This window comes from Peromyscus leucopus, chromosome 11 (assembly GCF_004664715.2).
Source record: "Peromyscus leucopus breed LL Stock chromosome 11, UCI_PerLeu_2.1, whole genome shotgun sequence".
Taxonomy (NCBI): Eukaryota; Metazoa; Chordata; class Mammalia; order Rodentia; family Cricetidae; genus Peromyscus; species Peromyscus leucopus.
Window position 1 is genome coordinate 52,500,138 of NC_051072.1, and position 281,588 is coordinate 52,781,725.

Sequence of the window (281,588 nt, forward strand, 5' to 3'; positions counted from 1 at the left end):
CACAGAGCCAAGCTGCCTGTTTGGAAAGAGCTTTTGAAGGCAGGTAACAATAGAGGCCCCTTCACACCCACTGAGATGGTAGACTCCGTGGGTGGACTGCGCATTGTTAGCTGGTAGTGTACGCTCAGAGAGTGACTGTTTTGTAAAGGAACATGGAGGCAGAGAGATACTGACAGAGAAACCCAGGGATTCTATATATACACCAAAATGTTTGCTTCCCACAGCCGGCTTGCAGGGCTCAGGCAGAATTTGAAGAAATAGAACCCCCCTCCACCTAAGGAAAATGGAGAGAAGAGAAGCTGTGGTTGCCAGGGAAGGTCGCAAAATTCCCTTCATGTTTTACACTGAAGTATGAAGGCTTCACATGTAACAAGGACCTTTGACATAGGAGCTGTAGTCTATTACTGGTTGACACATTCAGCCCTCAAGAACAACTTGAGTAGGGGGACATGTTCCCATTCTGTAGATGAAGAAAATGAGACTTAGAGATGCTAATACTTTGCCTAAAGTTGTATTTTAGAACTCACCTTGAGTTCAAACCTGTGTGTCCCTGAACGCCCCGCTTTTAAGTATCATGCCATACCATCTAAACCTTATTAGATCCAACAACTATGTCATTTATTTATTTATTTATTTATTTATTTATTTATTTATTTGGGTTTTTCGAGACAGGGTTTCTCTGTGTAGCTTTGGTGCCTATCCTGGATCTCGCTCTGTAGACCAGGCTGGCCTCGAACTCACAGAGATCCGCCTGGCTCTGCCTCCCGAGTGCCAGGGTTAAAGGCGTGTGCCACCACCACCTAGCTCAATGTTCTTTTATTATCCTACTGTCAAATTCATATATATTTTGCCAGCCCTGTAATTTTAAAACACACTCAGCAGTCTGTTAAAAAGGAGAGATAAAAAGAGAGTGGTTTATAATGTACCCATATAGATTCAGATATGTAAATCAGCAAGCATGACTACACTGGGCGGCCATTGTCTCCAAGTAGTCACAGGCACTTGCATGCACATGGAGATCATTGTATGAGAGAGTATTACAAGCACCATTGACATGGATGATTTGACTTTCTGATACAGAAATCTTTGGGGAAATTTCTGAGCAAAAGACAATCTTCTGTGCATTTCTATGATAGCTGAATCCTTGAAAAAGTAATAAATATTAAAACTACTTCCTCAAGGGTTTTTGTTGGTACATAACACTTACGTTGTGTGTGTGTGTGTGTGTGTGTGTGTTTAGATTATGACACACATGAATGCAAAGTGGCACTTTTGCCAGTGGGGCACCCCAATTATTTTAATAGCAATAACAACAGTAACACGCCACAAAAACCAAACCCAGAAAACTGTAACAACCTTGAGCACAAATTTTCAAGACATTAAACCCTAACACATTTGAAGAGTTCAAACTATTTAAAGAAAAGAGGAACTGCCCTCGATAATTCTGGAAAATCACATCTTCGTGTCTGAATGTTCTATCTTCTCCCTATATACAAGTAAGGCTAACCAAGTAACAAGGCAGGCCCACGTGGAGCTCTGAAGATGAAGGGTGGACACCCATTCGATGGCACACACAGACACACGCATGTCACACACTTTGGTGGTTTTAATGAGAATGGCCACTATAGGCTCATAGATTTGACTACTTGGTCACCAAGGAGTGGCACTATTTGAAAGGATTAGAAGGTGTGGCCTTGTTGGAGGAAATGTGTCACTGGCTCTGAGGTTTCAAAAAGCCCACGCCCAGAGTCTCTCTCTTCCTGCTGCCTGTAGCTCCAGATGTAGAATTCTCAGCAAATTCTCCAGCACCATGTCTGCCTGCATGCCGTCATGCTTTCCTCCATGACATTAATAGACTAAATCTCTGAAATGTAAGCCAGCTCCAGTAAAACGCTTTCCTTTATAAGAGTTGCTGTGGTCATAAGTCTCTTCACAGCCACAGAACACTGACTAAGACACACGCTATGCCCTCGACTTCCTGAGGTGGTTCTGGCTTTTCTTCTTATTTGCATATGTGTGTGTGTGTGTGTGTGGTGTGCATCCTTGTGTGTATGCATGCTAGCACGTGTATGTACATGTTGTGTGAAGGCCCAAAGTTGACATCCAGTGTCTCCACTTTATTTAGTTACTTGTTTTTACATTGAAATGTTTAATTAAAACATAATTACATCATTTTCTCAATCTCCTTTCCTCTCACCAGCTCCTACCATGTTCAATTTTATCTTTTGAGGTGAATGTGGTGCTCACTGATTTGGGGTAGTCTAGCTAGCCAGCTTGCTCCAGGGTTCCCCCATCTCTGTCTCCTAAATGCTGGGTTTGTAGCAGCTAGCTCTCCTATCTGTCAGACTTTCACACGGATGCTGGGAACTTGGACTCTCGTCCCCGTGTCTACGTGGCAAGTACCTTACCCACCGAGCCAGCTCCCAGCTTTGTTTTTTTGTTTGCTTATGTTTTGAGACAGGACCTCATCATATAGCTCAGGCTAGCCTTGGAATTGCAATCCTCCTGCCTTAACATTCTGAAGTCTGGCCTTACAAACCTGTAACATCATGCCCAATCGCCTAGGCGGTTCTACCACACAACAAACAGCTTGATTTGGAATGTACTCTCCTCAAGTCCAAACTGCCAGAGTCAGGTTATCTTAATGTTTGCTTTTATTTCAATCAATTTGAAAGGCTTTTTTAAAAAAGCCTAACTGGACGTGGTGATACACCCCTATAATCTCACAACTCAGTAGACTGAGGCATAGGATAGCCTGAGCTAGACAAACAAACACATAGCCTTAACAAAGTTAAAAGGGAAATGACAGGAAATGTGATTTCCTGTAGGCAGATCCTCATCAGCAGACACACTGGCGTCCTCATTCTTTGCTCCAAGACACCGAAAGAGACATAGCCAGTGTCTGTCCTCACTAAATACTCTCTGTTGCTTCCCATGTTTCTGGCTGTTTAGGTTGAGACCATGTGACTGGTTCGGGTCACATGTGGGTAGCAGCAATGAGCATATCATTTCTCATGTATAGCAGGAGTAATGGGCAGCAGGGTTGAGTTCTTTCTCTCTCTTCTATTGTGACAGCGGAAAAGAGACCTGAGTTTTCTAGATGGCACAGTTACATGATGGTGGAACCTCCATTCCTGAGAGATTGTATGGATGTGCTTAACAAACAAGCAAAGCTGAGTAAAATAAAGCCAAGTGAGAATGACGTGTGCAGTGTCTGATCTGCCTGGTCTAACAGAGACGGCAGCTTAATCACCACTTAGTGTGATATGAATAATAAGGAGCATAGATCCTAGACCTTTTCTTCCAATCTCCCACCCTGCCTGTCCTTAGGAGAGTCTGTGTTTCTGAATCACATTCCATGGAAAAATGATATTCCATTAAGACTTGCCAGTCTTAATAGAATATTAAGTTGGAATATTAAAATACTCTTAAAGAAATATGCTGTATGGATACACTATTTCCTTAGATTTAAAAAGCCTCTTAATTCACATTTATCATTGGCTATGAGAAGTAAACCAGCAGAACACAATGTTAAGAGTAAGTTATGATGAAGCTGTTATTGACTGGAGAAATTTCCCAACAAGATTTTTTTCGACATAGCCAACTAATTTACCTGTTGCAAAACCACTCAAATGGTTTTTATTCTAAAAATGTAATAATAGCATTTACAGACCATAAACTAATGCACGTATAGAATTATTATATTAAATGTTATTTTATTTTGGAGATAGTTTCTGCTATGATACCTAAAGGAGTATAGCCCAATGGACAGAACATGGGGTTTGGAATACGTACTATCCACAGCGTAGCAAGTAAAGGAATTCATTTTCTTGCCTCGAAAGTCTGTGAGTTCTCTGGGTTGGGGATGTGTGAGTTTTCAATTATAAACATACAGTTAGGCCAGTCTTTTTCCATGCATCCTCTCTGCTTTTCCCTGTGTTGGCCCCAACCTTAGCAGGCTCTGCCTTTTGCTAACAAGAAAGTGTCCGCCATTGAGGCCTGGGCCTAGAATATTTCAGTGAAGCAGAAAAGAAATGAAAAATTCTCTTTGATTCTCTACAAAATGAAAACAAACCAATTGTAGTTCTTTCTGAGCAATTGTGTCACGTTATTCCTAACCACTCTGATCATGGGGACCCAGGGGTCTCATGGACCATGCCTGGATCCCACGCTAGCCTCTACAGCAACAGCCCAAACATCCAAACCGCTTGAACTGAGAGAAGTGGTTCCCTAAATGTGCTCCTGTCAGAAGAAAAGGAAGAATGCCAGGCAGACAAAAATAGTTTCATCCCACTACAGATTCAGACACATTTGACTTTGAACCCTTTTGGCATCTCGATGTCTCCATGAACTCGTATAAATCATTCTTCCCGAACTTAAGCTTCTTCATCTGCAAAGCACTCCAGGTGGTGAGAATCACCAGCCCTCCAGGATTCTTACGGAGAAACCGGTAAAATGAGGCATAGCATCTTACTCAATAGAGTGTAGAAAGCACATGACAAATGGCTTCCCAGATGCAGTTCCCTTGGGATCGAAGAGCTAGTGGAGCGCCGCGTGTTGATGACTGCCGTGTTGGGGAAAGCATGAAGACATCGCTTCCTTCCTTCCCCATTTCATTCAGAAAGGGAAGCTTGCCAGGTGCGGCAGGTGAAGGTGAGCCATGTCATTGGCCTCCTTAGACGGCACACCTGCAGTGTGCGTCAAAACAGCTGTGTTTATTATCATAACTCATCAACCTCTCCACAGTAATTTCTCACTCATTATGGAGCGGTAGTTATATTTCACCTGATTAGAAATAACTCCCTATAATTTCATCATGAAAAACGAACTTGACATTAGGCCTGGGCCGCAGTCCTCACCTTCGTCTCCCTACACAGGCTCCCAGCTTCCCCTTCAGCATTGTGTTACTTTCCTACCAAATATGCAGTGTGAAGCCTGGCAAGAAACAGCCATTCTTCAGTGCCTCAGGCTTTATTAATAATAATGAGTTAATTTTTGTTTTAAAAAAAATCTATATTTTTAATTTTAAAAAATAGGACATTGGCATTTCTTCATCAATCTTCATGGTGTAGCTGAGTTTGTCCTGAAACTTCATTATGGAGCTAACACACACACACACACACACACACACACACACACACACACACACACATTTAACTTCTTTCTTTGTTAGGGTTTCTGTTTCTGTGAAGAGACACCATGACCACAGCAACTCTTTTAAAGGAAAACATTTCATTGTGGTGGCTCACTTACAGGTCAGAGGTTCAGTCCATTATCATCACTGGGGGAGACAAGGCAGCATGCAGACAGACATGGTGCTGGAGCTGAGAGTCCTCACATTCTGATCCAAAGGTAACAGGAAGTGAACTGAGACACTGGGCATGGCTTGAGCATATATGAGACCTCAAAGCACACCCCCACAGTGACACACTTCCTCCAACAAGGCCACACCTACTCCAATAAGGCCACAACTCCTAATAGTGCCATTCTCTTTGAGAATTTTCTTTCAAACCACCATAGCATCCAATCACTTGCTTCTAAGATTGTTTTTAAGAGTATACTGTTCAGAAGATAATAAGAAGAAACCCACCTTCCTCTAAGCCCTCTGCAGCAGAGCTTCTGGATGTTGTTTGGGTGCCAATCAGATGCTCCAATACATGATCAGGGAAGCGGCAGCAAGAGGAAGCTGTGTGCATGGTACTTCTGCCACCTTTGCTGCGGGAACAGTTTGGGGAGATCATAATTTTGGTATCTGTGGGGGGCTCCAAACAGCTTGACCACACAGCTGCCATGACAGGCTTAGAGGCCCAGACACAGCTGTTATGACAGGCTTGCTGGCAGGCAACACCTGGATCCAGGAAAAGCCATGAGCTGACACCACCCAGGGATCCACCCAGGGATGGGCCAGCATCTAAGGAGAAGAACCTGACACCCCAAACATTCCAACCATCCGATAACGTTAGATAAGATCCCCAGATGTTCCTGAGTCTAGCACATACCTATTTCCCTTTTACAGATACCCCTAGGGAAATGTCAGCCAATCAGGGTCCTGAGCCCTGGAAATCCCCTCACCCCAACCCCTGCTATGATTAAAAACCCTACCCCACCTGAACTCAGGGCTCTCTGCTCTCATGACTGTGTCGGACAGAGAGTCCAAGCTCCAGCTTGAAATAAAGACTCTTTGCTTTTACATACGGGATTTGGTCTCTGTGGGGGCTTTGTGGGGGGTCCCCACGATCTGGGCATAATAGTATCTACTCACAAGCTCCATGGGTTTGGGGAGGTGAGAGTGAAGAACCTCTTTGCTTATATTTTTCATCATATTGTGAAAGTCTCACGGATTCAGACTGTGGCAGGGGAAGCTCTGTTCTGGAGCTGGTGGTTTTCTGATTGTTGAAAAGGCAGCAAGTTCCTGGGTCTCTCAGTTCTGTAGCATGACTTCAAAAGTTTCCTGAAAACTCAATACGGGGCTCTTATGTAGTGGGTAGCTGTTAATACTTCCACCAATACTCTTACCTCAGATACCCCAATGCTTCTGAAAACGCCTTAGGAGGTCAGAATAAACCTTTCCCTGAATAATTAGCAATGTGGCCACTGTGCTATCTGCTGTTCAACCCAAACAATTCATCAGAAGTGTACCTTTAGTTATCTGTTTCATTCAAACATGAAACTGCAAATTGAAACAGAAATGGACACCCCCACTTCTCTTTCCCTACCCCCCCCAAGCAAGAAAAATCATGATCACTGGTTTTATAGTTCCCCTATAATTTCAAATTCTGGTCTCTGTAAACTTCCTGATGATAATATTAATAGAAAAGATTTTCTTCCAAACAAAAAATATAACAAAACTAGCATTGTTTGAGAAGGTGTTTATGGTGTAGCATGAATTATAAGTGTTATGGGCACCCTAATGTTCAGATATTTGAATTTTTAAATCCAAATTTTACAACATATAAATCATAGAGATTAAGTCTGACATTTGGGGGGCCAGTAGTTGACTTTCCAATAGCATTCCAGTGGTAAAACAGTTTCCCTTAATTTGGCTATTTTAATAGTGTAATTAAGTGAAGCAAAGGAGAGGCAGAGTCATAGAGTTAGAGAAAAAAGAAGAGTTAAAGAAAAGTGATGAGCTGTATGGATGCTCCATGACTCCAAACAACTGCAAAGACTTTGCTGAGACTCTCAGAAACAACAAGAGCCTGAACACTCTTGACCTGTCTCAGAACAACTTGGGAGCTGATGCAGTCAAGACATTCTGTGAAGACTTGAAACATAACGTTTGCCCCCTTCAAACACTCAGGTTGAAATTTGATGACGCTAACCCAAGTATCCAGAAGCTGATCCAAGAAATGAAAAAGAGCCATCCACAATTGACCATTAACAATGACCGATCAGATCCTAAGAGAAAGGGATCTTCTTTGCCTCATTTCATCTTTTGAGGCCACTCAGTGTCTCTACCCTCCAAATGAGTAATGGGCCTTGAAGGTGTGGATGAAGGCCTTCTGGTCACCCTCTCTGATCTGTTGGTAGCTAGGCTAAATGTCTTTATCCTTTATTCCACATAAGTCACTGAACAATGTTACATGTGAAATGTTTATATCACGGGTTTATTGAGAAATAAAGGTGAAAGCATTAAAAAAAAAAAAGAAAAAGAAAAGAAAAGTGATGATGTGTCTGTTTATACAAGGAGTCTGGGTGTTGCTTCCAAGGAAAAGTCCTTTTTGTACATGGGCCCTAAGAAACTTGAAAAGCTGATGATTGGTGCTCTCACTGGTCTAAATAAAACTAGTCAGTCTCTACAATACATTTTAGTCAGTAGAAACAAATCATGAAATGGGTTTCAGATCTGTGATGGGAATGGCGTAAGTGTGGTGTCAGGAGATGTCCTGATGAGTGGAAAATCTAATCAGGATCTCAAGCATTTATAGTAGGGAAGGAAAACAAAAAGGTAAATGTAATCTTGGCCTGATGGAATAAATCTGTAATCCCAGCGACTGGGGAAGCCTGGGCAGAGGAATCACAAGTTCAAGGCCAAGGCCATCCTAGGCAACTTAGTGAGACCCCACATTGAAATAAAGAGTAAAACAGGGTTGCATATTGCTCAGTGGTAGAATGTTTGACTAGATCAAGATTATTTAATTCTCAGTGATAGGGGTAGGAAGAAGAAGAAATGAAGTTTGGAGAGCCATGAGTTTTGAGGAGACACTGCCAGTACTGTCAAGATTTTGTATATGTTGTAGATCTAGAGAAACCACTGAAAACAGTAATTTGCTGACCATTTGTTGATCTTGGAGGGTTTTGATATATTGTAAGAGCAGAAACCAGGTTGTGATGGGTTGAAAGGTAAATGGGCTACGAGAAATGGAGACGATGTATATACACCTTCCATTGAGACAATATAGTAAAAGAGAGAATGATGGGGAAATTGCTTGAACACTGTATCAAGGAAACTGAGTGTTTTCCTTCAGGAGAAAATGTCAGTGAGAAAAGAAATGAAAGGACAGCGAAGATAAACAGTAACATGTTTTTTACTTGAATATGTGAATCATATGGGTTTAATGCAACATCTTCAGGTGCTGCAAGAGCAAAGGCTCGATCATAATAAATGAGTGTCCATTCTAGAAACAAATTGCATTCTGTTATTAATAGAAGCATGTTCCTATCCAATTACCATGATACAGATAAATTTTTATCCATCCCTTCAGCTGCCTCCACGGCAACTCTAATGCCCCATCTCTAGCTTGCTTCACATTTATCTCACTGTTCCCAATACACGGCAATGTTTCACACAGTAAGGGTTTAATTAATATTGGAGAACTGAACCTAATTTGAAATTATGAAATGATAAGTGACACAGGAGAAGTCTCAGGAGCCTTTACATATTTATTTATCTGGTAACATCAGTTTTATTTCTTTCCTGAAAAAGTTGTCTATAATTGAAAAGATATTTTGCCATGATTTATATGAAACTGCTCTATATTTCATTTCATCCCATGAATCACAGGGAAGTTTTAGCTCCATAACATTATATGTGAAGGTCACTGGGCTATAGAATCAGGAAGGAAACTTTTTTTTTTTTTTTTTTGGTTTTTCGAGACAGGGTTTCTCTGTGTAGCTTTGCGCCTTTCCTGGAACTTGCTTTGGAGACCAGGCTGGCCTCGAACTCACAGAGATCCGCCTGCCTCTGCCTCCTGAGTGCTGGGATTAAAGGGGTGTGCCACCACCGCCCGGCAGGATGGAAACTTTTACCTGGTCTTTGAGTATATCAGAATCTTCTTGGTGAATAGATGTTACGTGATCTTGTTCTTAAAATGAACATCACAAAAAAATCATTGAAATGGTCAATGTCATGTTGTGTCTTTCTACACTGTTCTTGGGTTGTTTCTAGTCCCCAGTCTGCAAGACTGGTATTGGTGAAATTATTAAGGCCACTCCACGTAGTTAAAAGGAAGATTTATTTAGTAGGTAACTTACAAATGAAGGGATAGGTAGGTCGTGGGGTCTGGGGAAAGTGCATCGCAGTCCAGCAATGTTCTCTGGAGCTCTGCTTGGTCAACCTCCACCGTCTAGGGTCCAGGAACAGAGAGCATGCTTGCCCATCCAAATCTCAGGTCTCTTGGTGCCTCCCTTGGCCCCGCCTTCTAGGCGTGACAGTTGCCAAAGCCTCAGTGGGGGTTGGAACTTCCAGATCAAAGCTGGAATGGCCACCCACTACAGGATGGCATTAATAATGTCATTGAGCAAACCCCGGAGCTTGGGTTACAGTGATTTATCTCATACCATTTTTTGCAGTGTGGCAAGGTTAGGCTGAGAGCCAGAGGCCTACTCAGACAACTTTCCCCTCACTCCCACTCGCTCCCCGGTGTCTAATACCTAACAACTGCATTAAATAAATACTCATGGTGTCATTCTGTGCGCCAGAGGATGGCTTGCTCCTCTCAGCATGCCTGGTGCATCAGCAGATGCCCACTTGGCCTTAAAATATTATATGCCATCCCTAGAACCTGGCTTCCTGTGAGTGCAGGTGCTAGGAGAATAGAACTGTGCACACTTCAGAATCGCCAGCCCCAGGTTCATGTCCACACCACTCTAAATCTCTTTCACCCATGGCATCCTTCCATTACAACCAAGACAGAAGATACACAAGAGCATTCGTCTCCATGTCACCTGCCAGATCTTTTCCATACTAATTTCTCTCTCTCTCTCTCTCTCTCTATATATATATATATATATATATATATATATATATATATATATGAGCAAAGTGTACTCTTTCCTATGTGACCTCATCTTCCCTTAGACAGAAAGGGATGAAGCTGTCAACCAGAGCAAGATCTGAACTTCCACAGTGGCCAGCTTGTCACGGGCAATCTCTGGAAACCCTGTCATTCTCCAATCTTTCTGAATTTGTTTTGTTGTCGTTGTGTTAATTGAGTCATGGATCTGCTAACAGGTAGATATTTAAAATTGCTTACAAAATAATGCTAGCGCCAATCATTTCCTGCCTTTTGTCGGTGTGATTTACTCACTTGGGAGGCTTCTGCTGTGTCGGCAGCTCTGCCGTGGTTTGCAACACTTTCATTTTCCAGTGTGAACCAGACTTTCATGTAAGTTTGAGATTCATACAGAAAAATTTAAATTCTGCATGTGTGTTTTTTCTGTCACTGGAAATTTTACTTCCCAAACCATCAGTGCCAAAACATGTAACTGGGACACATTGTCTGGCAGTTTCCACACTGCTGGTGTTTGTATTCACATTTTCACCCACATAACCACTAACTGTTTTAGAAGGCTGATTTATAATGGCATTTAAAACTTGCAGAGATGAGGTTCAGTTTTTGGAATAAATCAATAAATATAAATTATATTTCTTTGCTCTCTGTGCTTTAAAACCATTGTGTCTTTTTTTAGCTGACTCTTTCAGGTGACCTCTGTAAGCACTACCCTGAGCCTTCGGGCGACTCTATTCCCCTCTGAACAGTCCTTTTCTGTCTAAATAGAGCAGCGAGAGTTCCCCATGCTATGAGATCCTTTGTAAGGATTTAAATAAGAGGCATCTTACTCTTTCCCAAAGAATAATTTTGGAGGAACTCACCTCTTCTAAAATATTTAGATCTATGATAGTTGATATAAAAATATCTCAAAAATGGCCAGGAAACGTGATTGTCTAGTGGACAATCTAGTGGACGTCCAATTTCACTAATGGTAGTCTAGGAATGTGTGTGTGTGTGTGTGTGTGTGTGTGTGTGTATGTGTGTGTGTGTGTGTGTATGTGTGTGTGCATGTGTGTGTGTATGTGTGTGTGCATGTGTGTGTGTATCTGTGTGTGTATGTGTGTGTATGTGTGTGTGCATGTGTGTGTGCATGTGTGTGTGCATGTGTGTGTGCATGTGTGTGTGTATATGTGTGTGTGTGCATGTGTGTGTATGTGTGTGTGTGCATGTGTGTGTATGTGTGTATGTGTGTGAATGTGTGTGTATGTGTGTGTATGTGTGTGTATGTGTGTGTATGTGTATGTGTGTATATGTGTGTGTATGTGTGTGTATGTGTGTGCGTGTGTGCGTGTGTGTATGTGTGTGTGTATGTGTGTGTGTGTGTGTGTGTGTGCAAGGAATATTCCTTCCACACCATTCCACCTCCTTCACTCCTTCTCAAGGTTAGCAGTGCCATCCATTTGCTGTAAACCCTTACTTTCCATTAGACACAGCACTTTGCACACGTGCACATACATGCACATTCAAATACAGATATATAGATTTCTCCATCTTAACATTATTGATATTTTCTCTGGGGAGACAATATTCGTGATTGAGAGCCACTAGCATAATTATTCAACCATTTCTCTCTCAATATTGATTTGGGTTATTTTTTATTGTTATTCCTCTACTCTGCAATAATAAACCTATATACATATCCTTAAATATGAATGTTTTGTTTTTATAGGATAGATTTCCACAAATAAAACTGGACAAAGCATGGTCAGGCCACTTCCTGACAGGCTGTAGCAGTTCACCTGCACCTCATTATCTCAAGTATTGCTCTATTCTCACTAGCAGTAGATAATAAACATCTTCCCACGTTGTTGTTAGATACCCAAAGATGATGTCCAAATATGAATTTGATTTTTAATTTTCTTGCCTGTTCATAGGGATTCATATTTGAAAATGAGAGGTTCTATCCTTATAATAATCATTAAATATAATGAATTCGTTTGTCATTTGCTTTTTTCTGTCTTACATGAAACCTGGTCTTGTCCTTTGCCTTTTTTTTCTGTTTTTATTAGTCCTTTGAGTTTCATACATGTTTTTGTTCTGTTTCCTCCAACTCTTCCCCAATTCACCATCCTTCCCTATCATCCCAACTCTGTGTAATCTTAAAAAAGAAAAAAAATCCTTCCAGATCTATTTGTGCTGTCCAGTTATTCCTGGATGTGTGGACTTCTGCTGAACAGTAGCTGACTTACCAGGGGTCAGAACCCTTAGGGGAAAATGTCTCTCTGTCTCTTCTAATAGCTAACGGCTGCCATTAGCTCCAGAGCTGTTGGTGGTATCCATGCCCGGGTCCCATTCCTCACTGGACTGTGGTCTGGGCTTGCACAGGCTCTGTCTTCGCTGCCACACTCCTGTGAGTTCCTAAGTGCATCTGTCCTGCTGCACCCAGAAGACATTTCCCCATAGCCATCCACTGCCTTGGGCTCTAACACTCTTTCTTCCCCCTTCAACACAGTGACCCCCCTAAGCCTTTGAAGAAGATTGGGGTGTGCATATTCCCCTGAGGCCTGAGTGTTCTGCAGTCTCTTATGCTCTCTCTACACCTTGGTTAATTGGGGGTCTTGTGTTAATCACAATCTATTGCAAATAGAAGCTTCTCAGATGAAGGGTGAGATGCATTGATCTAGGTGCATAACGAGTCTTTGAGCTTGGTCTGTGTGAGGGGCCCCTGGCAGTGGGATCAGGACTTATCCCTGGTGCATGAGCTGGCTTTTTGGAGCCCATTCCCTATGATGCAGAGGGGAGGGGCTAGGTCCTGCATCAACTGAATGTACCAGGCTTTGTTGACTCCCCATGGGAGGCCTTACCCTTTTGGAGGAGTGGATGAGGAGGGTGGGTCAGGGGAGGAGGTGGGGGAGAGCAGGAGGAGGCATGGGAGGGGGAACTGTGGTTGGTATATAAAATTAAAAAAATGTTTTTTTGCTTAGTAATTTCTTATTTATTTTTATTAAGAAAATTTTTATTTATTTTACATACCAATCACAGATTCCCCTCTTCCCTCCTACCACTCCTCCAGCCTCCCCCTGCCAAACTACCCCCCCCATTCCCTCCTACAAGAAGGTAAGGCCTCCCATGGGGAGTCAGCAGAGCCTGGTACATTCAGTAGAGGCAGGTCTAAGACCCTCCCCCTGCCTCAAGGCTGTGCAAGGTGTCCCACCATAGGTAGTGGGTTCCAAAAAGCCAGTTTACGAGCCAGGGATGGATCCTGATCCTACTACCAGGCCCCTAAAGCAGATCAAGCTACACAAGTGTCTCACCATGCAGAGGGCCTAGTCCAGTCCCATACAGGCTCCACAGCTGTTGGTCTAAAGTTCATGAGTTCCCACTAGTTTGGTTTGGTTGTCTCTGTAGGTTTCCCCATCATGATCTTGATGCCCCTTGCTCATAGAATCCCTCTTCTCTGTCTTCGACTGGACTCCTGGAGCTTGGCCTAGTGTTTGGCTGTGGATCTCTATTTTTAAATGAAAAAAAAAAAATTTTAAAGGCAGTTCAATACCATGGTTGTTTAGCAGCATAATAGTAGCAGGTTCTTCCCTGGGGCTTATGACCCGTCTAGCCACTGGTTCTTGGCCTGGTGGTGGTGCCAGGTATGGGTTTCATCCTGTGGAGTGGAATGTATAGCCAATGAGAAAGTGTTTGGTTGCTGTGGTGATGTTTGTGCTCCAACTGCACCAGTGGGCAGGTCTTTCCCGGCAGTCATTGCTCTAGCTCAAAAGGTGTGTACATGGATCGGATTGATGATCCCTTTTCTCCTCTAGTGCCTTACACTGCATCTTCCCGCACTATGAAAGCTATCCCGTCTGTCCCAGCTTGATTTGCTATATTCCATGACTCTGTTATATCCCCAGGAGTAGGGTTTTGCTGTCAAGTTCCAAAGGGCAACCAGGAGCAGTGACAATAGCTGTAAAGTCTGGGAGTCTCTGAGCCCTCGCTGAACAACGGTTCCAAAAGACATAACTTGGACCAAGCGCTGGATCTTTTTATTGTTAGCCTCTGGTGCCTGGTAGAGGCAATGGGTCTTTTTTTTTTTTCCTTCTTTCTATTTTTACCAATTTGTAGGTGCTTTTTGTTAAAGGTATTAACCCTTTTCTATAGTTTTATGAGTAGATTTAGGAGCAGCAAATCACTTGCCTTTTACATTTGATTTTAGATGTAGTACTGCCTGTGCATTTTATAGGATCAATTTTGTGGAAAAACTAATTTTTAATACAAGGAAACTAAAAAGGGGAGTGTCTTGCTCAGAGTTGTAACTTAGCTCGCAGTGGAGCAGAGACAAGACTGAGTTCTCACGGAGGGCTGCCCCTCTGCACGGCCTTCCGGGAGCCGTTTGATTCTCTCTCTGCCCGATCCGTTTACACTCCATCTGCGCATGTTTACAATAAAGAGCAGAATCAACTTGAAAATGCGGGGCAGCAAGGAATGATAAAATCTCACAACGTAAAAACAGATCACATGCCTTGAGTACATAGCAATTCTTTTTTACAACACCCTTTTATAGTAATCCAAGCAACCAAGCCGTGTTTAGGGAGAGATTGCTGCCCCCACTGAAACACTCAGGGTACCAGAGCCGGAGCAGATGGCTGTGGGGCATTCCTGACTGGGAATTCTGCCAGAGCATTCAGTAGAGAGGTGCAGAGATTTTTTTCGGAGCAGGGCAGCCAGGAGACTAATATGTTCAGATGGCATGAAGCCTTTTCACAAGCCGCGGGGCTATTTATTCACGGCAGAAGGAAATGGGCCTTTTAGAAGCTCCCTCTAACACCTTAAGCGTCCCATTGCATCCAATGCCCTTCCCAGTAGGAGAATGTATTATAACAAATATCCTTTGGAATGTCGTTTCATCTACTAAAAGTCTGTGATTTGAGGGGGGAAATCATGCAAATTTTATTCTCCATATTGAGATATTAATTTCTATGGGCACAATTTGCAACTCTGTTTGTAATACATGCCTGTAGCTGGAAACCCAGAGGAATGTTGTTTGATGACCAAGAACTTGTGTATTTGATAGAACTGAGAAAAGTGGAAGTCGATGGGTTTTTCCTGCTTTCACTCTCCCTGGTTTCTGTGTGGTCTTATGGAAGCCGGTCAAAGCACTGATGTTTGTTCATTTTTAACGAGGGTGGTAGGAAGTGAAGAGAGAAGAATCCAAGATTCTGCCATAACATACAAACACAGACACACACAGAGACACACACAGACAGACAGATACACACACACACACACACACACACACACACACACACACACACACACACTCCACATGTAACTTCAGGGACAAGAAAATAAATGCATGGCTGTATTACAGGCTCAAGAATTGGAATCAAAGACACTCAATTTGATCTGCATTCATCCTTCCTTTCCAAAGCCCTTTACCACAGATTATTTGGGGCAGAAGTTGGCAGAATGTCATCTTAGAGTTTAATGTGTCATCTTTTACTAAAACTATGTGCAGCAACATCAGCTAGACTGTCATTTCAGTGAGTTCCTAAAGTGGGTGTGCTCTCAACATCAGTGACATCTTTAGACTTTTCACTGGATAGCACCACAGTTCCAGAGGCAGATTTCCATCCGGGTGACCTTTGGCCCCAATTTGAGTGGGTTTCACTTCATAGGCCCAAGGAAATCATTTGAAAGGGAAGGATTTATAATTACCTATTTCTTAAAAACAAACAAACAAACAAACAAACAAATCCAAAAACAAAAACAAAAACAAAAAAACCTTCCAGTAAATTTTATGACTAAAAAGGATTTAATTCTTAATATATACAACCATCAAAATACGGCCTATGATCTTCGGAAAGGGTATTTATGTACTTTGGTTTGGCTCAATAATCCATAACAGCAGATAGCTCTGGTCAAAGATTTGACTCCTTTCATTCCCAGTCAGGTCTCTTTGGGAAAGTTAACATCTTCTTTGTCTAAATAGGGGCCGGCCTTTGAAAGGGGCTGGCAGAAATAAGTGCTGCTGATTCACTGTGAAAATGATGTCACATGCATTAGAGGAGACTTGTCCTTGATGGGTATATGGCTCGGGGCCATCACTTTGTGAGTTCTAGGAGGCTGAATCCATGTGGTTAGGCATCTGTAATCTAACTGACTAGATCTCTCCAGAGACCGTCTATCTTGGAAATGGACTGCTTTTCGCAATAGAGGCAACCGCTGAACATTTTGCTGATTCCAATCTGGGGCTCCTCCATGGGTGGTATTAAAAATATTTACAAAAGGCTTAGGGAGATGGTTCAGTGGTTAAGAACTCTAGAGCTGTTGCAGAAGATCTGAGTTTGGTTCCCAGGACCTACACTGGCTCATAATCATCTATAAATTCAGTTCCAAGGGATCCAATGATATCTCTTGGCTTCTGTGGGCACTGTAAACACATGATACAAACATATATATGCAGGCAAACACTCATATTCATAAAAGAAAATAAAAACACAAAACTTTGAAAGTTTTTAAACAATATTTAGCTGCAAGAATGCCATTTCCAAATAAGCTAGATAATAAAGAACACCCCGGCTTACTAGACCATATAAATGTGAAAATTATTTAGAAAAAACTTGATCAATTTTCAAACTTGTAGATTTAGTCTTTCATGTGATCTGATTTCCACAGGTTTGATGATCCCCAAGTTACGGGTTGGTGCAGGGACGGCACCGAGCTCCTCCTTCAATCACCCCATTAACTGGATCAGGTTTTGGTGCCTGGCTCTTGCTTCTCTTTATTTGGACACACAGCCACTAGGCATGGTGCCTGGCTTCACAGCCAGGTGCACACACAGCTCCTGCACCTGGTATAATCCAGCACGTCACACGTCTGCACCTCTGACCCTGTTGGTAATAATGCCTACTCCCCCACCATGAATACTTCTGACTGAGCCGTGACACCACACAAGCTCCCCGCTCTGTCTGCACCACTGACTGAGACCTGGACTCTCTCCTGGCTGCTGCCAGGTCCAGCTACCCAACTCTGCTGCTGCTGGACATCATCTTCATATCACACTATCGCATGTAGTTTCCATTAAGTAGGAAACCGCTTTTCTTGTTCAAGGGCCTGAATCCTCTTCCAGCATCTGCTGATCAGAGTAATTATATTAAAAAATGAGTCCATGAAAGTCTGCCAGAGGATTTAATATATTCAATGTCTCTATTATTACCCAGGTCACATTGCAACAGGATACTAATTTGTTAATGGTCAGAGTGACATTCAATAATAATCAGCTTGAATTAATGAGTTGACAGTAGAAATTATATTAATTGCATTTACTGCTCATCTCACCTACTGTTTTATTCTTTGTAAGTGGTACATTGATTGAATACTTTTGATTCATTGATTGATTGATTGATTTATACTTTAACAATTTTCCCAGGGCCCTTCACAAATATTTAGATTTGAGCCTCCACAAAACTTCCTGGTTTCCTTGAAGTCGGAGACTTGGCTCTGCTCTCAGGATTGGCCAGGCCTGAGTGAGACAAGGGGTAGTTCAGTCATTAGTTCAAAAGACCCAAAGCAACTTGGCCAAAATAGGAAGTATCTGAATTTGTTTGCTCCTATGATTTAAAGAAACCATCTAGAATCTTTTGAATGATTATAAATATACTTTATTAAATAATATAACTATGAAAATGTGGTCATGCACAGAAAACCAAGTGCACAGGAAATCAAGCCTAGAAGAATCCGTAACTAGTGCAAGTCACTCCTTGTATAAATAAGAAACCGAAGGTTAGAGAACAGCGTACTCATGATGGAGCCGGGGACGGCACAGCAGTGATTAGAAGTGTGTACCCACGTCCTCTCCAGGTCACGTGGCTGTAGACCCATTCCAAGGATTTCTATACCTTGAAGGAAACTATATAACCTGTTACTGCCAAGATACAAGAAGTCAATAAAAGAAGTGACATCTTTTATGAAAAAGAAAACATGATAAGGTATGTCTACATATGCTTACACGCTAATTTATTTGCAATAAATTATATATTTCTACCTGTATTGCCTCTTTTAAATTTTAAGCTTCAATAGTAAAATGCACACCAAGCATGTGTCCAATATAATAGTTTAAGATGTGCGTAAAGCTCATCTGTTACCTATCTACAGATAGCATTACAGATTGTACAATGTTTCCTTACACTTAATTATAGAGTAATTTACTGTATAGGCTTTTTACTTGGAAGGATACTGAACAATGCAACAGACAGTGTCTTGGATGTCACCAACTAGAAGATGCACAAATAGTCTTCAGTTGCCAAATTAAAGCCGCCACCAGCAGCAGCAGATAATTAAATTCTGTGAAGACTTTGAATTACATGTGTGAATTAGCAGAAAGAAAACAAACAGGAAGAGGAAGGACAAGGAGTTGGGAGGAAACATTCTTCATGCTGGATGTTTCCTGTGTGTGTGTGCTGTATCCAGGTGTGTCCACATGGGGTGTGTGCCCCTTGTGCATGTATGCACGGAGGTCAGAGGTTAAGGTCAGCTGTCCTCCTCCATCACACTACACCTTATTTTTGAGACAGAATCTCCCACTGGACCTCAAGCTTGTTGCTTCAGCTAGACTGGCTGGCCGGCATGTTCCAGGAATCTGCCTGTCTGCCCACGCCACCTCTAGCACCAGGTCTGCATGCATGTGCTGCGTTTATATGGGTGCTAGGGATCCAATTCAGGTCCTTTAAAAAAAAAAAAACAGTTTCTTTTCACTTCTATAAGTATCTCCCCAGCCCCTTGGGTGTAAAAAACAATTAATAGAAGGACCCTGTTACGAGGACCATGGTGGTCCTAAAAATATGCTTGGAACATTTGGGAAAGGAGTCCTAGGATCCAGTTATTTAGAGATGAGGAATGGGTGGCCACATTCATGCTTTTGGCCCAAAGATTCCTCGAAGGATGAGGCCAGAGTGGGGAGATGGCAGAGTCCTATGAAGGGTGGGAAAGGATTAAAAGGTGTTTGGAAGAATAGACCGGCCCAGTATCTGCCACCAAACCCTCTGCTCGTCTCCATTGTGCACCGGAGTTGATTCTGTTGATCTGAGTCTGGTGGGGATTTTATCTTCTCTGTCGCTCTTCACTGGTTCTTTCTAAAGTGGTATTGGCTTTTGAGGGGGAAGGGGGGAACTGGCACCATTTATAGGTGGGGGAGGGGCTAGCATTGTCCTTCAAAGTCCAAAGACCTTGTTGTGCCTTCTTGCCTGAACAGTGATTCCATCACCCAAGGCAGCTCTGGTGGGTAACCCACCAGCTCTTATCCAGGCTCTTCAGTCCTGCCTTTTGTAATACCTGTCAGCCCCTGTTAACCTCCATAGTATTGCTCAGCTATGAGTCTTCTGGATGTTAGGTAATCTTGACTGCAAGTCAATTCTTTAGTGCACATCACTCAAGTGTCCCTTATAATATCTGAAATCTGGCTTTCTCTGGGGGATTTTTAGCAATGACAGAGATGAAAGCGTTGAGGATACGGACTTTCAAACAGACCGGCCTCTGAGCCCCAGATGGTCTACTACTGTGAGCCTCAGGGAGTTACTAAAGCTTGCTAAGCTTTGGTTTCCTCATCTAGTAGATGGAGATCAGACACACCTTGTCAACTTGCGGTAAGAATTAAATGAACTGATGTATGTACAACACTTAGCTCAGCACTGAGCCTGTGGTAAGTGTCTCAGAAATGTCCAAGTCCTTGCTTCAAGGACATGTCAAGGGCTTATTTACCCAAAACCTTGTAGAATATCCTTCCAAATCTGGGCTCCCAATTTACCATGCAGGGTCCTTTGGTGGCTCCCTTCTGTCCTGTCTCCTGTCTTGTCTTGTGAGCTGCTGCCGCGTGACTCCCATGCATCTCACAGCTGGCTCACACTTCCTACCCTCTGCGGCCTGTTCCTGTTATTCTAGCTGCAGCATGCTCAGACACTGCATGGGTCTTAGTGTTAGACCTCCTCCCTCTGATCTCAATTCTTTCAGAGGCAGCCTCGGGACTCACTTCTCCCAGGGAACACTTCGGGTCTCTCCTTTGCGCTCTCTGTTCTTCCTAGAGTAGAGAGTATTAACTACGATAGCCCCAAGGGTAGCTCCTGTCCTCTCCTCTCTGCCTGAACCCACGTGGACCTGCTTTGCCTAACAGGATATGGTCAGGTGTGGTTTCTAGACGATCTTGGGATTCAGGAGAACTGGCAGCTTCCATGTGCTACCTTAGAATGCTCATGCTGGGTGAGATAACTTGTGCATTGGAAATATGACTGCCTGAGGCTAAGGTCCAAGCTACCCATTGTAGAAAGCCCGTTTAGAGAGAAGGATGCCCTCCAACCCAGTCACATCCACCTCTGGTATCCAGCCTCCAAGATGGCCTCCAGTGAGCTCCTCTGCCTGGTGCTTACAATTCTTATGAGTCTTCTGTGTAGTACCAGGACTGGTCTGCCTGGTATGCAACAGACAACAGAAGTTCCTTCTGGTGTATCACTTTCAAGTAAAAAGATGGTAAAAAGATGTGTATGTTCTCTCTGGCTCTTGCTTTGGCTTAAGAAATCCAGCTCCCATGGAGATTGAGTTGTCAAAAGTGTAACTGGTAATCCAGATTCAACTTCAAAATCAGGCTGAAGGATCCAAGTCTCAGTTGACTAGCCACTGTGACTTCTACACCTCCTAACTGAGCACAGGAGATCCCCGAATAGACTTCCTGTTGCTGAGTATTTCCCCCAACCCTTCACTCCTCATGTAAGAGCTAGTGCATATTTTATTTTCTAGTTGATACACCATTAGATTTATTATGCTGGGAAACTTCATTCAGTGAAGCAAAACACCACAAAGCATATAAACTTTTTTTTAAATTTATAGTTCCCTGCGAGTTCTCTGAGCATTTCTTTATGTGTATCTGTAGATCATTCATCCTGTAGCATAAAACAAACAAAAACATAAAACAAATTTCCTCCAATAGCATCAGGCATAACTACCTAGTTCTCCATTGCTCTTTTTTCCTAAGAACTTATTGAATGAGTTAGCTGCAACTTTAAGGCAAACTACCTAAAAATTAACTAATAAGACCCAGGATACTGACTGAGGGCCAAAGTGTTGACGCTCTTTTACTCCATTAATGCCAAGATTTGGTTGCTCTTCACTTGATTGTTCACATCTATTTTGGGTTGCCTTTAAACATTAGTCCTAACAGCATGGTGACTTGCTATTGTCTTCTCAAAGACCTCCTGTTTGAAAGGCCCTCTTGGCGTGGTCTAAAAAGTGCATTAGAGGAGGCCCCTGCACTTCTGAAAGCTAATGATGATATTAATAATAATTATAATAAGTTAGTATTATATTAATAAGTCTATCAGATTCTTGGGTAGAATGGGCTGGGAAGAAAAGATCACTTGTTCTCATGGTACTCTGGATGCTCTATGATGGATGCTGCATTATGATGGATGCCACACTATGATGGATGTTGCTCTATGATGGATGCTGCACTGTGATGGATGTTGCACTCTGATAGATGCTGCACTGTGATAGATACTGCAGTGACCTCTCTGGATATTTTGAACTCATCATCAGATAGAGCAATGAATATGTGGGACTTTGTGAAGGGTGATGGGTACTAAATGCTGAACTTAATTCATAAGAGGTTTTCTTTTCTTTCTTTTTTTTTCTTTCTTTTTTTTTGTGAGGGTTTCTCTGTAGCCCTGGCAGTCCTGGAACTCACTCTGCAGGTCAGGGTGGTCTTGAACTCACAGAGACCTGCCTGCCTCTGTCTCCAAAGTGCTGGGATTAAAGGCATGTGCTACTATCTCCTGGCTCACAGGCGTTCTTAATCATCAAAACAACCCTATCCAGTAATTGTCAAAAAGGAAAATACAAGGAAATTTTAAAAGCTTGGATTTTTATGACCCACATGTCACCATACTACTTTGAAAGTGGATTTGGGAAGGGTTGTTTGGAGGGCTTTCCTGGAGGTGGCCTTTTTTACATTTTGTGAAATGAAAATATATTTTCCCCTTTCCCTTCCCTCCCTCCAACCCTTCCCATGTACTACCTCTACCACAGCTGTCTTTAAATTCATGGCCTTGTTTTCTTTAATTATTTATATATGTTCTATATATGTAATTTTATATATAACTGTATATATAGTAAGTATGTATAATTTATTATATATAATTTTTCTATATGTGTATATTTTTAAATATATAAATACAACCTACTCAGTCCATATAAACGTTGCTAGTATATATAGATCCGAATCTTTAAAGAAGGAGCAAGACTTATTACAGAGGGACTCTGAATAGATGAGTATGTATCGGTTTCAAAACATTGGCTATTCAGCTCAAATTCATGATTGTTTGAAGCATTTACTATTGCACACAGAGGCTCTGAAAGGCTTTCCCGCTGAACAAAGCAAGGTTTCCCTGACAATCCACTGAACTCCACAGAGTCACAAGCATTCAAATAAAATGTGAAGAGAACAAAGCAATGCTCTCAGAATGACTGGAGCTGCCAAGTGGGCACCTTCCAAATTAAAAGACTCGGGCTCCGAGCCCAGAAGACCTCTCTTGAGGTGTGTTTAGGGGTGGAGGCACAGATCCCGGTCTTTCCCAGGGGTGTGGCATCCTTGCAGCAATCTCTCTCATATCTCTTTAGGGAAGTCTGCTGCAGGACTACCCTCGCTCAGTCTTTCTAGTCACAGCACTCTGCCAGTGGCTCTACCCATTACAGAAATTGGGGATTTTTTTTCAGCCCTGTCTTTATTGCTTGTAATGCTCTGGCTCTTTTCCAAACCTCTTCTGAACTGAGTGCTTCTATGCATCCACTGAAGAATACGAATGAGATTTTTTCCATTATTATCATTTCACATTCTTAAATCTAATGGACCTTCCCCGGATGTTTCTAATAATCTGTGTATACTTGTGATTGAAACATGATGAGTGTATAGAGTAAGCAGGAAAATTGTAGTGTCGTGCCTTGCAGATTTTTACAAGAACAATACATTTTATAAGCAGCACCCAAACTAAGAACAGAACCCTTCCAGCATGCAGAGCCGTCTTCTCCCTCTTCTAGACACTGTTTCTCAGCACCAGGAGGAACCATGATAACAGGGTATCATTTTGCCTGATTTGAACATATCTATAATTGGAATCACAATGTGTTTTTTTTCCTGTCTGGCTTCTCTCTCCCAACATGCTTGTGAGGTTGATCTAGGTGATGTTCAGTACTGCAGTGTGGGCTTTCCTGGATGTACAGTGTAACCATAGTTGTGGCTGGAACTCAAATGTCTGTACATTCATCTGGTGATAGCATTTGGGTTATTCCCAAGCTGAGGCTGAAGCCCATAAGGTGATTGCTTTAAATCCATAAAACTCATATGTTATTGATAAGAAAAAGGATGATACTATTAATAGATATTCCATCATCACAAGCAGAAGTAACATAAGTAAAATGTGGAAGACAGTAAGTACACTTCAAAATAATTGTGTGACCTAATGCATATGTTAATTAGCTGGAGTTAGTCATTCTACCATATGTATATAATTCACAATATTATGTTGTACTACATGTCATGCATACACACAATATAAGCTGTCGATTTGTGTGTGTGTGTGTGTGTGTGTGTGTGTGTGAGAGAGAGAGAGAGGGGGGGGGAGAGATCCCATAATCTGCCACCTGCAGAAAGTTGGTAGTATTTATTATTCAATCCAAACCCAAAGACCCAGGAACCAGAAGTGTCTGCATCCAAGTGGAGAAGACGGTAGGTCTCCTGACTTCAAAAGCCGGGTTCCCTCGCTAGTTTGTTCATTACTTACTCATCATTCATTGATTCCCCTTTTTTTCTATGCAAGATTTAACTCCTTGGTGTACCACCCCAACTCCTAATCTCCAGAACTTTTAAAACTTTGATATTAAAATCTGTTTATGAGGCAGGAAAAGAGCTCAGCAGATGAAGGTATTGCTAATCAAACCTCGCTGTTGGGATTTGTCTCCTGTCCTATACATATACATTGTGGCATACACAACCACACATGCACAACCATGCACACACACACACACAAAAAAATAAGAGTACTGGGGGGCTGGAGAGATGGCTCAGAGGTTAAGAGCAATGGCTGCTCTTCCAGAGGTCCTGAGTTCAATTCCCAGCAACCACATGGTGGTTCACAACCATCTGTAATGAGATCTGGTGCCCTCTTCTGGCCTGCAGCATACATGCAGACAGAACACTGTATACATAGTAAATAAATAAATCTTTAAAAAAAAATAAGAGTACTGATGAATGAAATAAACTGTTTACAAACCTCCACTTTAATTAACTGCACTTTTCTTTTAAGCTTGGTGTTCTGGAATCAAAGTTCCCAAAGGAAATGATCTATAATAAGTCAGAACTGTATCAGGTAACAGTCTAAAGCTGGGTGCTGGTGAGCGGGTTCAGGGATTAGGAATACTTGCTGTTCCTGCAGAGGGCCTGGTGGTTCACACCTGTCCAAACCTCCAGCTCCAAAGGATCCAGCACCCTCTTCTGACCTCCACAAGCACTGGGCACGCACATGGTGCACATACATACATGTAGGCAAAACACTCATATGCATAAAAATAAACAAATCATAAAATTTTAAGTAACGTTTTTAAAAATAGACTAAAGGTAAAATGAATTTGAAACTTGGAAGGATGTGGTTTTCCTCCTGCTCATCAAATATGGATAAGTTACTTCTCCTAAGGAAAGCCACAGAAAGAAATGCACCCAAACTTCCCTGTTTGTCTGCATAAAAACCCAATCATGATCAGAATAGATCACAAAGGAAGTGTTCATATGGATGACCACATGCAAATTTAAAATGTTTGTGGCTCTTGCTACTAAAAGCACAGCCAACACAAAAATGGAAATATGAAGCCAATGTAACTAATAAAGGGTACAGTTATAAAACATTCACACAAATCATTGGGAAAATCTTAAAGCATCTACGTAAGATGCCAGATTAGCAGCCAACTCTGTGTGACTCAGGAAAAGGACGAGTAAAAATTAAAAACAATAGACTCTAGTCCTGTGTGAGAGAGAACTGAAGAAAATAAATAAACCTTGGTAATAGCCTTGAAAAAAAAAAAGCAAGCTGGAGCAACGAGTCCGTGGCCCAGCTGTGCCACACTGCTGTGGAGAAGATGGAGTCAGTGATGGCTGGAGGTGGGTACTGAAAGAACAGTGAACTGGAGAGATTGGCTGGGCCATAGATCTAGACCGTAAGGCTGGATACTCCGTGTGTGGAGAAATGACTGCAGCATTACAGACTGTGGTGACGGAGACAGAAGAGAGACATACTGGAGCTTGGAGCTGAAATTCTCCTCAGGCACCGTACAGTGAAGAGCCTGGGGGGAGGACCCAAGCCATCAGCCCACCTCTGCCACTGCCTTGGGGGAGCAACAACACAGGAATGTGAGGAACACAGAGCTGAGCTTGGCACAGTCCTGCTGAGAAGACCTGAGGACTGTTGGGATTATCTCTTCATACACTCTGTGAAGATGTGTTTCTGTCCTTCCTCACCTGCCTAAGGTACCTTCTGGTTGGTTTAGTCAAGAGCTGAATGGCCAATAGCTAGGCAGGAGAGGATAGACGGAACTTCTGGGCAGAGAAAAGAACTCTGGGAAAGAACTGAGGCAGGAGATTTGCCAGCCATATGCAAAGGGTTGGATGTAAGGAACTGAAGAGAGGTAATGAGCCATGTAGCAGAACGTAGATTAATATAAATGGGTTCATTTAAGTTTTAAGAACTAGTCGGGAACAAACCTAAACTAAAGCCAAGCTTTCATAATTAATAACAAGTCTCCATGTCATTATTTGGGAACTGGTGGTCCAAAGAGAGACCTGTTACAAGGGGCAAAATGAAAGATGCTGGGCAGATCTCCCACACTCCTTCAGAACCATTGTCCCAGAAAAACTAAGCACACACACACACACACACACACACACACACACACACACACACACACACACACCACGCCTCAAGCACCATGGGTGAGACTGTACCTGGCAGGTAAGGGTGTGTAATTTAGACTGGGTAATTCCTGAGCAAAGTAGAGTGCCACATGGAAATCCACCCCAGTAGGAAGAATATACCAGTTGATCGGGTTTGGATTATTGAGAACAGTAACTTTCCCCACCGCCTGTCCCATCAGCCAGTCGAGGAGGAAGGCAAAATTGCATTCATCACAAACAGGAAAAAAAGCTGAGTTTGCAAAGTCTTCTATTTCATCTGATTTGTTATTTTTAATTTATTTACACATCTGTACTTAAATTGCGTAGTTGTTTTGTTTTAACCTGTGTCCTGCCTGCAAAGCCTTCCATGTGTGTCCTTCCTTCCGCTGTATCTACTGTAAGATTTTCCTTATTGTCTCTCATGACCCTGGCACACAGACTTTTCTTGTTCATGCTTTACTCCTTCATTTCCCATGTTCACATTTCCTCTTCTTTTACTCCTTAATTATTAATATCTGTAGTTCTAACAAAACCCTAAAAGTCTATATTTTTCCCATCAGCCACCACGAGCCTCAGTCTCTGACCCAATCAGGGCCCAGGTGAAGCACCCAGGTGTCTTCTAGTGCAAGCTAGGGCCAGGATGGTGTGCACTCGACGCATTGTCATAGACGTTTGCTTCCCGCCTACACGGTGCACAGGAACACCAAGCCAAGTGAAAGATCTCACCATGTGATATAAAACCAACAAAAGGAGTAGGAAAATGAGAAAGATAAAAACAAGAAGACACACTCATCCCAACAGATGCATAAAACACCACAAAGAAACACAAACCTGAAGAAGCACACTGGTACCAGCTCGTAACTTTTGAATGCCAGAAACCAAAGATAACAATAAGTTTAAATGCCAGAAATTTATTTTAGAGTCTTACATTTTCAAAGGATAAATGTCTCAAAGGGTCAAAGCATTTGGCACCAAACCTGACAACCTGAGGTTGATCTCTGGGTCCCGCATAGTAGAAGGAGGGACCCGACTCCTGAAAGAAGTCCTCTGCCCTCCACACCTGTGCTGTGGCACTCACATAAACAAACAACAAACAAATGTAATACAAAACATTTAAAAGGATAAATGACAGCATGGAGGATTCAAACGAGTGAGTGAACGAAGAATATTGACTCCGGACTTAGGCGAGACTGTTAGCAATGTGGATGGAATGGTCAGTGTGGAGGAGAGATTCTAAAAACATGGAAGAAAAATTCAGCAAGAAAAGATAGGTTCTGAAAAAGAACAGACATAAGTAATGGTAACGAAAGTGCCAACACAGTAGTAAATGTCATCAACAAATGAACTAGGCGGAAGGACCAATGTAAAGGACGGAGACAAAGTCAAACCATAATGCAGTAATATTAAAAAAATGAATGAGCACTACTAAAGCTTCCAAGACCTCTGGGATATAATTGAGAGACCAAACCTAAGAATCCAAGGTGTGTTGAGGAGGGATAAAAGAGGAGATTAAATAAAGTCTAAAGGGATAGAAAATATATTCATGAAAGCTTAGCAGAAAATATGCCAAACATAGGGAAAAAATGGACAACCAAACACAAGAAGCATTTATGCTCCAAACAGATGTCTCAAGAAGAACCAGTCTGTGATGCAGTCATCAAGCTGTCAACACACAAAGTTAAGAAACAGTATTGAAAGTAACAGATGGGGGAACACCAACTCTACAAAGACAAACATCAGAATAACATCGGACCCCTAACCAGGAGCCCCAAAAGAGAGGGCAGCATGGAATGATGTATCCTAAGCCAGGAAAGTAGCTAACTGCCAGCTCCAATTTCTCTGGCCCACTGAGTCATCTTCCTGATGATCAAGCTGGCATCAGAGAAGACTCTTAAAGGAAAGTATACCCAGTGGAAGGGCAGAGCAATCTCACTCACAGAGCACAGGAAATAAAAGATTTTGTAAGAGGGATGGATGACATACCTCAGGCTCAGGGAACACTGAAGTGGGGGTAGAAAGATTGTTCCCAGAGGATCAGGAAGTTCGCTGTCAAACTGTGTCCCTTAGAAATGTCAGGAGCTACAATCGTAAAGTCGCCCCAGCATGGCTGCCTAAGCATGAGCTGAACAAGGATGATACACACACACACACACACACACACACACACACACACACACACGCGCACGCACACACACACACACACACACACACACACACACACACACACATGCACGCAAGCACGCACATGCACACACACACTAAATAATTCCTAAAAAATGTGGAAAACAACTGACTGAACACTATACATTTGAATGAACAATCAGAAGAAATTTAAAAATTCTTAGAATCAGATGAAATTACACCAATAAGATAGGGGATATTATGTGAAGATCCGAATGAGATACATCGCAAGCAGTTATTGTTCAAGGAGGCCCCAGAGGCCCCCAAACAACAGAGACTGCTGCCTTTGCTTTCCTGCTCACCATAACTAGAGGGTAATACCCTATTGCTGAAGACGCAACATGCTTTGGTTGCAAGATAGAGAAATCAAACTGGAACTGGCCTGAAAGCCTCCCCACTGCTAGTTGGCTTTCCCAGTGCCAGAGGATGCTATGTGGGCACTCCAGGAGAAAATTATCAGTGGCATTAGCTAGCGGTGTATCCTTATGCTGGCAAGTTTTATATCAACTTGACACACGCCAGAGTTGATTGGGAAGAGGAAACTCCAATTAAGAAAATCGACCCACCAATTTGGCTTATGGGCAAGCTATCATGCATTTTCTTGATTGATGTGAAAAGGCCCAGCTCACTGTGGGGGGTACCACCCCTGGACTGGTATTCCTGGGAGTTAGGAGAAAGCTGAGCAAACCAAGGGGAGCAAGGCAGTAAGCAGCACTCCATACCCTCTGCAACAGTTTCTGTCTTCAGGTTCTGCCCTAAATCTCTCCTCCTCAAGTTACTCATGGTCACAGTGTTTTATCACAGTGATAGAAACCCTGACTGAAACAACCCCAAATACTACAGTACTGAGCTGCTAGGCTACTGTCCCTTTTGGTGTAGTAAGACATGAAGTTTACAAAGGTAACTAAGCATTCTGATTGGATTTGTGGTTTGCTTCACAGGGGGAAATTCATGCTTAGTATAGAAAGCCTGTTTTAAAAAAGAAAAAAGCAAAACAAACAAAACCCAAAAACAAACAAACCAAAAATATGGCTAAGGATGCCATAGGTCTTAGGGAGAAATCCACCACTCGTAAGACAGATAGCCCTCCTATAGTAAGATGGAAAGTGGAGACAGGAGAATCCTATTCGTTTGACACTGGCTAGCTGGCCCACACGTTGTAAGGTGAAAGCAACACCCAAAGTTGTCCTCTGACCTCCACAGTTGCACATGGTACCAAGGTTACCACACTCAAAAGAGAAATATGTACATACATCATACACACGTGTAACACGCAAAAGTAATCAGACAGATCCTAAACAAATAATCTAATGATGTACTTCAAGGTCTTGAAGAAGCAATAATAAGCCAAACCCAATTGCAGAAATAAAAAAGACTAAGGCAGAAATTAATGAAAATGAGACTTAAGGAAAAATACATAGAATCAATCAAAGAATTCGCTTTTTGAAAAAATTAACAAGATTGACAAATTTCTTAGCTAATCAAAAGAAAGAGAGAAACAATTTGAATTTATAAAATTAGAAATGAAAAGGAAACTGCTGTAATATATCACAGTGTAACCCAAAGAATCATTAAAGACCACATTGAAAACTGATGTTCCAAAAATTTTAAAATCTATAGGGAATAAATAAATCCCTAAATACATATGATTAACACCGAATGAAGAATGTGCAAATGACTTAGACCCATAACAAACAACAAGATTGAAGCAGTGGTTAAAAGCTCTTCACAAATAAGGCTCAGGGTTGGATATATCCATTGCTGGATTCTATGGAGTTTTGAGGGATAGATAACGCCAACGCTTCTCAAATTGTTCAGTGAAATCAAAAGACAATGAACACTACCAAATTCATCAAATGAAGCCAATGTTTCTGTGACTCCAAACCAGAGGAGGACATAACAAACAAAAACAAAGGCAAACTACGGACTTACTTTCCTGATGGACAGTTGTGAAAGTTCACAGTACATTGCATGCAAACTGAATTCAAGATCACATTAAGATCACATGTCACCATCAAGTGGGTTTCATCCTGGGGATGTGAAGTCAGTTCATGATCTGCAAATCAATAAATGTAATACACCATCATATAAATAAAGGGCAGAAATCATACAATCATCTCAGTAAAAGATCAATGTGCCTTCATGATTAAAAAAAGAAAAACAAACAAACAACAACAACAACCTCTAAAGAATTTAGGATTAAAATGAACATATCCAAACATAAAGCTACATATGAGGAACCTCATACTAGATGGTGAAAAACTCCGAGTATTTACACTAAAATATGCAATGAGATACTGTTATTCAGTCTAGTGCTTATAGTGTTTCTCTTAGCTAGAGCAAGACAAACAACAAACAGGAAAACAATAATAATATAACATAATAATAATATGACATAATAATATAATAACAACAATAATAATACAAAACAAACCAGAAAATAATCAATTCTCTTTTCTTCAGATGATGTTATCCTACATTTAAAAGACCCTAAAGACCCCACCAGAAAGCTCCAGATCTAATAAAGAGTAAAGGAGTAGGGTATAGCATCAATACACAAAAACTGGAGCTTTTCTATACCAATGGCAAGTTTAATGAAAAGAAATTAAGAAAAATATCTGGTTTGATATAACCTCAAACATAGATAGAAATGAACCTAATTGGGGAGCTGAGAGAGCTCTGAGAAGACAACTTGAAGACATTAAAGAAGAAAGTGAAGAAAACACTAGATAGAACAGCTTTTTGTGTTTGTGGATTGGTAAAGTTGATATTGTGAAAATGGCCATGTTGCCCAAAGCAGCCTACAGATTCACTGCAGTCCCCATCAAAATTTCAATTGCATTCTTCACAGTACTCTGAAAAATTAATCTTAAAACTCACAGGAAAACACAAAAGAACCAGCATAGTCAAAGCAATCCTAAGCAGAAAGAACAATGTTGGAGATACTACAGAATTATACTGCGAGAACCACAGTGACAAAGCCAGAATGTTAGTGAGACAAAGACGAACATGTAGGCCAATGGAATAAACAGAGGACCAGAAATAAATGCATGTAGCTACTGCCACTTTAAAAAACAAACAAACAAACGAAAGTGTGGAAAACATCATTAGAAAAAAGTCTCTTCAACACACGATCCTGGGGACACTGGATGTCTGCATGTCGAAAATGAAGTTAGATTTGTTTATTTTACCCTTCAGAAATCAATTCAAACTGCGTCAGCGGCTTTGAAGTTGTTAGATGGAAGCGGAGGACACTTCAAGAGAGAAGGCACAGGCAACAATGGCTTGAGAAGGACTCCATGGCAACAGCAAATAACCCAAGAAGTGACCTGTGGGGTTACATTAAACTAAAAAGCAGAGCAAACGGTAAAGGGACAGCTTACAGAACAGAAGAAAATCTTTACCCATTACACCAGGCAGGTGTGGAAGGGACTGGAAAAGGAATTACCAAAAAGTCTTTCCGTCAAGAAATGGGCTGATGCGCTGAGAAGACACGCTTCTCGGAAGAAGAAACACAAATGTTTGCCAAGTGGCTAACATCTTCAGTCAGAATGGAAATGAAAATTAAAATTGCTTTGAGATTCTGTCTCATGCCAATGAAAATTTAACATCAAGGATTACAACCAATGCTGATGAGGATGTTATGGGGAAAGAGGGCCTTTTATGTTACAGTCACCCCTTATTTACTGCTGGGGTGACTGTAAACGGAACCTCTAGAAATCAGTGTGGTGGTTTGCTGTGGGATGTCCTTCTGTATGCTGTGAGTATGTGTAGCTCCCATTGGATAATAAATAAAGCTGTTTTGGCCTATGGGCAAGAAAGCTTACAGTCGGACGGGAAATCCAAGCAGAGAGACAGAGAGAAGAAGGATGGAGTGGGAAGAGATGCCAGCCACTGCTGAAGGAGCAACAAGAAGCCAGCAGACCAGTAATGCCATGAACACGTGGCAACATATAGATTAATAGGAATGGGTTAATTTAAGATGAAAGAGTTGGCTAGCCAGAAGCTGAAGCCATAGGCCATACAGTTTGTAATTATTATAAGCTTTGGAGTGATTATTTTGCAAACGTCTGCGGGACTGTGGGGCTGGGCGGGACCAAGAAACTTCCGGTTACAGTGTTTTTTTTTTTTAAACTTCAAAAAGAAGTAGCATATGAGTTGTCTCTTGAGTACACCCAAAGGGTTCTTTTTTGCCCTAAAGCATCCTAAGATAACTATCCCTTTTTTCAGATATTATGTATCTTTTCAGCTCAACCTTTTAGGTCACAAGTCTAGGTCACATTGTTCAATTCCTTGATTGACACAAGTTCTGCGATGCAATGCTGGTCTCTGGAGTTGAAATAAGAGAAATGAGTTTTTAGTTCAGAATGTCCCAGCCATCAGATCAAACAGAAGATATTCTGATCCTGTGGTTCTGGAGTTACCTATCTGTCAACTTGTTGTCACAGACCAACAGAAAGTTAATCAATTAATGTGTGACATTGTGAGCTTGAGCTGTTCCTGTCTGAGCAATGCCAGTCAGGTGCAATGTTTTCATCCACAATCATTTTGTTGGAAATACTTCTACAATGACTTTGTCCCTTGTTATGAAAAAGAAAAGAAAAGAATTGGTTACTCCTTCTGGTGTGGAGCTATTGCTGTGCACACATTCATAGTCGATTGTGGTTTTGTTTTGTTTCCTTTTGTTTTCAAGTAACCTCTTTGTGTGAGTGCCCCTGTACATATGCTCATATGTGTGTGTACAGGTGTGTTAGCGGCTATGCATGTGGAGGCCACAGGACATGCTCTAGTGTCGTTTGTGTCTCTCTTTCTTCCTTCCTTCCTTCCTTCCTTCCTTCCTTCCTTCCTTCCTTCCTTCCTTTCTTTCTTTCTTTCTTTCTTTCTTTCTTTCTTTCTTTCTTTCTTTCTTTCGGAGACAGAATCTCTCATTGGATTGAAACTCTCAAGAAGGCAAGGTTTGCCTGCTAGGCAATGCCGGGGGTCCACCTCCCAGTGCTGGGGTTGCCAGTATGGACCACCATGCCCAACTTCTTTACATGAGTTCTGGGGCTCATACATAGCTCCTCATACTGGCACAGCAAGAACTTGACTGACCGAATTACTTTGCAAATTTCTCAATTGTTCCTGTATTGCCTTTGGGGGTGCAGGTTAGTTTGAAACGAGCTTTGTAGGGTGTATGTTTTGAAAAGACCACTGGATTCTGGATCCACACAGTTTGACTAGTGAGTTTTAATTTCCCCTATTCACAAACAAGATCCCAGTTTCTGCTCTACACAGCTTATTGCCCGTGATGAGAACTAAACATAACATTGTGTGTTAAGTTACTCTAGAAATGGAAATCACTAGTAATTAATAGTTACTTTGACATGAGAAGTAATATAAAAATAAAGTTAACATTCTAACCAGAGTTGCAACATAGATACTGCATATGATAGTTTTAACTTTTGGGTGATGCTGACATGTGACCTTGAACAAAGCTATTTAATCTCCTAGACTCAGTTTTGTAATTCAAAGTATATATCAGTGCCTACTGCTTAGGGATTCTGTATTAGGGACTAGAAAGTACAGAGCAACGTAACTGGCTGAAACTATTATTAACAACAGTCTGTGTACATGAAACCAAGGTCACACCAACTGGACACTGTGACCATGCTCAAGGCCAACATGGAAAATTATGGCCAACAGAAAACCACATTTCCTTGAAATGGGGCTAGTATTTATGAGCCACCTGAATTATCTAGTAACGTCCTTTCCTGTGTCCTTTCACAGAGTGACATTTTATTGGGACGACTTGATGGCCCTATCTTTATTTTAGGGAGAATGTTTCTTTTAAGTGTAGCTAAAGCTTATTCTGCACAGAGAAGCTGTTATGGCACATTGTATTTCTCTTCTTGATTTCATTTCTGTATTCGATAAATCTATCTAGATCGAGACATTCTACCCGGGCTAATGCCAAGGAAGCAGGTGCAAAGAAGAAATGGGCTCTGGAGAGAGGACAGGTACCCAGCAAAGCCCTCCAACACCCATGGCTGAGCTGTCTCATTTGAAGCAACTGTGAGTAGGTAAGCTGTTATCTGGCTATGACAGAAAAATGACACCCTCTTCCATGCAGAACCCATTTCAGATCTTTGATCCACCTTGGGGTATACCAAATGTCCCCACGTGCCCTGGAATGAACTCGTTATTGCTTGGCTACCAGGGTACCCAGTCTAACCTGTAATCTAATCATCCCCTCTTTAACCCTTTCTTTCCCACTAAAAGTCGTCCCAGAACAAAGTCAGGTGTATTTGTTCCAGCTGTCACAACTCTCATTTCTATGGAGCAACAGCTTAGAATAGAAAAACCAGTATTGGCGTAGATATACTTTTAACTGCTTTTTAGAATACAGACATAGAATAAAGATTTCTTAAGAGATGAGGGGAAAATGTTCCAACAAGCGCTTAACACTATTTCTTCATAATTACAACATTAAATTTGGAGCAGAATGAATTGAGAGATCATTTGCCTTATAATATGAATGTGACTATTAGTCAAAACTTGAAATTAGTATAATAAAGCAAATTGATCACTCTTTAAAACATAAATTCTGAGAGGCTGGAGAGATGGCTCAATAGTTAAGAGCACTTGTTTCCCTTGTAGAGGACTTGGATTTGGTTCCCAGCATCCACATGGTGTTTCACAACTATGTGTAACTCCAGTTCTAAAGGACCCAATGCCCTCTTCTGTCCTATGAGGGTACTGTGTGCACTTGGTACGCAAACGCATTGGTGTGGGTAAAACATCCCCACATATAAAATTAAAAAAATAAATCTTTAAATATATATATTTATATAAGAATACTTAAAATGTATTAAGATCTAATACATTTAGATTTTGTAAAATTCCTGTGATACTTCTTTGTAATATTCTACTGTGATATTATGCATCTATTCAAATTTTGAATGCTATACACAAATATATTCAATCATTTCCAATGTTCTTAAGTGGTCACAAATATTCCAACTGATTGAACATTAAACTATACAACTCTTTCTACTATTTTATCAAAATCAAATAATTAAGATTATTTCTTCATATTGTTTATTCCTAACAGTTTCTTAAAGTCTTTTTATTCTAACAAGGAACATCCAGTTTAGTCTAGAAATCTTCATGTCAGAATGGAGATGAGATTTCTTTCTCCTTCTACCCCAAATTCTGTGTTCTGAACAAATTTAGAGTTATATGTAAAATGTGGAAAGTTGCAGGACCTCTCCTCTTTGCACTGTTATTTTTGGAGATTGAGAAATTACTCATGTATTGAAGCCCTGCTATCTATACACAGTTATATAGAATATGTAATATATAAAGAAACCTGCCCCCAAACTTCATGCTTCTTCTGTATTCATTCATTTAAAACATTCTGCAATGGGTATTTTGAAATAACCATACACTAAGAGAATTATGAACAGGGATCAGGTAACTATCAGAATGATGTCTGTGTCAAGTGCAAAATGACAGTTTCTTCACAGGGAGCTGTGCATAATTTTCTCGCATATTTTTATCCTATCAGTAAAAAAAAAAAAAAAAAGATGAATTTTAACTAAAATGGTTGAAATGTTTTCTGAATTCTCTTCCATTTCTGAGAGAAGGAGCTTGTTGCTCTCTGAAACATTCATAAACCCTGTTGCCATCTTTATCTAATAAGAACTTTGTTTGATGGGATTTTGAGAGCAGCAGAAAGCTGGGACAGAGGATGAACTTGAGGATGAGGGTCTGGTTGTTCTTGAAGATAAAAACTCTATGTGATTTTCCTGTGTTCCATTTCCATTATTGCTGTCCACTCTGGGGACCTGGGGTGAAAAGCCTATGTGAAAATTAGGAAGGGTTCCTTATTGAAGACCAAGACCCAGGCCTGTCAACCTAAAGACAAAAGGATGAGGAGTGTTATCACATTTCTCATCATGCCAATCTCCCAGGTCACTGGGGATGCTTTTAATTAAACCCTAGTAAGGTCTTATAGAGGTGTGGAGAACTTCGGGGTTCCCTGACATGGAAATAGAGAGTGTGTTCCTTTGCACGCTGCATCAAACTGCCTCCCACAACAGTATGCACGGCCTTCGCACTTTGGCTGACCTCACAAACATCTCACCCCAGCTAGTAAAATACAGACCTTACTTACACTGGCTAGCAAAATTTGTCTGTGAACTATTGTGTGTGGACTTTTAGTCCAGTGTGAAAGTGGAACAGTCTCCTTACTGGAGGCCAGGGATTGTTTCGCCTTCAGCTTGCTCTACTGGGCCATGCATTTCTGAGATTCCACACATTTTGTGGTCCATCTTTCTTAGGGAGAAGCTAGAAGAGTGTGGCCAGTTTTCCTTTCAGCAAAGGCTTAGGTTTGTGCCCTAGGTATGTCCAGTCCCAGGATGCCTTCTCGACAAGCTCTGATTCAGAATTCAGCACAGGAAAGCAGAGTCAGGTACTGACGAAGGTAAGAAAGATGCGGTGGAGGCGAAGGTCTAGGTTTCTATCAGTGATGAAGTGACAGTGCTCAGTGTTGGTGATTCTAAGTGCCTGCTCTGAGCCTGTCACTGTGACCCTCTTGGAGATCTTGGACGTGACATCACCTATCTCACACACCTTTAATGTCATAGAGTCTGGAGGTCTGTACAGACAGACAGGAAGTGATAGAGGTGGGCAGAAAGAGGAAGTGATTTTTAGCTGGGCGGAGAGAGGAAGCGAGATGGTAGGGTACAGAAAGGATGTAGGCATGAGTATTCAGGAAGTGGCTCTCTTTTTGGCTGATGATTTCCTAGTAGTAAGAATGTGGCTGGCTTCTTTCTGCTTCTCTGATCTCTCAGTTTTCAACCTAGTATCTGGCTCTGGGTTTTTTATTAATAAGACCATTTAGCAATTTGTCTTACAGGGCCCCTTAAGCAGATCAAGCTGCACAAATGTCTCGCTTATGTAGAAGGCCTAGTCCAGTCCCATACAGGCTCCACAGCTGTTGGTCTAAAGTTCATGAGTTCCCACTAGTTAATTTGGTTGTCTCTGTAGGTTTCCCTATCATGATCTTGATGCCCCTTGTTCATAGAATCCCTCTTCTCTCTCTTTGACTGGATTCCTGGAGCTTGGCTGTGGATCTCTGCATCTGCTTCCATCAGTTACTGGATGATGTGTTGCTCCAATTGGTCAATAAATAAAACACTGATTGGCCAGTGGCCAGGCAGGAAGTATAGGCGGGACTAACAGAGAGGAGAATTGAGAGAACAGGAAGGCGGAGGGAGACACTGCCAGCCGCCACCATGACAAGCAGCATGTGAAGATGCCGGTAAGCCATGACCCATGTGGCAAGGTATAGATTTATAAAAATGGATTAATTTAGGATGTAAGAACTAGATAGCTAGAAGCCTGAGCCATTAGGCCAAACAGTTTAAGTAATATAAGCGTCTGTGTGTTTATTTAATAAGTGGGCTGTTGGACTGCCGGGGTTTGGCGGGACTCGGAGAGAAAACTCCAGCTACAAATGGTGCCCAGCGGCTTGAGTTTCCACTTTAAACCTGAGAATATTTAATAACCAATTTAAAATGGACCTAAAAACAGCTTCCCAGTTGTCTCTCTCAAGTTGGTGGGTTTCTGGCGTGGGCATTTGACTGGCAGTATGGCAGAAGGAGGCATCTGCAAGTGGCACATTATGCTGTGTGGTGGATTTAGCCTTTGCTAGTTTAAAAAAAAAAGAGGTTTCTGGGCCACACGCTGCTTTGATAGAAGCATAGACCCACTATTTTTGAGAGTTGATGGTTCCCAGAGCTGGTGGAAAACATACCACTGCCATGTTGAGAAGCTGAAGTGGGCATAGCCAGCAGCCACAGGGCCCATTCAGTCTTAGAATGCTGCAGTTTAAAGCAATAGGCTCAAGGTAATATAAAAAATAAGCCACGTAAAGATGGCTGTCACACAGAGATTCTGGATTATGTTCTCTTTGATATTCATAACTGAAGAAAAATATTTGATTACAAAAGCTATTGCGTTATGCCAAAATGTGTATTTTAAAGGTACCTTGACTTTAAAATTTGGATGTAAGGATATGGTGCTTTGGAAAGAAGGCTCTGCTTTTGTTTCCACAGAAAGCCAGAGGCTATGGATTTGTTCCAGATTAAGATACATCAGATTTGACCACCCAAGACCCCATGAAAGGTCTCCGATGACACCATGGCCCAGATGATCCAATATCCAGAATGGTTTGAAGGCAACTGGCTCAGACAATACACCCTCATGCACTACTCCATAATCCTAAAATTTTCTTTGTGTCCCCATAAGATACAGCACCCCCCTCCAGCAGGAAGTAGTAAGAGAAGCTACGCCCAAATTCCCAAATATAACAAGCTGACTTTGGAGATGTGTAAAAGTTAAACCTTCCTTTAAAAAAGAGAAAGAAAAGGGGAAGTACTGTGGGATGGTCTGTATGTCAAATGTGTTGCTCTGATTGGTCAATAAATAAAACACTGATTGGCCAGTGGCCAGGCAGGAAGTATAGGCAGGACTAACAGAGAGGAGAATTGAGAGAACAGGAAGGTGGAGGGAGACACTGCCAGCTGCCGCCATGACAGCTGTGAAGATGCTGGTAAACCATGAGCCACGTGACAAGGTATAGATTTATAGAAATGGGTTAATTTAAGATATAAGAACAGTTAGCAAGAAGCCTGCCACGGCCATACAGTTTGTAAATAATATAAGTGTCTGTGTGTTTATTTTATAAGTGGGCTGTCAGACTGCTGGGGTTTGGCAGGAAAATGGAGAGAAAATTCCAGCTATACATACAGGCTCCACAGCTGTTGGTCTAAAGTTCAGGAGATCCCATTAGCTTGGTTTGGTTGTCTCTGTAGGTTTCCCCCATCATGATCTTGATGCCCCTTGCTCATAGAATCCCTCTTCTCTCTTTTTGACTGGATTCCTGGAGCTTGGCTGTGGATCTCTGCATCTGCTTCCATTAGTTACTGGATGAAGGCTCTATGATGACAGTTAGGGTATTCTCCAATATAATTACTGGGGTAAGTCATTCAGGCACCCTCTCCACTATTGCTAGTAGTCTAAGCTGGGGTAATCCTTGTGGATTCATGAGAACTTCCCTAGCAACGGGTTTCTCCCTATCCCCATGATGTCTCCCTCTATCATGGTGTCTGTTTCATTGCTCTCCCACTCTATCCCTGTTCCAGCTCGACCATCTCATTTCCTTATGTTCCCATCCCTCATCCCCTACCCTCTATTGCCTCCTCACCCCCAGTTTACTCATGGAGATCTCATCTATTTCCCTTTCCAAGGGCGATCCATGTGTCCCTCTTATGCTCATTCATGTTAGTTAGCTTCTCTGGAGCTGTGGGTTGCAGTCTGGTTATCCTTTGTTTTCCATCTGGTATCCACTTATGAGTGAGTACATACTATGTTTTTTCTTCTGAGTCTGGGTTACCTCACTCAGGATGATATTTTCTAGTTCCATCTATTTGCCTGCAAATTTCATGATGTCATTGTTTTTTTACACCCGAGTAATACTCCATTGTGTAGACATCACCTATTTTCACAGATTCCTTTCTGACTGAATTGTCTTGCACTCTTGTTTACAACTAAGAATACACTGAAAGATGCTGGTGGAGTTTTCTTTTTATAAGACCTTTTTTATTCAGCACTACAATTTTATAACTTTGTTAGACACTTGCATTTGATTTTAATCACCTTATTCTTCTTATTTAACTTTGAACATTTAAAATCTGTATGAAATGGTATAAACAATTTTTAAGATTCTTATTACATTTATTTATGATTATGTTTATATGCACTATGGTTGCATGTTGAGGTAAAGGGACTAATTATGAAAGTTTGTTCTCTACTTCCATCATGTGGGTCCCAGGCATCACACTCAGGTTACATTGGTTGCAATTGCCTGGGAAAGGGAAAGGTACCTTGTCTCAGAAGGTGGTTCTGAGACTTCTGGGCCAGCCCTAAGTAACTTTTCAATACTTCTGTTTTACCCTTAAAGCAATTCAGAAAAGGGAGGCAGATGTACCCCCAGGTGTCTGTGAGCTTTGTTGACCAAAACATACATAAATGAGATGAGGAAGAGGAAGAGGGAGGGGGAGGAGATGGGGGAGGAAGGAGAAGAGGAGCAGGAGGAACTAGCAACAATAAAAGATTGGAGCTGAGGAGAAGCATGAGATGTGCTGACACAAACATACGATGAGGTGACAGTCCTCACTCTACACTACTGTGTTGTCTACTGAACAATAATAATAGCAAGCCTCACTGTGGTAGAACGTGGAAGGAAAATTAACAGTACCGTGGACTTCAGGAGAGGGGAGCATGGAATAGAAGTATGAACCGGGGCCGGAGGAGATTCTGAATCTCCAGGTGAAGCCCTTCTCACTGCTCAGTTCCTGGATGACTTAGAAGCTGTGCTTTAACAGGGACCCTCCTCCCCAGTGCGAAGGAGCCCCTTCCAAAGGTGAGTGTGACAAACAAACTGAGCGTGAAACAGCACCATGTGCAGAGAAAAGAATAAACAATCTGCACATCCGACGTGCTATGCAAACAGCGGGCTGTGCCGGGGTTTGTGCTGTACTGTAGTCATGGCACTGGGCGTTTCTAATTTAGGTCTCACCAAAGGGCCCACTCTTCCCCTTCCTTTGCCAGTCCCTCATAGAGAAGACATGTTTGTGGCTCGGCAGGAACTGGCTGAAGATATCCAGAAGGTTGGAACCAACCTATCCTCTTCTAATAATCACTGTCCTGAAAACATCAACATGTTTTAACTGTTGCCTTTCCTATTTGGAAGTGATTTTAAGATCAAACACAACTAAATTCAAAGCATGGTGTACTTATGAATAATCAAAGGAACATCACGGAAAGCTATTTGTCTTCTTTTTTTTTCCTCAAAAAATATCAGATCTGAAAGGAAAATGTTAAAAGGGAAATGAATCTTGTAGTTTATTGCTGTCTTTGATATGTGGTTTGTTTTTGTAATTGCTGGTAGACTTATTTAATATTACACTTTCAACGTCACCGGGGAAAGAAAAATCTCTGCCTTTTGGCTCTCCATAATTGTGGTGTGCAACACAAAGACATGACTTTGAGCAGAACCAAAACACTGATCTGAATTTTTAGTGTGGGTAACGTCAGACAATAAGGAACAGTGATGGGTTTTAAAATGTCATAATACCCTTGCCTGACCGAGCTTTCCCAGAATACATTACTCAACTAACTATGAAGAATAAAAAATCTTTTCAGATGTTCCACCTGAAATCCTCTGGGCTAGACTACTGGCAAGGCAGGAGACGGCAACAGGCCAGAAAACTTTAGCATTCCAAGACAAGAAGAGTTCTTGTCCTCGCCCTTCATGCGTGAAGACGGAATGTGTGCAGCTGGACACACTAAGCGTAGTGATTATAGCTATTGGGTAACTGTCTCTGCATTGTAAATCTAAAAGTATTCTCTGCATTTAAAATAAGTATCTCATTTTGATTAATAGCACAGAAAAACAGGAAGTAATCTACAGGCTCAGATTCTTAACTCATTGTGTCTGATTGTATGGAGTGACTGTAGTGGAGATGGTACTGCCCATACAGTGTCATGCCCTAGGGTTTTTCTCCTAATACAATTTCATGATCTCCTTGTTGTTAGAAGCTCTTTACTCGTAACATGTTAACAGATGTGTATTTTGTCACTCAGGGACACCATGTGTTCTGAGCCACTCTTCTATTCATAGACGTTTAACATGTTACAGTTTCATGATGTTGTAGCACAACACAGTTTTGGACAGGTTTATGGTTGCGCTTCCTGTTCGGGAGGTTCTACCTCAGAACAGTATGGTGATATTTTGTTTACTCTAATAAAGCTTGCCTGAGGATCAGAGGACAGAGCCAGCCACAGAGTTAAACATAGAGGTCAGGCAGTGGTGGCACACACCTTTAATCCTAGCACTCGGAAGGCAGAGATCCGTCTGCATCTCTGTGAGTTCAAGGCCACACTGAGCTTCTTGAGATTGATCCAGTCTAGGAGAGAAACAGAGCCAGGCAGTGGTGGCACACACCTTAAACCCCAGTATTTAGAAAGCACACACGCCATTAATTCCTGCGCTAGGAAGGTTGAGGTAAAAAGTGAAATGGCTGGGCAGAGAAAGGCATATAAGGTGTGAGGAGACAGGAACTAGAGACCTTTTCGGCTGAGGACTCAGAGGCTTTCAGTTTGAGGATTCTTGGAGACAGGATCAGCTAAGTGAGGAGTTGACAGGTGAGAAGTGGCTGTGGCTTGTTCCTTTGTCTCTCTGATCTTTCAGTATCTACCCCAATATCTGGCTCTGGGTTTTTATTATAAGATCATTTAGGTTTCGTGCAACATCACGGCCTCTGAAAAGGGGCATTACTGTACTCAACAGTAGACTGCAAATTTCCTCCTCAGCCATCCTAAATGATGTGACCCATTTGAGTCACAGTCAGGGGACAAACTGAAGTGTCCATAGCCAGTGCTCTGCCTGGTCTCATTTTATTCACTCCTTTCTGATTTCAAAAATGATCAAATTGTGGCTCACATGGAAGGATGCAGCATCAAAGAACCACACACAGCACTCCGGGTTAGTGGAGGGCCTGGCCACTCTTGTCACTAAGTGACCCTTAAAATACAAAAGAAGATGGGAAGAGGGTAAAGGGGACAGACAGCAGGATACAAGTGATCCAGTAGGGGAAAATGCAAAATGGGGGGCTCTTTAGGGAGGAGTAGGGATCAAATACAAAAGGAGGGGGTGGGTAAAATAACAATAAAGATATCTGAAAAGGCCACGAGAAATCATATGATTAACTGTTTACAAAAAAACCAACAACAACCAACTAACAAACCCTATAATACATATAATGTCTAAATATATATGGTTTTAATGAATTTTTTTCACCCTAGTTAATGGTACTCCTTCCAAGAGTCAAAGACTACCTACCAAAATCCCTAATACCAAGCACGAGAAGCCCCCTTTTGGGTTGTTGACCAGGGCTGTCTAAGAGACTCTCAAAACATACAGCCTATTACTGTTGCTTTTGATTGCCCCCAGAAGTGAAAGGTAAGTCTGTATTATTGAAGACACCATGTACTTCAGAAACAGGACCCAGAGATACCTGAGCTAGAACTGACCTGAATAACCCCTTCCTGAGGAATAGTTTTCATGGTACTAGAAAGTTCCATGCAAGCTTCCGAAGAAGGAAGCCAACCAACAATGTTGCCTATGAACCACAACAATGACCAGCATGGCACAATTACCCTAAAGGTACTGCAGTGGCACACAGACCTGGACAGTAACCAACAGCTCTCTAATAGGACTGAAGACTCACCCAACCAGAGAGAAACCATGCCTGGTGCTGGAAACCTAGATAACTTCTCAGGGCTGGGGAAATCATGGTTATTGGAGGGGAATCTACAACTAAATTAGCATAATCTATAACAACAATGTATAGACATTTGCCCTTGTACCCACAGATAAGTGTAATCTTCAGCCCTCATCAAGGAAGCTTCTCATTGTAACAGATTATAGAGAACATCACAGAAGACCACAACTAGTCAAAAAGCAGAGTTGTGGAGTCCAGTCCCAGTGGATACATCTACAAAACACTCCCACACTTAAGGCTCAGGGAACATTGTGGAAGAGAAGTTGTGTGTCAGGAGGATTGTAAGAGCCAGAGGAGCAGGGATTTTGCTTTGGGATTGTGTCTCTTAGTAATGTTAGCAAGGCTACACACATAAAACCTCGCCAACATGACTACTCAAACTTGAGCTAAACAAGGATGACGCCAATAGATACACCAAAGTGGACAGGGGAAAACCAACGAGGCATCAACCCTATACAAAGAACTATAGCTGAGGAAATTGGGGAGCAGGAGAGGTGGTCTTCTCCAGGAAAGAATACACCAATTGGTTGTCTAGCGCCAATCATTCCTGAAAACATACCTACAAGTAATAGTATATGGACTGAGCAGGCTATATTTAGGAATAACTATGTATATACACGTATGTATACACATGCAATAACAATGAGTAAAATAGGACATGAATTTGAAGGAGAGTGAGGAGAGGAATATTGGAGGAAATATAGGAAGAAATGTAATTATAGTATCAAAAATACAACAAAAATTGTGTAACAAAAACAGGGAAGGATTTCACTGTCAAAGAAAATGGTGCCAGAGATAGTTGGCCTCAACTTTCAAGTAGCTGGAGTCTAGGATCACTTGAGAGACAAGCTGCAAGGCATGCCTGTGGGAGAGTATAGATTGACTATAGATTGATAGGTTTAACTGAGGTAGGAGGGACTGCACAGTGTGGGTAGCGCCATTCCCTGAGCTAGGATCCTGGGTTGTGTAAAAAGGACAAAGCAAGCGGAACACAACCATTCATCACTCCCTGCTTCCTGGCTGCGGAAGCAATGTGACCAGCCGCCTCCCGCTCCTGATGCTGTGACTCCCTGGCATGACAGACTGTAACCACAGACTGTGAGCCAAAATAAACCCTTTCTCCTTCAAGTTGCGTTTGTCAGCTTATTTCATCAGAGCTCCAGGCAAAGTAACTAAGACGGTGCCTTCTGTAATCAGCAGGCATGTACAGGCTGATAAAGTCCCATAGTTAGATGTTCCTTCTGCTGTTGGGCACCGAATGTTTCAGAAACCAAGTACAACTCACTTCCAGCATCATGGAAGGCTTATGTTTGACCTTATTTGGGCTTCTTTCCTTAAGAAATAATTGTCATTCTATTGATTTAAGCCCCTAAAGAAAAAAAATGGTGTCAATTCATAAATAATTTCACTTAAAATAGTCTAATAAGGAACAATATATTATTAATTTAAATTATATTTTGCTGCATATTGGTGAAATTAAATACTTGTTCATTACTCCTTATAGTTCCTCTGTTGTAGTTTAGAATTTCACATTATTTTGTTTATTCATTTACCTAATGGGGCCTTATTTTTCCCTTAGCGATTTGTATAAAAGTGGGGCTATTTAGGTTATCAGTTTTTCTCAGATCTGTTGCAAGTGCTTTCAACCTTCTTTCTGGCTTTGCCCTTTTTTTGCCATGTAATATAAACAATTTTTCCAAAGTATCTTTGGAAGCACCCATGCCATGAATTACAATATTTATGTTCATTTTCCTTTGATAGTGAACTTAGAAATTTCTCACTGATCAATAGGTTTGAAAAATAGTTACTTCATTTTGAATCTCACACTTAATGATTTTGTAATGAACATTTGAAACTTATTTTGGTAAAAATAAATGAAACAAGGATATGGACTCACTTTTCTCCCTCAAAGAACTAACCTATTGGTTCTTCCTTATTTGACTGATTCATCTTTGTACAACCCTTGTGTTTTCATGTCTGTTTTGGCCAAATATTATACTGCATCAGTATTGCAAACTATTTTAGGCTAGTACCAAATGGAGTTAATTATTGCATCTTTATGTCTAGGGGAGAGCATGTTCATTCTTTTACCACCCCACCCCCCATGCCTGAACAACTCAGGCCTAATTCTTTTTTATCTGAGCCCTCTTCTACTCAGTGCGATAGCATCTCCCTCAATTCCTTTGAGTTTGTGCAGTTAAATCATAACTTTGGAAGCATAATGTGCTAATTGCTGTAATAAACTACAAAGCAATTTAAAGAAGAAAGATTCCTTTGACTTAGGGTTTGAAGGGATACAGCCTTCATGGTAGGGAAGGCATCCTGGCAAGAGGGTGAGCTGCTGGTCACATTGTGTCCTTAGTCAGGAAGCAAGAGCAGACAGGAAGTGGGACCAGGCTAAAACACTTCAAGTACCCACTCCAACCACTGACCCACTTCCACCAGAGAAGTTCTATCTAGAGCCCGCACCCAGCAGGGATCAAGTGTTCAAACATAAGAGCTTACAGGGGACATTTCATAATCAAATTACAGTAGATATCTTCAAATATTCACATTTCCATTTAAGAATATATGTTTCCATATATCCAACTTTTAAATCTTTTGGTAAAATTCTCTGATTTTGTTTGTGTGGTTCTCATGGTTTTCTTGTTAAATTTACTCTACCCACTTGAAATTTTCTCCTGTTTTTATAAATGGGTTTTCCCCCATTATATCCCATAATGGATTATTGCCTATCTGCTGTTTAGGTCTGAATCTGGGGATATTTATCTGTAGTCAACCATTTCTTTCATTAACTTTCTCATGATGTTTATACATATGCAGCCTTGATAATAATCATGATTTTTCTCACCTTTTTCTACTGTTATAATCTCAAATCTTTGGTCCATACTTTTATTCCATTATCTAGTTTTTTTAACAGTGCTGTTCATTTATTTCAGTCTTATTTTAAGGGGGATACCCTTAATGTTCAATAAAGATAATATTGCATATTTATCTTCCTGAGAATTGTACTTTTCGAGAGATCTGTTTCCCTTCTTTTCTTTTTCTTTTTTTCTTTGTGTGTGTGTGTGTGTGTGTGTGTGTGTGTGTGTGTGTGTGTGTGTGTATGTGTGTATGGTGTGTGGAGCACACGTGCATGTGAGTGCAGGACTTGTGGATAAATGCTGAAGAAGGCACTGGGTCCTCTGGAGCTGGAGTTACAGGCAATTGTGAACTGCTAAACATGAATGCTAGGAACTAAACTCTGGTCCTCTGGAAGAACAAGAGATGCTCTTACCTGTTGAGTTGATTACAGCCCCTCAAGTTCCTTTTTTTAAATTCTCAAGTAATGAGAGTTATGATATTTTCATACATTCATATTGTACAGTTTGATTATATCCACCTCCCCGCATCCTCCCTTGAGCCTCATTCTTGCTGGTTCCCTTCATCTTTCCAAATCCTCCCACTTACACTTTTATGTTATTATTTTTTTTTAATTTAGATTCTACACATGAGGGAAAACAGGAGAAATTTGTCTTATTTTACTTCATCTGATCTCCAGATCCACCCACTGTTGGGAGCCAGGCCAATCCAAGGCTTTCTCGGAGACCCTGAGGAAAGAAAGAAGAGAACCCGAGTTCTGTGTCTTTGACCAAAGGTGGACTTGGCAAGGTCTTGATTGGGGCTAGGGCCTGGGCCTCAAAGGGGCTATGGTTTCAGTTCCTAAGAACATGACTCGCCCCCCCAAGAGACTGGAATTATTAGTCCTGAGTTTCTGAGCATTCAGTCTGGGATGCACTTGAGACGTCCCGTGTTCCTTTTGTGCAATGTGATTTGACTAGCTTCCTGCTGATTTTACCCCATTGTATGATGGCTTCTGCTGACTCTTTCTATGCCTCACAAACTGTATATAAGATGCTGTACTTCTTAATAAACTTGTTTGTGCAAGACCTCTCTTGACCTCAGCTTTCCTGTTTTCTTTATTACTCCTCATCCCCTGGTTCTTTCTCAGGAACCTGTCACTGAAGAATGACCTGCTGGTCCAGGTCAAACCACTTTTCTGCAAAGTACATAATTTTGTTCTAAATTTCTAAAGAACCATGCGTTGATGTGAAATATTAAATTAACCTTTCAACATATAATGAGATACAGCTAAAAGATTTTCTTAGGTGGCCATAATATTCTTGTTAATACATTTCCTAATATTCAAGTACACTTTCATCCCAGTTAAAACTGCGAGCTTATAGTGTGCCAAGTTCGATTTGCTTCGATCTTATTCTGGGTTTTGGAATGTGTATTCACAACCAAAATTGCTCTGTAGTTTAGGAATCTGCTTTATCCTTCAAAATAATTAACATAGGAGAAATCACTTCCTTATAAAAGGAATTGTTTCCTGACAAAATAATGCTATGTCCTTAATTGCTCCCACCCCAAATCTTGCAGGAAGAATATGAGAGGTTTATCCAAAATGTGTATCAGGGGAGAAAATATAACCTGGGCAAAATCAATGATCTGTATAGCTGCAGATTAACTTTTATTGCTCCTAAGAATTGAAAAATAAAAACCTTCCTTGATTTTTTTTTTTTGTTGTTGTAGGATTTTTCTGTGAAACAGCCCTGGCTATCTTGGAACTCACTCTGTAGACCAGGTTGGTCTCGAACTCACAGAGATCTGCCTGCCTCTGCCTCCTGGGTGCTGGGATTAAAGGCGTGCGCCGCCACCGCCTGGCATCCTTCCTTGGTTCTTAAAAGATAGGTTCCCTGACCTACTGACCGAAGCCTTAGCTCCCATCTGAACAGTGTTTCCCATAGTGTCCCTCTAATGCAGGCTGATGGTGAAACACAAATGTGAAAAAGCAATTCGCAGCACTTATAGTTTTAGGAAGGTACAAAGGGAGACACACAGAATGGAATGGAATTCGGGTGTGACATTCAAAGTATCATCAGGTGTATGCAGTATGTGGCTTTTAGGACTTCTGTAGACAGGTCTTCGGAAGGTATTTTTAAGGCACAATCGAGCTTTTGATTAAAACAAAAAAGAACAGTAGAAGGTTAGAACTTGTGGTCCTCTCTGCCAAGAACCAGGGGTGTGGATTTTCTGTATCAACACCGTATGTTCTGAGAATCAGCCAAGGAGGACAAGAGCTGTCATCCTCTCACAGGCCATCTGTCTGAATGGATGTCTGAGCCATCTGTCTAAACTGCTCCCTTGGGACACGTTCTCAGCTTAGTTGGGGTCAGAGGAGTACAGGAGAATGTGCTAGAGAATGACCCCTGCCTTAGGGCATCTTTGTGCCAGTGTTTACCTTGTCGCCAAGCCTCTGGTGTTCCTGGTTGTCACTCTGCTCCCTGTGGTTCTTTGGGTCTTCCTATGATTTTGTTTTCCTCCAATCCCGCACTTTCTTTGGTCTACGTCAGCCTCGGGTTCGTGATCTGTTGTTTGCATCCTTTCCCTGATGCCGGCCTCATCTCTGGGTTCTAGCTCTCTCTTAGACAGATGCCTCAGTTGCGCTGACCGCTGGCTTGGCATTTAAGCTGCATCCTTGGAACTGTCTCTTCATGCTCTGAAGCCCGGAGTTCAGTGCTGACCACATCTGGGAGCAGCCCAGATCTCCAGGGCCCTGGCTCACAACCAGGCTGCTGGTCTTACCTCATATTGAGATGAGAGACCAGGCATGACGTCCAGTGTTACTGGTGAAATCTACCAGCCTAATCAGATCTCTGCTGCCCACAAACACATGATCAGAACACAGTTCTGCCAACCTTCTGCCATTTTTTCCTAGGGACTCTCAACAGCTGCCCCACTTATATGGAAGTGTTTTCAGATACGCAGAATGCAGGGGCCCTCATATCCTACCTCAGAGACAGCTATGGAACCAATGAGTTTCTTGTTTCCACTATATTCTATCAGGGATTTGTCTACTGTGCCTAAGACAAGGCCTTCTATGAGGCCGAAGATAGAAACACAGCCGTTTGTCAAACCATAATGTAGACTCAGCATAGGGAACCTTCCTATGCTCACTTGCAATTGACAATAGCCTGATGTAAACTTGATTTGACTTTCTATCAGTCATAAATGTGGAGAGTTACTTTCTTAAGATTTGCAGGGAACCATGGGAAGGATGTGGAGAAGAAACACATAAAAGTATCTACAATTCTAGAGTGCCAATTTATATATAATCGAGCTCAATTGCTTCATGGGAGATTTAATTTACATATAGAATGCATTGTTATTCAGGAAACGGTTAATAGGATACCAGAACCCTCTTCTCGAGACTGAGAATAGAGTAGTGAATATGGGGATGGGTAGTGTTTTAAAATACTTCTTTTTCTGTCATCAGGGAACAGATTTAGTCTAAATGCAGAGGAAGAAAAAACAAATTAGACCAACTATTAATACCAATGTTTCCATCATTAACACGCATAGTCTGGCTGCTTCTTAAAATAAGAAGCAATTTGTGACCTAAAAGTTGGTCAGCACCAATACCTACGAATCACCCTAAAAATAGAAGTGAACCTCTCTCCCCAGGAGTATACTACATGCATTTTAATAGCTAGATCATATAGGGAAATCAGCGTGTCTATTATTAAAATAGAAAGGCTGAGTGTTAGAACACAAATTTGGAGCAGAAATATTATGCAAGACAGATTCTGAACATGGAAACAATAATTCTCCTTTGAGCAGGAAAATAATTTAATAGAACTCAATGTGTTAGCAGACCTGTGGTGGAATGTTAAGTAGGGAAATGGAACTAGTGAAAACGTGAAAGACCCAATGAATAGATTCAGATTTGACTTGTACAGGAAAACCACTCTCTCTCTCTCTCTCTCTCTCTCTCTCTCTCTCTCTCTCTCTCTCTCTCTCTCTCTCTCTCTGTGTGTGTGTGTGTGTGTGTGTGTGTGTGTGGTGTTCATAGCTGCAGTAAAAGTCACTGAAAAAAAGAAAAACAAGAAAGATTATTTTGTAACAAAAGAGACACCTGTTCTTTTTTAAATTGAAATCAAAGAAAAACTTAAGGATGCAGGAAATTTCTCAAGAATATTGTGAAATTTGCCTCCTAAAGAAGTTTCTCAGAAGTTCAAGCTATAATCACACGGGAAGACCCTTGGATAATCCTTACTTTAGGAAGCAAAGTTAAAAAAGAAACATGGAAGATTAATTGTTCTCCAAAGTATTCAGGAGCGCTAACATGGAAGGCATATTGTATGTGTTGGCTGGAGTGTATGGACTTTAACATTGTTCATGATCTGATGTCCTTGCCCTCACAATGCTATCGTACTACAGGAAATGAGGCAGAATTATTTATAACTGAGCTGGTAAGTGATGAGCTCTGGATATGCAGTTGGACCTCGGAGCCATCAGAGTGTGGAGCTGGGAAGGACACCTTAGCCAGGAATGGTTGTAATTTGCAGGCAAATGAATGGAACTAGAAAATATCACCCTGAGTGAGGTAACCAAGACTCAGAAAGACAAACATGGTATGTACTCACTCATAAGTGGATACTAGATGTAATGCAATGGATAATAAGACTACAACCCACAGCTCCAGAGAAGCTAGCTAATAAGGAGAGCCCTAAAAGGGACACATGGATCACTCTGGGAAGGGGAAACAGAGGAGATTCCAATTCATAAACTGGGGATGAGGTGGGGCAATAGAGGGTAGGGGATGGAGGATGAGAACATAAGGGAATGGGATGTTCAAGCTGGGGGAGGGACAGAGTAGGAGAGCAATGAAAGAGATACCATGATAGAGAAAGACATCATGGGGATAGCGAGAAACCTGGTGCTAGGGAAATTCTCAGGAATCCACGAGGACCCCAGCCTAGACTAATAGCAATAGTGGTGAGGATGCCTGAACTGGCCTACCTTGGTAATCAGATTGGTGAATATCCTAACTGTCATCATCTAGTAACTGATGGAAGCAGATGCAGAGATCCACAACCAGGCCAAACTCCAGGAGTCCAGTTAAAGAGAGGGAAGAGGGATTATATGAGCAGGGGTGTGGGGGTCAAGATCATGATGAGGAAATCTACAGAGACAACTGAACCAGGCTCATGGGAACCCATGAACTTTAGACCGATAGCTGTGGAACCCGCATGGGACTAGACTAGACCTTATACATATGCGAGACAGTTGTGTAGCTGGGTCTGTCTGAGGGGCTCCTGATAGTGTGATCAGTATCTATCCCTGGTGCATGAGCTGACTTTGTGGGTCCCATTACCTATGGTTGGACATTTTGCCCACCCTTGACACGAGGGTGGTGGTGGCTTTGTCCTGCCTCAGCTGAATGTACCAGGCTTTGCTGTCCCTCTATGGGAGGACTTACCCTTTTGGAGGAGGAGATGGGGGTGGGGGAGGGTGGAAGTGGGGAAAATGGGAGGAGGGATGAGGGGGGATCTGTGGTTGGTATGTAAAATGAATAAAAATTTTGAATAAAAAACTATATGAATAAATTTTTATTTAATTATTAAAAAACAAGAATGGTTGTCAAACACACCGGAGAAAGCAGCGCTTAGTGTTCCAGGCAGTGTACATCACATAAGTGTAGATAAGGAAGGCAGAGAAACTTAGTGTGTCTTTGGGTTATGAAAAATGTCCAGAATGTCGAGGGCAGAAAATTCAGACTGGAAATGCTGGGGTGAAGAACTGGAGAGGCTGTCTGGAGCCAGATAACACATGGCTTTGCTTGGCTGGTGGGTTAGTGTCAGTTTAGGATTTGGGTACACAGTTCACTGGAGAACTACAGACAACAGGAGAGATGTGGGGAAAGAGAAGAGAATCACATGATGGATTTGTAACAGTGGCTGCTGTAGGCAGCTGAGTCCTAGCCCACTGGCAACTCTCTGAGAACAGTCCTCAAAACTGTTTCTCCACAGATGAGAACGCCAAAGTCCTTATTCCCATTGTTTGAAGGTTAATGAGCTTTTGAGCATCCCCGGGTGGCTGAGGTCATAGATAGATCAACCTGCCGTGAGCCACTCATTTGGTACTTTGTCTGTGGCAATGGCTGTTTGGCTTGAAGGGACCTGCTCTTTCCTCAGAGCTGGTTCCTGTTCAGTCACTGAGAAGTTTGGGGCAGTCAATCCACCCACTCACACTGGTGCTTCTGGTTGTCTCCAACCAATTATAAGTCGCTGCAATGCTTTATGTGGAGGCTCTGGCTTTGTCTGCCCAATCAGATGTCAGGATCTGCTTCCTCCATCTTCCCTATCAGCTTAGGAATTCCTGCATGCTGAACATGTTTTCAATGACAAATTTGACCTTCTTCTAGACATGCAGATAAAGGGGGACAAACTACATGAAGAACAACTATATCCCCACAAACACACACCCAGGGTACAGCCCTGAACCGCTTTGAGTGCTCCAAAATTCACCTTTCCTCTTCTCTGTAAGAGTTTTCCACATATCAAATTCTTCTCCTTTGTACTGAAGAAAATCTCTTGGGAGCAGTTTCTCCACCTCATTTCCACTCCAGCAAGAGTGCTAAGTGACATGCTGCATTCCCCTCTGAGCTACCCATTTTGGCTAGAGGCCTCTTAGATTTCCCTGAATCTATCTAGGGAAGCTTTTCTCCTTGTCCATTTGAGCAGAAAGATTCTCCTAGAACTTGAATGTTCACTGAGCCAATTTTTCTCATTTCCAGCCTTCCATCTGGGCTTCTAAAGTTTCCCTTATGCTTGCTAAGATCCTGAGGCCATGTTGGCTTTAAGCTGTTATTTCCAAATGCTTTCTATAATCCAGGAACTATGCTAGATGCTTGGGATATGACAGATGGACATGTCCTTCTTGTTTTCCCAACAGAAATGAACTCCGCATAACGTTAGTAGACACTTACAGTCTGTACTATGTACTAGGTACTTTTATTTGGGATATATGGGGAGTATAAGCATAAGAACACTTTCAGTTAGGAACAAACAACTCTAACTCAAGATGGATTCTTTGAAAATAAAACAATGCGTGGCCCCACAATGGGAAGAAGGCTGTTCTGGCTGCAAGACACCAGGTTATAACTGTATTCTTTGAAATTCACTTGGGTTTTGCTTCTTTTGTGTATTTTATAATTAGACTGATTCTCTTCTGTGATTACTGAGCATTTGCAAAGGGTCTCCAGGCCATGTCCTATAAGTAGATGCCTCTGTGTCTAGAAATGTAGACACCTTAATGTCACCTATAAGGCACAATATCTAAAAGTAGAAAGGGGACTTTTTTTCTCCATTTAAATTTTTAAGGCTGAAGAAACATTCCTTCGAAGCTCTCTAGAAGTTCTCCATTGATATGCCATTGGCCAGACTCATGTAACCAGCTCATGCCCAAATCAGCCACCAGGAAAGAGGAAGGATTGCAGGACTGAGTTGGACCAGGCAAGAAATAATTCCATGGGGCACAAGACACATACCTGCAATCCAGAACATGAAAGCCTTAGGACTGAAAGTTCTAGGTCATCGTGGACTATGTAGGAAATATCAAGCTAGCCTGGGCTACATAGGTAAGATCCAGTGTCAGAGAGAGAGAGAGAGAGAGAGAGACAGACAGACAGACACACACACACACACACACACACACGCACACACAGAGAGAGAGAGAGAGAGAGACAGAGAGACAGAGAGACAGAGAGACAGAGACAGAAAGAGACAGACAGAGAGAGAGATACACATATAAGGAGTCCATTCCCTAAAGCACATAGCCAGAGTAGATCTTAGTTTGCTGTGGGAGTCCCAGTCTGGGTCAGTATTTCTAGAATCATATACTAGGAAGAATATGGCAGTAGAGTCTGGTGTTACACTGGGGGGAATCAAGAAAGAGCAAGAGAAGCCATCTGCCAAGTACACAGCAGATTTGTGGTCTGATGCTACGAGGGCACCATCACAGGGCATTTCCCCTGGTCTAGCGAGCAGCATATCTGTATTTGAATCTGTGAAACTTTGAAAGAAAAGATCAGTTTAGCCAGGAAGTCTATGTAGAAGCTTATGTGTTGTATAACTATTTCTGCCTAATTGAAACACTCTCTCCTAGGGGAAGGTGAGAGGCTTGTAAGGCTCAAGAAGTTACTGGAATTTAAGAGTGACAGGAAGCTCATATGGTTCTAAGTTTCACAAGACTCCACCCTGAAATTACATGAACTGTAATGATTTCTGGAGCCAAAGGAGTTTTTGCATATAGAGCTGCCCGCAAGGTGTGCAGGGAACTCTAGGGATGCTCTTTCTTTAGTCATACACATGCTGAGGTGGGCTTTTCATGATACAGCCGCCTTGTATCATCCTTACTCCTCTAATGAAACCCCAGAAACTCACTGGCTCACTAAACCAGACCAGTGAAACCATTTCTTTGTTGAATCATTGGTGCTCTGTCTGGGGTGGATAGATATTCACATCTCCCCTGCAAAGTCAACAATATGTTTTAGCTTTGCAGGGTTTTTGGTGTTGTTTTATTTTGTTATAAACTTTAAAGAAGCTTGCTATTGAGCAAAAAAGTGATGAGTAGACCCATGTCTGGCAGAAAAGGATGGTTGCTGACCTATAGTCACAGAAGTTCCAAATCCTGTGGACATAGTAATCACCCTTCCTAGTCAAGACCTTGTCTCTTTTGGGCACACACATTAAATTTTATTTATTAGTCTTCACTTATTTTAATCAGTTATATAAAATAATGTACACTTTATTTCCACCATTGAACCACTAAATTCTAAAATGAACAGTTCTGCGTCTATTTGGAAGTCACGCTCGGTTGTGCCGTGTTTCTGAATGCTCATCTATCCATGATGTTTCAAGCTCTTTGGTGAAATAGGAAGAAAAATGACTTTCGCATTCTGCATAAAGCTATTTTGTCAAATAAAGGAGACCACATTTTTTAAAGGAAGGAGAATCCCTCAACACAACCAGGAAAGTGGAGGGTGTGTTTATATGTGTGGAAACTCGGATGGGTGTTGGGAGGACAACGGTGGTAGAGGCTGACAGAGGTCGCATGCCTCTTCAAATGCGATTGATCATTCCTAACACTTTCCTATTCCCTGTAAGTGCTTTTAACCATTTTTTTTTTCTTCAGGTAATGAAAGATGTGTGACCAGTGTCCCCAATGTCTTCTAGATTATAGATTCTTCTTTTCTGTAACTAGTGCTAGTGACTAGTAACTAGTCTGTTATCGTGTGTTCATTGTTATCTTTTATTAAAAACTTACTTGTGGGTAATTTTTTGGTTTCTAGAACATAAGAGGATGCCTCCAGAAAGGATTTCTACCCGTTACTATCAAAGAATGCAATGTACATGCCTACTAGCCATATATTAAACTGGTGTCATAGTTTTGCATTTGTTTTAATCAGTTATGCAAAATAACAGAGTTTGGGGATACACATATCTACATCGTGTATTCACCTAAGATTTCTTAAATAAGTGTGTTTTATCCCCACTCTATGTCTACATTCTCTCGACTTACTCAACTTAAAGCAACATGTTCAGCAGTCCTCTGCAATGGATGGTAGTGAGAGTTATCTCTGCTTTCCCTTGTATTCATAGCATCAGCCTTTGGGGAGTCCCATTGTTGGGAACTTGCATGTCTCTCAAAGGCCCACATGTTAAAGGATTGTTCTAGAGGGCAGCACTGTTGGAAGGTGATAGCATCTGTAAAAGATGGACCAAGTGAGAAGTCACCGGGTGGCAGAGCATGGACTGAAGGGCCCTGGACTCTCTGCCTTATTCACTCTGCTCCCTGGGTCAAGTGAGGTAAGTGCTTTTACTCCACCTCCTGCTTCCACTGTGGTGTGTTGCCTTGCTACGGGCCCAAAGCCAGGGCAGCTGGGACCTCCAAAGCTGTGAGGCAAATAAACGTTTTCTCTTCAGCAGTTGATGGTCCTGAGAATTTTGTTATAGTGACAGAAAGCTGAGTTGTTTATGGTGAGGGGTGGGCAGTGCTTCCTCTATCAGATTCGATTGTTTGTTCAAGTCCTGGATTTTGCCTTCTATTCTTCTAACTCTCGAAAATGTAACCAACCATATTGCTTTCCCGGTTTTTGTTTATTGGTTTTTTGACATAGAGTCTCACTATGTCGACCTAGTAGGGCTTGAACTTGCTATGTTGACCAGGCTGGCCTCTAAATCACAGACAGCCACCTGCCTCTGCCTCCCAAGTGCTGAGATTAAAGGTGTGTGCCACCATATCCAACACTCAAGCATATCTTAAAAAAAGAGGAGGATAGGTATTTGAGAAATGACCATTAGAATATTGTTATTTAACAAAACTCAAAGAAATATTGGAATGATAGCAATAATTATCAATAACCATTTTTTAAAACATGCAATTAGATACAAATAAATAGTACATGCTTCTATGTAGTAGTTTTGTCAAAAAAATGTAAGTGCTATGGAATAATCCTCCTGTACACTGTAAAGATTTGTCATTCAAATTACTTTAATAAAATGCTGATTGGCCAGTAGCCAGCAGGAAGTATAGGCAGGGCAACCAAACTAAGCATAATGAGAAGGAAAAGGGTGGAGTCAGGAGACGCTAGCCAGACACAGAGGGGAGTGGGAGATGAATGTTCCATGCCAATAAAGGTACTGCCACGTGGCAGAGCATAAATAAGGAAAATGGGTTAACTTAAAATGTAAGAGCTAGTTAATAATGAGCCTGAGCTACTGGCTGAGCATTTATAAATCATATAAGCCTCTGTGCATTTATTTGGGACTGGGTGGTGGGGTCAGGAAACATCTGATTACAAATAAGCTTTTAGATCTATGTTGTGGGGTATAGGAAATCCCAGAGCAGAACACTCAAGTGATGTAATAAGCACACACTCAGGCTACCAAAACAAAAACAAAAACACAGAACAGATGCTTTCTCCAACACAAGTAAATTGCAAGGGGTGAAAAAATGAAATAAAAGAAAACCGAGATTTGGAGACTATCAATCAGTTGCAGTGTATGGGGTCTTGTTTGAGTCTTGGTTCAAACAGAGTTTTTGAAACATTATAATCTAATAAGAGGAGAGTGGGGGAGATTCCATTAGAATGATAAGGGAAGAGTAGATTGTTCCAGCCATTTATACTTAGAAGGCACAGCCAAAGGGCTTCAGGGGCTGGATAGGGAGGAAGGGACAGAGGGTGGGGGTCAGAATGTAGATGCTAATTGCACTTGTGATTCTGGGCCTGTTTGTGGTAATGGATATGAATGGCCATTAAGGGTTTGAAGACACAGGCATTGGTAAGCAACTTGGGAAAGAGTGCTGAGCAGGAAGAGGATTTGTCTGTAGCTAGATATATGAGGCTGTGTATCTGATGGCAGAGAAAAAGAACTGGAGAGGTGTGGAACTTGTGGTTCAAAAGTAAGAGGTTCTCTCTAGATCCCTGTCATGGAAGCTGGATGCTATTCTGAGCTTTCAGGAAGCATCATATAGGAGCCTTTGGGAAACTTTCCTCTATTTTAAAAAAAATATGAATCATCCTTGTTCTGTGGCCATTGTATGATAGGCACTGTGGTTCTTGTGTGTACTTAAAACAAAACAAAACTACAGCACCTGTATTTTTCTTTCTTTTCTTTTTCTTTTTCTTTTCTTTCTTTCTTTTTTCTTTCTTTTCTTTTTTTTTTTTTTTTGAAGTAAAACAGTTTGCAGATGCAAAGACAGATCCTCCATGCTCCTTGGGAAGGCATGCTTTTTAACATCACAAAAAGACACTATGTTGAAGAACGAAATTTCCGTTTGGCAGGAAGGTAGTGACTTTGAGGAGCACTGAGGTTTTGTGGATACAGGGAAGATAAAGATATACATCCTTACCTGCATCAGCTCCTATGAGACAAATGTTCTTAGAAGAAAGAAAATATGGGTAATACTAACAAGTGAGAGTTTGGCCCCAAGTGGTGTGCCAGGCAGGACCAATCAGAGCTGCTTTCCTGGGCAGGTTCATCATCACATAGAAAATCCTTCCCTGTATTTCAAAGACACAGTCTTTAAATGCCATTTCTAGCTCAGCTCTGTCTAGGGTAGGGACTACAGGAGCTGTTATCTTCGAGTGTAGCAAGACATGAAAATCTAGAGCTGGAAAGCCTTCACCCTGACAGATCCATGGACCACACAGGGATTGATTTAAGGAAGAGAGAGCACAGCAGGAAGCATGTTGACCATTTTTCTAAGGTCCCCTTCATCGTTTTCCATACTTCTTTCACTTGGAGAAGTAATGAATCACTCTGCAACAAGAATTAGGGGCAAGTAGTCCTCAAAGAGGTATCCATTAGGGCACCTAATGAATGAATGAACAGTGCATTTCACAGTGACACATACGGGTTCCAGATAAGATGAACATTTTTAAAATTTCACATTCCTTTCCACACTGTTGCTGGAGCACTCCTGTAGGGGCATAGATACCCTTACACAAACATTTTAGCTCAAATCGTTATTTAATTTATTAAGTAAGAATGCACAGGAAAGGATGTCCAAGTGAGTGCGTTAATGTTTATGCCATCCAATCATCTCCACGGTAAGTGGTGGCAAACAGCAAAGCATTTAACCAAAACAAGAGCCAGACACGTTTTTTCAAAAACCACCCAAAAAGTGTAGGCTCAACCATCGGAGACTGAGCATCCCAAGCCTCAGAACGCTCAGAGCTGCAAGGAGGAGCAGCCAGAGGCTGAGGGCGGGCTACATTGTCCCCTCTTCATGGCATCCTGAATGGTGGCACACATGTAGCTCAGCGAACTGGAGTGTTACTTCACTGTCACTGGCGGGCCACGTGGTCGCCACCAGCTTTCCATGGCTCTCCGCAAAGCTTGACTGCTCTTCTTCTCCAGCACACTTACGTACAATGTTTACATATGTATCTGCACCGCCAAGCTTTTACCCACCCATTGAAACGCGCAGGCTATTTACTCGAATGGAGCACATTGCGGGAGAGAGTGTGCGTGTGAGTTCCACCCACTGCAGCCTCCACTGGCGCCGCGCTTTGTCTCGCTCCGAGTCACCATTACGAGAGTAATGATTTCGCGGTGAACACCAGCCTGGGGGGGCCCTTCCAAACCACAGGAGTTCCATGTGAGCGCGGAGACGACAGGGTTTACTAGATGAGGATGCCCCCGCTTCCCACTGGGTCCCATCCGGTGGTCGGTTGGGTGACAGGAGGGCGACACCCTGCCCTGCCAAGTGCTTGGGTGTGGCCTCTCAGGGTGAATTTCAGTTGGCAGTCCAGCCCCAGAGCTTAGGTGAGGCTGAGGTTGAGGTTTCTCAGCCTCTACAGGAAAAGGCGTTCCTGGGAATACAGCAATATTCTCATGGCTTTCTTTTTCTTTCTTTTTAAAATGTTAAGCAGTGCCCCTAGTCCCGCCTGCCGCCTGGCCCTCTCTGATTTGGACACACACACACACACACACACACACACACACACACACACCGCGCGTGAAGTTGCTTCCACTGCGCCCCAAGTTTTCTCTAGACTTGGGTGCCAGCATGGTGATTGAGATCAGGGAATGATCAGCTACTCCTGCCTACTGACTTACCCAAAGCCAAGCCAAAATTAACCAGTTTCAGGCCCAGAAACCGACCAAAAGCCTCCATCCCTGGGCATTGGCCTCCAGCAATCAACAATTTCCTTGTGCCTTGCGGGACCCGGCCCAAAGGGCGGCCAAGTGCGCAAGGCACAGTCACACCCGGTGACTAATTCAGCACTGGCGCCTTTCTCTTTTTCCTCGGCAACAAACTGAGCCCTGACTTCTCCAAAAGTACTTGCCCCTTGGAGCCAACCCTACCACGGCACCCCCTTTCCGGTACCCGCACCTCAGCGGCGCTTTTGCATCACCCCGGGAGCTCGCCCAGCCTTGCACAGCGCCCTCCTCCCCCGCGCGCAGTAACTCCCTCCCCGCGCATCGCTTGTACTCTCGCCACGCCGCCGCCCGCCACTGCAGCACCAAGGGGAGGAGGCGGCGGAGGAGGACCGCAGCGTGGCAGCCCGGAGCCACTTTCCCGCCCCTCCTCTCGCCGCCGACTCACTCAAAGGAGTCACCACTGCGCGCGCTGCAGGAGAGAGTGGCAGACCGAGGCGGCCCCGGGCAGCAAGAGGAGGGGTGCCGGCGCGGCGACGGCTGCAGTGCAGACACCGCTCAGGGCAGGGGGTCCCCGACGGCTGGAACGGTGAGTAAGGAGTCCCCCGCAACACTGGCGAGAGATCTCTCTCCGCTAGAATCCCCTTCTGGACCGGGAGAGCGAGCGTTGCAGCCAGGGAACTTTTTGCAGCCTCGCAGAAGAGCGACTAGAGCAACTTTGCCCGCTCTGGCCCGGGGAAAGCGGCTGCAGGTATGGAGGGCTGCCTACTGAGCCCCTGTGTTGGAATGGTAAGGGGGAAATCTCACGGAGGCAGTGGAATGACCCCGGGTTTACTGGGCTGGGGCAAGTCAAAGGTGCGGCGCTTATGTTCGGGATTCCGGGGCAGGTGGGTGGGCAGCCTCAGGCGTTCAGGGCTGCTCCTGCAGGCGTCTCCAGGCTTCTTTGCTTGGGGGCAGGGGGTGGGGGCTTCAGGATGGCCAGGGGAGACTATTCAAAACAGGCAGCCAGGAGCACCCACCATCACTATGCCATCCCTGCAACCTCTGGTTCAACTTTTCTGCGGGGATCCCTCTGCAGATGTGCGGGTGGTGGGAAAGCAGGAGCAGCTGCCGACTCTACGGGAGGCTAATAGAAACCCCGTGAATTTTCAAACTCTTCCGCAAAATCCTCCCCAAACCTGCGAGTAGCTAGCATCTGTGCGCCCGCATCAAAAGGCTGAGAGCAGGGGGAGCGTGCGGGCTATGTAGCTCTTTGTAAGAATCCACACTTTTCTTACACTGCACCTCCATTCAGCAAAACCGTATCGAGCTTTCCCTATGCGCCTGGAGCAGCGAAGCGCATCTGAGAGTGTGGGGTTCTTGGGAGAGGGGCCGTCCCCAGCAAAAATGATGATGATGATGATGATGATGATGATGATGACGACAGCAACAACTACTACTACCGAGGTCTATAATTTAAGGCCAAGAGGAAATGGGACGACAGCCCACCATCTTCTCTTTTCCCCCTCCGAACCGGCTCTAGAATTGGGAATACTTTCTCCCCCAAGGCTGGGACTCCTCTGATCAGCCCGGGAAGATTATAGAATACCGGGATGAACTTGGCTGGGGCAGCCAGCACCCCACCGCAGATGCAGGAACATCTCTGTGGGCGTGCGGGAACCTCAGGCGCCACGCGCGGGGGCGGAGAGGGAGGAGCTGAGTCACCAGCTCTGGAGGTACCGCCTGGACCACGAGAGCGGGGGTTGGGGGGCGGTCGCGTCACCCTCTACGTGTGGGCGTGATGTAAATGCTGCCCCGCGATGGGGCGGGCATGGCGGGAGGGAGGGCTAGGAGACCCAGCCTGTCTGGGAGCGCGCGCGTGTGCGTCAAAGGCTCCCGGGTGATGGATGTCCCGCGGCGCGCCCTGTGCAGACAGCAGCAACAGACTGGAGGGACTGGGGTGGGCGGATAGACTGCGGCAGGGGCGGCAGGGAAAGCCAGGCAGGACAGAGGCTGCTGGCAGGCGACGGGGCTCCGCAGTGCGACGCAGTGGCAGCTCTGAGGAAGGCGTCGCAGAGACCAAGGCTCCCCTGGGTACCCAGAGATGAGGCATCTTTTAAGTCTCCCAGGGATGCCCTTATATTCCTTTCTCCCGCCGGAATCCCTTCCTTCCTGCTTAGCTGACTGACTACGGAAAAAAAAATTAAAACGTCTTTTCAGCTTAGTTCTTGTTCTTAGCTTTGGTGAAAGACGACAGTACTCTCAGAGCCTACTCATTTTGTCTTAGCAAGCTTCAAAAGGCCTAGTGCTCACCACAAGTTTTCAAGCGAAAGCTTTTGTGGTTGAGTTAGTTCATCAGGTTCTCCAATGCCAATCCATCCCTTGGGGCTTTATGCAGAGGCCTGGTGTCTAAGTGGGATTTGAGAATGGCTTAGAAAACAATGTGGCGCTTTTTTTTTTAAGCCATGAAAATGCGTGTTAAAAGCACTGCTGATTTTGTGCTCTCTAATAGAAAATTAAAAATCTAATCCATCTCTCTTTTTAAGACCACATTCCGGGAAGCCACTAGCAAAGTCTTGACTGAATGAGCCCAAATCTGTAGTGTGTGCGACAGAAGAAATAAAGGGAATGTCAGACTAGCAAGGAAGAAAGGAGAGAGGGAGAAAAGTAGTTAGCAAGAAACCTAGACAAAGATCTGGCTTCCCTTGTCTCCAGAGAAGGTACTTGACCGCCTGGTACCTGGATGGCATCATCCTTCCTCCACAGCAAAGAACGGTGAAAACCAGCTCATGGCAGACCTCGGTTCCTCACAGAGTTGTGTTCAGACAGCCTTGGAAGTACAAACTATATATGAACAGAAAATAGAAAATAAACCCCCTCCGGAAAAAAGAAAACAGTTTCCTTTAAAAACAAAAATCATGGAGACTTTCCCAGCATTGTTCGTTAATGAAATTTGGTGTTTGGTGTCAACACACGTAGACAACGGTCTTTTTCCCGACACTCAACTAAAAGCAAATGTCATTAGCCGCTGCCTGGAGAAGGCAGGAGCAGAAGGAAGGGTCGGAGGACATCTGGCTGCTTTGAGTGAGGTGGTGGGAAATAAATTCACTTGTCATGGGTCCATGGCAGGGAAGGTCCCTTCTCTGGCCTGACTAATAGATTAACCTAAGAGCTTTTAGGTAAAAATTGTGTTTATTCTGTCAAGTTCCTTAAATGTGAACGATGCCTCCTAGAGCAAGATGCAGGTCCCGGCCTCAGGGAGATTACCGGAAAGATGTCATAATGTGCCGCCTGTCACGTGGTCATTGGAAAACCCATTGTCTTGTGATTAGGAATGTGAGCTCTTAGTCTGAAATAAATTTGTTGATGACATGGTTTATGAATAAAAGTATCTGATTTGTCAGTGTCACCTTGGCCAGCGCACTCTTGCTGTTCATCTTACCCCGCCTAAGGGTAGATTTCTCGGGATGGGGAAGGTGAAAATGCTCTTTAGAGTCTATGCAGTTGTGTTAGGGGAGAAGCCACAATGCATGTGTTGTGCTGGTTCCTGACTGCTGGGGTTTCTGTCTGACACCGATTCACAGAGCACATGTCTGTTTAAACTCATCCTTTAGTTCAAGTCTGTTTGCTAGCATACGAGAGACAGGTCCTTACTGCTGTCACTCCCCAGCCTCATACAGTTTTCATACATCACTACATTGTTTTTGTATTGCCTTTGCTCTTTAAAAATCTCTTTACAATTGAGAATCCAATGTAAAATTTTGCAGCAGATTGAGGGGCTTTCTTGAGACAGCTAAGGATAACAGCAGGATGAGGCTACAATTTTAACTCTTGATAGAATATCTTAATGGTATAAGAAGATGCCATTTGTTGCCTTTTTTTAAATCACAAACACTTCCTCCACCGTGAGGGCCAGTTATTAATCATTGCATATCATGGCTGCTTGCCCTCTTGAGCAAGTAGAACAATAGGAAGTAAATTAATAGATTGGGTGAACTGGGTAGTTTGGTCTTTTCTAGTCCTAAAATCTTTCATGCCAGGAAATAAAAAAAAAAATATGATGAGTTCTATTTTAAATTTAATCTTGTTTATAAGTAGACTATATAACATTTTTATTAGCTCATAGAATTTTCCGGAGGAGCTCTGTTTTTCTAGAGAAAATGGTCCATTCAATTCTGTGTTGTGCCCTTTAGAGTATGTGTAGCCTAATTTCTAATGAAGCAAATTTTAAAGCTTAAATTTTTTGCATCATTTTGTTATATTTCCTTTATTTATTCTGTTATTTTGACAATTAAGATGAGATAAATATTTCACTTTTTTAGCTTTTAGTTTTACAGATTTCTTATGAAGTACTACTTACATGATATCATGTGGGGTTTTCCCCAGTTTTAAAGGCTGTGGTGATACATACATACATATATATGTGTACATATACATCATAATGTAGTATTATTACCATCTTAGAGTTAAAGTTTAGTGACATTAAGTGTATTGGTATTCTTGTGCCACCATAAGCACCAGCATTCAGAAATTCTCTTTCATCTCCCAAAACTCAAGCCCTGCACGCCTTGAATGATAACTCTCCATTCTCTCCCCTAGCTGCTAACATCCACCATGCCACCTTGTGTCTCTATGATTATGACTTCTCTAAGTATTTCAAATAAATGGAATTGTGTGTTATTTGCCTTTTTGTGATTGCCTTATTTCTCTTGGCATAATTTCCAGAAGTTTCCTCCATGTTTTAATACGTCTTAGAATTTCCTCCCATTGTGTGCATAGATCACATTCTGTTGATCTATTCAGCTATGGACATTTGGGGTACTTCTATATTTTAACTATTATGACTTCTGATTTCCCAACTTGGTATATAAATGTCCTTTTGAGACCCTTGCTTCCCATTCTTTGGAGCATATATCCAGAAATATAACTGCTGTATCATGTGTTCATTACATTTTTATTTTTTGAGGAACTGGTTATACTATCTTCCACGGTGATTATAACATTTACATTTCCCTCTGAAACAGTGGTTCTCAACCTTGAAATTTTTTCTCTTGCTACTTTATAACTGTAATTTTTCTACTGTTATGAATCGTAACGCAAATATCTGTGTTTTCTGATGCTCTTAGGCAACTCCTTCAAATGGGTCATTTGACACCCCCCCCAAAGGAGTCACAAACCCCAGGTTGAGAACTGCTGCTCTACAATGAACAAGGGTAGCAATTTTTTCCCTCTATAACCAGTATTTTTTATTTTCTTGTTTTATTTTTTGTGCATACTTACAGGTGTACATATATGTATGCACATTCACATAGAGGCCAAAGGTCAGTGTTAGGTGTCTTTTCGATTATGCCTGCCTACACCTTACTTTGGGGACAGGCTCACCCACTAACCCTGGAGCTCCCTGTCTCCATGGATCTTGCTGTCTCCACCTACCCAGTTCTGGAATTATATGTCCATGCCACTGCACCCAGACTTTTATGTGGGTTTAAGGCCCAGGATCAAGGAGCCACCACACCCCGAGCATACAGAGTCATATTTGTCACAGAAGTGCTCACGTGAAAGACGGGACAAGACAGCTCCTCCCACCTCTTTCTATAAGACACTAAATCCCACTCACTATGGCAACACCCTCATGTGTTTGCCGCTTCCCTAAAGACCCAAATTGTTAACACTATCATTCTGGAAATCAAGTTCCAGATATGAATTGGGGGACAACACCACCTGGCCACAGCAGCGGTATTTATACTAAAATAGTGTTTGTTGTTTACATGAAATTTGAATTTATCTTGGCATCCTGTATTTTTATTTGCTAAATCGAGGCGTTCTTATGTTTAAAGTTCATTAATTTCACTATTAAAAAAAAATGAAATGAAAGGGTGGAGTTGGGGGTTTAGTTAGCAACAGTGCTTGATGTGCCCTCATGGGAACCTGAGTCTGGATCCTTGTAAAAGGCGTGGTGTGGTGGTTTGCATTGGTAAACCCAGCACCAGGAAGCTGAGGCAGGGGGATCCCTAGAGTTCACTGAAGTCGTGAGTTTCAGGTTCGGTAAGAGACTGTGTCAAAAAGTAAGGTGCAAAGTGATTGAGGAAGATACGTAACGTTGACCACTAACACCCTCTCTGTCTCTCTGTCTCTGTATCTCTCTGTCTCTGTCTCTGTATCTCTCGGTCTCTCCATCTCTCTCTTTCTCTCCATCTCCATATCTCTCGGTCTCTGTCTCTCTGTCTCTGTCTCTCTCTCTCACAAACACACACACACACACACACACACACACACACACATGCTTGGCATGCACACACTCCACACAAAATGCACACACAAAGAGAGAGAGAGAGCGGAGAGAGAAAGGAAAGCATTAAATTTAATTATTTGAATACTAGTTTCTCTTCACTAAACTTTAGGAGGTTGAAGACAAGATTAGGGAGAGGCCATTGCTTTGTTTTGTAACCTGAGTTCAAGAAACACTGTCAAATGATTAAAATATGAAACAGGAGAGAAAAATAGTGTAATCATGACCAGTTTCTTAACTTTGCTGATCTTTCTTGTTTCCTGCTGTGAAAAATGATTTTTAGCTTTTAGAGTTGTGTGTGATGATATATGAAATGCTACTAGCGTGCTATTCATAGGCAGGCTCTGTAATTTTAAAGATATCTTTTCTACTTTGCATTCTGACTTTTTTTTTTAAAAAAGCTCCCTTTTCTTATGTAATATTTGTAAAAGGAAGAGCCTTCCTTTTTAATGAATGAATCTCCTTCTCTCTTCATTAAAATTGCACTTTCAGAAACAACCAATATTTCCTGAGAGTCTAAAGGCTTTAGCTGTGTAGTTACAACCACTCTATTCTCAGAGAGTCCATTCCTGGAACAGTCACACCCTGGGCCTGTGTCGTGAACTATCCACATAGGCATACACAGCACCTCACATTAGAAGGGGTCCTGTCCTGTTGCCTCTTGAAATTCTGTGAGCACGGGGCTCCATGCTTTCTTTGGTTCTGTGCCTTCCTAATTATTCTGTGCCTATATCTGTACAGAGCATGGCCACAGACCAGAATGAATATGCATATTTAGTTTTTATTATGAGCCAGGCCTCTTATTGCTCAGAGACCTTGTGATTTTCCCCAGGCTGAAGCACCTCAGCAGACACCTAATTCCAGGGTTCCTCCTCTGCACTGTGCCTGCCTCCACCTGGCTCTTAAGCAGCCAGTGTGCCAGAGCTGGATGAGCACTGGGAGCTTGTGGAGCCAGTGGATCTCCCTTCCTGTCATTGTTCCTGTGACTGGAGAGGAAGGGGGGGTTCGGGTGCCGGGGACACCTTTACAGGGACGCAGTAGCATGTTTCTAAGATTCCGTCTTCTCCGATACTCAGGTTTGAACACCTACAAACAAGTGGTCTTGGAGGGTTGACCTCTTCCTAAGAAAAGCATCCAAGGTATCTTGTACTTTGATTTAAATTGGTCAGCGGGCTCATGTGGAATGAGAGTCTCTGCAGCAGGGAACAGTTCATAGATAGGGTGACCTATTTTGTGACTTCAAGCTCTGTCTAGCCTCCTTAAATGCATTCTTTTTTTCTCCCTCCATACTGAGAATTGAACTTACGGCGTCATGCATGCTAGGCAAGCACTCTGTCACTGAGCTGACTCCCAGTCCCCAAGTTATTCTTTTTAATCATTCTAAGCATGTCATTATGCTCGTTTATTTTTTTCTTTACCTCTGAATGTGTGCCCTTAAGAGAGGTTCTGGTGACTCTGGCATTCTTCTCCTGAGTTTTCAGCACATGACTACATGCTCTAGTTAGTGCACATTAAACACATTACTGGCTGCACTGAATACTGAGATAATTCAAGCATAAAGATGACTAACTTTCAAATAGTCAGTCTTAATGTGCAACTTGGGTTCCCTGTTGGCCACAGCAGGGGGAGGAAAAGTGGAGACCTACAGTGGTATCCAGAGTCATTTCTCGGCTTCTGTTCCAACTTCACTTGCAGGGTATCCGCCTCTGCAAAGACTCCTCACACTTCTTGGAATCCTCAGCCTTGGCTCCCTGTACTTGTTCCCTGCTCGGTTCCCTGTAGTCACGATGATGTATTACCTCCCAGCCTGCCTTCCCTGCCTAGAATGTCTTGGCCTCTGTGTGGTATTAATAGAACCTGCTGATGTTACCGTGAGCTCTTACTGTCCTTGGGGAGACTGGAGAAGGAGTGAGAGCTTGGGGGCTGGTGAGAGGACACTTGAAGGGACACAGTGTCCTGGACTTGCCGTCAATTGTCTCCTCTGATGCAGCCCTATTATCTTAGGATCGTAGAGAGTGTGACATGAGTTTCCTTTCAACTGGAAGAGCTGCTTTCTGGGAGACCTCTTCATCTCCCCCTTCTAGACATGCTCAGAGTTATCAGAGAACCAAGATGAATCATTATCAGTCAATTATTTGTGGTAGTGAAAAATTATAAATAGCATAAATGTCCATCACAGGCTGATCAGGTCAATTGGGTCACCTAAATCATGAAGTGCTGTACAGCCATTGAAATGCATGAGGAACAGTACTTAACAGGAAGCACTTTGGATACATGTTAACATTAAAAAATTACCAACTTTTGACCAGAAGATATGGTATGCTTTTATTTAAGAGAGACTAAGATACATTTACAAGTATGGAAGAATAAAGTCTAAACTGGCATCTTTGGGGAGTAAGCTGGAAAACAGCGTGTGCTGGGGGGATTTATTTTTACCCCGTTTTGAGCTGACCTGAAAATCAGGGTTGTCCAAGAGACTCCCAAAGCGTTATAGGCTATTGCCTCTATTTTCCACCTGAGAGGTAGGAGGTTAAGTTTCTACTACTGAAGACACCATGCAGGTCAGACACAGGACTTAGGGGACCTGAGCTGGACCCAAATGACCCCTCCCTGAAGACTCATGGTGCCAGAAGGTTCCATTCAAGCTTCCAAAGGAGGGAAGCCACTGATAGTCCAACCCAGCTATGATGCCTACGAACCACAACAATGACCCTAAGGGTGCAGTAGTGGCACTCATACCTTGGCAGTAACCAACAGCTCTCCAAATAGGCTTAAGACATGCCCCACAAGAGGGAAATCATGCCTAGTGCTGGAAACCTAGCCAACCACTCAGAACTAGTGAGGTCATGGGTCTTAGAAGAGAACCTGAGGCTGCCACGTTACTAAACCATCGTGATCCCCAGTAACTACATTCTAAATATTTATCCTTAGACCCACATAAAAGTGTAGTCCTCACCCCTCATCAAGGAAGCGTCTCTGCAACAGATCGAGACCATTATGGAAAACTACAACTTATCGAACTGTAGAGTTGTAGACAGCACCAGCTGCCGCCCAGAGCCTCAGCCTGCTTATCCTGTATGCCAGAATGGAAGCTGGCTTGTTGTGGGTTTATTTATGGTATGCAAGGTGAACAAGGAGCAGGTTTGGCCAGTCTCGGTAGGAGGTCTCTGTAGGGGGCAGTCTCGGGTGCAGTTTTAGTTGACAGTTTCTACACACACACTGTCAACACTCATACTCTGGCCAGAAGAAGGCTTTTCTGTGCCTCTGAGTCACCTGGGGGAGTTTTTTTTTTGTTTTTTTCTTCTGTTTTGTTTGGTTTTTGGCGCTCTCGTGGGTCTGAGGAATTGGGGTTCTTCACACACTACACCCACCGTCACTCAGGCTTCCTCCACTCTCACAGTGGTGTCTCACTGCTCTGTTAATTTACCTGTTTCCTGATGGTATAGGAGCCTGAGCAGATTTTCATACCCTTATTTGTTGTCTGTAGATCTTCTGGTTTGGTGTCTGTTCAGAGCTTCTGACAATTTATCAATTGAATTTTTTCCCTCACTGTTGAGCTTTCAGGGATATTTTTGGATACCAGTCCTTTATCAGTTGTTATAGTTACTTTTTGTTCTCTCAGCTGCCTGTTGAAATGCACAAAGCATTTTCTTTAGAATAACAAACAAGCTCTTGCTAAAACCTTGGGCTTTATAAAAATTCCCAGATAAGTTGTGTGAAATGGTCACAAGCTGTTTTGAAGCAGACGAACCTACACTTGATGGTAAAGGCACAAACGCTGTTTGTGAGGGCTGTGATGTTTGTTTAATGCTCCATTTTCAAATAGCGGAGCGTGTCTGTCTAAGCTCTTCTAAGCCTCTAAGTTGGAGCCTATTCTAAAGAATCAGCCAACTGCTCTAATAAATGCAGTTAGAATACCAGAAAAAAAACGGGAAAGGGGCCCTTAAAATTAAGATAAAACTATTTCCTCTCGAAAAATAAAATGAAATTGGCAACTGTCTTCATTCACAGAGCTTTTTACTTAAGCCATGCTAGGGGAAATGAATAAAAGCAAAGAGATTTTTCAATATTTTTAAAGAGCCTTTAAAGCTTTCTCTCCAATTCAAATCCTTCTAGCCTCTCCTTGCTCTTTGTCAATGCGCCAGAAGAAGGCATACATTTCTAATGTGTGCTTAATCACCAAAGATCTGCCAATGCCTGGGATTTTCTTCTGCAGTGTTTTAAAGACTACCCATTCAATACAAAAATAAATAAATAAAAAAGGAAGAAGTCTCGAAAGACCAGGACAGATCACATGCTCATCAGAGTAGCTGTTGTTCATGGTACCCAGCATAGCTCAGGCTCCCGCTGTGTCCAGGGCTTGGGATTTGCTGGTCTCAGCTACTGTGTTACATCAGTTGCTAATACATCATCTGGGTTAGAAGCCCTTAAAGGCCCCACCAACAAAGCAGATCCGCAGTGCTGTGTGACCTCAGATCTTCAGACATTTCCCAGCATCCTCTTGCAAGCCCCACTGCGTTAGGGTGATAAATCCTGGTAATGAAATGTACTTTAGGTGATTGCTACTGGGTTATCTTCTGGAAGAAATCTGTGAAGTATAAAAGTTCCTCCTTCAAAGAGGAAAGCCTATCCTGGGGATGCTAACAGCCACATGAGGTTAGCAGGTGTTTTATATGGTTCTGCTTTGATGCTGGAGGACTGTTTCAGCTGGGGAGTACTGGGTTTCCTTGAGGATCCCGTGGGCAGGCAGCCTTGTCAGATCCCATGCCCAGCCTCCCTTCTCCACTCAGCCTCTGTTCACCTCACACAACGAAGTCACAAACAAGAGCATTTTCAATCATTTCTTTTCTTTTTTTAGACTTAGTCATTTAATTGTATGTATATGAGTGTTTTGCCTGCATATGCGTGTACCATGCATGTACCTGGTCCCTCTTGAGGTCAGAACAGGGTGTCAGGTCCCCTGGAACTGGAGTAACAGATGATTGCGACCTACCATGTGAGTACTGGGAACCAAACTTGGGTCCTCTACAACAACAACAAGTGCTCTTAACCACTGAGCCATCTCTCCAGCTCCAAGCATTTTCAATTTTAATGAAGTCCAACTTGTCACTTTGCTTTTGTGGATCATGCTTCTACTGTTGTGTCTAAAAAAATATTGATAAACTCAAGGCCAGTTAGATTTCATCCTGTGCTTCTTTGGGAACTTTTGTAGCTTTGTGTTTTATGTTTATGTCTGTGATCCATTTTGGTCAATTTTTGTTTAAAAAAAAAAAGTCTGTATCTAGGTTTCTTTCTTTTCTTTTTTGTTTTGCAAGATGTTGTCTAATTGTCTAGTATAACTGACTAAAAAGACTATCTTGGGGACTCTCCTGTTCATTCTCTCAATCTAAGTATTCAGATCTTTTTCTGAGACTCTACTGTCTTGATTATCGTAGGTTTTTATAGTAAGTCTTGAAGTCAAGTAGAAGGTGCTCTCTGACTTTGCTCTTCTTACAAATTCTTTCTTTTATTTTTTGAGATTATAGTGTAATTATATTAATTCTCCCTTCACTTTACACCCTCCAACCCTCCCATATACTCACCTGTGTTCCCATTCAAATGCACGGCCTCTGGGCTCAGGGATCATTGCTGAAGATGGAGCAGAAAGACTGTAAGAGCTTGGGGCTCGGGGAGTTTGCTGTGAGATTGGGTCTCCTAATAATATCAGCAGCTACATCTGTGAGGTCTCACCAACGTGGCTGCTGCCCAGACCTGAGCTGAACAAGAACAACAATAGACATGAGTTTGTTCTTTAATGCTGGATGGTGACGTTTGGCTTCCTATACTGCTTTAGAACCAGTTTGTTGACGTCTACAGAATAATTGGTGTTGTAGTGACTAGGTCACATTGACCATATGAAGTGAAAAAGAATTGATACCTGAGACTATTGATTTCTTCTCATTTATGAAAAAGACTAGTGATATTTAAACTCTATTTTCTACTTTTTGTTATTGGTATGAAGAAACATAATGAAATCTCCTATTGGCCTTGTGTTCTGCAGCATTTATAAATTCATTTATTACTTCTGATAGGTTCTCCCTCATAGATTCCTCAGTGTTTGATACAGTAATAATTACTTGCAGTTAAAGTTAATTGGCTTCTTCTCTTTCAATCTGCATGATTTTCATTTCCTTTTCTCATCTTATTTTATAGTCTAGGGTCTTCTGTATAATGTTGACTAGAAATGAGAAGAGAAAATATTCTTTTGTTACTTTTGATCTTAGGGGAGTACATTCACTATTCATATTGAATATGATATGAACCACTGGGATGTATGTGGCTTTAGTGTTATCAGAATTGAAAAGCCTCCTTTGTTTTCTAAGTTGTGGAAAAATTTTTTTATTATTAATTTTTAAAATTTATTTTACATACCCACCAGCTTCCCCTCCCTCCTCTCCTCCTGTTCCCTCCCACCACCTCCTTTCTATACCCCCATCCACTCCTCAGAAAGGATGAGGCTTCCCATGGGAGTCAACAATGCATGGTACATCAAGTTGAGGCAGGACTAAGCTCCTCCTCCCCGCATCAAGGTTGAGTGAGGCACCAACTAGGGAATAGGTTCCAAAAATCCAGCTCGTGCGCCAGGGACAGATCCTGGTCCCACTGCTAGGGGCCCTACAAACAAACCAACCTACACAGAAAATTTTTAATGAATGTGTGTATAATTTATGACTTTCAGCCTCTTTTATTGGCATACCAATATCCTTAGAGATACAAATGTTTTGGTTTTTAGTTTCTTCTCATTTAGCTTTGGTGTGTGGCATTTTAAAAAAGAAATCTATCAATGTTATCCAGATGTTTGCTGGACTTCCTGAGCAGTCATTTGCCATTACAGTTCTTTATTTGTTTGTTTTAAGACTTCCTGGTTCTTATATTTAATTGTATTTCCTTTATTGTACTTATATTCAGGTAGATTTTTATAGAGATTCTGGAAACTTTGTTAAGTCAGGTGATATTATCCTGAGACCTTAAAAAATACAAAACTTATCTAGCAACTATTCTTGTTTCCTTAGATGATGAGCCAGATGCCTGTCGTCACACCCAAGTCTTTCAAAACTGATCCTTGCTTCTCATTGTCAACTGAATAAAATCCTGACAAATAATCAGAACACATGTGACCAGGCAGGATGATGACAGATATGTCGAATTAATTTTTAAACCTGCTGTGTTTATAAAAATTAATTGCATTGCAAACAAAAATACTGATGAAAACAAATTACTCATAGGTTAGTTTATCTTCCCCTATTATTAAACACTGTATGTCTTTATAGTCAAAAGATAAACACATTGTTATTTGCCGTTTGAGGGCAACTCTCTTATTTTTTCAAACTCATGGGCTTTGTTCAGTCTTTGTTACGTATTTGTTTCTCTTACATTAAATTTTCAGAATATGGGAAACTTAGCCTATTTGAGTTCTCAGGATGATCTTGGTTAGGGAAGTAGTTTCATGACACAAACATTGGTATAGTTTGCTGAAGGGCTTTTCTAACACCCAGAACTTCATAGACCTGGAATTAAGCATTGTGTATTTACAGAGAACTGGGCAACTTCTTTTTCCTGGATTCTACCTAGTGTTTCCTTTTCGTAATTACCAATCTCTCCCTTTCCAGCATGATGAATTTTAGCTTGACTTTTAATATTCTTCTTTGAACTGTGTCTGCCTTTCTTACTCTGGAAAAAGAAAGCAATCCCTTTGGATAGGACAGACACTGACTGCCATCCTGCCTCCTACACAACCATTCTGCAAGTCAGTCATGGAAAGCATCAGTGATTTGCTTTCACCCGTACTAATCTGTGGATTGACAGGGGCTAGCTGTTCTGTTCTAGAATAAGCTTGTCTGGATTTTCCCCAAGGTGAAGACTGGGGCCTTTCATCCTCCTCATAATAACAGACACCCAGGTAATGACTTGGTCCCTCCCATGTGCTCATAGGGCATAACTATGTGAAAGTAGGCAGAATCACATAATGCCTTGTGATGTTAACTTTGTGTGAAAACTTAACAAGTTCTTGGGATGCTAAGATATTTGGTTAAACATTATTTGGGGGTGTGTCTTTAAGATATTTCTATATTCAGTCACCATTTGAATCCATAGACTTAAAAAAGCAGAGTGTACTCCTTAATGGGGAGAGACCTTATTTAACAAATTGGGTAAAAAGCTGGATAAGAAACATTTTTATGTGTGACATAGTATGTTCACTATGGTGAAGGCACTGATCTTCTGCCTTTGGATTAGACTTGGATTAGAATTAGAACATTCTATATCATGGGTGGTCTTGATTTCTCAGCCTCCATAGTTGTGTGAACCAGTTAATAACACTAAATCACCTTCATATTCACATCTGTATCTGCATATCTCCTTCTAGTTCTGTTTCTCTGGCCAATACTTACTTCTTGAGCATAGGATCAGAACTGGCACATGCCACTTAGCCATTAGTCCTATAAGACCTATAATGCACATGACAATTCTGCATAAAGTATTGTGAAGCTTTTCAGTTTCCTGTCACACATCTATTCATTCAAAAAATTAGTGTCTAGTGGTTTGAGCTTAGAACCGAGATAGATTTCATATATGAATGTCTTCTTGATATATAGTGTTTTCTAGAAGTGAAATGACTTTTAAACAAAGAGAAGACTACATTAGTTTTGAAAGTCCACATCGCCAGTGGAGGCAGCCTTTATATGTGTTACCCTGGGATGTTAAATTGCTAAGAAGAAATCCATCTTCGTTTAGTTGGCATTTGTTGAATTCGTGATCTTCTACAGTTACATACAGACGTCTCAGAACTCGATTTGTCTCAAGGGACTTTTACAGTGCAGTATTTACATATTTGAAAACAAAGTTTGGAGCCAAAGTTTGAAAACAAAGGCTTGGTGGCACATCCCTGCAACCCCAGTATTTTGGAGGCTGAGGCAGGATCATCTGGGCTAATACATGGATGACAATACCCTGTCCCAGTGTCTTAAGGGAAGTGAGGAGGGTGAAGGAGAAAGAGAAAGGAGAAAGGAAAGGAGATTTGAAGATGTAGTTCAGTGGTAAAGCACATTCTCAACCATGTGCAAAGCTCTGGTCTCCATTCCCCCTTCATCCAAAAAGTTATTATTATTAAAATAGTATTTCACTATTTAAACTTATGTGTGTAGGTAGATTATTTTATCTATGAATATTATTCAGTAAGGCAGCATAAAACGTATTCTATTCCTATAGAATTTTGGACAGTTTTTAACTCTTTGTGTTTTGGTGCCATGTAGTAAGATGATGCATATAGTTGGGAATGGGGAAGGAATGGCTTTTTCCTCAGGGAGCTTTTCCTCGTCAGCACTGAGTCTAAATGGAGCAGATTCCCCCATGAAGAGTGTCTCCTTAGCCTCTGTCCACAGTGCTTGTGACACTGTGGTGTGGGAGCTGGGCCTGCCTGGGGAAAGTGTTCGCAGAGAATGGGCAAGCCTTTGCCACCACTCTAGCCTGAGCGTCGTCGTCATCCGTCCCCCCCCCCCCGCCCCCCGCCTGAAATTGAAGGTAAGGGCCTTGAGTTTTCCAGCACATCTCTGATTATTTCTAAACACTTAAGGAAGAATGGCTAAGTTTGAAGGAGAGAAAAGAAAAATGAAATGTTTAAGATAATAATCTATTCTGGCCTCACACTTCTTACATATCCAAAGCCAGCCTTGAATTCATGATCCTCCTGCCTCTCCCTCCCAAGTACTGGGATTACAGACATGCACCATGACACTCAACTTTTACTTTTATGCATATTTTAAATATAATCAAATTAGAGTCCCAGACTATGGATACCTCCATGCTTATCCTAGATCTACCAATAACTCCTAGCCACAAGAACTCAAGCACATTTTCCTCCAAACCTCAAATTTGTCATCTGTAAATTGGGGGTGGATGGGGAGGTAGAAACTTGCAAACTTTCCTCTGGGGAGAGGCATTGATGACTATACTCAAGGGCTCTCTAGTAGTACCAAACATTGCCAACAGGTTTTGCCCTTTACCCTTCCTTCTCTCTGCCTTGCTAAAAAACATTAGCTTAATTGCCTAAAGCTAGCCCCAAGGTCCATTCCCTTAGCTGACCACCAACTCGTTCCTGAGACAAAACACCAAGGTCCAACAATCAAAGTTCATTATTTGACTAACATATCCAATCAGGACTTACCAACTCACCCTAGCACAGACTCCCCCTTTTTCTCCTTAAAAACCCACTCCAAAAAAAAAAAAAAAAAAAAAAACACCTGCTTGCTTGCTGCTCACTGTCTGCCTTTGTACAATCCAGAGCCATCGAGGTAGCTCCTAAACCCCTGACCCCGCCCCTTAAATCCAGAAATCCATGGAGTCTGCTTAATGGGTAAAAGGAATTTACTAGGGAAAAAAAATCATGAAACAGAATAGGAGAATTGTTGCAGGGTTCTGGAAGGCTGAGGTACAGTCCCATGCTATTCTGCCGCCTGAGTCAGTCAGCACCATCCAGGCTCATGAGAGAAGAGCCTGGCATACGGGAGTCTCAGGTTTCAAGGGTAGCCCCGAGGTCTCACCCCAGGGGTAGGTACTTCAAGATTATAATTACAAGAACAATTACCTGCTACATCTCCCCCTTTTGTCTAAATAAGGAAGTTCTAACCTAATACAAGACTATATACAATAGGAATGATTATCAAGTATTGTTGTCCAGGAGACAGGAAAGATAGTAACATAAACAAAATAGAAATACAACCAACAAGAACGACATCAAGCAAGAAACACACACTAAATGTTCAGAAATGTCCTTACCATAGGTAAATGGCATGTTACAGAGATTACTCCAATAGCTGTCCTATCCTAAAGATTCTAACTTTAGTATCTAAAAGGTTCTTAGCTAAGATACGAGAGGATTATAACTGCAACTATCTAGTCTTCAACCCCGTCAAAGACCAGAGAAGGAAAATAATATTACCTGAGAAAACAGGAAGTGAGAGCAAGCAATTTCTGAAAAATTGTGAGAATAGACAGAGACAGCTGGCAACCTGGACAGTCACCTAAAGTTTCTCAGCACTGTTGGGGCATCCATTTCTTGGCTACGGGCCTAAAAAACTGACAGACCATTATCAGAACCAGGAATTTTGAAAGACCATCTTACCCTGTCTTGGCAAGGTTCAGTAGTCACTTTTCTTTGTGTCCTGCTTGTCCGGAAAGGACAGCATGCATACTGTCAGCAGTCAAGGCAAGGGCAGCTCTTTGCCCAGCAGGCCATTTTGTGCCAAGAAGAAAACAAACTTCCATATGGAGTGCCTTAGAAGTCCAACATTCTCTTGGGAGTAGATCGGTACTGCCAGGAGCAATCATGTCTCACGTCAACATAATTCTAAGTCATCAAAACACTTTAATGCCATATTCTCTAGGTTTATGAAGTTGAAGATTATCTATCCATCTGACATATGTATCTGTAAATCTGGAAAACCTAGCTAACATAACTGCAGATAAATCCAAGCATGGGTGACTATTAATCTATAAGTCTTATCTACTAAATAACCTACAGACTAAGCTTCACATGTCAAGTCTATAAACAGATGTACAGTAAAGGGACAATGACCTCAAAATTATGACAATATATAAAATATCCTAAACAGAGGTAGAACATACAGACAGTTTGACAAACATAATTTTACATTTGTATCAATATACAAAATATTTCCAATAGGAGTAGGAACATGTGTACAATATAACAATCACAGTTTTGAATTTGTATCAATATACAAATTATTGCCCCTTCCAGGTAATAAATCTCCTTTGTGCTGAGAATTTTGTGTCTGGGTGTGTTATATACCAACTCCGAGGGGCTGCCAACCCCTTGCATGCACTTTACTTTGAAATGCATAAAAAATAAGATAGACTAATAAATGAATAAAGAGATGTATAATAAAAGTAAAAAAAAAATAGCTGCCGAGACACTTGGTGGAGTCTGGTGGCTTCTTCCTAACATGGTCTTTTAAATTCTGTTCTTGGAGATTATTGTCAATCAGTGTTTCCCATGGGATTCTCTGCCTGGGTTTTCTGGGAATGGTGGGGTGTGGGGAGGGAGGATTCTGAATTGATTCCAGAAGAGACTCTTGTGCAGTGGTTCTCAACCTTCCCAATACTGTGGCCTCTTAATATAGTTAGTTCCTCATGTTGTGGTGATCCTTAACCATAAAATTACTTTTGCTGCTACTTCATAACTGTAGTTTTGCTACTGTTATGAATTGCAATATAAATACCTGATATGACCCCTGTGAAAGGGTCAGTAGACCCTTAAAGTGGCCGTAACTCGCAGGTTGAGGACAGTTGGTCTAGGATGAAAGCTTAGTTAACTACCATGATCCAGGACTTTGAGGATATGATTGTTCTATCAACTGAAACTGATTTAGTGATAATTCAGAAGGAAGAAATCAGAAGGCTTTGAGAGAATAGTGTGGGACTGAGCAGCTGGTGCCTTCCCATGGGCCTTTTTATCTACATGTGGAGGACTGATAAGAACTGTCCAGTCTTTATCTATGAACGCAGACAGTGTTACTGCTGGGGCAGAGCCCTCCTATTTCATTGATAAATTCATTACAGCTAATTGTGTTCCTAAACATTCATTATGGTGAATCTGAAGACATAATGATGGTGCAGCCTTTGGGGTATGGAAGCTTAGCTTGTCTTCAGAGAACATAACTGAAAAAACTAAATCAAACAAACAAAGCCATATAAAGGTTAATATCAGCTTCCCAGCAGGCCCAGGGAGGAAAGCTTATGATTCATATAATTAAATGTGAGACTTGGCTATCTAAGCTAAGATTAAAGGAATGTTTTGCAATGGGTAAGTAATTTATTTGATCCGAATTTTTGGTTGGGGAGACATTCTGTACCTTCCTGCTATTACCATATACATTATACATTATTATCTTGTTATTACTTCATTGATTGGTTGATCATTGTGTCCGACATTTGGTGCAACATAAAATCTGTTTAATGAAACTCCCAAATAAGATGGAAAATCACAGTTCATATCATACCTCATCTGATGCATTAGAAAAAAATTAGTTACTACGTGATTTTGAAATTAGATATCACGAAGTTTACCAATCTAAGCATAAAATTATCTATGTCTAAAATTAAAGTTTGTTGGCATGCCTGAGTTACTGAGAGTTTCCACTGTGTAGCTTACTGTAAAAGTGCCTCTCTCTCTCTCTCTCTCTCTCTCTCTCTCTCTCTCTCTCTCTGTGTGTGTGTGTGTGTGTGTGTGTGTGGTCTTTATTTTTTCTTGCCATTTGTTGATGAGTTATAGCATCCTCACTCAGAAAGCCATAACATAGCTAACTGCCTTTTCCAGGGTCACACTGCTTGTCTGCTTGGAAGGGTGACTTCCTGCATTCACAGGAGAACTAACCACTGATTTTCAAATCTGGCTGACATATGACAACACAAAAGTCTCTTTATAACATTTTTTCCCTGTCTCTTTGACTGACAGCATTGGGAATCGAGATGTCTGCCTCTTGAAGTGTCAGCGTCTCAGGCCAACCATTATGCTGATGTTTGACCCAGAGGCCATGGGGCTCATCATTCAGGCAGCTCAGCTTCCCCTCCAGTGATGTGAGAGGGATTTGTATCAGTTTCTAGCTGTTTGTGTTTGCCTTCTTTATCTCAAACAAAACTTCTCATAGTGCCCCCCCACAACATATGTGTACTCCTTAGGCAGACCGATTTCTTATGCCTCAGAAATGAAATTGGGAGTTAGTGATCAATGTAGATTCCAGCGCTTATTTGAATTTTTAAATGTGCCCAAAGTCTCTAATGCACAGCCTTGCCAGAAAATTGTCCAGGATATTTCATTTGGGAAATGCCTGATGAACATTTATAATGTCACTTAACTGTAAAATTAGCAAATGTTTACCATCTCTTTTATCAAATATTGGGATAGCCATGAAAAGAGGAGCTTTAGATAGCTCTTGGCATTTAATTTTTAATCCTGGTTCATGTAAAGCTTCCTTGAGTCCACTGGAGGTCAAGAATAGCTATTTATTCACTTATTAGCTCATACACCACAGCTCTACTAAGTGAAATAAATGTAGCTTCCCAGTATATAATGAACACTAGTATTAAAACTACAGTCAGTTCACTAGTTGTTGCCTTGGGAGGGCATTTGTTCCGGTGGGGTAATGAGAGGTCTGGAATTTAAGTGGAGATGGGAAGACAGTCACGTGACTTAACAACTGTCTTGAAGTATTTGAAGAGTAAATACATAAAAAACCATGGCCATCTTTTTTTCTCTTCTTAACAAAATAGGATGAAATAGGCTTGAGTAGATAATTGAAATACTCTTTTAAAAATGTAAGAGACATTTCAACAAATTTTATGCTGGGTACAGTGGTGCATGTCTGTAATCTTAGCACTTGGGAAGCTGGAGCAGGAGGAATAGGAGGTTGGTATCAGCCTGGTCAACATAGCAAATCTAGCCCTGCCTGAGGTACTCCTGTCTCAAAGAAGGAGGAAGATAGGGAAGCCAGTCAACATCTTCAGTCAACAAGCCAGCCATCTCCTTTATGCAAGGCTAGTCCATCGTTAGGAAAGTGAGATGGGTATAGTGTGGTCCATGGTCACAAGAAACATGAGGATTGTGGTGAGGTGCTCAAATCAGGCATTTGTCCATGCTATAATTCAGAGTGAGTCAGTACAAGTCATCCACAATTCCTTGGCGATTTGAAGGCTGCCATTGAACACTTACATAAGGCAACATTTCTCAGCCTCAATTCTGCTGACATTTGGGACCAGGTAATTCTTTGCAAGAACTGTTCTGTGCGTTGTTGGATGGGTAAGAACGTCCCTAACTCCGACCCACTAGATGTATATCCCTCTCCCACTTGTTACAACAAAAATGTGAACAAACACTGCCACCTTTGAATTTGTGAGCTCCCCTTTTGCTTAGGCTAGTATTGATGGGTACCCGATGTCTGCCAAGCTATCTTCCTCTTATTAGCTCCCCTTCTTTGCTTACCAGGGACAATCACTGGACATACTTGGCATCAGAGTCTGTAGCTGGGCAGCTTCTCTCCTCCTTCTGAGATTCGTCAGATCATACATCCTCGGGTGGCTGGTGCTCAGGCTTGTTAGTGTCTCCCAATGCTTTGGTTGCAGCACTGAGATCTGAAAGATGGAGGGCCCATCTTCATACTTTGAAGATCTAAGTATTAATTGGAGGACTTCACCTCAGAATGTGTGAAAGGCAGATATGTGGCTCAAGAGGTTGACCTACCCACCGACCTCAGGCTCGAGACTATCAAACTCCCATGTTATTCTGAGTTGACATCAGCTCTCAGCATCCAGGTGCAAGGCTACACCCCACTGTCCCAGCCAAGCATCCTGCAGCCTGAACTTTCCAACTTGGCCCTGTCAGTCCCTACAAGTGCCAGGGTCTTCTCTCATCCTGGGACTTTTGGCATGCGAAATTTAGGCTCCCTGAATTGTGGCTGTTCTCAGCCTCCTAAGGTAGATCAGTTTTAAACAGTTTGAAAGGTCTCCTGTCAAGATGGTGCCTGGCCACAGCCCAGGGTCACATGAACCATATCCCTATCTGCTGCTGACCTGATCTTCAGAGAAACCACTATCTCAGGCAGACCTGAGACTGTATTCAAGGCCCGTGAGGGCTGTGGTTGTATCCCAAGGGCCCTTGTTCACCAGGGCCACCAGGCTCACCATTGGTGGAGGTTTTGCGTCCTTCTGCCTGCCGGAGCACAATTCCAGGAGCTGTGTCCATCTTGGCTTTTCTGTTGATATTTCACTTGTCTTTTTCTCGGTACTTTTTTTTGTATTCAAACAAAATTTTAATAATTTTTTTTTAATTCTTCACCAGTACATATGAGCTTATCTCGTTCTTTTTTCAGAGATATGTTTTATTATTTCTTTTATGTTTGTGATCATAATATAATTATATATAATATATATTAAAATAGAGTGTATTATACACACACAACAACAACAACAACCTGCTCAGCCTGTCTAATGTTACTCGTACATATGTCTCCAGGGCTGGCCAAAGAAAGCCATTCTAGCATGGCCTCCACAGAGTTCTGAAGCTCTTTCTCTGTCTTGAGTAGAGTCTGTTTGTCCTTGGACACACTCTTCTCCTCGGCCCAATCACGTCTGTAGATTCTACTCCACCATTTTACTTGGAGCCCCTGCTTAAGATTAGTTATAAAACTCATTACAGTTAACAACATGTTAAATCAAAATGCATTTATTTTTATTAGAAATCACATCCTTAGGTGATAAAAAAAGAGGTATAATAGATTGCCTATCCCCTGTGGACATGTGAAATAAGACTTCTTTGTAATTTGTGTATTGTAGAGAGATTTTTCCATAGAGGCACTAGGGCATTTGGAGAGTTTCTTTGTCAATACTGTAGGGCTTAATAGAAAGGGAAGGGAAGGGATGTGTCATGCTGGCTGTGCTGCTGGGCATCTGCAATTCCATTTTCTCAGAGCCTCAGCCCAGGCCTCCATCCCCTCTCACTTGAACTCATACAAGTTTCTAGGCTAACACATCTGGTTAGTGTCTTTAATCCATTTCCTCACCTGAGTTATCTTGTGAAACATAAAATGCCACATCTCTTTTGCTAAGGATCATTAATGGCCCCCATCTTCATGAGGAACTATGCTGGGCTTCCCAGGTTCTGCTGGTACCATGCCCTTCTTGGGTCCTTCTCGCCTTCCTGAATAAGGTCCCTTATAGCAGCTTGTGCCATGCCCTTCTTGGGCCCTTCTTGCCTTCCTGAACAAGGTCCTGCTTGCCCTTATAGCAGCTCACTTAGCTATTCCCCATTATCTTTCCTGACCAACTAGAAGGATGTTTCCCTTTCTTCCCAGGTCCGACTCAAATGCCTTCCAATACATGACTGAGGCACTGTGTCCTCAACCTATTTATGAATGTCAATTTTTTTGCTGGGGTTCTTGAAGGTCCCCCTGTAGACACAGGAGACCATGCTGAGCCTGGCACAAGGGATGCATATCGCAGAAGTGAAGAGATGGAATCCGCTGCTGACATGAGCCCACAGTGCTTCAACTAGTGGGTGGGTGTCTGCTTGTTTGAAATCAGGCTCTGTCTATAAGCCGAAGGGCTCTCCGTGTTCTGTGCTGCTCTGTCAGCACTGTAGACATTAATTTGGCTTAGACAGTTTGCTTGTAAGCTTACTGAGAGATGTTCAATAAATATTCTTTATTAACCAAACAGGAGACACGACCTTGAATTTATTTATGAGGTCCTCACTGGTGTGTGTCTGTGATCCTCACTGGCTTAGGGTTGGGAAGGCTTGAGTTATCCTCTGCTTGGAGCCAGCAGCAGCCTTAACATTTGGAAGAGCTAGAATTCTTCCCATTTGTTTGGTTCATTAATATTCTATTAGACATTTACACAAATGCTTTTTGTTATAGCACCTGGTTGGCATCACTGCTCCATTACCCGTTCTGTTATAATGTCGAAATCTGCAAAACCACACAGGGATGTCTGAAAAGGTAATGGCGTGTGTAATGATGCATAATTAATACTGCTAAAATATTCAGCATGTTGTGTAATAGATTTCCAAAATGACAGTGCCTTTGATCCATTATTTAACATTCTTCATTTAGTCCTTGTGCCTTTTTCTAGCCACTGACTTGAAAGATGGACAAAGGAAAAAGGAATCTTGTTTTATTATTCATCTGCATCTGAGTTTATTCCCAGCTTCACAACTCTAGGACATGGCATTTTTCCTGAGCATACAGAAATTTAAAGAATAACTTTAAAACAATGTTTTGAGTAGTAGACTGGTGATATTCTCTTAAAAATATCAATGATTCTTAACTATGTCTTAATTGGGTGAATAAATATTGTTGCAAAGAAATCTAAATTCTTTTTGTTCTGGTCTTGTTTAATCTCTGGATGCTGGCACCATCATTACTTCAGGACAACATACATGGGTTTGCATTTCAGCCTGTGCCATATAAAGACAGCCTGTGGCTCCTACTAATATGCTGACTACTTATACAAGATTGGAGTAATAGGTTAGCTATAATAGCAAATATATGTTGACTGCTCACTTAATCCTCATGATTCTTTGTGAAATGTGCGACTAAAATTTTAATGTATATTCTACTAAACACTTGGGAATAAAGTAATATCTATTTTGTGGAAGCTTTTCTAGGATTAGCAGAGGAGGACTGTTCCCTGCTCATTCATGAGACCAATATTATTCTGACTTAGAGGAAAACAAACACAGTACAAGAAAGCAGTGCTCCAGAACCAAATCCCTCTTTGCATAGACACACATTTCCTCAAACTTGTTTTGCCATTTGAGGCAGGATCTCACTATATGTCTTGTATTTGCTATGTAAACTAAGCCTGGCCTTGAACTCTCAATGTCTCTTGCCTTTGCCTTCTGGGAACTTGGATTACAGGCATGGGGCATCACACCTAGCCAGTATTAGCAAATTGTGTATTGAAATTTATGAGAAAGATTGGCGAGATAAACCAGTAAGTAAAGTCCCCATGACACAGCATAAGGACCTGAGTTTGGCAACCTAGGACCCATGTAAGAGCAGAATGTGATGGCATGAATTTGTTATCTCAGTACTAGTGAGGCAGATGCAAGTGGATCACTGGAGTTAATTGGCTAGCTAGTCTAGCCCATGAGTGGTCTTTAGTTTCAAAGTGAGATCCTGTCTCAAAAATTAGAGTAGAGAGGAATTGAGAAAGACATTCAACACTGATCTCTGGCCTCTGCATACACATGCATGAACATTTGTGTATGTACACTACACACATTTATACACAAAATAACAACAACAAAATAAATTAAGAAAGGTAACCCATCATGTCCACATTTATTTGGTTGATCAGGCTGGAGAGATGACTCAATGGTTAAGAACACTCACTGTGTTTGCAGAAGACCTGGATTCCACTCCCAGCACCAACATGGTGGCTCACAACTGTCTGTAACTCCAGTTTCAAGAGTCCCAATGCCTTCTTCTGACTTCTGTAGACATCAGGCACACACATAGTATGCATTTGTGCATGCGGGCAAAACACTCAAGTAAATTAAGAAAAGAATCTTGCCAGGTATTGAGATGTACTCTTTTAATCTCAGCACTTGGGAGACAGAGGCAGGTGGAACTCTGTGAGTTCAAGGCCAGCCTGGTCTACAGAGTGAGTTCCAGGACAGCTAAGGATACATAGAGAGACCCTGACTAAAAAAGAAAACCTTTAAAAATATTTTTAATTGCAGTTACTTACTTAAATAAGTAAAGAACTTACTTGTATATGTGTGTGTTTGCCACAGCATACATGTGGAAGTCAGAGGACAACTTGTAGGAGTTTGTTCTCTTCTCTGCCATGTGGATCTCAGAGACCAAACTCAGGATGATGGACAGGGTTTTACCTGCTGGGCTATTGTCAGTAATTTTAAAGAAAATGTTTTTCTTTTTTGAATTTCAAATTAAATCCTATGTTATAACATTGCAATGACTGTTTAGAAGTATTGCCAAAATGAAATGATTATTTTACACACAGACACACATAGACATACATACCACCACCACCACCACCACCACCAATGGACCAGAAATTCTTTAACTGTTTGTCTTTAGATTATTGCAAGTTTTTATCAAATTATTGGCTTCTATTTTGATATTTACCAGCAACTAACATTATTCAAAATAAGATAAATAATGCACATAGTTGATGCTTCCCTTGGTTTTGCTTGAGCAGATACACATCCAGTGGAATGCCAGTTAGATTAATTTTCTGATGTGAATGTATTCAGCAAAACATAGAAGCTCCTCTGGGGGTGTTTTCAGGCTCTGGGGGATGAAGCACAAATGTAAAAATGAAATTTCTGGTCTCACTGAAACTCAGCCCAGAGCAGTCAAGACTCATGGCAGAGCTCACTTAGACTGATCGGCTCTTCTACGTTGATTCATGAGTGTCGTTCTCCATGATGCTTCCTCTTTTAAGAGTTTTACAATTCTGCCTTACTGTTTATTTTGGATGCACATAATTCTAAGAAGTAAGAGAAAGTCACAAATTTCAAATAATAACTAACAGTGAGGGACAATTTAGGCATTTTTCTTTCCAGTTTGACTTTAGGGATTTTAACTTCCCATTAGCTTAGGGATGTGTTGTTGCTTTCCTATGAAAAATGAAGATGCTTTTATAGATCACAACATAGCAATTTAGGTATTATCCTCAGCTAATTTACATAATTAGGATTCACAGGCGTACCTAATAACAAATGCTGTTATTGAAGTCTTTCTGTTTTGACTCTGTATTCTGTGATTTTTAATATTCAAAGCATCAGCTTGCTTTATAAATTTCAATTTAAAAGCAAACAGAAAACTCAGTGAGGTCTCACACATGTGTCTACATCTCTAAAAATATGCATTGACTTTATTCCAGATTTATTGATTTTCTTTCTACTGTTTTCATTTCTTCTTCTTTTATCTCCAGAGAACCCAGTCTAAAGATTAACCACCCGTTTTTACTAATTCGTGGGCATCTTACTGGAATACAGTTATATTCATTTCCAAGACTGCTTTAACTCACTTGCAGCTATCGTATTAAAAGTCTGCAGAGGGGCAATGGGATAAATACTGTCTGCAGACAGCAGTGTGGCCATCGTAGATGGTTGCAAGTTTGTGATGACCATCACTGAGGTTTGTCAGGACGGGCTAAGGAGCTGGCCAGAGTGCTGAAATGTGCGACCAGCTTGACTTACGAACAAACAGGACAGCATTTCCTCAGGGAAGTGTTTATTTGGTTGCGGAACTGAAGCTAAATCCAGGGGATAATTCTCAGCACCCATCTTTCTTCTCCAGGCAGCAACCAGGCTAATTATTAAGAAACTGTCTCTAGGCTCCAAATCTACCTTTGTGTATTCTGTTTGTCGTGCTGGAAATGGTGGTCACAGCCTGGATTCATGAGACAGCTCTGTATCATGCTTGGCCAAGAGGAGATAAGAGAGTCTGGATCAGGGAGGAGGGCTTCCCTTTATCATATGCTTCCCATGGACTTCTGCTCTGTGGAGGTTCTTGGGAGTGGCATGCCTTAGAAAATCTCTAATCGCAACGGTGGCATACTTTTGCTTCAGCACAGAATTTCAGTTTCCACTTTCCAAGATGGTTGAGAAACTTCCTGTGTGCATTGAACAGTGTCCCCCCCCCCATAAAATCCATGTCCTCTCAGGACCCCAGAATATTGCTTTCTTTGGAAATGGGGTCTATGCAGAGAAAATAGTGAGGATGTTGCTATACTGGAGGTAGCATGGGCCCTAAATCCAGTGACCCATGTCCTTACAAGAAGACTACATAAAAGAGAGACAGAGATTGGAGAAAAAGATCATTATCCATGAAGTGCCAAAGATCACAAGCAGCCACGAGTAATCAGGGAGGTATGGAAGAGATTTCTCCACCAGGGCCTCCAGGAGGGCAAGACCTGCTGACACCTTAACTTCTGATTCTAGCTATGCAAGGATAAGTTTCTGTTATTTTCAGCCATGACATTTGTGGCAATTTGTACTTTGAAAATGAAAATGCTGCCTTGTATATACCCACCACAGCCTCAAGCAGATAGCTAGCATCCTCCTGTTAGAGCAGGGATCTAAAATTCCTCTCAGTATCTCTTCTTGGTCCGTCAGACCAGTCAAGAGCAACTGCTTTTTGAAAGTCTGATTTTCAGATCTATGGGCCTTTTCTCTAAACTTAGTTAAGAACTAAAATCCCTCACCTTTATTCACCCACTTCCCCATCCTGAAATCAGAAGGTGATATAATTATTTTTCTGGCAGCTGCCACCTTCATGATACCTTTTCATCTTTTCGTTAGTTGTTAACTTAATCATTATTTATGTTAAATTTTCTCCATTCACTCTCTTGTTTCGAACCTGACAATTGGATAGCTCTTTGTTAGGTCTTCATATCAATGCCCAATGATGTCACACTCTTTGTCTTACCCCTTCTCGTTTGACATTGGTGGCATATCCTCTTCCCCCTGGCCTCATAGCCTTCACAAGCAGGCTGCAATCCTCTTTTCTCCTCTAGTCCCCTTTCTCCCATGGTGTTCTCTTTTCTTCTGGTGATTTCATTCCTTGTTTTGTCTTTAAAATCCAATCATCTGCATCAGCTCACAAGTACTTACCTCTGGCCCAGACTCCTGTCTGCTGGCTTTCATCTTGGTACCCACTTCTCTCTTAGCTATCATCTGATGGATATAAAAGCCAAACTCCCGACCCTTCTCTATACCTCACACCAGTTCCTGTTGCTTCTTTACCCTTCCTGAACTCTGTGGATGGAAAATACAGACTCCACTTTCTCACTTTCTTCTCAGCCTACCTCAGGTAGTCCTTGTGCCTTTAGCTTAAAATTATAACTGGAATCTGACCACTTCTCACCATGTCTACTGCTGCCCCCCTCCAACAATTGTCTAAAAGCTTGACGTACCAAAGCCACTCCTCTTTGGTATCTCTGTTCCTGTCTTTGTCCTTCAAAGATCCAGTGATGCAGTTGAAGCAGTGCCTGGAGTGAAGTCACAACACATCTCTACTCTGCTCAGGACTCTGTGAAAGCCGAGTCCTTACGTGAATCACTGCCTTTGTGAGTTCACCCTCTGCCATCCCTTTTGTTACTCCATGCCAGCCTCACTGTTGGAACCCTCCTGTTCCTCTGATGTACCACGTGTACTCCTCACTTAGGGATTCTGCTCTCTCCTTTCTGCTTCAGACACTCCTGCTCCATATATCATTTCAAGTGACTCTCCTCTCCTATAATTTTCATCTCAACAAGCCCTAAGTGAATTACCTGATTATAGCTACAGCCTGATCTCTCCCTCAGTCTCCTTGCTTTATTCCATTTTTCATAGTATAGATCACCTTCTGTAAACTATATGCTTTGTTTTCATGTACCTATTATCTTTCCTTCTACATGTAAGCTCCGTGAAGCAGGGACCTTCCTCATTGTGCCTGAAGTGTACTTGACACAAAACAGAAATCTGTCAGAACACACCCAACACCTAAAGAATGGAGGCGTTCAGAGATTAACAAGAGCTCAAGAGATGCATTGTAACCTTGAACTAATGCAGGCTCCCCCAAATGAAGTCACAAGGGGATTAAATGCTAACAGAAGAGACTAAACAGTTTAATGGAAAAATTAACAACTCTAATACTTCTTTTTAAAAAAAATCAATGAGCATTTCAGAAATGAAATGACTAATGACATGTTTGAAAGCTTCTTCAAGAATAAAATGGGGCTGCAAAATGTGAGAATTAGGCTTTTTGCTTAATTCTGGCATTGGACAATGGTACAAACTTGTTTCTCTTGTAAATCTAAGTGTTTAATATACAGTTACTTCTGTGAGTATAATGCTAACCTTTAGGCCACTAAATACCATTTAGGAAACATCAGTGGGCTGACCCAGAGTCAGATTTTACAAAATTACAATCTAAATATAACAAGTAAATAATAGTTCTTAAATGATATGTTCATTTAGCAATGTGTTGAGTGTAGAAGAACTGATTCCATATGTGCTGTCTGGAAGCACATGTACTGTGCCTGGAATAACACAGAGAAGATTAACATGGTTCCCACACAAGGGTGACATCCAAATTAGAGAAGCATCCCATATTTTAAATAATTATAATTAAATAAGAAAAAAAGAATTGAAGACTGATTGCATAAGATGTATGAAGAGTACTTAAGGAGCCCTTTAACTTTTCTTGCAGAATTAATTTTCATGGTGCTCTGTTAAGATTGGTCACATTTAAATTCTTTATTCTTTTTTGTATAAAGTGTCTCATTGTGAATTCTGGCTGGCCTAGAACTCACCATGTAGAACAGACTGGCCTCAAACTTGCAGCAATTCCTCTGTCTCTGCCTCCTGGATGTTGGCATTATACCCAGGTGAACTACCCATAGCTAAAATATTTTGTTTTTGAAGTCAGTAAAACATTTACAGATCCTTTTAAACTTTACAGAAAATCAAAGTATGTAAAAGTCACACCTGAAGAAAAGGTCATCCACACCTAGTTTATGCAACAAAGTAGGAAAATGTTAGAGCTATTTGTTTTTCATATGTTTTTGCAAGTGTTTGGCTCCACAGAGTGCAAGAAACCTTTCTGGGGTGGGCTCTGGCCCACTTGATTGACAGAGTCAGCAAATGATCATAAGATGAGAAAGCAACATTAGGATATTTTAAAGCAGGGTTTTTGAAATTCTTAGTTTTTTGAAATAATGACAAAGTCATATGATGAAAGTAATGCACTTTACAGTTACAGAAATAAAATGGGGATGGTGTCTTCCATGTAAGAATAAAAGAAGAACTGAGGCAGTGGTCAGAATATGGGAACAGAGAGATGGGGGTTGGAGACAAGGCCAGATTAGACATGAGCGACATGTGCAAAAGTTGGTCTCAATAAGTGCGTTTTAGTGATGTTTATGGAACGTTTCTGGGCACAGGGGCTTTTCACATTTTGTTCCTCTCCATATTTGTGCTAGATGGTTTTGCGTCAACTTGACACAGGCTAGAGTCATCTGAGAAGGGGAACCTCCACTAAGGAAATGCCTCCATAAAATCGGGCTATAAGCAGGTCTGTAAGGCATTTTCTTAATCAGTGACTGATGGGGGAAGGCCTAGCCCATGGCAGGTGACGTCATCCCTGGGCTAGTGATCCTGGGTGCTAAAATAAAGCAGGCTGAGCAAGCTATGGAGAGCAAGGTAGTAAACAGCTCCCCTCCATGGCCTCTGCATCAGCTCCTGCCTCCAGGTTCCTGCCTGCTTGAGTTCCTGTCCTGACTTTGATGATGAACAATGATATGGAAGTATAATCCAAACAAACCCTTTCCTCCCCAACTTACTTTTGGTCATGGTGTTACATCATAGCAAGGGAAGCCCTGAGTAGGGCAATATCCTCTTCTGCAGAGTGAAATATTCATATTCTGTAGAGACTAATTTGGTTTTCCTTGTTAACATTTAACTTTTCATGGTAAGAAAGACTGTATTTTCTGTTTTCTACCTGAAGCCTCACATTACGCTCTGCTATTTGACCTACTGATCCTATGGATATACTGTCTGAGTCCAACATTTCTCCCATAAAGAAAACAGAGATAAATAGTTACATTTGGTTAATTGTGGTTTTTATTTTAAGTAGATTTAGTTGTTTAGCATAAAGAGGGATTGGCTGACTTTGGGCTCTCTGCTGGTGTTTTCCACTAGCTCAACATTATCCTGTTTGACCTGAGAAGTAGCATGATTAGCTGAGGGTCCCTGCTAACTGGCAAGCAAGGAGTGTGAGTGAAGGCTGTCCTTCCCTTTATCCTTTTGATGGTTCTTGTGAATTTATGATTATGGTATCAACTAACATTTTGTTCTCATGAGAATATTCAAAATGACAATGTGTGTTGGAGAATTAGTTGCCAAGGTGTAACTGTTTTTAATGTTATAACACATGAGTGATACCTGAGCTTTCAGTGATGGGGACCAGTGTAAGAATGAAGTCAGGGAAAGTTCTGGGATCCTTTTCATTTGTGCTTGTAGTTGGTTCTCTCTTTTTCATAAAAAAAAAAGTGTGTGTGTGTGTGTGTGTGTGTGTGAGAGAGAGAGAGAGAGAGAGAGAGAGAGAGAGAGAGAGAGAGAGAGAGAGAGAGAGATCTGTGTTCATGTATACATAAGTCATGCATGTTCAGCTGCCTGCAGATGCCAGAAGAGGATGTCAGGATAACTGGAGCTGGAATTGCAGGTAGTTGTGAGCACCTGATGTGGGTGCTGGGAACTAAATTCATGTCTTCTGGGAGAGCAGCAAGTGTCTCTGAGGCTGGAAGTGCCTGTAAGTCTTAGTTTGGAGATGTGTCGGGAAGTGAGTACAGAATAAACACCAGCAACATGTATTACACATTTGATCAAATATGAGTTTATTTCATGTACAGTCAGTTCTCTTTGAGATTGCTATGGGTTGAATTGGGTCTCCCTGATATATGCATTGAGACCCAGATCCCAATATCTATGTGACCTTGTTTGGAAGTAGGATCTTTGTGGTCACTAAGGTGGAGAACCAGCATTGACTGGTAGACTTATGGGAAGAGGGGAACTTGGGCACAGGCACACAGGGAGCAAGTCCTGTGACAGCTGAGGTGGAGAGTAGAGCTACACAGAGACGAGAAGCACTGGGGACCTGTGAGCACCATAACACACTGGGAAATGACAAGGTGAGAAGCTCCGAGGGTTTCGGAGGGAGCCAGACCACACCAACACTGTGATTTCCAACCTCCAGAACTGTGAGATCATTGCCTTGTGGCTTAAACACACTTAGTGCTCTACCCGTACGAAGTAGTTATGAGGGCCAAAGGTGATGGTGTGGGTGGAATATTTTATAAATGCTATATGCCATGCAGATGACACACCATAAATGCCTGTCCCCACACCTGCAACGGCTGACAGTTGAAACCTGGCCATATCAGTATCAGTACCATGCTGCATGAGGAAACATTTTAGGAAAAGAGGCCTGCTTGGTTCTACCTACCTTTAGAGAGCATTTGGAGAGGTGGGGGCTCTCTTTGAAAGAATTAGAACCCAAAGCATTTTCAGCAGATGAAGGCATTTCCATCCAGTAAGTGAATAATCCACTCATTGTATCTTCGTTGTTTTGTTATGCTTTCTGTTTTGTTTTTCTAGCCAATAAGTAGGGCAGCCCTCAGAACCCCCATGTCTTGAACGTTCTGGTGAAGCCTAAGTCACTGATCAATTTTGTGACGTTAGATCTTCTCATGTCGGATGACAACTATAACGTACCGTCCACTTTCAGCATGCAGTCTCTTCTACGTGTAGCCAAAGGGGACAATGGGCCTGCCTGTCCCTGCCTATGCCCCAGACCCCCGTGTGTATACCCTCCAAGAAATGTGATTTGTATTCTGGTAAGGTGTGATGGGGGGATCCTACTTGAGAGTGGCTGTTTAGGGTACAGGCTGTACCTTCTTCTCACTGGTCCCCTTGCCCATCCTCCCCTGCCGCCATTCAGTAGGGACTGCTGACCCCAGGCATCAGAGAATGTGTAACAGAGTGAATGTCACTGTGACCTGGGTGGGGTGGGGCGGGGGGGGGGAGGTGGTGGGGGGCGGCAGCAAGATGAGTTCCTTCACTACTGTTGTGTTAAAATCTAGATGTGTCTTTCTCAGAGAGTCACACAATTTCCGTACGGCTACATCCAAGGAGGGCTCTTCACGATGAGTGTGAAGTAGAAGCTCAGTGTGAACTGTGTGAGAGTCTGGTGGGAGATAAAGCAAGGTTCTCCTGCAGGGGGATGTGTTTTGTCCTTTCTCCTTCACACCGTACATTTTCCTGTAGGGCTGAGTGACTAGTTCCCACTGCTGGATCTAGACACCAAAGATGGAAGCAAGTCCCTTCCTCCAGCAACACTGGCCATGAAGCTGCTTTTACCTTCCCATGATGGGATCAAGACAAATCCAAGTAGATGTCTCCTCCTGGCATGTGTGCTGCTCTGTGGTGTGCAAATAACCTTGATCATGAGAGGAAAGCCTCAATCATTGTCCAGGGAGCTTTCTCCGCATTGGCGGGACTGGAATCATGTTCTATTCCTGATGTGTCTCGCTGCAGAGCTCCTCAGTGCTGATCCCAAGGGATTCTTCTGGAGGATGCCTTGCTGGTGAAGAGTTCTGAGGTCTGAGTTTGGTGATGCTACATGACCCTTTCTTGGAGGCTCGTCATCCACATTAGCATTTCAACAGTTCTGAGAAGGATAGCGATGAGGATTTCGCTTTGCCTGAGCATGTCTGTCAGTCATCTGTTTAACAAATTGTTTTATATATTTTTTTTGGATGTTAGAATTTAGATGAAAATGACACGGGGTATGTCTCACTTGTCATGGGGTGTATCTTGTGGAGCGTCGGACAATGAACAGTTAATTCATATGTACTACGTTGTCAGATGGAGATATGATCAAGGGTACTGGCCAGGAAGTGGTGATGTAAGGATGCTGTGGTTCAGGGCTATGCAGTGCCATGTTTAGTTTGTTTATTTATTTTTGGAAAGTGAACTTAATATGTTGGTGAGGGTGATGAACATTCCAGAAAGACAGAATAGAAGTACAAAGACTCTGAAGCAGAAAGAGATTCTGCGTGTTAGAGGTCAGTATGGCTGGATAGAGAGAAGCTGATGGTGGACAATAAAACCAGGAGGCTTTCAGAGGGGAGCACTGTCTTTTGTCATGTGATTAAAATGGATTTCTGTGACTGCTGTGTTGGGAAGAGACACCAAGGGGACACAGATAAAGCCAGAGCCAGAAAGGCAGAGAGGAGGCCCTCAGAGTGTCTAGGTGGCATGTGATATCTCTTGGAGCAGGCAGTCAGCATCAGATGGGCCGAAGGTAATAGAGGTGACATACTTGGTCACAACCCCTCCCTCTTCTTTAAGGAAAACTTTTCAATTATTTCTTGTGATGGATTTGGGGGAGCATTGTTGTATATGAGCAGTTGTATTTCTATTGATCAGGAATGAGCTTTCCTATGGTGCCAATCTGTAGTGAGCTTGGAGCCCCCAAAGCTAGCAGAACATTTTGCTTTTGTTGCATGTGGCCAAAGGTGAATGACACCTGGTGCTAGAAATAGGACCACTTGGGTAGTCCCAGAGAGCACTGGAGGTCTTTTTTTATTTTACCTGCATGGGTGTATGCAAAAGGCTCAGCCTATGTTTGGGTTGTGGGCTTTGTTGTTTATTTTCAGCTATATTGAATTCTTATTATGTGCTTTCATTAGCCAGTGAACACCTCTACTTGTCTACCTTTGGACTAATTAGCTCAACTTAGGTCCTATCCTATGCCATAGTACCAACATACAGATCGAATGACATTGTAAGACAGTTGTCTTTGCATGGTCTCACAGGAATGAAAATCCCTAGATGGAGAGAACCTAAAACCTTTATTTGACTTCTTTGAACTTACAGTTGGGTGTGGTCTACACCCATGGCACATCAGGTCACATAGTTGCATGCAGTGAGCTTTGAGATTGCCTTGGGCTCTAAGAATCCAAGATAAGCCAAAACATGGTCCCTGGCCTTGTAGAACTTTGACTCTGTCCATTTGGATGGATGGCTTCTGACTTTTCTTGTGACTATTGCTTTGGAAGCAGATCTGTTCATGTACACTGATGTAATATTCAGTACCCCAGGTAGACGGCCCTAAAACCAGAAGTCTCTCCTGTTCTCCAAAATATAACTTTCATAGCCAACCACTGAGCTTAAACATTTACAACTTAGACATTGCGTTGAATTGTACAATTAAGAAAAAAAATAGCTCAGAGAGGGGTGAAGCATTCCATCATTTTTTTGCTGTGAGAGAGTTCATTTAGCAGCTCTTTTCTCCCAGGACGGTAATGACTTCACTGGAAAAAACAGAAAGGAAAGCACTCTTTTCAGTGGTTCCTTTAACATCTTATATTGTGCGTGCTAGTGTGCTTGTGCATGTGTGTGTGCGTGCACACACACGCAGTTCCTTGAAGTAAAGACCTGCCTCCAAGCTTGTTTCTCGGGACACAGAGCTACTCTGCACCAGCTGAACCCTGGCTGGAGCACAGAGCACCCAGTACGGCCATGCTCCACTGTTCTTACTTTTTCCACGCTCTGTGGGGGAACTTGTGCATCAATAAACTCCCTGGTCTCGAAGCTGCTCCTCCCCAGGGCCCTGGAGTACCTGTGGGGGTGTTCAAGGAGGCCCTGACACCTCCTTTCCAGAGGCGGCAAGCAAGGGAAACAACGACGTGGGCATTCCGTAGGGACAGTGCCCTGGGGACTTGGTCTCCGTGCTCAGGTGGTGCCGAAGTAAACACAGGCGGCTGCTTTCATCCACACCTCCAGGAACCTGGCAAACTGAAATATTTACCGAGTAAAACTTAGACAAAGTGGAAAGGGAGTGCATGTCATTTCCAGGCAGTACGGAGGGGGGTACTCTAGGTGGCTGTTTTCACATCTTGTTGGCATTCCGAGGATCATAGACTTAGCCGAGGTCTGGGGAAAAGTCTTTGCTCTAGTCAGAGTAATAGGGAGGAAGCCAATTTGACACACTGGCTGTGCTTTAAATTGGACCAACAAATATGCTCGCCACATTGCCCTGGTTCCTGCAATGGGATGGACAGGCAAACAGGCATGCTTATTAGAGTTTTCCTTTGTAGGTTAAACCTTAGGGGACCTGGCCATGGTCGCGTCCCTGGGGAGAGTGAGTCTCATCTCCGTGGCCCCCAGCTGTGCTTTCGGGGTGGGGCGGGGCACGGCCAACCTAGCCAGTCATTGTTGTTCCATTCTAGAAAGGAAATTGCAGCATCCCTCCTGTGAGGGATGAATTCTGGCTATAGGTTACATCCTTCCATCCTTTCATTTCAGGTACACTAGCGGCATTCGCCGGGCAAATGTTTTAGGCTCTACAAACACACTGTCCTTGCCCATTCTGAGCTGTAAGGCTGGGAAGACAGGAGCAGTGCTGGGACCCACATGTGTGTCTGATTCATAAACAAAATCACCGCTCGTGTCTAAAACTTAAATCATTTCCATGTGTCTGAGCCACCTGCTTCCTCGAGGGATGCTGAGTTCTTGGGAGGATTTGGGAGCAACTGAGCGCCTGTTGCGTTGAGGTAATAGATGGGAGGTGTGGCTAGTTTTAGTTTTCCATTTGGGTTAGTGATTGCTGAAATGAGTATTTGGCTGGCTTTGTAGCAGCCTTTAGACACACAGGGTAGAGATGCCTAATTTATAGATGGTGCTCATTTATTTTTCTTCTGTTTCCGCTGATAGGCAAACAAGAGGGAATAAATGACCCCAATTTTGTCATGATACTTATGGAGCAGCTCGTAGGCACTGCCGGGGTTCTCTTCCATGGCTTTGACTTTTCATCTGACTGTCCTCCTTCCTCTAGTCTACCTCTAAGGACATTAGACACCCGGAAGTCACTGATGCGTCATGAGATGGTTGTAGTCAAAATAAACATGTCTACACCTGTCGAAGGGCAGAGCTAACAAGATCAAGGAACAAATATTCTGTCTCCAAAGATTGGGTGGATCAAGTCCTAAAGGAAATCCTGTATTTTTCTAGATCTTAGCACATCCTGCTAAGGCTTAAATGTCGCGGCTTAAGAGCTTGACCCCAGAGTGCCAGTCAGGAAGTAGTGGAGTGTGGAAGGAATTGCGTCAATGTGGCACTACCGTCGGAGAATTGATGTCGGTCTCCTGAAGGGAGTTTGTGCTCACAAAAGCGGGTTCTCATATAAAGAGCAGGTCTGGCTCCTCCTTGGTCTCTGGCTTCCTGTCTCACCCTGGAATCTTTTCTTCCTGCAGCCATTTTCCTGCCTGCTTCTCTGCCATGCTGTGGGGCCCTTGCCAGAGCTTGAGCAAATGGAGCCACACAATCTTGGGCTCTCAGCCTCTGCAACTCCAAGCTAAACAAATTTCTTCATTTTATTAAGGAGACGGATTATACTATTTTCTTATAGCAGTGGAAAATGAACTAATGCATTTCCCGACTCTATGCTCAACTCAGCTCAAATGCAAGGTTCTTTCCATAACCTTCAGGGCCCCTAATGGTCTGTCTCTAGTCACTTTTCTTGATTCTCTCCCCCTGACTCTGGTTAGCTACTCACCTTCTCTACCTTTCTCCACCAAGGGCCCTTGCTCTTGCATGCTGTTCCCTGTGTCTGAGCCCCTGGGTAACAGCATGACTTACATCCTGGCCAGAGTCAGCTCGTATTCAAGCTTCATCTTCCAGTCAACACTCCCTGGACCACTTGTCCCAGAACACCTCCGCCACTAGGTAACGCTGCATCATCCCTCTGGGCAGCCATTAGCTATGTGTGGTTGTTGTGATTCAAAGTGTCCTTTCCTGTTTTTTTTTTTTTTTTTTTTTTTTGGTTTTTCGAGACAGGGTTTCTCTGTGTAGCTTTGCGCCTTTCCTGGAGCTCACTTGGTAGCCCAGGCTGGCCTCAAACTCACAGAGATCCGCCTGGCTCTGCCTCCTGAGTGCTGGGATTAAAGGCGTGCGCCACCACCGCCCGGCGCTTTCCTGTTTTGACAACACCAATATAAGACATCAGAATGAATTGCTCAGTGGAACTGCTCTGAGTCCCTATCCTGCCTTTTTTTTTTTTTTTTTTTTTTTTATTTTTTATTTCTAGGACTCACTGCTGCGTGAAAGTATGTTCGTTTGTTTCATTGTGACGGCAGAGGAGCAAATTCTGTACAACCAGGGACTTAGTGTCTTATTCAGTCTCTGATTTTGAGCTCCTAACATAATGCCTGATATATCACAGGCTCTTAATAAACATTGAGTGATTGATCTTTTAATTCCTGGGGAAATAAGCAAGAGTCACACAGCAACTAGTCTGCTGCTCTTCCCCACCCCAGTGACACATCTTCCAGGCCAGGCTTCCTGGAAGGAACTCGGCTCATGGCTTTGCTCATTGAGTTCATCACATGATTCCCGAGTCCCAGTGGAAGAGGCGCATTCACAGATGGCCATTTCAAATCAGGTAGTCACTCAATGCTGGGGAACCATCTGCCAGAATGTCATTGGTCAATTAATGGCAGTGAAGGAATGCCTCTCTGCTATTTAGGAGTAGGAATTCAGTTGTTGTTTTTTTTCTTCTTCTTCCAGCTGAGTGTTCTTCATAATGGGGATTATTTGGATTCTCTTGGGACCTCTAGTCGCCAAAGGGTTATAGGAGACTAGTGATGACTTGGAGGCAAAATCTAGAAGTACTGATCAACTGAGGATGCCCTGGGTCCACGTCCCACTTCCTCCCACAGAGCAGTGTCACAGAGCATGGTGTCAGAGAAGGGCCCAGGAGGATCTAAGATGGGGAGCTCAGCAAAGACTGTTCTCAGACCTCCCTTCCTGAATCACCACCTAGTGAGTCTGACCCAGTCTTTGCAGCCCACCTCATCTGCTCCACAACGGATTCTCTCACAGATGCCGATGAAAAGCAGGAGATGCTTCTAGACCCACTGATGCCCTGACGGGAACAAGAGCCTGTGGCCAGATTATACGTCATGGTTCTGAGAAACCAATAAGCAAATAAACAAATCAATATAAATATGTTTTAAATACACATGTGTATGTATATATGTATGTATGTACGTACTTGGCTCATTAAATAATTGGTGCAATAAGGAACTATATAAACTTGTCTGAGTAGCATTGAGGAAGGCTTGGATAACATTTGCATGAGATGTCTATCATTAGACTTTTTTAATTCTGGAATTAATTTGTAAATTTAGTGCAATATTAATGGAAATTTCTTTGAAATAAATAGCCAAGCAACTCTAAAGTTTATTTGGAAGACAGATTAAAATATTAAAAATGTACTTTTCAAGGATGAGTCATGAAAGGAACATGCATTGGTATAAAATATAATAAGGAGATAAAAATATCAAGCTAGCGAAGCTAAGAGTCGATGAGCATTTCCGAAGCAGAACAGGAGTCTGAGGAGGAGTTGACACATGTAAGAACTTCGTTTCTTGTCTGAGGGATATTTTAATACTGTTTCTGAAATATTTGGTAGCTAGCCCTACCTCATATAATACACAAGTAAGTCACAGAACTAAACATTAATTAAACTCAAACTAGAGATGCATACTTTGGAAGCTCCATGGGGCCTTAATAGATTTGCTAACAACAAGGCAGAAGATATGAACAAAGAACCTAGTCAAGTGGGTGATATAAAAATGATTTAATAGCTATTCATGGCAAAAAAAAAAATCACCATAGATAAGACCATCTTAGAAAACTATGTATGACGCACACAGGAGCTTCTGTTTCTCTTAAAATCCAGTAAGCAGAAGACTGCTAATGTCTTGTGTCTACCTTCTAATTGCACAAAGTGAGTGACTTGACATTTGTCTTCTCCCTGTTAGAGAGGCCAGAATCCCAGCACGGAGGTGTGAGCAGAGCCAAAGTTTCTCTGACAGCAGATCATCCCCCCCCCCCCCCGTCCTCTCAGGGTGGGCGGGTCTAGGACCCTTTGGCTTCCAGCTGTTGCTATAATCACTACGGCTTCCCTTCCGTGTCTTCTCTGTCCTTTCACAAGGACAGTTGTCCCTGGATCTACAGCATAACCACATAGTCCAGGGAGGCTTCATCTCAATATTTTAACACAATTACCTATTTTTTTTTTCCAGCTAAGATACCATTTATAGATTCTGGTGGCTAAAACACGGACATGCCTTTCTGGAGGTGACCACTAAACCTACTGTCAACCCCAAACGAGAATGGCACAGGATGAACATTTTCATGAGAGATGTTCAATTTTACCAGCAGTCAGATGTAACTTAAAATGATAAAAACATGTTTCTCATTCATCTCAACAGCCAATTCCTGGTATAGGAGAGAACACAGGACAATAGAGCCCCTTTTTAATCTTCCTGGATGACATACAGTGGTTTTTAAATTGCCAAAATGAGGTTTTCCTTTTGACCTCAGGAATCCTCAGTACACATCGCTAAGATTAAAATAATAAAGACAGGGCTGGAGAGATCACTCAGCTGTTAAAGGCTAGGCTCACAACTAAAAATATAAAATAATAAAAACAGCCTAATGGCAGGAGACAGGTCAGATGAATTACAGCCCAGTGCAAATTAAAGTGGTAGAATAATATTTAAAAGCAAGAGAAAATTTCAATATCAAATCAGGTTATGAAAGCATCCACCCCTGGACCAGGATGATGGACTGAGTGCATTGCCAGTCGCCTCCCACCCCTATACCCTAGTCAATGCCCTGGGTAATATTTCAAAATACCATTTAAATAATAATCCCCAAAGGGCAAAGAAATCCTTAAGGGATAGAAAGGGGGAAAAAAAAGATGAAGACAAAGATAGCATGGGACTGAGACTGTGTTGCATGTTATGACTAGTGTGTGGTTAGCAGGCAATCTAGGAGCTGGGGATACACTGTCCACCCCTACATGGTAGTAAGAACAGCTTTAGGCATCTATAGGCAGAGGTTAGAAAATGCCACCCAGCCAAGATGGAAACCCCAGGCCTTCCAGCATCTGTGCAAAATTGAGAATCCAGAGCTACTGAGAGCAAATGGTGGGCAAACTAGTTCAGCAGTTTGTCACCCCTTTGGGGCTGGAGCAGAGCAATCACGAAGTCCTGTAAGAAAAGCAGAAAACACATGGGAAGCTTCACAGAGCTGCATCCTCGCCTGAAAGGAATCTTTTTTTATGTTGTATTTTTTTATTTTATTTTATTTTTTTCAACCTGAAAGGAATCTTAAGAGTGCTTCTGTATTATTTTTTAGACCTGCTTTCACTTTTAAAACTTATTAATGATAAAGAAGATTTCATTTGTGTGATTGTATCTATTGATCAAATATTAGGAAATAAACCTGAGAATGTTTTTCTTGAACACAAGAATCCACAAGGACACATCCCATTAGCCATCAGGGACAACAATGTCACTACTTATCCATGAGGAAACATCCCATCAGCCATCAGGGCAGCGATGTCACTACTGATCAGGCAACTCCTACAGATGGCCACTATCCATTCATGAACTTTTGTGAATGAAATCAAACAACAGCTTTCTGCTGTTATAGAACCTCACAGTGTCCTTGAATAATCTTTGGGGGGTTTCCTGGAGAGCCAGCCGCAGGTGACATTCTGAGAACTACTACTGTAGAAGGTATGCTGACAACCGAAACTTGCTACACGTTAGGATGAAGTCTTGTGTGGCTTGAGATAGTCACTGACCCAACAAGTAGGAAATTTCACAGTGGAAGAGTTATAGATGCTAAGGAGATCAGTGTTTCAAATCCTCAAATACATGTGTTCAGTGTGATCTGACCAGCTCCGTGCTCATCCCTCCGCACAGTCTAAATGTTGGAAGTAGAACTGCTGATTGTTAAGAATGACTATCTCTGGGTTTTAGAAATACACATCTGTCTGTCTACCTCTCTGTCTGTCTGTATGTCTGTCTATCTTCTATCATCTGTCTGTCTGTGGTTCTGAATTTTCAAATTATTTCCCCAGGACATCTGCTATGAGGTAATATCTTTTTTTTTTTTTTCAAAAAAGGACACCAAGTGGAGGTAGATTTTGGAAGAGTTGGGGGAGGGGAGAGAATGGAGAGTGAATATGATCAAAATGCAAAGTATAAGACTCTCAAGGATTTAATAAAATATATTTAAAATCCTTTTCTCTGGTATTTTATTGTGATAAAATAAATGTAACATAAAAATTTTCATTTAATCATCTTTAACTGTACACTCACAATATTCTCCAACCATCATCATTGTCCCTCTTCATAACCCTTCATTTTGTAAAAATTGAACCTTTCTATGCTTTTAATAGCAGTTCCCCACTCCTCCATTCTCCCTGCCCCAGGGAACTGAGTTTTTTCATAAGTCCCTCTGCACATTCCCTGCATACCAGGCATTTGCAAAAAGTCTCGATGATTCCCAGGCTACAGGGCGGTGCTGTCGTGTACCACAGATTCATTTCCACCACAGGCTCACAGTTTCACTAAAAGGCGGTTGATACGATGCTTCAAAGGGTAAGCTGTGGGGTACACCTGCCCAATTTGATATTTTTCTCCCATGAGACAAGGCTCGCTGTGTAACCCAGTCTGGCCTGACATTCACTGTGGAGAGAATAGACTGGCTGCTGCTATGGGTACCAGTATGCAGTGAGTGCATGGTGTTTTTAAATCTATGGAAAGGCACATGTGAAAAAGATGCACTGTAGAGCATCTGAAAAACATACAAGTCTTAGGGAGGAAGAGCATCCCAAGAGCTGTTTATGGTCCTGATGAGGAGGGAAAGAGTGAAGGTAAGGGGCTTTGTGGACAAACAGAAACTTGTATGTGTGTGAGAGTGTGTGTGAGTCTATGTACGTGTGTGTACATGTGCAGGAGCGTGTGTGTGTGTGTGTGTGTGTGTGTGTGTGTGTGTGTGTGTGAATGAGTTAGTGTGGGGGGGACTTGTGTGAAACAGCTTTAAGATACTATGTGGCATTACTAAATATATGCTATTTTGTTAACCACCAAAAGAGAATACACACACACACACACACACACACACACACACACACACACACACATATACCCTCACCATACACACACCACACTTCTTGTCAGAATAACTCTCATCGATATGTAGAGGTCACCCTTTCTATATTTGTACAAAATGTGCAGATCATTGGATATATCAGATGTCATTGATATAAAGTTATTTGTTTTAAATGTCACCTTTAAAAATATAGTATCGGCCGGGCGGTGGTGGCGCACGCCTTTAATCCCAGCACTTGGGAGGCAGAGGCAGGTGGATCTCTGTGAGTTCGAGGCCAGCCTGGACTACCAAGTGAGTTCCAGGAAAGGCACAAAGCTACACAGAGAAACCCTGTCTCGAAAAACCAAAAAAAAAAATATATATATATATAGTATCGATCAGCTGTGGGTGCTATGACTCAGCACGATGATTGGGGGGGGGTTCACACAAGAATGTGAAGACCGGGGGCTCTTACTCAGTGTCAGAGCATTTGCCCAGCACATTCAGGGCCCCGAGTTTGGTCTCCAGTACTGCCAATAGAAGAAGGACAATGACATGCTTACTGCACTACCCACATACTCCTGAGGCTTTCTCATCGCGCTCCTTGGCTTTTCTTTGTGTCTTGTTCCCACATCCAGCACTCTCCTCTTTTTCAGAGGACTGCCTCTGAGGTGCTGGATCTGCTTTCCCTTCTATGCAGAGAGCTGCGAGGCCCTGTGTTTCAGGGTCACCCTAGGTGCCCTTAGCTGACACTTGACGGGTGTGAACGTGTGAACGGGTAGAACCTTGTACTTGAGTGAAGAACAGCCCTCAGGCATTACTGCTGTGGGATGGTCTTCCTGTCTGCTGTGAATATGTGTTGCTACCATTAGTTAATAAAGAAGCTGCTTTTGGCCTATGGCAAGACAGGTTATAGCTAGGCAGGAAATCCAAGCAAAGGTATAGGGAGAAGAAAGGAGGAATCAGGAGAGATGCTGTGAGTTGCTGGGGGTTGGGGGATGCAAGATGTAGTAGAATACAGGTAAAGTCATGAGACACACGGCAATATACAGATTGATAGAAATGGATTAATTTAAGATGTAATAGCTAGCTAGCAATAAGCCTGAGCCATAGACCAAACATTTGTAATTAATATTAAACCTCTGAGTGATTATTTTATAAGGTGCTGTGGGGCCAGGTGGGACACATTACTTCTGTCTGAAGCCCTTCTGAAAGACTGTGCTGAGGTCTTCGCTTACATTTTAGGTCTTCTACTCACAGGGCCCTGTCTGACTTTTTCCACCCACCCCCCCCTCTTTCCTAAAAGGTATGCGTCTGGCTCCCAGTGTGCAGCTCTGCTTCTGAGAATCCTGATTTCATAGATGTCAAATCTGTCCAAGCACAGTGTGAACTGAAAGTCACTTAACCCTTACAACAGCACGGGAGGACTACCCCCTTTATCTCATGGCAAAGGAGTCCTATTTGAGTAAGAAAGAATACCATCATGTGTCTTTGGGAGATTGTGGAAGTTTCAAGGCTTTGCCTAATTTCCTGCCCTCTTCATCACTACACCTTGTTTAACATCATAATTTTATCTCGAGAAAGACCACCACCATATTGTGATCATTTCCATGAACAAACAAGCCCGCACTTGGGAATCACTATCCATTTAAAGCTATCATTGATAAAAAAAAAAAAAAAGGTATCATTAACAACCCGAGCTCCTTTTATTTTAGAGCCCACAATATAATTTAGAGAAGAGTTGGTGAGACCGTTTTAGTACAGAGAGGAAAAGAATAAAAATCAGGCTGGAGCACTCACTCACACCCCAATGGGAGCACTAAATGAGGCAGATGAGGTGAGGGCACAAGCCTTAGGCTCAGATCTATCTGCTCTGACAAGCCCTGTGACCCTGGAATTGTTAATCCCTGTCTGCTTTACTGTTCTCAGCTGAAAGTTGTAGAACACAACACTTATTTAATAGGATTGAAAGAATTTGGAAAAATGTAAGGGTGTACATAAAATGCTTTATACCTACCTGGTATAGTGCACACTAAACCAAACTGAATTTGTTTTGGTTTCCTTTTTTCTTTTTCATTTCACTTGTATATTTGGGGTGTGTGTGTGTGTATGTGTGTGTGTGTGTGTGTTCACAAGCATGTGTGCACCCATGCATGTAGGAGTTTGGGGCTAATGTTGGAAATCTTCCTTGATGAGTCTTCCACATTCATCTTTGAAGCAGGGTCTCTTAATCAAACCCAGAGCTGACCAATATGGCTCGTCTGTGTAGCCAACATTATCTAGGGATTCTCTGTCCTCTACCATTGGAGAATAGGGTTACAGGAATGCTGCCACCCAGCATTTCCGTGGATTCAAGGGGTCTCACACCAGTCCTTTGCTCATGCAGAAAGTACATTAACTGCTGAACCATCTCCCTAGCCCATTGGTTGTCACTGAAGTTTGATTTTTATCAGGGCTGATGCACAGGATGTGTCGTACTGTCATTTGTTTAGAAACAAAGGAGTACGCCCTGCAAAACATGAGTGATGTCTTAAGAGGATTGTGAGCCCTGGCCATACCTGGTTAGGAAACTTCACTCTGAGAACTACTGCTTTCAATCCAAGTGTGGCTTTTGTATTAGTTAGCATTGCATCACTACAGCAAGCATCTGAGAGGATTTTAAAGGAAGGATTTCTTTTAGCTGTGTTCCCGATGTTGTAATCTGTGGTCAACTGACTCTGTTGTTTGGGAGTCTGTGATCAGGCAGAGAGAGCATCATGGCAGAAGTCTGTGCTAGAGCAGAACTGCTCACCTCATGGGGGCCGGGAGCAGATAGCAGGAGGGAAAGAGAGGAACCTGGTACAAGAGTGCCCCCAAGGAAGGAGTGACCAACTTCCTCAGATAGGACCTGCCTGGGAAAGAAACATCACTTCTAACGTGCCATCGAATTCTGCATCCCCCAGTGTCTATACAAGAGGACAGTAGAGATAAAGCTTGGCGGGCTTTATACACAAAGCAGGCGGAGGTGTGAAGGCACACCACACCAGGCTTTCCTCTTCCTGTCCAAGTGCGGTGAGCTCTGAGAGGGAAGACCTCCACAAACAAAATATCTGTTCTAATCCCGTGGTTGTCACATAAACTCACTTGATTGCCTGCCAATTTCCCACAGATGCAGCCGCTGTGGGAAAGGAGGTATTGCGCCCATTTGGAGTGCCTTGGGGGTCTTTTGTCAACAGCGTACATGGGGGTGGGGGCAGTGCAGTTTGCTGGGCAGAATGACGGTCTGAGCCTTGAACAGTGAGCTGCTCAGTGCAAGGAAAGAGAGACCAGGGCTTCTTCTGGTTCTCCTCCTGCCGTGGCGTCACTGTGTGTAGATGTATGTCCAGTGAGTCTGCACCTGTCTGTGTGTCTTATGAGTCAAGATACATCTTTTTAAAAAAATATTTTTTAATTCTTGAAGAATCTCCTACCATGTGTTTTGATCATAATCATTCCCCTTCCTTCAGTTCTTCCCAGATCTGCCCCTACCTCCATACCCACCCAACTTGGTGCCCCCCCCCTTTAAAAAAGAAAAACTTATCCAGTCTGAGTGCAGCTGTGCTGTCCAAATACTCAGGTGTAGGGGCTGTCGTAGAGCAGGTCGGTCCCACCGGAGGTCATCGTCTTAAAGAAAACTGACTCTGCTTCTCCGGGCAGCTATTATTCACCAATTGCTCCTCAGCGAGGAGTAGGACTTCCTGGCCACCTCCCCTCTCCCACCCCTGTCTCATGCTGAGACTTTTTCTAGCTTGAGCTTGCCCAGGTATTATGCATGTCGTCACAACTACTGTGGTTTCATGTGTATAGCTGTCCTGTTGTCGCGGGGAAACAGTTTCCTTACAGTCCTCCAGCACCTCTGGCTCTTAAATCTTTCTACTCTCTCTTCTTTGATGATCTTTAAGTCTTGGGGGAGCCTTTTGAGACAGGATGTGTTGGTGTTTTCAAAGCTGTAAGGTAGTCAGCTTCATTCTCAGTAGAATACCTCTGTCACGTTACCCTGACAACAAGAGTCTTTCAAACAAAAACTACAGTAACAACTGGGCTAGCTACTCCAGGTGTGGGATGCACTTGAACAAAGAGTTTCACAGTGTGCTCACGTGTGTGTGCAATCGAAGCAGGAAAAGTGCATTCTGTGTCTTTCTATGACCATTCGGGGTAGTGAAAAGGGCCCAAGAGCTGGGTGGTGGAAGCCCTAGGGAAGGGACTAATGTGCCTCTCTCCTGCTTCTTCTTCTTGCACAGCTCCATTCTCAACCACAGGTGGAGGATGCTCTTCCAGCTGAGCTGCTGAACACTCCGTCCGTGGACACTTCCCTGCTGCGCCTTGGCCGTCAGCTGAGACAACATGGACGACTCCTACAAGGATAGGACTTCACTGGTGAAGGGTGCCAAGGACATTGCCAAAGAGGTGAAGAAGCAAACCGTGAAGAAGGTGAACCAGGCCGTGGACCGGGCCCAGGACGAATACACCCAGCGGTCCTACAGTCGGTTCCAGGATGAAGATGACGATGATGACTACTACCCGCCTGGAGAAACCTACAGTGGGGAGGCCAATGATGATGAAGGCTCGAGTGAGGCCACGGAGGGTCATGATGAAGAGGATGAGATCTATGAAGGGGAGTACCAGGGCATCCCCAGCATGAACCAAGGGAAGGACAGCATAGTGTCTGTGGGGCAGCCCAAAGGAGATGAGTACAAGGACCGCAGAGACCTGGAGTCAGAGAGGAGAGCTGATGAGGAGGAGCTGGCCCAGCAGTACGAGCTGATAATCCAGGAGTGTGGCCATGGCCGTTTCCAGTGGGCCCTTTTCTTCGTCCTGGGCATGGCGCTCATGGCGGATGGGGTGGAGGTGTTTGTGGTCGGCTTCGTGTTGCCCAGTGCAGAGACCGACCTCTGCATACCGAATTCAGGATCTGGATGGCTAGGTGAGTGCTTTATGTCGGTGAGACAGTTCTGGAAAACGCTTTCTTTATTATGGAGCACAGAATAAACAACTCTCATCTAGAGCATTGCATTTTCCCAGCAATTTTTAATGAAATATCTTATAAATGCAAAAAATAATTAGAGAAATTGGGTAGTGAGCCCCTGTATAGAATCTTACCTGGGTTCTGTAGATTTTTTGTAATTCTGTAAATTTTGTGATGATTTCGTTATGTTTTCTATATTCATCAATACAACTTATCTGTGTGTATATTAAAGTAAGTTAGAGAACTGTATTTCAACCTACTCTAGGAAAGTCATGTGCCATTTAATGAGAAGTGCATCACTAATTGATATGCAAATGTTATAAAATCTACACATACACATAGCTCTGACATCACTAGCAATACAATCTTGTAGGTTACTATTATGAATATAGCCTTTCGTTAACCAACACATTAATATATTTCACATGGGTACTTAACAATATAGACTTGCATTGATGTCTCTCTCTCTCTCTCTCTTTTTTTTTTTGAGACAGGGTTTCTCTGTGTAGTTTTGGTGCCTGTCCTGGATCTCTCTCTGTAGACCAAGTTGGCCTCGAACTCACAGAGATCCACCTGGCTCTGCCTCCTGAGTGCTGGGATTAAAGGTGTGCACCACTGCCACCCGGCAGGCAGTGTCTCCTTTTTTGGCTTCTAAGGTAGAGCTGGGGATGTAGAGCACTTGCCAAGCATGTGCAGAGCCCTGGTTTCGATCTTCAGTATCTTTATAGAAAACTCACTTAATGCTTTTCTAAATAGAGGTTAAATAAACTCATGAACGTTGATTCCAGATATTACATCTAATACTGTCACGTATTTTTAGAACACTGATCCCTTTCCTCCTGTGATCTATGAGAATGTTTGCTCTTTTTTTCCAATTAGCTTTACACATAGAATTTTCTGTAGGAGATTTTAAATTTGTTTTCAGGGTTTGTACCTTTATACCTAAGCTGGACAAATGTCATTCTCTAATATGATTTTAAAATTGACTTCAAATTTTATTAATAATTCAGTTCTGTGTGTTGAGATATGACTTGTGTATGGTGTCTAGACAACAGATTCAATGTTTATATTCAGTTCACCATGCACCAAGGTTCTTATTCTTATGGAGGGGTAGTTAATATTCTTGAGGTAAGCTGAGGAAATAAACACACATAGTTTAACTTGTGTGTTTGATACACTGCTTGATACTTGATACACTAAGTCAGAAGGATTTTCAAACTCCTCTTAGAAGTTCTGCCTTGGGGCTGGAGAGATGGCTCAGCAGTTAAGAGCACTGGCTGTTCTTCCAGGGGTCCTGAGTTCAATTCCCAGCAACCACATGGTGGCTCACAACTATTTCTAATGGGATCTGGCCCTCTTCTGGCATAAAGCCATACATGCACATAGAGCATTCATATATACATAAAATAAATAAATATTTTTAAAGAAAAGAAAGAAAAAAAGAAATGCCACCTCAAAGAATATGTTTGTGTGGATGAAAATCTTTACACAATTCAGTCTATAAAAGAAATCAGAATACTACTGTCTATGTTTCCAGGAGACTTCTATAAACTAAGCTTGAGAAACCGAGAACATACATTTTTTTTGTTTTATAAAACAGTTAGTTTATTAAATATTGTCATAATCATTGATGCAAAGAAATTGTGTGTGGCTAGATGACACTTCTCAGCTTTCTCTCTGGCACCACAAGAGAAAATCACAAAGGAGAGAAGGACTGACATTGTTTGATTCCTTTAAAGCATTGTATTTTCTAAATTAGCTCATATATATATATATATATATATATATATATATATATATATATATATTCTTCTGTGTAAATGAAAAAAAACTGGATCCATGAAAGCAGACTGTGAAGGGTCACAGGAACAACTTGCATATTTTTGCTGATAGACTCACGTGTGTGTTCAACCATCAAAATGCAGACCTCTCCATACTTCAGGGGAGAAAGCTCAACTAGCCATCAAATTGATTTTTTTCAGCAGATCTCTCATATCACACTGTGTTTTGCTTTGCTGATTTTCTTTTCCTTTGGTAGGCAAGTGTATCAGTACAAGCCTGCTTGTCCAGGAATTTTCAAGGTTTTGCCGAAGGGATGGTTGTATCAGTAGAATGTTTCAAGTCAGATCCTAAGGATTGTATCCACATGGGGATGTATCATCAGTAGAATGTTTCAAGTGAGATCCTAAGAACTGTATCCACATGGGTACTTCCTCATTGCAGACTTAAATTTGGAAGGAAGCCCTCTTCAAGCAATGACATTAGCTTTTATATTGGAGACATTACAGGAAAGGCCAGGCCAGACTTGCCCTTTTTCCTTTATCTTCATGGTGCAGAATGGAAGCCCAGCATTGCATAGGGTTCCCTTATCAGTCTATCACAGAAGCCTGCACCCGATGCTGAGATACATCTTTGGGTGGCATGGACAAGTATAGATAACACTACAGAAGAAGAGGCACCTGGATTTTTTCATCTGTCTATGAATGCTGCCTGCTGTAGTGAATCGAAACTGTGTCCTCGGGAGGACTCGGTTTTACCCAAGGGTGTGAGTCCCTAACAGAAGCGTTTTTTATGGTTTCACGACTCTGCTTTCTAGACTTGCATTTCAATTATTTTGCCATTGTAATTTCACTCATAATTGCATTCTAACAGAGTCTCTTTAGACAAGCATTTAAATTGTTTTGCCATTTTCATTTCATCGGATAATGGCTTTGTAATATAATTACCACACTAAGTCATAGCAATGGGATCAAAATCAGAAAAGAAAGATGCATGACCCATGCTTGGTGGCATTTTGTGGATATGGATTTGCAAAATAAATTTTCATTTGCTGCTAAGTATCATGTCAATTTTCTCAAGGAAAATCAGGAACAAAATATGACCCAGTTTATGTTTTAATTATTTGTGGGGTTGATCCTCTTTTTGTGTTTGCCCAAAGATTGGCTCAGGGTAACTAGGGTATACTGTGTGTACATTTGTCTGTGTGCACAGATAACATTGTTAATTAGACTGGAAGAAGCAAGTGTAAATGTTTAATTATCTAATGAGCCATTTCTTGAAGGAGTAAATGTTGTCCTTTAAGGTAATTCGCCCCCTGTTGCTAAAGTCAATTTATTAAGCATTTATGGTATGCCAAGCATAGTGACACCATTGGGAATACAGGAGAAGAATGGAAGGACAGAGACAAGGGAGAGCGGGAGAAGGCTTGCCTACCCTCAGAAACTGGAGTCTATAAAGGAGAAACGGACATGTCTGCAGATTCCCAGGGCAAGGAAGCAAGTGTCAGTGGCCAAAAGAGGAACAAGGCCAACTCCTTAAGGGGCAGGATCCTGAGTAAAGTAGTAAAGAAAAGATGGACGCCAGTCCAGAGGTGGTCTGCAAGGATTAGCTCATTGATTCATTTGGAAGAGAGCAGTTTGTCAAACCAGGAAATGCGGAGTGCAGCTTTTAGCAGGAAGGAAATTCCCACTTTATGGTCTCACTCTGGGGTCTTTAGGGAGGACTGAAATGGCCTTGGGTTACTTCTCTGTTGTGAATGAAGTACCGAGAGCTAGGAGACATCGTGTTTGAGGTGACAGTGCCAGTGGCCTTCACTGGGCAACAGTGGTTCTCTAAAAACAAGGCTTAGTCTTGCAGCAAAGACAGAAACCAGCCTTGGAGCCTGGAAATTAGTTTGTTGGCTGCTGCAAATGGCTTTGTACAAACACGGAGAACAAGGTTACAGATTTCTTAAGGTGACGTTTAGGGACCCGACTACAGATCTTAGATTTTCTGCCTTGGGTTACAGGGCAGGGACCTCTCAGACGTCAGTCATCCTTCTTTTCCTCTGCTGAGGTTCAGCACAAATGCTGCTGAAGGTGTCCTGCGGGACCAGGACTGGCTGAGTTCCCGTCCTAAGGCTAGTGAGCAAGCACATTGCGTTCTAAGGCTGCAATGAGATGTGACCATTTCAGGGGCGGCCTCACCCCAGCTCCAGCCCCCCCCCAGGACAGAACAGCACCCTGCTGGCTGCTCTTCCTTCTTCCTTCTCCACTCCATCAGTGGGACTGGCCTCGACTCAGACTTACTTTTTCTTACACCCTCCTAGTGGATCAGAGAACTTCACATTGTTAGTTCAACTGCTCTCTTGTTTGGAGTTCCGAAAATAAGTATTTAGGAATCAAAACACCATCATGGTCAGCAGTGATTAATACAAAATTGTTAGGAAACTGAAATCAATACACTTGATAATAATATTGGATTATTTAATAATTGAACATCCTGTGTGTGCTCTTTGTCCTCTCCAAGGCAAACTATAACTATAATTTCTAATTCCCACATGTATTCATCATTTTGAGGACATGAGTTTGAAAAAGCATAATTGGGAAAGAACCATGAAAGTGGGTTAAAAAAAAAAAGTAAATGAAGTTAAGGAAAATGGAAGCACCCTCTTCCCAAAGATCAGCCAACATCAGAAAAGAGGGAGAGGAAAGATTTAAGAAATGGAAGATGGGGAAGAGTGCCGTAGGATGCCACCATTCAGATGTGGCATGGCCAGTGGAATCATGAATGCAGAGCAGCTATGGATACCTGAACAAGGTCGGGCCCTTCATGCTTCCCTCGCAGATAGAGGAGGTGCCCATGAGGCCACACCTCCTCTTGAGGCACTGTTGGCTGTTAATGGTTGCTAGAGGAGGGAGAAACCAGAAGGAAGCTAATTGGGAAGAAAAAAAGGGGGTTCACAGGGAAAGAAAGGAAGGCAAGCGGAGGCAGTTGGGGTAACTGAACCATTATATATTGTGTATATGTATGAGACTGTCAAACATAAAGAAAAAATTTAAGATTAAATGTATATTATGTGTATATGGGAGGGAGATATGTGTCTATTGGTGGGAGATGCATGTGAGCTCCCTGGAGCTGGAGTTAACAGGTGGTTGTGAGACACCCTATGTGGGTGCTAGGAACCGAACTTGGGTCCTTTAGAAGAACAGACAGTGCTCTCAACCACTGATCCATCTCTCCAACTTAAAAAAAAAAAAAAAAGGAATTTTTAAAAACTGGGAGTAGCAAGGACATTTAATTCAACAGGCATTAATTGAGTACCAGCTGTGAACAAGGTGCGTGTCAAGTATTTGAGAAAGTATTTGAGGAGCATTTTCTGGTGTTTGCCATTTGGGAAGTTTTTTCCATGGTGTAACTTATAATGAGATGGATTTTAGTGCAGTGCCATCCTCTATGACAGTGAGCACGGCGCTGTAGTCTCCCAGGGCGCAGAATCCCTCGGTTTGAGGACTTAGGAAAACTCATCCAGGATGTAACACTTAAGCGGGTATTTGGAGGATAATGAAGAGCTCACTGGACAGTTATGGAGAGTGGAACTCTGGGAACATAGTGCAGCTGTCAAAGGGTGTGGACTTGGTGAGGCGTTCCCCAGGAGCTGGGTTTGACTGCGATATGGTGGCAGTTTGGGAGCTGACTAAAGTCAAGCTGTAGGCATCTTGTGAAAGACCTTAATGTCAAGAAAGTGGGATTGATTTTATCCTGAAGCAAGAACGGTACTATTAGATCAGTGTTTTGGGAAGCTACTCTGGCAGCAGTGTGAGAAGTGAATTAGATGGAAGACATAAAAAGTCAGACGGACATGGAAAATTCTGCTTTATTGATGTATAATGATTCACAAGTAAGTTAAACAGTTCCGTTCCTCAGTATCTATATCTTTATGTCAGAAGTAAGAATACTAGAGTTGACTAGGTGTATTAAATGAGAAAAACTTACACATAATTGTTAACAAAGTACCAGATACATCATCACAAATGCTGATAAATGTTGACCAGGACAGTCATTTCTGCAAGTGTGAAGGTCACTTGGGAAGTTAATGCAACAGCTTGTGCCAAACACATGGCAGTATGAAAAGCTGAGTTAATTAATTGTGTGAAAGACAGGTTGGAATTGGAAAGAGAAATGCAAGTATTTGAAGTGGGAGGTGGGAGATGGCGGGTAGAGGTGATGGAGACTGAAGACAGAGGAGGCTGAACAGCCCAGGAGGCTGCGAAGTCACTGTGAGGGTGCTCCCCTGTGACACAGGAGAGAGACAAGGACCAGAAGGGTAGAGGGGGTTCTGAAAAGGCAGGCTGCACCAGACAGAGAGCAAGGCTAAACAGGAGGGTGAATACGACCAGTGAGGAGTGCACCACTTAGCAAGAGTTGGGGAGATGATGTAGGCTCTGAAATAGACAACAGCCAGAGGTATAGGACACTTCTGTACTTCACTGTGGTTCTTTTAAAATTATCCTCTTTCATTCAGACCAGCAGACGTTTCTAACATTTGATCTATGCAATCAACTACGGTGACATATTGTTTATAAGAGTTAGGAACATGGAAGGTTCTGTTGACTTCTGTGTTTCTGTGGCCTGGGCTGAATACCAGCTTAGAATGTATAGAGAGCACACGTTCTCAATCCCACTGTCCCTTTCAGTTCCCTAAATTTTTTATTTAAAAACCTCTTGGTTGTGTTAAACTTTGGAAGAATGAAAGACTCTCCATTCTTAATGAAGTGATACCACCTTGGTATCTCAAGCAGTAATCTATTAATGATCTTTTGTTTGTGAACTACCACACTGTCATCACACATTACATTTCAACATTTTCTAAATCTTATTTTGTATATTCATAGGCATTATAGAAAAAGTTGCAATTGAGAAAGTTGGTTGCCTTATGGAGTTAACCTGTAAATATCAGCCCTTGGCACAAAGCCATGTTAAGGAGGCAAAGTGGCAACTATTGAAAAGAGGAGGAATGCAAGGCCTTGGAACAAGACTAGGTTTGTGTGTGCTGCTTCCTACAGAAGCCTCCTCCCCCTGATCAGCATTTATTTATATGAGAATCCCAACAAATATTCACTGGGTGCATGAGTGGCCATCTCTGAGAGCTCTATCACTTTGAGACCTCTTTGGAGGCTTGGTGTATCTAAAGTAGGACTCTATTTTCTTTAACAGGAACTCATTAGTAGAGGCAACATTTTCCAAAGACGTAGTCGCAAATGTAAATGATGGCTGTTCTCTTCCAAAGTCTGCTTCAGTAGAGGTAGCCTGATGTAAGGATTCACCATAGCTGATTTCAGGGCAATCTGTATCTCTTCTGAGGGAAACATGCAGAAGGCATTCTTACCCAAGTCTCTGAGTCCTGTGACTAGCATCTCTCATGCTAAGTCTGTGCTCCAAGCCAAACTGAGGATATGCAGAGCTCTAGAATTTGCCCATCAGAAATGTGTTTGTCATCATACCATCATCGATGCTAGTTTTCGTAGCCATTTTGTTTTCCATTTTAACTGATCATTTAGCGTTGTGGATTTCTTTTCCATCTATCTTGGTGAGGTCAGATACTGGGACCTGCTTCCTCAGCATGTCAATATACGTAGTTTCTGAGCATTGTTGGATTGGATGAAGATTTCATTCAGAAAATAGGTCACATCCTGGGTCACAGTTTTACAGGGTGGCCTGCATTTCCTGGTTAAATATTCTACCTAGACTACATATTAATTTTTCTTTAAAACATCTACAATATTAACTAGAGTTGATTGATATATTGGCAAAAAAAAAAAAAAAAGAAGTTGACCAAGAACACCAGACCAACAAAGAATCTATATTTATATGTATGAATAGAGTTTTACCTGACTTCTTATTTTTATCTTTAGCTGCTTTTAAAAGTGTTTAATTCCTAACTAATTCTAGACTAAGTAAAGATTTTTGCAAATTTAGTGTTTATTTAACATAGAAATGAGGCAGGGCTTTTCATTTTGCTCAACGCTCTACTATCAACTGTATGAAATCCAATATGCATCCCTGTATTTTCCTCTGATGACTAGAATATTCATTCAATAGAAACATGTTGAGCATCTAGTATTCAGCAAGAATGATCAGACTCAGGAGACACAGTAGGAAATAAAACAGGAAGTATGCCCAGGAGACCTGATGCATATCCTCCAGCCACTCCAGTTTTTATGGCTTTCACTTGGATGGTGAAATTTCTCTTTCTCCCCGACTCACCCTGCTTGCCACATGCAGGAAGGATAGTTTCCCTGGAAGCAGCCAAAGAGCTCTGGCCTGGACCCCCTACCCTAACTTCTCAGCATCCCTCCACGTGTTCCCTTATTCTATTAGTATTAATAAATATCACTTGGGGGTTTTAACTGCTTTAGTGGAGATTGCCGTTTCTGATATTCTGAAAACAACCAGCTCTGAGTTTCTGAGGTTTCCTCCCATTTTTTCACTCCCCTAACTATTTTTTACTGCTAGGTTGTGAGCAGAGCACAGGGACTGGGCACTGTGCTTTGAGCCATGTTAGGACATGTAACTGTTAGTATACAGTTGCTGTGTAGACTAGTGTGTGTACGCCAATAATAAAGAATGATGCAGGGGGGTTCCCTCTTTTAAAGTTTTCTCCAATTTTTTTTATTATTTGGCATCTTGGGTGTGCTCTGGAATTTAAGATTGTTGATGTGTACCCTAACACTATTTGCTGTATTTGGGGATCCAGAGCTGTGCCCCCTAGGGGATGGTTTCTTTGTCCTGCATGTCTGCTTCCATGTCTTTGATGGAGCTTGGACCTGTGCTGTGAATGTGCCCTCTGACTCTGTTTGGCCTCCTGGCTGTCACCTCAGTCTTAATTGAATTTTAAAATTATTAGTTCATGAAGTACAGCCTATACACCTATACTAGCAAAATCTTATTTGGATTCATTATTGCCAAACAGGAAAATAAGATTAAACAATCTATCACCATTACAGTCCTAGGTCTTATGTCCTCCAGTCCTTTGCATTCTTCTAAAGAGAAATTTTAAATGTTCCTGACAAGAGAAGAGCTAGACCAAAGTAGCTTGCGAAGCACTCATCCATCCAAAAGGTCTAAGTAGCCAGCAAAGCATCCATCCGTCTGTCCAGAAGGCCTGACTCATTGTCATAGCACAGGAAGTAGACAGAAGCTTCATGCCACGTTCTTGAGACATCTAGTGATGTACAGTTGATGCAAAGTTCTAGAAAAGAGAGTGGTGATGGTCCAGCATCACTAGAGATGTCCTCCATCCCACAGTAGGTCCACTGGGATGTCCTCCATCCCACAGCAGATCCACTGGGATGTCTTCCATCCCACATTAGGTCAAGTGATATATCCTCCATCTCATAGTAGGTCCACTGGGATGTCCTCCATCCGACAGTAGGTCAAGTGAGATGTCCTCCATCCCACAGTAGGTCCACTGGGATGTCCTCCATCCCACAGTAGGTCAAGTGAGATATCCTCCATCCCACAGTAGGTCCACTGGAATGTCTTCTGTTCCACTGTGCAACACTTGCAATATATGCCATCTCATGGTAGGCCCACCTTCATGTATGTATGCTGGACATAGTCTCTGCACTTGGGAGACTGAAACAAGAGAATATGAGTTGAAAGGCAGGCTGGGCTACATAGACTGTCTCAAAAACAAAAACCAAACCAACCAAACCAACAAAGAAAAAACATAAACAAACAGGAGAACAGGGTAGGAGTATATCAAGAGCCCACATTTAGCATTCCTGAGCAGCTGGGTTTATATCCCAGCACTATTCCACAAAAATTAATAAAAATAAGACATTTTAGTTTCCTTAAATATTAACATACCACAAACAGAAAACGCACACAAATACATGGGTGCGCGCGCGCGTGCGCGCGCGCACACACACACACACACACACACACACACACACACACACACACACACCAGGGGGAGGGGGGGCGGGTCTTGCCTAGAGTCATCCCTTTCCTGCATTCAAGGGGATGCTGGAATTGATGATCAGCCCTGCACAGACGAGGATGGAGGGAGAGCCACTTTCTCTGCCTGTTGCCAGAAGCTTCCTGGAATTCAGGGTCAGGATGGGCTTAGCTCTTAGTGACGGCTCCTCTTACAGTGTCCCCTACGCAGTTTCGGGATAATTCAGGGCCCCGGTTTTGTCCTTCTGACCTCTCATGAGTACGCTGGACTGGTGGCTTCTGGTTCATCTCTCTGGGCAGCATTTGAGTATTGGGAAGGACTTGGGTAGGATGAAATATGCTTCTGAAGAGCCAGAGGGGACCAACATACGACCTCAAACATTCTGGGGTTTATTATTAGTTGACTTGGAATCAGATAAGTAATCATAAAGTGTCATGTGCAGATGGAAGTTTTTGCTAAATGAGGGTTGTTTTTATTTTTGTTTTTTTATATAAATGAAGCTCATTTTTGTCAGTGCCAATGCTCTTTGTGCCTAGAACTAAGGTTTTTTATGTAAATTAGTGGTGATTTATGAATTTCTAAATGTCTCAAAAAAAATGAACAACCGTAAACAAACAGAAAACTTTTAGGGCGCAGCAGAGCTTGGTGGGAGAGGTAGGAATTGCCTCCCAGCGATCATCAACACGGTCAGTTTTCGTGCCCAGAAATGTCAACACAATACCAAATCAACCCACAAATAAAGACCACGCCCTGACTCCTCGGCACGGCCACTGTGATGTGCTTTCCCTCTGTCCCTTTCTCTGCTGTCACCGCCACTGTTTGTCCCTGATCCGTCCCTTGATGCCCGGCGCTGGTGTCAGAAGCCCCATGACTGGGATTGTGGCTAAGTGCAGGCAGCTCATGAGCACTGGCTCAGCTCTCCAACCAGGGCCCATGACATATGTCTGAGAGGCACAAAAATCAAGTCTAGACATGTAGCCAAGTGGACTAAGGACATTGGCAATTTGGCTGTTGGTCCATTACTGTAAATCCTTTTCTCTAATCTCAAATAAGACTGGTGGCTGTGTGCCAGCTAACAGCCTCAAGTCATCCGCAGCTTAAAATTTTCTTTTCCACAGTCAGAACAAATGATTTAAGAGTTTGGAGTTGATACAAAGTAGATGTATGGCTTCTACGAAGTAGCTATGTGGCTTCGACATTTTAACTTCCCTGTTCACTGGGATATGGTTCCCGGCTATGGTTGTCCATTGTCCTCTGGGCTCCCCTCCTGAAGAGCCCTTGTGAGGGAGACTCTTGCCCCTACAGCCTATTTTCCATTCCTGTTCTGACACTCCCAGGAGGCAGAGGGAAAACAGATCATATTTTGTCACATCCTGTCCGTGATTAATCAGTATACAGGCTAGTGTGAGCTCTCAGGACTAGCATTAAGCTGCATAAATCAGCCCACTATCTTCCACTCTGTCTGCCACTCACTACCCCTCTCCAGATACTCCAGGATAGGGGGTAGTCAGAGTTCAAACACCCAGTTAAATTGGAAGGACAGAAATAATGGAATGATTTTTTTTCATAAGAATGTCATGTGTGATATTTGGGACATAGTTATCCTAAAAATAATGTATCACTTATTGACCATTTGAAATTCTGATTTAACTGAGTGGCTCTACTGCTAACTGTGTTGGCCACAGGGGAGTAGAGTTTGTTTTAGCCTCATTGATGTCCTTATCTCACTTTGGGGAGTCACGGCCAATGCTAGAGCTTTGGAATTGGTTCTAGGCTAGAGCTGGGAAGCTGCATGAGTGTCTTGCTGCATCTCACTGTGTTATCCTTATTCAAAGGTGAATCTCAAGACTCCATCTCCTGGACTAGTGTTTCTAAAGCATACGAGCATGTACAAGGCCTGGTGGATATTATGATGGTACAGGATTAGGCACTGCAGATCTAGAGTCAGCTTGTGAGCTGAGGATGCAGGCTGTGACTCCCTTTGAGTGGGACTTCGATATTCACATTAAACCCTGGTAGTCCTGTCATGTTTAGGTTTCCCAGCCAACCTCTTCAGTAGCTATGGTGAGGATGTAAATGATATTCTGATGTTAAACAGTTGCCAGGGTAAGGGCTTGGGAAGCTAGCAGTGCTGGGTGGAAAAGCTTTCCTTATTTACCAGCATACAGTAACACCATGGACAGAGGGGACCACAAACCAGTTCAGGAAACCTGTTGTGGTTTATTTTTCTAACAGCCAGTATCAACAGCTTTTCTGCACTAGTGAATAGTGGCTATATATTCTATGCCTTTTCCTTCACGGTGGGGGAATCTCACATCTCTAACCATATTTACAGCCACAGATCCTGGTGTGGGCTCTTTGTGTGCAGGGCCCAGTGGGACCTTGCTTTGTGGACATAACTTCTCGGTGTCAGTGATACGATCATAACCTGATTCCTTCAGATGTTGCTCTCCCTATCCAGCCACATGAAATTAAGTGAATTTTCTGTGAGTAACTTCGTTTTCTTGGAAGAACATAGTTAGGCCAGAAATATAGATGGTACAATTGTGTCAGGCGAGCTGTTGGAAAGCTGAGGGAATCAGGCTTCTACAGGAACAAAGCAGTTCTGCTGGGGGTGTCAACCTCACATACACACTCATGCCCACTGGGAGGGAGATCACACAGGCGAGAGACCACCTCACCCGGTGCCCTCTGTCCATTTTATTATGTTCATTTTCTACTTAATAGTTGGGATCTGAGAGGAGGTGGCCATGAAGTCCCACCCCCTCGCTGGGGAGCTATTGGTGATTGACAGCTCCTGGGAGACAGAGTATCCTTTTGCTCTAAGAGTGTTGCCACTCTTGGACCACCTCGCTCCAGTTGAAGGCCTCACATCCATGAATACATGGAAAGGGTATACGGCAATGATGGCTGGCGCTGGATACCACGGCGGCGCTGGTTTGGTCAGCAGCGAAAGAGTCATGAGCAGAAGAGTCACGCGCCGTGGTTACCAGAGTTAGAATGGGCTTTATTAGAGAGAAGAGGGGACAGGACAGAGAGAGAGATGCAGAGAAAGAAAGAGACAGAGAGAGACCGAGAGCAGAGAGAGAGCATGGAGAGAGAACACACACACACACACAGAGAGAGAGAGAGAGAGAGAGAGAGAGAGAGAGAGAGAGAGAGAGAGAGAGAGAGAGAGAGCATGGGAGGAGACCAAGAGAGCACGTGATGGGGGGTGCACGTCCAGCTTTTAGGCTGGGACGTAGTCACCCGCTGATGACATAATAAGGAGCCAGACAAGACCCCCGAGCTGCGCATATACAGAATCCTCACATACATGGTCAACACAATTTGAACTTAATGGGTAAAATGAAAAGGAGATGAGTTGGGGGGAGAGGAAGGGGGCTTGTGGATCTGGGAAGAGTTGGAGGAGGGATGGATATGGTCAAACCTCAACTCATTGCACAAAATTCCTTAAAGAACTAATACTAAAATCTTAAAAAAGGTTGTAATATGGGTAGAAATTGGATGAACCATGTCTGTATGGAATCTACCTTTTGACACAGCATTTCTCACACAGAAAGGACACCAGCAGGGGGCCAGTCCATCTATTCACTACATCCTTAGTAAATCTGTGCAAGACATTACAGTCCATCACGTGACATACAAAGATCAACTGGATACTGACTCTGCACACAGGGTACTTGTTTTCCAAACAGCGCAGGAACCAGGACAGAGATCTATTCTATCTGAGGCCAGGTGTGGGTTAAAGAAGAGCCTCAGGAAAGCGTAGTGTTTGAACTTGGCTTGGCATTGTGGGTAGACTTTGGAAGACAGAAACAGGGTGAGAGACAGCAGACTAAGCAAGGGTACAAGCACCTGGTGATCCTGGGTCCCAGTTCCGCTTAGCTGAGGTGACGCATGCTCAAAGGAGAGGCACTGGAAAGGTCCGCTGTATCTGGAAAGCCTGAAATGAACTTGTTCTGATGATAGTGGGGAGTGGTTGGTGTGTTGGCAGGGGACCGGTGTGCTGCGAATTCTTGATTGGGAGACTGCTGCTTGTGAAATAGCTTGAGGAGGAGTGCACTCAGGACAGGGAACCAGCCAAAGCACCCCTGAAATGGCCCTGACAAGAGGTGACAGGACCTGACAGTGCAACCAGAAAAAAGACGTGTTCATCCATAGGGCTTATCAACAGATGCTCCAAGGCCAAGGGGAGACCTCAAGCCCACGTGATGTGACCTCAGTAAAGATGGTGTATTCGGACTAGCAGGAGAAGGGGGGACTCATTTGCATGAAGATATGTTCTGTTACCCTTGCTGGAAAAGCAGCAATTGAGAATATCTCCTATAGGTGACCCTTAATATATAATAGAGCCTGACTGACAAGTGTTGACCACTAAATTTCCATTGAATTTGAGATGCCAACCAAGTTGTTGAAGAGAAACCATCCAGAAAGGCACTGGACCTGCTGGGAAAACTAACCCCAAAGATGGGCATCGGGGAGACCTCAGGACAGAGGGAACGCTGAACCCACAGGAATGCACAACATGTTGACAGCAAGAGGGCAGAGGATGCTGTGGGCTAGGGCTGCATCTTCCTTTGGGGCTTTCAGGGAAAGAGAGAAAAGTCAACAGGTAACTAACTGGATTGAAGGTAGGAGAAGCCTCAGCTGCCTGGCAATAAAGAGAGGAAGAGTAAAGGAAGAAAGATATGGTTACAACTGCTGTGGACTCCTGAGCAGAACAGAGCAGGGCCCTGGCGATGGTGACTGGGAAAGCTATTCCAGAGCGGGAAAGCACAGACGTCAGAGTAAATGCTCAATTCCATTAGAGGGCAGACCTTTTTGTTTTGAAGTTATAATATAATTACATCATTTCTCCCTCCCCTTTCCATCCTCCAAGTCCTTTCATGTATCTCTCCTTGCTCTCTTTCAAATTCATGCCCTCTTTTTTCATTAATTGTTAGTGTGTGTGTGTGTGTGTGTGTGTGTGTGTGTGTGTATTCCTAAATATAACTTGTATAATGTTACTCATACATATGTGTTCAGGGCAGAAGAAGGAAATAAGTCTCTTTTAAATTTTGTTACAAAAACTTTGGATATATATTTCTTTTGGTTATCACTTCTAATACTGTAATTACACCATGGACTGGAATAGCTAAACAAATAAACCAGTCATCTTCCTCAAAGGAAAATTTTTGTGTTTGTATTCATAATCTAGTACTTCTGTGTCATGTGTCAATAATCATATCAAGAATATAAAAAGGAGATAAAGTGGCAGAACACAAGTGGCCTTGGCCGTGTGCTACTCGCTTGCTTTAGTGGTTTTTCCAGGCTGGAAAAACCATGTCTGTTATAGGTAACACAGTATTTCATAAAACTGACTGCTTTGTTGAAACGTCACCAATTATGTAATCAAGTAACAATTTTACAGTGGGACAGGATTGCCCAAGACAGGCATGTGGAGGAGGAAGTGAGATATGATTTCGTTTATAGAAAATCTTCAGGATTCCACTATGAAACTATTAAAACGAATGAACAAGTTTAGCAGCATCTTGGTTTCCTGATGTTGCTATAACAAAGTCATACACGTTGGGCAATAAAAGCAATGAAAATTGTTTTCTCCTAATTGTGTGTGTGTGTGTGAGAGAGAGAGAGAGAGAGAGAGAGAGAGTGTGTGTGTGTGTGTGTGTGTGTGTGTGTGTGTGTGTGTGTGTGTGTGTGTGAAGTCCAACATCAAGCGGTTGGCCTCTACTAGCTTCTAACGTCTATTGACATTTCAGGGTTTCTTGGTATGTCCAGTCTTTGCCTCAACCCTCATATGGCTATCCTCACAGTTCATGTTACTCTTCCTATGACAGCAGTAAGATTCTACTAGGACCTGAGCTCATTACATCTACGATGAGACCTTCAGTATATCTTTAGAGAGATATAACCCAATCAATACAGAATCAAAATTAATTACTAAAACTAACTGCATGACCATTACTTTAACCACCTAAAATGAATTAAAATTAAGAAACAATTTTTATTCACAACAGCATCAAAAAGAACAAAATTCTTAGGAAAAAATGACAAATTAAAAACTGGGCCCTGAAGATGGTTACTGAAATTGAAATCATAGATGAATAAAAAAAAACATTTTATGTTCATGGACTGGGAGATAATGTTGTGAAGATGACAGTAGTCCAAAATTTCATCTACAGATTATAATTCAGTTTAATCATTCTGACAACTCCAGCAGGGTTGCTTATAGAAATTATGTGCTCATTCTAAAATTCATACAGAATTCCTATTCTTTGGAATTCTAAAATTGATATTTTGCCCTTGTTCAAGATTTCAACAAACTAATCTAACATTATCAGTCTTAAAACTATAAAAAAAAAAACCCCAAGTAAAATGATCAGTGGCATTTTAAGATTTACTTTTATTTGTGTGTATGTGTGCGACATGTGTACAGGTACCCACTGAGGCCAGAAGAGGGCTTTGGCACCCCCAAGCTGGACTTACCAGTGATTGTGAGCCCCCTAGTGTGGGTGCTGGGAGCTGAAGAGTACTCTAGACATGCATCAAGTGCTCTTAACTGCTGAGCCATTGCTTCTGCCCAGTTTAGTGACATTTTAATGATGGTAGAAAATCCAGAGCAGAAACAAAGTATTGGGCTCTTATCACAAGTTCTCCAACTTGAAATTCAACCTGTTTCTCAGTTCAATTAGATACAGTCTATGTTTCTTGTCTTCAGAGTTAGTGTGTTCTCTGAGCCAGTGTATTAATACGATTATTGTAATACCAAAGATACGAAAAAAAAAATGTTATTGCCATGGTGACAGGAGAGGACACTTTTGGAGAATGATGTTGTTAGAGTTGAGGTAATGCTCATGCTTTAACCCTGGTATAAATTTTCCCTTCAAGTGCTTAGTAACTGCTTCCACTGCTGTGTTCTTAAATTATTATTCTAATTGTCATGTGGTGACATCACAATTAATTGACTTTGGTGGCTGACAGTGTCATTTAGCATCCTTACTAACCACTACATGGAGTGTAGAACAGACAGGCACTCACTTCTCTAAGTGTTTGGGCAAGAACCGGGGCCTCCACAAGGAGTGCAAGGCTTCGTGTTCACATCTGCGCAGATGAGGAAGCCAAGCAAAGGGGTGCTGATGCTCATCTGGTGTCTCTTCTTTCCCCTTTTATCCAGTCTTGGCCATCATCCTATGGGCTAGTGCTTGCCATGTTTAAGGTGTGTCATCCCTCTCCTACCTACCTCCCTCAGGAAACACAAGCCCGGAAGTGTGTCTCATAGATGCTTCCTGTCCAGCTGACAAGGAAGATCCCTGTCACACTGTGCTCTCCTTTCATCAACGATGGGGAGAATCTGTGCCCATTTCAGTCACGAAGTCAAAGTGAAAACCGTTTTCTTCCTTCAAGTCCTTAAGCACAAGTCACAGGAGAATGACTTTTTATTTATTTATTTTTTTTTTGGTTTTTCGAGACAGAGTTTCTCTGTGTAGCTTTGTGCCTTTCCTAGAACTCACTTGGTAGCCCAGGCTGGCCTCGAACTCACAGAGATCCGCCTGGCTCTGCCTCCCGAGTGCTGGGATTAAAGGCGTGCGCCACCACCGCCCAGCTTGAGAATGACTTTTTAAAGTGTCACATTTCCTTTAAAGTAATAGTACGTAGAGGTATTAAGGGTCATTTGACTCTGATCCCTTGATTTTTTTTTATATAAACTCATTAAGGAATTGCCTTGTTCCTTTTCAAATGATCTCAAGATCACTCTCCATCCAAGAGTGATGCATGGGGCTGCTGTTCAAGTGGAAGAAGTTACATGAATGATATGTCAAAGGGAAGCCAGCCAGATTTGAGTGATGTGACATTTTAGGATGTCATCTCTATTTTATGTTCTTCATGTTTTATGTTCCATAGTTGGTGTTCTTCCAAATATTGATATGGCAGTTTCTTTTTTTAATACCATGTCTTTTCTTTTTTGACTTCATATTCATTTCATTTGGCATTCTCATTACAAAGGCCATGCAAATGAGTTATCATTTTGACATGTTGTCATTTGTTGACCTTTGTGCTAAGAAAAGGACCCCAGAATTTACTGTTGAGGTCACATATGGCCTAAGACTCAAAAGCATTTAGACTATTAGCACAGAGAGCCCTGTTTACCTGTCCAGACACCCACAGCACCTCATAAAATCATAGTGCGTTGTCAAAACCAGGAAATGGACATTGTTGAATTATTATTAATTCAAATATAGACCTAAATTGGATTTTGCCACATTTGTTTTTATACCCATTGTTGCTGGAGAAGCTAGCAGCATGGAATAGTTTGCACAGACTCCGATAACTCAGATAATCGGGGTCCAGACTCTTCTAGCACACAGAGAAACGTGTTCGTGTTGAAATCCTGCCCTAGCTTTAACTCTTAGTGATCATTGAACTGTTTTCATTCCGAGATGTTATAAACTGTAATCTAACGATACATGAATTTTTAAGATTGATTCCCCATCCCTCAGTAGAATGCCCTTGAGACCCATAAGTTATGTGTATTGACTGTTTGTTCTCATTCCTCAGTAGTTGGTATGGGTAATATCCACTGATTTGGGTGAAAGGATATACACGCTGGTTGTTTGGTGGAAGAGTCATGAGCCATGGTTACCAGAGTTAGAATGGGCTTTATTAGAGAGAAGAGGGAATAGGACAGGAGAAGCCAGGTCTGGCAGAGAGGAGACAGAAAGAGAAGTGCAGAGAGAGAGGTGAGGAGAGAGAGAGAGAGAGAGAGAGAGAGAGAGAGAGAGAGAGAGAGAGAGAGATGGAGGAACATGGCGCCACCTTATAAAGGCCAGGTCATACCTGTGCACATAGGCCCACATGCAGAGATCACGTGACTATGTGACCATGGGGCATGGGTCACACAGGACTATGACCTGGAAATGACTAGGCAGAGATGACTAAGTGTCCCGCCAGGCATGCATGACCATGGGGCGTGGTTAGAATTCCTATCATTGGGCCTTTTTGTTCATTGCTGGGTTAATAATACTAAAGTAAAACAGATCAATTTAGGGACTGAGTAGATTTGGGGGCTCGATGTAAATGTGATCACGTGGAGAAGCGACAGGCAGAGGAGTACAGTGTATGCCCAGATCTCAGGGACCCCCATAAGACCACCACAGAGACCAAATCCCATATGTAAAAGCAAAGAGCCTTTATTTTCAAGCTCTGAGCTTGGTCTCTCTGTCTGTCCAACACAGCAATGAGAGCAGAGAGCCCTGAGCCCAGGCGGGTTAGAGTTTTTATCATAGCAGAGATTGGGGTGAGGGGATTTCTAGGGATCAGGACCCTGATTGGCTGACATTTGTCTAGGGGTGTCTGTAAAACAGAAATAAGTGTGTGTTAGACTCAGGGACATCTGGCCATCTTATCTAGCCTTATCTAATGGTTGGAATGTTTGGGATGTCAGGTACTTCCCCTCAGATCTAGGCCCTCCCTCGGTTGAGTCAGCTCATGGCTTTTCCTGAATCTGGGAGTTGCCTGCCAGTAAGCCTGTCCCAGAAGCTGTGTCTGGGCCTCTAAGCCTGTCACGGCAACTGTGTGGTCAAGCTGATTTGGGCCCCCACACAGAGAAAGATTATGGGGTGGTGCAGAATAAACACCTTTCCACCTGTGGGAAGGCGGGAGGGGCAAAACAGCTGGACCACACAGTGGCAGCTGTAGAAAGGTGAAGAAGTAACTGACCTTCCTACCCTAGGTGTGGCGTTAACCTCATCCCCCGTGTGAGCAGGTAAGCCTCTCTGTTTTGCTCGTGTGTGATTATCCAGTGACCGAAGGAACAAGACTCACAACAAATGACAATAAAAGCCATCTTCTGTGGAGGTTCCAGAAGTTGCCTTTCTCGTTGCTGTGAGCAAATAACCTGACGAGACGCTGCTCGCAGAAGGGAGGGCTTTTCTTGGCTCGCAGTTGGAGGGAACGGCATGGCAGGAAAGGCATGGTGGCATGTGGCTTTGGGACAGCAGGAGTCTACTACGGCTGCCTGCTCACATCTCCGAAGGCCCGGAAACAGAGATGGAACAGGAAGTAAGGCTAGACTCAGGTCTCCCTCCCTTAGACACTCCTACTTCCTCCGGCTAAGCCCCGCCTCCTGAAGGTTCCACAGTTTTCCAAAACAGCGCCACCAGCTGCAAACCAAGTATTCGAGTTAATGAACCTGTACAGAACCGTAGCAAGCTGTCCCTGGCCTCCATGAGTTTAGAGCCATCTTGTAGTGAAAAATAGATTCCACCTAATCTCAGAAGCACCTGCCTTACAGCTTCAACACAGTTGAAAACCTAAGTGCAAAGTCTGCTTTGAGACTGCCAGTAACTCGTAGGCTGTGAGCTCTTGTAAAAATCAGAAAACGGATCATGTACCCTTGATGGAGAGTGGTGCGGAGTAAGCATTCCCATCCCAAAAGGAACGGGAAGAGGGCACCGGGCTCCGTGACAAACACTGGAGGTCCCCTCTACACTTGGCATGTGTAGAACAGAATTAGAGCTCTGAAAGGATGGCGAACCGGGCCAGTTTTCTCTGGGTGACATTTATGTCATGGCTGTGTCCTGCTTGCAGCCAAGCCCAGCATCATGGTAGAGTGGCCTTCTTGGGCATCACCCAGGCGGAGGTTTCACATTGGAGCCTGCTACTGAAAAGAAGAACACACTGATGATCAGCAGAATTGATAATGACCTGACGGTCCTGATTTTTACCATGTGAACCCTATCTTCAGACACTGGGAAATTCACTTTGGTGAATTGAGTTCTTGGCTCCATAATATGCTAACTTCACTCTGTGGCTGCAGCAAGTTTTTCTCTTGCCGCAATGAAACACCACAGCTGAAGGCAAACTGAGAAGGAAAGGGTTTATTTGGCTTACACTCCCACATCACTGTTCATCAATGAAGGAAGTCAGGACAGGGACTCAAGCAGGGCAGGGATCTGGAGGCAGGAGCTGATGCAGAGGCTATGGAGGAGTGCTGCTTACTGGCCTGCTCCTCATGGATTGCTCAGCCTGCTTTCTTATAGAACCCAGGACCACCAGCCCAGGGATGGCACCACCCACAGTAGGTTAGGCCCTCCCACATCCTTCACTGAGAAAATGCCCTATTGGCTTGCCTACAGCCTGATCTTACGGAGGCATTTTCTCCCTCTTTTATGGCAAGTTGACATGAACCTATCAGCACAGCAAGTTTTAGCTTTAATTTCTTCGTCTACAAAATGAGTATTTTGCCTGTCCCTTCAATCTCTGTATTTTCCTTGACTCCGAGTCTTGATGGCCTTGGGTGTGACTGATCTGTATGTAGGTGGGGTGAGCCACCTAGCTGCCATGATTCTCTGAGTTACGTGGGTGTATTCAAAGATTTTTGTGAGAGTTGAAGGTGGGCAGCACTGGCTTACCGTAACAAATGCAGAGACCTAGGCTGGTAATAGCAACAAATGTTTGTCTAAGTTGTACTGTGTTCTAGATAAAGGCCAACACGTATTATAGCTCATGGTTATAGCTCATTTTTCTTCTGAATAACCCTGCATTAGTTACTTTCTATTCCTGTGAAAGGACACCATGACCACCGTAACTCACAGAAGGAAGAACTTATTTGAGGCTTACGGTTGCAGAGGGTTAGAGTCCGTGATCGCAAAGCAGAGGTAGCGGGCAGCAGGTGACTGGAGCAGCAGCTGAGAGCTCATATCATATCCCAGATAGCAAGCAGGAAACCATGTAATGGACATGGTGTATGCTTTCTAAACCTCAAAGCCTACCCCCAGTTCACACCTTCTCCAATAAGGCCATACCTCTAGTCCTTCCCACACACTTCTACCAACTGGGGACCAAGTAAGTATTCCAATGCCTGAGACTTATGGGAGACCACATTCAAATGACCACAAACCCTGAGAAAAAAAGATGCTATTATAATCCTTGTTTTAAAAATAATGAGACCAGAGAAGACGCTTTGCCTGAAGTCTCATGGCTACTAAGTCCAAAGCTGGATAAAGAGCTGAGCCACGTGGGTGACAGTGAAGAACTTTCAGACCCAGGGACCAACCGCCACTTGTTTTGTTTGCTTGTTTTTATGGTTCTGAGGATCAAATCCAGAGCCTTGCATGTCCTAGCAAGTATTCTACCACTTAGCCATACCCCGCCTTTCTCCTGTCCATTGCCTCCGTCAGACTTCGTTCTAAACTGCTCGGCTGTTCTCAAACTTTCTCTGTAGCCCAAGATGGCCTATAACTTGCACTGCCCTGCCTCAGCCTCCAGGGTAGCTGGGATTAGAAGCCTGTGCACCTAAGCTCTCTTTTTATGATGCCAACCTGGAGGAAACACTTGATCCCACAGAGAAAGCAAGGGCTCAGTATGTGGGGCATAGAAATGGCTTCTGCCTGAGCCTGAGCTCATGGTGGGGTCACGTTCAGGGCAGCCAGACTCTCACAGGCTGGACATGTTAGGTAGTCTCTCACTGCTTTCTACTTGCAAAGAATACCCTTCATCTATAAAGCTTGGTTAGGATATGGCAGCAGTTCCTGAGTCTCCTAAATATACAAGCGTCCTAATACTGCTAGGCTTTTTGACTCTTCGAGATAGAAGCAGAATTCAAGAGCTACTGCCTCCCATCCCTGACTGGGATGCCATCATCATGTCTTCTGTCTGGTGGCTCCTCCTTCCGGTGACCCTTCCGCCCCTCTCTGATCTTCAGGACGCTACCTGTTGTGATGTAATTTGACACTCTTGAGCTTGAATTGACTCTGCCCCCGCCAGCACAGTTCCAGTAACTGCCCCGCCCCTCCCAACCCTATCACCCTCCTCCCGGCTTGGGTATAAATCAGACAAGGATGTGCGGAGCTTCTCTACCATACTGGCCACAAACAAAAGCAGGCTGAAGAAAGAATATTTCCACGAAATTCTAGACACATTCGTACTGGATTCATTTAAGCGTAATTAAGTGGATAATTGAATGGGAGCGGTTGTGATGAAGAGCAGTGGTCATCTTGGACCGGATGCTCGGGAGTCTCATCCGGAGGGCTGTTGAAAGAGGCAGTGAATTCAACACCTGTGCTTTCCTCTGGCTTCCTCACCCCCCTTGTTCTACTTTCATGATGATAGGAGGCCAAGGGATCTTTCTTCTTTGTCAGTCTTTCCCTCTCGTTCCTAAGTTACATTCCGATGTGATGTACTAGACAGTTCAGGGACAAAGGTTCTCCTTCAAGCTTCTCACACACTGTAAAACAAACTCCCTGTTCTATGAAAGTGCAGGCCACAGGGAGGTCAGTAGTTCTAAAACAATGGTCCAGCAAAGCTCCAGTAACAGGCTTGACCTTGATGAGAAATCCTCCCAGCCCACCCCGCCCTGTCCAGCCCTGCCCTGCCCTACCCTGCCCTGCTCTATAAGCCTGCCTTATGAGCATCATTGATTGATTCTTCTTTTGGGCAAAGCATTGATCTTGATGTGTTCACTTGGTGCTAATGTGAGTATCATAAGAACCTGCAGACTCCCCCGCTCCTGCTCATTACTCTTTACTAATGAACTCCTTATAGAGGATTGCTGACCTAACTTGGTTCCTGTGTCAGGCATTTCCACTAAGAATGGAAGAAAACATAACAAAATAAAGGCCTAAGTGTAATGGAAGAGAGCTCTGAATGTGTACTGTAAATGAATTAGTCTAAGAGCATCAGATGGTTAGCAGTTGGGGAACGCTGGCTAGTGAGCCACTTAGAAGCATCCCAGTTCCCAGAATCACCACAGGGAAATGGCTGTCTTCCAGTTTTCTGATGGGTCAAGATTGGCTCAGATCTGTGTGACTCGTGCACTGAGTTAGCATCTGAACATGATGTCATATTCACAAGAACCCTTTAATTGTAGGAGCGTATGGTGATGGTGAAACCCCAGGAACCAAGGGTGTTAGTAGGGTTTATAAAGGCATATTTTATCTTAGGCTTGTCAGTTAGGATTTTATTTCTGAAGCTGAGAGAACATCTGGATCAGAGAAGATAGAATAAAACTGATGTATTCCCCCTTAGTACCAGAGGATTCCACCCGCTGCACCACGCCGTTGTCAGATTAGCAAAGGCTTGGGCAAATCCCATGTCAACCAAACATTGGTGACAATAAGGTTCTTAACTGGCTCCAGGTACCAATTAAGGAAGCCACCAGACAAGGCTGGTGCTGCTTGGAAACTAGTCCTAGCGACAACAGCATGTAGAATTCGAAGGGTCTGAGAAAGATAAATCAGCATGCTAGGTAGTGAGATAATCTGACTTCCTATGAAAGCCATGCTGATGATCAAAACACATTATATGCACACATGAAGTTCTCAAACAATAAAATGAAAAAAGAGATTCTGGCGGAATGGCAGTATTGATTATTGGAGAAACAGCAGGGTTAGTTTGAAGAGCGTAATTTTCCAAAAGAGGGCCATGGATGTAGTCTTCGGAGCTAGGTGACACCTATAAAAAATAAACTGAATAAAAAGGGTATTGGGAAAAAATATCAATAACACCGTCAAACAAACCTTTGTCTATAGAAATGCTGCTGTCACACTTAGCTATCACCTTGACCCCATTATGAGACCTCTTGCTCCTGGCATTTATGCTGGGAGAACAGGGGTAAAAATGGAAGAGCATGATGGTTCTGTGATGCATGTGCTCTCCTCAAATCTGAAATGTGTGATGCTGATGCAGTAAATGCAAGAGGGGTGCCCTGAGTCCTCCTTGCTGTGGCCCCCCGACATAGAGGTTGCTCCAGACTAGGGAATTAGGGAACTTTGCATGAAGGGCGAGAGAATTTAATAGATATTTTAAGTTTAAAGTCACCTATAGTTCCTGACACATATTTTTATTTAGTATAGTCCTTTCTTAGAATGTAAAATGCTCCAGGGCATAACGGTTAGTGATACGTGCCCTTATTCCCAGAACTTGAGAGACAGAAGTGGGCAGACCTCTGTGAGCTTAAGGCCAGCCTGGTCTACATTGGAGAGTTCTAGACCAACCAGGACTACATAGTGAGACCCCCATCTAAAAACAACCCCCCCCCCTGAGATTTGCCCTCTGGCTTTGTATCACTACACGAATAATGGTCCAGCAAGGTTCCAGTAATGGACCACAAATCATTGCACTTCTCAGAGCTCATCAGAGAAGCCCAGAGAATTAGCATCAGTGTTCAGCTGCACATGGGACATTTATAGCACATCCCCACAAAGGCTGAGGGAAGGATTGTAAAAGCTAGACATCAGGGAGGACATGAGCAAAATAGTGTCTTCTAGACAAGACAGAATCACTGTGTTCATGAGCTTATGGCACCTGTGGCTGCCTGCAAAAGACCTGCAAGATCAAGCCAGTCAGCACCTTAGTATGATTTAGGAAGATTTTATGAGCCCTCACCCCTAACTGAGAAGCTATGGACAGTTGATGGCTTTGGAGAAGGTGAGAGTCTGTTTTCTTTAAGGGTTTGATCCTCGGCAGGTTGACCATGTTCCAGTTGTTATCTACACACGCAGGAGTATTATGGCTGGACAAATTAGACTTGATAGGTTATTTTTTTAAAAAGGATATGAATATGGGAGTTAAAGAGGTGGGGTGTCAATCTGGCAGAAGTTAAGGAGAAGAGTTGGAATGAATATTATCAAAATACATTGTATGAAATTCTCAAATAATCATAGTATATAATAATAATATTATAATAATATAATAGTATAATAATATTAACATTAAAATGTAAAGCACTGCTTTTTTTTTAGCTCATGAGCTATACCTACACATAGTTTGAAGACCCCTCTACAGACCGGGTCACTCCTCTTTATTAGCTAGAATAGTTCTTCAAATTTTGACATGGTTTTCTGTCTTAACGAGCAGCTGATGTAACCCAAAGGCTGGAAGTAGACATAAATTGCCTGCTTTATTCCTTCTTGGTCAGCCCACAAAATGCTGATATCCTAGTTACTGCTATTGCAATGTGCATGGAAGACTCTTGTCTCCATGTCAAGAGTTGTATGCTTTCTGCCACCATCCACAAAACAGGCAGGCTAACTTAACTTTAAGAAAGCTATCTCAGACCCTTTGCAGTTAGTTCTTAGCATGGGGAAAGAAGGCCAGGAGCTGCAGGGGGGGATGGTAGGAGAAAAAAATTCCTTGGCAGGTGATTGATCCAAAAGAAGATAATTCCCAACCACATGATATTGGTCTCATTTTTTGTTTTTTTGTTTTTTTTTTTTTTTTTTTTTTTTTTGGTTTTTCGAGACAGGGTTTCTCTGCGTAGCTTTGCGCCTTTCCTGGAACTCATTTGGTAGCCCAGGCTGGCCTTGAACTCACAGATATCCGCCTGGCTCTGCCTCCCGAGTGCTGGGATTAAAGGCATGCGCCACCACTGCCCGGCAACTGGTCTCATTTTTAAGCCTCCAGGTTTTGATTTTGCCCCTGTAGATGCAAAGGGAGGGGGCTTTGGTGCCTTCTGAAGGCTAGAATTTACCAACCACAGTAGGAAAGAATCTGAAGCATAAGATGAAAGTTTCATATTGTCCAATGGCCCAGATTAAGTCTGATTCAACTCAAAAGGAACTTAGAGCCAGATGTGATTGCTCACACATCTAATCCCAGCACTGGGAGGCAGAGGCAGGAGGATAGGGAATTGGAGGCTGTCTCAGCCTACCTAGCCAAACTCTATGTTGATATTTAACAAGTAAGTAGGGAGTGTATCCTTTAAAGTCGGACTGTAATACAGTTTTAATTAAAAGGTAAATTTGATACTGCATGCAATAGTGAATGTTTAGACACTAGTGACCATCACCATTGTTTAATGGCTCCAACACAGTAGGGTGACAGCAAGATCAAAAGTTCCCCACGTAACAGACAACTTGTTTTCTGATCGGATGCTGTCAACACCAGTCTGAGGGTGTAGAACTATAGAAAAATTAAGATATCTTTCAGATAGTTAAGAAATAAAATGTAAGAGACAGAAAAATCTTGAACTTCACTGTTTCCAGCAGCTGAAGCTAAGTTCTGAAATGAGGCAGCCCTGGCAGCTGAAGCTGCCAGCCCCGTGGCGCTCTGTGAGGCATTGCCCACTGTGGACACACCAGGTTGTGGGCGGGGCTTTCCAGGAGAGCATCTACTGGTAACATCTACATGGCAGTCTCAGGCTCCTCAGACTCACAGACAGGTATAAACCTCCGAGAGCATGTGTCCAACTCAGGAAGGTGGAGGTTGCATGACCTTTTATGACCTTGCTCAGAAAACTCTAGGGCACCACACTTTATTGGCTCAAGGACTTGCCAGACAGGATCAAAGAGAAGAGAAGCATCATAGACTATACCGCTAGACAGAGATGTCACAAAATTCCGAATTGTGTAGTCACTGACATGCATGCAGAAGGCATTTTTTAGTCTGTTCCATGCTACAGCAAATAATTTTTTTCTTTAACCCCTTTTTTCAAGTGCAATGTTTCCAAAATATTATTCCTACCATTGGAAATTTTATATTAGTGGTTCCAAGTCTTTGGGGTTTTATAGTCTATTTTGTAAACCAGGACTTGACATATGGAAGACATCTAGTTGGCTAAAGAAAGAACTGAAAACTAACAATGGTTACTCCAGCACACACTACTCTTTCTGTCTCTGTCAATGCATCATGTAAGACAGAAGCCAGGTTTACATAAAGCAAGAGGGAGAACAGGCCCTTGGAATGAAAGACTGTCTTTCAAACGGAGCGACTTCCTTTCAGGATGAACCACATCACTGTTCTTGTCTTCCTCATTTCCCTGGGGGCTGCTTGGAACTTTCTCACAATGTCTGTTGTATAGGTATACACTTGTGAATCACACCTCCAGGTAAAAAAAGGCTTAAGTATGTAATATCTAACAGTTTCTTGGGACACCCACAGTTTTATAGTCAGAATTCTATTTTCACATTATCCCTGCCAATTGCATAGTTGCATGTATGAAGGCTTTTATTTTGAGCCAAACCTTCAGTGATGCTGTTGCCCTTGCTTGCCTCCTAGAGGTGAGAGCTAAGTTCCTATTGATGAAGACACTGTGTACCTCAGACACAGGCCCTGGAGGATCCAAGCTGCCTCTGATATGAAAGCCTCCTTCCAGAGGACTAGCTTTCATGGTACCAGAAAGCATCATGCAAGCTTCCAAAGGAGGGAAGTAATCAACAGTCCTACCCAGCTATGGCATGGATGAACCACAAAATGTGTGTGCCACCATAACCCTAAGGGTGCAACAGTGGTACACTTACCTTGGCGGCAACCAACAGCTCCCATGGTTTGAGATGGAGGAGTTCTTGTTTGATGTTTCAGCACTGACAAAATAAATCTCAGATGTCAAGAAATGCTGCCCTGATGAAAGAGATACCATGACAGAGGGAGACGTCATGGGGATAGGCAGAAACCAGGTGCTCGGGAAGTTCCTAGGAATCCACAAGGATGACCCCAGCTTAGACTACTAGCAACAGTGGAGAGGGTGCCTGAACTGGCTTACCCCAGTAATCAGATTGATGAATACCCTAACTGTCATCAAAGAGCCTCTCTCCAGTAACTGATGGAAGCAGATGCAGAGATCCACAGCCAAACGCCAGGCCGAGCTCCAGAAGTCCAGTCAAAGAGAGGGAAGAGGGATTCTATGAGCAAGAGGCATCAAGATCATGATGGGGAAACCTACAGAGACAACCAAACCAAAATAGTGGGAACTCATGAAATTTAGACCAACTCCCATGAAGCAGCGTTGCCTGTGTTGGCTGTAAGGGGTCTCCATTAGACTCCATTAGACTCCGGCTGTGGTTTCTGGTGCTCACATGCTTCTTCACACCTGGGGTGCTTCGGCCCCACTGCATCTGCTCCGCTTCCCCTCCCTCCAGCTGTGACTTTTGCTTCTGGGAGTTGCAGTCACTGTGAGAGGCGTTTCCTGTTTCCCTCTCCTCCCTGCTCATTCACCTTCATCATCTGCTCTCTGTGAGTGTTACTGTCATTAACAACGGCTTGGGATTTCCTTTTCAGACCTCACCAGTGACATCTGGGACAAACTCCTCAGTCTTCCCGAGTCCTCGTTCTCTGAGCACCATCATGAGGCCTTGCCTTTCCTCCACTCTCCTCCACCTGCATCCTCTTCTCTTCTTGCCAGCCTTTTTAAATTCATAGTTTCCCCTCTTGCCCTCCAACTATGGCCATCTTTCCCTTGAGGCTCAGTTCTCTTTCATTCATTCTCGCAGAGAAATCACTTGTTTTACAGTTTACAAACTTCCCTATTGTGCTGTGTCTCTCCAACAAATTTCATCCTCCCCCTCACTCCTGATATGGCATTAGGTTGGCCACGGCCTCTCAGGAACTCCACCCTACCTCTCAGTCACGATATAGCTGCTACAGGCAAGTATTTGCTGGACAAGAGTGGTCTGCACACTACAGCCTGGAGGTCAAACTCCGCCCACAGCTATATCTATATAAAGCTTTATTGGAACGCCGTAATGTCCATTTCTTTATGTGTTATCGGCCGCTGTTTTCAGAACGCAACAGCTGAGCTAAACAGTTTCCATAGAGTCTGTGTGATTCACAAAGGGTGAAATATTGACCCCCAACTCTTTATTGAAAGTTTGTGATTCTCACACAAAGGCTTTAAATCATCAGTTCCCCGCTCAGGAAACCATAAAAGATTCCTAGTGTCTTTGTTAGTAATTGTTTGAATAGGAATGGCCCCCATAGACTCATGGGTTTGAATGCCTGGCCCATAGGGAGTGGCACTATTAGGAGGTGTGGCCTTGTTGGAGGAAGTATGTCACTGTGAAGGCAGACTTTGAGACCTTATATGCTCAAGTTAGGCCCAGTGTAGTACACAGTTTACTTCCTGTTGCCTGCAGATCCAGATGGAGAACTCTCAGCTTCTTCTTCTTCATCATGTCTGCCTGAATGCCTCCATGTTTCCTGACAACATGATAATGAACTAGACTTCTGAAGCCTAAGCTAGCCCTGAATAAATATTTTTCTTTGTAAGATTTGCTATGGTCATGGTGTCTCTTCACAGCAATAAAACCCTAAGACAATAATTAACTTTATTGTTTGCTATTTAAAGATTTTTCTTATAGCATAATATTAGGTTTATCCGTGCTGTGGCAACATTTTTAAGTCTAAATAATATATTGTATGTGAATTTTTCATACACACACTCATGTGCACCTTGAACAACATGGAGTTCTTGTTTACTCTGTTCTGTGCACCTCCAGCTCTGCCTCCCTTAATTCAGAACTTCCCTGGGAGGGAGCTTTTTGGTGGGAGACCTCTGATTTATGACTCCAAACCCAGTACCACCTTCCATATGGAGTGTCAGAAGTCCCTAAACCTAATTAAGCTGATTTTCCTTTATTCCCCCTTAAGCAGAATGTCCTCACTTTAATTACAACGTGCGTTTGATTTTGTAGTAATTACTTTTAGCATGTTTTCAATCTCCCAAGGAAAGAAAGGTTCAAAGACACATCTTCACATTAGAATTGCATGGAAAAGTTTTTAAAGATATCCTTTGTCTGGGCCTAGTGTAGGCACAGAGTCCCTGGGTGAAGCCCTTCAAATCCTTTACTTGCTTCTGAGACAAGGTCTGCTCTACAGTTCAGGCTTTCTTTGAAGTCAGGATCCTCCTGCTTCAGTTTCCAGAGACTGGAAGTACAAGTGTGTGACACTATGTCTGACCTCCTCAGGAGGTATTGTGCAACTGTTTCCTCAGAGACAGAAACCTTTCCTCCAGCAGGGAAGCCCCTTAAGCAGGAAGGTAAACAACTCAAAAGAGCTTCAGGAAGTCCCTGAAACCAACCAGATTCACTAGGACCCTCCATGCCAGCGTAAACAATAGAATCTGAGAATACCTCTCAGAGGAGCAAAGCTAAGATGCAAAGAAGATTCTGAGACCAGATCAGCTGCCTAGAAGACACAGAAACCAGCTGAGCTGCCTAGAAGAGGTAGACCAGTCACTAAGGAAGATACCCTCCAGCCTATTGAGCAGCCTGCAGGCTGTGGGTACGCCCCGGATTTCCCAGTTTTCTCAAGCTGTCACCCAAGCTGGTGTGGGCCTTGGTGACAAAGCTGTTTCGAGTCATGTCTGCTCCTGTAAGTAACCCCTCACCCATACTCCTGTAAGCGACTCCAATAAAACTCACTGGTTCACCAAGTTGGACTTTGGTGGTATATGTACTTTGGTCTGTCATGGGCTCCCTCTCTAGGATGAGTAGACATGTGTGTTCCATCTTGACAGCAAAAGTCTTGTCACAGAGCAGACAGTTCTCATGTACAGTTAGATACAAAGCTGTCTTGAACTTCGCAGTGAACTGCTGTGGAGGAAAAGCCTTGTCCTGTCCACATTTGGCAGCCTCTCTTCCCACTCTGTCCCTCATACTTAGCAGAAATTCAAACCAACCGTGGTAATCAGCTATCACTGGCCCCCTTTGTTGGATCAAGGATTGGGAATAGCAAATTCAGTGACCACTTTTCTCCCTCAGCTCACAGCGTGGAATAGGGGAAGCTTGAAGAGCAGGGATCCTATTGGTGTGGGACCAGTGTGTGGTGTCCATCATGTACCATGAACCAGCTTGCATTAATCTTCTTTCTTAATACCTGTTGTTGCTATTATTATTATTATTATTATTATTATTATTATTATGGCTTCAAACACCAAGCGAATTGCAATTGCCTGTTTCGAGGGTGAGACTGACGCCATGCCTGTCTTTCAGTGCCTCTCCTATCCAACAGGCATGCTATATCCTAGCCATTTGACCAGAAACGTTAGGAAATAAACTGGGCTTCCTTATTAGGACTCCCGTCTGGTCTCCATGATCACTGGATATGGCAAAAAGTCTCTGACTTTCATGTGCTGTTAGTGCCCAGGTGACCCTGGGTAAACTGGCACTGTTGCCCATATAAGCAGCCAGCCTCTGCCTCTTCCTGGATGACACACTTAAATGTCAGGCTTTCCAAATACAAGTCAGAAATATACAGTGGACGGCATCTGATATTTACAGTTCTTTCCAGCTAAGGTGAGCTGACTTTTGTTGTAAATACTCACCAGTGCAAATTCGAAAGGTTTTTTTTTCTCCCCTCCGCCTCATTCATATGTCTTTGCCTTATTTTCCTTGGTTTTATTTGATTTTATGAAAGTCCGTAGATGTATTTGAGCACATAATGGCCCCTCCCAGTGGCTTCTGAAATAGTCATTGAAAAACTAGGGATAGAGGGGTGGCTCAGCGGTAGGGAACTTAGGTAGCATGTATGAGACCCTAAGTTCAATCCCCGGCACTACAATAAGTATATGAAAATAAGTGAATAAATGAATAATAAGAGAAAGAAAGAGAGAGAGGGAGGGAGGGAGGGAGGGAGGGAGGGAGGGAGGGAGGGAGAGAGAGAGAGAGAGAGAGAGAGAGAGAGAGAGAGAAAGAAAGAAAGAAAGAAAGAAAGAAAGAAAGAAAGAAAGAAAGAAAGAAAGAAAGAAAGAAAGAAAGAAAGAGAAAGAAAGTGAGAGGTTAGAATTAGGCAAAGTTTATTAATTAATGATGAATTCTCTAAAATTTCTGTCTGCAAAAATAACACTTGTGTGCCGGCATGGGTGTGTGCACTTATGTGTGTTTATGTACACCTGCACGTGCATCTCTGTATGTGCATATCTGGGATTTGAAAAGTTAGATTACTTCTCCAGAGAACTGTTTCAAGCGGCTCCTTTTCAGTCCTTGAGCTGAGGAAGGCTAGATATTGACATTCCATGACCCTCTCCTCTTCCCGGCAGCTCCTACTGTTCCCGACTTTGTCTTTCCCTGTTCTGTCTGCCTCTCGCCAATAGAAATATTAGAAACTGCTGCTTACTGAGCAACTGCATGTCACCCAGTTAAGAAACTGATTTATCCCGTTTAGTCCCTCAGAAACCCTGTGAGATAGGAACTATTATTAGCCCCATTATACTGAGGAGAAAACTGGAGCACACAGAAATTTAATAACTTACCCAGGCCTGGGAATGGGAGAGACAGATCTGGGCTACCTGTTTCAAGGCCTGAGCACTTAACTCATTGCTGCCTGGTGCAATATTCAGAGTGGTAAATCATGGGGAGGGACAATATTGTGTTCAATTCAAAAATACAGTTTTTAAAGTTTCCCTTCTTCCTCCTTCTCAACGCCCATTGCCTTGGTAATGTTATCACTTCTAGGTATCTTTTTTTGAGACAAGACCTTGTTACTTAGCTAGGTTGGCCTTGAACATGTGATCCTGTTGTCTCCACCTACCCAGTGTTGAAATTATAGATGACAGGTATGTACCACCTGTCATGCTTGGCTCTTGCCGGCATTGTCGAGGAGTCTAATAAAGGAAGTGCTGACTTGACTGACATGTGTGTGTTCATTCTACTTCAAGCACAGAATTCAAACAGCGAAGTGGGAAGAAATCGAAAGTTGTAGATGAGGAGGAAATCCATACTCCTTTAAACATTGAGTTGGGGTAGAGACCGTGGCAGCTGGGAAGGACCACTAAGATCAGACCTTTATGGACTACGGTGATGTTTGGCCAAGGGAAGGCTGTGTTAATTCAGACAACATGTTGGGGGTCTGGGGACTCCGTTCACAGGGTAGCAGATATGGATGCTTCCATGGTAGTGGGTAGAAGTGGAAAATGTGGAAGAAACCAGTAAGGGGAAGCTCCCTCCCAAGACCAAAGCAGAAGGCTAAGCCATCTTTGCAGGATCAACCAACCATACCCCCAGCCCAGGCCAAGTGTTTGGCCCAGTAAGACTCTGAGAGACTGGCCTAAGACCTTACAACCAGTTATTAAAAGACAGCTTCAAACTAGGCTCGAGGGCTTTGATTTCACTCCGAGGCTTTTTCCAGTATGGGCTGAAAAATCCAAAGCAGAATCTCTGCTAAAGGGAACTGGAGAGGGGGAGGGCATCGGCTGTGGCATTGACCTTAACCAGCTTCTGATAGCCTTCAATAAATAGACAAAACTATTAGTAAGTGATCGGTGGCTGTTCCAGTGACTTGTGAACACAAGCCTGGTTTCTTTTAGCACAAAGCATGTCTTCACAAAGCATTGCCTTCTCTAAGCGAATCGTGGCTGATCTTTGGTAATGGAAAAGTGGGCACAAAGCATGATATGCACAGGTCCTTAAATGAAGCATTTAGCATGTCGGCTTACATTCATTTGAACATCCTCGAATGCAGAGCAGTCTTTCCTCTAGAAGAGCTCTTCACACTGCAGCTCGCCATTGTCTTTCTTGTGTCCTCCCAGTGGTCAGTCGCTTTGATTTTTCAGGTTCACAATTCTTTAATGTACAGTGCGAGCTTTAAGGCACGGCCCCCAATCTGAGCATGGACTGTTCCATTAGGTCTTGGTCTCTTCCAGTGATTGATGTGGCTCACATTTGTTCAGTAGCACTGATTCTTCTCTATCTTCTTTCCAAGGTCCTACGTTCATTTTCATAGTAATAGTTTCCTTTCCTTTCACACCCATTTCACTATTTATGTGATTGATGTGTAAGCAAATGTATAATTAACAACAAGCAGAACCGGAACAAACAGGTCAGGTGCATGTGCAACCAGCCTTGGGTAATCACAAACTGTCACCAGTGGAAGCAGAAGAAAGAAGGGTGAGTCACAATTAAAGGCGTCCAGTGATGGTCTCAATGTGCCTGTTGGGGGTCGGGGTGAGGCTGTTTAATTTGGTGAGTTAGATAAGTACACCATGTAAGAAGTATGAAATGGAAGGTCACTTATTTACTACTGTTTAAAGGCAGTACACAGGCTCTATTTGAGACCATCGCCATAGGGGTCACTGCAGTGGGGAAGCTGGACTTAATAACTACTAAAAGGAAAAATAAGAATTTACAGCCAAAGAGAAAAGTTCCAAGGACCCTAGGAAATGGGTGGAAAATTACTAAGAGAACACATCACAGGGCAAGAGCAATTCTCACCATACTAGTCCAGCTGGACTCTTGCTGAAGGCTAACTAGGATACTTACACATCTAGTGAGGGATGGTAGAGGATGAGAAACCTGATTAGGTATCAAAGGATGTCACTTGTGGGTATGGGTCATTGTGTGTGTGTGGGTGGTCCTGGGTTATCAGGAGCCTTGCTAAAATTGAACAATGCAGAGAGGAACACAGGCAGCCAAGTCAGGACCTGGGATGAAAAGAGTCCCCCTGGATAGGTTTAGTCAAGGAGAGAATCTCCGTCAGTGAGCATCTACTATAAACACACCCTGGGTTTGTGGGAGAAAACTCTAGCTTTGGGGAAATAAGTGTATCTGCTACTTATAAAAGGAGTAATATCTAGAAATACTGAGCACAATCAGGGCAATAGTGGTATTTTCTTTATTTTATGAATACAACAGACTATGTTATAGTAATCTTTCCAAACAGTCCCAGAAATGTCATTTTTATTCAAAATGATTCATTGCACTTTGACTTAGAAGTTTTAACATAAGAAACGCCCCTCTCCCCATGTAACAGGTGAATAGGATCATTATTGCCTCATGGAGGTGTTTTTCACCGGGTAAATTTAGCATGTCACCATAGAAGACTTTTCCTTGAAAATCAATTTCTAAATTCATCGTGAAATGAATTCTAAAGTCATCCATTAGTCACAGATAACCAAAACGTTTAAAATCTTTTTTAAAAACCAATTGGCAGTTACTATGAGGGGAAAAAAATAACTGTAGCCAGTTTCCTAAATTGGTCTGTTTTGTTTAAATGTGGTTTAAAATGATGTTAGGAGAAAAGATGTGACCCCCCTTCAGGGAATGTCAGGAGGAATCAAAAGTGGCTTAGCAGAGACAGAAATGGAAATGTGATATTTATCAGGGGAAACAGGGTATGATTAAACCAAATTGAACCAGCCTCCACATTAGAAAATGCCTTGATGAGAAAGTCATACTCAAGGCCTTGGGGTCCTTCTCTAAAGACCAAGACACGGGTCTGGCTGAAAAGGGGGCCTTTACCAGAGCTGTGGAAAGAATATCATGAATTTGTATCCCAGGTTCAACCTCCTGATAGTGTCGCTGGGTTGGATAAATCAATGAGAGAACCCAAGAGTCACAGTCCAGGGTGTTCTTATGTTGTTCTCCCAGAACCGAACGGGAGGCTTGCCTGGTCCTGGGGAGTCCTTCCTTTTGTGGGGAAGAAGGGGTTTCAAGACAGGGTTTCTTTGTGCAGCCCTGTCTGTCCTGATGCTTGCTCTGTAGACCAGGCTGGGCTCGAACTCCGAAAGTGCTGGGATTAAAGGAGTGGGAAACCATGCCCACATAGGAGCCCCTTTCTAAGCCCCCTGCTTGCCTTTTTGTGATCCCCAGCTCCTCCAGGGAGCTCTGGCTGCTCTGTGTCTTCAGAGTTAGCATATCCTGTAACCTATGCCCCCTGCACAAACACATATGAGTCCCTAAGTAAGACATGCATTTCTGAGGATGTTTAGGTGGAAAGCATGCCAACTTAAGAGGACCTTCAGACTCATCTGAGCATACAGAGCATCTAGGAATCAGGCCCAAGTGAACAAGTCTGCCCCAGAAAGCCCAAGAGCTTGGGTTCCTATCAAGTCCTTGGCCCAAAGTCCGTAGTTGGTAGAGCAAAGGTCTAAAAGGTGCAATTTCAAAATCTGCCTTCTCATGACTTCCAGTCTTCCCACTTCTAAGCTGAGGGGCTCTGGCTGAAGGTCCGGCTAACCCTGACCAGCAGAGAATCGTGAAGAATGGAGAGCAGAGAGGACAGAGGGCACACCCAGACTGGACAGCTACTCCAGGTTCTCAAGGGCTCCCTGCACAACACTGTGAATACAAAACGGCAAGTGGGACACAAGTAGGAAGCACAGTGTGTAGCCTTCTAGCCTTCCAGTCTGAGCGGTCACAGTTTTATTCACACCGAGACTTTGTGAACACTCCCATGTTTGGCTTTAATTAGCTTACATGATCGACAAATGAAGATTCTAACTTCTACGTTCTTCTCTCAAATCAGCTGTTTGGTAGGTTTAATCCTTCCCATAGCTTGCCCAGTGGAAGAGTCTAATTACCAACATCAAACAAACATGAAGCACGAAAGATACTACCTTCAGAGCTTAAGCATTTCTAACCAGAGTGAAAGCGGAAGGAATACTCAGCTTGAGGTTGCAGTCTTACGCGATAAGCCTGCCACTTGTGGAGGACTTCAATACCATCCTGAGTTTTCCCCTCCCGTGTTCCATTCTTTTTGTTGTTGTTTGTTTTTTTGAGACAGGGTTTCTCTGTGTAGCTTTGTGCCTTTCCTGGAACTCACTCTGTAGACCAGGCTGGCCTCGAACTCACGGAGATCTGCCTGCCTCTGCCTCCCGAGTGCTGGGATTAAAGGCGCGTGACACCACCGTCCAGCCTGTGTTCCATTCTTAATGGAGTCTCTCCAGAGTTTGCATGAGAATTAACAACCTCTCCACCATTGACTTGTCTACTGAAGGACACACCTCCTGCATTGGGCTTGGGCCAAATGACTCCTTAAAATATAGGGGACCCAACAGCTCCCAAGATGGCTACCTGCTTCAGCATTGTTCTAGTCTGGCCGTTTATCCCCAGGCCATGGAAGGTCTAGCCCAGACGTTGCCCTCTGACTTCCTTTTTGATAAGCCGTTCAGTCCAGATTACAAACTGTGTTCTCTCAAGAGGCTGAATATCCGAATGTCTTCATGGCCAGAGAGTTGGAGGAAGTGGGGAGTCATGGGTGATTAGAGTCTAGGGGATAAGGAGGACCTAGATTAACTACTTGCCTCTGGCACTCACATTCACTTTCCTTAAATGGAACATGGTTGAAGTCAACCAGAAACTCAATAGCTAGTGTGAGCCTACTTTATACCATCTGGTTCTTGATTTGAGCATAGTATTTCCAAGATGAGCTGGGCAGAAATAACAGTGGTGGTGTTTGACCTGGTAACAGGAGTATCCTGGGAATCAGAATAGTTCTTTCACAGCACCAGGCATTGTCCTGTAGCACCAGGTTTTAACCCTTAAGTGCCCCGATCAAGGGGAAGTCTGAAGGGTCCCAATGGAGGGTCCAGAGCCACAACCTGGTGTTTTCAACACACTTGTGAATTCTGAGAATAGCTCCAGGGTTTAACCTGAGAAACATGTGCCATTTTCCTATCTGTTAGATTGTGCTACATAATCTACCAGTTCCATCATCTATGACACAGGTTAATGATACCCACTTTTCAAGATTGTAGTGAAGCTTAATGAACCAAAGTATGGTATGTTCTTCAAAACCCCAAAAGATGTAGAGTCGGCGTGAGTAACAGCAGGGGCTGTTACTGTCATTGAAAGAGTAAATGGAGTCTAGGTGCAGTGGCACCTGCTTGTAAACATAGGGCTTCGAAGGCTAAGGCATGAGTTCAAGACCTGCCTGGGCTACATAGGGAGACTTTTTCAAAAGAAAGGAAAATGGAGGAAGAGAAGGAGGCGGGGAGGAAGGGAGCGAATGAAAACCCTAGTAAGTGGTTATGGACTGAATGCAGACAGCTCACCTCTGCTGTGGCCTCACTTCCTGCAGCAGAATGAAGGAGGGAGCCACAGCGAGGTCGTATTAGTATTGCTGTCATGGCGGCTTTCTCTTGGTGTAGAAGGAAACTGAAGGACCTGTGGGGGTGAGGGACTTTGTTTCTGGACCCATAACTATAAGCAAGACCTCCAAGTGTTTGGATCCCAGGAACTACAGGCCACCCACTCCTGACCATTAGACCTGCTTTCCGATGTGTAGGCATTCTTAAAGACACAGACACCTAGCCGGGCGATGGTGGCACACGCCTTTAATCCCAGCACTCAGGAGGCAGAGGCAGGCGGATCTCTGTGAGTTCGAGGCCAGCCTGGACTACCAAGTGAGTCCCAGGAAAGGCGCAAAGCTACACAGAGAAACCCTGTCTTGAAAAACCAAAAAAAAAAAAAAAAAAAAAAAAAAAAAAGACACAGACACCATCACAAAGTAGCTTAGCCTCCATGTCCTGAGAGGTGCAGTTGGCAAGCATGTACCTCTTACGCTATCAATGAGGGCTCGGCTACATATGCAATTCCTCGGATGAGACTGAGTGCTTTGTGCAGACGCATTCTTTAAACCATCTTCTGGGCACGCTTTGGATCTCATTGATAAGAGTAATCACTATTGAGGAGGAGGAAATGTGCAGCCAGTCCTGTGGTAAAGAGAAAATGATGTCTGTCACACACAAAGGCTCAGTCCACTTCTTTGCAGTATCCCAGTCTAATTGGAAGCTGGTTTGGGTAAGGAAAGAGTCTGGTTTACAGTTGTTCAGACACTTTTCATTCACCATGGCTGTGTGAGAAGTATTTATGTGATGTTTGGAAGGCCTCACCAAGTGTTTTCCTCCTGAGCCTCATATCGACTCATTAATTATGTGGTCACTAATAATTAGGGGGATGTGACTGTTTAAACAGACTATTTCTTAAACTAATCTCCATCAACAAATTAGCCCCTTTTTTTTGCATTCTTAGGTCAATGTCAGGCTATCTGGAATGTACATTTAAAAATAGTGCTTGGACAAGTGATTCATGCCTGTAAATCCTAGCACCCAGGAAGCTAAGGCAGGAGGGTTATAGCAAAGCTGGTCTATATAGTGAGTTCTAGGCCAGCCAGGAATGTACAGTAGCATCTTGGGGAGAAAGAGGGAGAGAGGCAGAAAGAGAGGGGGGGGGAGAGAGAGGAAAAGGAAAAGAAATGGATGAAAACCTGAAGTGACAGCCTGTTTAGTGCCCCTTCTAGACATAAGGAACTTCACTATGTCTCTCCTCCTGAACATGTCACTGTTTCAGAAAGGCTTCTGGACTAACGTTTACCACACCTACGTTCCTCACCAAGGTTTGCACAATGTTTGTCGGAGGTTTGTTTTTCTTAGAGGAGAGTGAATTAGAAAATGCAAGTAAGGGGCTGGAGAGATGGCCCAGCAGTTAAGGGCACTGGCTGCTCTTCCAGAGGGCCTGGGTTCAATTCCCAGCACCCACATGGCAGCTCACAACCGTCTGTAACTCCTTTTCAGGGCATCTGACATTTCACACAGACATGCATGCAGGCAAAACACCAATGTGCTTAAAATAAAAATAAATAAATAATTTTTTTTAAAAAAGGCTGGAGAGATGGGTCAGCGGTTAAAAGCACTGGCTGCTCTTCCAGAGGACTCAGATTCAATCCCTAGAATCTACATGGCAGCTCACAACTGTCTGTAACTCCAGTACCAGGGGATCTGACACCCTCACACAGACATACATGTAGGCAAAACACCAATGCACAGAAAACGTAAAAATAAATAAACTGAAAGAAAAAAATTCAGGTGTCCACTCCAGTGACAGCGAGAATGTCTAACTCCTACTTATCCATTTGTTTTCCTTAGGGGCCAAAGCCAATGTTAACATTTCTTGACATACTAAAACTAGTTCTTGTCTCACTGAACTCTCGGCTCTAAGAGCCTTCTCTGATGAGAAGAGCAAAAGCTGTAGAAACCGTTTATATTTCATCCTCGTAACTGCTAAGTTCCTCTTTTCTCAACTTCACAGCAAGGGGCAGAGTCTTCAAGTGGGACTGGACTGGAAGGGTTAAGGTCTGGCCTTAGCACAGGTCATTGGTGCAAGCAGAGTGTTAAAACAGTTTGGAGGTCCACTTTGACCTGGGGGGGCGGGGCTTGACTTGATTTCCCACCGTGTCCTCGTCATGGTGACACACAGGGCTTTCGGACCAAAAGTAGAAACCTGGAACCAGCCCCTAGAATTGCTCTGTGAGATTTCTCGTGCCTTCCCACCGCATACCCAAACCTCACAAGGCTGGGGTGCAGTGTGACCAGTTTGTCTTCTACGTGTGATGGCGAAGGAAATAACTTCCCAACGGTCGGTGCTCCTGAGGGGTCAGGCTGCTCAAAGACGTGGCAGAGCTGACTTCCAACCTGTCAGGCAATCGCTGTGTCTCCCTGACGGTGCGCTTTTAGAGGTTCCCCGCCCCGACTCCCCCACACCCACCCTCCCACCCTCCACGCCCCAACCCCCACCTCGCGCCCCATGCAAAGTGCTGGAGCGTGATATGTGCCTCGTCGGCTGTTCCGTGTGCTGTTGGTTCCCAACCTCTGACCTGCTCTTTTGTCTTCTGTGTGTTGCAGGCAGCATAGTGTACCTCGGGATGATGGTGGGGGCCTTCTTCTGGGGAGGACTGGCAGACAAGGTGGGCAGGAAGCAGTCTCTCCTGATTTGCATGTCTGTCAACGGATTCTTTGCCTTCCTGTCCTCGTTTGTGCAAGGCTACGGCTTCTTTCTCCTCTGTCGTTTGCTTTCTGGATTCGGGTAAGGTTTTTCTCCTTCCTGTTTTATAGTAACGTGTTTACTCGAAATTGTACGGTTTCACGCTAAAAAGATCTCGGCACCAAGAAAGAAGCGGGTAACACGTTTCTTCTATTTTTTGTGTCAGCCTGAGAAGCCACGAGGTTGATTCTTAGAAGTGTGATTATAGACACTTAAATCCAAGAAGGCACTAAGCACCCATGCTCCTGTGGCGGGTGGTGGTGTGAATTACCTCTAGGGGACTGGTTTCGCTTAAACTTGGGGTTCTGCTTGCACAGAAACACATTTCTTTTGCAGATGTAAGTAAGAAAGAGCTGTACCTACTACAGTGGTTCACATTATTTAGGAACTGCTCTTAAATCCAGGATTAGGCTGTCTCAAGCACTGTGGCTTTATTGGTCTAGGTTGCCTCTGTGTGTTTAACTAGGGGGGAAGCCTGCTTTGGAAAACATAATTTCCTGATTTGGGCAGAGTTAACTAGAATCATACTACTAGCCATGTGCAGGGGTGTCAATGGTGTAGCTGTTTTCTTGAAAGAGACCAAAGCATACACTTACTCTGTCTGGGTCCGTAAGTGTAAAAAACACAGCGGCCTGATTATGAGAGTATGGGAAACTTGTAGAAATATAAGGAAAAATTTGTAGAAATATAAATTTCGGCCTCCAGATTGACGACTTAGCGATAGTCTTTTCGACATGTTGTTAGAAACAGTAGTTCCTTTTTTATGAAATAGGGGGACAGGATGGTTTATGAGTTTGAGAACTCATACCAGCAGGAGCCGTTGATCACAGCCTACAGAGCAGGACACAATTCTGTCTTACAAAGACAGAGAACCCCAGCATATCTTTCTCTTACACACATATTCTCAACTAAAACCAATATTTTTCAGAATATTGTCGGTACATGCCGAGCAGACCCCGAAGGGCTGGAGTCTGCAGATATAGGACAACTGCTCAACATGTTAACTGCCTGAGGGAACACAGCCATAGGCACTGGAAAGGACAGGAGAGCAAGGTGTGGTCACAATGGCCCGAACCTGTAGACCGATGTCTAGGTCACATGGTTCCCAGAAGTGAAATGGAGAACCGTTAAATTCTTATTTAATCTGTATAAGCAGAGATGTTCCGTATTGAATGAACAAAACTCTAACTCAAATCACTGAAAACAGTCACGGCTCCTCAGTCAGCTTCCAAGTAGGCACTACTTAACAGACCCAGAACTCCTTGCATAAGGGAGAAGCCAAGTCTCTGTGAGGAAGGATACCACTACATCAGCGAAAGTTAATTGTGAATATTTCTCACAATCTTCCCCAAAGGGGATGACTATGCCTCAAAAAAGACAAAATAAATAAAACAGGCTTCTCAGAGCTTACTGGACGCCGACTGGATTCCAGTAGACCCAAGTGACATCGCAGTCTACCAGCCAGCAGAGGGGCTGTGAGAAGGGAGGTGATCCGTGACATTTTAGTTCAAGTCTGGCTCACAGTGGGTCAGGAAGTCTCCAGCTCCATCTTGTGCTTGCTTGATTCTAAGGTTCCAGAATATTCCGCTGGAAGAGCTATTCCTGGCAGTGGCAGAGTCTCATTGGGCAGCGCATCTGCCCACCAGGTCCATTCATTGCAAACACCACAACATGAAGAGAAGTCCTAGGTCACTGAGCCCACACCCCTCATGCTGCAGATTTATAACTGGGAATGGCTATACTGCATCCTGCTAACTTGCAAACATCATAATTAAGTCACCCGTACATTCTAAATGCAAGGCTTGGATGTCTTCCAGTTGTCTTTGCTGTGAATGTCGAAGGGACTGGAGGGAGGTTTGATTTTAGGCTGAGATTCGCTGTTGTCTCTAAATAGCCAAATAACGCTCCTGGCATGTTCTCATCTCCCTCTCCGGGCCCCCGGGATAGGATCACACGATGAGGATCAGAATGAATAGCCTCCAGCACCTGATCCTCCTGCCTCAGCATCTCAAATGCTGGCATAACAGGTGTGGCTGCCATGCTCAGATTTCTGCCTTGTTTTTTCCTTTTCACCAAGCCAAGTCTTTGGTGTTTACTCTTAGAAAATAAATGTGTCCAGCAGACATAATCTTTGTGACTTCAAATGTTTATTCTGCACAAAGAGAGATTTTCCTGCTGGGTACATCAGTGTTTGTTTGGGTGAGGAATAGAATCTCACTAATTGTCCATCTGTCATTTATTTCCTCAAATGAATCTCACACCAAGGCAACACACGTCCCTCTTATCCTTTGTTACAGACAATTAGAAAGCTGGGAAATGGAGCTGGCACCATTAATTCATTTTCGTTTGCCCCAGAATTAAATTATTTGTTTCCAGTCACTGTTAATTAAGGGAAAGATAATGTGTAGGATGCCAGGCAATGTCAGAATCGGGAGCTGCTCACTGAGGACCTGGCACCGCTGAACATGATGGGGGGGGGTGGAGCAGCAGTCGTGAAAGTCAGGGTTCTTTGTCTCTGTACACTGGAAAGGAAAGAAGAATCGAGTCCTCCAGTGTGAGCGGAGCCCGGCCACGTGCACCTCATAGCTGTGTGGTGCTCATTAACTGACTGGATGACAGGAACACTGTGGTGCAATTCCTTGCCACTGATCAGGATTCTCCCAGGAGCTTTATTTTCACAACTGCTTTTAAAAAAAGTAGACATTCAAAAATATTTTCCCTTAATTAGAAAATCAAAGCCCGGGTGGGTTGTTTTTTTTCCAAATGGTCTATAGCCCCTGGGTTTTCTGATTTTCAGTCGGATTCAGAACTACACAGTTTTCCATTCGAAAGTGTTTTCTCCTAAGAAATAATTTACTGACCACATTGAGAAAGTAAAAATTAATTTTAAATTTTTTTTTAAGATTTTTAAAATAAGTCTTATTAAATACCCGAATAGTGCCTGCTTTGTGAGAAGAGATGGGTTCCACAATGCAAATTGACTCACCTAAACCTCATTGGTCCCCACTAGGGAATACTATCATGCATTTATGGTTGTCTATATATCGTAGGTGAGGAGGGTAAGGCACAGGAAAGGGTGGTAATTACCCGAGGGCACACCGTGACTGATCTAGCCAGGTTTCAAACCAAGGGTGTCCAGCTCCAAAGCTTGTGGTCATAACCAAGCTTGCTGTGTCTGAGACTCAACCAGAAATGAGTCTGACTGTGTGTGCCACCAAACTCCAAACATGATGGGTGCTTCTAAATGTTTTAACAGACCAGTTCCAGGAGGATCTCTGACCTCAGAAAACTGAATGGGAGGACATTTCCTGGCCTGTGCTTGGATCTTTAATTGAAAAATAATATCAAACCAGACTATACACAGGGGACTAATGTTTTCTTAGAAGATTTGTTGTTCAATATGGCAACCAACTGGCCGCAGGTAGCTAGCTACCAAATGCCTTAAATGTGGCTTACCCAGCTGCAATGCATTTATTATAAGTGCAAAGAGCTAATTCTCCCAAATATGAAGACTTGGGGCATGTAAAAAAATACTATCTCATGGATAATTTTACAGTTAATATGTGTTAAGTAATAATACTTGATAAATGAACATATTAAGATTAACCTTGTTTTGTTCCCCTTGTTTTAGTATCTCTTCTAGAAAGTACATGATTATGCACGTGGTTCTGCTCACTCTATTATTTCTTTTGAAAGGCACTATCTTAGACAGTGCCTTTCACAAGACTGTCTGATGCAAAGGTTGACCTTTTTAGCAAACCTTATCTCCCCGTCTACCCTGTGGTAAAGGTAATGTTGTTCCCAGTGGGAAAGAAATGAAGCAAAATAGCTTCCACACTCAGAACATCCCGTGATCACACATTAGCCTTATGCACCCTAAAGAATTCATCCTTAGAGTCTCTGGAAGGTGGAAACATTGTTTTGTCTACAGCTCTAGCAAGTGGTGGTCTGCTTTGTGCAGAGCTTGAAGGGGCAAAGGGGGAGATGGACAGATGGTAGGTGGGTGGGTAAGTAGAGATCTAGAGGGAGTGTGAGCAGAAGATGTTTTCAATGAGTGACTGATTGTATCTGTGTGCTTTTATAATGTCTCACAAACAATTGTAATAATCACCTCTGTCTTATTCATGGAGCCAGTCAGGTGTTGGGGGAATGCGTTCTTCCAACTCTTTCAAGAGCCCTAAGAGCTTCTGTTTACAAGACAGTTTCAGCATCCTGATCTGTGGCTGTGCCTTTTCTCCCTGAGGCACCAGGCTGCTTCTGCGAGTGTATATGTATCCACAGATTTAAAGGCTTGGGGGAACCAATCTGACTGTAAACAAGTTTGAAGAGTTGCACTAAAAATTTTTTGTTATCGTCTTTTGTTATCAATGCACAGATCTGCCCAAATTATGTTTACAAATCAATGTTTTCAAATGACCAAGTTTCCTACAAAATACTATCTTTATAGTTTACATAGTATTGAGAAAATAACTTCCTGTGTCAAAAATACTCTTTTTTCCTGGAACTCACTTGGTAGCCCAGGCTGGCCTCGAACTCACAGAGATCCACCTGCCTCTGCCTCCCAAGTGCTGGGATTAAAGGCGTGCGCCACCAACGCCCGGCCAAAAATACTCTTTTTTATATTACGGTTTTGGTGATTGGAGAACTAAAGCTCTCCAGTGGCTGAGGAGATCCTTTCCCAGTAAGTGTGCCTGTCCCAATTATTTCTATCTTGATTTTTTATAACAAACACGTGCCTTCTAATCAACATAGTACCCTTGTCTTCTGTGTCAACCTAGCCTGCTCGGAGAGTTTCCGGTTTGTGCTCTTTCATCTAGGCTAGAGCAGCCTTAAACATGGATGTGCAGGTGTCTCTGGTGGGATATGGGATCCTTTGGGTAAATGCCCAAGAGCAGCAAAGTTGCTTCATGTGGACGTGCAAAATCCTAAAGCCATTATGGAAATCAGTGTGGAGATTCCTCAAGAAAATAAAAGTTAAAAATTGATGCTGACATCTTTTGAGCTGTTACTTGGACATTTTTTATTTCTGGGTGCAATTTAAAGCCTAACCAGTTGCTTCTGGATTGCTATGTAATTTGCCTGGCACATAACGTCTTCCCTCCTTTTTGTTGATTCTAAGCAAGGATTAAAAGGTTATTTCCCAAGTGCATTATTTGTGGCTGTTATGCCTGGCACAGGCTAGACCATCCACTGTTCTTTGTATATGACCATAATACTTGTCTTAATAAAAGCTGCCAGGTCCGCCCGCTCCTGGTAGTTTTTGAGCCCTGCTTATCGTCTGTGTAGAACATGTGACTTTATAGTGATACTTCAACCTTCTTAATTATGTTTTCACATTATTTCCCACTTCCTAACAAAAATGGAAGGTCGAGAGATTATTTAAAAATAACATTGTAAATAAGCAATAACTAAAGTCATTAAGGTATTCTTTATATGTTTTGTGTTTTATACACATGTATACATGTGTTTGTGGATATGCTCACTCATTGGGTGCCTATGTGGAGGCCAGAGATTGAAATCTGAAGAAAAGTTTTCCTCTGTTGTTTCTCTGCCTCTTTTTTTTTTTTTTTTAAAGCAGGATCTCCCACTGAACCTGGAGCCTTCCCTTTCAGCTAAATTGTCTGTCCAACTCTTTGCCCACGATCCACCTGTCTCTGTCCATCAGTGTTGGAATTATAGCCTTTCTGTTGCCAAACCTGGCTTATTACATGGGTGCTGAGGATGCGAACTCAGGTCTTCCTGGGTTCACTTTCCCCACTGAACCACTGCCTAAGCCCCTGGAGTGAAATTATTCTTTGTCACTTGTTTACTGAAGAATTGAAAGAGGAAGTAGAATCCTGTGGTGGATGGAATGAGAACGGCTCCCATGAGCCTCATATATTTGAATGCTTGGTCCCTTGGTGGTAGAACTATTTGGGAAGGATTAGGAGATGTGCTCTTGTTGGAGGTGGTGTGCCACTGGGGACTTGCTGTTTTGGAGGTTTGGGTCAATAACTGATTGATACTGTCACTTTGGGGCCTGTGGCAAGGCAGTACCCCAAAAAGCTGGTAGCCTGTGAGAGTGAACTGCTCGCCTCATGCAAGCTAGGAAGTAAAAAAGATAGATCTTGGAGGAAAACCTACAGCCACCACTTTACTCAACCAGCATAATCCCTAACTACATTCTAAATATGTGTCCCTATGTCCACAGATAAGTGTAGTCCTCACCCCTCATCAAGGAACCTTCTCTCTGCCACAGACAGAGACCATTACAGAAAACCAAAACCAATCAAAATGCAGCATTGTGGAGCCCAGTGCCAACAGATGCACCCAGGGTTCAGGGAACATTGTAGAAGAAGGAGCAGAAAGATTGTAAGAGCCAGAGGATCAGGGAGTTTGCTGTGAGATTATTTCTTCGAGGAATGTCAGAAGCTACACCCATAACATCTCACTAACAGGACTGCCTAAACATGAGCTAAATAAGGACAACAATAATAGACATTCCAAAGTGGGTAGGGGAAAAATATGAGGCCTCAACCCTACTCAGAGAACTACAGGTAATTTAGGAAAGCTGAGAGTGGGAGTCTTTACCAGGGGAGAACACACCAATTGGCCACCCAATACCAAATAGTCAGCCCTGAAAGCATACATATAAGTAACAGTGTACAGACTGGGCTGGTTATAATTAGGAATATACATATGTATAGCCATATACATATGTATAGCCATATACATATGTGCATGTAAGAACAATTTGTAAAAAAAAAAAAAGGCCACAAATTTAAAAGAAGGCAAGGAGAAATTTATGAGAGAGTTTGGAGGGAGGAAAGGGAAGGAGGAAATGATATAATTATATTGTAATATCAAAAACAGAAGAAATATTTTAAAAAGACTGGAAGATGTTGGTTTCAAATACTCCCTTCCAGAATACATCCCCCAATGACATGACACCTCCAACTAGATCCCACCTCAAAAGTTCTATCCACTATCAAAACTGGGTAGGCTGGAGACAAAGCCTGGAGTGCATGGGCCTTTGGACAAAACTCATCAAGCCGTAGCAGCCAGCATAATTCAGTATGAACATCCCTCTCCCCCCCCCCGCCACCCCCAATCTGGACTGGAGCACTGAGGGATCAGGACGGTCAAGCTTGCGCAGAGAGTAATCTTCGACATCTTCTATCACCTGCTACACTGTCCTGATTCAACTTACATAACTTTTTCCTGTTTCCCAAAAGAGGGGGAATCTTGCCTGCAAGGCTGGTGTGTTCTTTGTCTTACATAATGTCCCACTCGTGACTTCATCTTAGGTTACTGAGAAAAATAAGTAAATATGTTCTATGATATTTAACCAAACTGAATCATACACATACCGAGGTCTGAGTACCGGAGGAGAGTCCCAACTTATTCTAGGAATATGTTTCAATCTATAACTTCTTATCATTATAGTTGTATAAATATTGTTGTAAATAACCTTAAGTTAGCATTACCTACTAAAATTAAAATTGTTAAATTATTTGAAATTTTATTTTCTCAGCTCTAAACTGTCAATTATCGATATTCAGTTCATTTGTGCGTATTTATGTACATTGGTTGCTGGATAATTTTCTCCCTGTATAATGTGGATTTCAATGGTTATTCCTTCTGTGCCTCCTGTTACCAAGGATAATTAAGATTTGGCATTTTTGGAAGCTCATAGGAGAGATTTAATGCCTGATATTGAGGAAGTTCCTTATAAACCACTCTGCTCTGATTGCTTCATTTATGTAAACATCCATCACAGATTAGCTTCAAAGAAAGGAGCTTGAGCAGCTTTTCATAGTTAGCTATCATGATATAATGAACAATAAGGTTTCTGTGGTAAGGGAATTTAGGGATGTCTCACCCATCAAATAGTATAAGATAATTACTTAATCCTTGAGTCATGGATTTTTAAAATATGAAACCAATTATATTTTTCACATTAAATCTCCCTTCATTGTAATTGTTTCTCATCATTAGCACTGTTAATACTTTGGGCTGCCTAATTCATTCTTCCTGGGGACCTGTCCTATTCATTGAGAGATGTCTATCATCCTGAGTCGTAACAATTCACATTGCCTCTGAATAGCTCTAGACATCTGTTGACATCCACAGCCATGGGTCAAAGGAGAAAAAAAAAAGCTAAAACCACTTTTTTTTTTTTTTTTGGTTTTTCGAGACAGGGTTTCTCTGTGTAGCTTTGCGCCTTTCCTGGAGCTCACTTGGTAGCCCAGGCTGGCCTCGAACTCACAGCGATCCACCTGGCTCTGCCTCCCGAGTGCTGGGATTAAAGGCGTGCGCCACCAACGCCTGGCTGCTAAAACCACTTTTAAGAGCTACTGATAGATACATGGACTGTGAGCACTCCCACCAAAATATTTATCTCTGTTGTGTTCTCAGAAACTTTATCCTAACGTGGTAAATACCATCATCAAAAACAAATAGTTAGTGTGTTGTCCCCTCATAGTTTACCTTTCTAGTTAGTGTATGAATTCCATATGTTCTCACACACATGCATCATTGTGCTTTGCTCACGTCTGCCTTTCTACTGCTCTCATCTGCCCCACCCCCGCGGTCCTCTTTCCTCCCCAAAGTGTCTTCCTTCTGCTTGGTGTTAAACATTTATTTCTGTATACCATATTTGTCTTTCTGAGTCTTATTTATTTGGCCAACGGGATGATCTTGTCATCCACAAATTCCATAATCTCATTCTTCTTCATGGCTGAATACAGCTCCATGGTGAATATGCACCACACTTTATCCGCTCACAAATAGAACAGCTCCCCAAGGAAGGAAGATCACCCGGCCCAATATATTAATAGTTGACAGGCGGTTGTTCCACATCTTGGCTGCTGTGAACAGTGTCACTTTAGACACAGAAGTGCAGGTGTTGCTTGGTATGCCAGCTTAGATTCCTTTGTTATGACACCAAGAAATGCTATAGTTGGATTGTATATGGTAGTTTAATTTTCAGATTTTTGAGGAACCCAAGAATGCTGATTCCTATAATGACTGACTAACTTGCATTATCACCAGCAATGCCTAAGGATTCCACTTCTGCCTTCTCGTGGTCCATATTTATTGTTGTTGTTTTTCTTTATGGTAAATACTGATTAGACCCTCACCAAAAATGTTGCAGTAAAACAGCAACAGCAAACCTTCTTTTTTTTTTTTTAATTTGCAAACATTGAAGGCTGGGCAGGCTGTAGGCAGCTTTATCTTGCCATCACCAGTTTTTGTATAAATTAAATTATATTTACAAGACATAAGTGCACCTGCTTTGCCTCTTGTCAATAAATTTTTATTGATGGCAATTATTGCAACTACAACATTTTTAAGAAAGACATCCAGGTGTTTTAGAAGCTCCAGAATGTCCATCAGGATTTCCCAGCATCTTCTGATCAGTCCCAAGTGAACTCTTTTTGTGATAAGGACCACCAGGGCATTTGAGGAAAGGCTAGTCATGGTGACTAAGACACACATACGGTACCTCAGGAACCCTGGAAGGTATGCTGGCTCACTGCTTGCAGTTTAGCATCCTCAGCTTCTTCGGTGGTCAGATTGATTTGGAAAGGGGCGTGTGCCCTTGTTTTTCAGAATGTTTAAGTCCTCAGAACGGCACAGGCCAGGAGAGCTGGTGCACCTACTTCAACATGGAAAAGTCTGAAAACCTTAGGAGTAAACACGTGGTGTAAGCCCACTGGTCCAGGTGAGGGGACACAAAGGCACACACCAGGCAGTTTCCCCCTTCACTTCTGGATGGAATGTGAAATACCAGAGACAGAGAACATGGTCACACCAAGGGAAGGTTTTCCTCTGAATAGAGTAGACTACAGAAGATGGCAATATTTTCCCTAAAATAGATAACCAGCCCACAATAAGAGAGTGAGTATTGGATTGTTTTATAGATCTTGGAGAACAGAGAATTTTGCAAAGGATTTACTGGCATTCCACACTAACTCCTCGGGTTCATTTACCCTTAATTAGAGTTCTTTGCACCCTAATGTACAAACAGATTGAGAATCATCCATGCAAAAAGGACTATCTTAGAAAAAGGCAATGCATCAAAACGAGCTTGATTACTGAATACATCATTTTTCTCTTTTTAACTCTGACTTATTGAAAACTAACAGGCAGTCTTAAAATTTTAGCCATGTCGGAGTACATTTATCTCAGTTTCAGGGTGCCTGGCATATCTTGGCATGTAATTTTGCTTTCACAAAGTATGAGTTATAGCTGTTCCATTCAGAGTGTCCAGAATCCTGTGGAACTCTTAATTAGGATGTGAAGAGTTAGTCAAAACTAGAGCTTCTTTTATGCCCTGAAAACTGGTGCCAGGGTTAGAGACATGGCCCAGTGGGTAAAGGCTTTTTCCATATGTGCAGACATGAGGACCTGAGTTTGAATCCCCCAAAGCCATGTGAAAGCTGGATGTGTATTGTAATGAAGCCATTTAAAATCTGTTCAGACAGTGATGAATTTTAAAAGTGACCTAGCATGAGCTTCTCAAAAAGCCAAGCAGAATGATGAGCCCACTGAGGTATGGAACCAGCCACTTCTCACTGCCTACCACATGCGTGTTTCTTGTTTTGAGGATTTGGTTAGTGGAACTGGGACCAGCTTGCTACCCATGTGTGTGCTGATGTTAACCACCATGTGTTTCATCAGAATATTTTTGCAGTTATCCCTCTAGGAATTTTAGGTAGTCACAGCATTCACAGCCTAGAGAAAAAAGAAAAAAAGGCTTTATGCAAGGGACTTACTGCTAACTCTTACCAAGAAATACACTGTGGGTCTGGAGAATACTGTTCAGTGGTGTAGTGCTTGCAAAGCATGCACAAGGCCCTGGGACTGATCTGTAGCACTAGAAAAGCAAGCAAGGAAGGAAGGGAGAGAGGTGGGTGGAGGGAAAGAGGGAAATTAAAAAAAGATACTATGGCCCTTACAATACACGTGAATATATGTATATAATACATATAACTATATATGTTAATGTACACCACAAATGTTTATAGAAATAAAGGCTTCATAAAATGGACTTATGCTTTTCCTTATTCCTTGAATTACAATCAAATATCATTTCTATCAAATTTTCTAAGGTGCTATGGAGATTACTAAATTGATTTCACGGCTCATAGACTGAATACACTGACCTGAGCCGTCTGCCCGTGTCCACTAGTGGATGACTATAGCATCATTGTAAGCAGGGACAGATACTTAAAATGGTGCCATATTTTGACCTCCCAGTTAATGCAGAGAATTATGTGTCCTATGGTTCATTTGGTCAGGCCAATTTACTACAGAATGACCTTCCCTGAAATTGCATTTGCTGAAGGCATGACTAATAGTCCTTTATTGTATTAAAGGCTCAACAAAAATCAGTTGTTAAATGGATGAACATGTTTTACTCTTTGACATTACATTATTTGAAATGTCAATAGCAATTTACCTTATGGTACCATAAATGAATGGATACATTCTTTTAGGCTCTATCTCTAGGTGCTGGCTCTACACCCTGATTTTATTGTTTGACATCTTTATATGTGTGTGTGTGTACACATACAAATATGTGTGTATACATATATATGTGTATGTAGTGATATGTAAGTAAAGCCTTTATGTCTTACTTTAAGTGGAATGTATAGTAAGGCCCTTGTATCTGGCTTCAAGAAAAATGTTTCAGTAAAGCCTTTGCTATGTTTGGGTTGATCAGTAGAGACTGAGACATTGTTTTGAGCTGTTCGAACCTTGAAGAAATGTCATCTCTCTGGAGAATCTGCACTTGGTGCTATGTGCACCGACCTTGGTTCTAAGACACTCCTGGCAAACCTGGTTAAACACTCCTGGCTACCCATCATAAAAAGGAACTGAGATTTGTGTGGGTGGTCTACTCTCATGGGCAGCAAGAGCAAGAGAACTTCAGTAGTTGGAACCTTTTCCAACCTCTTTTAACCTTTTATGGATTTGAATAAAGTAACTGGAGTGAACTAGCTGGGTATCAGTCTTTCCCAAAAAAGCTGAACCCTCTGCTTCTTTGGAAAATAAAGACTTAGCATCTTGATGCTCTTCTCTCTCTACTGCAGCACCTATGACACAACATCAAACAATATATATATATGTATATATATATATGTATATATATATATGATGTACACATGTATGTATGTATGTATATGTGTATGTATGTATGTATATATGTATTTGGTTTTTCAAGGCAGGGTTTCTCTATGTAGCTTTGTGCCTTTCCTGGATCTCACTCTGTAGCCCAGGCTGGCCTCAAACTCACAGAGCTCCGCCTGCCTCTGCCTCCCAAGTGTTGGGATTAAAGTCGTGCACCACCACCACCCAGCCTAAAACAATATATTTAAGATAATAATTTGAAGCAAATAAAAGTAATATTTTCTGAGGCAGTTTTTCCAAAATTTAGGCTCAAGATTTTTTTGAAATTATGATGAAATCTATGATTCACCTACCTACCAGACTAGACGAAATTTTAATTGTGGGACCTTTTACTTGAGAGTCTTTCACCTGAATAGTTTGGCCACTGGTCTTACCGTATCTTCGAGTCAGCCAGTCCTTCTTATCAGGACCCTTTCCCAAGGGGTAGAGAAATGCCTTAGTGGTGAAGAATGCTCGCTACTCTTCTAGAGGATCCGAGTTCAGTTGGACGAACCTATGTGGGTGGCTCACAACCACCTGATATATGTAACTCCAGTCCCAGGAGATCTGACACTCTCTTCTGATCTCCAAGGGTACCCACACCTATGTACAAACACACAAACACACACAAATAAATAAATGAATGAATGAATGAATGAATATAGTAAAATCTTCCTTTTTAAGTCAGAGGAATGAACAAAAGATCATATTTGGTACATATATGGTACAAACCCTTATGTTTATACTCATTCAGCTGTCCTATCTCCTGGACAATGGTGAGAACCAATCTGTCATCATGTCTGCCGTCACATCACCCCGTCAGGTTACAAGACCCCCTGCTACGGGGTAGCAACAAGGGACTAAAGATTTCCGACAGCCCCCAGAGATATTTACAGCCGTGCCCAAAATCCCCAGCAGTCGTATGGATGAGACACATCACAGTGTTTCTCTTTGTTTTAATGAGTCAAGGTACTTATTTTAAAAACACCAGAATGTTGTAACGTTTAATGAATATCATGTAGACGATCCAACACTGAGCATAAACCTTGTCTGAACGGCGTGAAGCTGTAAACCGCAGGAGTAGGGTGCCACTGCCACCTGCTGGCCACATAGCTTAATTGCAGTTTCAAGTTTGGGTGGGGCAGTCGTGTGCCAGTATCCGCCAGGGACACGTATTATAAAATGATAGAAAACGCACATTGTTTGCTCTGTCAGGGGTGGGAGAGAGTACGTATTGCTAGAGTCTGCCTTGGATCGGCCCTTCCTACCTCGCGGTAGCTGTCCCAGGCCCAGCCTCACGTGTTCTCCGTCCTTCTTGGCAGGATTGGAGGCGCCATCCCTACCGTCTTCTCCTACTTTGCTGAAGTCCTCGCCCGGGAGAAGCGGGGTGAGCACCTCAGTTGGCTGTGCATGTTCTGGATGATTGGCGGAATCTACGCTTCGGCCATGGCCTGGGCCATCATCCCGCACTACGGTAAGGGGCTGGGCCACGTCTCCGCTTCCCTCCCCATCTGCTTCCTCTCTGTCCTGAGCTCTGGCTTGGGGCCAGTACTGTCCTCGTCAGGTGTCTACCGTTCATACTGTTCGGGAGGTGTCTCTTTCCATGGAACGGTCTACGTAAAGTGAGACTGTGTCGAATGGTCCTTCGGGCGTATGGATAAAACAGGCAAGGGTCCTGTACGGCTCTTGTGCAGCGCTTCAGGTCACCTCAGCCCCCGTTTCCCCCATAGCCGGAAACCCCTTCAGTCTCACCCATCTCTGACACTGACCTAGGTTCAGAGTCAGGTCCCACAGGCTGAGAACTCAATCCTGCGTGACTGACCCATTTCTGATGCTTCCGATGCCAACTGCAAGTCCAGGCCTCCTCTGACTGACAAGCTAGAAATTTGACCTTTCCCCCAGACCCCCTCCTCATGATCAGCTGGTTTCTGTGATGGTTCACAGATCTCAGGGAAATGCCTACCTTGAATTTCCCGGTTTATTACCAAGGATGTTACAGAGGACGCAGGTGAGCTGCCAGATGAAGAGGTGGGGAGGGCGAAGGGCCTCCATGCCTTCTCCAAGTTCACCTTTCTCCATGCTCTTCACGAGTTCAGCAGCGTGAAGCTTCCAAATCTCATAATTCATGGGCATGGTCAGTTACTAACCCAGTCTTTAGCCAGAGGACACATAACTGTGGTATGTCTTTCTGGTGACCCGCTCCACCCAGGAACTCATCAAAACTAGCCTCATCTGAAGAAAGACATTCCTGTCACCTAGACAGTTCCAGGGGATGAGGAGCTCTGGGCTGTGAGCCGAGAATGAAGTCCCACCCGTATCTGCTACCAGGAATCACAAAATTAGAGTCAACTTCAGCATTTTGCTCTTGTGAAGCCATTACTTTTATTTATTGGCTACAGCTATCGAGCCTGATCTAGGGTTGGAATCAGACCCCCACAGTATCCAGGAGGGACACAGGCCCTCCACGGGGCATCATCCAGAGTGACCACACCAACCACCAGCAGCAGCAAGTGTAGAGATGTGACTTCCCATCTCTCCTGAGACTGCCTTACTTTTCAGAGACACACGGGTGCCCGGTTCTGTGTCGGCCCCTGTCCGTCTTCAGGAGCTCAGCTGGGACGGAGCAAGAGTGCTGTCTCAGAGACCATGGTGTGCGACACTGCCTGTCCACACTCCCCAGACCCTCTCGTCAGTGTCCCCTCAGCGATTGCCCTTCCTGCTTCGCTGGACAGTAGAGAGCCGCATGCCGAGCGACACTGTCAGTCTCAGAAAATGCAAGTTTCAAGTTGTTTCATCTACAGAGAGTGAAGTACAGGGATCAACAGAAGCCAGGAGGCAAACTCAATGTACAAGGAAGAGGAAGGAGAACGAGCTAGCTCCTCTCCTTCCCTCCCTCCCTCCTTCCCTCCCTCCGTCCGTCCGTCCGTCTGTCCGTCCGTCATCCCTCCATCCCTCCCTCTGTCCCTCCCTCCCTCCTTCCTTCCCTCCCCACTTCCTCTCTGAACAGGCTAAAGTTTGAAAAGTAGAAATACTGCGTAAATTAAAACTACATGTAACTTCAGGCTGGGGGGCCAGGGATGTAGCTCAGTGGCAGCGTGCTTGCCTGGCATGTGCCAGGACCTGGATCCAGTCTCTTGCGCTGAAAAACAAACAAACAAAACCAAAACCAAAGCCTCCTCTTGGTTCTTTCTAAAATCTGATCAACCTAAACAAATTAGATTTTTAAAACCCACTCACTTATTTTCTATTTTTATTTTCTTTTGAGAACAGACAATTTCTCATGATAAAGCATAACTTTGTGAGGGCCTCCACCAGACATAGATGTGGGTATTCCAAGGTGTTATTGTTTGTTTTAGCATATTGAGTACAAAATCTGTGGTGTCTCACTCTTCGCCTTGATAAACTAAAAAGTTATGTAAAGGCCAAAATCATATTTAACAACAAGAAGGATTGTCATGGTCTGTGGAGAGCGCCCCCTTTGCCGAGTGCTGAGGTTGTGAATGGCCTGCTAGCCCAAGTGGTGAGTTTTTTAAATTTAGATTCCAGTTGATTCTGGGCCAAAGGTGCCTTCATGTGGCCAGCTCCTCCATGAGAATTGTCTTCTGCCACCATCCAAGGAAGCAGAGACCGACTTCTTCACCTAGGACCTAAGCACCTCAGCGACCCTCAGAACTTGTCGCATTGAGCCCGGGCCCCTCTCAGTTCAGATTAACAAGGAGAGAAAGACTTGAGGGATGACTGTGGGAACTAGAGAAGGATGAAATGCAGACCTTTTGCAAAGTCTAGCCTTCCTCATCATGGCTCTCAGAGCTACTGCTGGTCCACCCACATTCGGCCTTTGTAACTGTTAAAGTAAGGTACTTGTGGCTAGTGCGATGGCTCAGGGGCTAAGCATATGTACTGCAAAGGACCTGCGTTCAGTTCCCAGCACCCACATCAGACAGATCACAACTGCCTATAACTCTAGCTCCAGGGGTACCCAACATCTCTGATGTCTGTGGGCACTCTGAGGTGACACTCACATGCACATACCCTCACCACACACAAATACATACAAGTAATTAAAAATAACAAAAATAGGGGTTGGGGATTTAGCTCAGTGGTAGAGCGCAAGGCCCTGGGTTCAGTCCTCAGCTCTGAAAAAAAAAAAAGAGGAAAGAAAACAATAAAAATAAACCCTTAAAAGGTAAGGCACCCTCTGGGTGGGCAAAATTATGGCCCCATTCATCATTTTTGCACGGGTTTCAGGGAGATAGCTTTCTCTGTCTTTCTGCCTCTAGCTCTCTATCTCTCTGTCCCTCACTAGCTCTCCTCTTTCTCTCTTTCCTTCCTCCCCTCCCCTCTGCCCCCACTTAGCCCTCTCTAAGCCATCTTCTTCCTTTGTCCCATCCTCTCATGAAAGCTCTACTCTTTGGCTATATCCAAACCTCTCAAGCTTCTTGACCCCTGGGACTGAGTGCAGGTCCTGTCCTGGCCTCCCTTCCCATCGTATCACTCAGAGTCCCATCTGCTGGCCTCGCAGCATACAGTTGCTTTTATTTCGCTTTCCCTGCTAGGGATCTAGCTCTTCTAAATCCCCCACCCCACCCCACACTTCCCTGTCTTGCAACTGGGCATGGCCTGAGAACTTTCTTGTTTGCCAGTCATGAGTGGCTAATACACAGGAATCGTCGTCTGTAAGCCCTTTCATTTTAATATCAAAAAGAGCGAACTGATTCATCTATGACTAACCCATCTATCAAAATGAATCCATCTCTAACTAATCCGCCTCTAACTGGATTGGTAGAAGGTCACAAACCATAAAGCTACGTGTAAAAAGTGAGAATTTGACAAAATGAAATGTCTGGGGCTGACTTTAGTTTTAATATGGGTGGAACCTTCAGAAATAATGACCTGGATAGTGAACCAGTCCCAGAATATTAAAATCTTAGGGTCATATTTTCATGAAGTCTTTCCGTAAGTGTAGAACCAACAACAAATTCTCTTAATCAGTCCTGTGTGTGGATTAGAACCAGCAGGGAGATCTTTGTGGAACACCCTTGTGCTCTTGAAGTTGAAGTCTTGCTTGCCCTTTAAAAGTTAAAATTCAAAAGCTCCTATGTTGACATATCTCTGCAAGTGAGGTGGCTGTCCTATGGATAGGTTTTTTTCAGGTGCATTCACTCACAGAATCCCTCAGCCAGATGTTTAAGAAGTGTGTACATCATTCTGTGGAAATTACACTTTCTTGTTAATGTTTTCAGTAAGTTTTCTACTTCCACAATCAAGTCAGATCCTCTAGGCTAAGGACTCAGTGCTGTTTTTATTCTTATTCTTTCTAAAGTAAGTATGACTGACAAATACAAATTATATGCAGTTAATATTCACAGCCTAACTTTGTATACATGCAAGGTGGCCCAGCCAGTAAAAAGCTCTCATGACCTGAGTTAGATCCCTGGAACCCACATAATGGAAGGAGAGAACTGGCTCCATAAAGCTGTTCTCTGAACTCAACATGGACACCAAGGTGCACACATGTGTACACACACACACACACACACACACACACACACACACACACCATAAAATAAGTGAATAAATGCAGAGGTGTTTTTAAGGAAAATAGAGCATTAAATGTTTAGGGAAAAGCTTTGTATTTCACTGGAAATTCTGTTTGGTATGAATGACCAGAAGCCCATAGAAACAGGAACAGGTCATCTGCCCCTCCTCCGCTACTCCATGTTCTCTCACCGATGAGGTATTTGAGGACCACTATCCTTGCAGGGCTGTGTATGGAGGCATTTGAGAGCGCAGTGCAGTGACTTGATGCTAGGTGTTGATTTTCTCAAACGAACAACAAGGTTTGGTTTGGAGGGGAAGTGTGGATGATCGACATCCACTTTGCAAATGCGTTTCAGATGACGAGTGCACACATTTGGGCCGCTCATGCCTACAAGGCTCTCTTGACTACCCTGGATCCAGGTGCTTCTTTCCTGCCCACAGGCACCCATCAGTAGGGAGCCCTGAGCCTGATGTCACTGAGATGCAGTGGCTCCACACAAGCCCCCGAGGCAAAGCAGATCTTGAGTTTAGCCCGAGGATTCTGAAAGGATTCTTGAGCAGTTAGACACACCACCAGGGGGTTTTGATGGCTTCATGGCCTGGTGAGTTAAGACATGCGCTGCTAATGCTAGGAGCTAACACTAGATAATGGGATCGGCCTAGTTTTTGCACCAGCATCAGATGATGATGGCACTTTCCCTCACATCATCAGTATTTGGTAAAGCTGAAGCTTTACTCGGAGGCAGGAAGTTGCTAATACCTGAAGGTTTCCAGCGTAAAATCACTCACCTATGCTCCTAACACTAAGCGGGGCTGAGACAGAAGGATTGCCATAAGTTCAAAGCCCTCTGGGCTATATAGTACATTTCAGCACAAGTTGGGCTACACAATGAAGCCCTGCCTAAAATCTCCATCTCCTCCCCCTTCCCCTGCCCCTGCCCCACCAGCTAAGCGGGTCTTATGAAGCATCAGGCTTTGCTGTCATGTTCCAGACTTCCCCTTACTCACCGCCTGCGCTCAGGAGCTGCTGGGCTGTCCTCTTCACTCCCAGTGGCTGAAGCATTTCCAGTAGCATGAGGGGTGGGGAGGAGACAGTAAAGCCAGGGAGGATGTCCTGGCCCCAAACACTAGGTCCCCATAACAGCTGCGACTCGGTGTGTGGTGTGTGGCTATCCTAGGCACCCGTCCTCAAACCCACGTTTCTGATCCCAGTGGAGACTCAGCTACCAGCACATAAAGGAACAGGCCAGGTTTTCCTGTTTCAGAATTTGGTATTGCCATAATTGCGTATATCCATGGACTATAATATTTATGTTGGTATTATTCATAATGATTATATTACTTCTCTCTTTCTATCATAAGAATTCTGAGACTCAAACTCCAGGGTCCACAGCAAGCACCTTTACCCACTTAGCCATCCCCACCAGCCCCAGGTTGATTCTTTGTTAGCACCTGTGAACTACACAGCGACAACCAGAAACTTGCAGGTGGTTCTCTCTTAGGCTGATATCATTTCCTTGGATGTAAACCCAGAAGATCCTGGACCCCGTGTGCACCTAGTTTTCCATTCTTGAAGCACATTTTTTTTAAATATATTTTTGAGCTTTATTTATTTATTTATTCATTTCTTGTTGCATATGTGTGCATGTGCACACACACAGTACAGCACACGTGTGGAGGATAGATGGTAACTGACAGGAGTCCTTTGTCTATGTCCACTGTGTGGGTCATGGAGATGGAAATCAGGTCAACACGCTTGGTGGCAGGCATCTTTGCCAACCGAGCCAACACCAAAGCTCTTGAGGCAGCTCTACACTGTTATCTGTGGTCACTGTACCGTGCCCGAGTCTAACAACAGTGTTCGAGAGCTTCCTTTTTCTCTCCATCCTCAGTGGCATTTGTGGTCTGTTCTAGGACAGCTGTTCTGACCTAGGCGATGGTCTCCCTCTGAGCGTGGGTGGAAACAAGCAGTGTTTTCAGACGCAGACACGGCTCAGATGGAGAAGTCCTCTCCACCCTCCCCTTCCTCCCCCCTCTCGGCACACTCTCCGGTAATGAGAACACATCAGCATTTAATGGAAACGCAATTACCTTCAGCAGAAAATGGGAACGGGGAGCTGACTCATCACCCTGGTCCTCCCTTTCTGAAGCTTTCAGTGAGGCCTGGACGCGGGGGCGGCTGCTTCACGGCAGGGCTGTCCGCTTCATTACACCCCCCGTCACTGTGCTCGGATGTGCATCGGATGAGGTGTTCTCCTCGGCCGTGTACATCCCACTGAGGAACAGGGATGCTCAGTCAACTAAGAGAGGGGATTTTCAGCATGAGGAGCCTTGGCCCTAAAAGCTCACTCACACTGTGCTCAGCACCCAATAGCCCGGCAGGCTGCCTGACTCACCCTTCTCTTCGAGCCTCCCAGAACCAAACAGCACATCTGTACAGCCCAAGTCCATCCTGCACACCCCCCTCCCCCTTTCAGCCACAGAGAGATGGTGGCCTGGAAAATATATATCTTCCCAATGTTGTCCAAATCACACTGTGCTTGGATGAGACCAATGCATCTCTCTCTTACTGAGGAGGAAGGGAGGGAAGACCACACTGTTTGGGGGGGGGGGGATAAGGAGGCATCATCCTTTTGATTGCATTGTGACAAGTAAGATCAGTCTCTATACTACTGCCCCATTGAGCTCTGGGACCCCTGGCCACTGCCAGTCAGCATTCCAGTGAGGAGTCAGCCTGGTAACCATGGCAACCCCCAGCAGCTATCCAGTCCTCAAAAGTGGCAACCACTTCCAGGTCTGTTGATGGAAATCTGCCATCCTGACGATTAGGATGTCGAGGTAGGAGGGTTGCAAGTTCAAGACTTCCCTGGGCTACAGAGTGAATTCAAGGCCAGCCTTGGCAACTTAAATGAGACCTTGTCTCAAAAACATTCAGGTAAAAAGGGGCTCTGGATGTAGCTCAGAGATAGAGCTCCTACCCTCTATGAGCAAAGCCCTGGGGCTCATCCTGAGCACCACAGGAAAACAAGCAAAGGGGCAGCGACGTTGGCTGTGGGATTATCTTCCTACCTTAGATACCCAGAATGTCTATGCTTAGTGTGAGCACAGAAACTACAGGTCAAGAATGAGCCAATGCACATGATACTGCCCAGAGGATGCGGGGGGGGGGGGGGGGGGGGGGCGGCACGGCGTGGCAAGCGGGGAGCCAGCAGTTAAGACAGAGTAGAATCCCAGTGACCTGGAACCCAAGGAAGCTTCATCTTATGTTCATCGGCTAAGTTCATTTTCAGTAGACACAGGAAATACGAGGGTGTAAATTATGGTGATTTTCTGCTTTGATATTGACATGCAGAATTGTGTGCTCCTGTGCTACCATCACTGGTTGGTGGCTTTGTGACTAGGCTGTCATCCTTCCCTCAGACAGTTAATTGAGATATTCACAGATCTCTTTCCAGAATAATGCTTTTGCATGCAAAAGTAGAATTATACATGAAACAATTATTTTCAAGTACAGTTAGTAAAATGTATCAATATCTGGCAACAGGTGACAGTGATGATCACTAAATAAAGTTAAAATGGAGATAAGGACATAAGCTAGAAATCACCTGGCATTTCTTTTAGAACCCTAAGAAGCCACTGGACCCTGGGTCCAAATTCCTACATTTTATTTATTCACATTAGTTAAAATTAGAACTGACTAGATAGATATAAAGAAAAACTAACTAACAGGAGGCATAAACAAACTTGTTTCCTATTCCATAAGATTGTCTGGAGGAAATCTGGAGTCAGTCTCATAGCTCAATAGTCATCACCAAAGACTCCAGTTTCTTCTAAGTGGCCTGCCATTCCTAGCATAGTTTTGCTAATCAATGAATATTATGGACAACACAAAATAGGAAATACATAGAAGGACATGATATGCCTGTGCTCCTATCAAAGATGACCACACCTAGCTGCAAGAGAGTCTTAGAAATATAGTCTCCAAGCAGCAAGGATAGCACAGTGAATGTGAGGAGACAGTGAACCATCTCTGCTGTCCTGATTCATTCTTCTGTGAAATCTTGGATGTTCCTGCTTTTTATAATCTGTTACTAAAGCATGGTCCTTCTGGATTGACCAGTGTGGAGTTACAACCAACCAGAAGAGAGCTGGAATACATGCAAAAGCTATTGGGTACCTAGTAGATGGTCAATAAGGCTAGAGATCCAGGCTCAGAAAACAGCAGGAGCCAAGAGAATTTTCTCTTAAATGGTCATCATGGTCTATCAAAACTCAAAATTTCTAACTGAGGCCAAAAGAGAAGGCAGTTTAAGAAAAAGTATCACAGATTCTGCAATCTCAGTACCCAGTGTCACAAGCAGCCTTTTTATTGGCTTAATTTTTCTTCACAAGTCACAGGGAGTTATTTTCTTTGCAAGATACAAGCCTCCTAGACACCACTTGCTTTAGTACATCATTATTACCAGAGGATTTCATTATGGATAAACTACCCTGCATCTTCCTTCAGATAAGATGCTTCATACATCCTAATGTATGTCAGGAAGGAAGCAGGTACTATTTGAAGAGTGGGTACCATTTGAGTAAACAAGAACTTTGTGTGTTGGTTTTAGAGTAGATCCTAGGCTCTCAAGATCCCCAGCCAGTGGTCCCTCTGCAACATTTCAAAGTGTATCAGACTTACCTGGTCCTCAGATCATAGGTAACTAGATGGCTAAGTCTTCTTCAAAGTAAATGTGAACCTGAACCCAACCAGTAGATTAGATCCCCCCAAATCCTGGAGAACTTGCTCTCCAGTAGGAGAAAATAGGCACTTGCTTCTATTGTGAATATTCAGAGTTGTCCATGTTGGGTTTTGCCTGAAGAACAAGTACATCATTTTGTAGCATAGAAACTTGTTTTGAAAAATGAACAGCCGTACCAAGTTCTGGGATCATATGGGGGAGATCCTTACATTGATAAGATACTCTAGTGTCTTGTTTTCTGAAGTGTTATATAAATCTACACTTGATATAATGATATAGGCCCGTGTATGCTCAGCTCTTTACATGTGTAGGTTCCAGTTCTGTGTAATCAACCAACCCTGAACCAAAAATATTCAGGAAGGAGTGAATCTGTAGGGATTGTCTACAGATTTTTTTTCTTGATGTTATTCCCAAGCAATACAGCATAATAAACAGCTGATGGTGCCTGCCCCTTGTTTAAGTGATGATGTCATAGCCCCATGTCAAGCCTTCTAAGGTCTAAGCTTCATTGTGTTTAAGAAAATCTATATGCCTGCAGGATCCATTACTTTAAAAATTATCGTACTGAAGAGTTCATAAGAAACACAGAGGCTTTTGTATTGTACACTTCAGAGCCTACAGTGTGGGAAATCCTCAGCTAACCTTGTGTTTCCTTCAAAAGCATCCTGAGGACTTTCTGGTCCCATTCGCACACAGCATGAGGATGGAGAACAGCTTTCTCCTTCCTTTAGGGCTCTGACCTCACTCTCACATTATTCTCCTTACTATGCAAAGCAATCCAGCTTTAGACAGCTCCTGGCTGTGGGTAGCCTGTCCATTCTTTATTAGTCTGCGCAGCCTCCCCCCCCCCCTTTTTTTAAAGGACTAGGGCCTACTGACTGCAGGGCTTATTACAACAAATTTTCTCTCAAGTTATGAAGGCTAGAAGTCCAAGGAAGGGTGCCAGAAAGGCTGGTTCTGATGAAGGCTATCTCCCTGGCTGGCAGACAGGCACCTTCCTGCTGCACCCTCAACATGGCAAGAGTAGGCAAGATCTAGCTTTCTTCCTCTTCTTATAAAACTACAATCCTGCCGTGTTAGGGCCCCACCCTTATGACCTCAGTAAGCCTTAAGGGCCTTATCTTCAGCTACAGTCATATTACAACACAGCATTTCAAGCTATGAATTTTGGAAAACATAATTCAATCCATAACATCATTGACTGCATCTTAGAAGAAGAAAGAAAGAAAGAAAGGAAGAAAGAAAGAAAGAGAGAGAGAGAGAGAGAAAGAAGAAAAGAAAAGAAAAAAGAAAAGAAAAGAAAAACAGAGTTAAGGAAAAGCCCCCAGCCATTAGAGAGTAGCTCTACTCTTTGCAGTGGGCAATAGTCATTTTTTTTCTAATTTTTTAATTGTTCCATACAAACTGCTAAGCCTAGCTTGATAATTCTCTCTCTAAGGTCTTGCCATAGTTGTATGGTTCGTAAGAACTCTCTGCCCCCTTCCAGGGCACATTTCCATATTTTGAAGTAGACAAAACATATGTGAGGTTGGGGCAGTGTTCTCTGAGAAGAACAGTTCTAAAAATACCCTTGCTAGGTTGAGTTCATCGTTAGCCTAATTAGATCCCTCACCCAAGGCTTACGATTAGCTTCATTATCAAGTCCTGGTAACTAACTGCTTTGTTTCCAAGTGTACTTCCACCTGGAGGAACATAAAGAGCCAACCCATCCCAAAATGCCCTTTTTTGTGTGTCGTGATTATTCCTCAGACTCTCATGAATGTTAGAAAGCAAGAAATGGAGTTTTATATAAGAGCAGAGAATTCTCCCTTTGTATCTTAGGGTACAAGTTGCTAAACTTGGATATCATTTTTCTTCCATCTATATGGTGAGGTCCTCAAAAATTCTAATTATCTTTTAACTATTTGAGATTGTTAAGATTAAAAAGTTGTAGAGTTACCCATCTCTGGCGGTTGGGGGCATATAATATTCTTTCATTTATATAACTTAAGCCAAACATAAGTCTTTCACATAACCTACCAGCAGGAAGCATTGGTGTTAAGTGAGTTACTCTCTTACTGTCAGATTTGGTGATTACATTGTGTGAATCTGATTTGGTGATTATGTTGTGTGAAGCTGTCTCTCAAAATCAAGGTACCTTAGTTTTGTCCTGAGTTGCTTTTAGAAAGTGTCAAGATGATCCCAAGATATCTTGGAAAATGCGCTATTTGACACACATGCAATCTCGAGGATCCTTGTGTGGCTGATTGCCTGAGACACACAGCCACACAGAGTAGAGCTTTATTAGAAGAGGTCTGTAAAGAGACAGCATTGGAGCTCAAAAGCGTGGCAGGGTGTCTAACCATTTGGAAGGTACTTCTTCCTTAAGAGTCGTCTGTCTTTTCTGAAACACCTCCAGTTCCCTTGAGGACAGATTGAAGTGCATTTCCATCTGCCCTTCATTCTTCTGCCCAGCCCTCAAGGGCCTTTCCAGATGTGCGGCTCATCTTGCTGTAGAACGTGTAAGAAACACAGGAGTTGGTTGGGGTTCTGACAGTACACTTGACAAAAAAAAAAAGAAAAGAAAACAATGTAGCAGTAAGTCTGAGCCACAGAGATGTGGCAGAAGTCAGGCTCAAAATCTGGCTAAAATGGAAGGAGAGAGAAGTTACAAGAGGAAAATATGGTCGAAGCAGAGTAGATAGAATGGCTGTGTCAGATCTTAAACAATGCTCTTGTGCGACCTTGTGGCAGTAAAAGGGATGGAATAATAAAACCATGGGTGTATTGATCCCTTACCTAGGCTTCACTGTGACTAATAGGATAGATAACCACATAACTAGCATGAGTTTGGAAATTGGTTGAGGGCCACGGAATGTATACACACATATACACATACATACATACATACATACATACATACATACATACGTATATGATCTATTCCTTTTTAAGTTATTTATTATCCAATGGGGCTGAACTGATGGATCAGCATTAAAAGTACACACAGTTCTCGCTGAGGACCTAAGTTCAATCCTCATATGGAAGTGGCTCACAGCTGCCTATAACTCTACTTCCGGGGCATCTGAGGCCTTCTTCCGACCTCCATGAACACTTGCACTCATGTGCACACACAGCCACATTTGTACACAAAATGTAAAAAAAAAAAAAAATCTTCAAATTATCCAATAAAAGAAGTGGGTTCTAGAACTGTCTCCCTTGCCAATAATGGGGCGGTCTTCATTTAAGTTATTTGGTGAAGGTGTAACACTGTGCTTTGGGTCTGAAAAACACTTGCTAAGCATCCCCTTTGTGCCTGGGCAGAGGTTAGAAGCCAGCAGAGATTCTAGGCTAAGATAGGAGCGCAGAGAAGCATCTCATCTGGGGGAACAGCAGTGAGTCGAGACCAGGATGCTCATCATCCCTGATGTACCCGATAGCTACAAAGCACTCTTACATCAAGTGGATGAATGAATCAGGAAGTAAGCCTTGCTGGAGCCACCTCGGACTCCTCTGTTCTTTGCCATAGAAACGATGTTACTAAGTGGAGGCAGGTTCGCATCACCTGTAGGTCACATAAGAATTGGAGAACAAGGAAGGGAAGGGGGCTGAAGTATGAGGGGTCGGGGGCACCCCGGCTTCACTCGGCTCAACAGTTTAAGACAGAGATGGCCAACTCAGAGGTGTTTGAAAGTGTAACAGGTGATGTCACCTCACAGGACAATGACCCTGGTGGCGTGTGCAGGTTTTCAGAAGCCTTATCTTACGATGCTGAGAAAAGTCAAATTGCATGCCAGGTGATGTCCTCGGGGACTAGCCAGGCGGAGGACAGCAGCAGGAAGCGGTGGTAGAGCCAGCTCCTCCCAGGACCGTGCCCCCTCTGCCTCTGCTCTGTATGGTCTGTGCTCGAGGCTGCCCCTGACTAGGACAGCTTCTGTCTCCACCAGAGTGGAGAAAACGAAGGAGGACTGTGGAAAGGAGCATGCCCCACTTCTAACGCCAAGGTGGTGTCAATGGAAGCAAATAGAAGGAACTATTTACCCAAAGCCTTGCTGGGATTTCCTTCCACCCTTTCCTGTGCCCAGTGCACACATCCCTCTGCCTCGGAGTTTTCTTTGTAACCTCAAAAAAAGATAAATATGTGTCGTTATGTATCTCTAGTCCTCCAAGCAACTGCTGAGCTTTAACGCCAGAAGTCCAGTGTCATCGTGACCTCCATGGCATAGAATACAGAGTCTGATCTAGTCGGGCGTCAGTGTTGTGTTGAATTGAGTCATGAAAGCCCTACCGTCGAAGCCTTTTATACCTATAGTCAAAGGCAGTTGCTCCGGGTTAGTTCATTTAATTAAGTGAGCTGGTGCTGCTGTGAGCTGAGTTTTGCCCTGTGACTCACGGTGTTTAGGAGTGGGTTCCCACCCTGGGAGTTGTTGTGGTAAATGAGGCTTGTTGAAGTAAAAGAACTCCATTCCAGCAGAGCGTGGGTCTTGCAGAAGCAATTCCCTCCTGGCTTAGTGGACTCATAAGGAGCCCTGCTGCTACCCATCATGCACCTGGGGGTCTCATCCTGGCTAAGTGGCTACTGCAGTTTTGTGTTGAACATGGTCTCCAGCTTCAGGTGGGTTTCTCTTGCTCCTTGCCTCATCTTCTAGCCTGTGCCTCACGTTTGACTTTTAAAGCATTGTATCTATGGTCTCTGCTCCATGTAGTGTGTAGGGCATTCTTGGGTACTCTGTTGTATCAGAGGGCATGTTCCTTCTCCTGCCAGGTCACATGCACTTGGGCATTTTTAGAAGAAAAGTCTCTGGACATGGCTGTAGTTTGAACAGCACTGAGATGTCCTGAGTAAGGCTGAGGTGACCTGACAGGTGTCTGTGGATCACAGAGAAGGAACTGCACAGCAGGGAGGTACCGTGAAACCTAAGGGTACCTGTCACCCACGGTGACAAAATTGAAGGGAAGCATAAAGTTGTTTTTAGGGATCTTATATATTTTAAGATTTACTTATTATGTATACAGACTTGTTATGTATACAGTGTTCTGCCTACATGTGTCCCTGCAGGCCAGAAGAGGGCACCAGATCTCATTTACAGATGGTTGTGAACCACCATGTGGTTGCTGGGAATTGAACTCAGGAGCTCTGGAAGAGTAGCCAGTGCTCTTAACCTCTGAGCCATCTCTGTAGCTCCACCACCACCCCCAACACACACACACACACACACACACACACACACACACACACACACACACACACACACACACGATTTTTCTTTTTCAAAACAACAACAAAAAGTAAGAGGAAGCATAAAGAGATTTGGGAGAGGAGAGGTTGAATTAAGATTTTTTTTTCTAAAGTACGTGGAGGACTATTCTGTCTTATTTACGAGAAAATCTGATGATACAAAAATATATCATGCTGAGCAAGTACACTCCACTCCTCAAATATGCCCAGATAAATGCATATATAGACCCATAGAGGCCATGCAGAAGGATATATTCATCGTAATATTGTTTGTGGAAAAAAAAAAAAGGTCATTGCCACTCCAGCTGCCCATCACTAGGGTAATGGAAATGTAAAAGGTTTGGAAGCCCTGTCAGTTAAGAGCAAGTGTGGCAGAAGGGTCTACAAGCAGAAAAGCAGAGTGGAATAAGAAAGAAGCAAGGACTAGACCATGTTGCTATTATGTTAAGAAAAGGCACACAGCGTACTTTACAAGGAGCCATTCAAATTCTAATCTATGATTAAAAACACCACACTGGCTATAGGGAGGGTGGTGGGAAGGGAAGGGGTGGATATTGATACAAAAGATAAATGATGAGCCTTATTTACACAGTGCTCTGCAAAAGAATGTGATAGAAGATACAGCTTTCTGTACCTAAGGTTAAAAAAAAAAAAGGAAAGCTGTGTGAAGAGTTCCATTAGGGCTTGTGGTAAGTGTTCATTTGGATTACCCAAGCATAAGATGTATAAAAGGCAGAAATACAGAAGCATTGTGAGTCCCCGACTAAGAATCCACAGCCTGTCCTCACTTACATTCCTGCAACCTTGGGGTCACCAAGCCTTGTTTACACTTGTTTATTTGAACAAGACTGGCACTTGTTTATTGGAAAATATCTACCATCCCCTCAGCATAGCATTCTGAGGCCTGATATTAAATCCTTTATAAAAGTCAGGGAATAGGTTAGGAGAGCTCTGAATTTCCTCGACAGGAGCAGGAACCTGTAGTCAACTAGCAGCTGTGAACACTGGGTAGTCATTTCCAAGGTCACCAAAGGCCTGTATCAGATCAGCTGTGCGATGGGCCCCTGAAGCTTATCCCTCCCATCTAAGTGAAGCTTTGTACCACTTGACAAGTGTGTGGGATAAGTGGTTTGTTAGTGAGCTTGATCTTCCACAGTGTGAACATCCTGTATATCAAAATATCATGTTACACACAGGCACTGTAGCTCCGTGGGAGAACCCATGTATCAGGAACTGGGTTTTAGCTGCAGCATGAAAAGGACATAGGCATACCCTCCACCACCACCACCACCACCACCACCCCATACAGAAAGACAGAGAGAGAGAGAGAGAGAGAGAGAGAGAGATCATAAGATCATCGTGCCCCCTAAGTATAATACATAACATATAATACATTGTTTGTCAGTTTTCAAAAGATGCCAGTATTAATGTAGCAATAATACTGCAGCCATGGTTAAGGTTGTTTCCTCTGACCTTGGGAAATTTGTTTTTTAAATCTCTTATTTCACAACAGAGAAGCTGCGTTAATTCATGGCAAGAACCAAGCTCTGCTAGAGAGGTGGCGGCATATGTAATTTTTTAAAATAATGCTTATTTCTTTAGCGAACCACGCATTGTTATATCCCAGGGTGCAGAGGGGCATATTGGTTGGGTTTTTATGACGGTGATGTATTATTCAATAGATATTTAAATGTAATGGAACCTATAATTTAGAAGTGCCCCGGTATGTTTCTAAAACTACCCAGCCACAGCAATTTAATATTTGCCCTTTCTACTCCAGCGAAATTAAGCGTATGTATCAAACATGCACACTGAGTAATGCAGGCGTTATTACACCAGTCTCTGCGTGTTTCTGAGGAAAATCATGACTCAGATGCTAAAGAACACCTCCACATAACCTGCCCTTTTTCAAAGGCAGCACAGCACATTCAAGTTTTGCCTGCAATGGTTTTACATAAAAGATCTGGAAAATGCTCAGAGGAAAGGCGTTTGTTAGAGCCTTTAGCTTTCGGGGAGACAGATGTTTCAAGCCTTTGCTGCTGTGACTTCCAAATGGAGGACGTCACAGAGGGGAGGCTCCTTCCCGTTTGCTGTCCGGCCCTGCGGTAGAGTAGAGCAGAGACTGAACAGCAGATCCCAGCCAGACTCAGGCTTTGTTCTGTTCAATGCCGTCTGCATCACCGCCGTGGTCCTGAGAAACGAGCTCCCTTGCCTCCTAAGAGCGTCATAAATCACAGGTTCCCTTTTAGGGGAAAGCTATTGATTTACTCATTTGTGTTCCCTTTTCTCTCTGGTGCACACTTTAGTGGGAAATTGCAGCTTCCTTTATGCAGTATATTATGGCCAATCAGAAGGGTGGCCCGTGCTTACCTGATGTCCTGTGAGAGGTGCCAGGGGTGAGGGATTTCACACTGCTCATCCTCCGGCGAGTGTAATCAACAGATAAAAGCTTGAGCACCTGGCTGCACGCACTGGCCAGGCCTCATCAGAATTATTTACTGCCTTTCCTGAGGCAAAGACAACCAATCAGTTTAGATGGAAAAACCAACACAGTCGAGGGCAGGGTAGTTGTGTTCCACTGTGTACTTAAAGCCAGTGAACATTCAGGTTTTGCTATAATTTCTGCTTTGGCCTTTGAGGTCAACATTAAGCTATCAGGCACATACTCAAAAAAAAAATGTTGTTTTAAAACTTTCCCGTACTAATTAGTCTTCTAACCCTCCTTGTTATCTAGTTCACCATTTTTTCAGGTCCCATTGTCACAATACTTAGCTCCAGTCTCCTTCTAATATGAATGGGATTAGAAATAGGCTTACTCACTATTATCTCACTACTTATTGGTAAATCAAACCCACAATACACAAGCAGCAACAAAATACTTTGTAACACAAGCAGCGGTCTCAATGATTATCATATTAAATTATGCACTAGGTAACTATTAAACTTAGGTGTAATTTGACTTAATGCTATTCCACAAAGGATCTAAAGACAGAGGAGACATACACAGAGAAATGAACATAACAAGAAAGTAGAGATAAAAACATTTAATGATAACTTAAAAGACACAAAGCCAAGGGATAAATGAATATCCTTAGGGAATGTGGAGACACCATGACATGTCGTGGCAGCAAGATGAACAAGGTTGCATAGGGGGGTGTCTTTGCTCTTATCACAGAGATTTTTCTAAGGCATAGTATGGCTCAACTGGCAAAGCCTTCTGTACAACAGTGATAAGAGAAAAACATCCTAGAGCTGAGACATTTGTGATGTGATGGTGAGTATATGTATGGGGGGATGTTGAGCTTATAAAGAAAACTAACAAAACTAAGTCAATACAAACAATTAAATGCAAGCAATACTGTAATATGGATGGTATTTACAGTGTGCTTGACACTCAGGAAGAATTCTGTCCTTGAAGTGCACTGTGTGGTTTATGTTCAAAACCTCAACTGCCAGTTTCACTAGACATTTGCTTAGTGCAAATAGTTATTAAGGTAAAAATAAGCAAGAAGAATAAAATAATGAGTCTGATGATGTATTTTCAGATTCAGAGGAAAACACCATCTCTTTACCAATCAGAAGAGAAACATTTGTTTCTTTTTCGTTTCAATTCAGTCACATTTCACTGTGTCTTCTACATCTGAGGACAATTCCTTTTGCACTTCAGATAATGATTAAAGTAGAGAGGAGACAGTGGAGTTGCCTCCATTCCCCATCAATCTGTCAGAAACTGAAGAATGTGGTTTTTTAGAAGACAGAATGTTCCTAACCTAGAAACAAGAGCTTGTTGCTGCATTTCGGCAGAGACTGCATTTTCTTAGAGGGACAAAGCCCTTGCCTCTACCAGCTAGGTCCAGTTCTCCAGGATAACATGAGACGAACCATGTCAACAGCCATCTCATGAACCTCCATCCTCCTGCCTCGGCCTCCCAAGTTATAATTACATGTCTATACCACCACACCCTGCTCCAAGATTCTTAATATGGCTTCTCAATTATTGAACAGAGCTGAGTTGTGGCCTAAGGGAAAATAAAAACTATTTTACATCTTCAGGTACATTTTATCTTTTTTTAGTTAACTTTTAAAAATCGAAATAAATACATTCATAGTCCTAAACATCCAATACCTCGTTGAGATCATAAGGAGAAGGAGCAGGTCTCTGTCCTTTCCTCCCCATCCTCAAGAAGGTGACAACTTTCAGCTCAGTCTTGTTTCCTCTGTGTTTGCCTCATTGTTTAAATAAATTATATAGGGCCAGCAAGTGGGCAGCAAGGCACAAACTTGGCAACCTGACTTCAATCCCCATGTAAACAAAGGTGGAAGGAAAGAACTGACTGCAAGCTTGCCCTTTGACCTTTGTACATGTGCTGTAGCACACCTGCATGGACACACACACACACACACACACACACACACACTCTCACACACACACACACACACACACACTCAACTAATACAGTCAATAAGTAATTCCTGTAAACATGCAATTTCTCATTTGATGTGTCTGTCACACACCATCTTACTCTAGGCACTAAAACTAGAAGTTGAGAATTCGTGCTCCGATACCATAGCACTCCAAGATTCTCTTTGTTCTCCCCTCTCAGAAGCTACAGCGTTGGGGAGAGGTGTGGGAAATACAATCAGAATTTGCATTATTCTTGCTTAGGTTGAGCTAAGTAGTATTTTTATATGTTTACTTTTGATGTTCCTGAAGTTAGTAACTGTGTTTTCAGTCGCCCATGTTCCTCTGTGCATGCCACAGATTCTTTCCCTATATAGTCCCAGCTCGTCAGTGTCATTGACAACACAATGAAGTCTCTTAGGTGCCCTGTCTTCCCACCACATTTTCCAAGGCCATTTCTCCTGGAGTTCATGGTCCTCTTTAATGGTTCTGCTGCATATCTGTCACCCTGAGTTGACTCCTTCATGGGCTAACCAGAGCTCTGATTTCTGCCTCCTTTAGATGGTAGGCAATCCCTGACAATTTCCTTTGAAAGGATACACTGCCTGTGCCTTCCTTTACCAGACCGTGTGCTAGGTATGGAATTGTAAGCCAAAGTCATCTTGCTTCAGAATAGTTGGAGCTAATCCTCCACTATCATCTAGATAACTTACCCTGTTTCATTTTCTCCAGAGTACATCCTTAGCTGCTCAGTAAAAAACCACTGACCCGTGCCAAAGCTCCTAACGGATCTCTAGGGTCCACTTTCGTTCCCTATGGCCCTTCTCATCAAGGAAACCAGAGTGGTCCTTCAAAAATGTCGGTCTGTCCTGCTGTTTCAGGCTCTCCATCTCCAGTGTTTCCTAATTACACTTAGCAGTGAACATCAAGTCATGATACTGGGCTCCTTAGCCCTACTTGATCTGGTCCATGTCTGACCTCTCATCTATCACTCTCACACACACGTGGTGATGCAGCCTTGCTGTCCTTATTCTGCAGTGGGCATGCCAAGCACATTCCCCTCTGGAATGTTCTTCTCTCAGACATCCCCAGGGACTGCCTTCTGTGCTCCATGAAGAAAGCATTCCTAACCACCTGATCTAAAGCAGTAAACCTACACCCAGCCCACCCCCTGTTCCCTTACATGGATTTATAATAAGCATTCAAGGTATATCCAATTAGAATAAAACCCCATGAAGTCAAGATCTTAGCTTCATTTAGTTATATGACCCTTGAATATAAAATGGGTCCTGGAGTGATGGACTTCTGAAAACTATTTGTAGAATTAACATCAGACAAAAGCTTTGTTCACACATAGTCTCAATCATTAGAGGCACATAAAACAAAATGTCAAACAGAACTTACATAAGGCCCAGTTCCTGCTGTCAAAGAGCCGGAATCCAGACCAGCATCATGCAATTGGAATGTGTGTGAGCCACAAATATGGTTCATAATTTCCTAACTACCATGATAAAAATAAAAAGACCATGAGCCAGAAAAACGACCCAGCTGGTAAGGGTACTTGCTGAGCCCGATGACCTGAGTTTGACCCCAGAAACCCACATCATGGAAGGAGCAAGTCAGTTTCTGCAAGTTGTTCTCTGACTTCTACACACACATGTGCACGTGCGTGTGCATGCGCGCGCGCGCGCGCGCACACACACACACATACATACACACACACACACACTAAAATATTTTTAAAGGTAAAAAGGGTATACAATTAATTATGATAATATTTTATAAATATTTTTAAACCCACTAGTTATCTAAAATATAACCACTTTGACATACATTTAATATACAAAATTAGACATTTACATATTTTTATGCCACCAAGTCTTCAAATCTGGCAAGTTTACTGAACTTGTCTCAGTCTGGAATCAAACTTTCATTTGCATTTAGATTTCACAGTTCCCAGTTGAAAATAGAGATTCAAACTTCCACTGTTATCCCTGATATCCCGGGATAGCCCTCCACTGCTCTCTGGATTGATTATCTGTTTTGGGGACCCCAGGTCTTGGGCTTACATACTCTTTTTGGTGGAAGACAATCTCTGGCAAGTGTTCCAACCCTTCTTAATAATTTTGGAACAACTGAATCATGTCATCTTCTAAATATAGATTTATTAAAATTAACCAAAATTTCTCATTCAGTTATGTAGTCATACTGGCCGTATTTCAAGGGCTTGGTAGCCATGGACAGCTAGTGGATGACATATTGGACAGCATCAGTCTATTGGACAGACGAGGTGCTTAAACGCTTGATAGTGAACACTCATGAAAAGATGATACAAGGAGGAGAGCCAAGTTCTGAACATTGCTTTGGCCCTCGGCCTCTTCATCTCGTTCTTGAGGGCTCAGCTCACATGTCGGCTTTTCCTGTAGATTTCTCACTGGGCTGGCTCCCCTCGACTGTAAGCTGGTAGCACACTCTCCAGCTCCCATCTTTAGCTTCTTATGCTATGCTCTAATTATTCTCTCTATCTCTCTTTGCACTTCTCATTTGTTTATAAACACTGCATGGCTAGGAAACTGACATTGGTGAGTCCCCGGTGCTGACCTCCATAAGTACTTGTGAATGAAATGAATGAATGAAATAAACAGCCAACCTCAGATGAAGAAGGACTGACCTTGTTAGAACGGAGAAGCCAGGTGTGAGGGGAAACCAGGACGCAATGACAGCACAAGAGACACAAGCTCCGTTTGTGGTAGTTATCTTGTCAGATGCCCCTGAAGGTCCCTAGGGGTAAAAGCTAAGGGAAAGCCATCCTGTTTAAGCAGGGGCTGCTCTGATGGCAGACATCAGAAACAGTCAGGCATATCTCAGAAGCTCACCAGTGTTCTCACGGGCGCATAAGTTCTTTAAAAGGCGGGTTTCCAAGTTTTAGGCACTGTAAATGTGAGCAGACTGAGTTTGAAGGCCTGGCTTGGTTTGAATGTCTGGTCAGCTATGATCCCTCTGTTACTGTGGTCCCCTAAGGACAGGGGCTATGTCTGCATACTAATTGAAATGGCGAGGGAGTTGGAGCTGGCTTGGGGCTGTATGTGATTTATGGGCATTTGATCTAAAGATACTTAAAGGATGGAGTTATTGGAGCCAGGAGGAGGGAAAGATGTGATTAATCACATAGGACAGTTTACTAAATGGCTCACTAAAATGCTGCAGTAGAGGCTAAGACCAGGACTCTTGTTTCAGCCATGTAGGCAGGCTAGGGTGTGTGCATGTGTGTGACTGGGGTAGAACAAGAGACGACATGTACACAGGGGGCGTAAAAGGATGCTTTTCCAGAATGTGGAGATGATTATGACTGTGGGGTTCTCGGGGGATATATTTATCTTTCAAATTTTCTTACATTCTACCTAAAGCTATCTGCCATGTGGCATGGCCAAGGTCCTAACTCTGTTTTCATCACGAGGCTTCCTGGGTGTTTGTGAAATGGCCAGGGAGAAAAAAAAATACAATGTTACAAATTCATATTTTACAGCTCTAAGTAAATTTTAATTTTCCATTTCTCTGAATATTCCTTCACTCCCTTCATGTTATACAACTATAAGTGTGGAATTCCCTTTGTAAAAGTTACTGGCACTAACAACCTGGATACACGTTAGAATTTCCTAGTATCTCTCTAAGTAGAAAAATAACTATCAGTAATGTGTAAGTAGTTTTCTTGAATAATTTATATTAGCCATGTGCTCCTTCTGCCCATGGAACTGTTGTCGTTGTTCAGTAACTCACTCTGCCTAGCACCCAACCCTATTTCTCTAACTCCAGACTGGCTAGCAATGTCTTTAACTGTAGGCTTCCATAGGAATGGTCTTTCTGACCCACTGTTATCCTGGAATCATGTGAGGATGAACACTGGGACTCTCAACAGCAGTGTGCTGGAAATCAGGGAAAGAGAAGCACAAGAGAGGTGTGGGGACCTTGTATAGGGTCAGCTTGTGCTCAGTAAAGCAAAGATATCACAGTGTTGAGGGGATTCCTCTGCTTGAGGACACTAAGACGCATCCCTTGTGACTCTTCCCTCCATGACACACAGATGCTTGGGCTAGGGGTGTGTCTCAGTGGTAGAGCACTTGTCTGGCAGGTGCAAGGCCCTACGTCCAGTCCTCAGCATTACCAAAAAAAAAAAAAAAAAAGATAAGAGCCTACTTGTATTTCACCAACCCAATGACAATTTCTACTTGTGCCAACTTTATGGTTAAAAAAGAAAGAAAGAAATCAAGCTTCGGTTAGTAAAATACTCTCTAAATAGCCATGGGTAAATGAAATGGATAGAGTTACAAAGAGACTGATGTTGGCATCCTTAGTATTCTGTTGAAACCACCTACTGGGGGAACAATTACTAATGATTTATTTACCTAACTGTGCACTGGTGACCACTGCAGAATGGAAATAAAGAAACAAAGATTTAAAAAAAATCAGAAATACCAGGCAGTAGTGGCACACGCCTTTCATTCCAGCACTCGGGAGGCAGAGGCAGGCGGATCTCTGAGTTGGAGGCCAGCCCTGGCTACAGAGTGAGTTCCAGGACAGGCAGGGCTACACAGAGAAACCCTATTTTGAAAAACCAAAATTAATTAATTAATTTTAAAACTTAGAATCTTTTTGCCCCAGGATGTCCCAGTTTCCCCATCTGTAAGAACCAGGCCAGTGGAGTTAATGCAAAGGTGCATTAACTCCACTACACCGACAGCCAGAATAGTGAGGTGACAAGACCCAGTCCTAGGGAGAAAGGGAAGTAACAGCCACACAGTGACTGTCTCGTGACATGGTGTGTGTGACGGATGTGATCCTAAAATGTCACAGGTAAATATTTTAACTAAATTGTATTTTCTATGGACTGTAATTATTGGTGTGATTGCGGAGACTCCTTAATCTGAAATCATTGCTCGCTTACTGCTCATTTTCCCAAGTGGACTTTGGGGACCGGGAAAGAGAACTAGAGAAGAAGCACACTCCTCCCCGTGAGGGGTTCTTTCTTGTCTGTGCTCACTGTATGCTGTGAGTTACCCCTCCGTCTCTTTCCTACAGCTCTAATTCCAGAGCACAGAGACGGAGCAGAGACAGCGAGAGGAGGAACGGCAATATCCAGACAGTGGGTCAATTCTAGGTCTGCTAGAAGTCAATCTGTACTGTCGAATTTCGAATTTAAGTCAGTGTTTTAAAAACTGTAAACCAAAAGCAGCTTTATATTAAAACTCAAGACCTGGGCTGGAGAGGTGGCTCAGCAGTTAAGGGCACTGGTTACTCTTCCAGAGGTCCTGAGTTCAATTCCCAGCAACCACACAAGGGCTCACAACCATCTATGATAGGATATGGTGCCCTCTTTTGCAAAGCACTCATCCATAAAATATAAATAAATTAAAACAAGAAACCCTCATAGACCATTAGACCACCCCAAACCTTAGCTTCTAACCACCCCACAATGCCATTACCATTAGCTTCTAAGATTAAATGTGCAAATGAGAGACCACATGAATGCTGATGTTCTATAAATGAACAAATCAGGTGTGAAATTCAAGATGGGTCTCAGTGACCCTCCCCCTTGCCTGTTGCAGTATTTTTATATTTTTTTTCACATGTGTATGTATGTGTGGGGTTATGTGTGTTCAGATGTCTCTGGGCACCTGTATTGTAGGTGCACTTGTATGCACCTGTGGATACAAGTTCAAGGTTAACATTGGGAGTCTTCCTTGATCACTGTCTACCTTCGTCACTGAGGCAGGATCTCTGTTGAATATGGGGCTCATCAATGCTGGCTAATCTAGCTGACCACCTTGCTCCAAGGATGCCCCTATCTCAGACTTCTGAGTGTTGGAATTGAAAGCAGGCCGCCACACCCACCCAGCATTTATGTGGGTGCTGGAGAGGAGATGTGGACTCTGGTCCTTACTCGTGGCGAGTGCCTTGTCCCCTGAGCCAGCTCCCAACTGTTTGATGACGGTTACTATTAGATGCCTGGAAAGAAGGAAGACTATGTGGAAGGAAAAGGTAGTTTTCAAAAATCTGCAGTGGGCATGGATACTGAGTCAGTTTGTCTGCCTGTCCATGGAGATGGATACTGGAGTCAGTTTGTCTGCCTGTCCATGGAGATGGATACTGAGTCAGTTTGTCTGCCTGTCCATGGAGATGGATACTGGAGTCAGTTTGTCTGCCTGTCAATGGAGATGGATACTGGAGTCAGTTTGTCTGCCTGTCCATGGAGATGGATACTGAGTCAGTTTGTCTGCCTGTCCATGGAGATGGATACTGGAGTCAGTTTGTCTGCCTGTCAATGGAGATGGATACTGGAGTCAGTTTGTCTGCCTGTCCATGGAGATGGATACTGAGTCAGTTTGTCTGCCTGTCCATTTGCCTTCAGATGCTACAGAACTGAGGACAATACAAGTCTCTCATCTATTTGTTACCATCAGTTTACAAACAGATGCCAAAGAGCTCGAAAACGATGAATAGACTCAGGGTTGGATTGGTTGGAGGACTCTGCTATAGTCAATGTGTGTTTTCCCATCTAAGTATGGAATTCCTTTTTGTGGTCTTTTGTTTGTGTTGTTTCTATAAATGGAGTCTCGTGTGACTAGGCTAAGTAGTCAAGAATGGCCTTGAACTCCTGATTCTCCCTGCTGCCACCTACCACCAAGAGATGGGATGACAGGTATGTACCACCACACCCAGCTATGTCAGGGTGAGAGACATGGCTCAGTTGGAAAATGGTTTGCCTCACAAGCCTGATGACCTAAGCTCGGAAGCCCTAAAACACATATGAAAGTCTGACCCAGGGGTGCACATCTGTAACCTCGGTGAGAATGAGACAGGAAGCAGAGACAGGGGGATTCTTAGAAGCTATGGAAGGGGAGACTAATATTGCCTACATGGCCAAAATGTTCCAGACCAATGAGACCCTGGCTCAAACAAAAAGGTGTCGGGCACCTGAGACCTGGCACTAGGGTTGCCCTATGACCTTTACATACATGCTGTGTGCACACACCCCCATCTACACGTACACTCCCCACACACAAACATGCACACAAATAAACAGTTAAGTCATTATTAAACATAATAAGTTATGTAACAAAGGCGCAAGAAGGAGCTTAGGTTTCTCTGAAGTACACACACGAGAGTACTCGTCATAGTTCTCTAAGATGGCTTCCATCAGACGTTCTGATTCAAGGCTGATGGCATGCAGTTGACACCTGTTCCGTATCTGTGATAGTGTTAGGTCAGCTGCTCCCATAGATTTTGTTGTACGTTGTTGAGTCCAGTGTTGTTTCTGAAGTATTCACACACATGAGAAATGCCTCACACCAGATGCAAAATATTTGTCATTTTACATCCTCACCCCCACTCCCACCCCCCCACCCCTCCCCACTGTGAGAAAGTCAGTTCAAAGAAAGAGGGAGGAGGACACGGGAAATAAACAACTTGGGGAAAAGAAGGGTGAGGCCACATTAGCCGTTAAATACTCAGGACTGGGTTCGAAAAATGTGACATTGTGATCCAGAGCCAGTTTGAGAGTCATCTAAGACTTGAGGCCGGGATAATCATGCTGATCCCAGCAGCTGCTTTTAATGGGTTAGTAAGATGACTAATTTTATAACTAATGTCCACAACGAAAATGAGCTGGATGTGGATTCCTCTTGCTGTGAAGACTTGCATGTGTAGCTTTCTCTGCCGTGGGGTAAGGAGGTACCAGCCTTTCGCTGCCCTGTTCTGCTGGTGGTGTGTGAGAGGCTGTGCCCAGGGCTGTGTCTTTCTGCAGCCTCTACACAGCAGTGAGCTGGTGTAGTCAAAGCCTCTGCAGAGCCGTGGGGTACATAAATCTTTAGCGTCTCAGCCGACTCAGTCAGCCATTCAGCAGCTCAATTTTGTGCCAGTCTCCTGGTAATGAGATTTTTCTGTGGTGGTGGTGGTTTAATGTTAACACTCGGTGGCTTACGGTGGCATTTGCTGCACAATTGGGAGGTTTGATTCTAAACACTGGATTTGGGGGATGTTCTTCCAGGTCTCTTTCAAAGTCACTTCCTCCAAAATAGAGAAGTCGGGCATGAAAATCAAATAGGGCTGCCTCTTTCCTAGAGAAAAAGAGACACGCGGCCAGCCTTTTCCCTCCCTCGTCCAGGTTGTTTCATTGTCCTTTTGTTTCACGTCCTTTCTTTCTTTAAATATGGTCAGGAAGGGCCCAAACCTAATAAAAAGACCTACCGTGTATTATGTACGTGATTTTCGTTTCTTACCTGTGCTTATACCAAGAGTGTAATGACTGAAAGCATGCTTCTTCCCTTTGAGGAGACTGTGACTTATTGTTGCGGCTGCCATCATTTCACGTTTACTAACTTCCACGTGCTGTGGAAACAGCGACCAAACCCCCTGAGAATGCAGTGTTTCTGAACCACCTCCTCCCTCCCAGTTTCTAGAACAGGTGGTCCTGGAAGAAAAAGGCACTGAATGAGAACTTGGAAAAACAACTACAGACATCGTTCCTGTGCGAGCCACATGAAGTGGCGTCTGCCCCACCCCTCTATATTTAATCAATATCCTTAGCGTTGACTCCTGGGCCAGTGTAAGGAGCCTGGAAAAAAGGAGGGAGAGATGTGATTGGCTATAAACAGAAAACAGGATGATCAAGGGTAGAACCTGGACCGTTGTCGCCAAGCTGGCACACCTTCAGCTCCTTCGGCATCTCAGTGGGTGGGTTTTCCTTTTTCTTATTGTTTGCTTTTTGTAAAAGAGGAGACACAGAGGACTTCTTGCTCTTGCCCACAGAAGGGCAGCCGTTAGCTTGTAAGTTACCCTCTGGCAGCTCCTTCATAGGCCTTGTGCCTTCGTCCCTGAAGCCTCCCCCATCTGATCCACTTCAGTTCCTGCTAGCAGATGTAATCACTTGAGAACTGAGAGGGGCATCTGGCAGCACGCTGAGACCTGTTCACCCGCAATGTAATTCCTCACCCTAACTCCCCCCACTGCACTCCCATATCCCTGCCCCTCCCCGACTTCATGTCCTCTTCATTTTTAAGATACATTTGTTTTATTTTATGTGTATTCGTGTTCTGTCTGCGTGTGTGTTGTGTTCACTGTATGCATGTCTGGTTCCCTCGGAAGTCAGAGGAGGGTGTCAGATCCCCTGGGACTGGAAGGTTAGGTGGTTGGGAGCCATCATGTGGGTGCTGGGAATTGAACCTAGGTCCTCTGTAACACCAACAAGTGCTCTTAACCACTGAGCCATCTCTCTAGTCCCCTTTTATTTATTTATTTTTTAATAACCCATTGAGTCCAGTGTATTTTTTTTAGTTCTTTGTATATCCTATACACTGATCCTCTGTCAGGTTAATAACCGGCAAAGATTTTTTTTTCTCCAGAATTTAATTTCTTATTGAACTGGTCTGAGTAGCGCCAGAGATGTTCCCAGCCAATGTTTTTTGCTGCTGGTATTAGAGCCTGACACACAGCTATTCAGTATTTTACCATTGGACATTCAGATCTCTTGATCTTATTAGCAAGGATTTTTCTGTCCCAGTGACAGCCATCACTTATGTACCTGACTCTTGGCCTTCAAGTCTGTAATGTTTATTTATGTTATTTTCTGTGCATAAGTGTTTTGCCTGCATGGATGTCTATGAACTATGTGTATTCATTGCCCCAGGAAGCAAAAAAGGCAAAAGTAGGCAGATCGCCTGAACCTGGAGTTTCGGAGGTTCTGAGTCACCACATGGGAGCTGGGAAGCAAACAGCTTCTCTGGAAGAGCAACTGGTGCTCTTAACCACTGGATCATCTCTCCAGCCCCCAAAGCATTTTGTTTTAAAGATAGGATGTCACTAAGTAGCCCAGACTGGCCTCAAACTCATAATTCCCCTGCCTCACCATCCCAAGTGCTGGGATTACAGACATGAACCACCACGTGCAGCTTCTAACCATTTTTACTCCTGTTTCCTTATTGAGGCCTCCAGACAACAAGGTCATTATTACCACTTCCACGCTACAGATGAGAAAACAGCTTCAGAAGATGAGCATCTTGCTTAAAGGCATGAGGTACCAGAATTAGGACTATTAAAATAGTGTTCAGACTCACTGGCCAAGAAATATACAATAACCAAAAGTCAAGTTTAGCTCAGTGCATGGGAAGCTGAGGCAGGAGGATTGTGACTTTGAGGACAACTCGGACTACATATAGAATTCTTGGCCAGCATAAGCTATACAATAAGATCCCCATCTCAAAAAAAAAAAGGTTTTTAATACTGGCACTCAAGGGAGGGGGACTGTGTGTTGAAATCAAGCTTGAGCTACAAACTCAGATTATCTCAAGCAAACAAACAAACAAACAAAAAATAAGAACCAGAAGGAAAGAAAAGCATATGTTCTGAAGCTCTGCTGCTGTATGCATTTTCCTTAAGTGGCTCTACCTGAAGCACAGATGCACATCACTGGGCTGATACTCTCTGGGCTCTGAACAGGGTGGCGGGGGGATATGTGTAAGGTTAGAACACGTAGCAGTAAATAAATTCTTTTCACCAGGCAGTGTCTACATTTTGCTTTTAAGAAAGAGAGCCATGGTGAAGTCACCATGTCACTAAAGACCTTCATAACAGAACAAATAAAGTAGCTGTGAGTCGAGACCCTTCCACTGGGCTTACTTATTTCAGTAAGAGTTTAAGATAAGCGCTCATTCTAACAGTAATTAATATTTACCCCTCGATACATAGACCAATTGCAAAAAAAAAAAACCCTCCATCTCATGGTATAAAAAGATATACTTCCATATAACTTAATTTCAAAAAATTATCACAAATTATATAATGTATTTTATATATTGATTAATTGGGGAATCGTAATTATAATAATATATATATTGATATAACTTATAATTAGAAAGCCTGTGGTCATAAGATACAGTTCTACATCTCAAATTTAGATAAATGTGTCAGTTACAGAGAAATACAGAAGGTTGTGTGATAAAATTGTTAAAACATGAATTTTTTTAGCCTCCCAGCACTTGGGAGGCAGAGGCAGGTGGATCTCTGTGAGTTCAAGGCCAGCCTGGTCTACATAGTGATTTCCAGGACAGCCAGAGCTACATAGTGAAACTCTGTCTAAAAAAAATAATAAATAATAAATATAAAATTCCAGGTATATTAAAGTTTCTTTCAGCCAGGGATTAGCAAAACCGAAATGCTTTCCCTGAGATGTGATGCTGGCTTATTCTCTCATGTTTAGGCAATTTTCCCAGATAGGGAATCCTGAAGTATTCTCTGGACTGTGGTTAGAATCTTTCCAGTCACTTGCAAGCAAGACTGATAGTGCTGAGACCATCCTTTCATGTCACTTATTTCTCATGGTTTGGAATCCTCCCCCTCTACCCTAGCAGGTAGATGGGTATCCCCTTTACATCAACCCTAGTACCGGAAAAATTTTATAGTCCTCCTATCACATTCAAATTGAGTTCCAGATATATAGATAAATAGATAGATAGATAGATTATATATATATATATATATATATATATATTTAAATTTTTATCTGAAACCAGATAAGGGAGAGGAACACAGATGTGTTATGGTTGTTTTATGATATGGTGCTTGAAAAACTTTGTATCTGCATCCATTGCTCCTGACAACCTTTAGAATCTTAGAAGCAAGGTGGACCCCAGGCCTCAGAGCTGAAAGGCAGGATGTGGGGTCCCCAAGAGAAGGAATGTAAGAAAACAGCAACTGACTTAGCACACAGACTGGGAAAATGATGGAGAACCAAAGGTCGGGGGTCCACAGCAGCTTTCTCTACCTTCAATTGTTCACACTTAGGTCCACAAAGCCTGACCTACTTTGAAGGACCCCTCAGGCTTACACGGAAAAGCTATCAGGAGGAGCCTAGACTGGTTGGGGGGGGGGGGGGGGAGACGTGTCTTGTGAGTCCAGGGTGCCCTCCAGCGTCGGTTAGAGCTCATCACCACTATTCCTTAAAACGCCCTACATGGACGCAGATACCTTGTAGCCTTGTGGTTCTTGTCTTAGACTTAACTTTGTGAGGAGCTTTCTCTGTTTGTTACTTCTGAATATTCTGGCCATTGAGGGCTCCTGGATATTTTTTAAAACACATTTGGATTTGCTTCTGTGTAGACTTGAGCTCTTAGGGAGGGGAAAACAGCATCCAGAAAATTCACTTCCCAGCATGAATCCTTTGATTTGGTTAGTTCTTTTTTCTTTTTCTTTTTCTATTTTCCTGTGCCCCCATTTGGGACACGGTCTCACTACCTAACCCAAACTGCTCAGGAATTCACTGTGACACCCAAGCTGACCTCAGCCACCATGCCTAGCTTGCCCAGCATGAGTCCTACCCATTCCCAAAGGTTCCCAGATCTGCACCCCCTCCCCCCCAGTGTCAAAGTGTTTAGTTTATTAGACCTTCCTAGAAACAGCGAACATTGCTACCTCACTGTGGGACTTAACTGTGGGGCGTTTACCCACCACCCCCACAGTTCCCCAGAGTTTTCTTGAGTGTGAACAGCAGGAAATATTAGATAGAGGGATTTATTGCGGAGAATGTTGCGGAGATAAACAGATAGAAAATAAAGGATAGCCTCGAGAGGGCCTGGAACCTATTCCAACGGGCCCCGACTGTCTCTGCCCCAGGGTTTTTATAGAGATGCCAAGGGGTGGAACAAGAGACCTCCTCCCCCAGCACAGCCAAGTGCAGACCATCTCAGACACCTGCACTCAGGCCCGTGGTCCTGATCATCCTCTATTCAGACCTGCTGGGTAAAGCCACAAGGAACCCTAGAACGGGCTCCCATTAACTGCTCTGGAAAATTACATTTGAACTTTTACCTACTCCAGCCACAGAACGGCACCCAAAACCTTTCCTTTTCTTTCTTTTTTTTGGTTTTTTGAGATAGGGTTTCTCTGTGTAGCTTTGTGCCTTTTCTGGATCGCGCTCTGTAGACCAGGCTGGCCTCGAACTCACAGAGATCCACCTGCCTCTGCCTCCCGAGTGCTGGGATTAAAGGCGTGCGCCACCAACGCCCGGCATTTATTTATTTATTTATTTATTTATTCATTCATTCATTCCTTCCTTTCTTTCTTTTCTTTTCCAGTTTTATTCCATCTATGTCTCTATCAAAGCATGCATGCCTCCTATTTGTTTAATTAGGCGAGTTGTCAAAGTAGGCATTTGAAATACTCAGAAACCTGCGAAAGTTCTTATGTGCCCTAAACTTCAAGAGCCATAAGATTAAGCAAAGAAATTCCTTACTGTTCTTGTTTATTGGTTAATCTTGTCAAATAATACATGATCTTGTTAATTAATCTTCACACTCACAGCTGCTGCTGGAGTGAAATATTCTCTGTGGCTCATGTGCTCATCTGTGGTGTGTGTGCGTGTACAATGTGTGATATATTGTGCATTGGTACCTGGTGTGTGCATGCATTGTATGTCAAATATATTGTTTTCAGTGTACATGTGGTATGTGTGGCATGTGCATGTATTTGTGTGTTGAATATGGATAATACACATTTGGGGTGTGTGTTAGGTGTCAAGTATGGAGTATGTGAAGTGTACATTTAACATGAGTGTGGTATGAATGTTGGTATGCAAATGTGCCCTGTTTTTATAATGTGTGTACATATATGCAGAGTATATGGTGTATACTATGTGCAATGTATGTGATTATATATTGTATATGTATTATATGTATTTGTGTTGTTGTGTATAGTGTGCCCTGTATGGCAACCCTTGCAGATGAAGTTTATAGCATGAGGAGAAGGAATCAAAGGAACACGTAACAAGCCCAACGCCTGACATACAAACATGTTCTTATAGGAATGAGATACAGCGTCTCCTAAGAGTCTTTCCCCTTTTCCTCTGAAAGCAAAGCCTCCTCAAGACTTTATCTCTGCTAACTTGGCATGGAGTACCCCACCTGTGTAGTGGGTAGGCCTGGGATTGTTTACAGTGAGTTTTCTCAGCCTGCAACTTTTGATGTCTTGGGCTGACGTTTCTGCTGCGGGGATGATGGTAGATATATCATACATTGACTCTTATCGTAGCATCCCTGGCCCTACCCACTAGATGCCAAAAGTCACCCTTCTTCCCAAAGCAGTGGCTATCAAAAAATGTCTCCAGACATCGCCAGATGTCTCTTGGGGTATAGTCAGCAGATTGAGCAAATGTGGGATGCTTGGTTAAATTTGAATTTCAGATAAGTGACTTTCTTTAGTATAAGCATATCCCAACTATTACATGACTAATACTCATGCCTCCTTTCTTTACTTAAAAAAAAAATAGGGGCTGGAGAGCTGTCTCTGAAGCTAGAAGCACATACTGTTCTTGCTCTTGCAGGGGGACTGAGTTTGGTTTCAAGCACCCATGTCAGGAAGCTCCGGAGGATCTGATGCCTCTGTGGGTACTTGCACTCAGGTGCACAGACATACAGAAAAGGGAAGGGGAGGGAGCTTTCATATATTTTGTTTTTTTCAAGACAGGGTTTCTCTGTGTAACAGTCCTGGCTGTCCTGGACCTCACTCTGTCGATCAGGCTGGCCTTGAACTCACAGAGCTCTGTCTGCCTCTGCCTCCCGAGTGCTGGGATTAAAGGTGTGCGCCACCACCGCCCGGCCACTTTAGTTGTTTTTTTTTTTTTTTTTTTTTTTTTAAACAATGTCCTGAATTCTATCTGCCCATCCTTTAAGGGTTATTAGAATATGAAACAAAATGACATAAGGGTATTTAGCACATGCTGGGTGTACTATTAATACTCTAAGAGCCTAAGGCTGCTCCACCCATGTCTTCGCTCAGGTTTCTGGTCTTTTCCCAACACCATGATCCGCCTGGTGGCCTGGCCTGAAAAAGAAAGGGGCATACATGTACTGGGAATTAGCATTCCAGCCAACACTAGCTCCAGTCACCCCTGCCAGGGCATCAGTCTGTGCCGCTGGGGTGCTTTGTCACTGTAGGCTCCCTGAGTTATTAGATCATTCCTCATAACCAGCAGCCAGTGATTCTGAATAAAGAATGGCTGCATTAATCCCAGACTAAGTCACTCTGGGGTTGATTTTTTTCTGGCGCCATAGCCCTAGAAAACCATTCTTCAGCATGCACCAGGACCAATCCTTTCCACAGTCGGTCGCAGCCAGGAACGTATTTGAGGACCAAGATTAATGAATGGCTCACAGAGTCAACCTTTCCAGAGAGCAGAGGTGAAATTCTACTCTGGGTGGATGCCGACACACTGAGACAAAAAGAAGAAGGTGGAAAGTGTAGGAAGAGCGCTTGAACGTCTATTGCAAGGTCATAAATTGAAGATGGGCAAAATAAATCTGTCTCTGCCAGCCATTTAATTGATTTAGGCTACTAAAGTTTTACTTCAGACAATCTGAAAAAAGCATGTATTATAGATGTGTTGGGAGGCACGCCCCTGAGTGTTCAATATTGGCTTGCTAACTTGTGAATTCTTCTAAAAGGAAGACTAATATGTGTTTGAGGAAGTATTAACTATGTCCATGAGAAAATCAATTCATTAATCCATAGGAAAAGTCACTTTCCACATAGATTGCTCACAGAGATCGGACAAGCCTCCATAGCACTGCATAGACCCAGCTCGACAAAAGCTATCCAGCAGGGAGGAAAGTCTCAGGTCACTCACTTCTGGCTTTGACTTCTCTTATACATTTTTTTCATTTTATTTAAACATGTTTAATGTGTTGTAGACGAATTGCTGAAAGGTCTTATTAAATAAAAAACCCGGAGCCAGATAATTGAGGTGAAAACCTGAGAGATCAGAGGAATAGGAAAAGCCACAAGCCAACCTCACCTCATCAGCTCTGCAGCTTCCCAAGAGAGCTACTTCCTGTATCCCACGCCTATATGCCTTTCTGTTCAGCTATCTCGTTTGCTCTCTGTCCAGCTACATCACTTCCTCTTTCTGCCCAGCTCTGTCACTTCCTGTCTGTCTGTACAGACCTCCAGACTTCCATGATTAACTAGTGCTGGAATTTAAGGCATGTGCCACCACACTTGGCTCTCTGTTCCCAGTGTGGCCTTGAACTCACCAAGATCCAGACAGATCCCTGACTCCCAAATGATAGGATTAAAAGTACATGCTACCATTGCCAGACCTCTATGTTAACTATAGTAGCTGGCTTTTTCCTCTGATCCTCAGGTAAATTTCATCGGGTTGCACAAATAAAATATCACCACAATATGTATGTATATTTTCTCTTGCATGTATAACCTGTGCACCACATAATTGCAGTGCCTGAGGAGGCCAGAAGAGGGCGTCAGAGTGTCCGGGACTGGAGTTACAGATGATTGTTAGCCTCCATTTGGGGGCTGGGAATTGAACCCTCGTCCTGTGTAGCAGTACCTGGTGCTCCTGTTACCTCATTTCTCCAGCCCTCCTCCCCCACAGGTTGATCTCTTTATGTCCTAAAACCGAAGTCTGCTGTGTTGGGGATTTCTGAGGCCTCCCTGACCAGTAGCTCCAAGGAAATTGTCCCATGCCTCATATGAGATTTTATTTAATTTGGGTCAGGTGTGGTGCCACATGCCTTTCAGCCCAGTATGAGTGAGGCTGAAGTGGGTGGATCTTTGTGAGTTCAAGGCCAGACAGAGATACGTAATAAGACCCTGTCTCAAAAAAACAATAATAACTCATGTCTTCTGTGCATCCATCCACGCAGGGTACCTATGTTCAAACTCCTTTTTTCAATTTATTTATTGTATTTTTTAAATACCTTACAAAGTGCATTTCCATACAGGTTTTTCACACATCCTTAGCTTTGGTTAAATCACCCCTCACTTCTCCTCTCCTGTGTCCCCTACCCTCAACTCCCCAAGAATGAAAGGTCAGTGAAAACAGTTCTCTTTCATGCACAGACACAGGGTTGTCTCTGGTGCTTCCTCCTGCTTTCTCCTTAGGTGCACACTGTATTCTCAGTGTTAACATTGAGCACAGTCAGAATCCATCCCATTTCTTGAGAAAATGCCCATGTTTAATATGGCGCGGCTGTACTTCCTTTCCTCCCCTCCCAGCGCCTGAGTGAGCCCCTCAAATGTCAAAGGCTTACAGCTGCAGTTTGTTTTTCCTATTTAAGGGAGAAGTGACGTAGGTTATGTAAAGTTTACAAATTAAAGAAATAATGTCAGAAGAGAAAGTGCCCACGAGCAACCTCCTGCTTTGAGTAACTACCCAGAACAGCTGAGTACATTTCCAGCCCACGGCTTTTCTAGATCAGATGATAGGTTTTATGTGCATATAAAAATGAAATCATTGCTATTCACACTGTTGGGGGGAAGTTTCTCTCTTTCCACCTGGACATTTTCCATGTATCACAGAAAGATCTGCCTTGTTCTTGTCCAATACTCACATGATTTTTATCAGATGGCTGCATCATAGTTTATCTCCCTGTTTGCCTGCTAGCATCATTACTTACTTATCTATCCATCTTTATTTATATTTTGCTACAAATGAGAGATGGATATCTTTGCAGGACAGTCCAGCTGCAAGTGATTGACCCTTAGCATCCCGGATGGTACTGGCTGCCTTGACAACCCGAGTTGCTAGCCAGACACTCGTATTTCACGCTGATTATATAGTTTTTTCTATTTTAAGCCAGTGACATGTTAAGGGTATGAACTTTTATTTCTGTAGCAATAATATCAGAAACACACTTGACTGTTGTTACACACACACACACACACACACACACACACACACACACACATTTTTCTCACTGGGGAAAATGAACTTGGAGCCGCTTTAATAGAGAATTTTAGCTGGCCTGTGCCTTGAGAGAATACCAAAATGAAAATATGCAGATGATTTACTTCTTAGCTATTCAGACTCAACATCCTGTACATATTGAAGGTTTTCCTTAGTACATTGGATCTGAGTCTTGAGCCTGGAATCTCCCTTCTTGACAAAGACAGTTTTGTTGATAATATCGCATAACTAGTGACCAGAAAGCAGGTCAGCGAAGTGGGTACCAAGATACCAGGATTCCCAGGATAAAGCCTAGAAGAGAATGTAGGAGCCAGGGTCCCATGTGTGTGTGTGTCACATACTTTGCCTATATTCCTTGAACGACAAGCACCTGAGTAGGCAGTTACAGGGTCCCACATTGGCAGCTGGGTGAAGCTGGCAAGTGCCCGGATTATTATGCAAGATGCACCCCAATTTGATTAGTGCCACACTGATTAAAGCCAGGCTATAACAGCCTTCTGTGATGCCTTAATTGAGGTCCTCCCTTGCATAGAATTAACATTATCTGTAGATAAATCCCACAGTGTGACATTTTAATGAGTATTTTAGCAAAATCCAAAGGACAATTAGAAACATCAACTTCGCACTAATCATTTTTTAAGGCACACACAAAAATAAAGGGCACGGTGCCAACGGTAAGGATTCATTTGGAAGAATCAATTTTACTAAGTGCAGACATGTTTGAACACACAACTCCAGTGTCCTCTTCTCCCTCCTTCAAGGTCATTGTATAGGGTCTGCATAGAGCCAGAATTCAGATTTAAGCTTCCTTGAAAAGGCTCTCAGGAGAGCTGAGGACTCAAGGCTGAGTGGTGATGGTGCTCAGGGACCCAATCCATCCTTCTCTGTTCGTCTTTGATGCACAGAATGGTGCTCCAGTTTGCAAGGCATCCCCCTGGTCATCTCTCAAGTCCCCTGTGGTGCCTGTCTTCCTCTCAGGCCCCAGGGTATTTCTGTGAATCTCTGACTCTAGAAGGCATGTCGTGGGAGGAGGGGTGTCCATTTCCCTTGCCGGGACTCCTCCCACTGTTCCAGGACACGCCCCCTCTGCAAGTCAGTCTGTTATAAGATAATCGGTAAAGGGCAATCAGTCTTGGGTGACCTTGCCTACTTCATAAGCACAGGCTTTAACTCTCTCTACCTTTGACGTTAGAAGCTCCTAAATTTGCTTTGTCCATGAGGAAAGGAATTTGGCCAGCGCTCTCGAGAAAAGGTTCCTCATGAGAAGAGATGGCTCTCCATCCAGTCTGCACTCTAGACTTTCTTCCTAACCTCGTCCAGCATGAGTCATATGTCGTAGTCATGTTTCCTAACAAATCTGCCTCTTCCTCTGGACTCTACCTCCCTTGGAGCAAGAACTCAGGCTCATAACCTCTATACCACATGTGGTGACTGGCCCCCCATGCCATGTGTGGTGACTGGCACACATAGGCACCGTGTATAAGTACGTAAAGGAAATGAAGAGATGAGTAGATTTTAGGAAAAAAATAAATTAAAATTATGACAACACTTCATTAGGTATCTATCAGGAAAAATGAATGCACTTTTAACAGGCAAACCATGGTGGGAAGGCCATGCATCAACCAGAGCTGCAGCACTCTATGCATGGTAATGCAGACAATGGAGCTGCTGCAGAGAGCAAGTCGGTGTCTTCCTGTAAAATTAACCAGATATTTGGGGTAATGAGGTGACTCAGTCGATAAAGATGCTTGTCACTGAGCCTGAGGGCCTGAGCTCAATTCCCAGAGCCCACAAGGTAGAGGGAGAGTCCAAGTGAGTGCTCACGGACACACACACAATAAAGAAACAGACACGTAAGAAATCTAATAAAAAGCTACAAATAAATCCAAACAGAAACTTAACATATGGTTCAAGCGTCTAACCTTATATACTCAAAAACAAAACTTTAATGCACACAAAAAAAATGTTTATAGCAGCCTTATTAATAAATACCCTAAATTGGGAACAATCCAACAGTCTATAACCCACTAACATATGTGACAATTTGTATGAATCTCCAGTGAATCGTGCTAAGTATAAAAACCACATTCACAAAGTTACATACGAGCCAAGCATGGTGATGTGTGCCTGTAATCACAGCATGTGGGAGGCTGCGGTATGAATTCAAGGCCAGCCTGGGCTGCACAGCAAGACCCTGCCTCAAAAAACAGACAGCTACCCTGTAGTCTGCCTCCATCAGCACAGCATTCTGAAGGGACAAAACCATCAGGACAGAAGAGAGAGAGATCAGTGGTCACCAGGATCCAAGATGGAGGAAGAGCTGACTCCCAAAGGATAGGCCACATGAGGGAGTGTTTACGTGCTTGTCAAGTTCATAGACATATATAAGTACCTTTTGCTCTATCCACATTGACAAAATACATCAAAATTGTCTTGCTGTTTAGTGTGAATTTGGAGGGAAAAAAGAGAAACGGGGAGGAAGCATGGGAAGAAGGAATGAGAGAGACCCAGAAAGAAATAGAGAGGGAGCCTGAGTACTTATGGTCTTGGTAACCTGCAATGATTTTGCATGTACACACACACACACACACACACACACACACACACACACACACACACACACACACACTAAGAGAGCACCCCTGGCACTAGAGGAACTGGGGAGACATTGGTGAGTCAGAAAAGCAGGTTCCTATTTTCTTGGTAGGAAAAGGGCTAGATAATAAACCTGGACATGGATGCAGAGATGTGGCTGGTGGTAACAGCCAGTGCCCATCCAGACAATAAAGCAGCCTTTACAATAGAGAGTAAGTTTAGTGTTTTGGTTCCTCTGAGGAGCTGATCCTGACCTGAGCTCTAGAAGGGATGGAGGAGGCAGTCCATGCAGAACATCCAGGCAGAGCCTTCCAGAGAGGAAAAATATCAAATGCATGTAGGAGTCTCCAGTGAGAATGAGATTACTAAGGAGACAAAAAATAAAACAACTCACCTCACACATAGAAGCATCTTTCAAGTACGTGGTGGGATTCTGGAGACAAGTCCATGGGGCTGGACTAAGTGAGCAAGTGAAACATCTGAAGAAGGTGGGCGTGGCTAGGAGTAGGGATCAGTTCACCCAGGACACAGAGCCATGGTGGCATGGGCATTGCATGCCACATGTACATCAAGCTGTGGGAGACTTCCACGAAATACAGCAAAGTGCCCTGACTCATATTTTAAAATATAACTCATAACAGGTGTGGCAGCTGTTATGATTTAGATATGAAACTGTCTCCATAGGCTCATGCATCTGAATACTTGGTCCCGACCCGGGGGTGCTGCTGGGGAGATTACGCGACCTTTAAGAGATAGGGTTGTGTCTTGCTGATGCCAGGCCTCACGGGTTATAGTCTGGACTGGTTCCCACCTAAGTTCCCTATCTACTTCCAGACTGCAGCAACATTGGAACCAGTGGTCGTGTGGGGCCACAGCCCAAGATGTTCCCCCAGCCACACCTTCCCTACTTGAACGGACTACACTTGCTCCAACCACAAGCCCAAATAATCCCTTCTTCCCTGAAACTGATCTATCAGGTGTTTTCTCACAGCTATGAGACAAATGACTAAGACAATGACTCATGGGAGCTTAGTAGAGCAGACCTACGGTTTTCCAACTTAACGTAGTAGGCCAGGTGCCCCTTGCCACTATGACAAACATATTGGCCATGGACAACATCAATCTATTTTCTTTCATTTCTGGCAGTCAGACCTTTGAATATGCTAATGAGACCTCTGCAGCCTCCTTGTGGTAAGTCTGGGAGACAATTGTAGTCCTTGTGATCCCCAACACCTACTGGTCTCCAATAAGTGGTCCCTTCCTACATATTCAAAGCCAGCAATGCAGCACCTTCAAATCTCTCTTCCCCTCTGGTCTCTGCTTCCCCCATATCTTATCCTCTCTTGTCTCACTCTGCGTACTGGTTAATTGTTTTTTTTCAACTTGACACACATTAGAGTCATCCAAGAAGAGAAAGCCTCAACTAAGAAAATGCCTTCCTCAGATTGGAGTGCAGGGGAGACCGTAGGGCAATTCCTTTATTAATGATTGATTATGGGCAGTGCCACTCCTGGGCAGGTCGTCCTGGCTTGTATAAGAAGGCAGGCTAAGCAAGCCACGGAGAGCAAGCCAGTCAGCAGTGTTCCTCCATGGCCTCTGCTTCATTCAGTTCCTGCCTCTAGGTTCCTGCCCTGACTTTCCTTCCTGATGGACTGTAAGCTCTAAGATGAAGCAATCCCTTTCTTTCCCAAGTTGCTGTTGGTCATGACGTTTATCACAGTATAGAAAGCAGACGTGAACACTGTCTCCCTGCCTGTCTGTGTGCTTACATTTACATTTGGCCCCACTCTGTGATACTGGACAACCTCTTTCTCCCAGAATCCTTGACTTAATAACACTCATGACTCCCTTTGCTGGTAACACCTGCATTCTTGGGATCTAGGGGTCGGTGTGAGAACCTCTGATGGGGGTGGAATCGCATTTCTGGCTATCACAGAAGCGCTCTGCTCCACCCATTGTAGTGACATGGTTAAATCACTTTGGCCTATTTCCCATTGAAAGAGGCACCTTGTGAACTCTCATTTTGAACTGTGACACCAGGGCCCTCCATCTCTTCTCTTTGTTCTTCCTCCCTCTATTCTGTGGAAAGTGTTATGCCTGAAATTTAACTCGGTCACTGAAGAGGTTTTTCCCAGTGTTGAGAATAATAAGGTTTCGCGTTCTTTAAAGAGAGTCTTTATATGAAGCTCTGAGATCACATGAAATGTGCACATTATGGCCCCTTTGTTCTACCACGGAGTTCTTCTGCATTTTGGATATGTGAGACTTTTGAATCCAGGCTATAGGAGACATGGAAAGTAATCATGCTTCCTGAAAGCTAATCACATAATTAACCTAGCAACTCACATATTCTCCCCCTATTACAATCTTGGAACAAAACTAATGCAAGATTAATATTGCATGCCACTGGTGTTGACGCCACTTGTCAACAGCAGAGTGACGAGTTGTCATGGGCATAAGTCTGGGTGCTGGTGTGCAACTGCATCTTGAATCCTGGCAGTGAGGATTTTGTGACTTCAGCTTGTAGCTTTTGGGATTATGTCACTTCCGGTGTCTCCCAGGATTCCCACAAAAGACAACCATGCATCTCTCTTGGGAGGGAGACATAGACTACCTCACCTTTGTACCTCACCTTATGTTCCTCAAGCTTGACTGAATACTAATGTTCCCCTTCACACAGTTCGTCTGCCTCTCTGTAAATCCCTCCCTGGCTTCAACTAGATGTGATGCGCCTCATTCCTTCTTATTTGGACCCCTGTTTGAGTTCTGCTTTCGGTATATATTCATGCAAATACCAGTTCCTGAAGGGATTTCTATTTATCCTATCTATCCCATTGTGACTATTCTTGTCACATTAATAAAACTCCCATTTTTAGAAATGTCTGCTTAGAAGTTGGGATTCACCTTGCTATTCCCTATGATGTTTATGAGCAGAGATCCAAGTCCTTGTTTCTGTTAAGGGCACCATAAAGCCAGCCTTCCCCCCGAAATGGCCTTTAAAGGTGTTGTAATGAAAGGACTGTTTCCAGAGCTGTAGGGACTGTAAAGAGAAATTAGTAGGACATGCCAGAGCACCTTGGTGTCCCCAAGCCTCAAAGGCCCACAGTGGGAGGCCTGGCTGTGAAGGGCGGGAAGACCAAAGCAGGCCACGACTCTGCCTGGCCAGGGAAGGGAGAAGGACGGCAAGGAAACTATGTCCTATGTGAACCTAGCTGGGAATTAGGTGTGGTGACAGATGCATATAGTCACACCAGTCAGGAGGCAGAGGCAGAAAGATTATGAGTTCAAGGCCAGCCTGGGCTACATAGAGAAGCCTATGTGAAGTCCACTCCCAAATCTGGTTGGGAACTGGATAATGAAGTCCAGAGGGGGCCATTTCCTGACAGACAGATGGGAAAAAAAAATGGAACAAGGTCTGGGAGAGTAAAGAGAAGACACCCAGCATGGCGGTGGCCTATTGAAAAGCACATTCTTCCACATCGGCTTTTAGAGTTTGGTTTTAGGGAATCCCACATGTACCCCCAGCTTAGATCCTGATCCTTTTGATTTCCGGCAACTTTGTCCTCATCCCTGCCTGTAGGGGGGTCCCAAATGGAGCCGGCCGCTGTAACTGATTCTCAGATCAGCTCACCCCTCTGTGGACAGTAAGGCTTGACTACCGAACCCCTGAGGGACCCCACACGGTGACTGGCCCAGCTGCAGTGTACGGGAGCTCTCCCTGACTCTTCTGTCCTTTTCCAGGGTGGAGCTTCAGCATGGGCTCAGCCTACCAGTTCCACAGCTGGCGCGTCTTCGTCATCGTCTGTGCGCTCCCGTGCGTCTCGTCTGTGGTTGCCCTGACCTTCATGCCAGAAAGCCCTCGGTTCCTGCTGGAGGTAAGGCCTGTTGTTACAGAAGTGCAAGTAGTCCACACGTACCGGAAAGGCTTCTTTGCTGTTTCCAGGAAACACGTCTGCCTCTTAAGAGCTCCCTTCTCCAATCCTACCAAGAGCATTTTGTAGGGTTTGATTTCACAGAGACACGCTTTAAGCAGAGAGGATGTATAAAGCTGTCTTACAGCCAAAACCACACGTGCTCTTCCCTAAGCAAATAGCTTTCGCTCGAGTAGGGGGCTATTGCTCATTGCTTAATGAATGAAGCATTATTGTGCATAGGTAATATTTCTAGTTGAAGGCTCATTCTTTGAAGTGCTGCTTTATAGTGGTATATATACCTGTGCTTCCGCGGAGAAGAGCTAAACGCATTTGCACGACTACCTTCCATGTGCTCTGAAAACTCCCAGTGGTTGGTTACTGAAAGGCAAAGGGTAGTCCTGTCTGGCTGCTAGCTCTGACTGCCTGTGTGTTTCTTAGGTGGGAAAACATGATGAAGCCTGGATGATTCTGAAGCTAATTCACGACACCAACATGAGAGCTCGGGGCCAGCCAGAGAAGGTCTTCACGGTGAGTCTGCTCCTCAGAGACTCCTCGAGTTGTCTGTAAGGGGCTGAACCTTTAAGACCTCGCCTGTTGTGGAGTCTCTGTCACAATTACTTAGCTCTGTCTTTGCAGTACAAACCCAAGCAGCCATAGAGAATGTCTAAGCCATGGGCCTTGGCTGTGTTCCAATAAAACTTTATTTACACAAATAGGCAGAAGGACCATCCTACCCACACCTATCTAAAACTCCAAGCCACTGTGGTTAGTTAAGTAATAATATTAACCTGAGAGACAGAGTGTAAGCATAAAGATTACAATTTAGGCTCAGATTTATTCTGACCCCCTAGCTCAGTACCAGAGGCATTGGTTGCAGGGATCGCCATTAGATTCTCTTCCTCTTGCTATCACCGACAACTGGCCTCTCTGCTAGGTCACCATCTCTGCTCTGTCAGGTCGCTGCTCCTGCCTCATCTGAAACTCGCTTGTACATGCTGCTTAACCAGGAAATTCAGACTACCCTGGGGTCTTCCAGGTAAAGCAGATGTATCTGAGTTTAAAAATCCAGCTCTGCCACTCACCTGCTTCATAGCCTGAGCAATGAGACCAAGGTTCTGCACCTCAGGTTCTTATCTACAAAGTAATTATAATAGCACTGTGCTGACAGAGTCTTGTGAGGGTCTCAGGAGACACTGTGGATAAGGTTTGTAGCATCCTGTCTGGCACATTGCAAGTTTCCCATAAGAAACAGCCAGTAATACAATACTTGTGTATGTAATATATACAAGAAAGCTGTACAAATGTGTGTACATGTGTATGAGTGTGTGTACATGTGTGCAGGAGCAGTAAGAAGACAAAGACAATATTGTAAAGGTGCTCTCTGATCACACCCTAGGAGCCCAGGACTCACAGAGACTTACATTGTTTACAAACTGTATGACCGTGACAGGCTTCTTGCTAACTGTTCTTATAACTTAAATTAATCCATTTCCATAAATCTATACTTTGCTACGTGGCTCGTGGCTTATCGGCATCTTCACATGCTGCTTGTCATGGCGGCAGCTGGCAGTGACTCCTTCACTCAGCCTTTCACTTCCCAGAATTCTCCTCTCCTTGTCCTGCCAATCAGGTTTTTTTTTTTTTTTTTTTTTTTTTTTTTTTTTTTTTTTTTTTTTTTTTTTTTGGTTTTTCGAGACAGGGTTTCTCTGTGTATGTAGCTTTGCGCCTTTCCTGGGACTCACTTGGTATCCCAGGCTGGCCTCGAACTCACAGAGATCTGCCTGGCTCTGCCTCCCAAGTGCTGGGATTAAAGGTGTGTGCCACCACCACAGCATACCATCCTGCCCTTCTCCTGACACCCACAGGTTTTTCATCTCAGGAGTGATTTTACAAATGCTCATGTGTACACACACACTAAAATGTATACATATATAAGTACACACACCTATATATGTGTGTGTGTATACATACAATATATACATCTATAAATATATGCACTAAATGTGTACATATATGAACATGCACGCAATATATATACATATATAAATATATGTACTAAATGTGTACATATATAAACATACACACAATATATTTACATACACAAATATACACACCAATATATATACATGTATAAATACACATACCTATATAGATACATTTATAAATGCACACATAATATATCTACATCTGTAAGTACACACTATATATACACATATAAATACACACACCATATATATACATATGTAAGTATACACACCAATATATATACATACATAAATACACACATTAAATGTATACATATATAAATACACACAATATATACATATATAAATATACACACCTATATATACATGTATAAATACACACACCAATATATACATATATAAATACAATACCTATATATATACATGTATAAATCCATACACCAATACATACATATATAAATACACACACCTATATATATACATGTATAAATACACACCAAATTTATACATATATAAATACACACTATATACATAGATATAAACACATAATATATATACATATAAATACACACACCATATATATACATACATAAGTACACACCAATATATATGTATATAAATACACATTATATATACATGCATAAACACATACACACTAAATGTATATATATATATATAAGTACACACACCAATATATAAATAATAATTGAAAGACAGCCTAAGCATAAGACTATCCCCCGCGTTTCCTAACAAGCAAGACGAATTCAGTGGATCACATGTTTTCAGGAAAAGTCAACTTCAGTTCTAGTTTATGGAGAATTAATAATTGACCTGACTATAAGGGACTTAGCAATATTGCATGTTATCCTCAATAGCACTTTTATGTAATGGCAAATACCTTTTTTTTTTTTTTTTTTTTTTTTGAGACAGGGTTTCTCTGTGTAGCTTTGCGCCTTTCCTGGAACTCACTCTGTAGTCCAGGCTGGCCTCGAACTCACAGAGATCCGCCTGCCTCTGCCTCCCGAGTGCTGGGATTAAAGGCGTGGACCACCACCACCTTTTTTAAGATTCATTTTTCTCTTATTTGTTTAAGTGTGTTTTGTCTGCATGCATGTGTTTATACCATGTATATACAGTGTCTGCAGAGTTCAGAAGAAGGCATACATAGGTTCCACCAGAACCAGAATTACAGATGGTTGTGAACCACCATGTGGGTGTTGGGAACTGAACCTTGATCCTCTACAACAGCAGCAGGTGCTTCTAGCTCTGAGCATCTCTCCAGGCCCTCCTTTTTTTATTATTGTGTGTATGTATGATGTGTGAGTGTGTTCTCATGTGTGAGGGGGTGCATGTTCACATGTGTGGAGACCAGAGACACCTCAAATGTCCACTTCAGGAATTCCATCCTCATCCTTTGACATGGTCATTCATTGGAGAACACCAGTTAAGCTAGATTTCCTGCCCCAGATCCCCGAATCTGATCCCCACTTCCCCGGCAATGAGATTACACGTGTGTATCAACATGTCCAGCACATTTATGTGGGTTCTGGGGTTTGAACTCAGGTCCTCATGCTTAAAAGGAGTGCTCTCTATTAACTGAGATATCTCCTTCTACCCCAAAGTGGGATTGTTCTTAAAATAAAGAACCACAAGAGGTTAGAGAGATGGTGTCATGGCTAAGAGCACTTACTGCTTTTCCAGAGGAATCTTGCTTGTTAGGAAACTCAGGGGATAGTCTTATGCTTAGGCTGTCTTTGAATTATTATTTATATATTGGTGTGTGTACTTATATATGTATACATTTAGTGTGTGTATTTATATATGTATATATTATGTGTATTTATATGTGTATGTATATTGGTGTGTGCATTTATATATGTATATATATATTGTACATGTATTTATATATGTATATATTGCTGTGTGCTTATATATGTATATATATGTTGTGTGTATTTATATATAGTGTGTATTTATGTATGTATATATAGTGCATGTATTTATATATGTATATATTATATGTATGTATATATTGGTGTGTGTACTTATATATGTATACATTTTAGTGTGTGTGTACACATAAGCATTTGTAAAATCACTCCTGAGATGAGATACCTGTGGGTGTCAGGAGAAGGGCAGGATGGCTGGTGAGTCCTGGGCTCCTAGGGTGGGACCAGAGAGCACCTTTACAATGTTGTCTCTGTCTTCTTAGTGCTCCTACACACATGTACACACACTCATACACATGTACACACATTTGTACAGCTTTGTTGTAGATATTACATATACAAGTATTGTATTACTAGCTGTTTCTTATGGGGAACTTGCAATGTGCCAGACAGGATGCTACAAACCTTATCCACAGTGTCTCCTGAGACCCTGGCAGGACTCTGTCAGTACAGTGCTATTACAATTACTTTGTAGATAAGAACCTGAAGTGCAGAACCTTGGTCTTATTGGTCATGATGAAAAGGGAGGCATTTTGTCTCCTGTCATCCCGTCCCTACTTGCACCCCCTCCCCATTTCTCAATGGCATTCCCCATCACTAAGTCATGTTCAGTTCTTCTGTATGTCCTTTGGATCTGTAGATATCCGCCAGGGTTCTCATGAGTATGCAGAGTTCTTACCAAATACTGCTTCTGTTCAGAGTTGTGTTTTGCTCATTTAAAATAAATAGCCTAAATTCAGCAACTTCAGGGAAGAGCACTCAGCACTTTGAACTCCGTTGCTCTCCACAGGTAAATAAAATCAAAACTCCCAAACAAATAGACGAGCTGATTGAGATTGAGAGCGACACAGGAACGTGGTACAGGAGGTGTTTTGTTCGGATCCGCACAGAACTGTATGGAGTAAGTATGAGTTTCACGACAACCTACATGTCGATTTCTGACATTTCAGGGTAGTCACAAGAGAGACTGACTGTGCCTGTCCCACAAGGAGGACTTGTCCCCTCTGTCTAGCATACCTGCCTCTTGCACTAGGACCAGGCAGCTGGACACTTTCAGCTCAGTGGCTAGCCAGTATGCTCCATCCTGAGGAAGGAAAGTGTCAGGCCAGGAGTTGGAGCGAGGAAAGAGTGTCTTGGTATCTATTGACCTCCAGGAAGCTGAAAACTGAGTGTTGCTAAGTAGGTTGGTTAAGGCCTGTAATTCCAGGTACCCAAGAGGCTGAGGCAGGAGGGTTGAAAGTTCAAGGCCAGCCTGGGAAGCTTAATGAGAACCCGTCTCAATATAAAATATTAAAAAAAAAAAAAAAAAGTAAAAAGGAGGCTTGGGGATGTAGCTCAATGGTAGAGCACTTGTCTAGCATTCGTGAGACCCTGGGGTCCAGTCACTAGTACTGCAAGAAGAAATGGAAGGAAGGAAATCCCAGCCTTTGCGTCTGGATTGATGTTAAGACTTTATATTGTAGCTGAAATTAATTCAGCTCTGTAAAAACTTGACTCTTTTTAATTTAATTTGAGGGAAAGGAATGGGGAGTGGGGTTTGCTATGTAACTGTGAAAGACGACTAACCATCTTGTATTTCACAGATTTGGTTGACTTTTATGAGATGCTTCAACTACCCAGTCAGAGAAAACACCATAAAGCTTACAATTGTTTGGTTCACCCTGTCCTTTGGGTAAGTGACATTTAAATTCTCAGTGGACAAAATCAGCATTGTGACTCCCAGTTGTTACTTTGTCTTTTTTTTTTTCCTTTCTGCATTCTGTTCTCTCTCTCTCTCTCTCTCTCTCTCTCTCTCTCTCTCTCTCTCTCTCTCTCTCTCTCTCTCTCTCTCATTTTCATATGGCCCAATTCTGCTAACTTGCCCAAAAAGGACTTGTTTTTTTCAGTTTACATTTGCTGACAGTCACAGTTTTTATAGCTAATAAACTAACCCTTCTATTGATCTTGCTGGGAAACCGGTCTGACAAACCGAGTGACATTTGGGAAGTCACATCACCTGTGTGCTGCCCTCTGTCCCTCCTCAGCTCGGGGCCCAGCCACACTGGCCGCTCTGCTTCTCCCTGAACTTGACAGTCTGTTTCTGCCTCCAGCTCGGCCTTGGCTGCACCACCCCACCGAAAACACTGTCCCCCAACCCCTTCACCTCTCCTGCATGCGTGTGTCACCTCCTCAGTGACCGCATCCCTGAGTTAGCGCCTTCATCCTCTCTTATCCCCTCTCTCCTTCCCTCTTTTTTCCCTCCTTCCATTCCCTCCTTCCTCCTTTCCTTCCTTTTTAAAACCACCATTTCCTCATCCACTCCCTCTTCCCTTCCCAGCTTCATTATTCCTTGTGGCACTTTCTATTTGATACTATACAAAATGTTTTTTAAGATTTATTTTACTTATTCATGTGTGTGCATGGGCGCGCATGTGCGCATGCGTTACAGACACCAGACTAGAGCGCTGGATTCCTTGGAGCTGGAGTTACAGGTGTTGGCAGAATGCCAGCTTGGTGCATGGGTGCTGCTGGGGTGCAGCAAGGACTAGTAACTGTTGAGTCATCTCTTCAGCTCCCCGAAAGTCTTCTTTTAAATTCTACAGTATAGACTAAAAGAGGGCTGGAGAGCTCACATGGTCATTAAAGACTAAAGCTCACAGCCAAATTTTCAAGATTAAAAATTAGGCCTCCTATTAGTTATTATGCGGCACAATGTTATCATTAAGCAGCACTGTTTACCTTGCAAGAAAAGCCACGGTATGAGAAAACCCACTACAAGAGTTTATTAGGGGAGAGGGAGGAGGTTAGGCCTATGGGAAATGATTGTGCAGGAAGAGAGAGAAGAGATAAGATGGAACCCGCTTTTTATAGGCTCCCACCGCACATGCGCATGTGGGTTTATGTACCTATGCCAGGCATGCACATAGATTGCGTGATCACGCAGCACACAGATTATGTGGGACATAAGGCCCTGGAATGACTAAGCTTCTTGCTTGGCTACTGGACAGCGCATGTGCGGTCATGTAGCTGGAGGAGTGGCCAGAAATTCTATCACCTCCCGTTCTGGAAGCACCATGAAGGAATGGGTTTTATCCTACCATCTTACACACACACACACACACACACACACACACACACACACACACACACACACACAAAGGCCTCAGTAAATAGTTGTTACCATATGAATAAAACTGCCATATACATGTTCTAAGAATGGGTGAGGGTAAAATCCTGGTTTTATTTACTGATACTCGATATCTCTGCCTCAGAATGTGTATGTGAAACCCTGTCACCTCATCTCTATAGAAAAAGCAATGAGATAATAACCCTGCATTTGTCAGGCCCAAAGGATCTGGGTGCCTGGTAGAGCCCAGGATTAACCATACAGGTTCCATCTCTCAGCATCTGTAAACCACAGCAAGCAGATAGGCCCCTTTCCTACTGTTGGCAAAGTGTGATGAAGGGAAAGGGGAACGAATGCTTTGGGCTGGGATCCTGGCAGCTCATTCTGCTAGGCAGCTTGGTCAGCCAGGTGATCTCATTCCCCATTTCCAAATTTGGAGGCTTAGAGTTGGAGGTACAACTGGGTGGTATAACACTTGCCAGGCAGGTGCGAGGGCGTGGCTTCCATCCCTAGTTATGGGGGTGGGGGTATGCTAAGTAAACTCTCCCAACTTCTAAAACATATAATTTTAGAAGAAAGAGATGGAAATGAATAGTATTCGGTTCCTGCCATTACCTTTGGTATGAAAAGGGCAAAGATAAAGAAAAACAAAGTCCTCAATGTAGCCAGTAACCAGTGGATTATCTGGGTAACTTACTCTTTGCTGACTAGAGTTTACGTTTTATCACTTCCTTCCTGGGATCTCAGCACTGCCCACTATTGAAAAGACATTCAGCAAATGTTTGCCAAGTAAATAAAACGTCAGCTAAAACTCCACATCACTGCTGGTGGACTTCCCAAGATAATGTGTTTTCCTTGTCCTCTTCAAGCTTTTGCCTCGTGACTCTGCCTAGCGAGTGACCCCCTGGTGTTATAGCCCTGAGTCATTGCTTGCTCACTGGCCACCCTCACACTCCCACTGCCCTGGTGCATAGTCTGTGAGGAGCATGGGGGTGGAGATCTATGGGACTCTGAGAAGTAACTGTTTGAAGAGTCCCGGTGACGATGAGGAGGAGGAGGAGGAGGATTACAATGACTCATTTGGTCTTTTGGGTACCCATGGTGTGGTAGGCATCCCATTCTATCTGAGCAGCAGCCTGTGGAAGATGGTTAGTCCTCTACCCTGTATAGTCATCCTAAGTGTGGTAAGCCAAGACTGAGCTGAGGGGCCCAAGTTCACGCTGCAGGCAAATGACAAGACCAGGACTTGAATTCAGTCTACTTGCAAACCACTTCCTCCCTTGAGTGTCACTGGAGTAAACTACAAGAAAACTGGAGCATATAACAGAATTATCAATTCCCTGGGGTACTCCACCCCAGATGCATAATATCCTGGATCGGGCCAGGTTCGTGGACATGGATCCAGGGATCACAATTTGGAAACGACTGCCTGTTGCGAATACAATTTGATCCACTTATTCTTTTTAATATTTTCTGGTAGTGACACCCATAGAAGAGAAAGAACAGGCAAATTTAATTTTAATACTGTTTTATTCAACTCATTATGTCCAAGTAGTATCTATGATCAATATAACATTATTAATAAATGATTTTACATTCTTTTTTTTTTCATAACTCTTGAAAACTCGGTGCTACCGACACATCACCAATTGGACTGGCCACCTTTTAGGGGCTTGGTGGCTGCTTGTGACCGGTGGCTCCTGGGCTGAACAGCCTGGCAGCATGTCACAGCTTTTAGAGTCGCCCATTAGAGATCGTGAGACAGAGAGTGGGAATAACCTGGATAGTCAGGCTACTCAGCTAGTGGAGTGCTGGTCTGGTATGCATGAAGCCCTTGGTTTGATCCCCCAGCACCTGGCAAGCATGTGTGGTGGCATGTGCCTGTGATCCCGCCAGCGATGAACTGGAGGCAGGAAGCCTGAAAGTTCAAGGCCTTCCTCGGCTACAGAGTGAAGCGTTAATCTAATCAATCTTTATCAATAAAAAATCGGGAGTCAGATATCAGGGTAAGAACCTGAAAGATCAGAGAAGCAGGGAGCAGCCGCCAGCCACTTCCTACCTCTACCGTTCCTCTGTCCTCGATCCTCTCTCCGCCCCGCCTCACTACTTCCTGTCTCCTCTCTGTCTACAGTCCTCCACACCTCTATGGTTAATTTTGGTCAGCTAGTGGCTAGCTCCGCCCTCTGACTCCAGCAAGCTCCATTTGTCAGAACACAGTCAAAATATCAGACAACAACATGGAACATCTGAGGCCATCTGGGCTACAGGAGACCTGGTCTCAGAATGAAAGACAGGTGTGAGGGAGAGAAGGCTGGGGGAGGGGAAAAAGAGGGGAGAAGGAGAAGAATGGAGCAGAGGAGGAAAGAGGGGAGAAAAGAAACCCCAAATGTCCCTTTCTGCTGTCTTGATTCCCTCTGGGAAATATGACTCCTGCTCCAGACTAACAGTGTCACAGTCATATAGGAAACAAGAATGATGCTCCATTAGTAAAAGAGGCCTTGCTGGGCGTTGGTGGCGCACGCCCTTAATCCCAGCACTCGGGAGGCAGAGCCAGGCGGATCTCTGTGAGTTTGAGGCCAGCCTGGGCTACCAAGTGAGCTCCAGGAAAGGCACAAAGCTACACAGAGAAACCCTGTCTCGAAAAAACAAAACAAACAAAAAAAAAAAAGAGGCCATCCTGTGAGCTCTTCCCTCGTGGATCCCAGGACTCTGTTCTACCAGGCTAGGAGACAGGGTTTCGAGCCCAAGTTGGTATGAATGACATCAGGGCCAGCATGCCATGTGTTTCGATCTACTTATGTTGCCATGACAACATCCCACAGCCTAAAGTCCTCACCTCTCAATACTGTGACGTGGGATTTAGGATTCGGTTTTGAAGGGGACACACTCAGACCATAGCGCTATGTGTGGTGACAGGTTGAGATTCCTATCTCTTCCCAAAGGGCTTCAGGAATTACAGACCTGGTGGCTCCAGCTGTCTCTCCCCCTTGGTTTTGCAAGGAGGGGTGGGCAGTGTACCAATTACTGTGTGATGATGTGTTCAAATGTTTCAAGGGGCCAGTAGTAACTGGAAGTGCTCCTAAGAACCACTGCCACTCTGAATATGTCAGGAGGCCTTGTGTACATGTTACAAACACATGTTTCTTTGCCTTTGCAGGTACTATGGATTGTCTGTCTGGTTCCCTGATGTCATTAAACATCTGCAGTCTGATGAGTATGCCCTGCTAACCAGAAATGTGCAAAAAGATAAATATGCAAACTTCAGCATTAACTTTACCATGGAAAACCAGATCCACACGGGAATGGAGTACGAGAATGGCAGGTCGGGAAACGTTGACATAACTTGCTAGCTAGTCACAAACACCGGCTTCGTGGTGGTGTACAATTGATAATAACCAAAGCCTGCAGGGTTTTCAATTGAATTATTAGTTATTTGGGGATAGATTTTAATCATTTAAAATCCACTTCAAAGATATGCCCATGTCAGTTACTTCAACCCAGTGCAGAAACTGGCAGAGAACCAATCATGTGCCTCTTGGAATTTGAATGAAAAACAACAGAGTCACTTCTGAGATCCACTTTGCCTCTTGTTCTCTGAGCAGCAGAGCTAACAGCCCAGGATGAGAAGAGAGCTTGGAGGCCCTTGAAGACCCATGCACAAGTTAGGGAAGAGAGGAGGGAACCGCATGAGGAAACAGGAAGGGCCAGACAGAGAGAGTAGAGAAATGGGGATGTAAGTGGCAGTATCCCATCTCTGAAAGCGGCTGCATTTCAGGTCTCCACTGTACAGATCAAGAGCTGGATTTCAGTGTGTCAGAAAGCCTGTCAGTTGGGAGCGGCAATGGTCTCCCCAAGTGAAGGGCTGTGAATACAGTGGAGGGTTAGCAAGGATAAGCACACAACTAGGCTGCCTCTTAATGTTAGGTGAGCCAGGGGCTCAGGGAGGTGGGTCTGCCTCATCTTGTCAGAGAGAAAGACGGAGAGACAAGGGAATCGTGTTCATTTACATATCATCAGAGCAGAAATCGCTGATATGAACTCGCAGCAGCTCATTATTCCTAGGAAATTGTCTTAATTTTTAAAATGATGAATTTTTTTTAAAATTCCAAGATAATCGTTGCTGGGCGGTGGTGGCGCATGCCTTTAATCCCAGCACTCTGGAGGCAGAGCCAGGCGGATCTCTGTGAGTTTGAGGCCAGCCTGGTCTACAAAGTGAGTTCCAGGAAAGGCTCCGAAGCTACAGAGAAAAATCCAAGATAATCAAAATTGCCGAAGGCAAAAACCGTTCATTAAGATGAAAAAGACTTGTGGGATGCTTGTGGCCTGGATAATGGATACTTGCCAGTATGGGGGGGAGGAGGGGAGGGTGTCATTATTCTAATTAGCCATCTAATAAGAGGCCTAATCATCTTTTGGGGAGGTGTATGATGGTTTTGTTTATCAGCAAGTTTTTCAATAATAAAATTTATGAAATTAAAAGAAGAAAGCATACCACTCAGTGGAAAATGGATGAATGGAGGCCGTCATGGTAGGAGAAATAAACCACCATCCGGAGAGACCCAACCATAACCCATGCATGCGGCCTGCATCTGACTCACTCACCCACCTGAACCACTGATGACCTGCACGTGTATTTCAAGGGAACTTGAGCATCAAATTCTGTGATTGTGGGATAAATATTTGTTTTGAAAAGTACTGTTCTTCCGTTAGAAATTTCTAAGATACAGTGGGTGTGGTGGTACATACTTATAATACTGTATAACTATATATAATAACACAGGGGATGGAGAGCCAGGAGGTGGCGGGTTCGAGTCTAGGACAGCACATAGTATGTACCACAAAGTAGGAACGTGTTCAAAATAACAACAAAAAGAACATTTTTAAATATTGTTTGTGTCTGAGACAGTCATAATTTTAGTAATATTTATAAACATTCTAAGCTAGATGTCTAGTTTACTAACTAATGTTCAGTATATTAATAATATAATAATTAATAATTTTAACAATTCTGCTGAAAATCCTTGAGCTGGATGTGATGACACACACCTGGAATCACAGCACTTGGGAGGCAGAGGCAGAAAGACTGAGGTTGAGGCCAGCCTGGGCTCTCTAGCCAAAATCTGTCTAAAAAGACCAAACACCAGGCTGAGGAAATGGCTCCATGTGTAAAGTACTTCCCATGAAAGCCTGATGAAGCCACACAAAAGCCAGACCTGATTACATGCACATTTATAACCCCAACACTCCTTTGGAGAGATGGGGGTGAAGACAGAAAAATCACTGGACACTCCCTGACCAGCTAGCCTGGGCTATGTGCAGTGAACAACAAGGAGACCTTATTCCAACAAGGACTATTATTAGAACAGCACTAGAGAGTCTTCTCTATCCTCCACACGTGTGCCATAGCACCAACATGCCTACACTTCTTCATGCACACAAAAGTGCATGTGCACACATAGGGGGAATTTTTTTAGGACCCCAAAGAAAAACCTTGCAAACATATATTTTGTATTTGAAACATTTATTTTACATGACAGAAGAAAGGTTTTGTCTTTCAAAAGAAATTTGTAATAATACTGCTGACTCACTTTTGAATGGTGGCTTCCCTGTGTGGGATTCCCCAGTGGAGACCCTTTATACCCTCACCTGGAATACCCTCCGGGTGGGCTGCACAGATGGCATACGGAGTCCTTCCTTGTCTGTGTGCAGAATGTTTTCCAGGGAGAGTCCAGAGGCTTCTTCCCCAAGGCCTAGACAGCATGAGATGGTGGAGAGAGGCTTACCATTTCCTTCTTCAACCATTTGAATTTTACATCAGGAATGCCCTGGGTGTATCACACAGTAAGACTGCTTCCCCTTTCCAAGTTAGGGTTCATTTTAAAATTTCCAGTCTTCACAACCTTTCCAGCCTCCTTCAGCACATTCACCTGCTTTTCCTGTGGGCTCCTGGAGTGGAGAATTGGAAGGTGGTTGATCTGTGAGGCCACAGTACATTTGCAATTGATAGATGCATTTGGGCATTAGGAGGTGAATAAACTTTGGGAGTATTCAGCGGAGAGGGAATTACTTTCAATCAACTCACATGCCTGTACCGATTAGTCTCTTTCTCTATTAGGTTGAGGTAACAAGTGTTCTCTCTTTGGCTTGCTAAGGATACACCGAGTCTCTAACAAAGAAACAAGACTCCCTGGTGCACACTTATCCACAGCTTCAGAAAGTCCATATCAATGACTCGAGGGCTCGTCTTTTAAGACATTAGGCTCGTTAAGCCCATTATCATCTCCACTACCAAGAATTCCCCGTTGTAGTACCTTAAAAGTGTATCTGACCCCATCTCATCATTCCGCATGTTTCCAAAGGTCAACGGGGCTCTTGTGTTTTGATTTAGCTCAAGGAATACCTTTGGACTGTGAGAAGGCAAAGACCCCAGGAAATCAGTATGCATTTTCTCACCCTTGTCAGGCACCCCTCCCACGACAAAGCAGAACTCCCATGCTCTGTCATCAAAAGTTCTAAACCTAGAAAACAGACTTTATGAAAAACCCGGAGGGCTAGGGATATAGCTCAGTGGTACAGCACTTGTCTGGCATGTGCAAGTCCCTGGGGTCAATCTCCATCACTGTAAAATATAAATATAGGTAAAAATATAAAGTTCAGATACTAACACATCTGCACGTGAGATTCGCAAGTCCTCAATGGAGACTTTTTTAAAAAAAGGAATCTGAGGAGAGGCTAGAGGACAATGATGAAAACCAAACAACTCAGAGCCACGGCTGTAGCTCTCAAGACCTTTTGCCATCATTGTGAAAAACCAACCAGACTTGAGTGCCATTGCTTCTCCCGACAGGAAATAATATTGAACAGCCAAAAAACAGTATACCCAAAACCAAGAGGGAAAAAGCAAGGTACCTAAAAAAAAACCCAAAGTGCCCTTTATAACTTAAGGATGGTTATAGCAGTGTGCCATAACTTAAGGATGGTTACAGCAGTGTGCTGTAACTTAAGGATGACTATAGCAAGGTGCCATAGTTCTTATCCATTTGACTTAGCTTTGAACTCAGTAGATAACAGTCAATTTGTTTGTATGTGTGTGTGTGTGTTGTACAGATTCCTCGGAGTCAAGTTCAAGTCTGTAACTTTCAAAGATTCAGTGTTTAAGTCCTGCACCTTTGACGACGTGACCTCAGTCAACACCTACTTCAAGAACTGCACATTCATTGATACCCTGTTTGAGAACACAGGTAAGGTATGGCTCGCACTACCTGCGGTGGCAGCAGGGAGCCTTCGGAGGGCCTCTGTCTTGGCAGAACTGTCATAATCATGGGACCGTGGGGCCAGAGGCTCGTAGGGCAAGTGGAGATAAAAGTATGAATGGGCCGGTGCTGGTGGCAGCGCACGCCGGTAGGATTTGCTGAAGGAGGCGGAGGCAGGAGGATCACAAGTTCGAGGCCAGCCTGGGCTACACATTTGGCCAGGCGGTGGTGGCGCACGCCTTTAATCCCAGCACTCGGGAGGCAGAGGCAGGTGGATCTCTGTGAGTTCGAGGCCAGCCTGGGCTACCAAGTGAGTCCCAGGAAAGGCATAAAACTACACAGAGAAACCCTGTCTCGAAAAAAAAAAAAAAAAAAAAAAAAAAAAAAGTGTGAATGGACAATTCCCCCACATCAGGTTGAATCAAAGGCAAGCTGGCATTGTTTTGCTCTCTTGGATTTAATATGGAGGCTTACCCAAGTTCAAAATGGGCACAATTAATAAACAGCCTTTGGAGAAATACTTCTTAAAGCAAAGAATTGCCCTGAGGGTTTATTTGTTTTGATAATCTTAATTTCACAATTTGGTTCTTGTTTCAGTAAGCCGGTCTTAACTCTCCACTTCACAGAGGGAGCGGTATGTGGCTGTGCTCAGTAACTTAGAATGTTTTAGCCCTGAGTGTGCAATGGAGCTTCAGAAACCTCCCAGAGAAATAAAGGAAGCCGACAACCCAGTCTGGGGCACCAGACACTCACAGTCTCAGGCAGTTTTCACAGTACCTGAGGCTTAGAAAAGTTACGTGACTTGGTCACAATAAATGGCCTAGTAACCCTACTAACAACTAACCTTGGAGCCCTGGTCTGTGTGACTGTACTGTCCACGTTCTCCCATCCCCACATAGTTGTCTAGAATCACGTCCCAACCCTGCAGGAAGATGAGTGTCTGCTCTGTTAGCCATCCTGCCTTTCTGGCGCTCATTCAGGAGCCAGTTCTGCCCCCCACTCCAATGAGAAAGAGGCCAAGTGTTGCCTTCTAACCCGTTTGACCCCAGAAGAAGAGCTGTTCTGAGGGAGCGGAGGGTGAACTTCTGACCAGCAAGGAAGATGATGGGTCGGACCTGAGCTCCTCTAGCAGATCCTAACGCCACGTAAAATCCTTCTTGGTGAGATAAGTTCAGCAATAACAACAACAAGATGCATAGCATAGATGCCGATGACCTTCACGGGAGACTGGCCTTCATTCTCCTGTGACTTCATCTACATAGACCTTAAATTATAAACGCAGCTTCACGGGCTCAAAGGGAGTCCTGTTCCTTCTGTGTGTCTCAGAGGCCCTAAAAATGACAATGACGAGGTCAACCTAGGTATAATTTAAAACGGATTGTTTTTATAATTGTATCATATAGAACCTGTTGCAATAATATAATTAGCAAGGGCCAATAGTCATAGGGAATCAAGATAACTGGAAGCGTTAGTTAATTTCGTACCTTGTCCAACAAAGGAAGCCCTCCATGCGGCTACTTTGCAATGTCAGGTTCCAGACTAGCTCTCATGCTCCAGTGAGGAAACACAAAAAGTCAAGTCAGCCCCAACCATGGGATCCCCAAAGAATTGGCAGTCCTGTGATTCTCTTTGGACGTCTCAGTGAGATTTCTGTTACTGTCCATATCATGTCGCTTGCACCTGGCAAGAGCTTGATGGATTTTATTCATTCTTGTTTCCACAGATTTTGAGCCATATAAGTTCATCGACAGTGAATTTCAAAACTGCACCTTTCTTCACAATAAGACAGGATGCCAGATTACTTTTGACGATGACTATAGTGCCTACTGGATTTATTTTGTCAACTTTCTTGGGACATTGGCGGTGTTACCAGGAAATATTGTGTCTGCTCTCCTGATGGACCGAATTGGGCGCTTAACAATGCTAGGTGTGTGCTTACGTACTTCATTGAAAGAAAAACAGCTGTCCCTGTGATCTAGAGAGAACCTGGTTCCTACCTTGTTCCCTGTCCCTTAGAAATGCACACCCATAAGAAATCCCATAGAAAATCTCTTAATAATAAAAAGAAAGAAAGAAAAAGAAATCCCTTAGGTCTGGCATTAGGACTGAACTGTAGTGAAAATTGTGTCTAATTACATTTCATACGAGCAATCCCCATGAGTTACAGACTGAAAAACTTATTATGTGTAGCTAGTGTATATTTTTCCACTTAAGCAGATGAGTAAGGGATGATGTGCATTTGCACATGACACATTCAAAAGGCATTTAGACCGCCTTCCAGACAGGTGGGTACACTTGAACTTAAGTTCCATAGAGCCCAGTCTGCAGCTTCCCCATGGAACTGTCTTCTTGGGAGAGCTCTAAGACCCAAGGGCCCTCACTCTACCGAGATGACAGGAAACAATCTTTTGTCCTCTGTTGGCAGGTGGCTCCATGGTGCTCTCAGGGATCAGCTGTTTCTTCCTGTGGTTTGGCACCAGTGAATCCATGATGATAGGCATGCTGTGTCTGTACAATGGACTGACCATCTCAGCGTGGAATTCCCTTGATGTGGTCACGGTGGAACTGTACCCCACAGACCGGAGGTAGGCTGACATGGAACCACTAAAAGGTCATTACAGGGATAAGCAACCCATCATTCCCAAGGCAGTGAAAATCCACAAAATACCTAGCTTATGAATTTGTAGGTTTTGCTTGCATCTTTTAGAAGGATTCCGAGCAGGAGTTAATAGAACAGTAAAGAAATGTAATTATATCCATGATTTAACATGTTGGCTAACAATAGCAGGGAGCTGCAATGTCACAGTGAACGTTAGGATGTAATAGCCTGTCTTGGCCTCCATTTTGGGTACTTATCAGTCCTGTGAGGGTCATTACCTCACATTTGCAGGTACCTATACTAGCAACTATAAAGAGGTAGAAAGCGTCTCTTGATCTTTCTAGTCTGTTGGAAGAAAGCCTGATATATTGATAATTATAAAAAGGAGGGTGGAGAGATGTCTTAATGGGTAAAAGCACTTGCCCTGCCAAGTGTGAAGACCTAGACTCCACATAAATCAGAGCACAGTAGCACCCATCTGAAGTCCCAGTGCTTGTAGTGGGAGGTAGGAACAGGAGAATCCCCAGAAACTCAAAGATCAGCCAGCCTGGGACATGCTGCAGTGGACAACCGAAATACTTTCTCAAAGCAGAAAGAGGAAGCACCACCTGAGATTGTCTTCTGACCTCCGCAGTATACAGTGACTTACACATATTTGTGTACACACACACACACACACACACACACACACACACACACACACTTTTGAAAGATTTATATGTGCATTGGTGTTTTACCTGCATATATGTCTGTGAGCATGCCAGAACTCCCGGGAGTTATAGACTGTTGTGACATGACAATGTAGGACCCTGGTCCTCTGGAAGAGCAGCCAGTGCTCTTAACTGCTTAGCTATCTCTCCAGCACCACCCCACTCCCCCATTTCTTTAAGAAGAAGAAAAAGGTTGCAAGCCAGATGGTGGTGGCGGTGCACGCCTTTTATCCCAGCACTTGGAAGGCAGAGGCAGGAGGTTCTCTGTGAGTTTGAGGCCAGCCTGGTCTACAAAGTGAGATCCAGGACAGCCAGGGCTGTTAATACAGAGAAACCCTGTCTCAAAAAAAAAAAAAAAAAAAAGTTGCTGCTGGAATATTTACTCACACAATCCCCAAGAGACATGGATACTTAGGGCATCATATCAGAAGAGGCTGGGTAGAACTTCAGCAGTTAAATAATTACATTAAAAGCATAGAAGTCCTTAATGCAAGAAATCCAGAGTCTGCTTAAAGGACAACTTTATTAAGAAAGGAAATCTCACAAAACAAAACAAGGAATTGCCACAGGGTCCTGGAAAAGGTGAAGCACAGTCAATGCTGTTCTTCTCCAAGTCCTACTAGGGAGCAAAGAGAGAGCGCATCGGTGAATCTCAGGCCTTGAGGGTGCCGAGAGGCCACGCCCCAGGGACATGTACTTCAAGGTCATAGGCAGGTGGAACAGTTTACCTGCTGCATCTCTAGGGCTGCAATTCGGGGTCATAGAGCAGATATCCACTACAACATATGCCCTGTGCCATCTTTTATTTCATGCAAAATTCCCATGTTTTATTGCCATGGAAGCCCTCTGCACTGGAATATTATGTAGCCTTTGAGATGAAAGGGAGCTCTCCTCCAAAAGGGCTACACTGAGGCATTTGAGCTCTTGATTTATTACTGATCCTGTGATCCCTCTGACTTCATTTTCTCAATGTATTGACCATCCCTAGGTATATCCTGTACCAGGTAGACTCTCATATTTACTCCTCAGGAACATCTTTACATCTTTTCCTGACTTATAAGACCTGTATTGGTACCCGTATGCCTAACTTCCTATAGAACATCCAAAACACACAAGATACCTGCTTATCAAACATTCTCAGTCACATCACATTCTTAGTAAACTCTCTATCGTGTTCTTAGGCTTTGAGAGGAACCATATAATCTGCATACAGCATCCCCTTGACCCAGCCAACCTATGTTCACTCTCTATGTGTAGTGAATACACTGAGTTTTCCATCGTCAGCATCTCATTTTGAGAACTGGACCCTCAAGACTGGGCATTGACTGATCCATTCTAAATCATGCCCTCTGTGTTAAAGCCAGGCTGTGAGAGCCTCCTTCCCATTTGTTTCACATTGTGAGTTTGGTGGAATTTTAGATTAAATCAACTGGTCACATAACTCATAGGAGGATGAGTGATGAGTGTTCTCTTGGGGAGGGGCCCTGGCTTTGAAAAGGAAAAAAAGAAAAACTCAAGAATTGGATAGGCCTTACCCTGAGTAACATCAGGATGCACCGATTCTGTGGCTGGAAAGGTGAAACATCAAGTAAAGAGAAGATAAGCTCGCTGTATGTGTGTTTACTTGGGTCCTCCAGGGAGGGATTGCAAGAATTGGGTAAACCCTACATGATGTTTCCTCTCAGCAGAGGACAGGCACATGTCAGTTACATGGAGAGTTACATGGACATACAGTTACAGCGTGGTCTGGTTGGGTCACTGGGAGGAAGGGATGATGGTGGTTGCTGTGTCAGGGAAGGTTTCTTTGAAGAGGAGTGTCTGAACTTGGACTTGAAGAACAGTAGGTTACAGACACACAAGGAAGTGGGAAGAGCAGGGTAGTCTGAGAAATGCCACCTGAAAAGCCATGGAAGGAAGAGAACCAGCAAAGTTCAGCAGAAACTCAGTCATAGGGGCCAACCTATTGATTGTTGGGTGCTGAGAGAGGAGAGAGAGAGAGAGAGAGAGAGAGAGAGAGAGAGAGAGAGAGAGAGAGAACCAGACATGGGTTTAGAGTTCACATTAATGTCCAGAGAGGAGGCAGGATTCTTTCTTGCATTGTGCCCCAAGGAAGAAGATGTAATCTAGAGAAAATGTAGATGGGAAAAAGGAGAAGTAAGAATCCCACATGTTTATGGATACTCGGGGCTGGTTATATATTGGAATGAGGCAAAGGGGTTGTTATTTCTGTTTGCACAGTTGATTGGATGGTTGTGCCACACTGAGGCAGGGACACTCTGGGGGAGCAGAACATTCCAACTGGAGTCAGGGAGATAATGAGTTCCATTTAGAGGAGGTTGAATTTTCATGTCTTCATGGAGCTGTCCGATGGGCCTTTGAATATTTATGTCGGAAGCAAGAAGATGCCTCAGCTGGGCATAGATCCCACGGACTAATTGATCCAACAGATACTTAGGGAATGCATTTCATGTGCCAGAGTGGTTTCAGTCACTGAGATGCAGTAGTGGCCAGACAGCAAGCCTGGGCTTAATGGAGCCTACACTCTGGTTTGGAAAAGACAATCAATAAACTGCTAGATAAGTAAAGGAGACGTAGCATATCATCAGTCGGTGCTGAGTGATATAGAGAAAGACAAAACTACCAAGGGGAATTGAGACTGCTGGCATGAAGGAGGGGTGTGGAGTCGATAGTGGGGATCCAGGGAGATGTAGATCCTATAAGGTGACATTTGAGTAGATACTTGGCATAGGTGACATTAAGTGACAAGGCCCTAAGAGCGTGAGGGGAGAGATCAATTAGCGGAGGGACTGAACTGGGCATATCCACATCTCGATGTCCCTATCCTCACCTTTCTTTTTAATCCCTCTTCTTGTCAAAACTGCAGACTTCTCTCAAATCCTAAGTGTAGCCATGTTGGCCTTGTGTGCTCTGGCACATTGCGCTTCTCTTGGCCAGCCTGCCTTCCATCTCGCCGGTGGCTTTCTGCTGCCACCATGTGGCCATGGCAGAGTTCTTCTGTTCGCACTGCCTGTGTCCTTCAGCCCTTCCCTCCCTGGAGCTCCAGCCGGGGACCACACCTGGGAGGCGATGTAATCTGAGCTCGCACAGCATTGCTCAGGCCTCCAGTCCCAGAGCAGGTCCGTCTTCCGAGTCTATATCCTTCCTGCAGTGGGTTCCTGTCTTTCCCTGGCCCCTGGCCTCCTCCTTCCTGGGCTCTCATGGGCGCACAGTTCAGATAGGACCCCAGAAGAGGTTCGAAAGTAAAACCCTGGAGGCTCACACCTGCTACCCTCTGCTAGTCTTGATGGTCAAGCTGTCAGCCGGGTCTGTGGGATTTTTTCTCATTCTCCGTGAGCTGACATCAAACCACTGACCAGAGTTAACCCCTTCACTCCCTCCTCTCAGGACTTCCAGTTCAGATAGATATTTTCATTTCTTTCCACAGCCGACCTGTAATCCTGACGCTTACTGACCATGGGTGTCTGTAGGGAGACCACTCAGCCAGCCTGTGCCTCGATGGGCCCTTCTCTTGCCCACATTCCCGTTGTTACCGCCATCATCTGCTGTTCTAGAGTAGCTGTTTTTTAGATTTTGATATGAAGGACTATTTGAATTACCTAACCAACCCATGTATTCCTGGTTGACTTTGCTCTATGTACCATATCATCACATTATACCTGTTTGCATTTTTCCGTACATTTACATTTTTCCATTGAACAAACATGGTTGCCTGTATCTATCATCCCAGCGCTGGGGAAACTGAGGCAGGAGGATTGGGATTGCAGATTTTAGGCCAGCCTGGGCTACATAGACAATTCCAGGCCAGCCTGAGCTATACAACATGACCCTGTCTCTGAAAAAAGAAGGGGAACATGAGGGAACGGGGAGTTACCACAATCCCACTACTACAGTGTAGTGCGAGCAGAGCCTGCTGTGTGTGAAAACAGGATGGAGGAGAAACAGATGCGGGAAAACACTCACCCAGCTCATTCTGGAGCTCTGGGGAAGTCACCTCTCTCTACTCCGGGTACTGAACAAGTCCTTGCATGAAAGGGCCACAGGCATCATGATATAGTAACAACACAACCACTGGCTTGTCAGCTCATCAGGCGTCTGAGTCCTTATTAAAATATAGGATGCAGAGCATGTGTGCTGTGGACCTGGAGTCCCACCAAGAGTACCATACTGCTAGTTTGAATCTGCTGGTCTTGGGGGATGCCTGATTGCCCACTGTGTTAAGGACAGGGCATTCTTTCCAATCAACTGCATGCCCTAAACTCTGCTCATATCACCAGTGAAAACCCATCCTCCCCCTTTGCCAGCTTCTAAAATGATACATCTACTGCAACCATTGCCTGCCTGCTGACTCCTGATGAACTGCCTTTAAAGTCTGTGCTATACGTCAGTGAGCCACACCATTGAGCGCATGACAATGGGACATTAGTTGACTATTTACTGTTTACTATCTGACACTAACTCAAGAATTGGTTTCTTAAGAATGGGACTTTGTCTTCCTCATTTGCTGAGTGAATGAGATGCACATCTTCAGCTGAGCGTGGAGGCCCATATATCAGAGCTTAGAAGTCAACGTGGGAGGTGAGGAGCACAAGTTGATGGCCAGTCTAGGTTACATAGACTCTGTCTCAGAAAAAAAAAAAAAAAAAAAAAAAAAAAAAAAAAAAAAAAAAAAAAAAAAAAAAAACCTTATACAAAAAGAGGAGGAAATGAGCTCTGTGAAATTTACCTGGGAAGGGACTATCACGTTCCTCTAAACCTGAGGCCAAGCTTCCTCACCTCTGAAGTAAGCCACTCAGACCAGTTGTGTGGGCTTCTCTCCACTGACCCATAGTGTCCCCCTTCTAATTGTGCCACCGTAGTCCTTGATCTCTGGATCTGAGGTTGTCAGCTTCCTCCCTCACACAGCATTGCCTGCTCCTGCTGGAGACCTGTTCCTGCTCCCTCTGCTGCACCCGTCATGTGGTCTTCGTTGAGGTTTCTATTGCTGTGAAGAGACACCATGACAACGGCAACTCTTATAAAGGAAAGCATTTAATTGGGAGGCTTGCTTACAGTTCACAGGTTTAGCCATTATCCTCGTGGTGGGAAGCAAGGCAGCATTCAGAGACATGGTGCTGGAGAGGTGGCTGAGAGGTCTAATCCTACACAGGCACCAGGAAGTGGTCTGAGTCACCAGGCGGTATCTTAAGCATATATGAGACCTCAAAGCCTGCCTCCACAGTGACACACTTCCTCCAACAAGACCACACCCACTCCAACAAGGCCACACCTCCTAGTAGTGCCACTCCCTTTGGGGGCCATTTTCTTCCAAACTACCACATTCCACTCCCTGGCCCCCAAAGGCTTGTAGTCATATCATAATGCAAAAATGCGTTCAATACAACTTTAAAAGTCCCCGTTGTCTGTAACAGTCTCAAACTTATTTAAAAGTCTAAAGTTCAAAGTCTCTTCTGAGATTCATGCAATCTCTTGACTGTAATCCCTTATAAAATAAAAATTTAAAAAAGCAGATCACATACTTCCAACATATAATGGGATAGGATATACATTACTGTTCCAACGCATAGGGAAGGGAGCTTATTAAGGAAATATTGGATGAAAGCAAGACCAAAATCCAGCTGGGCAAACCTCAAACTCTGCATCTCCATGTCCGATGTCAAAACGCTCTTCAGATCTCCACCTTCTTTCATCTTTGTTGACTGCAGCACACTTCTTTCTCTTGGGCTGTTTCCACTTCCTGTCAACAGCTCTCCTCGGCACGTATCTCCCCTGACTCTAGCATCTCCAACATCTTGGGGGTTCCAAGGCAACCCAGGCTTCAACTTCACAGCTTCATGTAGTGGCCTCTCCAGGCCTCCATTCAGGGGCACCCCTGACACATGCCTGACCTTAGCAGCTTTCCTTAGTCAGAGGCAAATTCCATAACTCCTTTATTCTATCTTTAACTCTAAAACCAGAACCACGTGGCCAAAGGTGCCAAGTTTTCCTGCTTACTGGGGTTGGAACATGGCTCTCTTGTACAATTACTTCTTCACCAGCTTTTTGTTTTCAAAAGTTTCCTTCAATGCTGAAGCTTGGCTGTCCAGAAACTTGCTCTGTAGACCAGGCTGGCCTCAAACTCAGAGATCCACCATCTTGTGCCTTTCTGAGTGCTGGGATTAAAGGCATGCACCACCACACCTGACTCTAAGCTTTTCTTTCATTCCTTTTCACAAATTGGAAATTTAGCTAGGTAAGCTCTTACACTGAGGTCACCACCCCATTTATTCCATTTCTTAATCTGTTTATCTCCTTGAATACAGGACTTAGCTCCATTCCACTTTCTGGTGCTCCTTCTCTCCTCAAATTTTACATTTCTTGCTCATTTTTATTATAAATCTTCACTAAAGTTACCACTAATAACCACCCAACAGAGTCTCTACTAGGCTGTTTTGAGATTTCCTCTGCCAGCTGAATTAATCCAAAACTCTTCACTTTAGCCTCAGGCAGACTCTTCAGACAGGGGCCACATTCTTCACCTAAATATTACAAGAATGATCTCTAGGTCACATATTTAATATTCTTCTCTGAAGCCTCTTGAGCCAGATCCCTACAGTTCAAATCACACTCAGCACCATTGTCTTCGATGATCCTACTAGGATGGCCCATTAAACAGCATTCAAAGCATTCAATTGCTTTTCCAATCCATCGTCCTAAGGTCCATATTCCTTCAAACAAAAGCATGGTCAGGCCTATCACAGCAATACCCCACTGCTGGCACCAGCTTCTGTCTTAGGGTTTCTGTTGCTGTAAAGAGAAACCATGACCACCGCAACTCTTATAAAGGGAAACGTTCAACTGGGAAGGCTCAGAGTTCAGAGCGTTAGTCCATTATCCTCATGATGGGAAGCAAGGCAGCATGCAGGCAGACATGGTGCTGGAGAGGTGGCTGAGAGGTCTACATCTGGCACAGGCAACAGGAAGTGTTCTGAGTCACCAGGCAGTATCTTAAGCATATATGAGACCTCAAAGCCCACCTCCACAGTGACATCCTTCTTCCAACAAGACCACACACACACTCCAACAAGGCCACACCCCCTAATAATGCCACTCCCTTTGGGGGCCATTTTCTTCCAAACCACCACATATATGGCGGAAAGAAAGCCTGTTCAAAATCCAGGTGCAAGTCCTGTTAGAAATCAGCTGGACAACTGGGACAAGTTCTTTTGCCTTCCTGGGCCTTGTTTTTCTCATCTGTGAATTGGACAGCAAATGAGATGCTGTGCTGAGTATTTTAGATGTTAACTTTACCCAATGCTCTAAAAGACTAGTTATTCCTACCTCATTGCAGAGGAGGGAACAAGACCTAGACATGAAAATAACTTGTCTAGGGTAACTTAGTCTCAGCCCCAAATGTAGGTCCCTGCCTTTTCAGGAAGCTTGAGGCACAGGTCCTGGGGTCTGTGTTTAGGAAGATTTCCTGGAGCCAGCCAGGGAGGGTGGCACATGCCTGTAATCCTACTTGGAAGGCTGAGATTGGAGGGTTGCAAGTTGGAGAACTGCCTGGGCTATGGAATGAGTTCAGGGCCAGTCTGGACAATTTAGTGATCAAGAAACATCAGCAGTAACAACAACAAAACCCTCAAATAAAAAGCAGCAACAACAAACCAGAAATCCAAGGGTTGTTGGGCTACACAGCAGCATGAATGGTTCTTGACCTCAGATGAACTCCCATTTGCTGCCCAGCATTCTTGGTCATTCTATTCTTCCTCAACCTGGCCCAGGTCCACACTTTCTAACCAGGTTTATCAGATTCAGCGATAAGACACAAAGGCTCTCATTATTACCGAGGTTTCATGGCAATATTTTATTTCAGCAGGTGCAAGCAACAGGAAGCCCCTTGAGTGTAGAGGGACTTTGGGGAGGGGATGGACAGCCACCTTGAGCCTAGGGAGTCTGCTCAGACCACAGCTTATGGGGAACATTTTTTCCCACCTGAGGGAGTGAGGAAAGCAGGTTGGTGGGGGTTCAGGCTGACACGTAGCCTCATTGAGGAAGATGCTGCCCTTTTCAGTAAGACAAATATTCTCCATTAAATATCAGACATCAGTGGAGGGACAAGTATGTAGTTCAGCAGCAGAGCCCATAACTCACGTGTACCAGAGTTCAGTCCCCACCACTCACACAGAAACAAAGGACGAGCAACTGAACCCAGCCTTCTGACTTGAGAATACAGACTGATTATTTGCTCTGAAAGAAACAAGATGGTATTTTGGCATCAACAAACAAATAGCATCCAACTAATACCCAGTGTCCAAAATTGCCCATTTGAATGCTTCAAAAATCTACTTCTAACACACTTGGATGCATTCTGGAAATTGCTCATTCACCAAGTATCACAGGCATCCTCATGCCTTTGAGAAAGGTTCATGGGGAACAGCTGCAAGGACTGTGCAGCCCCCTCCAGATGGAGCTGGACTCTACGTCAGGAAATGCCCAGGGGGGTTGCAGCAGGCAAGTGTGTGAGAACAGTGGTGTGGGCAGAAGCCTCAATGAAGGGACCCTGAGGCGCTAGGAGAGAGGAGACACTGAGTTAGGGAGAAGCCGGGCAGCGCGTGACAAAATTATTAACTAGATATGTATGTCACGTGGGAAACAGACCGAACAGGGACAGGAGTCAGTGTGCTGGCTCATGGCTTGGAATCCTCGAACTCTGGAGCTGTGGCAGGGTTGTTGCAGGGTAGCCTGGGCTACAGAGAGAGACCCTGTCTCCAAACAGACAGAGTGGGGAGGTTGGAAAGATCTGGTGGGGGGTGATCGGAATACATTGTAGCACAGGCTACCCAGGCCAAGGGGAGCTCTTTCCTCTTAGTTCTCTTCCATCTCTCTCCTCACATGTCTCATAGACACAAGCTCCCAGTCTCCACTAAGCAGCATCCTCAACACTTTTCCTGGCTGCTCTGTGCCGCCTGACGCTTCCTAGCGAACACAAAGTCTGCTGTGTATTTGAGAGGGCCGATTGCAGGATCATTGAGGTTACCCCCCCCCCATTTGGAAACCTCACTAGCCAAAGCTGCAGTGAGAGAAATGATGGTTACATGCTAAATGAAACATGCAAACACACACACACACCATGAGACAAAACCTCATAGGAGTGATTTTCAAAAAGAAAGCAAACTTGTATAAAAGCTCTGCTTGTGATCATTTGTGTGACTGGAAACAGGGCAGAAAGGGATTCGGAGAGGAAAACGATTTGTTGGCGGAGGGGAAATGCATGTTTTCTTTTGCAGTTACCTTTATTGTTTAACAGTACAGCCAAGTCAGTTTCAAAATGCAAACACCCCTGGTGAAAGTAACAATGTTCTCAGTCCTGGGCACATCTTGGGGTCATAGAGTTTCTGAAAAAATACCAATGCCTAAACCTCAAGAGAGCAATGACATCAGAACCCCTGTGGGTGTGTCCCCTTGCCACTGCTGTGGAGCGTTGCTGTTTGTGTTTTGTTTTATGTTTTTGCTTTGAGACAGGATATCACTTATGTAGCCCAGGCTACCCTAATCTTGCAGTTCTCCTGCCTCTGCTTCCCACGTGCTGGACTTATAGGCATATGCCACCATATCCAGGTGGCATTGCTGTTTGAAAAGCTCCCAAGAGTGCTCGGGTTGAATGGCATCAGGCAGTGGAGTGTTTGTACCTGCCCACATACCTTGGATCAGTCAGCTGGCCATCCTAACCCTAGGTTGGCGCCCGCTGTGTACAAAGGCAGGAAAACATGAGCTTAGAGCTGGAGAGAGATAGCCTATTTGGCATTAAAGGAGTCTTTGGGGTGTGGTAAGGTGGACTGAGTAAGTTCCATGAGATAAGATAAGTAAGTTGTGTGTGTGTGTGTGTGTGTGTGTGTGTGTGAGAGAGAGAGAGAGAGAGAGAGAGAGAGAGAGAGAGAGAGAGAGAACCCTGTCTATATATTATCCTTCACCAGAAGATCTCCAACTGTCCCGGTGAGGCTGGTCTTGTTCCCATGCATCCCTCCTGGGACATCTCCCCCATTTGTGCCCAACCCAAGTCAGACATTCCTCATCCTCTGCCTGGGTCCTCATGCTCACAGCAGTCCTCATCCTCTGCACCTGGTGGGTAGGTTGTCACCATCTGTCCTCACCTGTTTCTGCGAAAAGAGAACTTCCAGTTCTGTAGTGAGTGCCACCTAGGGCAGCGCTTGGCATGTAAGAGATGCACGATTGCTTGATGCCAGGCATAATGCTGCCCATCTGTAATCTCAGCACTCAACGGTGGGAGCAGGAAGATGGAGAGTTCAAGGCTAGCCTGGTACATAAACAAATAAAATTTAAAAAGCACTTAGAGTGACTATTAAATTAATATAAATAAATGCATAGGAGAATATGTACATAGGTGTGCGTGTGCACTTGAGATAAATTTGCTTAACAAACACGCAAGGGTGTTTAGGCCAGTTAGCATTATAGTTTGTGAAATCAAACAGGTTCCGTGTCAAAAGAGCTCTTGCGCTGCCCTGGGAAACTAGCCTTTGTTCACAGTATTGTTTCTGAGACAAATGAAATCCGTGTGTGTTTTAAATAACCCGTTTCCAGATGAATGTTTACATTGAAATGCAGGCTTGATTTAAGCATAGCCTGTACTTTTCCAGATGCCCCATGCTGAGTCTTGAGTATTCTTTTTATAACTTCTATGGATCACTTGACTAGGCCGATGGGAAAAATCTCCTTCCAGAAGCTCAGCCTAGAAGGCTTCCCTTTTCCCTTTTGGCAGGTGACATCTATGCACAGAGTGTGGACTCCACTATCCCAGACCTCTGCAAAGTGCATCAGCTACTTTTTCCCTAATAATTTCATGAGTAGGTGGGGCAGGTATTCAGCACGTTAAAGCAAGGGCTAATCATGGTGCCTGACACATGCTAGGCATGGCCCCAAGTCCTGCAAATCTTCACTTTCTCCCTTTCATCCAAAACATAAGCAGCCCTCTGCACTAAAGTACAGAGAAAGGAGCTGACTGTTAGGACAGTGCCAGTCTGCCTGGCTACACCGTGTAGTGTGGGTCCATTGAAGAAAGAAGGCACTCCCAAGATGAAATTTTAAGGCCTATGTGGCAGCAGGAAGGTCCAACCTCTTCTGATGGACTGAACGCCAAACAGCCATACCAAGGTGCATTTATTGAAAGTTACACAAAGTATTTCCTCATACCGAGGTCTCTAATCTTGATTCACAAATGTCTTACTGAAGAAGAGCATCACATGCCTCCATGGCTCTAGTCCTTTATTATGTATCGTGTGCAGTGCAATACAGAAAAATACAGGAGCCTCGGGTGTGCCTGAGGTGTCCTGTGACCAAAATCATGGGATGCCTGCAAAGCCCCTTCAGCAAAACAGTTCTACAGATCACAGGAAACTATCACTGTTTTCCACAAGGATTCTTCAAGGTCAAAGTACTTCTAAAAAAACACAGTTGTGGGCCGGACGGTGGTGGCGCACGCCTTTAATCCCAGCACTCCGGAGGCAGAGGCAGGCGGATCTCTGTGAGTTCGAGGCCAGCCTGGGCTACCAAGTGAGTTCCAGGAAAGGCGCAAAACTACACAAGAGAAACCCTGTCTCGGGGAAAAAAAAAAAAAAAAAAAAAAAAAAAACACAGTTGTTTGTTCTAATGTCTACTCCATACAGTGATTTTGCTAAATTCTTGCAACAGCAGTCTCCCTCCATCCACAATGGAGGCAGCGATTATCTTTTCCCAACCTCCATTAAAACACAGAATGGGGCTGGGAGATGGCTCATCAGTAAAGTGCACCAACTGCTCTTCCAGGGGACCTGGGCGTGATTCCTAGTGCCCAACACCTGGCTTACAGTGGTCTGTAACTCTAGTTCCAAAGGACTAGACGCCCTCTTCTGGCTTCCTTGGACACTGTATCCAAGTGTCCATACATATAAACATCCATACATATAAAATAATACAATAAAAATTTAAATGCATCATCAAGCAATGCAAATCAGCTAGAACCCACTAAATTGTGGAATCCTCCAAAGAATCAGCCAAGTTTCGCCTTGGGGGAGAGCACCTGGATGGAATGGGGAATGTGGCTAGTGTAGGGAAGGGATTTATGTGTTAAAGATGTGTGTAAGCAATAATGGAGAACGAAATCTGGCAGGAGAGAAGTGCAGGGGGGCAGGGCTTAGAGAGAGATTTCTCTCTCCCCTTTTGATGATTGCTGGGTAAGAGGAGGCAGGAAAATATCTTGGTCTGAAAAAAAATACGGGGCCCAGCCTTCTGCCGAGAAGTCAGGTGGAGCCCCACCAGCTCCACGTCCCTTGCCCTCAAGGGACTTTGTGAGCTTGAAATGATAGGCAGAAGCCATGGCCTCACTTTAAGGAAAAGCAGAGACAAAATGAATGAAAGCTTAAACTGTAGAGACAGCAGATCACCCCTGGGAAGACTTGCTTTTAGTTTTTCTAACACAGCTGGGCCTCGGCTGTATCGAGCCTCACACTCTCCAGCTGCAGATATTTGAAGGAATAATTTACGTACTCTGAGAAGGGCAGGCATGAGTTCTTGAATGCTGACACTGAATTTTCATCTGAAGCACTGCCTCAGCTTGGGAAAGGAAGATGGAGATGGTCAGGAAATAAGGATTTGATCATCTTCCTCAGAATCCTTGGGTACCAGATGCTCCCAGTGCCAAAGTCACCCATGCCACCCAGACATTTCCAGAAGTCATCCGGTCCCCAGCTCCAGTTCCAGCGATGTGAGGAGACAGACAGCCCTCCACATTGTATACCCTGTTCCAGGTCATAGCAGAGGGTCATGGCTTGGCAACATATGGTTACTCTAGCCTAGTTGTAAATCCTGCATGAGTCATTCTGAAGCTTGGGTGCCCTAGACTTCATCATGTGAGGAGAATGTTTTCCTCTTCCTTATCAGGGACACACACACTCTAGCTGTTTTCCCCAGCAGGATGTCCTTTATCTTAACACCAGACGATGAAAGGGACAGTTCATGACAGTTTGTCAGGCAAAGGACCACAGAGTCCCAGGGCTTGGGAGAGGGCAGGATGGACAGGTGGCGCTCAGCAGATTTTTAGGGCAATAGAGCTATTATTCTGAGTGCTGCCATATTGTGTGGCAAATGTCATTAGCTGCTTGGCGATCCCCCCAGGAGGACCAACACCCAGAGTGAGTCTAGTGTGGATGGTGAGCCTTCACTAATGACGGTGTTAGTTAATGTTAGTCCATCGAGGCGCCTGGATAGAATGGGGACCCAGCTTCTGAAGGGACCCGGGTTGTATAGGATAAGGACTGACGTGTTAAAGATGTGTCTAAGCAATCATTGAGAACAAGGTCTGGCTGGAGAGACGTGCAGAGGGCGGAGTTAGCAGAGAGGCAGCACACCATATCGCTCTTCCCTTTTGGTGAACCCCTTGCTCTCTCCACACCAGTGCTTTAGGTCAGGGGGAAAATTGAGCATGTAGGGGTTCTCTCTACTTATTTGGGGTTTGTTTTTGTTCCTTGCTGCTCAGTTTTAGATGTGTGCGAGCCAGCAAACTCATTGGCAGAGTGCGTTAGCACCCAGCTCAGGCTCCTGAGCTCAGGAGTGAAGGGGTGAGGGACACGGGTTCCTTTTCAGTGGAGTAGCAAGCGGCTGACTGCTTAGGAACCACAATACATTTTTCGGGTTCTGAAAACACACAGTGCAGAAAATATCGCTACTGTATGAGCTGGGATGAGCAGTTGTCAAAGGGAAGCCCAGACTTACAGATCAGTCAGACACAAAATGTGTCCTCACGGCTTCATTCCGAAGCCTGTGAGGTTCAGTGTCCCTTGTGAGTTAAAAGAAAAAGTGCCCTAAAATTGCTGTACATTTAGTCTGCCTTTAATCCCCACCCACACTCAGCGAGAGGCCAAAACACAGCGAACTGGTAGACTGTCAGAGGGAAACTCACATGCTCTCATAACGTCAGTGGGAGACGTAAAATCATGAGCAAAATTCAAGTTTCCTGCCCAGGACACAGAAAAACACCCAATACATGAATACTAAATAAATGAAGTTTGTTTTTTTTTTTTCCCCAAAGAATATTCATGTCAGGGCTGAGGGTAGAGCTCAGTGATTGATAGGACAAAACTTAGTGGGTCTGAGGCACTGGGTTCGATTCCCAGAGGGAGAAAAAAGAAATGAGGCAAGGTGGGGGAGGGGAGGAACAGGATGAGAAGAGAGGGGAAACCTCACATGCCTGAGTATCTTAGATGCTAACAGAAAACGGACAAGATCTCTAGGCCCACAATCTGATTCTCTGCAGCATTTCCTTAGAGCTGTCTCCGCAGAGAATTCTGATGAGGCTATGATAGTGTGTGTATGTGTGTGTGTGTGTGTGTGTGTGTGACATGTAGAATATGTGCACGTGCTATGTTGGAGTGGAGGACACAGGGTGTTGTCTTCTCCTGTTACTCTCCTACTTTCTGTCTTTCCTTTTTTTTTTTTTAACTTTTGGACTCAGGGTCTATCATTGAACCAGAAGCTCACCAGCTCACCATTTGGGCGAGTCTGTCTGGCCAGAGAGTCCCCCAGCATCTGCCTTCCCCTCTCTGGCCCCCAACCCCTCTCCAACACTGGAGTTACAGGCATGCGAAGCCATGCTATTGTTACATGAACTCTGGGGCTTTGAATTCAGGCCCTCTTGCTAACGCAGTGGGCACGTACTGAGCCATCACCCAGCCGGTGGTGGTACCACATGAGCTTACTGTGGACCACCTTGCTCATTCCTAATGCTGGACACTACTAATCTGAAAGCCAGGTGCCTGTAGATTTCAGATTGTAAAGCACTTTGGACTTCAAATTTCTGGATTAAAAAGTATTCAACTAGGAATGCCTACACACATATTCCAGACTCTAACCTGAAACATTTAAGGTCCCAAACATTCCAGATTAGGGATGCTCAAGCTATATTTGTTTTCTTCCTGCTATCAAAAACATTAGGGATGAAAGTCTGGCAGATCACCTTCTTGGTACCTCAAAGAGGAGGACACGCCTCCATTATCCCTGAAAATTCAATTGACTTTGTTTAAAAATCAAGCACATTATACTGACCTGGCAGCAAATACCCATAATCCCAGTTCTCAAGATGCTGAGACAGGAGAATTATAAATTCAATGCTAACTGGTTCCCACAAGGTCTCTGACCTCAACATATATTTCATGGTAAGCCTGCCCACCTTAACACACATGAACATACACAGCAGATGAATAAATGAAAAATAAATGAGTATAAAAAGTAAAATCTAGAATATTCATTTTGATAACTAATAAGAATTTGGAAATAAAGATAAGTCTAAAGAAACCCATTGCCATATCATTGTATTTCATTCTGGAACAAAATTTGAATTTCCTTCTAAATACAGGTATCACTGAAACTATGGACCCTTACTAAAACAAAATAACAAGTCACTTTTGTAAAGAGATGAGACCTTGCTAGATCGCACAGTCCCACTCCCTGGGGCCTTTGCCGAGGACAAAGAAGGTGGCCCAAACTGGGCAGAGGCAAGCCGGCTTCTCTATCCTGAGAGGATTTATAGAGAGTGGTGTTGACTTTTACTTAGTAGAACCTTCCTTCCAACACCCAATGGGCCAAGACAGACCTTTTTAATTCCATTCCGGAATAAGAGTCAGTAGAACAGTGAGGAAGTCCACAGGAGACCGGACACACTACCCACAGCTGGCTTCTCGGCCTCCACATTTGCTAACACGCACCTCATTATCTGCTCCGCTGACACACAGCCCAATCTCCTTCAAGACCATTGGAAATGGCTGCGTGGGACGTGCGCGTCTAACGCTGGACTCCCGCGTGTCGTTTGCTGAACCTTGCCCGTGTTTCTTTCTCTTGCAGAGCCACGGGCTTCGGCTTCTTGAACGCGCTCTGTAAAGCTGCGGCGGTCCTGGGAAACCTGATATTTGGCTCCCTGGTCAGCATTACCAAAGCAATCCCCATCCTGCTGGCTTCCACCGTGCTCGTGTGTGGCGGACTCGTGGGGCTGCGCCTGCCCGACACACGAACCCAGGTTCTGATGTGACGGAACAAAAGCCATCTCTTCCCACCGTGGGTCGGTCCTGCTGCCTGCCTGACTCGAGGCTGCAGAGATTTTTGTGTATAGAAAGGCGGCCGGGTATCAGAACAAACTTTTGCTGTGACTTAAAAGTGTAGCTGCGTATCGTCTTGCCCCTCCAATGTGACTTTGCACTGTTTTGGTTTTTTCCAGGCGTTGTTATCTCTATCTAACCGTGATCCTCCTGCCTCCCCGTACCCCGTGGAAGTGTTCCTAAAATGTTCCAGTCAGCCTGGCTTTCCTGGCGACTCTGTTCACTGACACTGAGAAACTAAAAAGTCTGTGCTGGTGTAGGAATAGACTCTGCCCCTGACGCATCATTAACAGGAAGTTTAAGTTGGCATAATTGAGTTGGTGCTGAGGAAAGGGATTTCTTTCTTTTCTTCCTTCCTTTCTTCCTTCCTTTCTTCCTTCCTTCCTTCCTTCCTTTCTTTCTCTCTCTCTTTCTTCCTTCCTTTCTTTCTTTCTCTTTCTTTTTTCATACAGAGTGAAATTTCCTGTTTACTTAGAAAAAAGAACACCCAGCCACTCTATTACAACAGGGTGTTTCGAGAAAATTGTATTACACCAAGCATGCCTGGGGCGGGGCTTTTTCAGGCAGGACGGGTTAAGGTGACTCTGCTAGAAAAAAAAAAAAAAAAAAAAATTAAAATCTGTCCCCAGTCGTCAGCGAAAACCTGCTTGAGCTGCAGAAGCCAGATTTTCGAGCCTGATCCATGTGAGGGCTGCAGCCATCACAGTGACTGTCTGGGGCTGGGGCTGGGGATGACAGAGTTTGAAGACCAGACAGAGATCCTCTGCCTCTCTTTGCATTCCCTCGCAAGCTGTCCCAGAATTGGCCAGATAGCAGATTTAGGGAAAGAAAGCCACTTCTTAAAAAGTTTGCATCTGCCTCTTCAATTCTGCTACTTCTTTCCAATGTCTCTGGTCCAGTGACTGGCAGTGGAAATTAGAAACTGGTAAGACATTCGCAACCAAAGGGCACCTCTCTCAATACTGTTTCTGGAGGGTCAAAGCATTCACCCTCCTTTGTTCCTCTGTCCACTGTCACTTTTTAGCCCCCATCTCCACAGCAGGTCCTGTCTCTCCAGCTTCCCGGGGCTATGGGCACCCAGCCTTGTCTCTGGGTTGCCTCTGAGCCCGCCTCCTCTCCCAAGCAACCCTCTGGCAGGCTGGGCAGCATCTCCTGGTGGATGTCTAGCTGTTTTACTTCTGGAATCTTCATGAGCGTGGAAGGAGAGGTCAGCAGGACATTCCCACGGGCCAGCTGTCAACTAAATGACCCTTCTGGTCTCTCGCTGACTGCCCCTCCCCCAAGCCCATCCTTTTACACGTCTTTGAAATCTGAAGCCACCTTGTAGATTTGCAGCCGGTGATAACAGCCAGCATAAGCTCCATGTTTGAACAACATTCTCTTTTTACCTCCCTCTGTCTTGGTGGAGGGCGATCCTTGTTGCTTATTTTCTGCTATTCCTGCATGACCACAGCCCTGGGGCTTCCAGAAAAAGGAAACTTTTGTTTCCACTAATCAGTATGTTCAGAGATGGCCCTGCTCCCTGGAGCCACCCGCACCCCACCCCCTCCACCCCTCCCCTCCACATTCCCTGATCCCTCCTGGAGCTCAAATTCTGTGAAAAGCTCTTTGATTAACATAAGCCATTAATCCACTGTCCCCAGCAAGTAATTCAGGCTTGGTGGTGGGGACAGCCTAGAGTTAAGATGGGAAGCCTCAGAGAGTAGTTCCCTGGAGATAATATAGATACTCCGAGCCAGGACATCAAGGATATCAGGGCAAAATCTGTAGAGGTGGCCAGAAAAAGGAAACTCTTCAAGACCAGGCATGATTGATTTGAAAGACACCAACAAAGCAGGGAGCAGACCAGAACTCATTTCTGCTTCCTTTCGCATCCCTGGGAAACAATCCGGTACTTTAAAAACATAAGAAAGTACCTTTTGCATTATTCATTTTTCCACATGGGTTCGTTTCCCCCTCCTATTTACCCGTGATTTGTCTTTTTTTTTTTTTTTTTTTTTTTTTTTTTTTTTTTTTTTTAAAGACATGTTTGGGGCCCAGAACAGATCTTTTGGTTGAGTGTGACATGCAAAGAAAATGCTGCAAAAGTAAGATATGACTCTATCTTTGCTCAGGAAGGAAAAGCCGACATTTGCAAGGGCATTGCTTTCTCCACTCTTGCATGGTAGGGAACTCACTGGATAATCTTTAGTCTCAAATTGCCCATGTTCTCTGTCTTACAGTCTAACTACATCAAATCCATTCCAAACTGCAAGACAGAGTTTTTATCTGGATGCTGGGTTGGGTCAGCATGGGATAACCCAGCAGAACCCTGTTTTGTAAGACGGTCTGCCATCTATCCCCTTCAGAAGAACTATCCTGGTCATCTACCCCAAGCTTCCCAGGTGGCCCAAGAGGGATCTCTTCTAATCCTGGACAATCAGTGGTCACAAACCTTCTTGGTCACCCCCTTTCCCACCGCCCATGTTTTTTCCTCAACCTTTTCATTATGCATCACATTCGTTGTCCATGATAGTGTCTTCACTGCTTCCCAAGTATGTGGTGTGGCTTGTCTGGGTTTAATTAGAGATTAAGAGTTAACCATCAGATTCAACAGAAGCCCCGGTTTTTTGAGTGTTATAGGCCTTGGCACCAGGGCAGACATCTGCTGTCCCATTTCATACACAGCAAAAGGAAATTGAAAGCTGATTGAAAAAGGAAAGGAAACAGCCCCATTTGTACCTGAGTTTGGAACTCCATTTCTGACTAAGATTTCTCCCACTGCTCTTCAGAATCAGTCCAGGACTCTCCCAAGTTTTACTATCACTGAACCCTCTCACTAGGAAAGAAAACAAAGCAAACAATAGCAAACCAGCTGCCCTGCACTGTGACTTCTGTCAGATGCCCCCCTCTGCCTGTTGGGTCTTAAGGCTCCATTCATTCCTATTCCCTGATCTATCTCACACCTGAGTACTGACCCAAGACACAACATCCATGGGGTCTCAGAGGCACAGGCTCCACCACCAGGCCGAAATCTTTCTGGGGCGAATGCATTTGATCTTAGCCAAAAGGCTGAGAATTAAGTCACTGGACATATTGGTCCTCAGTTTCCCCATCTGTAGAGAAGAAGGATGACACTATTTTATTCTCTTAGATACTATGGGACTAAAATGAGAGTAGCTTCATCTTCTGAATATCTGACTTCTGCTGATGGGAAGTCCACCTTCATGTCATGCTGAAAATCAGACAATAACCAAGTCTATAAGGAGGTGGCTTGGGAAGACCTCACACCATAGGCTAGAACAGCTCCATGTTGTCTATGCTGCCCATGCCTAGGGATTAAGCGTATCTCATGTCAGGGCCACTGGAACGGCCATTCTTATCCACCCAGGGAATGGGCGACCCTGGAAGACACACTGCAGTTAGAAGCCAGTCTGATGGAGGTAGACCCTCAAAGGCTGGATCCTGTAGCCCCCTCTCCATCTGCCTCACTGTTTTCTTGAAATTACCTTAAGTGGATCTAGGCCATCAGGAACAATGTTTCTCGATGACTTGACATAAATTGGTAGATGGATCCTCATTTACAGATTCCACCAATCAGAGCTCAAGTTTGCACCAAAAACTCAATTTGCTTTCAGAGTATCTCCAGACATCAAGGGAGAGCCAGCTAAGGAGATGTGACCATGGAGGGTGAGTCCAGTGTTCTGTTGATAACGTTCCAGCGATGAGATTAGTGCACCTGGGAGACATTCTAAACTCTAGGACCGATTCCAGAGCATTCCGTGGGAATACTTTCTGATGTCTTCTGCCAACCAAAATAGAATATGATATTCTCCAGTTTGTTTCTACCTTATATCAAAAAAGCTTTTTACCTGTTTCTTCATCAAGATGCCTCATTTGTTCATATACAAAAGGCTCCGAAGCCAGGAATGCCTGGATTTGACCTCCACCTGGAATTGTAGACAACTAACATATTGTTTGGGACCTAGTAGCTGTATATCAGGTTTCTTTTAAATCCCATATTGTGCCAAACTTAGACTAGTTACCAACCACCCTCACCTCCCCTCCCCCAAAAAAAGTCATGCTGAGACAACAAAAACACATCTGCGCAGTAGAGTGCTCAGAAGTGACCTATGTGTTTCTTCAAGTTTTCCTTCTGCTGAGCAAAGTGTCTATTTTAGGTAACATGTCCCTCGAATCTGACAAAAGGAACTTGTCAGGCGCTTAGATGCATTTCGTGTCCTTTCCCTGTTTCAGGAAACTGGCAATTCTCCATGGACTGTTCTGTCGCTTTCACTATTGACGGTTCCCCTGTCAACAATCTCTCAGCAGCCACATGCAAGCCGTCAGGGGCTTCCTTCCACCTTCCTCAGCTCCCAGATGCAGCTGAGTCATCCCAGCATTCCGAGCCCCAGGGTACACAGCCTGCTGGTCTGTTTAGGTCATTGATGAGAGCCGTGGAACTGGGTTGAGGAGAGAGTCGGGTAGAGTAGGTATATCTCCTTTCATGAGTTTGTTGGGTAAGTATTGGCTGACCATCATGCTAGGTGTTCAGGCACTGGGCTGTGTGTGGACACTGAACCCTCTGTGGCATCTCTTTGAGAACAGGGAGAGCCAGGGGAATGAACAAGACACTCTCATATCATCTCATCTCACGGTGTGTGTAAGTCCTCCCTGTCAATGTCATATGTCTCCAAGTTTTAAACAAGTTATAACCTACAACAGGTAGTACCAGAACTATGCAGTGATTGGGGTGACCTGTGACAGAAGAAAAAGCTTCTTAGTTAGACGGTCTTTGTGGAAGGGAGTCCTAAACAGCCCTTGAAAAGTAAGACACATTCAATCACGTGTTTTTTCACATGGTCTCAACAGGAAATTGCACCAAGATATTGTACAAAGAGGAGTCAGCAGCAAAGATAGCCCTTGCCTTTCTAGAGATGCCCATTTCTCCAGAGCTGTTCTTCACAGGGAGCTAGGAAGTAAGTGTGTTCCGCTCTGGGCAAGCTAGAGCTCTCTCTCCAGGGCCTCAGCGAGCCCTGGCAACTGACTGCTGATCTCTGGCCTCTCCTCCACCCCTCCCAGGAGGTGTTTCCTTTCTGATGTTAGAGATTTGTGACTCAGTCACGCTGTCTTGCAGACATCCAAAAGCGACTTTTCCCTTCTGTAGCCTCAGCAAACAAGTCACCCAGAAAACGGGTTCTGACAACAGGAGGCTTACGATGGAGGTTACAGGTTACAGTTTGGAATGGAGTGTGGGGTTGTTACCAAGTGTTCTGAAGCGGCAGAGGAGCTTTGGGGCTCTAGAGCCTCCAAGGAGGCAGGGCAAAGAGAGTGTGGAGTCACTGGTCCTCCGAGAGCCCTGGGTGCCTTTTCTGCTCCCCAGCTCTGTCCCTGTCCTCTGGCGGCTCATATTCACTCTCTTCCTTTCATGAATCGCCCTCCTTCCTTCCTGTCACCTCTTGACTCCAGCAGGGTCCAAAGGTGAGGGTAAGCACCAGGATTCAGGAGTGTATGTGTTCTTGACCAAGGAATGTACGTGTCCTTACCTGTATGGAACACAGAGGATGGAGAGCCTGGGGGAATAGGAGTGAAATGATATGGTGCTCCATGGGTCCCTCTAAAGGTTTGCATGTCTGATGTCTTTCTCCTAGCCCCGCACCCTGATAAGATTAGCATAGAACCAGAGGGGCCCATCTCTGAGCAGAAGACATCCTTTGGCTTCCCAAAGGAGCATTCCTCTCCAAGAGCATGGCATTCTGTGAGAAACAGATGGCACATAGCTTTTTCTTGTCTGCATAAATCCTTACTCAGAACTGAAGGTCAGAGGCTTAAACTACAAAGGTTACCCATCCCCTGCCTGCCCTACCATATTTGCGTGGCCCCTAGAGCCAAGAGCATTGAGAACCAACAAGAGGCAACAGCTTTCGGCCTTGGGTTCAAACTCAGATAAGTTTTAATGTCAAGCTAAAAACCTTCCATGTCAGCAAGGATAGGGGCCCTAAGCAGCTTCCAGGTGCTGTGAGAAGGACTGGCCAGCCAGAACCTAAGGGGTGGTGTCGTCTAAGTCCCACCGTGGCTGGGAACAGGCTCAACCCAGTTCTTCAGACCCAGCTGTTAAAGTTTCAGGAATTTTAAGAAAGCCAGTCAAGAAATATAGCCGTCATTAAAATTTAAACACAATTAAATCAGTTATATTTTAAAGCAATATCTATTCAAAACTCATCACTTTCTACTTATTTTGCTACATTTTTCTACTAGCCATGCCCTTGGGCAATAGATGCCTAGTATATCTCTATTATGGAAGTACTATGTAATGGTGTCCTATTGGACGTATATTCCCAATGGCAGGGTCAATGACATTATACTGAGCTCACCCACAGTGATAATAATATTTATAGCAAGCAAAGCAGCCAATGCTATAAGTCAGACTCCTCCTGCCCCTATATAACCCCAGGCATTGGTAAACATTTACCAACATCTCACTTTCTGAAGCCCTGAAGAATATCTAGCTTCCTATAACTCAGCAGTCACATGCTTTGCTAGCAGGCAAAGGGCCCTGGGTTCACAGGGAAAGAGGTTGGACCTCCCCACATACAGACCAGGGCCCGGTAGAATTGAATGTCCCCTCAGGCTTGTGAGTCAGCATTCCATTACCCGCAACTACAGGGGAAGGAAAGATTTAACAAGAACTCATGTCAGTACTCCAAGGCTTCCCTCCACACTCACATTGGCTCAGAATAGGACCAGCCATGCAGAGAACCCACCAGCCTCTGGGTATTGTACCTTCAGGGAAAATTGCAGAAAGTTAGCTGTTTCATGCACATTCCCACGCGTGGTTGTATATCCTCTGCCTGACCCAGGCAAACACCGAACAGACCATGAGCTCTTTATCAGTGTCTGAAAAGGAAAGCCCGAGAAGAGGTTCTTCACGGTGCACTTCCGCCTTGGTTGCCTGCTCAGCCTACAACTCCGCCCTGCTTTTGGCCACGGGATCCCGGCAGGGGGCCTGTCCTTGCTTTGGGTGTATGGGTGTTTCGGCTTGGTATTCTTTCTCTTCTCCGTTTTCAGTGCTGTAACTGCTGTCCCACTGTTTGGTCCAGCCCCTCCCCCCATTGTACTGTATATATGTGCTGTATGTGTGAGACCTCAGTAACTCCCATTTCAGGCTTCTGGAGTTCCCTTCTCGAGTTCAGCTTACCCTGCTGTGAACTCATCTTTCCGGTATGGCTCCTCTGTGTCTCATTTCCGATTGCCAAAATGTTGGGCCAAGTGTGTTTTCACAGATGTCCCAAGACAGCCATGTGTGTGTATCCTCGTGAAAGGGCATGCTCTGTGTGGGATGGCTCGTGTACAGCGTAAATCGATCACATGTGGAAGTGTGTATTCATTTATATGCCAGATAGCTACCATTCATGTAACAGCTACAAAGATATTTAATGTACATCAGATTAATAAAAGAGCATTTTTTGCTCCATTATATTCAAATAAAGATTACTGTGTGATTGCCCTTCCCTTCCAAACAAATGGCCCTCGAGGCGCAAGCATAGTTTGCTGGGTGTGCTGGGACAAGCTTGTAATCCCAGGGTTCAAGAGGCCCAAGGAAGAGGGCTGGAAGATTGAGGCCAGCCTGGGCCACATAGGGAGACCCTGTCCTGCGGAGGGGGCCGGAACAAATGAACAACACCAAGCCCAGGTTTCTGTTCTTGGTTCTAGAGAAAGCCAGTTCCTGGGGTGCTGGCCAGTTTTAGTTGCTTTTGTAGGCTGGTTCCATGGGTACTGGTGTGTTGTTGATTTTACAGGGATCCTTCCCAACGGTTACCTAGGGCCACTGGGGAGAAAACGCTGGGGGAGGGGGTGAAGCAGATGCTTGTGTTATTTGGTCCTAAAGCAAGAACAGTTAGCAGATTTCTGTCCACACATCGCCGCTAATTAATTGATATTGACTGTTTAGAACATTCATTTGAGAACAATGAGGGGGGAGAGATGCTATATTTGATGATGTTCAAGTTATAAGTGGAAACAGAGGCTACAAAGCCTCCTATTTGCTGTTCCCCAAAGAAGACTTTTGACTGGTTTAAACAGAAGACCTAAGTATCCCTTTGTTCTTCTTTAAAACAGGGTCTTGCTGAGTTTGACAGGCTACACTCCAGGGACCCTCCTACCTCTGTTTCCAGGGTAGCCATGACTACCAGCTCATATCATGGCATCCTACCAAGAATTTGGGTTTCTAACTGTGTATGTGTCTGTGTGACTATGCACCATTTGTGTGCAAGTACCTGAAAAGAACTACAGAAAGCACTGGATCCCCAGCAGCTGGAATTGCAGGCCAGCATAAGCTGCCAGTGTGGGTGCTGGGAACAGAACCTGCATCCTCAGGAAGAGCACAGCACTCTTAACCATGTTCCAAGCACCAAGAACGTTTACAAACAGCGAAGTTATCACAGTGTGAGTTGACAACATTAATGATGACCCAGGTTCTTTCTTTCAGATCAGCTCTCCTTAGTGTACTGGCTGGTTTTCATTCCCATAGGAGTTCAAACTAGTGGCAGGAGCTCTAAATAGCACATCTTGACATAATAATCTAAGGGCCAGAAGTAACTGTTCCCTCTTCCCGAACCTTTTTTACATAGAGAAGAAAATTCTGAGTCCTTCAGCAGACTTCCCTGTCTCATTGGCTGGATTGGTATCATCCACACACTCCTAAACCAATCACAGGAAATGGGATGAAGAGTACCATACTGCTTAGAGCAGACAAGATTCATGTCTCCACAGGGCCAGAGAGGAGCTGGCCTCCCTTGAAGCTAGTGGCTTCTGACTGTCTGAACATGTGGGAGTCTGTTGGAGTCCAGGTTCTTGGGGGGAGGAGAGAGGAATGAGGAAGTATTAGATAGAAAGATAGAAGGAAACAATAAGAAAGACAGAGACACAGGATAGCTTCGGGAGGGCCCTGGGTCAACACCCAGTCATCTCAAGATTTATTCCAAAGGGCTTTTTATATAATGCCAAGGGAGAGGCAAAAGACCTCCCCCTTTCAAGCTCAAAGCACAACGTACAGCCAAGTGTAGACCCTTCAAAATACCTGGTAACCACGCCCGTGGCCAAATCATCCTACAGAGTTAGTTCCAGGAGAGTCAGAGCTATACAGAGAAGCCTTGTCCCAAAATAAATAAATAAATAAATAAAAATAAAAAATTAAAATAAAAACTGCTACTCACTCATTTTTCTTTCTTTTTTGTTTCATGATGAGACTTTGATGAGAGCAAGCACAAGATGCTGTATGTCTCAGGGACGATGGGAGCATAGGGGGCTAGGATGCAGATGAATTGAGCAGGGCATAGTATGAGTTCTTTTGTCTTCTCTCTTTGCAACTTTTTCTAAGTATATGTGATGTAAATATGTGTGTACGCTTACTTACTAGGTGTGAGCTTGAGTGAATGCAGGTGCATGTGCGTGAATAAATGTGTGTGCACATGCATGCACACACATGGAAACTGAAGTTGACAACAGGTGTCTTCCTCAATTGCCCTTTATTTATTGAGGCAGAGACTCTTGTTTGAACCAAGGGCTCACCAATTCTGGCGAATCTATCTACCCAGTTTGTCCCCAGATCCCCTGTTTAGACTTCATACTGAAAGAATAGGCAGCTGCCATCTCCTCCTGACTGAGCTTTTAAGTTTGCACAGTATTGTGGTTTGAAAGAAAATGGCACTGTTAGGAGGTGTGGCTTTGTCGGAGGAAGTGTGTCACTGTGAGGGTGGGCTTTGAAGTCTCTCTTGCTCAAGATACTGCCAGTGTTTCAGACCATTTCCTGTTTCCTACAAGATGTAAGACTCTCAGCTATTTCTCCAGCACCACATCTGCCTGCATGCCACCATGTCCTATCATGATGATAATGGGCTGAACCTATGAACTGTAAGCCACCCCAGTTAAATGCTTTCCTTTATAAGAGTTGCTGTGGTTATGGTGCCTCTTCACAGCAATAGAAACCCTAACTAAGCCATACGGTGAGTGCTTTATCCACTGATCTCTCAAATTGTCATCCCTTTGTGAGGGAGACAAGGTCTCAGGTAGCCCAAGTGAGCTTTGTGTTTCTGATCATCTTGCTTCTACCTCCCAAGTGCTGGGATTACAAGTATGCGCCGTCATGGCCTGGCTTCTTTATTTTTCAACCATTTCAGGTGATTGAAGCCACAGCCTCGTGTGTACTAGGCAGGTGCTATACCACCGAATTAGATCCTTAGTCCTCCCTCGTTGAGATTCCTAAGGACAATATCTATAAACCTGGCTCGGTCCAGTGTCAGAACTATTCTCACTGTGTGCAGCTAAGCAATCTGTGGGTCACACCAAGGCAATGTAGTCCTGGGAGTGTGCCTTTTCTTGATGTTGGTGTCCAACAAATGGAGTCACCATGATTACTTGTATTCAAACATTAGCTGGTTATGTCCGCCATAAGAAATCACCACAGACTGAGAAGCTTAACCAAAATGTATTCTCTTGCAGTTCTGGAGAGTTGAAGTAGGAGATCAAGGTATGAGGCCATCGGTTTCTTCTAGGGCCTTCTCTTTTTAGTTGTCTGTGGCCACCTTGTTCAGATGGTTTCACATAGTCTTCCCTCAGTGTATTTCTGGGTCCTAATATCTTAGAGGACACTGGTCTGTATCGGGCAAGGACCCCCCAAAGGACCTCATTGTAGTTTTACTTAAAGATCATATCTCTAAACATAATTACATTCTGGGGTCCTGAGGGTTTAGGGGATGAACCTACGAATTCAGAAAGAACATACTTTCAGCCCATCTTACTATCCAAGTGCTACTGATTTCACTCTCCTTGTGGATGGTCACATTGTTTTCATATGTGTATAGAATGTGATTCAACATGCCTCTGGTCACATAAAGGATAACATGGGCTCTGTGCATATATTTACACTTGTAATGAGCTGTTCATATACAGAGGGAGGTCAAGAAAGAGCAATCCAGGACCCTTGGACCCTGTACTCATAACCCCAGAGGCAGACACCCCCCCCCCAGGGCAGACTGGGGTTTCACAGACCCCAGTCTGTGAAGTCTGTGTCAAGCTGTTCTTACAGCCATGGCTGTTTGTCTCCTTCTGCCTCTCTCCTCTTTAGAATTCCACAGGAAACCATGCTTTCATAATAGAACTCTTTTCTTTGTGCCAGACATCAGGGATGCGTTCTACAGCCTCTGAGCAAAACAACCCTGTAGACCTCCCGCATCACCCTGGTCCGGAAAAGCTTCCTCCAAGACAGTGGCCTGGTTGAGCCCTGTGTGGGAGCCCGTTTTCAGGTTCCTCGTGGCTTTACCCAGCAGCTCAACATGATTAGAACCACCGGCCTGAGTGCAGATGTCTGAGATGGTCTGCACTTGGCTGTGCTGGGGGAGGAGATCTTTTCCTCCACCCCTTGGCATCTCTATAAATACCCTGGGGCCCGATGGAAAAGGTTCCAGGCCCTCTCGAGGCTATCCTTTATTTTCTATCTATTTATCTCTGCAATATTCTTCGTAATAAATCCTTCTATCTAATATTTCCTGCTGCTCACACTCAAGAAAACTCTGGGGAACTGGGGGGTTGGTGGGTAAACGCCCCACAGCCCTGGTGGCTACAAGAAGAGCTAGGGAAGGTAAGGGTCCCGGAGCATGGGTCAGACCATGTTACCAGGCCCGAGTACGATTCCTTTGTTAGGTGGGCACAACAGAGGCAGCATCTCCTCCTGTAATTTAAAGTCCAGACACCAGGTGGAGAAGTGAACCCCACAAAGGAAACAAGCTCCACAAGAAAGCCAGGCTCCTGCCACCACAGGGACCCCTGGGGTCAGAAAGGAGGAAGCAAAGGAGGTAGGGTAGTCTGGGGTTCCAAGTCCAAGGCTCCAAGCATCCCTGCAACCCCCTGCCTCCAGCGTCTGTCTGCACCCACGCGGCTCCAGAGCCAAGGCGAAGGCAGAAGAGGCACCTGTGTCCACAGAGTCATCACTCACGTCCACTCAGGTGCATCCTCTCCTCTCAGGTCGCGCTTTGGACAGAAGTGCCCTTTGGACAAAGGTTTCCAAGAACAACCCATCAGCAAATTCAGGCTCGGGTAGGGCTGTAGGAAAAGCTAGGGTGCTGGCAGGGGAAGCTTGGAGATCAAAGCTACCCTGGCTCCTCCTTTAGTTCTTCAAAGCTGCGGCCATGCACGGCCCCGACTGCAGGTTGTCGGATGTCCCCCCTCAGGAGCCTTGCGGTGCTGTCCACCCCTCTTGAAACCTGCCGCATTTTCCAACTTCTGAAAGCTTAGGCTTTTGTGAACCTCCCTGCTCTGCCCACACCGATGGCTCTGAACCTCAGAGATGGAGGCAGGGAGTCTCAATGGGCTGGTTTTGGTTGGTTGGTTGTGGGTGGGGTTTGGCGGTGGGAGGTAGAGAGTGTGGGGGGGGAGTGGGAGGACTTGGGGGTGGGGGGGTGGAGGGGAGCTCCCAGAGGAAAGAAAACTACAAAGACAAAATTAATTACAAAAGTAGCCGTTTAAAGTGTGAAAAGAAATCCCCATAATTTACAAATTCTAAAAAGCTGATAAATATAACAAGCCATAGCAAAATCCAGAAAAATAATAATAGTTTTATTAACTTCCTGACATGCCCCTATAATTACTTTCCATAATTTTTGGCTGTACATTGCATGACTTCATGTAGCAATAACTTTGTTATCCGTGTTGGGTAGACAAAATAGAAAGATGAAAGTTCAAGTTTGCTTTCTACTAGTCTTGTTCTGTTCTTTGACACCACATCTTGCCATGTAGCTCAGGCTGACTTGGAACTTGCAATCTTTCTGTCTCAGCCTCCTGTGGGGCACTGTGCCTGGGCAGGTTCTGTAAGAGCCAAAGTGACCTTTTAAGTTTTAATGGCTTTTTCTAAAAGATCCATGAAACAAAAATACCTCTGATCTGCAAGCCCCTTGCCCAAAGACAGACAGTTCCTGAAATGCTGGAGGCTGTTGTTTACGGAAGATGACAAGTCACATGTTTTCACTCCCTAAACAAGTTTGTTTGACCCATCTACACCGGATGTGCTTGATCACATGTGGGCGGGAGATTCACAGGCAGGAAATGCGTCAGGATATGTGCTTGCCCTTGATTGGACCCGATGGGAAATACTTGAAGCTGCTGCAAACTGAGTCCATTTCCTGGGAACCTGGGGTGTGCACCTGGCCAGAGCCCATGCACCTGGTCAGTATTTAATTAAAGCTTGCTTTAAATTTGGCTTTAAATTGTGGTAGTGGTCTTAACAATTTCTACTAATCTTGAATGTTCTCCTGTTTCTCCCCAACTTCTCACATACTTTCCAGGGTCAACACACAGGCCACATTCACGTTTGTCACCGGGCTCTAACACTGTACCTTTGAGTCAGGACACAGGTAAATGAGACAGCCTTGTACTCCTGGAAGCCGCTCCCCCAGTGGGCCATTGAGGAAAAACTTTCCAACCACCAAAGCGACTTTGAGCAATACCAACATACGCTCCTGAACCCAAACTGAATATATCCCCAACTTATTCCTGAGGGCTTGTCCCCAAACCGTCCAGGCCCCACCTAACAATGGGACAAGTCTGAAGGCGCAAAGGCAGAGTCGGACCAAGCAGCAGTTTTAACCGATTAAGGAAACAATTTATTATTACTTGTGATTTCCCCAGTTGCACAAAATAGTCAAAAGCCTGTGACCGTGTGAACAGCTAGGCCCCTGGAAAGCCCCTCAGAAGGGGCCTTTGAAAATGGGGGAGTGAAAGGCTGCAGCTTCATTTGCTTCCGGGTAAACATTCCTTTGAATCTGAAAGGCAGGCAGGCAGGCAGATGTGAGTCTGAATCCTGACCTTGCTACTTAGCAGCTATGTGGAGAGGAAGTGAAAATTAGCGCTTTTGAACATTCATTTCTGCAACTCTGTGTTAGAAATGATGACAGTTTGTATTTTCTTTGGAGCCTGCGAGGATTGAGAAAATGTACAGAAAAAGCCTAGCAAAGTGCCTGGTACACACCCACCCAGCAAAGGGCAGCCTATAATTGTCTATCCTCCTGTCTCAGACTCCCAAGTGCCGTCTTAAAGCAGATTTGAACCCATGCTGACAGTTGAGTAGAGGAAGAAAGGAATGTCTAACTTATATGGGGTCCTTACCAACTGCAGCCATCCTGGAGTTCAGCACAAGGCATGATGGACCTGCCCCTCCTCCTGCTAACCAAGGCTTTGCCATTCATTCTACGGGTTCAAAGGTGATCGAGATACAGCGTTTGACCAATGCTCCAGGTCTTCGCCAGTCACCGTGGCATGAGTCTCACCTGAAGAAAATGTCCCAAGGAAAGGAACAAAGATCACTTGCTCACAATAGGCAAAGTTAGCAAGGTAGTAGTGGAAGAGATGAATAATTTACAGAGAGGAACAGAATCCAAGGCAGTGTTACCTGATCTCGTCGTATGGGAAGGTAACACGGAGAGCCATTGGTGATATCCTTGGAGCCCACGTGATCAGAACCTACAGGGCGCTTAGGTAAAAGAAGGACAGTGTCACCAAGAGATAGGATCTCGGTCTCTAGATTAAAACTGATTCAATCCAGTTCAAATCAAAGTTCAATTCAGTTCCCCGACTAACAAGAAGGTTTTGTGCTTGTCCTCTCAGTACTTGAAAATGGCTAAAGCAGAAGCAATGACAAATTTGAGGCTAGCCTGAGCTAAATTGAGAGACTCATCTAAAGAAACAAATCATACCTCCCCACCCTAACCCAACCCCCCCTCCATAAGAGTATGTATTTCCTTGTTTGAAAAGTTTGACTAATAAAATTCAAGTGCACACCACACACTCTTTTTATGGTACGTAGTTAAAAGTGTACAAGACGCTTGTGTGCGTATGTGTTACTGTGTATACACATGTGGGGGTGTACCTGCATGTGTGTGAGTGTGTGGGTGTGTGGAAGCTAGATGTCAATATCGCACACCGGGTGTCTTCCTCCATCTCTTTTCCACCTTATTATTTGAAAACAGGGTCTCTCACTAAATCCGAAGCCTGTCAGCTGGATCCTCCTGTCTCTGCACCCCCACCCAGAACTGGGATTACTGCACCCAGCTTTTTAGGTGGATGTTGGGGATCCAAACACAGAGCCCCATGCTTGCATATCAAGCTCTTTACCTACCAAATCATCTACTCAAGCTCCATAAAACATGACTCTTTATATGAATAGAACACATTCTCTTAAACATGTCTTTTTTTTTTTTTTTTTTTTTTTTTGGTTTTTTGTTGTTGTTTTTTCGAGACAGGGTTTCTCTGTGTAGTTTTGGTGCCTGTCCTGGATCTCGCTCTGTAGACTAGGCTGGCCTTGAAATCACAGAGATTCGTCTGGCTCTGCCTCCCAAATCATGTCTTCTAATGCTTAGAAATTCCTAATTTTAGGACAAGAGTATAGCTCAGAGGTGCACCTGCCCAGTACGTTTCAATACCCAGAAACATGCACACATACACATCAACATTCTGAATATAGGTATACTCTAAGTTACCAACCTTACCATTTAGGTTAGTGCTACAAAGATCATAAGTCTTTGTCTACTTCAAGGTCATGAAGACACCCTCTTCACCTAGCAATTTTGCTGAGTTTTTTATGTCAATTTTCCATCTGTATTCTGCTAGAATTTATTTTGTGCCTCTTTGGTATTCATCAGCAAGTCAAAAGACCACATTCCTGCAGTAAAAGGGTGATCCTCAGAGTTACAGAGACCTTGGCAATTCAAATCAACAACCAAGGATTTTTATCCAGAAAAGATAAAGAACTCCTACGAGTCAATAAAAGTAATCCAAGTTGAGCATATTGAACCAAAATTCTAAATGCACCAGTTTCGGATTGAATTAGGAATTGAAATCGAAATGTAACCCACAAGCTCATGTTTTGAACGTTTAGTCCCCAGCTGGTGCCTGCTATTTGGGGCGGTGGTGGGAGCTTTGGGAGAAGGGGTCTAGATGAAGGAAGTGAGTCACTGAGAGGCATGCTTTGGAAGGTTGCAAGTGGTCTCCAGTCCTGTCCTCTTATTCTGTTTCCTGTTGGCCATGAGGTAAAGACCCTTCTCCATCATAGGCTCCATACTGTTCTTCCTCACCCCAAGCTCAGAATCAAGGACTATGAAATTTCTGTAAGTATGGGCTAGAATAAGTCCTTTATCAGTAAGTTATTTGGAGCACAGCTACACTACACGGAAATAACCAGTACAATTCCAAATTTTCATTTTGGGGGTGTTGACATGATATCATAAGTGGAAAATTTCACATTGTATAACTTCGTTTAGTGCACAAAATTATTTAAAATACTCTGTAAGTGTAGAAGTTAGGCATAATAGGGCACAATTGTAATTCCAGCCAGTGCATTTCAAGAGGCCAAAGCAGGAGGATCACAAGTTCAAGGTCAGCCTGAGCTACCAGGGAGAATTTTGTCAGCTTGGCTATGTAATGAAAGTTCATCTTGAATAAAGATGAAATGAGAGTGGAGGTGTAGCTCAGTGGGACAGCTTGTTTAGATACACAAAGCCCTTGGTTCTGTCCACAGCACCAAAAAGAGAAAAGAAGAAACAAAAAAGGTTGTATATAAAATCATCTTCAGACCATGCAGTGGTGGCGCATGCCTTTAATCCCAGCATTCGGGAGACAGAGGCAGGCAGATCTCTGAGTCCCGAGTTCGAGGTTAGTTTGATCTACAGAGCAAGTTCCAGGACACAGAGAAATCCTGTCTTGAAAAACAAAACAAAAGAAAATCATCTTTGGGTTGTGTGTATAAGAGATATGTGTACAGCCAAGCACTAGGCCAAGCTCTGGGAGTCCAGATGACGAGAGGGAGGAGGAATTATGTGAGCAAGAGTCAAGATCATGACAGGAAAACCCACAGAGACAGCTGATGTGAGCTACGTGGGAGCTCACAAAATCTGAACCGACAGCTAGGGAGCCTGCATGGGACTGCCTAGATCCTCTGCAGGTGGGTGACAGTTGTGTAGCTTGGTCCCTTTGTGGGGCTCTAGCAATAGGATCAAGATCTGTCCCTGGTGCATGAGCTGGCTTTTTGGAACCTATTCCCTATGGTGGGATGCCTCGCCCAGCCTTGATGCAGGAGAAGGAACTTGGTCCTGCCTCAACGTGATCTGACATGCTGTGTTGACTCCCATGGGAAGCCTGTTCCTTTCTGAATAGAGGAGGAGTGGAATGGGAGGGGGGGTAGACTACAGGTGAGGGGGGGACGGGAAGAGAGGAGGAAGGAGAAACTGTGGTTGGTTTGTAAAATAAAAGAAAAAAAATTAACTTAAAAAAAAAGAATACCCTAAAGAGAGAGGGGGTGTGTGACTGAAATGAATTTTATAGCTACACTTAGACATTACTCCCAAGGAATCTTATTACATATATGCGGACATTCCAAAACTCAAAGGAAAATCAGGAACACTTCTTACTTGAAGCATTTCAGATAAGGGTTACGGCACCTCTATAACCAAATAGAAAAGGAACTTAGGTGAATAAAACTCGACATAGAGGCCAAAGAAAATGGCTTTAAAAAAAAAAAAAAAAAAAAAAAAAAAAGACAGGCCTCTAGCCTCTGCCTCCCAAGTGGTAGGCTTAGGATATGCACCCTCATGCCAAGCTTGGACTCGAAGCTCCGTATTTCTGAGCATGTTGGTTGTATCTAATGGAATGATGGAGTATGCTGTTTCTGCTCACAAATGCCAGTTGTGCAGCTCAACATCTGAGCTCTGGGGCAGCTGTCAATCTGAGCAGTGATATCACTCGGTTCACAATTCATTCGACTTACATAAGGGGGGCCGGAGCCAGACATGGATGGGTAGATACTTAACAGCCTACTGTCTGGGGATTCTTTGGTATAACTCCTGCCAGGTTTGACTTCAGACCTGCAGTGTGAAGCCTCTCCACATGGAGATGAGAAGAAGCATGCTTACAGAGTATTTCTACGGGGAGCAGATAGATATAATGGAGAGATGCAACCTCAAGACTAAGTAACAGTAAATGTAGTGAAAATAACCCGGAAGTGATAAGTTCTGAGAGTTCACCACCTCCACTTTTGAACATTTAATTCACGTAGTTGTAACTCCCCGTAATTTAACTTTTGACAACTGGCGGTGATTAAACAGCATTGCAAATATCTGGAAATTGTAGCAGTTTGCTCTGGAGCCAGTACTCCAGCAGCCCGGGGGCGCTAACCCCAGGGGTTCGTTTGCAGGCTTCAGTTCCCTGCTCCCACTACCGTCAGAGGGGAAGAGAGAAGAGCTAGGAAGCCCAGCGGCGTCCACGGTGTGACAGTCACTGTGGCCTGCAGTTCAGTTATTGTTTCGCTTCCCCTCACATTCACCTCAGAGGAAAGAGATTCACCCACATTCCACTGTGTCTGCACTCGTCACCATTGCATCATTGTGAGGCGCCTCGGACCATGCCTTACACACAGCAGACACAGATGTAGTGGGTGGCTATTCCAGCTTTGACCTGCAAGTACTACCCCCAGTGAGGCTTCCAGTAACTGTCATGCCTACCTATGACCTGCCCCTGAGCCAGGGCCAAGATGGGAGCCTTTAAGACCCGAGATCTGGATGTGCCAGCTCTCTTGGTTCCTGGTGATCCAGGATGCTGGATGGTAGACCAAGCAGAGTTCTCCAGAGAACCCTGCTGGACTGCACCTCACCTCTCCTGGATCCTGTAACCTATCTCTTTACTTGCTGTAAGTTACTCCAAAATAAATCTCCCTTTTAACCACATGGAGTTGCCTTAATAATTCCCCCAATACACAGGATTAGTATCTGTTGCTTGAATAGATGAATGAAACTTGGCTCCTCGGTACACATTCAAGGCCATCTAGGCTCTGACCCCTGCCTCCTCCTTCTGCCTCCTTTCCCTCCACGCCCAAGTCCACAGACACCAACTAGACACAGCTTGCTACCAGGCGACAATCCTGCTGTCCTTTGTACCTACAAGGCCCTTCCACCATGCTTCCTTCTCAGGTCAGGTTTCCTTAGAAACAGGCTAAGAGTGAGATTTTTAACACAGGCAGTTTGTTGATAAGTGCTCTTGGGAATAGCTGCCTAAGAACAGAGAAGGACATGGCAGAGAGAAATCTCTAGGGTGTTGCAATGGGAAGCTCTGTGGGGGAGAGAGAGTTTTGGAATTGTCCCAAGGGAGGCAAGAGGCGGAGCCTTTCTTTGCACCCCCATTCGTACTTCATGTTTGGATGAGAGTTTGAAAGTGGGGGATGACTTTGGGGGAAGCAGCTGCTGTCCTAGAGGGACTCAACTGGGAGACCTTAGATTTAACACTCCAGACTACTAGGGATCGAGTGCCTCTGCCGCAGACTTATCTGGACTGCCTACCTTGACGTCCCCTCTGTCTGCTCTGTGGCTGACTTACTATGGCATCCAAAACAGGGGTCACCGGATTAAAAATTGCATGAGGACCATCTCCTCTGCCTGACACCACCTCACCTTTGCTCCCTGACACACTTAATCCAGCACCTAGCTGCACCATTAGAGGAGGAACATGAAGAGTTTGACTCTATGTACCACTAAAATTTCAGAGCTAGACATGGCGGCTCACACATAATTCCAGCACTTGGAAGGCTGGGGCAGATGGACTATCTAATATTGAAGGCTATCCTGAGCACACATAGTAAATACTAGGCCAGCCTGGACTAGAGAGTGAGAACCCTGTCTAAACAAAGAAACACACAAATCCTTCAAAGACTTCCAATGAGAACATACAGAAATAGATATATATTTTTAGCCTTCACTTTGGTAGATTACTCTACCCCTTAATGCTGGGGATTGAATCTGGGGCAGCTAGGCAAGCACTCATATATTATTGCCAAGCAACATCCCCCATCCTTAATTTTTGAGACAAGATCCAATGTAGCCAAAACTGGCCTTTAGAGTCCTCCTGCTCTAGCTTCCTCAGTGTTGGGATTACAGACATATGCTACCACCCATATACCACAATAACCTCATGTGTTCAGTTGGAGACTTACTTTAATAGGTACAAGCAAGAGAGTTTCCACACACCCCCAACAGAAACCAACTTCTCATTGACAGCCTTGTGAGAGCCTTGACTTCTGCTACTGTTCAGACACTCATGAAGCTCCTCCTCTTGTGGGCTGTCTGTTTAAAATGGTGCAAGGCCTGAACAACCACAAATCTACATGTTCTGAGGTACCATTTCCCCTATTCCGTTCTCCATGTATGTGATTTTCTTCTCCTGGGGCCCTGCAGCTGCTGGAGAAAAAAAAAAAAAAATACGTTCAACAAGAAGATGTCCTGCCTGTTGCATTGTTACTGAAATGATGAGCTTCCAATCAGCAGCCAGTGTTAATGGAGACAGGCGAGCTGGCCTCAAGTCTGCAACAAGGCAAGAGATTCTTAGGGACAAAGGAGTAGGCTGATGTGACATACAGGGAAAGGTGACCAGAGGTAAAGCAAAGGACTAGTAGTCTACACATGTGTGCTGTGCAGCTCTCCATAGCGAACGGCATTACATGCTCTGAGCATGTAGTTTGGGCCCTCTAATATCAAGAGGTCACCCATCAGACACTCGTCAGGGAACATGAAGGATCTGTGGTTTCATTTGGCCTAAGCTCCTTTCTAGTTCCTGAAAAAATAACTTAAGCAACATTGACCATGGTGACCCACAAGGCAGAGGTAGAATCTGCAGCAACACTGGCAGGGGAACACAGCTCAGCTCTGAGACCTCCAAACCTGCAACCAGAGCAAGCGAAGGGACAGGATGGGAGGGACTCCATGGTAAGGCACTTGCTCAGCATGAGCAAGGCCATGGGTTCGATTCCCAGTGCTGCAAACACAGGTTCCAATTGTAAAGCAGTGAAAACAAGTGAAGTTGGGGAAACTTACAAACTGCAGCCTTACAAACTGCAGGCTGTCGGTCCCCAGAGAAAACAGAGAAGCAGCAGGAGGTGGGGACATGAGAATTCTCAAGGATGAGAGACCAAATAATCTCCCTTTCGTCCCCTGGGCCACGCATAATGTGAAATCCCTGTTGAGCTTGTGTGTGTGTGTGTGTGTGTGTGTGTGTGTGTCTGTGTCTGTGTCTGTGTCTGTGTCTGTGTGTCTGTGTGTGTGCAAGTGTGCGTGCATGTGTGCCTGTGTGTATATACATCTCTATGTGTGTATGTGCATGTGTGTGTGTATGTGCAAACATGCGTGCATGTCTCTGTGTGTACACATCTGTGTGTGTGTGTGTGTGTGTGTGTGTGTGTGTGTGTGTGTGACTGGGAATTGCTGAGTCCCCAAGCATGCTGGGAAAGTGCTTTACCACTGAGCTCCATCCCCCCAGCCCTCCTGCTGAGACTCTAATTTGTGTGGCAGCCAGGTTTTGTCTTCTCATTTTCCAGTGTGAAATCTGTGTTCAGGGCAGCTGGGTAACGACATCCAGCTGAGCCGTAGCAGGGCTAGACCCAGACTGCGGATGGATGGCGATGCTCCAAAGTTGTTTATTCATTTACTGAAAATGTAAATATCAAGCCCTGCATGGTAGCAAAAGCCTGCTGAGGCAGGAGGATTGACAGTTAGTTCCAGGCCAGCCTGGCCTGCCTAGCAAGCACCTGTCTCAAAAACAAAACAAACAGGAAAAGTCAGATGTAGAGACCAAAAGGAAATAAAACAGATTTGGACCCTCTCCTCAAGAAGTCTACATGATAATGGAGGAAAACAGATGATAAACACAAAGGTAAAAGTAAGATAATATAAGATGTTACTCAAAGCACAAAACAAGGAGAGCTTGGTGGGTGACCGCAGACATGAAAGGCTTGGAAATGTCTCAATGCTCAGTCTGCACAGCGGTTTGCTTTGGGTTGTCCCTCTTCCCACAAAGAGACAACTATGAAATTGGATGCTGGACTGCATCCAAATGGTGTGACAACCGTCCCAAAGAAACACTTCACGTCTTCGGATGTGCCGCAGCGGACACCCCAAAGGACACAATTACAACACATTTATTTAAAGATCTTTGCTGGCTTGACTGTTATTATTTTTTAAAGATTGTGTTGCCCAGGCTAGTTTCAAACTCAAGGGGTCAAGTGATCCTGCTTTGGTCTCCTGAGTAGCTGGGGCTACAGCTGTGCAGCACATCTGTCTATTTGACTTTACATTTCACTTGATGCTAGCATTGGGCAATAGTTCATTCTCTTAAACAGGAGAAGGATCCCATTAGCCCAAGTAAAAAGAGGTTGGGTTTTTTTGGTGGCTGGAGTTTCTGTGTGCTTGCTTGCTTTTTCGGCTCTTTGAGATGGTGCCTCACCATGCAGCTCAGGCTAGTTAGCCTGGAACTGACTATACAGCACACGACTATGTTACCAACTCTTAAGTCTTCCCTCCAAGAGTTAGGGTTATGGGTGCACACAGCCACACCTAGCTAAGAGTTTAGTTTTATAGGTGAAAAAGCTTGAAGAAAACAGGAAGAAACTCTCGAAAGAATGAGTCAGCTGTGTGTGGTGCATGCCTGTTTTCTATAGAGAATAAAGCAGAGGGAACTCCACTCTGGTTGCTATAGAACGTGACCTGTTTAGAGGCCCTTATACCTCTTACCCCTTACCTCTGAAAAAGGCAGATAAACTGCTGAGTTTCCTCTTGTTTGGTTGGTTGGGTACTTGGTTTTTTGTTTGTTTTGTTTTTCCGAGACAGGGTTGCTTTCTTTCTGTAGCCCCGGCTGTCCTGGAACTCACTCTGTAGACCAGGCTGCCTTCAAAATCAGCGCTCTGCCTGCCTCTGAGTCCTGAGTGCCGAGGTTAAAGGCGTGCGCCCACCACTGCCAGCACTGCTTCTGCTTGTTGAATAAGCAGAACTTCCGTGTGGTAAACATAAGGAACTTCTGTCTGGGTAATTCCATTTGTACTTGTAGCTTAGCCTAGGGGGGCCCATTGCTCTGCCTCCCCCCAAAAATGGCAGCTGTAAGTTTCTGTCAGATGATGTTCAGTGGCCTCCACTGAAGCGTGTGGATTTGGACTACAGCTCCAATTCCAAAATCACAAGAAGCAACCCCTTGCTGAGCCATAGCCACTGTGCAAGGCACAGTGTCCCTCAAGAGTCTCTGTGCAAATTTCTCACGACTGCAGAGTGAGCTCGGTGCCTGGGGAACAGCGTGTCCCTTTAAACAGCATTTTCAAAAAACTGCAATGTGCAGATGCTAAAACCTCAGCTTAAAGAAAAGAAAAAATCTGCCCAGGTGTGGTTGTTATGATACTGCACGTGCGGGACCCTGGCTGGCCAGGGTATCCCATGCATGAGGTAAAACATGCTGGGCAGATGTAAATAGTGGGTGGCGGCAAGTCATTCACAACCCAGGTGCTGCCTCCCCGCTGGAATGATTTATTATAATAGAGAGATGAAGAGAAAGATAAGGAAAGAGGGAAGGACAGAAAGAAGAGAGAGGAAGAGGGGGGGTTGAGCAGAGGGGTGAAGGGGGCACACCTTGTGGGAATGGAGAGAGTGTATGGAAGAGAGAGAGGAAAGGGAGGAATTTTTTCTTAAAACGAGGCTTTTATGTCAAGACACAGGGCGGCACCAAGGGGTGGGATTTCAAGGGGCGGGTCAGATGGCTCAGGTGGAAGAATTGTGAGTTGGAGGCAAACTTAGCCTACCTTACAAGACTCTGCCTCAGAAAAAATGAGACTACAACAAATACTGAACTGGCGGTGGTGGCGCACACCTTTAATCCCAGCACTTGGGAGGCAGAGGCAGGCGGTCTCTGTGAGTTCAAGGCCAGCCTGGTCTACAGAGCAAGTTCTGGGACAGCCAGGGCCACAGAGAAACCCTGTCTCAAAAACAAAACAAAACAAATACTAACTGGTTGAGCTCACCAGAGGAAGACAGAATCTAATATGAATTTACAGTCTACCCAAACAGAGAGCTAAGTGTATATTTAATGCTCTCCTAATTCTCTTTTGGACATTTTAATATACATCAATATCATTTTCATAATATTAACAGCATCAGTATGCAGGCTTGCTTCTTTTATTTCCCACTCCACACAGTGAATTTCTACTTATCATATACCATTGTCTCCATGTGTCCTTACAGCCTTATAGACTCTGAGCATGTTAATATTCATTATATATTTTGATTATTCCTTTCCATTGTGGGGAATTAAAATTACTATAAAATGTTCACATATACTATATAGAGCCCTGTAAAGAGCTCTGGTAAAGCTTTTTGCCTACGTCTTCCCTTCTTCAGTCTTGTAGAAACATTCCATGAAGTAAAGTACCAACCAAGTCAGTGGGTGCAAACAGTTTCATAGCTTTTATTAAATACGTTAGACCAAGGCAGCTGTGATGAGACATGCGCGTGATCCCAGAATGTGGGAGGCTGAAGCAGGAGAATTAATGCAAGTTTGACACCAGCCTGTGTAACACAACAAGACTCTTATCCAAAAAAAAGTAATAATAATAACAACAACAGCAAAAGTAGCAAGAAGTCTATCAGTGGGTCTCAACCAGCCTAATGCTGCAACCTTTTAATACAGTTCTTCATGTTGTAGTAACCCACAACCATGAAATTATTTTCATTACTACTTCATAACTGTAATTTTGCTACTGTTATAAATCGTAATGTAAACATTTTTGGAGATAGAGGTTTGTTGGGGGGGAGGGGTCACAACCCACAGGTTGAGAAGCATTGGTATAGATAAATATATTTTTTAGAAACCTTCCCAGGAAGATGGAGCCAGTTAACAATGCTGACTATTCACTAATGGGTGTGGACTTCTTTTCTGTTTTTGTTTTTTTCCAGACAGGGTTTCTCTGTGTAGCTTTGCACCTTTCCTGGATCTCGCTCTGTAGACCAGACTGGCCTCAAACTCACAGAGATCCCCCTGGTTCTGCCTCCCGAGTGCTGGGATTAAAGGCATGCACCACCAACGCCCGGTATGGACTTCTTTTCTTAGATCTACTTCTGAACTTGACCTTACCAAAATGAAAGAGATAAAAATCATTGCAAACAAATTGGAGGACACTTCCTTTTAAGACCAGGTTTTTTGTTTGTTTGGTTGGTTGGCTTTTTTGTTTTGTTTTGTTTTTGTTTTTGTTTTTGGGACAGGGTTTCTCTGTGTGTAGCCCTTGCTGTCATGGAACTCACTATGTATATCAAGCTGGCCTCAAATTCACAGGGCTCCACCTGCCTCTGTCTCCCAAGTACTGGGATTAAAGGTATGTGCCATCACTGCCCAGATTAAAACCAATTCTTTTATTATTATTTTTTAAAGACATTTTTTATTGATTTTACATACCAATCACGGATCCCCCTCTCTTCCCTCCTCCCGCCCTCCCCCAGTTCCCCCCAGCTTACCCCCCATTCCCTCCTCCAAAGAGGTAAGGTCTCCCTCCTGTGGTGAGTCAGCAGAGCCTGGTACATTCATCTGAGGCAGGTCTAAGTCCCTCCCACTGCATCAAGGCTGTACAAGGTGTTCCACCATATGTAATGGGCTCCAAAAAGTCAGCTCATGCACTGGAATAGATTCCGATCCTACTTTCAGGGGCCCCTCAAACAGACCAAGCTACACAACTATCTCCCATATGCAGAGGGCCTAGTCCAGTCCCATGGAGGCTCCACAGCTGTTGGTCTAAAGTTCATGAGTTCCCACTAGCTTGGTTTGGTTGTCTCTGTAGGTTTCCCCCATCATGATCTTGATGCCCCTTGCTCATAGAATCCCTCTTCTCTCTCTCTTTGACTGAACTCCTGGAGCTTGGCCTGGTGCTTGGCTGTGGATCTCTGCATCTGCTTCCATCAGTTACTGGATGAAGGCTCTATGATGACAGTTAGGGTATTGACTGATCTAATTACTAGGGTAAGCCAGCTCAGGCACCCTCTCAACTATTGCCAGTAGTCTAAGCTGGGGTCATCCTTGTGGATTCCTGGGAACTTCCCTAGCACCGGGTTTCTCCCTATCCCCATGATGTCTCCCTCTATCAAGGCATCTCTTTCATTGCTCTCCAAGACCAATTCTTAAAGCTGCTCTTTGGCACCACTGGTAGGCATGGTATATTTAACCTTGCCACAGACAACCACATTATGGTCCTGCATGACCCTGGCTTCGCCTAAGCACCTCTGAAGTGCTCTCTCCGAAGAATTGCAAGACTTGCTCCATTCTTTCAACCAGATGTCTGCTCAGGTAAGATCATAACAGAGCTTTCTAGTTCGGCCTATTTAAAATGTCCTTCAGCTCTGCTCCACCCTGTCACCCCAACACGCTTCGGCAGCTCTTATCATCACCTGTTTGCACTCTGGGATTCTGTGTCCCTTTGGTAGAATGTGCACTTATGAGACCAAAGAATTCTGTTCCTTTGATTTGCTTCTGTATTCCCAGTGCCTTGAAGATACCTGGCACGTTATCAATGTTCAGTGGACTATCTGTAGAATGAATGAGTGAGGAGTGAGTGGAGTGTCAGACTTACGTCATCAATCATTCCCCGTTCTGAAAAGCTAATGCTGGGCTGGAGAGATGGCTCAGAGGTTAAGAGCACTGCTTGCTCTTCCAAAGGTTCTGAGTTCAATTCCCAGCAACCACATGGTGGCTCACAACCATCTGTAGTGAAAAGCTAATGCTGGAAAGCAGTGTGGGGATCACTGGAGGACCCTAAGAGTTCAGTGACTGTGCTCTTGGCCTCTTTTTAGACTCTGGCGGAACCAGAGTAGAGCTCAGTGCTAACGCAGTTGCCTGGCATGCACGAAGCTCTGGATTTGGGCCTCAGCAACACAAGAAAACAAGAAAGGTTTCAGTGCAACTAGTGCCTGCCTGCTCATTTGGTTTGAAAACATTGCAGCCTCGATTAAATCCCACACAGCTCAAATTCCAAGTCATCCAAACTCATGATTTGGCCTGACTCCAAGAGATAAACAGGTGATCTGAGCAGCCACTGCTGGGAAAAGCCACTAAGGACATAGTGTTTCTTCTGTCTGAGCATTGACATCAGCCAGCCAGAGACGAGCCCCGAGCCTGCTCTGAAATCAATTATTTCTCCAATGCCCAGTGTCGTGCCACTACTGCTCCCCTGCTGTGACTTGCCACTTTGGGAAAGTTATTCATCACTGTGACCAGTAACAATGCCACCGCCCCCCGCCACACACACACACCGTCCTTCTTAAAAACCTGTGGGTCATGACCCTCTAAGGGGTTACATAACTGAAGGTGGTAGGTCGTGAAAGTTGTAGCCAAACAGCACAACGTTTCTGAATGCACAATGGACCAATATTAACCCACAATCAGATATATAGAAACTGGAGGCGTTTCTGGCCTCGCTCACCTGTGCGGCAGCCTGTGACTCCATTGTAGCCCAGGTTCTGAACACATGATGTGTGTACTCTGCACTACACCAATTATAGCCAATGTCCTCCCACATAAAGCCTAGGAACACTCCCCAAAAAGCCTGGGCTCAGATTCTAGGCTCCTGGATGCTATGAATGGCAGGGTGTTCACTGTTCATCCAAGCCCTCTGCTCTTGTGGAAGCAATGGTTGGATTATAGAAAAAAAAGTCTTTGCCTTCTTTCATTATTCTCACCATGTAAATATTGGATTAGTTTACCTTTGGAGTAGATAGTGCTAGAATATTTGATTTTAAAATTGCTGGCCTGAGTTTCAAAACCAGCCATTAAATGAATTTTGGTTTGGGATTAGGGTGAAAGTTCCAATCATTTCTGAAGTGGTCCTAAACACACTTCTGCCATTTTATACTAGATATGTATGTGAAGCAGCATCTTCAGCACTGATAATTACAGAATCAAAATATACATGGATCAACTGAAAGATGTAAAAGGTACTTTACATGCAACATGTCAGATACTCACCCAAGATCTATTTGTGTGAGTGTGTGTGTGTGTGTGTGTGTGTGTGTGTGTGCCGCGCGCGCGCATATGAGAGTGGAGACCAGAGGTTGAAGCTGGGTGTCTTCCTCAATGGCTCTCTACTTTATTTATTGAGACAAAGATCCTCACTAAACCTAGCACTTATCAGTTTGGCTAACTGGCTGGACGGCAAGCCCCAAGACCCTCCCATCTCTCTCTCCCAGTGCCAGAAGTAAGGGTACATGCTACCACCCCCGATTTTTACACAGAAGCTAGGGACTGAACTCAAGTCCCCCTGCTGAGTGCCAAGCACTTTGCCAACTAAGCTGCCTTCCCAGCCCCAAGATTTGATTCTTATGTAAAAACATACAAGCACATCCATCTCATTCACATGCCAATTTGCTTTTGTCTTTTAAAAAAATGATAAAATTACATGCATCCTAAAGAGTTATTTTAAAGTAAATTTTTCATGATTTAATATCAGTAAATGTTTGATTTGTATGCCTAATATATATTATGTATATATATGCATAATATATATATATGTGTATATGCATCCCTATAATCTTGTAAAAATTCCCCTGACAAAAAGAGGTAATAAGTGGAGAAAGTTTAAGGCCTGCCCTAGAGTAATAAACAATAGCCACACTGTCTCTATTTCTCCATTTTTCCTTTCATGTATATGTATGTGTGGTGTGCATGCATGCATGCCTGTCCACAAGTGTGTGGACGTGTGTGTGTGTGTGTGTGTGTGTGTGTGTGTGTGTGTGTGTATGTACACGCACGCACGCGCGCACATGTGGTGGTCTGAGGTTGAGATCAAATGTCTTCCTCAAATGATCTCCACTTTCTGTATTGAACCTAGAGCTCATCAATATTGCTATTTTACCCAGCCAGCTTGTTCTTCTCAGTGCTGGAGTTTGCAGTGCTGGTGATCCTCTTGTTGGAGTTGACCTCTGAATCATCTCCAGCCCTTCGATTGATCTTTCTAGGAAAGCTATGATCATTATCTTAATACCAAAAGCATTTCCTCCTGAATATTTTTTATCATTTGCCCCACCCCATCCCCAGGATACTTTTTGCTACCCCAGTGGCCTTTGTTTTCTCTTCGGTGTCCCTCCCCTCCTTCCAACTCCTCCTCCCTCCTCCTGGTCAGGTACGTAGCCACAGAGCAAACATATTTCTAGCCACTCTTACAGACTCAGGTAGTCCAGCGTCTAAACTCTAGCAGAGGAGAACTGTCATATACAACTTCCAGAAAGGTCAGGCTGCCCAGAATGTAGAAACTGTAGCAGGTTCTCGAGCCATCGTCCCAGTGAAGAGAACAGAAAGCCATTTTGGTAGATCATCAATGAGATTATATTTAAGTACCAGAAGCTGGATGTGGAGGCTCAAACCTGTAATCTCAGCACTCGTAAGACAGAGGCAGGAGGATGAATTCTGGGACAGCTACATAGGAAGACTTCAGTCTTGTTTGTTTTGGTTAGTTTTGTTTTTCAAGACAGGCTTTCTCTGTGTAGCCCTGACTGTCCTAGAACTCTGTAGACCAGGCTGAACCTCAGTATTTTAAAAATAAGAAAAGAAGGAAGGGAGGGAAGAAAGCGGTCCCAGGCTCTGTGAAGCACTCCTGTAGCCCTAAACACCCAGAAACCATTTATTGGTTTGAAGCCAGGCTTCACACTAAGACTGAAAACAAAACAATACAATGGGTCCATAGCACCATTTTTTCAGCGTTTGCGGTCCAAGCCACTCCTGAGACTGGGTAGGAGGGTCATTTAAGCCTAGAAATTCAAGACCAGCCTAGTCAACATAGCAGGACACCATCTTGAAAATAAATTTGTTCACTATTTCCAAGGAAACAGTCTCATTTCTGTACTATGGAGATATAAAAATGATGTTTCTCTTTCCTTACATAGAAATAAACAAGTACTTAAAAATATCTCATGGTGATTTTCTTATTTAAGATAAGGCCTCAGTGTTAACCAGGCTGTTGTTAAGATCCTGGGGTCTTGTAAATTGTGGCCTTGCAATATTTTTTTTACTTGATTCTTCATAATCACCTTCTGTCAGAAAATGCAAATTACTGACCCTGAGAAACTCAAAACCGCAGATGCTGAAATAAAGCAGAATTCCCTTAGGGCAGTTTTAGCTTTAAAACAGTATAATCATACTCATAGGCACTCTAAAAGTTTAATTGCACCTTTAGAAGCTGGGCATGGTGGCACACCTTTAAATCCCTGCATTCCAGAGGCAGAGGCAGGAGGATCGCTATGAACTTGAGACCAACCTGTTATCCATAATGAGTGACAAGACATCTAGGACCACATAGTGAGACCCAGTCAAAAACAAAACAAATCTATATGTTTGTTAGATGTGGTGGCTCAGACCTACAATCCCAGCACTCATAAGGCTGAGGCAGGGGGCTGGAGAGATGGCTCAGTGGTTAAGAACACTGGCTGCTCTTCCAAAGGTCCTGAGTTCAATTCCCAGCACCCACATGGTGGCTCACAACCATCTGTAATGAGATCTGGCTCCCTCTTCTGGCCTGCAGGGACACATACAGGCAGAATACTGAATACATAACAAATAAATAAATCTTTAAAAAAAATAATAATAAGGCTGAGGCAGGTGGAATTCAGCATATTTGATGTCAACCTTGTCAGCCACACAGAAAGACTTCAGTACATATGTATTTTAAAATTATATATTTAATATTTTTAAGTGTGTGTGTGTGTGTGTGTGTGTGTGTGTGTGTGTACATTAGGACAAATGTCTCCAGAGACCAGAGACCAGAGGTGTTGGATGTCCTGGAGCTAGAGTGACAGGTGGTTGTGAGTCACCTGACATGGGTGCTGAGGACTGAACTCTGGTCCTCTGGAAGAGCAGTAAGTGCCCGTAACTGCTGAGCCGTCTCTCCGGCCGGCCCTGTGAATACCATTTTAAAATACTCGAGGAAGGCAGCAACATATAGCAAAACTGAGCAGGATGATGGCAGAAGGGCATGGGTTTCCCTCTTGACTCTCTCTTCAACCAGCTGGTAAAGCTCAAGCACACTGCTGAAGATTGCTGTCTTGACGGCTGGTGATCTGCCCGCATCCAGTGGGCATGCGCAGCCGACTTCATGTCCTCCCTCCCTCCACCAGGGGGATAGTACTAGAGGACACACAGTCAGCATCTGTAGGATACCTCAAGGCCGCATTTCCAGATATAACCACAGGCAACTTTCCCAGCTTAGGAGTGTGGAATGCTGTCAGGAGCCAAAACCAGGGTCAGGCAGGTAAGTGAGCCTCATCACAGGAATGCGCTGGGACAGAGGAAGACAGGATCCTCGGTCTCACAACCTTGTCTCAGGGGCCAGAACTGTGGGTGGGTAACCTGGAGGTACCCTGTAGCAGGCTTTGGGCGCTTCCTCCTACTGTAAGGTTTCACAGCTGCACTGAGTCAACAACCTCAGCCTGACTTGCCTGTGAGGACCGTGGACCGATACCTGTAACTCAAAGTTACAAGGCAACACATTGCTGCTCTCTCATTAGAGAGCATGTTGGTATAGGCTGCCTCCATTTTCACAAAGCTTTTGCAGGAAGCAAGCCAGCTCAAAGGGTTTTTTTGCTGGGGTCCCATGCTTCACTTGGTATCAGTTGTCTTGGTCCTGAAGACAAGCTGTAGACAATGCTTCTCTAAAAGCCCCACAAAGGCTGGAGTGTAGCCCAGTGGTAGAGACTTTTTTTAAGCATGCATCAGGTTCCGGGCTCCATCTCCATCACAGGAAAGACATCAGCAGGAAAGACAGAACACAGCAGAGATTGTCGGTCTGTTTATCACCTGGAAAGACAGTTTGTCATGAGAAGTTAGGAGAGAAGCGGCCATTTGGTCCATCAAATGCTGGACTTGGGAGGGTGTGCAGAAGCCTACTTCAGGTCCCCACAAAACTTGTTTGACATTGTCACTGGTCCTCCTTGCTTCCTACAGTCCCACCACACGAGACGTATAGTTTTCTGCCATTTCTCTCGCTGTCTCTGTGTCTGTCTTTCCCCCTTCACCCCCTCGTCTTGGACCTACACGTATGTAACTTCGTCTGTCTAACTCTCCCAACCTAGCTAAAACACCTACTCATTCTCCAGGAGCTTCTTTGGATGCTAAGACTGAGTCTGGTGCCCATGGATGCCTTGGACTTCCTCTTTCTCTATGTCCCTCTTGTTCATAATTATTTATTTAATATCTATTTTGCTTGTTGAGTGAAGTTTAATGGGGGTAGAAACTTTTGTCTAGCTACTGCTATTTCTTTCAGGATCTGGTCTAGATCCTGACACTTGATGGAGCAGGATCAATATTCATGCAATGATGGCCAGTATGGTGGCCTATCTTTAATCCCAGCACTTAGGAGGCAGAGGCAGGCAGAGTCCATGAGTTTGAGGCCAGCCTGGTCTACATAATGAGACTCTGTCTTAAAAACGAAAACAAACAAACAAACAAAATTATTGAATGAGCCAGCTTGGTTATCATGCTATTTAAACAATGTGTTTTTCTTTTAAGAAGATAGTATGATCTCTAATGCCTTCAGTGTCAGGCAGTATCACAACGAAATGTTTTAGAGTTGTGCTAGCTGCTCTAGAAAAATCAGCCTTGCGTCTAGATAGGTAGGAACCTTTCCAGGAATGTGCCCAGGAAAAGACTGAGGACAATAAATGGCTGTCAGGACTTGGCCAAGGCCCTGAGGCTTGTGGGGTTACAAGGAGGTTCCAGGTAGAGCATGGTGAGGAGCACAGTCCTCCTCCCCTACACACTGTAACTTCTGACTCTCCCACTTCACCCCAGCCTGCCTCAAAAGAGCCGCCCCAGGGCAGTGCTAGAACAGTAAATATGGGATTATGTTTGGTGACTTGGCTTAGCAACAAGGTCACACTCTGACCTTTTACCGCACTGTAATAACGAGGAAGGACGAATTCAAAATGAATCACACAGGTTCCCCACAAGGAAACCACACTTTAATGAGAAACGACACGACTGAGCACCGATGCCTACGTGGGCAAGGACGTGTGCCCCACCCACCCTAAGAACTTCCCGGACACAGAGCCTTCTGGATGGCAGAAGAGACTCAGTGTAGCCAGCTCTGCACCCGGGAGCAGCAGACGGGACAGTGGCTCCTTGGGCTTGCATTGTCCGGTGACTCTGTTGAAGGAACTGGAGACCCCTCGAGTTATCTTGTTCGTGGTGTTCTGCTTTTAGAACGCGCAGTCACTAGGGAAAAGGGCGCTGTCCCGATGGCCGGGCTCTGTGGACACCCGGGATATGATCTAGGAGAGAGGGACAGCAGAGTAGCCTGTGGCGGCTCTCTCACCCCGGCCACAGTTTCTGAGTCACTTTCTGGAATTTTGAGGCTGGCGTTTCTCCATCATTAGGACGACTCCCCTCTCTTCTGCCCCACTCCCACATCTGTCTCTTCTCACCAGGTCCTCTGTAACCCTCCTCTCTGCCTCTTGATCCCTCGGGGGTTCTCTAAGGGATGCCTTTCTCCAGTCCCGTCCAGTGTCGGCTTCCCTCGAGTGAACTCCCGATGGGTGGGACTTAACAGGTTCAGCTAGGCAGATAGATGGTGAGCTATCTTTGGATTGGGGGCTAAATTCGGGCTCAGCCTAATTTAACTGAAGCGCCATAGGAAGTTAAGTGGTATAATTCATTCTGTGCTAGCATGGAAAATCTACCAGTGAAGTAAAAACACAAGACTTTGCCTTTGTCAACGTCACCTGCTGCTGGGGTTGGAAAGACGGACAAGAGACAAAACAGAAAGTAAAACATGGGACTGAGGCTGAGCAGTGCGATGGCAGAAAACAGGCCAACATAGGGGTGTAGGTTGTACCTGGAACACGCTGTATCTGTCAACCCCCCTCCCTCCCTCCCTCCCTCCCCCCTCCCTCCCTCCCCTCCCTCCAGTTCCCCATCCTCTCTCTCTCTCTCTCTCTCTCTCTCTCTCTCTCTCTCTCTCTCTCTCTCTCCCTCTCTCTCTCTCTCTCTGTATTCCTGGCTGATTTAGGACTCGTTATTTTGACCTGATGGGTTCAGAGTTAAGCAATCCTCCTGCCTCTGCTTCCCAGGTCCTAGAATTACAGGCGTGCTCCACCACACCCTGCTTTAATTTCCAGTAAGAAACTGGGTAGGCCCATTTGAGAGTGTGTTTATGACTCACGGAGGACACAGAGGAGGTGGAAGCTCTGGCAGGGCACTGAGGATGGCAGAAGTAACATCACAGTGGCACTTGCTGGCATGGTCAGCCCCAAAACTCATGGAAACACACTGCTCTCTAGCACCTCCAAGACAAGGGGGAAAAATGAGTATCGACAGATGTCAAAGCATTACAGGTCCTCAAGACCATTCTACAGGATGCTCTAACTCAGCAGGTCTTAAAGTATAAGACCCTTTGGAATCACTCACAGGCCTTGTAAAAATACACAGTACCAGGCCCATCTCCACTGGTGTAGCGTGAGAATTACCCCCTTTGCACCCAGCCCTCCTAGCCCCTCCAACTTCCTCCTGGCTCTTCCTTCCCCCTGGAATGGCTTACTTCCCATTTGCTGACTTTTCCTTCAAAAGCCAAGCCAGGGGTCCACTTCCTCTGTGAAGCCTTTCCACATTCTCCCAACCAAAATCTTTCAGGGCCTGCTGAGTATGCTCAGGGTTCATTTGCTCGCTTGAAACTGCATCTCACTCTGTCCCATGGGTTGGCCTTGAACTTATGATCCTTAAGACTCTGCGTTCTGAGTTCTAATATTGCATACGTTGGTCACCACACCCGGACCCTTCTATGTTTTCATCCCACCCGGGGACAGTGTTCAAGGTCAAGGATTATAAATACCAGTTCCTAAGGTTCAGGATCAAACAAAACCTTCTTGATCCCTAACAGTCTACGGCTTTGGGCCTTGCAGGGATGGTGGGGGGTGCGCTAGACTATTTAGGCGACTATTTAGGCTAGGAAGTTTAGGGCAAGGAGCTCCTTCTCTGTGTCTATGAGAAAGTCATCATCCCTGCTGGGTAAATGCTTTCCAGCTCAGTCACTCAGATTTCTTGCAACAGAAGTAACCACATTCCAGTAACCCCTCACCTATGTTCTGTAAGGGAGGCCAATAAGCTCATCGGTTCTCCACGGTGAATCATGCCTCCATTTGTGATTGGGGCCTGAGAAGAGGTATAACGACATATACGGTGTTTATGTCTTCCCTAGGGAAGGAATTTTAGCAACATGGGCCTAACCATATAGGGGAAATCAGAAATGACCTCCTGAGCCAGAGGTCACCAAATTTGTTATATAAGAAGGAAAAGGATGGGCTGGAGAGATGGCTCAGAGGTTAAGAGCACCAATTGCTCTTCCAGAGGTCCTGAGTTCAATTCCCAGCAACCACACGGTGGCTCATAACCATCTGTAATGAGATCTCCTCTGTATACATAATAAATAAATAAATCTTTAAAAAAAAAAAAACAAGAAGGAAAAGGACTGGTCTGGCAGAGTAGCAGCAGGGGAGGCTGGGAAATGATATTGGTAAGATGACTATCATATGAACGAAGTCCTTGTCTCTTCAGATACAAGCAATGAAGACTCAGTGCGAGCCTATGAGGAGAATGTCAGGTAAGTAGTAGGGAATGCCAACAAGACCAGGACAGAAGGCAGCATTTCACAGACCCAGGAGAGAAGGGTCATGACCAGAAGTGGTGACAGTTTATGCTCGTTTGAATAAGAATGGCTCCCATAGGCTTGCATATTCTACTGTTTGGTTCCCAGTTGTTTAGGAAGGATTAGTGGCTTTCTTAGAGGAGTTGTGTCACTGAGGGTGGGCTTTGAGATTTCAAAAGCCCACACCAGGTCCAGTCTCACCCTCTCTCTGCCTTCTGCCTGAAGATCAGGATGTAGGCTCTCAGCTACTGCCCCTACTGCCATGATTGTGTGCCTGATGCTGTGTTCCCGACATAATAGAAATGGACTAACCTGAAACTGTAAGCAAGCTCTCAAGTTTAATGCTCTGGCTTATAAGTTGCTTTTGGTCACGGTGTTTTTGTCACAGCAACAGAACAGTAACTAAGACATAGTGAGAGAACTAGGGACGCTAGAAAGGTATTTATGCATTAGCATCTTCAAGACCACCGAGTGATAAACCAACAAGAAAACAAAAGAGAAGACTGAAGAATGTTACGGCACCCCAGAATGGATGCTCAGGTCTTTAACTGCAATGTGGGGTGGAGGAGCCAGACTTAGGAAACAAAGGATAAAGGATGAGTCAAAGTGTGGGATACCTGACCCTTTTCATAGATCCCTGGGGAAGAACAAGTGATGTTAAGGTCCGAGAGGATAGAGCAATGATAAGTGACGCAAAGGCATGAAGCCAACGTAGGGTACACAGGAAGCTCTAGGTTAGCCTAGTCTACACTGTGAGCTATCTTAAAACTAGAACGACAGCAACAAAGGAGCCACTCAAGAACGAAACAATGGTTCAGATAGAGTTAGAAAAATCAGCACGGCAGAATGGGGAGCTTTGGACAGGAGGGAAGCCAACATGGGTGTCGGTGTTAGTTGTTTTCCTATTGCTGTGATAAAACACCATGACCAAGGCAACTTATAAAAGAAAGCGTGTGAATAAAAGAAAGAAATTGGGTTTCCCATTCTAGGGGGTTAGATCCAAGATGGCGGAGGGGAAGCATGGCAGCAGGAACAGCTGAGAGCTCACGTCTCAAACTCCATCAGGAGGCAGAACAAACATACTGAAGGTGGAAGCAGCGTTTGAAGGCTCAGAGTGGGGGGCTCCCCATGATGCACCTTCTCCAATAAGGCCCACCTCCTAAACCTTCCGAAACAGTCCCTCCAACTGGAGACTGGGATTTAAAGTCATGAGCCCATGGGGGCCATTCTCATTCAAGCCACCAGAGTGTCGTTGGCCATGGGAGGGTCCTGCCCTTCCCTGCCCCTCTGGTCTCTAACTCATCCCATTTGTTGGCATTGCATCCTCAGCCGGTTGACACATTAATTCTCCTGTCTGGACTTCACTGACCACTTTGACCCAATAGTTGGTCTGTGCTTCCTGTTCCTTGTGTGTTTGAGGGAGACAGCCAGCCTCAGCAAGTTGTGAGGATAAAGGAAATTCATGTGCACATGCGCAGCCTGTGTCTAAAGAATGCTTTCAAGTGTTCACTAACATTCACATCAGACTGTGAACATCTGGCCAGAAATGCCATGTTTACCTGGAGTTTCCCAGCGTACTCTTAGCCAGAAACAGACTTCCTGTGTCTGTCTGCCTCTTTCAAAGCTATAAAGTGTATTATTTTTGACTGTTCATTGAATTCCTGTTTCTAATTTGCTCTTCATTTGTTAAATCAAATAAGTAAACTGCAATCTGTACAGGAGTTTCTCAAACTATCTGGCACCTGAAAAAAAAAATTCTGACCCTATGCTCACCAGAAGCTCTGGGTCATCTGGGACTATGGAGGACCCTGTACCGCTAACCCTGGCCTAAAGAAGGAAAGGCACTGAGTTTGTAGAAAATCAAATGAGATTTTAGTCCCAGTGACTTTGGGCACCAATATGAACTTTTCTTCCATTCCTTCTCCCAGAAAGGCCTGACCATAGAGTTACCATGAAAATCAAATAAGCCAACCTTCAATTCCAGAACTCAGGAAGCAGAGGCAGGCAGATCTCTGTGAGTTCAAGGCCAGCCTGGTCTGTAGAGCTAATTCTAGGACAACCAGGGCTATACCAAGAAACTCTGTCTTGAAAAATCGAAAAGACAAAGGAAAACAAAATAAGCCAAAGCCTGGTGGTGTAGGCCTGTAGTCCCAGGTCCTCAGGGGGCTGAGGCAGGAGTGTTAAAATTCTGCCCCCACTTCAGCTGCATGACTGCACATGCACAGTTCAGGAGCTAAGTGCGCTGGTGATTGTATGTGTATGTGTGTGTGTGTGTGTGTGTGTGTATGCGCGCGCAGCATGGTCATGCAATTAGCATCAGCGCGTGCGTGGCATAGCTCAGTAAGCCTGCCTGTGCATGTGCAAGGGAACCCTTAAAAAGCCGGACACAGACTCCTCCTCTTCCTCCCTTCTCTGTTCCCTCTTCTCCCATTATCTCTTCTCTGTGTTCTCTGCACGTGCTTCTCCCCAGGCCTGGTTCTTTTGCGCCCCCCCCCCCATAAAGCTCTGATACTGGGTTTTGTCGTGGCTCGTGCCTCGTCGTGACCTTTCTACACGGTAACCAGCGCCGCTTATCATTTTTAACAAGGAGGATTGTTAAATTCAAGACCTGCCTGGACTACAGAAATAAAGACCAGCTAGGGTTACTTAGCGAGACCCTGTCTCAAAAGAAAGGGTAACTAGAGGGCTGAGGAGTTAGCCCAGGGGCAGGATGCTTGCTTAATATCCACGCTCTTAGGTTCAATTCCTAACTCTGAAAGCATGAAATCAGCCACCACAGGACAAAGCTCTGTGGAAAGAGTACAATAGTACACCGGCAAAATATTTTTATGGGGTTTTGAATTGGCTATCCAGGTTTTATATGATGATTCTGCTCCAGAAGTTTTCCTAGAATCTTCTGCCATGACAATTACACATGACTAAGAACTTCCTTGTAGTGGGTAGCTGCTCCAGCTTTGACCTTGAAACACTGCCCCTAGAGTGACAACAGGTAACTGCCACACCTGTCTATGACCTGCCCCTGGGGCTGACCTGCCCCTGGGGTGTGGCTGAGAGGGAGCCCCTTAAGACTCAGGTGCGTACATGTTGGGCCCCTTCTGGATACCTCATGGTCCTGGAATCTGGATGGGAGAGCAAGCCAGAGTTCTCTGCTGGGTCTTACCTTATCTCTCCTGGATCCTGTAACCAATCCCTATTGGCTGTAAGTTATCCCAGAAATAAACCTCTCTTGATTACCAGATAAATTACATGGAATTACCTCGTTAAATTCAGGAATACTTCCTAGTGCACATTACTATTTTATTATGTGTCTCCCCCAGAAAGGGAGTGCATGCTAATAAATGTGCATGTTCATCACTGATCTGCTGGGGTTGGGGGGTGGGGGGATGGGGAGGTGAGGGGTGAGGGAGTGGAGGAGGCAGTGAGTGGTGGGGAGTCCTGCCACTTCTATCTGCATAGACCCTTCACCAACCTTCCCTCAAACTTCAAAGAAAAAAAAAAAAAAACCAAGGCAGCCGGCATCTGAGGAACTACAGTTCAGAATCTCACCAGCTCTTGGTGAGATTTCTTAGCTTCCTGTTCAGCTGTTGTACTGAGATATCCTCATAACAAGCTTACCCACAGGCCACCCCTGACCCAGGAGCCTGCCTGGTGTCCAGTGTCTTCCTCTGCATATCTCATCCCCTCCCCAGGGGACTTTGGGAAGCAGGCTGGGCAAACTGCTTCTCCTTACTCCTTCCACACATGAGCATTTTAAATCCAGGACACGGTAGCTAGAATGTCCCTCACAAGCTCTCCAAGTACCACAGGCCTGGGAGCCAGAGAGGAATTTGTAGTCAGTGACACAGAGCTTCTGCCCCTGGGTTTGGTTCACCAAAGATCATGGCAAGAGAAGCAGGCAGCTCAGATGCAGCCCGTTGCCCTCACTGGGGCCCGTGGGCTTTCCACTGTGGAAGATCCTTTGTGGTGGCCTCTTTGAACTTGAATCCTTGCATTCCCACACATTTTCTCATCTTACTGTGAACTATTCTTATGGTAGGTTGAAGAGCTAAATATGGTGTTTCCTCCAGATGTTCTTCTCCATGAGCCCTCCACAACCTCTGCTCTGTTCCATGCCTCATTTCTCCCCCATATTCTGCTCTCATATTTGCTTCCTAAAGCTGTTCGTGGGCATCTGAGGAGAAATGGAGTGATGATTGCCATTTAGACTTTTAGGATTCAACTCTGTAGGCATCTTTATTTATTTCATATTTGTATGTCCTTAAATTAACTGTCTTATTATTATTATTATTATTTTAATGACAAGGTCTCACTACATGCCTAGCATGTATCTAAATGATCTCACCCCCTTTTATTTTTATATCTGTCTGTGGTGGTATTGTGTTCCCCAAAATATTGTGCACCCTAATAAACTTATCTAGGGTCAGAGGACTGAACAGCCACTAGATAGACATAGAAGCCAGAAAATGGTGGCACTCACGCCTTTAATCCTATCACTTGGGAGGCAGAGATCCATCTGGATCTCTGTGAGTTTAAGGCCACACTGGAAACAGCCAGAGGTGACTCACACCTTTAATCCCAGGAAGTGAGCCTTTAATCCCAGGAAGTGATGTCAGAAAGCAGAGAGGTATATAAGGCATGAAGACCAGGAACTAGAAGCTTTTGGCCTGGTTAAGCTTTTAGGCTCTGAGCAACAGTTCAGCTGAGACCCATTCTGGATGAGGACTGAGAGGCTTCCAGTCTGAGGAAACAGGATCAGCTGAGGAACTGGCGAGGTGAGGTGGCTGTGGCTTGTTCTGCTTCTCTGATCTTCCAGCATTCACCCCAATACCTGGCTTCAGGTTTGATTTTATTAATAAAAACTTTTAAGATTCCTGCTACATCTATCTATCTATCTATCTATCTATCTATCTATCTATCTATCTATCTATCTATCTATCTATCTAAACAGGGTCTCTGTCTCTCTCTGTCTCTGTCTCTCTCTCTCTCTCTCTCTCTCTCTCTCTCTCTCTCTCTGTGTAGAGAGAGCGGGGGGGGGGGTGGGGGGGGGGAGAGCTAGCCATCCTGGAACTCATTATGTAGGCCAGGCTGGTCTTGAACTCACAGGTATCCACTTGCTTCTGCCTCCTGAGCCCTGGAATTAAAGGTGTGCCTCAACACAGCAGGCTGGCCTCAAACTGTTGATGCTCTTCACTTCACCTCCTGAATCTGGGATTGCTGGGCAGGCACCACCAAGCCCATGTTGAACCGATAGCATCCATCTTGACTCTGAGGTTCTATTCCAGGAGCTGGGCCAGCCATCTCTCTTGTACATTGTGCCATTTGCTCTAGACCAACAGAGTTCTTGGTCAACGCCATACCCAGGATCCAGTGACAGCCCCCAGGAGGTGTGGACAACCGAGGACTGAAGAATTTCCCAGACTGCTGGCCACCACTCTGGACCCTCTGCCTTCAGACGCCAGTGAGAAGTAAACAGCAGCAGAATAAAGACCGCTTCATGGACAGAGCCTTCTTCATTTAATGCTTAGATGTAAAGCTTAATAACTTTTAAAGTAGTCATCTGAGAAGAGCCTGCTTTCAAATCCCAGGGAGATGCTACAAACCTGCATCTTTGACCAACGATGATACCTAAGGGGGCTGGCTGCTCTCTATCGGGAATGGGAACCAGGGTCCAGGCATGCAGGCCAAGTCCTCTGTCACTGGGCTCTGCCCCAAGCTCACTCCCTAGCTCCTTAAGGAAGTGCAAGCCCTGAATAAGCTGCCTCCGGTACCAGCCTCCCCAAGGCCTTGCCAGCCCCAGCTTTTATGTCTTCTCATACTAATCACGTGTAAAATGAGGGTAGTTGCTGGGTGTGCAAACACTGTCATCACCGCATTTGGGAAGCAGAGGTGGGAGGACCCTGAAGCCAACCTGGACTTGATTTTGTGAGACCCTGTCTCAAAAACTCAAATGTAAACAAATTAAATAATCAATGAAAATAAAATAAAATCGGGCCAATCACTTCTAAAATGCTGATTAATTTCATGTGTTAACTTGGCTGTGCCACAGTGCCCAGAAATATGGTCAAACATTATTCTGGATGTTTCTATGAAGTTTTTTGGATGAGATTCACATTTAGATTGGTAGACTTTAAGCCAGGTGTTGTGGTACATGCCTACTGCTCAGCTTCTAGGATGGTTGGGGCGGCAGGATTACTGAAGACCAAGAATTTAAGCTTAACCCTCCCAATACAGAGAGACATTGTCTCAAGAGCAACAAATAAGTAAGATAAATAAACATTCTAAAACAACAACCACTACTAGAGAAAAAAAGTCGGTAAACTTTTAGGTAAATTCCTTTCTGTGATAGGCCTCATCAATCATTTGAAAGCTTCAATAGAACAGAAGTTTGATAACCCCCATCCTAGTTAGCTTTAACTGTCAACTTGACACAGACTAGAATCACCTGAGAAGGGAGTTTCAGCTGAAGGATTTCCCAGATT

The 281,588-nt window shown here is 43.8% G+C and overlaps 1 protein-coding gene, 1 long non-coding RNA gene and 1 other non-coding gene across 5 annotated transcripts; 2 read left to right on the forward strand and 1 right to left on the reverse strand.

Annotated features, from left to right (window-relative positions):
• Window positions 1–60,521: 60,521 nt before the first annotated feature.
• Sv2c (synaptic vesicle glycoprotein 2C) lies at window positions 60,522–240,030 on the forward strand. Of its 2 annotated transcripts, XM_028871674.2 has the most exons (13): window positions 60,522–60,848; window positions 107,871–108,553; window positions 149,428–149,608; window positions 163,045–163,196; window positions 205,711–205,844; window positions 206,322–206,411; window positions 210,608–210,718; window positions 211,401–211,489; window positions 216,081–216,245; window positions 220,031–220,164; window positions 221,900–222,103; window positions 222,602–222,761; window positions 239,374–239,557. In XM_028871674.2, exons 2-13 carry the CDS (start codon window positions 107,974–107,976, stop codon window positions 239,555–239,557), a joined length of 2,184 nt encoding a protein of 727 aa, XP_028727507.1. In that variant the 5' UTR covers window positions 60,522–60,848; window positions 107,871–107,973. The 2 variants fall into 2 exon arrangements, with proteins under 2 accessions (XP_028727507.1, XP_028727509.1); XM_028871676.2 differs by lacking the exon at window positions 60,522–60,848 and having other exon boundaries at window positions 107,974–108,553; window positions 239,374–240,030.
• LOC114694709 lies at window positions 90,107–90,211 on the forward strand. The gene has a single exon (XR_003734739.1). It is a non-coding gene; the product is annotated as a U6 spliceosomal RNA (small nuclear RNA).
• A 12,169-nt stretch (window positions 240,031–252,199) lies between the features above and the next one.
• Window positions 252,200–262,301, reverse strand: LOC119088759. 2 transcript variants are annotated; one of them, XR_005092478.1, is made up of 4 exons: window positions 262,203–262,301; window positions 254,044–254,124; window positions 253,761–253,921; window positions 252,200–252,464 (listed from the first exon to the last, which is right to left on the reverse strand). It is a non-coding gene; the product is annotated as an uncharacterized LOC119088759 (long non-coding RNA). The 2 variants fall into 2 exon arrangements; XR_005092479.1 differs by lacking the exon at window positions 252,200–252,464 and adding an exon at window positions 253,282–253,417.
• Window positions 262,302–281,588: the final 19,287 nt, after the last annotated feature.

What these genes read in the sequence shown, in the direction of transcription:
- Sv2c (XM_028871674.2), top strand. Translation starts at nt 107,974, where the DNA reads ATGGACGACTCCTACAAGGATAGGACTTCACTGGTGAAGGGTGCCAAG. An exon ending in GCCCTCGGTTCCTGCTGGAG is followed by an intron (nt 205,845 to 206,321) that starts GTAAGGCCTGTT and finishes TGTGTTTCTTAG; the next exon opens with GTGGGAAAACATGATGAAGC. An exon ending in TCCGCACAGAACTGTATGGA is followed by an intron (nt 210,719 to 211,400) that starts GTAAGTATGAGT and finishes TGTATTTCACAG; the next exon opens with ATTTGGTTGACTTTTATGAG.